This window comes from Neolamprologus brichardi, chromosome 9 (assembly GCF_056152115.1).
Source record: "Neolamprologus brichardi isolate AB-2024 chromosome 9, ASM5615211v1, whole genome shotgun sequence".
NCBI classification, from domain to species: Eukaryota; Metazoa; Chordata; class Actinopteri; order Cichliformes; family Cichlidae; genus Neolamprologus; species Neolamprologus brichardi.
The window spans coordinates 28,923,641-29,171,439 of NC_142112.1; the positions used below are offsets into that span (position 1 = coordinate 28,923,641).

A 247,799-nucleotide genomic window follows, 5' to 3' on the forward strand; every position below is an offset into this window, starting at 1 on the left:
TGAGCGTCACAGCAGATGCCTTTGTGTCAAAGTAGCTGAAGATAAAGCACAGAAACACATGAAGGTGATTTTCCTGGCCTGGATTTTATAAAAATATTCTGCAGTACATCAAAAACGAAAGAAAACCATTAATCAACACATGAACATTACCTCTGAAGTTACAGCGGTTTTATTAGAGACACGGCTAAGCATTTTGCATTTTGCATAATTTTAAAAAGTTTAAATTTGTTCAGCATTGAACGGCAGAAATTAGGTTTTCTTTTCGGAAGTATATAAAACAGAAAAAAAAAAAGTCGGCCGATAGCGCTGTAAACAACGGTAGACTTGTGCGTAACAAGCAAGCGAATAATAGAGAGAGAGAGAGAGAGAGAGAGAGAGAGAGAGAGAGATGTGCATCGTGGTTGAAGCAAAACAGTAAAAGTAAGAGTGAATACTTGACGATGTTTTTGTGAAGCGTAGTTTGGATCTTCTTTTGCTGCTGGTTCGGTCAATATTGTTTGGAGAGACATCAAACTAACAGCTTTAGAATCAGCACATGTGAACGCAAAGCGCAGACCCGCCGACAGATCAGAATCAGCGAGCTGTCGGCTTTCAGCCCCAACTGTGAGAAATTCGACATCTAACTGATTCTGATTCGCGGGTCGCGCTGTGTGTTTACGTCTTTGTGCAGAATCCGTGTTCCTGCTCTCATTTACTGTTTTAGCTGTTTGGTGGTTGTTGAAATTTTGTGAGATTTCACCAGAGATTCTGGCATTTCGGGCAAAATAAATTTATATTAAAAAATCGATTCAGGATTTTAATGAATCGATTTTACGTAATCCAAGCCAGAATCGATTTTAATCGATAAATCGATTATAAAAACCCACCCCTAGTTACATTTATCTTTAAAACATGAGGCAATTGTGTTAAATACATGCAAGATGCTTACATAAATCCAAGAGATGGCCAGTGCCTTTTTTTCAGTGTATGTACACATATATATGTATGTAATGTAATGTATATACAAGTATAAGCATCTTGACAGACAAGCATGACCAGAGTGAATCAGGGAGAGATGTTCTATAATGTGCTACTTAAGACCAAAACTAACACCACTGACTAGCAATGGGCTATGAAGTCAGTTTCATGAATATTAATATGCAAATCATCATGACCACTAATCAATGGCCATAAGTGCCGTTTACAGAAAGTTGGGGAATGGCTTCAATGTAAGATTTGCCCTTAAACTCCCTCCTCAGTTCAGAGATGGCCTTTCCCTGTTCTCATACTGTAAATGGCCTCTTTGACTCCCCGCTTGAGCCAGCGTCCCTCTCTGTCCAGAATATGTACGTCCTCATCATTGAAAGTGTATCCACTGTCCTATCAGTGTAAACAGACTGCGGAGTCCTGGCCCGATGAGGTAGCTCTTCTGTGTTGTGCCATCTCCTAAGCCAGAGGTTGTTTGGCTTCCCCAAAGTAAATCACTGTAATCCTGCTGGCACTTAACAGCATACACTATATTACTCTGTTTGTGCCGGCGGACCCGATCCTTGGGGTGGACCAATTTTAGTGTGTTTTAAGCTTTGGAGTTTGGAAATAGAGTAACGTTTAAATCCATGAACCCTAGGCCATTCAGTTAGGTATGAAGCACAGTACTATAAGTCACTACATATACATTACCTACAAAATACATTCAAAACTACTATTATACAAGCAAGCCATGCCCTGTGGAATTTGCAGTGCATTGTGGGATGAGGAGTTCCTTCACTCTTAAAAGTGATAAACATGCACAGTTTTGTATCTTTTTACTTTTTTTGTTTGACTTTATTATCTATTTATTATATTATTTTTTATCCAAATCAAATATTTTTATAATTATGACTGACCTTGTAGCTGGCTGGCTTTGTTCAAAGCTTAAAACCATTTTTTTCATAAACATCAGTGGAGAAAATAAATGGGAAATCCACTTCAAAGCCCTTGAAAGGTGGGTGGTCACTGTTGCACTTTAGGAAACAGAAATTATAGACTATAAAAGGACATCATTGCCAAAGGAGCACTTTGCCATTCCCCTATTTTTGTGTCAAAGAGCAGCATCCTGTCAAAGCTGCTAACGCACAATGTATCCTTTGGTGACGGTCCCGTGAAGCACCAGGTTAATGTAAAGGACCTCTGTGAGGTTTCTTATGATATATTAATCTTTTGGAAGTGTATATCAAGACTTAAGATACAAAAACTTCTAAGTCAGTTTGACTATTTCGGTGTCACATGATCTGGTTTGCATCTTTTCATTAGAGGTCATTCAAACATCATTGGTGATGTTTGAATGAAGAGCATCTGATTACTGTATACTTCCACTTGATATTTTTTTCTGATTTTTGACAGAGGTGGTGTTCAGAGGATTTTACATCTGAAGTCTTTATATTGTAATCTAACCCTACATCGTTATCTAAACCTCTCCAAGTAGTTTTTGGGAACCTAAACAGCCAGTGAAAGCTGGAGAAATGGGAATTTACAGCAAGTGTGGTTTATTCTCTAATCATACTATCACCGAGGCTACAATGGAGACATTTTCTGTTACCGGAATAGGATAAGCACCTTTTCATATCATCCAACACAATTTCAGAGTGTTTTGCATTTGATTAATCTGATAAAATATTTTATTTAATGATTTTTGTGATACCCGAAGAAGGGCACCAGTCTGATGTTCAAGTTTTCACTACATCAGAAGGTTTTCTTCTTCTTTTTCTTCCACTTGTCTCTTTCCCCAGGGCAATTTGGTCATTAAGGTGAACTAAAGGAGATGCAGACTATAAAGCCTTTGTGGGAGTGTTGACAGGGAGAATCTTTATGACAAAACAAGGTTTATATCTACATAATGAAACACAATCTTCTCATCCTGAATTCCTAAGAACAAAAATTAGAAAACCGGGAAAAACAACTAGCATGTTGGAATAATGTACATTTAACCACAAGATAAGATGTAAACATCTGTTAAAAAACAACCATCTCAGCTATCTGATGAACTTTTAAATGATTAAAATCATTCCTGTTTTTAATCATCCGATGAATGAATTCATCGTCTCTGTCATTGTCTGTCCTTCCAGATGTGCTGTAGCTGTGCTCTAATGATAACTTTGTGGGATTAAAATAAATCTTTAAATTGTCTGTCATTTCTGGCAACTTGAATCATCTAAATAACACAAAAAACGAATCTCATTCAGCAGCCAAATGGCATAATAAGCCAGATGTGGAAAAAGTATTCAGACCTAGTAAAATTTAGTAAAAACAGTGTAACATAGTTCATCACAAAAAATCTAGTTACCTCATGGCCATAACCATAAGATAACTGAGGTTTGAACCTTGGTACATTTTTTAAATTGTTTTAAAACAAGACAGTACAAAGGGACACAAATGTGTGACATTGAAGCTGGTTTGATTTGGACACAATGACACAAAAGGAATAATTGGTTGTTTTGCTCACAAGCAGTGAATCAGAGGCAGAGTAAGGCCAGAGCTCTTAAGTAAGTAAGGTTTTCTCTTGTGCAATTTTCATTAAGCATCTAAGTAAATGAACAATTTTATATTTAGTTTTATTTCATGCGCTATATTTTATATACACAATACTCCTGCAAAAAAAAAAAAAAGCTAAACTGTACAAAATGAAGTGTTTCACCATTTACAAAATTTGGTTTCAATTTTATTCCAATGTCTTCATGTGTAGCCTTTGCAACTGCTTATTGAAGCAGAGATGGCAAAGGGGGGGGAAAAAGAAGCCTGACTTCACTCATTTCTAAATCTTAGTTACAGCACCGGCTAGAGCTGAAATGTATATGTAAGAAGAAAAAAGCAAGGTAAAATACACATGTGGAATGAAAAAAATTGCACATAAAAATTACAACCCAAGAAGAAACCTTGGGTTTCTTCCAGAACTGAAAAAAAACGTGTGAGTGCCCAATTGTAGCTGTCTCCAAGTGAGTGAGACACACATTGTAAAAACGCCGAACCAAAAACAGAACAACAACTGTAGTTCAGTAAGGACAGATCATTAGAAAGAATGAACATTATTTATTGATGAACAGAATATAGATAGACCCCGATGGCCCGTTTCGGCAGAATAGAACCCCAGCTGTGAAAGGGATTAGAGCAGGACCCCCCTGGAGCCTAGACGCTGGTGGTGGAGATGAAGGTGGCTTGAACGGAGCTTGAGTTATGAGAGGGGGAGATGGGGAGGAGGTGGGTTGCAAAACAGAGTCTGCAAAGGAGACAGATGCGCAGTGAGATTTAAAGTACGTGGCATGAATGCTGATTGGCCTGGAGAAAGCCAGAAGAAGGTGATTGGACTAGACCAGTGATGTCTCAAACAGCTTAACAGCGTTGGAAAGTGGCTTAGGCTTCATTAGGTTAATAACTGATAGTAGAAACTAGCAGGCTGCTAGGCCCAACCTTGACCAACTCAAACTTTTGAAGTGGACCATGAGCTGGTGATGGCTTGTTGGTGTCTTTTGGAGAATTTTTAAGATAATTACCTGAAAAATAATAAGTGTGTCCAAAAACCATTGAAGTGAAGTCTATGTACGTTTTGTGTGTTTGCATTAATAAGTATTTATTTGAAGTTGTGCAATAGATACAGCTTGCCAACCAAGCTGGTTAATAGTTGATAATTTTCTTGTCCAACTGTGCTCACTTCTGACGAGCATGGTTGTGGCAGAAATGCTACAAGCTTTTAAATATACTCTGCGATACAAAGACACGTACACTTACATACATTATGTAAATGTAGTACATTAGCATACATCTGGCTTGTGATCTGAAAATGTAAGGATCTGGCTGAGCTTCATACTCTCAATAAATCATATTTACTCTCTTTATTTTAACTGTCCACATCAACAAGCGTTATATTTCCTATGACCATTGAATGCACCTCTCAGTTCACCGCACGTGAGGGCACCTAGCTCAGCGACCAATCAGAGCGTACCCAGGCCGCATTGACCCTGTCAGCCAGGAAGTGAGGTGAAGGTGCATGGAGTTCCCGGTTTTTTTCTCATCTCAGCAAGAGGAGTGGAGGCATCTGCTACTCAAACCGAGAAATCCACGGACAAAAGAGAGGGAAAAACTCAGAATTGAGAGGAAAGAAAGCCAGCATACTTACCTGCTGGAAGTCCGGAGTCGAGTGGCTGGATGAAGGAGAGAAGCAACGTCGGTAAGACAAGTGTTATTCCGAAGGAAAAAAAAGTTGTAGAGACTTACCGTCATGATCACGCTAATGCTAGCTTGGTGTCTCACAGGCTAACCACTCACCTTTCATCCGGAGAGCTGCTGCAATTCCGACACCAGTGTGTGTTGGGCTTTTGTGAAACAGAGCAACGGTGAGCAACATGTTCTTAGCCGCTCTAAAGCTAATTTTTGTCAGTTCACTGTGAGTTTAAAGTAATCTAGAGGGTAATTAGTTAGTGCATTTCTCTCTCACGAATAGGCCTATAGTGTGGAGAAATTAAGCACACTGCTTTAATGCCTCTGAACTGAACTCACATGTATATTTTGTTGCTTATTTGCACATAGTTCTAAATTTGTTATGGTGTATTATATTTTGAATGTCAATGGTTACTTACCATAAGTATTGTTTAATTAATGTTTATATGAATAGAGAAATATTTGAGCAACTTAAATGTTTAGTTCTCATATTTGATATACTTAATAAATTTAATGTTGTACAACATAACTGTGAGATTTGATAAGATTTAAGATGTTGATGCAATGAATATGAGGTTGATGCAATATTTTGATTTTGTATTTTAACCTTAAACAGTGCATCTGAAACAGACTGATTGGTATGTACATTTTATGACCTGGATTATAGGTCAGGTTTTTTGGAGAGGACAGAAAAGTCCAAGGACCAGGACGATATTCCGGTTGTGATAGATGGCGAGCCAACCACTTTGAGGACGATCTACCCCAAAAGAAGATACACACCACACACTCATACATTCCAATTACACTCACAAGGACCTTTGAAGTTGGCTATCGCCAGCTTAACTCTAAATTCTTAAAGGCCCCCAACGAGTACTTTTATTTTGTTTGAGTGTGCACACTATTTATTTTATTTTATTTTATACTTTATCTGTACAAATTGGACAAATATCTGTTATACCTTGTAACAATACAAGAGTGGCTACTCAAAAGTTAACATTGTGTCCAGGTCATTATTGCTGCTCAATACTTTGGCTCCATACGAATTTGGTGTCTTCTGATTCTGGTCAGGGTCTTATTATGAGCCCAAGTAATTATTGCGCTGTAATTCACATTTATACCTTAAAGTTGGTTACACATCCAGTATGCAATCATTCTTGTTCATATTTTAGTAAATCTCGAGTTTCAGCAACTTTTCTTTTCTTCACTTTTAAAGTAGATCACGAACCAGCAGGCGACGAACCATTTTCTTCTTCTTCTGTTCTTTATAGCAAAATCTTCATATCATTCTGTGTTTTCTCTCTTGCTTTTCTCTCTTTTCCTCCATCTTCCCTCGGTTTGGTTAAATGTATTCCCATGATGAGGTCTGCAGCTTCAAATGCGCTGACTTCAGCATCTGATCTGAGTGCAACTCTTGTGATCAGGCAGGATTTTTACTTGTCAGGATCGCCTACTGCTACAGTACTCTTTCTTTCTACCCCCTCTTATTTATATCACATCCTCTTTCTTCTCTCTCTCAGCATCATTTCCTTTCATTCTGAAGCAGCTCGCCTGCAGTCTGTTCTGTCTGCCTCTTCTTTGGCTTTATTAATACTTCTGAGTATTATAACACGAGCTTCAAACTTTTCAAGATGGCTAAGCCTTTTGGAAAATTGCCCAACTTAAATTTAGTGGTATAAAGAGCATATGTGAAACTGACTATAGAACTGATAACTCCCGTTTTTATCTTATGTTTTAATTTGGACAGCACTGTATTTTCATACCAAACAAAAGAGACAAATAAATAGACATATTTTCTTCTTTCAAGGGTTAAAAATGAAATTAGTTTAAGTTAATACATTCAATAATTTCCATGTTTTAATAACTTGGGCTACAACATAATCAGCTCAGTCATGCATTAGTCTAACTCAGACATTTAAAGAATTATGAACGACTCCACAGAGGATAAAGTGGGAGACATTGGCCTGTGTAACCCAGATCTATGTGGACATGACAAAAGCTAAGTGGTTGGACTGTCACCTCATATTAGGAATCACTATCACTTGCCACCACAATGCTTTCATGTGGCGATCACATATTCTCCATCTTGGCCTCGTGTTCCAGTTTCCTCCCAGTCTCACAGGCATACAAGACAACTGGAGATCCAGAATGACTTTGAATATCAATGTTTCCCGTATTCCAAATGGTTTGTTCAAACTGGAATCCTTCTCTCACGCACTGGTTGCTTGAGAAATAAGCAGATACTACATAAGCTTCACTGCACCTCAAGACTTAACAAAGCTGAGCAAAAATTAGCTGTCGACCCCCCACCTACCACCATCTGTCACCGCAAAACCATGTATGCCGTATACTCACCAATGAATATCAAGTTCTTAACCTTGCTAACGTGTCCATATGGTGTTTTTGTATGTGGCAGAAGACATGTATTGAACAAAATAAGTAGCGAAAATCCCGGTTAGGGATTTTACCTTGGAAATGCTGTGTAGGCCAGTGATGGTTGTTTCACAATCAAAGTCTTCAGAAATGCACACGCTACAAGAGGCACATTACAGGTAAGGAAATTCGAAAAGTTATGTAGAAACTGTAGCAGGAAATCTAGGGTTCAAAAGTAAAATAACAAACAGAGTAAATTATAGGGCATAAAAAGGAACCAAACAAAAGAAACAAGCATGAGACAGGAGGGACTGGCACGGAGAAGAAGACAAAAGCACAAAGACTCTGGAAAAATGGTATCTATAGCTAAAAATGTGGAATGGTGTGAAACATTTGTTGGGTGTGTCAGAAGTATAACCATTCACCAGTAATGTGTATATACATGCCACTGTAGTGAAAAGACAATAACATATGCACAATGCTGCCACAGACAGCAGTTACTCTCGGGTAATAACTGGGTGTCATTGATGCTGTTTAAAAAAAATGTTTTGCTTTCTTTATTGGGGCTGAGCACAGCTGAGACTATCAGCACTCCAGGGAGGAGAGTAATAAGACACAGGTAAACTTAATTAGAGAACAAAGACAGCAGGGAAATTGAGGGGGGGGGGGGGGGGGGGGGGGTACACAAAGAAATAACCTTCAACATAAAACAAGTACTTGAAAGAAGGACAAAGAAAAACTGACACAAAAAAGACCCAGATGAGAGAGTTAGAAAAAAAATATTGAAAAGAAAAATCACTCAGGGACATAAAAGGCAAGGCAAGAAAAGAAGAAGAATAAAAACCAAGGATCGTGATGGAGACCGTGACACAGAGCCCAAGGAACCGACTCCATCAGCTTGCACAGGGAAACTTTTGTCATGATCAGGAACAAGCTTTATCAGCCATTGTTAGCTGTTTGATAATGTAATCAATGTTATCTGTTACACTTACATTTTGAACCTTAAAGATAGCTGAAAATAAAATAGAGGCCATTCTCACACATCAACTAGAATACAAATGAGGGGCATTTGCTCAACTTCTTTTTCATGTATGGCTGAATTACTCCAGCATTAAATCTTGCCAGTGAGTGAGTAGTTTTACAGAGTAAAGACATCCCATTTCCATATTCTTAGTCATGCATACTCAGTTTTGCAAAGGTGTAAAGGTACGTCTACACCATTTTCATGGAAAGAACTTCTTAATGTGCATGTACTTCTAAATGTTAGTTTATTCACTGCAGTGAGGAAGCACAGATTCTACTGTGTTTAAACAATGCATAGCTTGTCTTTATTTGAGGTCATTTGATTGGACATGCTTCTGCAGGAATGCACATCAAGCCCACAGTCTGCGAGCACAAAGTAAACTAAAATAATCCTCCTCTTCAGGCCAGATTTTAATGCAGATATAGATGAATGAAATCATCAAACTAATTCAAATGCAGCAAACATGGGGCTTTTTGGTGCCCACGGTGCACTTTTCTCATTTTCCCAGTTGGAGCAAACTCTTGCCTCCACACAGCGATAGGCAGAGGAACTGTAAAAGCATGCTGAACAGGATGGTTCAGTATTCTTTTTTGTTAGCAACATACTTTTACTTAACAGCTACAGCCTTGATTCTTGTTGCTGGGCCATTTGACAGTTCCATTTTGAGACTCAGGTGAACAAAACAGTGTGATGAATGCTACCTGACTTTAAATGTTATTTTGGGCAATTTGTTCAGGGAATGGACTTCTATAATGTTCAAAAACTTTATGAAAATGTGCTTGTTTACTTCAGGAACCATAGATTCCCCTCTGAGTAAGAATAAATGCTGCTAGAGAACACATCAAGATTTTTAGCATATAAGGAAATCATAATGGTCATAACGGCCATTTGATTTTTGTCCAGAATTAACAGGACATGGACTCCAAATAGTTCTCTGCAAACATCTTCATGAGGACCAGAAATTAGCATGTCACCATACTTGTGGGGACCAACAGTCACCTGTGGGCACCAAATGCCAGGCCTCACAAATTTTAAGTCATTTATGAGGCTCAAAATGTGGTTTTAGGGTTTGGTGTGTGTGTGTGTAGGTGTGTGTGTGTGTTAGAGAGAGTCAGAATCCAAAGGCCATTGTAGTCTGGAGAATCTTTTTTTTTTTGTTTTTTTTTGCTTTGAATAGGATTTTAATCTCCAAACCTGCACTTATTCCCAAAATCTCAAATGATCCTCCAGACTGAGGGCAGCTTGTATAATGCAGTATAAGCTTTGGGAAATCAATAACATATTTTTTAAAACTAAGCCTCCTCTACTGCGTGGGATACTTTCTAAAAAGCTTTGATTTACAAACAACCCCCTGAAGGCAGCTGCTGATGTAATGTAAACCTACACAGCTTTTAGGGAATGACACTGCAAACTGTAATATAAATTATGATTTTTTTAAAATAAATGGAATAAATCATTTTAAACAGACAGTGATCTTAACAAAATGCTGTGACAATTAAAATGCAGCTAATGATTCCCACTGGTAGGAAGCAGAGATTTTTTTTTCAAATTGATAACTGCACATCCAAGGTGTATTTGGTCTGTTTATAAGTAATTAAAAAATAAAAATGTAAACAAAGAAACTGAGAATATTTGAAATTAAACAAGAAAAACAAAAGGCATCATGCGGACTAGTGGTTAAGCACAGACATAAGGACTGGTCAGCAGATCCTGGCAAGTACCAGCTTCTAGGGAAAAATTGTTTTTTTTCTCAAACAGTTGGTGATTGGTTGCTGGAGGTTGTTGGTAGTCACCAAGCAATAGTGAAACTTCACTACCCCTCAGTACATGCAAAGTATGGGTGGCATGCATGCAAGCAACCAAAGCAACCAAGTTTTGTTCGCGAGGTTTGCAGTCCAGCAACCAATTTTACCTAGTAACTGCCAGCAACCACTTGTCAGCCCTTTGGGGTATGCACACTTTTCCCCAGTGGTTGCCAAGGTGTTGCTGACCAGTCTTTAGGCCTGTGTGAGTGAGGTCTCAGATACATACCAAACAACTGCAACAAAACTACTGACCTTTCTCCATGTTCTGTTTTTCTCTTTACACATTGTCACTCCTCAAATAATCCAAAACAATCCAACTCAAGATTTGCATAATCCTCTGAAGGGTTTCTTGTATGATTTATGCCTGTTATGCATTATCTGCACTAAATTTTGCTAAATGGAGTAGCATTAAGCTGACTTCATGATGCAGGATGCATAATACAAATTTGCATTTAGGAAGACCATTTAGGAAGGTGTTGGTGAAACGAAGCCAGTAAGAGAAAGATGGAATGTCTGAGATGAATCTCCTGGAGGAAATGCTGGTGTTGGGCTCTGCAATAACAAATCAATTGGTTTATGGGAACATGAAAGAGAAGAGTTTAGGTCAGATGTGCTGCTGCCAGACTTTGTGAATGTAAAGACTTTGACAGCCTGGAAGAGCAGGAGTGATTGGGAATAGCTGGAATAAATTGGAGGGATTCACCTGTAAAGGAGTAACAGTCAAACTTAAGAAAAAAATATATTCTTCATTGAACTTTCCTTCTCTCAATTTTAGTGCCATGTCCAGTGGGTGCATTTATACATTTCTGATAAAATAACAGTTTTACATCTTTTGTGTGGTTTCGTGTGTGTGTAACGACGTGTGTGTGTAACTGTAAAACTGTGATTCATCCTAAAACATATTTTTTATGGTCCTGATCTATTTAAATTAAATATTATGCTGCAGACTAAAGTACATTCACAGTAATTGAATGCATTTTATGGCACAAGGCACAAGCCAGATAATGTCGTTCTCCTCCGCCCACAGCTGGCAGAGTAACAATATTCAGTTTTTAAACATAACCTCCCCCTTTACTCTGAGCATGTTCCACAAAGCACTGTATGAATTAAGCAAAATTTTGTGTATGCACTGAATGTTTCTGTTTTTATGCCCAAATAAGCTTGTTCTACATAACTGCCTTTAGTTTTGCACTTATAATGCATGCTCACTGTTTGTAAACTGTTCTGCACAAGCTCATTCTCAGCTTTTAGTTTCTATATTTTTCGGAAAGATGATCAGAGAGCAATATTGTCTTTGTTTTCTATCCCATTTACATCTACATATAACCACATGTACAAATCACAGCTCTGTAAAGGCCAATGAACCTATTTCAGTATCGCCAAACGTGACACTTGTGAAGTTGCCTACATTAAAATAAATAAAAATTGCGTGATTGAACAAACATAGAAGTCTGTGTCGTTTTAGGAGTGAAAAATCTCAAGTGGCTTGCTTCTAAAGACTGTCCCCTGTGAAACTTTATGTTCAAAATAGAGCTCTGCTATGACCGAACCTAATTTTTAGCCCTGCTGATGCCATTTAGAGATCCTATCTAAAGATATTTTCTATCCATAAAATGATGCACAGTGTTTCATATTTGCAGAAAACAGCATGCTGGTCCAGAAAACAACACAGCATGAGATCACTTAAAAAAGGAAAATGGAGAAGCTGATTTTGTAACTGTCTCAACATTTTATGTTATGGGACTGAGTATTAAAAGCGTGCAGACACGTATCCTATGTTACGTCAGTGATCATTTTAAACTTTTCTCATGTTGTTAAAAAGAAAACCGTTACATGTTTTGTGTTAACATGAAAGTAAGGTTTAGTGTGTCATTCATCAAGACTACATGGCGTGAAATGACGTATGAAAAGCCAAAAATGAGTAGTGATAACCCTACAAAAGGATTTGTCACTTGCAACTACACAAATAAATATTTGGGAGAAACATAATAACACCCAGGTTTGTATTTTTTATATAATACTTGCAATACTGTGCAAAAGTCTTGAGCCATCCCCCATTTTTTTACATTTTGGCAGGAAAACGGAAATAGTGTCATGGTCCGGGTGAGAGTGCGGGATTTTTCCACTCTGCTGGGCTCCACCTTCAGGCAGAGACTCCAATCAGCTTTCACACCTGATTCCAATCAAGTCACCAGCATATAAGACCAGCACTCACAACAGACCTCTGCCAGATCTACTGCTAACTCATGTTAGTGCTAGGCCGCCAAGCCCTTGTGAGAGCCCTTAATAATTGCATTTCTCCTCACCGTGTTTTCTTTGTCATAGGACCCACCTGGCAGTCACGCTTCCCAAGCTGAACTACTCACATCTCCGCCTGGACGCTGGTTCTGTCATCTGGCTGTCCACCTGCCTGCCTACCTGCCAAGTCCCTTGCTCCAAGTATATTCTGGACCCTCTCTGGACACTCCTCACCCGGACCCCTTTGGACACCCCCTCCTCGCATGACACTTTCACCTGCAACGCGTTAGCCCTAACCACCACAGTCAAATCCTTTGGCTATGATTCACTAGACTGCCACTGACTGCTTGTCTTCTCTCATTATAGTGACTGCGTACCTCCATCCAAGCCGCTGCCCCTTTTTCCATTCCCAGGATCCGTCCATGAAATCTTGCACCTAGTCATAACACTCAGTCAGAGTTTCATGCTCATAGTTTGGCCTCATAGTTCTCAGTTCGTAGCTTCCACAGTTCATAGTTTCTTGCTTTGTAAGTTAACTAGGCACTGTAAATAAAGCACTGTGTTCACGCCCGTTTTGCCTCCCTCTGTGTCTGCATTTGAGTCCACACCCACAGCCTGGCTCTCTCGGCCGTAACAAATAGATGCAAAAATATGTGGAAATACAGCATATCAATCAATCAATCAATCAAGGCTTTATTCGCCACGTGCAGGTTGCCCTGCAGTGAAATAGGACCCCCCCGACCGTGCACACACAACACAGACATCACATGGGGATACAGGTCGGAGATCAGCATATGAGACAAAAACAGAGTTTGTACAGTCTATTGAGCTTGAAAGCCAGTATTTGGTATGACCATCTTTATTCTTTAGAAATCCTTTTCGAAAAGCTTTCTCGTCATTTCTTTAAGTAGTCTTCAGGAATAGTTCTCCAGGCTTCTTGAAGGACTTTCAAAACTGTTCTCTGGATGATGATAAAACGGCAGTTTTTGCTTAAATTCACAATTTTTTGCAGGTTTTGTCTTTAACTTTCATCAACCTGAAATACCTGACTTCCAAATAAATTAGTGTAAGGAGCAAATATAAGAGTGAATCTTATTTATTCTCACAAAATTATTAGTTACGTAATCTAAAGGAAAAATTAATATTTTTATGACTAATGCAAAGTTACAGTTAATTTTGCACATTTCATAAATGAAAAATACAAATTACAGTTTTTAACTATTTGATTCCAATGTAAAACAATCAAATTCACCACAATAAACATCAGAGATATATTCTCTCCCATGTCCCAGGTTTGCTCCTGCACCTCCTGCGTGTAGATTATGTCCGAAACACCTCCTCCTCTAGGAAGCATTCCTGTTGGTGCAACCTCAACTGTCTACTTTCGATGAAGCAGCTCTAGTCTAGTCTTCCGAAAAACCACCTTTTAACGGGTATCACGGTTTCATGAGCAGCGCAGTTTCACAGGCAGCACGGTTTCACGGGTAGCGCGGTTTGTCACACCCGTCACACTGCGCTGCTGGACATAACACTGCACTGTGTTGTTCGTGTGAACTGACTGACGGTCACACCCGTCATACCACTCAGCGTGACGTAACAAGGTGCTGTTGTCTGCGAAGGTTGCATGACGTCACATCGGTCATACAGATTAGAAACACCCTGCCGTCACACCCATCACCGTGCTGCCTGGCAGCGCGGTTTAAGGGAGAACAGACGCTTTTTGAGGAAAACAATTTTCTAGTGCTTGTGTTCACAATCTACATACAACATACAACTTTGACTCGTGCTTCGCTAGTGAAGTCTCCAAAGTTTGGATAACTTCCAGGCTGGGAAGCTTCCCATCGACATGACAAATAGAATCTTTTTTCTTAAAGATGACTGACAGTGGCCCTACTCCCTTTGATGCTGTATGATGTATGAGCGAGTTTTCACGGGTAGCGTGGTTTCATGGGCAGCATGGTTTCACGGGCAGCGCGGTTTTACGGGCAGCACAGTTTCATGGGCAGCATGGTTTCGCGGTTACTGCAGTGTCACCTGTTGTTCGTGTGAACTGACCATGTCAGATCCTCTGCCAGATGTACAGCTAGGAAACGGAAGCTGTTCTCTCTTTCCACAGCACATCGGGGTATGTGCTTTACAACACCTGTAGAAGTCCACGATCATCTCTTCTGTTTTTGTGACATTGAAGGTGAGATGGTTCTCTTAGCAATAAAGTTTAAAGGCACTGAGATCCTCCTTCACAATGAAATAAGAGATACCAGTGGCCATGCAGTCGTAGGTGTAGAGTGAGGACAGGAGAGAGCTCAGTATACGCCCCTCACGTAACACCGCGCTGCCATCTGCAAAGGCTGCGTAACGTCACACCAGTGACATCGGATACACAGGTCACACCTCGCTGCCGTCATACCCATCACACTGCGCTGCGTGACGTAACATTGTGCTGTCTGTGAAGGTGTATGCTGTTTGTGTGAACTTACCATGTGAGATCCTGCGCCAGATGTAAACCTAGGAAACGGAAGCTGTTCCCTCTTTACACAGCAGTGCCGTTGATGGTGATTGGGGTATGTGTTCTTCTACACCTCCAGAAGTCCACTATCATTTCTTCTGGTTTTGTAATATTGAGGGTGAGTTGTAGTCTTAGCACTGGAGTAAAGAGGCACTGACATCCTCCTTGTAAACTGTCACTCACCATTGCTGTGTCATCCGCAAACTTGAGAATGAAATTGTAGATTCTAGTGGCCGTGCAGGCGTAGGTGTAGAGTGAGGACAGGTGAGAGTTCAGTATACGCCCAGTTCACACTGCGCTGCCGTCACACCTGTCACACCGTGCTGCCTGCGCGTTTTAACTGCAGCTCGGTTTAACGGGTATCACAGTTGCACGGGTAGCGCGGTTTAACGGGTAGCGCGGTTTAACGGGTAGCGCGGTTTAACGGGTAGCGCGGTTTCACGGGTAGCGCGGTTTCACGGGTAGCGCGGTTTAACGGGTAGCGCGGTTTAACGGGTAGCGCGGTTTAACGGGTAGCGCGGTTTCACGGGTAGCGCGGTTTCACGGGTAGCGCGGTTTAATGGGTAGCATGGTTTCACGGGTACCACAGTGTCATGGGTAGCGCGGTTTGTCACTCCCGTCAAACTGTGCTGTCTATGAAGGGGTATGTTGTTCGTGTGAACTGACTATGTGAGATCCTCCGCCAGATGTACAGCTAGGAAACAGAAGCTGTTCAATCTTTCCACAGCAGCGCCGTTGATGGTGTTCGGGGTTATGCTTTACTACACCTCTAGAAGTCCACTATCATCTCTTCTGTTTTTGTGACATTGAGGGTGACATGGTACACCCCTGACGTAACGCCGTCTGCTAAGGCTGAATGACTTAACACCACGCCGCCTTCTGTGAAGGCTGCGTGACTTCGCACCGGTCACACCGCACTGCCGTCACACCCGTCATACCACTCAGCGTGACATAACAAGGTGCTGCTGTCTGCGAAGGTTGCATGATGTCACATCGGTCATACAGATTAGAAACACCCTGCCGTCACACCCATCACACCGTGCTGCCTGGCAGCGTGGTTTAAGGGAGAACAGACGCTTTTTGAGGAAAACAATTTTCTAGTTCTTGTGTTCACAATCTACATACAACATACAAATTTGACTCGTGCTTCGCTCGAGGCATGTTGGCATATGACAGGAGGGGCAAACAGTTGCTACCTTCTTGTATTAGTTCCCATAGCAAAGGTAACACCTTTTTCAAGTAGGTGTTGGACAGTCACATCAGCCGGTGGGGTTTTCCTCACTCTTGGAAGTCTCATCGCTGCTCAGTTTGGGGCTTTCACTGTAGTATAAGCTCTCTCTTTTACGTGTAGCATAACTCCAGAGGTCTCAGGTAGATCTAGTGAAGTCTCCAAAGTTTGGATAACTTCCAGGCTGGGAAGCTTCCCATCGACATGACAAATAGAGTCTTTATTCTTAAAGATGACTGACAGTGGCCCTACTCCCTTTGATGCTGTATGATGTATGAGCGCGTTTTCACGGGTAGCGTGGTTTCGTGGGCAGCATGGTTTCGCGGTTTCCGCTGTGTCACCGGTAGCACGGTTTGTCACTCCCGTGAAACTGCACTGTCTATGAAGGGGTATGTTGTTCATGTGAACTGACCATGTCAGATCCTCTGCCAGATGTACAGCTAGGAAACGGAAGCTGTTCTCTCTTTCCACAGCACATCGGGATATGTGCTTTACAACACCTGTAGAAGTCCACGATCATTTCTTCTGTTTTTGTGAGATGGTTCTCTTAGCGATAAAGTTTAAAGGCACTGAGATCCTCCTTGTAACCGTCACCAACCACTGTTGTGTCATCCGCAAACTTCACAATGAATTAGGAGATATTAGTGGCCGTGCAGTCGTAGGTGTAGAGTGAGTACATGAGAGTTCAGTATCCACCCCTGACGTAACACCAAGCTACCGTCTGCGAAGGGTGCATGACATTACACCGTTTCAAACCGCGCTGCTGTCACACCAGTCACATCCGGGATTAACCTTTGGTGATAAGAACCACCATTGTTGTACGGTCCGCAAACTTGACAATGAAATTGGAGATACTAGTGGCCGTGCAGTCGTAGGTGTAGAGTGAGGACAGGAGAGAGCGCAGTATACACCCCTGACGCTACACCTACCTGCCGTCTGCGATGGTTGTATTACGTAACAACGCACTGCCCTCTGCGAAGGCAAGATGACGTCACACTGGTCACACCGGTCACACGGCGCTGCTGTCACACCCAAGACACCGCGCTGCCATTACCCCGGTTACACCCGTCACACTGCGCTCCGTGACGTAACACTGTGCTGTCTTTGAAGGCGTATGCTATTTGTGTGAACTGACCATGTGTTCACACCGTTCACACCAGTGACCCAGTTCACACCGCGCTGCCGTTACACCCGTCACACCAGTCGCACCTTGATGCCGTCTGCGAAAATTGTATGACATCACATCAGTCACACAGATTAGAAATGCGCTGCCGTCACACCGGTCACACTGCCCGTCATGCAGTGCTGCCTGCGCGGTTTAGTTGGCAGCGCGGCTTAACGGGTATCACGGTTTCACGGGTAGAGCGTTTTCACGGGCAGCATGGTTTCACGGGTACCGCAGTGTCACGGGTAGCGCAGTTTGTCACTCCCGTTAAACTGTGCTGTCTATGAAGGGGTATGTTGTTCGTGTGAACTGACCATGTGAGATCCTCCACCAGATGTACAGCTAGGAAACGGAAGCTGTTCACTCTTTCCACAGCAGCGCCGTTGATGGTGATCGGGGTATGTGCTTTACAACACCTGTAGAAGTCCACGATCATCTCTTCTGTTTTTGTGACATTGAGGGTGAGATGGTTGTCTTAGCAATAAAGTTTAAAGGCACTGACATCCTCCTTGTAAACTGTCACTCACCATTGCTGTGTCATCCGCAAACTTGAGAATGAAATTGTAGATTCTAGTGGCCGTGCAGGCGTAGGTGTAGAGTGAGGACAGGTGAGAGTTCAGTATACGCCCAGTTCACACTGCGCTGCTGTCACACCTGTCACACCGTGCTGCCTGCGCGTTTTAACTGGCAGCGCGGTTTAACGGGTATCACAGTTTCACGGGTAGCGCGGTTTAACGGGTAGCGCGGTTTAATGGGTAGCGCGGTTTCACGGGTAGCGCGGTTTATCGGGTAGCGCGTTTTCTCGGGTAGCGCGGTTTATCGGGTAGCGCGGTTTCACGGGTAGCGCGGTTTCACGGGTAGCGCGGTTTATCGGGTAGCGCGGTTTCTCGGGTAGCGCGGTTTCACGGGTAGCGCGGTTTCACGGGCAGCACAGTTTCGTGGGCAGCATGGTTTCGCGGTTACTGCAGTGTCACCGGTAGCGCGGTTTGTCACTCCCGTGAAACTGCACTGTCTATGAAGGGGTATGTTGTTCGTGTGAACTGACCATGTCAGATCCTCTGCCAGATGTACAGCTAGGAAACGGAAGCTGTTCTCTCTTTCCACAGCACATATGTGTGTATGTATGTGCTTTACAACACCTCTAGAAGTCCACGATCATCTCTTCTGTTTTTGTGATATTGAGGGTGAGATGGTTCTCTTAGCAATAAAGTTTAAAGGCACTGAGATCCTCCTTGTAACCGTCACCAACCACTGTTGTGTCATCCGCAAACTTCACAATGAATTAGGAGATATTAGTGGTCGTGCAGTCGTAGGTGTAGAGTGAGTACATGAGAGTTCAGTATCCACCCCTGACGTAACACCAAGCTACCGTCTGCGAAGGGTGCATGACATTACACCGGTCAAACCAGTCGCACCTTGATGCCGTCTGCGAAAATTGTATGACATCACATCAGTCACACAGATTAGAAATGCGCTGACGTCACACCGGTCACACTGCCCGTCATGCAGTGCTGCCTGCGTGGTTTAGTTTGCAGCGCGGCTTAACGGGTATCACGGTTTCACGGGTAGAGCTTTTTCATGCGCAGCATGGTTTCACGGGTACCGCAGTGTCACGGGTAGCGCAGTTTGTCACTCCCGTTAAACTGTGCTGTCTATGAAGGGGTATGTTGTTCGTGTGAACTGACCATGTGAGATCCTCCACCAGATGTACAGCTAGGAAACGGAAGCTGTTCACTCTTTCCACAGCAGCGCCATTGATGGTGATCGGGGTATGTGCTTTACAACACCTCTAGAAGTCCACTATCATCTCTTCTGTTTTTGTGACATTGAGGGTGAGATGGTTCTCTTAGCAATAAAGTTTAAAGGCACTGAGATCCTCCTTCACAATGAAATAAGAGATACCAGTGGCCATGCAGTCGTAGGTGTACAGTGAGGACAGGAGAGAGCTCAGTATACGCCCCTCACGTAACACCGCGCTGCCATCTGCAAAGGCTGCGTAACGTCACACCAGTGACATCGGATACACAGGTCACACCTCGCTGCGGTCATACCCGTCACACTGCGCTGCGTGACGTAACACTGTGCTGTCTGTGAAGGTGTATGCTGTTTGTGTGAACTTACCATGTGAGATCCTGCGCCAGATGTAAACCTAGGAAACGGAAGCTGTTCCCTCTTTACACAGCAGTGCCGTTGATGGTGATTGGGGTATGTGCTCTTCTACACCTCCAGAAGTCCACTATCATTTCTTCTGGTTTTGTAATATTGAGGGTGAGTTGTAGTCTTAGCACTGGAGTAAAGAGGCACTGACATCCTCCTTGTAAACTGTCACTCACCATTGCTGTGTCATCCGCAAACTTGAGAATGAAATTGTAGATTCTAGTGGCCGTGCAGGCGTAGGTGTAGAGTGAGGACAGGTGAGAGTTCAGTATACGCCCAGTTCACACTGCGCTGCTGTCACACCTCTCACACCGTGCTCCCTGCGCGTTTTAACTGGCAGCGCGGTTTAACAGGTATCACAGTTTCACGGGTAGTGTGTTTTCATAGGCAGCGCGGTTTTACGGGTAGCGCGGTTTCACGGGTAGCGCGGTTTAACGGGTAGCGCGGTTTCACGGGTAGCGCGGTTTAATGGGTAGCGCGGTTTATCGGGTAGCGCGGTTTATCGGGTAGCGCGGTTTCACGGGTAGCGCGGTTTCACGGGTAGCGCGGTTTCTCGGGTAGCGCGGTTTCACGGGTAGCGCGGTTTAATGGGTAGCATGGTTTCACGGGCAGCATGGTTTCACGGGTACCACAGTGTCATGGGTAGCGCGGTTCTTCACTCCCATCAAACTGTGCTGTCTATGAAGGGGTATGTTGTTTGTGTGAACTGACCATGTGAGATCCTCCGCCAGATGTACAGCTAGGAAACAGAAGCTGTTCAATCTTTCCACAGCAGCGCCGTTGATGGTGTTCGGGGTTATGCTTTACTACACCTCTAGAAGTCCACTATCATCTCTTCTGTTTTTGTGACATTGAGGGTGAGATGGTTCACCCCTGACGTAATGCCGTCTGCTAAGGCTGAATGACTTAACACCACGTCGCCTTCTGTGAAGGCTGCGTGACTTCGCACCGGTCACACCACACTGCCGTCACACCCGTCATACCACTCAGCGTGACGTAACAAGGTGCTGCTGTCTGCGAAGGTTGCATGATGTCACATCGGTCATACAGATTAGAAACACCCTGCCGTCACACCCATCACACCGTGCTGCCTGCGCGGTTTAAGGGAGAACAGACGCTTTTTGAGGAAAACTATTTTCTAGTGCTTGTGTTCACAATCTACATACAACATACAACTTTGACTCGTGCTTCGCTCGAGGCATGTTGGCATATGACAGGAGGGGCAAACAGTTGCTACCTTCCTGTCTTAGTTCCCATAGCAATGGTAACACCTTTTTCAAGTAGGTGTTGGACAGTCACATCAGCCGGTGGGGTTTTCCTCACTCTTGGAAGTCTCATCGCTGCTCAGTTTGGGGCTTTCACTGTAGTATAAGCTCTCTCTTTTACGTGTAGCATAACCCCAGAGGTCTCAGGTAGATCTAGTGAAGTCTCCAAAGTTTGGATAACTTCCAAGCTGGGAAGCTTCCCATCGACATGACAAATAGAATTTTTTTTCTTAAAGATGACTGACAGTGGCCCTACTCCCTTTGATGCTGTATGATGTATGAGCGCGTTTTCCCGGGTAGCGTCGTTTCATGGGCAGTATGGTTTCACGGGCAGCTTAGTGTCACGGTTAGCGCAGTTTGTCACTTCCGTTAAACTCTGCTGTCTATGAAGGGGTATGTTGTTCGTGTGAACTGACCATGTGAGATCCTCTGCCAGATGTACAGCTAGGAAACAGAAGCTGTTCAATCTTTCCACAGCAGCGCCGTTGATGGTGTTCGGGGTTATGCTTTACAACACCTCTAGAAGTCCACTATCATCTCTTCTGTTTTTGTGACATTGAAGGTGAGATGGTTCTCTTAGCAATAAAGTTTAAAGGCACTGAGATCCTCCTTCACAATGAAACAAGAGATACCAGTGGCCATGCAGGCGTAGGTGTAGAGTGAGGACAGGGGAAAGGTGAGTATACGCCCCTCACGTAACACCGCGCTGCCATCTGCAAAGGCTGCGTAACGTCACACCAGTGACATCGGATACACAGGTCACACCTTGCTGCGGTCATACCCGTCACACTGCGCTGCGTGACGTAACACTGTGCTGTTTATGAAGGTGTATGCTGTTTGTGTGAACTTACCATGTGAGATCATGCACCAGATGTAAACCTAGGAAACGGAAGCTGTTCCCTCTTTACACAGCAGTGCCGTTGACGGTGAATGGGGTATGTGCTCTTCTACACCTCCAGAAGTCCACCATCATTTCTTCTGGTTTTGTAATATTGAGGGTGAGTTGTAGTCTTAGCACTGGAGTAAAAAGGCACTGACATCCTCCTTGTAAACTGTCACTCACCATTGCTGTGTCATCCGCAAACTTGAGAATGAAATTGTAGATTCTAGTGGCCGTGCAGGCGTAGGTGTAGAGTGAGGACAGGTGAGAGTTCAGTATACGCCCAGTTCACACTGCGCTGCTGTCACACCCGTCACACCACTTGAACCTTGCTGCTGTCTGCGAAGGTTATATGACGTCACATCAGTCACACAGATTAGAAACGCGCTGCTGTCACACCTGTCACACCGTGCTGCCTGCACTTTTTAACTGGCAGCGCGGTATAACGGGTATCACAGTTTCACGGGTAGTGTGTTTTCATAGGCAGCGCGGTTTCACGGGTAGCGCGGTTTAACCGGTAGCGCGGTTTAACGGGTAGCACAATTTTGTGGGCAGCATGGTTTCGCGGTTACTGCAGTGTCACAGGTAGCGCGGTTTGTCACTCCCGTGAAACTGCACTGTCTATGAAGGGGTATGTTGTTCGTGTGAACTGACCATGTCAGATCCTCTGCCAGATGTACAGCTAGGAAACAGAAGCTGTTCTCTCTTTCCACAGCACATCGCGGTATGTGCTTTACAACACCTCTAGAAGTCCACGATCATCTCTTCTGTTTTTGTGATATTGAGGGTGAGATGGTTCTCTTTGCAATAAAGTTTAAAGGCACTGAGATCCTGCTTGTAACCGTCACCAACCACTGTTGTGTCATCCGCAAACTTCACAATGAATTAGGAGATATTAGTGGCCGTGCAGTCATAGGTGTAGAGTGAGGACAGGAGAGAGCGCAGTATACACCCCTGACGCTACACCGACCTGCCGTCTGCGATGTTGTATGACGTAACAACGCACTGCCCTCTGCGAAGGCTGCATGACGTCACACTATGTCATGCAGCCTTCCGTGCAGTCGTAGGTGCAGAGTGAGGACAGGAGAGAGCTCAGTATACACCCCTGATGTAACACAGAGCTGCCGTGTGTGATGGCTGTATGACATAACAACGCGCTGCCTGAGAAGGCTGCATGACGTCACACCGGTCACACCACGCTGCGGTCATGCCCGTCACGCAGTGCAGCGTGACGTAACACTGTGCTGTCTATGAAGGTGTATGCTGTTTGTGTGAACTTACCATGTGTACAGTGTACATTTTAGGACATCATCAGGTCTCAGGAAAAAAGTTGTCAGGTCTCAGACTCACACGAAAAAATGTCAGTGTTCACAATCTCATTCTTTGAGTCACTACCCAGTAGTTGAGTGTAGGTCCAAAACAGACCCGTTAAGCATCTGGACTAATCTGTCAATCTCATGCTCCACTCTTGCCTGATCCAGAAAGAAACATGGCCTGAGATTTGTAGGTGCTAATTATCATCCTCTGCAGTCATCAGCTCCAAACAGCAGACATAAGACCCACTGACAGTAACAGCTGCCACCCCTTAGCTTCACGTAGAAATTCTATCCATGAAAGTTTTGAACATAATCTTTGACAAAGGACAGCCCTGGTGGAGACTAACACAAGGAACGAGTTTTACACCTTTTTCAAGTAGGTGTTGGACAGTCACATCAGCCGGTGGGGTTTTCCTCACTCTTGGAAGTCTCATCACTGCTCAGTTTGGGGCTTTCACTGTAGTATAAGCTCTCTCTTTCATGTGTAGCATAACCCCAGAGGTCTCAGGTAGATCTAGTGAAGTCTCCAAAGTTTGGATAACTTCCAGGCTGGGAAGCTTCCTATCGACATGACAAATAGAGTCTTTATTCTTAAAGATGACTGACAGTGGCCCTACTCCCTTTGATGCTGTATGATACCCGAATTTAGATACCCATGGCAAACATGACCGAATAAATAGTTCCATTAATGAAAACTGCACAGGTCAAACTGGGTGCTTTTAACAGGGGTCCCCTATGATGAAAAAACATTTGTATTTTTAAAAACACTTATTAAAGTAGAAATAGAAAACAATGATGTGAGACCATTAGGAAATTGAATGAAAAAGTAGGATGCAGGACAAGGGTTCAAACCTCACATACGGAGTATTTCTTCTGGTTTTTGTTTTACCTGTAGGCTCCTATCTTTGCATCTTGTTTTTCTTTTGCTATTGCCTTCAGCTGCCATCATTTGTAACTTGCCAGTCGTGAGTAAGAACTACAGATTACAGGCTGACGATTAATGAAACAATGGAGAACATTTCTTACACAGTGTGAGATAGTTCTTCATTGTGCTCTTTCCCAATAAACCACAAAGACACTCAGAAAGCACAAAAGGCTTTCTGGAGGGTAAAGAACAAGCCACTGTATTTCCTCCCCGCAGGCTGCTCAATACAATGTGTAATGGAAGATCAGAGTCTGGAGCCTGCTGGGGGATTACTGCAACCTCTGGCTGAACCACACACAAACAAATGAGCTTGAGGAATTATGTGCAACCAAAATCTCAATTTCGGAAAGGCAAAATCTATGTTTTCCCTTACATGCGATATGTGTAATTATGGCCTTTTAATTTCTTGTAAATCCAGGTTAAGCTTGGAAAACTGTAAAGACTGGTTTATATTGTTTTGATAAGCGTTTTAAAAAATATTTTCAACATATTAAAGTCAATTAAGTGATTTTTGTGGGTAATTTGGAATTCATGCCCCTTTTATACATAATGTAAGGTAGTTTTCTTCTGAGTTAAAGTAAAATAGTCTCATTAATTGACATCTAACTGGAAATAGAGCTTCTCTAACATGTGTTAGGTTTACTAAATGCCATCAATTGTTGAATGAATACCTACATATCAACAGCCTTAAAAGACTGCAGAGGACGCTTTAATAGAAAGACTTCATTATGTGATTTTTTTGAGCCGGTCTTATATCAACTTGGCAACAAAAAAAAAGAAAGAAAAATACCCCTGTCCTGCATCTGTACTCAACTCTTACCCTTATGATTCCTGAAAACACAACACAGCTTTTTTGGCAGAATAAATTTTTGTCCTTTTTTTTTGTCCTTTCTCCTTTTTAGGACTAATTAGCATTACTGTGTCAGACGGATACATCAAGAGACTGACAAACGAATCCTTGGAATGCAGATCCTCAGATTGCGAGGAAAACTTTGTTTACAGAGGAAATCAGTTAGACGAGAATATTGTTTTGTCTCAACACAGTTTGAAGGACTACATGATTTATGTAAAGCAGCAATCACCATGCAGTGTCGAGTGCCAAATTCTCGACCCGGTGTGGTTGTGACCTTTCATGCTAATCCGTAGCTCTTCATTACAGACAAAAAGACTTGCATCTAAACAAGACGGACTGATTTCCATATGCAACACTTAACCATTTATCATTTAATTGTGATCTGACTATTCTTCATCTGTGGAAATGAATAGAGGCTCTCAGGAAGCCCGGCAAAGTCAAGAGAATTCCTTTACATAATCAAATATGCTAATTATAAGAAAAGTGGATGAATCTGCAGCAATACACGAGCCCTGGATTAGTGCTGCAGAACAATAGGCTGAGGATGCCAGAGTTTACTAGTGTTTGGTTGACACTTACTGAAACAAGCCATTCTGTTCTTTCTGCAAATGTTTGCATCTGCATGAGTTGCTGTTTTCTTTAATGACATGAGGAGGAAATCAGTCCAAACTGGTCCCCAAAGAGTAAAAACATTTTAACTGGGAAATGCTCTAAGGAAATGTCCATAGGGATTCAACATGTTGAAAGCTGTAGCAAATCACTATTTTGAGTAGAACAGAGCAAATATGTTGCTGAAGAATAAGTTTTATTCATGTGTGACTTGACCTTGTATGGGAGAAAAACAGAGGTATTGTCAAAGACAAGCAAATATTTGCTTCACAATAGGGATCGTTTATGTTTTGATGTTAATGCATAAATCTTTCATTGGCATTCCTAGATGGCTCAATGGATAATGTGCAGATTCAATTATTTTCAAACCTCTTGAAATAAAGCTGTAGTTAACCAAAAACTGATGTATTTGTCTGATTATTTAAAAGTTACTAAAGTGCCAATAATATTCATTTCATTTTTGATGACTGTACTTTTACTATGGATTCTCCTACTTGACATGGCCCAGGTTTCATGAGGTCAGAAAGGTCAGCATGTGTACATGTAGAAGTTGCAGAGATACCTCAGTTTTTCATGTCTGCATAGGAAATTTGTTACATTTGTTGCACAGTGAAAGTAAATTGGTGTGTATTAAAAGGGAAATTTGAGAACCGTAAAAAAAATCTCACAGTATGTAATGTCAAAAAGAGCTTTTAAGGCATTTTGAGTATCTGGTAAGTATAGGTCTTGGGTGTCTCCACGCAGTCTCCAACTAGGAGGATATGTCTAGATAGATGCAGAACCCCCTGTAGTTATTATATATCTATCTCAGAAACATTACTGGAAAGAAGGACATTTCGAATACTGTACTTAGTTTCCTTTCACAACGATTAAGCAGAAAATAATAGATAGCTGGATGGATTGATGGATGACATGTTTGATACAAGCCGGTCTTCCAATTCTTTTGTGCCATGTCCCCCTTCTCCACTCCCCGGTGGCCTGCACTGTGTTTAACGATCCAGCCCCAAGTACGCGTACAAGCTTTTGAAGAGCATTTTTGCAGAGGACAATAAGGTTCACAACTTTATGTATTTTGTGGCTTAATTGGGGCCGTCTTGGCGACACTGTCCTCTCACATTGATTATAGATTTCTTAATTACTTAACACAATGATTTTCACAGAGGCAGCTTTGAGAAAACATTGGAGTTAACGATCACACCGAGCCCAAGTGAACTGTGCCTGGGACACCCTCTGCAAGTCGACCAGAGCAAGGTACACTGGGCATGGTACACAGCAATCACAGCACAGTCAAAGGAAATGGACTTTTGGGGGTCAAACGTGCTCAGGCATAGTATGGCTCGCCTAGTGTGAGTAGATCCTTAATCACTTAGTCACATATTGACAGAAGTGGTTTCAGATTTTACCATTTAAACAGCCCGAGCTGTAAATGTCTTTAAGCCACATTTTGATTTTAAACCATTAATACCACATTATTTGTGATGAGTCTTTAGTTCGCTCTCTGGCCTTATTTGTGTTGTTTATGTATGCTTGTTGTGTAGTTGTCAGACTGTGAATGTTTTCAAGCCTCTGTTGATTTTATTTGTCTGTTGCACACATAAATGTGGCTATTTTCTCTGTTATTTTTTCATTTTATGTGACCAATGTGCAAAAAGAAATGCAAAACCCATGTCACCATTAATACTGCTCCGAGAGCAAATCTCCCTCCTCGTGCATTGTATCAAATAAATACACACAAAAATGAATAAAGGACATTTTGTGCAAAATACATTTTGCTCATCCAAGAATGTCCTCTGAAAGAAACATTTGCAAACATGATAATGAATCAGCTCTGTAACACATATTTACATGCAGACATTAGGGCGCAGAGGTCAATTTAATAGTCCTCTAAATTGCCACAGGGCACACTTTTTTTTTCCCATTTTCCTCTCCAAAAGCGCTTTTCTATTCAAGCCCACGGTGGTGGAGAAGCGATCGCAGCTATGATTTCTTATCAATATTCACAAGTTCCCCGACCTTTAAATACAGAAAATAACCTAAATACCCAATGAGAATAATGATGACTAACTGCAAGCGTTTCAGTAATTAATGAAAATTACCAGAGAATCCATAGTTAATGAGGAAGAGCGAGAAAACTCTTGATATGTGACTAAAACTGGAGAGAGAAACCTTATCTGTGGAAAATGAACTTTTTGAGAAAACATGTCTCAGTTTTGAAATTTTGAATGTAAGACTGTGTAAAACGCAAAAAAACAAAGGTTCCCGATTCTGTGTAAGAGCATGAAGAGTCTTCTTCTGTATGTTAAATCCCATAAATGACACCATAAAATATAATTCTTACTTCCTGAGACCCTTTCTCCTCATACAGGAACATTACATTTTGGCTTTTATGCATTTTATACTGTATTAGTACCAGAGATGGGCAGTAACGTATTACTTGTAACGCGTTACTGTAATCCAATTACTTTTTTCAAGTAACGAGTAAAGTAAGGGATTACTATTGCAAAAATGGTAATTAGATTACCGTTACTTTCCTGTAGGAACGCTGTGTTACTGTGTTACTAAAAGGTAGTTTTTATTTGTATGCTAAAAATTGGTTGTTTCTAGTCCCTTGCTAATGTATTTGCCAAACTTTTAGCGTTTATGAACATAGTTAAAAGTTGCCTTCATGACACTGAAGCAGTAGGATTCTAGGTTTCTAGACCTGTTGCTAGGTTATTAATGGGCAGTGTGATGATCATTATATATCATGCATAAATCAATTTGGGTGGTAATAAATATGCAAAAAATATGTTTTTATAAATTATTGTAGGTGCATAAATCCTAAAAATGGGTTATTTTAGTTTTTTGCTAGGTGGTCACGAGGCAACATGATGTCTTAATATCTTATTGATTTCCACATCTTCAGAGACCAAGGATGTACCTGTGTGCCAGTTGCTCAGTTCCTGATGTTCAAACCAGACCCATTGGTGAATTTTGTCCATCTTTTATATACAGTATATGCACGTTACACATACAAATGCAAATACTACAGAAAACTCAGTGCAAGCATTTAACTTATAATGAAAATACAAGTTAAATGCAGTAATTAAATTTAAGGAAGGACATCACATAAACTATACGTTGGTGTGGCAAAGAGCAGAAAAATCATATAGATACAGTCAGAGGGCAGAGCTTCCAATGATGTGTGCGGCCATTCAAACCCTCCTGTTTTACATTTCTTTTCATTTGTGTCAAGAGTTGCCCCAATTTATTTTTGTCCTCTTGTTGGCAGGATTTGTTTCCTTCACAGACAGCTGAGCTGAATCCCAACTAATCAGGAAGACAACAACAGCAAAAATTACACAGAGGTGAAGAGAATTAAACCAGCAGAAGTTTGATTTGCTATTGTTTCGCCCAAAATGAACTCTTGTTTACGGGAATGTCAGAGAAGGTAAAAAAAAAAAAAATATATCTATAATAAAAAAAAAAACTAGAACCAGCTGAGTAATCTAGATGGATTTAGAGAAAACAGGGAGGCCCTGCAGAATGATTTTCAATAAGAAGGAGATGGATGAATATGATGAATGGCAATCGGCTGCTGGAGCCATTTGTTTCGAATCCTTTCTGTGAAATTAAATCCTCAACTGATTATAAGAGAATGGTATTACATGGATGAGGAGGCAGAGATAGAAATATGAAACAATTCCGAATGTGGAGGAGCACAAGTGTTTTCTCTTACCCAATGAAAATAATGCTCCATGCTGATGCCACTGAGCAGAATTGGCTCTCGCTGATAGGAATCATCCAAGAAATGGCTTTCATGATTGCAGCTAATGTTTGCATTCAGCTGTTTGCCAGTTTGAAAATATTCCCCGCTGCTCATTTATGCATTGGTTGGAATCAAGTTTAAGTTCTTTTTAGATAAAATGTACCTGCATTCTGGATACTTGAAATCTGGACCATGGTTGTTTTTTTGGCTTACAGAAAACACAAATTGAACACTAAAAGCTGCTGTAATTGCTTTCTTATCAATGAAATCTGGTGTTATTTTGACAAAGTTCCCAACAGACTAGCAATTTAAAGACAGCCTTCTTGCTCTCCTTCCGTGGCGATGCTGGCAGCATCTTAGAACTCCAAATCCTGACCAGGAGGTGTGTGTACATAGATGGTATTCAGTGTTAATCTGATTAGAGTGAGGAGATAGGGATGCCTGGACTATATGTCATCTGAGAACAACATCACCGCTATTGATTAACCGAGCAAACATCAGATGGAGACACCAAACATTTACACAGAGATACACACACATACACACACACATACACACACAAACGTAGCTTCTCTGCACTATGGCAGATGGTGGTCAGATAGACTCACATACAGTATATGGGTTCATTTTCCTGTGTATTTCCTGCCAAGCCAATGCTGTCTGTCCACTCTAGCAACAGGCTGTTGGTGATAATGCATTGGATCTGAGATAGATGTCTCTCAACAACCATCTCATTCATGATGGAGCGAAAATTATAACCCTAGGCAGCTGTTACAGGAAATGATGTTAAGGGTGAGTGTCTTAAATCCATACTAGGCCTTAAACATGCCAAAGAACTGCCAATATTTCATCAAATATTGATGATCTATTAACATATTTTAGAGGCATTGTGCCAGCAAAACTCATATCAGCTTGTTTTCTGTTTAAAACGGCATCACTTTGGAGAGGGGAAGCATCCATCTGTTGTGCTGAGTGGAGCCATGTGTGTTTGGACTAAGTTTTGTTTGTGTAAACACCGCAATGCTTATTTGTCCCTGAGAGCTGTGAGAGAGAGCAACGACTGGGATTACTGACGAGAAAACACAAATAATAGGAAGTAATCTGTCAAGTGGGGAACAAAGTCCTGCCCCGAGGGCTAAATGTCCTGACTCCGTATGCTTTATGTGAGTAACAATTAGGATTCATATCCCCTCGTAATTACCAACTGTTGTTGACTCCCAGACAGTACATGGCTTCAAAGCCGTTCCAGACGATTTGAAATGTGTGCTGATGAGAGGGGTTGATATTACCCACACTGCATAAGTTTCTACAGTCCATAACTTTTTAGGTGCATTATGGTCTGTTTTCATAGGCAGTGTTTTGGTGCTGGCAGGGTCTATTTTCTGTGCAAATTCTATGAAGTTCTGCAGCAACAACACAGAAAGTCTGCAGAACAAAGTGCCCTCAGCATATAGCTTTTCCCCCTGTTGTACTCACGGTGCTTTCAGCTGAAAATAGTTCAGCTCATTTCTCCCTAACAGACTAATAGCAAACAAGAGTGGTTGAAATTTATGACATAAACACTGCAACCATCCTGTTGTCATTCACAACCCAGTTATTTTATTTAGCACTGGATTTTTAAAACCTAGCATAATTTTTAAAGCTATTTGTAACAAGCACTTAAGGAGGACTCAGAAAACGAAGCAATACTCACTCTACTTTTTCTCTTTCTATTATTTTTAATCATTTTTAAATTAGAGTTTTATTGATAAGCAGAGGATAATGCTTGCTGACTGCAGGCAGCAGGCAACTGGTGGACCTCAATGAGACATAGGCACAGGTGATACTAATTAAGAACAACACAAAGGAAGTACAAAAAACGCAAAAACAGTAGATGTTGAACAACAAAATGAAGAATGAAGTACTGTAACTTCACAAGAAACAAACTAACACAAATCTAGACTTAAGAAGAAGAAACATGAAGATACAATGAAGCTAGACTGATAAAAATGAATGACCTGACAGACTATAATCAAACAGAACGCCAAATAAACAAGAACTGAAAGTCCAAAACAGTTTCTTTCTTTATCTTTCTTTCTTTCTTTCTTTAAATAATGCTAGGAACATCCAAATGGGACTTCCAAAGCATAAGAGGAGAGTCAGTCCTTGACCGTAGCTTGAAGAGATCACTGGGGAGCAAGAAGGCAGACTTTAGGCCAAGTAGCAGGTGGACAGGCTGGACTGGTCAGCACATGAGGAGGCATGTGTGTACCTCCAAGGTTAGTACAAGAAGGGTGTACAAGAAGGTTAGTACACTGGAAAGGATAAATAGAAAACTAGAAACTGATGTGACAGTGATTCCACTACCTGTAAGGTAACCCAGCACAAGCACTGAAGTATACTTAATGCAAACCAATTTTCATATTTGTGCTTACATACCATATAAACAACATAAACACAGACTAATAAATGGCCCAGTGGATTTGCAGCAGCTTTGTCGATCAAGCTGCCCCAACACTGCTCCCTAAACAGCTCTGACCCACCTCTGCAGGTAAGCATAAGCAACTGGAGTTGAGCCTCAAGGAAAACGCCACTACGACTATCAGAATAATCTGGAAAAGAGCAGAGTGACAGGTGGAAGAAAATACTTAAATACTGCAGGCAGGTGATTAGTTGATGCTCACCTGGTGCACTAGCTAGTGATCTTGTGGTAAGAAGACAGGCCTCAAGAATCCACCACTCGATGGATTACAGTGATTTTTTTAACAAAAACCTTCCAATAAAACTCAATAACTGCCGATGTTTGAGTGCATTTGAGGAAAAATATTAAAAACAATGCAATGTTGCGTGGAGATCAGGGGCAGTACCCGTGGACTGGCAGACCGGGGTGGTGGTCCCCATCTTTAAGAAGGGGGACCGGAGGGTGTGTTCCAACTACAGGGGGATCACACTCCTCAGCCTCCCTGGGAAAGTCTATGCCAGGGTGCTGGAAAGGAGAGTTCGTCCGCTAGTCGAACCTCGGATACAGGAGGAACAATGCGGTTTTCGTCCTGGTCGCGGAACACTGGACCAGCTCTTCATCCTCTCGAGGATACTTGAGGGCGCATGGGAGTTCGCCCAACCAGTCTACATGTGTTTTGTGGACTTGGAGAAGGCATTCGACCGTGTCCCTCGGGGTGTCCTGTGGGAGGTGTTGCGGGAGTATGGGGTGTCTGGCCCATTGCTACGGGCCATTCGATCCCTATACAACCGTTGCAAGAGCTTGGTTTGCATTGCCGGCAATAAGTCGGACTCGTTCCCGGTGGGTGATGGGCTCCGCCAGGGCTGCCCTTTGTCACCGGTTCTGTTCATAATTTTTATGGACAGGATTTCTAGGCGCAGCCAAGTGGCGGAGGGCTTTCGCTTTGGTGGCCTCAGAATCTCATCTCTGATTTTTGCGGATGATGTGGTTCTGTTGGCTTGATTGGGTGAGGCCCTCCAGCTCGCACTGGAACGGTTCGCAGCCGAGTGTGAAGCAGCGGGAATGAGGATCAGCACCTCCAAATCTGAGGCCATGGTTCTCAGCCGGAAAAGGGTGGAGTGCCCACTCCGGGTCGGGGATGAGTTCCTGCCCCAAGTGGAGGAGTTCAAGTATCTCAGGGTCTTGTTCGCGAGTGATGGGAGAAGGGAGCCGGAGATCGACAGACGGATTGGGGCTGCAGCTGCAGTAATGCAGACGCTGCACCGGTCCGTCGTGGTGAAGAGGGAGCTCTCAATTTACCGGTCAATCTACGTCCCTACCCTCACCTATGGCCACGAGCTGTGGGTAGTGACCGAAAGAACGAGATCGCGGATACAAGCGGCAGAACGAGCTTCCTCCGAAGGGTGGCTGGCCTCTCCCTTAGAGATAGGGTGAGAAATTTGGTCATCCGGGAGGGGCTCAAAGTAGAGCCGCTGCTCCTCCACATCGAAAGGAGCCAGCTGAGGTGGTTTGGGCATCTGACAAGGATGCCCCCTGGACGCCTCCTGGGTGAGGTGTTCCAGGCATGTCCCACCGGGAGGAGGCCCCGGGGCAGACCCAGGACACGCTGGAGAGATTATATCTCTCGGCTGGCATGGGAACGCCTTGGTGTTCCCCCGGATAAGCAGGAGGAGGTGGCTGGGGAGAGGGAGGTCTGGGCCTCTTTGCTTAGGCTGCTGCCCCCGCGACCCGGCCTCGGATAAAGCGGATGAAGATGGATGGATGGATTAAAAACAGATACTTTTTAGTAATGCAGCCTTGAGATTTTGGGGCTATTTTGATTCCAAAACATGTCTTCTTTGTTTTATAACATAGAGTTTCAAAAGATTTGTAACACTGAAATTATCTTCTTAATTCAAGTAGTCAGCTTGGGAAGTCTCATAGTGATGTCTAATACCCAACTATGATATTTCCCCCTTTAAAAAGCCAAATTGTTGGTTTTACTATTACGATTACAAATGAAAAATGTCAGCTATTTTAAAATGTACCCAGTGGTCATTCAAATGAGCCTCAGATGTAATTTGCTTTCAGCCATAACTAACATGCCAACACAACACTTTATGTTCTCAAGGTTTGTTTATCGATGACGTTAAAAAATTCCCCGTCTGGGGTATTTGAGTAAGGTAAAGAATTGTAATTGGAGTGCAAACTAGAAGTGCTGAAAAGTGCCCCAGGGAATAGCCAGGGCTTTGTTACAGGAAAGAAAAACTCAGAAATAAAAAATAAAGGTTAGAGTGCAAGGGGATTGAAACTCTTAAGAGTCCAAAGAGAATTCTGATTGCACGCGAGCATTTAAAAACCATTATGAAAAGGGCAAATGGCACTTTATTTTTGTCTTTACCTGCATAGATGTAATATTGCTGCTGACTCACTTTTTTCAGGTACAGGAGCAGAGACACTGCTTCTTTAATGTTCATCTTGCTGAATTTGTGACAAAAAAAAAATGAGGATATCAAATAAAGTTTTAATGATTTCTCCTTTTCTGTGTCAGCTAAGATGGATGTGCTGTAGATAAAGAAGTGGTGGATAGAGCCAGGCCTGAATGGAAGACTGGCTATCAGATAGAGATTCACTTTCTTCTCTAAGGGAGGGGAAGTGGCCATTAGTCAGGGAAGTAATCTAATCAATGTTGTTGTGCACAACAGTGCAGACAGCTGCAGCGCATCACTGAACACTATTATTCTTAGTCATGTTCTCATTGAAAGAAAAAATGCTGGCCCACGATGCCCCAAATCTCCTTTCGTCCCTGTGTGCGGGTCCTGCGGAGGCTGCTGGAAGCTGGTTACATCCCAAGCTGCACACAAAAAAAAGTGAGGAGGAAGGAACAGGCTCTCAACTCAAGGAGCCAGACAGACTTTTAATATCATAGGGTTTTAATGCATGAAACATTAATATAAATGAGGGAGGTAGCAGTATATTATCAGCATCCACTCCTGCACAGATTGTATTCAGCCTCGCTTTCCTGCTGTGCTAGTTTATGTTCCAGTGCCCTGCACATGTGGTGATAATCTCTGACCAGGCTGCAGGAAAGATAGGTGAGATGAAAGAGGAGAAGAGTGGAGAGCGGTGCTTTGATGGCCAACTGCCACGAGTTCAGAGAGGGTCAGACCGCAGCACACTTCATAAACTTTTGGAGCCACGGAGCCGGAGGGAGTATGAGAATTAGACAATAAAGTTTAGTGGCAAAAGGTGTAAATAGTTCATCTGAATTCTCACATTTAATGGAATACATCATCAGCTATTATAGTCTCTAGTTTCTTCCTTGAACACCTTTCTGCCTTTTATTTGCTTTTTCTGTTACATTTACGTATAAGGGAAAAAAGCTCCATTATTTAATGCAGACAATATAACCAGAGTTACAAATAACAAGGTTTGTGTGTGTTCATGTGAGTCAAAAAATCATGCTTCAGCTTCCACCTGTTACCCAAACCAATCATAAGAAGGTTGTCTTCACCTGTTTATGCTTTTTTTGTCATTACATCTAATTAGTTGTACAACATATTTTTATGCTATTTATATTTTTGTACAGGTGCTACAGATTGTTGTACACTGATGTTGTTTGTGGTTATCTGACCCGTATGTGTTCAGGTGGATTTCAGAACCACCAGAATTTTAGGGAATCTCGAAACTGTGAAGCTGTACATGTCATGTCTGTATGTGTTAGAGTTAAAGGGGGACCTCGACACTGTCAGGAGAACTGTCTGTGTTCCCACCACATTTGCCCAGCTTCCTGCAGAGAAAGTCACCTGCTGGTCTTTGAAGGGTAAACAGTGAAATAGTACAACAACGTAGGAGTGATAACCCATGGTGCACAGCAAGAAGGTTCCTGGTTCACGTGCCAGCTGGGGCCTTTCTGTGGGGAGTTTATATATTCGCCCTGTCCCTACTTGGGCTTACTTCATTGTATTGCAGTCTGCTACCACAGTTCAAGACCATAGATGTTGGTTACACTGGCCACGGATGTGAGGAAGATGCAGTGCTTGAAGTGTATAGAAAAAGTGCCATATGAATGTATGATTCAAATGTGACTTGAAGTTAAATGTTGTTTGAGTGTCATATAAATGTAAATCCATTACGCTTGCCCCTAAAAGCATCATGAATGTGACAACATAATATAAAATGAAACAAATTAGAATCCAATTATTCTAAGCTACCTGAGATTGAACTAAGTGAGAGATAACTGAGATCAAAACATAGAACATGAAAGGGCTTGGTGGGGTGATATGACCTTAAAGGCACCTGAGGTGTCATTTTAGGGAGTGTGTGAAACACATGTTAATCCCACACATGCAAGGTTCCCTACCACTGTTTGGAATGCAGAGTGTCACGGCTGGATGGCCGGTGTGTGGTGTGGACCCAAATGCAGACAAAACGAGGTGTGAACGGCTGGGGCGAATAAACATAATGACACAGGAGGAAACAAAACTGAACACACTGAACACAGGATGCAAACTACCAAAATAAAACAGGAAACACGCAGACTAAGACACACGGACTTGACACTGGGACACAGGAACATGGAAGCTAAAGTGGGAGACGAAAACAATGACATGACTGGAAGCGAAGAAGAAGGGAATAAGAGACACAGAGGGAAGAGAGGGAGCGAAAGAGAGAGAGGGAAGGCAAGGGACATGGACAGAAAGGGAGGGAGATATGACAGGCTGGGGAGAACATACATGAATGCACATGACAGACAGGGGAGACATGGAATGAGACACAAAGAGGGGAACATGTTAACTGAAAGATGAGATGAGACACATCGACAAGAAAAAATGGAAACAGACTAACAACTAAACATTGAAGCAAAACCAGGACTAAACTCAATACTAAATAATAGAAAACTAAAACATTAAAACTCAAAGAAATCACAAAACACCATGAACTCAAAATGCTGGTACAAATGACCCAGAACCATAACAGGATAGACTAGTTCACAATAACGTTTTTTGTATTTGAATTAATATTTATAATTATATATAGTAGTTAAGAGGGTTGTTTTAAGTTAAAGCAATGGAGACAGTGTTTAATAATTGTAATATTGTACCTGGTTACTTAATAAAATTATTATATTAGTATATTATAAATATAGAGATTCTTGGCCCAGGTCAAAACTGACCCAAACCACTCTTTGAAAAATAAAATATGAACACTGTGTAACGCTTCAAGGGAGAGAAGCTAAAAAAGAGAGAAGGTAAAATAAAAAAATGTTTCATACAGTGGCTGAACTGTGCGACTGCACAAGGCAGAGTTTTAAAAAGACAGATTATTTAGAACTGTGAATCAAGCAAAGCTATGCTAATAGAGTACAGAAATGGAAAAAAAAGAGCTGGAAAATATCTTAATAGCACTTTTAAATGGAATGTAGCATTTTTAAATTTTATTTTATACGGTGTTGATTATTTCAAATATTGTTTCTGCTTTAAAAGCAAAAAACTGACTATGTATAAGGTTTTCATTCTTAATACATTTCATGGGTAGAATAAAATTGAAATTACCACTGAAGATCTGTGGTTTTAATATGGCAACAAGCCACTTCCACCTATCAGCCCATATACTTAGATAGCTCACTGGCTGCACACACCAGCCTGATCTTTATCACAGTTTCGGCTCTCACCCGGTTGAATGATCTTTTTGATAAACAATTCATTTGAAATGTGTGCTGCTCTAAATTTCTCTGAGCTCTGCAATATCACTGAAGCACATTTATAGGAAGAGTAAATCATCCAGGGCTCTATTATAAAAGCATATTCCGCCATTGATTTGGTGCCCGCTGAGCCTGGGCCGTGTTAATGGCACACCAATTTCTTATCCTTCACAGTGCACTTGGCCTGATGAAAAGGTCATCCTCACTATCGTGAGCAGGGATGGAGCATGTGACTGACAGCAATTGATGTTAACAATGGCAGTACCTGTTTACAACATCCCTGTTGTCTATAAAGGATGGACTTTGCCGCTGTGATGTCACCCACTGTGTCGTGAAATCCTGTTATGAAGCCCGGAGCTGATGTTAAACACCATCTTGCTGTTTTAAATAGCTAATTACGATACATCTGGAAGTCAGCTGTTACCAGAAGAGTTGCCTCCTGCTGGCCTTTAAACAGAATGTAGTTCGAAGCTCACAGTCCACTGAAAATGCTCTAGAAGGTGTCTTTAAGGAATAAAGGGAAAGGGAAGGGGGTTGCCTGTGATTGCCACTTTGAGGCACTGCTATAGGGTAAAGTTTGTGAGCCCATGGGGTCCCAGTTGGGACTCTTTTTTCTATAAAGCTGTTGGCCTTGACTGTTGCAAAAGCTTAAGCTTGAGCAACTTTTAGCTGGTAAGAGGGCTGTTCACATTGGTTACTTTCAAGTTGAAACTACTTCAAAAGCAGTACTTCATTTTCGTGGGTTCTTTTTGAACGATCAGGCAGATCAAGTAAAGCAAAAGCAATACAGACACACATATACATAAAGAGAGAGATTCACATCCTGAAAAAACAGGGAGCACAATCGAATCAAAGGTAACAAAGTTTTCTAGCCACAGTCTGGTTAACAACAATAAAATATAAAACTCAAAAGCCTTATTAATGAAAGAGAATAAACCCTTAAAATTGACTTGAAAGTGCCATGGATCTTTTGCTTTCAGTTAGCAAGTAAAACAAAACCGCCCGGTCCCCTTGTCATTGAGAGGAGTGTTCACAGTTGGAGCAACTCCTTCAAATGCAGGCCACCGACAGCCATGTAGACCCATGGCTCTGCATGTCACAACCCATTCCCGCTGGATATTTCCTCACGGTCCACTTGACCCACGCTGGAATTACTGCCACTGGGCGTTCAACTCTGACGCTTGCTCAAATAAAATGCTTCTCCACAGCTCTCTTTGCTTTTGTCGTCTTTTTTTTTCACCGCCTTTAAAAGTTTGGCTTAGAATGTGTTGCTCTTTGATTTGGTTAAGTATTCAAGCATTAAAAACAGTCCAAAAAAAGCATGCAAAATAAAATCAAACTCAAAAATAAATAACACTGCCCAAAAATGGCTAGCGAGGCTGATATTAGGGATATCAGATATTAACTTTGACTATGTGATGAAGCCACATCATATCTAGCCAGCTATAAAAATAACATTTTACACCCACAGAAACTATCCAGCTCTGTGAGTCTTTTTGTATTTGGTGCTGCACATAAAGTCCTGATTTTCAAATGGATTTTAGAAACAAGAAATCTGAAGAATAATACAGAAGAATAAACCAAACAGGACAGCATTAAAACCAAGGTTTAAATGAAATAGAAGCTGCTATTTGGGACTCGACTCCAACTCCAAGTGATTCAGAATATTACAGAGACAAAATCAGAAGGTATAAGACTCAGATATAAGCCAGTAAAGCATTGCTACAAGAGCTTCTATCTTGGAAAACAAAGTAAACTTGAAAGCTCTCAAGAAAGGGAATGTGATTGAGGCTAATGCTCCTGATGGTGCTCAGTGATGCATTGAGCTTGTTCACAGTGCTGTCATTGACAGAAGCGATCAAATCATTTTCTCGACTAATGGGTACTTCCCCTCCCTAAGGAGAAAATGGGAGCATGGCTAATGCATGCACAGTTTCTATTGCCAGGGACGCGACTTTGATCTGTTAAATTTATTCAAACAGGACAACTGTCTGGTGATAATCATGAAATGGCCTTAGAATGAATATCCATCAATGTAAAACCTAATCAAAGTGATGAAAATGTTCTATTCATTGAAACAGGCCTGTACAAAAGTGTTGGCATAATAATTTAATTGTAACTGATCTGTATGCGAAGAAGATTTGTAGTGTCTTTATTCGTTAGATAAGTGCCATGTGTGCATGTTCCCGTTAAAATGGCCGTTTCTAATGGACAGCAATCTTTACTTCTTTCTCTTTGCTACATATTCGTATAAATTTTTAAATAGACTGATTCATTTCAGAAAGGAAAAAAGAAAGGAAATTCATTCAATCCCAAATTTACTGAAGTCTAAGCATGCAGTGTTTTTATTTCACAAGTGGATCACATTTAGAGTTGGAGTATGTTGGGGCTCAGTACTGGTGAGGCACTTGAGGATTCCTGAATGGCCGCTTTGCTGTTCACCCTGGAACAGAAGGGGTAATTATACTTTGCACGTCTCTGGAGAATTTATCTGAGTCACAGACGGCTGCTGAAGTAGTTTTACTGAAGCTGTAGCATGGAGAATCGTCAAAGGACAGAATGCATCATTTGCTGTTATTTTTGAAAGAGAAAACATGACAATTTTATATCTAAAATGTTTGGTGCAGAAACTAATCCGGCTTTAATAATGTGAGGTCATAGTTTATTGAGATGTTCATGTTTTATAAAAAATGGGAAGAAAGGTCAGTTGATCAGCCAGAAATAGTTAGCAGTACCTTTACACATTCCACATGAGTGCCTCATCAGTCTGATAAAAAGAATAGAAAATTAATTTTTAAAAAATGGGTATTTGCAGACTGGAGAGGGACTGCTGAAGGTTGCTGGTTGTCACTAGATGAAAATGTTGGACCAAAAAGCTGCTTGTGGCTGCTTTGGTCTATTCTATTCTTATTACTGTGTGTAACAAGTGTAACAAGCTGCATTACCCTTTTCACGCATATTCATAAATTACTTCATTTCATGCACTATAGCCTGTCTATCTTGCATAGAAAGCTATGGCCAATACAGAGTCACCAGTTGACCTAACATAACACATAACACGAGTATAACGTGCAAACGTCACACATAAACACCCCCTGATAAACAGGAGATTTGGATTTAACCTCTTAAGCCCCAAGGGGGTTTCTGAGCTTCCTGCTCGAAAATGTAATGCCCAAATTTAATTGATTATTTCTCTGCAATTGCAAACTCTGTCCTTAAAATCTTGGTATCAAAATAAAGTTAACACTTGGGAAATTTCATCAGAGGTGTAAATATTGAAGCAGATATTACTGTGTCAACGTTACTGAGACTGGAACACAGAAAAATTAAGTAGATTTTATCCTCCTCTAATTTTTTTTTTTAATTTTTAGCATATAACCCTTTTAATAACATGCCTCAGATTACATTTGGTTCCAGAAATTCATTAACCAACATATAAACATCATCTGTGCAAAGATTTATGTTTCTAAAGTGAAACAGTGAAAAATTACAGCGCTGTCAATACATGAATATCCAGACGTTGTACAAAAATGTCCAATTTTGGCACACAATTGGACACCATGCCAGTTGATTTTTTTAGGTATTAAAGAGCAGAAATTAATAAATTTTATTAACAGGCCTAAAAATGCTTTTTTTAAAAATATATTTTTGAAGAATTAACCACACATTTACATGGTAATGGCCCTTTTCTGCAGTGCGCATAGAGCGTTTGATTGGCCTCTGGCCCTTTAAACTCCGAGGGGCTGTAACTTTGGTTTCTTTTGGTCAATTTGCGTGATTGACACCTCTTTTTAATCGTTTGAGCAAATAGATTCAAACTAACGATGCCACATTCATGTCACTTCAACCAATCAGACGTTGTAATGCCAAAACCCACGTGGGGCCAAATTTACTGCATGTGGTGTCTGTCCAGTCACGTGTCTGTAGGTGGGTCTAAAATGGAGGTTGTTGACGGATAATGGCTCTGATGCGGCTAGGTAGGCATGGTAACTACTGGTAATCACGTGGCTACCGGCTACCGGCGAAAATAACGGAGGAAATTGGGACGGTAAGCCAATTTCTGTCTTAGCGCATTTGCGCCGCTGTGTGTTTTTGTGGTCTTCTTTTGCGGCTCATTCAGTGAATTTTGGTCTGATTGTGGTGAAACTTGGTGTGTGGAGTCAGTGATAGTCCTGGAAGCTAACCAGCCCATATTTAGCCGGTTACATGAAGTCTGAAGAATTTCTGGTTCGGTTTTGTTTGTTTAGCGGACTTCTGCGCATTTACATAACTGCTTGTTTAATCACGGCTTATTTTCGGTGTGTTTGGTGGTTGTAGAAATGGTTTATATGACATTTTAGCTGAGATTGTGAGGTTTCTGTGGATACCACACATGTCTGGACTTATATTTCTCAACCCGCGCTATAACCGATTAAAAGTGATCTCCTTTTTGCCCCCGGTACCGGGGGCATGGGGCTTAGGAACCTTCTTGCTGTGATGCCACAGCTGTATTCACACTAGCTGGCCGCCTTAATTTGAAATTTACCTGAATGTGTTACTATCAAGCTTTTTACATAGTAACAACACACCTATACAGAAGTTACAAGTTATAACAACTTCAGTACTAAGGTGTATCATTTCTTGTGAAACACAGAAAGAGCATAAATTTTATAACAAACTATTTCAATATTGCTTATAGCATCTGTATAGCTGCATCAGTCTCATCCAAGCTTGTCCACACTGGTTACATTTATATTTCTGTTTTTCTGGCACATGACTTCTCCATAATCCTGCCAACAAAACTCTGATGGGCTCAGCTGCTTTTCCAGCTGCAGAATCGGCTGAGCCCATTGGAATTTTTCTATTTTTTTAAATCGATGAAATCATTTTAGATGTGGATGACAATTCAGAGATCTGACACCACCGTATTAATTTGTGACCCTTTTCTATGAAGCTTTTCCCCCTTCATTCAGGGCCTGATTGGAATTCACGAGATTTGATTTCCAGCTACGAGACACCTGAAATGTTCAAATCATCTGAGCAAGCTGTGCTTTGTTCTGCAGCAGTATCCAAGAGCTGCTCAGACGCAGAAGAAAAAGAAGCCTGAAGCTCAACTCTCACCTCCAAAATATTGTAGTTTGCATTTCAGTATTAATATTGCATATATATACAGTAGCAGCTAATTTTCTTCAGCACATTCATTGTTCTGAAGGATTGAGGCCTTTCCTTGACCTACCAAACAGCATTTCTTCTCAAAATCCCTCGGCAGAGTCTTTTAATTAGAGGTCAGGACAGCTAAAACTATTTACTCTAATAGACTGCATATTTTTTAACTTTAATTCTGCTTATTTTCCAGTCACAGCAGTATCCAAGCGCCTCATATTTTGGATTACCTCTCCGTAGAGCAGATTGTTGATAAATATATAAATATCCACTTTTTTTTAAACAAGCCTCTACCAGAATTATAAAGTCTAACATCTATTAAAAACTTTTTTTTAACATGGACTTTGATGTGCTTTAGTAGATCTAAGAGCAAGCAAAGCCTATCCTGTGGAGTGATGAGAAAGTGAGGAACACCAGATTAAATGGGCTCAGGGTTCAGCCTGAGGGTACTGTGGTGCTCATTGGTCACTGTCATCCACTAAGTCTTCTTTCTCTTTACTGCCTTTTGTTTAGTGCATTTGGCCCCAGGGATCTGTCTGGCAGACAGAATGATTCTGAAATGCTGTGATGAATGTGATGCCACACGATCTTCAGTAATGCTGGTTACCAAATCTTTTTTTTTTTAATTTCCTTTGATTAGGAGACATTCATGGGAATTTAAAGGCTCCATTCAGACAAAGATACAAAGCAACTTCCCAGGATTGAAATAAGATCTATTCGTGTTCTATGTGTATCTTATCAAAAGAGAGAAAATGTTGGACAGGAAAAGTGGTTGGATGACAGAGATGTTAGTCTACTTGTTACCTAGCTGGAAGTTGTGGAAAGGCAGCTGTAAAAAAAAAATGTAAATATGTCATGTTAAAGTGCAGATCTCTACTACAAAGCTGTAAAGAGAGCATAAATTAGACCTGTATTACTTGCAGCAAAACTAGCTTTTGATTGTGAAGATATAGAAAAATGCCAGAAGCTTCATTTCAAAATGTTACATATACAAAAAGCAAGTGTGAAAGATCCCTCCCCATGCAAAATTTGGAACCTAAAACTTTGACAGGACAATGCGTGCATCACTATGGAGGCCTTGCATAATCCACGTGTTCAAACATCTTGAAGATGGGGGAAGCTGGTGAGTTGTCAAATCTCTTTGGAGCAGATCAAAGAGTGTTTTTAGGAGAACAATCTCATAGCATCTGTAACGCATAATAGGGGAATGTAATGTTTTGGTCTTGCATTGCTGCCTCAGGGAAAGGGAAGTTTGCAGTCACCGATCCAACACTGAATTCTTCTTCAGCAAATGAGCAAATGGAGAAAATGTGAGGCCATCTGTCTAAAGTTGAACTGGAAAGTGATCCCACAAATGAAAGCTGTGGGAAGGCCTTGTCAAATGCTTGATTTCTGAAATGTTGTGAGAGGGTTTAACACAGGAAACACATCCAAGAAAGCCTTCTTGCATTCCTTTATATATGAGGTCTAGGATCATACTTTTACGTCTTACATCTGTTGATAATTTGCTGAATAAATTACTGGGAAGTTTATTTTTTTCTTAGTGGTGCTGTCTAACATATTATAAAGAGCAACTACATCTGTCAGTTCACTAGATTTGTTATTTGGAGCACTTTAAAATCGAAAGAAAAGTTTTGGTCTTGGTTAAATTATTACAAAAACAAAAAATCAAAATGTTAAAATGTTAAAATGCCAACTCACACCTTTCCTGCCCTGACTGAATGTTATAAATAAAAAGCACATGCAACACACTGTATCAGACATCAGACAGCCTGGCTAATGTCCAATCCAACAGTACAGAAGGTCAGGGCTCTAGTGCATGTGTGAAAAAAGGCTACTGAGACGTTTCTGCTGAGTATTATGTAAGTACACATTGTAACAGCTTTAAAGTATATAAATCGTAGTGACATTTGGAGCTGCTAAGGTTTTTTGGCTGGAGTATGATGTTTAAATACATTCTTTGCTTTCTTCTACATGATGCACAACCGTGGGAGGGAAGCTATGTGGAGTGACTTTCCTGAGCTTCTAGCTTAGCTTAGCTCCCACATGAGGCCATTTAATATTTAGAAGGCTGGTGGTTTGAGCCTTGCCCGCTTCAGTCTCCAGTACTGCCCAGTTTTGGGCAAGATACTGAAACCAAGTTGCTTTCTGATGCGTTCACTGGAGTATGAAGTATGAAATGTTAGCTAGAAAGCACTTACAGTAGGTGTAGCAAAATGTACTTGTGTGAATGAGGCAAGTTCAGTAGAGTAGCGCTATATACAAACCAGTCCATTTACCACTGGTGTGAAATAGTGAGATGGTCTTGGATTCAAACGTACAGACTAAGTGCCATTTTTCAACATGTGCATTTATTTTAGTGATGATTTATAGTTCAACCAATCATTGGTGGCTAAAACTAACCAGCAAGTGAAAAAAAAATATATGCACATGTTTATTATGTACATTTTTACACTTGTAGTTTTAGTAGTTTTAGTTCTTTTCCTTGATTTTTCCTAGAGACAAATAGCCTAAGCTGATATTAGCAGATTCAGCAACAGCACAAATATATGTAAAATCACATAAAACTTTCAGCATTCAAAAACAAAGTGCAAAAAGTCCCAACAAACTAGTCTCCTGGCTGACAAAGTGGCTGAATCCAGGTCACAAATGTGAACTGTGTTACTCTTTAAAAGAGTATTATCTCTCAGATTCCAGTATTGCTACAACAGGTGCATAAAGGTACCAGTGCGATAGGACACCCTGTGTCTATCTGTATGATGCCAACATCATCTGACAGAGCTGCAGTCACTGATGCCCTGGGATGTGAACTGGATATTGGTGAAAAAATGAATCTAAATAGATAGATTTTTATAAGAAATGAACAGAACTTGATTTGAATCTAATTGTCATGCATGCATGTGTTTTCATAAATCCTCATTTAATGAACAATTGGGTCAAGCTAACACTGTGAATTTAACAATTTTTAGAGGAGTTGAGGGAAAATAAAAATGAAAAAGTCTGTGGTAATGAGTTAATAACTAAAAAAAGAATGAGGCTGAAGACTTTCCCCCCAAGAATATGCCTGTTTATCTCTTATAGCCTTGTGTACTCTTACGTATTCACAACCTGTCCAGAGTATTTCCCTGACTTCGCCCATTACATACTGGGACAGCCTCCAGCCCTACAGCACCGTAAAAAAAGGATTAGAGGAAATAAATGTGCTCTCCCGCACACGCCTGTATGAGGATGTGAGTAGGGTCTGAAAGATCAGAGAGTGACATCAAATTCATTGAGTTGCTTTTCTGTCAGGCTCTAAACAGTCTTCTCTCAGCATCCCACTGTGTTATTAGAAGCAGTCAGAAAGACAGAGAGGAAGGAAATGGGAAAGCACTATAACTCAAATTGCCACCCAGAGAATGCATCTCAAAACGAACGTGATCAGATAGAGGGAGGACATTACCATTTCTATTACAGCTATTTTGCCTCCAGCAAAGCAGTCCATCGTCCGTCTCTGTGGAAATAATCTTTTTTTTTTTTTTTTTACCATTAAAAAGGATGCTTTGTCAAAGCTTTGTAAAAAAAAAATGAAATACATTTCTAATTCATAGAAAATGTGTGATTTTCAAGAAGTTGTTTGCATGGATGTTTTTGTCTCTGCGGCAAAGAATGAGTCAGAGATGCAGCGGTGGAACCAACAGTGAATGGGAGGTCCACCTCAGTCTTATGCTCCATTAGCAGTCAGTGTGTAATAGCACGGGTGGACATGTGTTCAGTACAGATAACAGAGACGTAGCTGAGACTGTGACAGAGAGAGACAGCCCTAACAGACTGGCCCTGATGTTCCAGCACCAGCGACATGTCTGCCTCAGTCTCACCCACTCTCTCCCTCTCCCTTTGAGAGCATTTTGAAATACCTGTAGGTACAACAGAGCCAAAGAGAAAGATGGAGAAAGAGCAAGGTGAACTCTCTGGCCTGAAAATTATCTGGCTATATTGCAATTATTAAGGCAGACTCTGACTAATTGATTCCTCATTCAACCCAGAGCAGCTTCTGGGACTACTGGAATATGCAGACTGCACTGGAGCCTTTGCTGCTCCTTTATTCATACTGAGTCATATTCACATTACATATCTGTTGTGCCATTGCTTTTGACAACACGCCCACATGGACACACTTAAACAAATTTGGGGTTGAAATATTTATAGTGTGGATATTAAATCAGGAAAATCATAAAATTGAAAACACAGGTTCATTGGAGGGGCAAATACAAAGATAATTTGCAATTCAGATTTTTATTTTTATTGCTGAATAAACTGTATTCATAAGATGTTCCCACATCCACTCAGTTCATTCTGTATGAAAAGAAAATGTGGCCTACACTGTAGACAGTGAGAAAAAAAATTAGACCAGTGCAAAAAAAGAAAAAAGAGCTAATCTAGGTGGATACAAAAGGTGTCACACCGGGTTTTAAGCAAGAAAGACCACCTATATTTCCAGAATTTAATTGGAATCTATTATTCTAACAAAAAAATCCGAATAAATCAGTAAGGATAGAGTAAAATAGGAGGCCAACTTCCTTGCAAGCAAGAAAAATCTGTGGTTACCTGGTAACTGTACTGAATTTTTATGTATTTGACAGATGACTGCAGGTAGCTGTGGTTGCACAGAGGTCAAGCATGCAACACCCTCAACCTCTAGGTGGACACATTTCGATCAGAAGGCCATTGCACAGGTCGCCTGGTGGGTTGCAATCTATTTCCAAACAAATGAGGACTTGGACTGTCTGCAATCACTGCCAGATTTGCAAAGGTTGTTAAATAATTGCAGCGATATAAACACAGACAGATTGCTAACACAGTGCAGTCAATGTCAGCCTGCACTGATGACTGCAACTTTTTTGTGAAGAGTCTCTTTAAAGTACGGGACTCAACTTAACTGGTTAAGTTGGTTTACCGAGGCTGGTGAGCGCAGGTGTTTTTTTGCTATTAAATTGTTGTCCTGCAGCAACTGCGCCACTATTTGTGGAGAAGTTTGTTTCAAATATGTGAAGTTTTGGGTGGATTCTAATACTAAGTACTTCATGTAAAATTCTGTTATGTGAATTTGTGTGCATACAGACAGCAACAGGTTTGTGATTGTGATTTACATGCAGTTGCCAGCTGGAACCCGTTTAATTGCAACTGAGAGCAAACTGAGTGTCTGACTGTCGTTCTATCACCTTTGATACGCCAAAGCCATTTACCAAAGCCGAGTACATCAGCTGACTGCTAGTAGTTGTAGACTTGATCTCTAGCCTTAAAGTAACTATTTCAAAGGCAACAACACTGCAAGCTCGTTGCACAAAGTCAAAATAATTTTGGTCATGCCACGGTCACCAACTGCTGTTTTTCCTTGTGTGACTGTAAAATGCTTGCTGTTCATCCTGCTGAGGATCAGCAACATGATGTGTGCCACTTCACAGTTCTCATCTTTTTGTTTGCCAGTCCATATGGTTGTGTATCAGTGGCTCTTAACATGTGAAGCTCTAGCCCATGAGCAACCACGCTGATAGTTGCCAAGACAATGTAAAGAGCCAAAAGCAGCATCGAGTGTGGGAAGAAAAACTAATGAGGCACAGAACACAGATATTTTTTTTGGGAAATGATGGACCAAACTAGGAGGAAGAAGTGAGGAACATTTTGATTTTTAAAAAGTTATTTTTTGCCAAAGAAAATAAAATAGTAAACAAACATTGTTAATAGTGTTTTGTGCATTTACTGAACATGTATTATTTTTTACAAGGCCTGCAACTGACATTAGTCTGTTGAGGAGTTAAATAGTGATCAGCATCAGACTATTTTATTTTTTTCTCCCATAAATGGTGTTTAAATACATCTGACCTGTTTTCCTGATAACCTGATTGCTTTTTAAGTGTAATGCAGTTAAGGAGAAGACATAATTCCTCAAACTTTCAGGATTCAACCATTTTCTCACTTAGCTTTGTTGTATTTCACATTAAACGTTCATTTTCTTTTAAGTTTATTTTTCTCTTGCTGCTTGGCTGGGTTTAGACACCAAATCTACCTGATTAAGTTTAAGAAAAGATCACTGACTGATCTAAAGGAGACCGTCATCATGGCCGCCTTTTAGCTCTTTTTATAGGGTTGCAGGGTGCTCAGTAATGCTCTGTTTGATATGTGATTGAATACAGAAAAAGTGGTGAAAGCAGGAAAGCAAGAACATAAATGGCAAAGAGATACTGACAAATGTCACAAACAGCAGTGATCTGGAGATACAATCAGTTTCTCGTCAAAAATACCAGAGGTTATGGTTTAATTGTATGAGCAAACTCATTCTTGGGGGACAGTGCTCGCTATATATAATCTATTACTGAAATTAAACTTCATTATATTAAAGCACAAAGCAATTGGCTCACAAGGTATAACTAGATATGCACCTACCACTGCAATAATAATGGGTGTTTAGTCACTGATTGCCTGTGGCGATTTTCTCACTGAACTTGACAAGAAGATTACCCTGTAAAATTGCTCTCATTAATGGCAAATTATCCATTTAAAGCCCCGTGGCACAAAGTTTTTGCCCTCTCAGTCATGATTCTATTTTCTGCAAAAATAACCAGCTGAACTGTTTTTCACTTTTTCAGGAAGGGTGCATTCTTCATAAAAAAGGTGATTTTTCTGTCCATATTTATTGTGGCTGTATGTCAGAAGGAGATCAAAACAACTGGTGAACACTTTTTCCGGGAACCTTGGCAGGCAGTTGGCTTTTTGTGAGACACTTTGAGATCTTAGATACCATCCATGAAAAATTCTATGTTGATACCATCCATAAAATCCACTGTACAAAAAAATCCAGACTTTAAAGTTTCTAGTTTTGAGGTTATATAGGAACAAAGGGAAAATGCATATTTGTTATTTTACAAACATGTGACAACCATTGGCATTTTAAACTTTCAAAGCCTTCTCCTAGGCTGATCTAAAGTAATACTCTTTTGTTGCTCTTTGCACATGTAATACATATATTCAACTATTTATTTATCTTAGAAACCACTGTTCTATAAAAGACTTTTCTATCTGCTTTATCAGGATGTCTTAAAAAAAACCCTGAAAAACCTTCAGTTGACCCAAAATACTGCAGGAACAGTACTGACAGGGACTAGGAAGAGCATAGTTCTCCTATGTTGGCTTCTCTTCATTGGCTCCCTGTTGAATCCAGAACCAAATGTAAAAATCCTACTCATCTCTTATAAAGTCTTGAATAATCAGGCCCCATCTTATCTTAAATTCCTCATAGTACCGTATCATCCCAATAGATCACTTCGTTCTCAGATTAGGTTTACTTGTGGCTCCTTAGAGTATTTAAAAGTAGAATGAGAGACAGAGTCTTCAGCTTCTAAGTCGCTGTTCTGTGGAATCTGCTCCTGGTTTGGATTTGGGAGACATTTTGGTTAAGATTAGGCTTAAAACTTTCATTTTTGATAAAGTGTATAGTTAAGGCTGGAACAGGCAACACTAAATCCCCCCTTAGTTATCCTGCAATAGCTCTACGTTTAATCATTAGTTATTATTAATGTCTACCTCTGTTCCACAGTGTGTCTTTGTAGGGTTCTTACCTTACAATCTAAAGCGCCTTCAGGTGACTGCAGTTGTGATTTGGAAATATACAAATAATATTCAACTAAATTGAATTAATCTGCTTTTGTTTTTAAACAGCCTGATATTTTCTTGGAAACTGATAAGCTATTCTCATACTGTGAGGACAATAAACTCACCTATAATTTCCATTTGTGATGTACATGAGTAAAAGCTACATTAGTTTTACAGTTTACCTGGGTTTCTGTTTACCCATCCCTTTCGTTTGCCTTTTGTTCTCCACTGCAAACACAAGCCGTGAGCCAAGAAAGGTTTTCACAGAGATGGAACACCTAGCAGGTGCCAAATGAAGACTCGTGAGACTGTTTCATATAGATGTTTTTTTTTTTATTTATTTATTAACAATTTTGGACCTACCAAATAAACCAGGAGATTAATTAGTTCTGTAAAGAATCACTGCGTTGGAGTTCATACAAAGAGACAAACAGAATGAGATGAGGCAACCGCTTAATCACTCCAATGATTTTCTTTAAATGCTCTTATTTAGTCATTCAAGGCAGAAACATACGCAGGTCTTCTGACTGAGCTTGTGCAGTATGTCTCTTCTGCAGAGCAACACCGAGATGCTGCATGGAAACTGACCAAGACACCTGCAGGTGGATTTTTTAATTTTTAATTTTTTTGCTATGAGAGCTGTGACTGCTTCTCAGTGACCAGCAGATGTTATTCAGAGCTGTCCAGGCCCCGATCATTCAGTACAGTCTATGTATGGATTCAATATATTCATCTGAAAAATGTAAAATAAGTGGTGATAAGACATGTAGATTGGTGCATTTCTTTGATATGTGGGTTATAATTGGCAATAAAGTTTTGTATGTTTACCAAAGCATGCTTTTTGTATCTTTTTTTTGTCACCATTAAGGATCTATCCAGACAATCAAATTACTTTTACCACTAATTAACACTTTTAAATATGATCAATTTAGCTTTCTTAATAGGTTTAAGTACCCCAGGCTTTTGAGGTGGCTGTAATTAAACATAATTGCACCGTAGCTAATTATAGACCAATTTCCAAACTATTCTGTTATACCTGTATGCAAAAAATACACTGCACCCAAAATATTTCATAGTTCAGCAATACTGATCAATCTAATAAACTTAAACCTACTCCATCCTATTCTGGTATTTTAAAGAGTAAGCAACCTAACCAATAGGGTTCTAAAACTCCCAGCAAAAAAAAAAAAAAAATAGAGAACCACCCCCCACCTCATGATGCTTAATCGACGTAATCAACTTTAATTTGATGCAGTGTGAAAAAAATGCACAGAAATCAATTATTTTTCAAGAATAATTAAATAGATTCAACATCTTCAACAGAATTGCAGACTGCACAGATGGTACCTTCCCAAAGGAAAAAGTACTATAGCTTACTAGGGTATATTAGACTTAATAGTTACTATATACAGTAATGGACTTCTATACATTTTACATCAGATTAAAACTTTGGGTGTAAGATTCAGACAATTATTTATTAAAAGCTAGACATTTTAAATGAGAATAAGAAAGAAAAGTATGTCTTTGTGCCCCCTTTCCCCTGTTAATGCCCTATCGGCCCCCCTGGCTAAACTTTGCTAGATCCGCCCCTGCACAGTTACCAGCCGTCAGCTGCATAGAAAAAGATCCTGGTGTAGAAAGTAATATTAAATACATTCTAACAACAGTTTATCAAGGTTAAACGTGCTGCTGTTGTTCAGCCGCTGGTTTCCTCTTTCCGCCGGACTCCCGACAGAAAAGCCGATCAGCTGATCATTAATCAGTTTCGTGATTAAAGTAGCAGCAGGAGAGGGAGGGAGAGAGAAGAGGCAGTCGCTCCATATATCGGTTGTTAAGGCTTACGTGGGAATTTACAAACATTCAGAGATGAACTTACACACTTGCTTTACTTCTCTGTGGGATAACTTCCTCGGAGATGAAATGCCGGATTGGTACAAATACACACAGCTGCTCTATCACGTGACGCATACTGCTCCGACGTGCTACGGTTATGAGCCGAGTTACGCCATGTCGCAAGTTTTGTGAGGTGCTTTTTTGATATTTAATGGATCGATTAGATTTTTTATTTCTCTCCAACATCCGATCCAGTAATTTACGTCAGTATCGGACGGATACCGATACCTAATATCGGATCGGTCCATCTCTACTAAGCAGCCTACACATAATTCAATGGAAAGGAGTAGCTGTACATCCACCTTTACTTGAAATAATAACAGATAACAGGACACGGACTTTGTTTCTCTTTTTACTCATCTCCATAATTTTCCTTGTGAATGCCTCAAAACTTTGACTGCTCTTACTAAGACTCATATGTTTGTTAGCTTCTTTAATCAAAATTAAACCCTTTTTTAAGAATTAATTTAATTATTGGATTCTGATTAGATTTGTTGTTATGAACGTTTGTGAGCACTGTCACTAACTACATGATATCATGTGGCTGTAATTGTTTGTCGAAGTATTTGACTATGCCACTGTGTGCAAGTTGGGCATGTATGAAACTGAGCCCTTTCTGGGAAGACAAATCTGCATAAATTCAAAACCAAGTAGAACTGCAGATAATGTCACGGTTTGCCAGGGCAAGCCGTGGGGATGTGGGGGAAAGGAGGACCCAGAACGCTGTACTCTTCACTTCAAGCGGTGCGTTTATTTACAGTGCGAAAATGACAATAAATCCCCGTGCTCTCCCTGTACTCCCGTGTCGTGTCTTCTTCCCAAAAAGTCCCTGTTTAGTGCTCTCTGCTCCTGTGTTTCTGCACTCCCCGTGCTCACTGCTCTCTCTCGTCCCACACTCATTCTGAGGAAAACAATAGAGGCAACCGTTAAAGCACTTAATCCCAGCAGGCATACACTCACTGACTTTTAAACGAAACTAGAAGACTGACGTGAAGCCTAACACAATAATCCCGCGTCGGTGGAAGCTCCATCGCTCTCCTAAATAGCTCCCCCGATGAGCCCAGATCAGCAGCAGGTGTGTGGCAAGGACTTCAGGTGTGGCCAGTCCTCAAGCAGGGCCACACCCACCAGGCCTGAAGGTGTCTGTAACTTGGCCACAGAAAACAGCTACACACACACCTGCCTACATACAAATGTGGACAGAACAGTAGCAGTGCAGATGACACACACATCAAATAACAATAATAATAATAATAATAATAGTCCACACTGCTCACGGACCCCGAGTCCCCAGAGCCGGGTCCGTTACAGGTAAAAAACTAGACATTTAGAGATTAATGTTTGGCTGTTGCACTTTATCTTCTGTGTGGCAATGTTGTAACTATAGCAAGATCAGCTAACACTACATTGTAAAGTAATATCTCAATACCACTTTTGGATGGTACCAGCACAATGCAGAGTAACATACATGCAGGCAGGTGCAGCAGGTGGTCACCTAAACCTACTATTAGGTAATTATCAGCTTATTCAATTTTAGCCCTTCCGTCCTGCTGAAGAGAAGTAATGGGTGGTGTGTGTTCAATTTAGAACAACAACAAGAGTTCACATCAGCTGGCAGAGCCGGTGGTGGAGGTAAAATTGCTTTGATTCTCAGCCGTGACAATAATTTCAAAAACTAAAAACACCTCTACTATTATGTACCCTGTTACAACGTTTTTTTTATACTTTGTTATTCGTCTATATCTTGGGTTATGACAAAAACATATATCCATATCAGTTAAATCTAAATATACATGTGCTTCAAATGAAAGTGCTTTCAAGGGGATTAAGATTTTTGAAAAGGCTAGCCAATTCACGCGCTTTAAAACATAAAAAAGCTCACACGGTCTTAAGATGCAGGACGTATGTTTGCACAATGGAATAAACCGCCGTACACGTCCCTTATCCACATGGAAGGATTTAAACGTATGGGTAGAAAATGAAACAAAATATGGGGAAGACATTTATGTCAGTGTTGGAGACAGCTGATAGGATAGGATTTCTGGATGGAGAGCCTGCTGGCGCAAATGCAAGTGATGAACAGATGTAGGGAAGACACGACAAAGAAATGGAATTATTTTGCTTATGAATAAGAATAGGTTATTTTCTTTTAGATGTAAGCTGTCAGCGTTATTTCTTTCATGGCACATGGGAAGACTTCTTGATGTTTAATTAGACTCTCACAGGGCTCCTGTTTTCATCATGTACTCTTCTCTTCTGATGCTTTATTTCCAACTTTTTTCAGCAATTTATGTGGTAAGATTGGTTCTAATGTGTGGTCGGGACTAAAGTGTGCACGAAGCATATTAGCATTCAGTGTGGCACACAGTGCTGTCTCATCAGCTTGTCAAACTAAATTACAGGTGCAGAATACACAGTGAATCATTCATCACCTCACTCTGTCCTCCCTAGTCTCCAACTGCTTCCTCTTTGTTTAGCCACGGTGCTCCATTGGAGATTCATCCAATCAATGTAATTGTGGATGATTGTTTGACTCAATCCAGTGGCTCCTTACAATCACAGCTATGATCAATGGCCGTTGCTCTCGTCTTCCTGCTGTCACGCAGAAGGATTATTCAGGCACGGTACAACAAGAGAAATTGTTTTGTGTGAAGACTTATCTGATTATTTCTGAGGGATTAAGCATTTTTATACCTGCAGGCAGCAGTCCATCCCTGCGGTGTGTTACTTCCGTTACATTTTCTTTGTTATGCAATGACTTGGCCACATAGTAACACGACATACACAAAAATGCTGAATGACACTAGACAGAGCTCAGAAACAAAAGATCTGACTGCTCAGCATCACTAAAAACTTTAGATACATGTAGCTTTGTAATGATCACCAGGAGTTGGGCTATTTATGGGCAAGTGATTGTGATCAATGAAAGTTTGAATTCCTCGGAATTTAATAAAAATGGACTTTAGAAAGTGGCGATCGTATTTCTAGTTTAGGGCTGTGACTAAGATCCGCATATTTTTTTGTTAAATGATAAAAGAAAACAAGTCTGTATCTGCCACAGCGATCATGTCTGATTTATTGGATGTTGTATTTCCAAATCTTCTCATTAGATGCTTTAATAAAGATGAACTTTGATGTTGCAGACAGCAACATAGGCACGACTTTGTCTGAATCCCTCTCCAGTATCCTGACAGCCTGTTAATCCTCTCTCATATCAGCTTCTTCTAAAATCGCAGCTTAGTTTTCATCAAGCTGGACCCGTCGATGATAATGAGCTTGGCATTTTCACACGGCTTGTAGTACCACACTGTAAGACTGAGAGACTCGTTTCTACTGTAAGTAAAATATTGGAAAATACAGATCTTATCCACATTTTGAATCAGAGGCAACTATAAATTTAGACCTCTCTACTGGATTTGCAAACTGCTAATGGATTGAGTAACCAGCAATGAAAACATCTATTAATCTAAGGGGAGATAAGTAATTGCAGCTATTTTTGGAGCATATTGAAATGTCAGGATATAATGCATCTGGCTGTGTCTGTGCATCATTCCCGCTCTGCCTCTATTCTCGCCTTCTGAATGCTGCTCTTAGATAATGAAACTCAACATGTAGTATATAAGTGCAATTTGTCTCTGTATTTCCAGCCAGAGCAGTGTGTGTCAGCCCGCGCCTCTGCCATGGTGCTGAGCAGTAGCAATGGCCTAAGCTGTGCTGATAGATGGCTTGGCTGCAGGCTGCCAGGCGCTGGTGCTCGCCTCAGCTCCCATCGACGCAACGAGACCCTTTAGCCCAGGGGTATGGCTTAGAATGCAGCTATTAGAGCAGTGTAGAAGATTTCCCAAGCTCATTATAGTCAAGTGTTGGGCACACATGCACGCAGACACATAGGCAGCTTCACGAATGTGCACACAAACACAGTAGTCGCTCAGAATGCAGGTCCATGAGCAGCGAGAACAAGATTCACTGGAGCATTGAAAAAAAAAAGAAAGAAAGGAGCTAAAAGCATGAGATTGGGCTTTGTCACTGCAGTCTGTTTGGAAAGATTTGCAGGAAATTGCTTGTATTTTACACTAAAACTGAGAGAGTGAAACAATTTTACAATTTTAGAATGGCAGCATCATTATAGACAAGGCACACATCTTCAGCAGATTTACTCCTCAGGCAGGAGGTGCTTTAGGACTATAACAGGTGCACTATCAAATTCTGTGCATGTTAATTTTGTTTGCTTCCTGCAGTGGCATTCGCAGCATCGTTTGCATTCACTTAAGTAGAAAAATTTGTCAGTGCTGAAAAGCAAGACATTATTGCTCTAGGTCCTTTTACCAAAAGTTATGTAGGTCAGTATCAAGCTTCTAGCCAAGGCTGGGTCTAATGTCTTTGTAATGACACACAGTCACTGTGAAAAGAAAGTACACTCCCAGTCAATTCCAATGTTTTATGTTTCTGGACAAATTCATCTGGGCCTTACTAAATTTAAACTTATTTAAAATGCAAACATGTATGAACAGCAACATGACAGATTACATGATGTTATTGTTTATTTAAAAAAGACTAAACCAAAGGTAAAATTAGTGTGTGAAAAACAGAGGGACACTGTGTGATTCAAGAGCTTTTTTAAACACTTTGGTCTCATATGTCTCATAAGGACATATTCCAGAACTAGTACATTTGTAGTTGCATTTACCTATATATAAGACCCCATAAGCACCAGATTATTTGTACATAAAGCCCTATAATGAAAAGAGGGTATACTTTTTACCATGACTGTACCAGCTGCTTATTTTGCTATCTTTTGAAATTGTGGTTCGTTGACCTGTGTTAAACCGGGCTTCACCAATGATTATCATGCCGTATTTAAAACAGGTAAACTGCAATACTTGTGAACATATGCCTTAGGGACATATTATGAATACATATTTATAAATGTCACCAGAGAATGGCCTGGAAGCACAGGAGCACAGAGCAATTAAGGGTTTAGTGTCTTCCTCAAGGAGACTGAGAAGACTTGACACTCACAAGGGAATGAGGGACCGCCTTTAACACTAAGCTTGTCCCAGTTATAGCCATTACCAGAAAAAAAAATCCAACATGGTGATGCTGTATAGTGTTCACTGCCTATTTTGTAGGCATCTATGTTCTATTACTAATATAATGTTTTTGTTTTGGGATTTTGTTTCTGTTGTATAGGGGAAAAAAGAAACATGGCAAAACACGCTAACATGTATACATACCAGGCCATCAAAAAACAGCAGAGCAGCAAAATTAGCCACTAGCTGATAAGGACATTTCAAAGGACAGTTATTTGAAAGTGTTTTGGAGATTAAAACACACCCTAATGGGAAGTGAAAATTTCCCTGACATGGCCAGAAGCATTCAAGCACTCATTTTTTTCAATTCATCCAATTCACGGTTGGGGGCTATCCCAGCTGTCACAAGGCAAGATGAGGGGCACAAAGCTTGCTAAAGTGTTGCCCATATCAACTCTATAAGCTAATAACATGTTGGCCTAAGGGAACCACAAACAACTGTAGCATTTAGTGTTGAAAGTCAGACTTATTTGCTGCCGTGGATGGTGCACATTCAGTTTTTAAACTCCAACCATCGAACATCAAGGCAACAGTTCCAAATCATAATTAGTTATAACTATTTATTGCATTATAGGTAAGGTTACTCTAACATGAAAAGGCAAAGATGATTTTACTAGCAAATTATTAACCAGCTCACACAAAAATGCGATGCTACACCCACTGTCTTAGAGGCAATCATAATCTGCACTGGGGAACAGCTGGTTGATAAGCAAAGGTCATCAGGTTGTTTAGCACACCTGGAGCAATATTTGAACCTGAAAACACTGTGCAATGTTTTGTTGCGGTTACTGGTTTGAATGACGTATTTGAAACAAACTGCAGTAGTGTGCAGCAGGCAGCAGACTTTAAAGTACATTTGCTAAACGGCAGTGCACACAACCATTGAGCACACAACCTTTGGCGTAACAGTACATCAAGGTGCTCCACATAAAGCCATTTTTGTTTAAGCATTTCACTATGTTTGCCCTTCAGGATATAAAAGGAAGCCTCTTTACCTGCTCTCCTCCATCCACCTGATTTAAGTGTTCTTTGGTGTTTGTCATTTTGTTTCTTTAGGTTTAATTTCCTGTATGGCCCTTTTCCTTGTCACAAAAATATTTAACAGTGACAAATGGGGTCTTGTCCAGGATATTTAACTCTATCTAAGATTAGTTTGCAGTATGCTGGAGTTGCAGTACAAAAACAATGGTTAGTGGCACAGTCAAAATTATTGCAACTGTGCATAACAAGCTTGTGATTTCTTGCTTTAAAGATCTAGACCAGATCTGCAACCACTCACAGTTAGTTGCCATCCTTAAAGTGAATTTGGTGTGTCAAAGGGCAATAAAACAGCAATAAGATTAAGTCAGTCTGCTATCATTTTGCAAGCTGGCAATTAGTTGTAATCTCCTTATGAAAATATGTTATTAACTGTGATAAACTGGTGAAAATTGCAAAACGGTTACCATCTGCATACACAGAAACTCACACTGAACAGAAATTCACATTAAATGCTCCTATTTCATGAATCTGAATTTCCTAGATTTAAAGCAGAAATTCAGATATTCTCCCCAGATATTGACATAATTGCTGCAGGATGGCAACTTGACTGCAAAATGACCTAGGCATTTGGATACATTGCTTTCATATGAGAACATTTTATTTTGTATATTTAATTCATTGTGGTTGTAAAGCAATTGTTTTCTAGCACTGATGTGGGACAGTACTCCAATTTAGTTTTTTCCATTGTATAGAAGTATTATTCTGCAATGGCAATAAAGAGTTTTAGAGTTTCAGAATTAGTACATCCAGTTGTCAACCTGTTGAGTCTCCTATTGCAAAGAGACACTGTCACCTGATTCTTGGATATTGAGGATAAGAACAAACCAACACTGGCCCAGAAGAGTTCAGTCAAACGCATAGATCTCTGCTAAAAAGCACACTTCAAAATGGTTTTAATATGCCAGGGTTCAGCCCCTTCTCGCGTCAGCAAAGAGTATAACATGCATAAGTTACAGTTAATGACAGTTAGACAAATTTCCGTTATCGGCAACATTTTACCATACATGGTTGTTTGTTTCATCCGTCTCACCCTCCAGATGTTTCCTGTTGACTTGTCCAGTTCATACTTATTTTTTAACACCTTTTCGTCAACTGTTGCTATGCAGACACAAATGCAGTTTCAAGCAAAATGTATTCCTGGCCTTTGGCCTAGACTGTCTTCTATAATTATTTGTGTTTGTAAGCATGTATGCATTAACCTTCTACTGCTCGAAGTCACTTAAACAATATATCGTCGGGACCGTCACGCCAGACGAAGCTTAAGACCTTAAATGGACTGAGCATCAGCTCTCCATGGGCACAATTTGCAATGTGTATATAAAATAACTACAACTACACCTTTAATAAAAGTTAAAGGTGTAGTTGTAGTTAAAATGCCAGTAATGCAAGCCATGTTTAGCAATAATATATTTTCACATCACAAACAAGTTTTGCTCATCGGCGCAAACTGACACAGATCGATTGCAATATGTTTGCAATCTGAGTTTATAAATTAGATGTGAATTATTTGCAGACCTTTGCCAATCTGGGAGTGACTGCCGTTAATCAGAGTTGGACCATGATTGTTTGGAGACTGGTTGCCAAAGCACAGCAGGTTTAGCTGAATCACTAAATCCCCGCTGCTGTTAGTCCAAACTTATTTTGGACATTAATCTGAGTCAGATTTCACTGTTGGGACAAATCTTCTGTTAGTGTTGACACATTGTGGAAAATACACAAAACAAGCAAAGTGAGGAATCTGTCATAAAGTTGCTTGCTACCTCAAATGTGTAGATTATTCCTTGACCCATCTCCAAGCTGTCACTCAACCCTTTGTTGACTTTTCCTACAGTAATGAGAAACACTCAGCCATGGCCACCCAGTGAGTCCAGTTAGCGTTTTGATTTATTGAAATCCATTGCTGGCCAGTGCTGAGTCACCAGCTCTGTGCTGAAAGCTAGACTGATACTTCACAGTTCCCTCCACTGCTTTCTTTCTGCTTAGTATCATCACACTGTCTGACATTTTTCTCTGGCCCTCCTAAAGAAGAGAGTACAATCATTCAACCAGTAAAGCCACAAATGAAAGAAGACACTCAAGTCGGGCACATGATGTATGAACCTCAAACTGCTACCCATAGAAATCTATTGCTTTTACACACATACCTATTCTGTCGGTCGGCCAGTCTCCCATCATTTAAAAATATTATATATAATGAAAAGCAAAGATTTGCTTGTCTTATATTTTTTTAGTCATACACTGCAATCACTTTTCAATGTTATGCAAATGGAGGTCTACTATGTCTACCTGTCTACTATGAATCATATTCATTTGAAGTGCAATGCAAGCTTTGCGAACGACTGTTTTGACCTGTGTAGGATGTGCACTGTCTTATGACAGCTGGGATAAACAAAACCTCCACTCGTGACCCCGAACTGGATATGCGTAAGAAGATGGATGGATGGATAGATGTTGAATTGCATGTTTATAATTCAGTAGCTTTATATACGTATACAACATGCAGGCATAGAGTGTGTTGATATATATTATTTAAATGTTTCATCGTGTTTTGAAAGTGTCATCCATCTAAAATTTTGTCCTATCATTTGTGGTCATGAATAAAACAATATTCTGGAAATAAACCATACAACAGTCTTGAAGTCTCCATTTCTGACATATTTCACTTACCACACTGACTCTGACTGAAAGCACTGATAAGTCTGTCATTTAGCATGATCACCCGTCTAAAGCATCCCACTGATGAGCACAGTTGTCTGAAGGAAAAATGTATAAAAATTATTTGTGACTGAAAACCTTTTTTTTTTTTTTTTTTTTAATAATTATTCAGATCTATCTCCAATCCAATTACTTTCATGTTCTACAGTTCCTAAGACTGCAATTTGTTTGGTGTTTTAAGTCTTAATAGCTGCACTGGTGAGACTGATAGTCCCATTTTGTTGTTGCTGCAGGAATAAAAGCATGATTATTTTCGTAGCTTATCTTTTCTTGTCTGTTTTGATTCAATTTTCACCACAGTACAAGTCCTGGCAAAGACTTATACGTTTATAAGCCTTATCAGGGCTTCCCTTCAGTCCTTCTAGGCCTTTGTAGAAAAATCTCTCTTCACTTGCCGCTTCTACTCGTTCCATCTTCTTTTAGCTTGCATCTCTGGAATTCTGATGATAATCACTTAAACCGGCGGTTCACAAACTGCAGGGTGAGCCCTGCTATAGGGCTCAGAGCCACTGCAGGATGGGCATGGGTGACAAGGAGGAAAATGTTTTTCTTCTTCTAAAGTGGGGAATGCCAAAAAAGTTTGAGAACCACTGACTTGAACACGTCTGTACTCTTGCAATACCTAAACACCCTATTTTCCAGTGTCCAAGGTCTGTTTAACCTTGGACATGAATATCAACACGTTAATAAATGTGTTTAGTCAAGATATTTTAAAGCTCTCATTTACTAACCTTCATTTGCCATAAACTCCCCAAGCTGATCCCCGGCAATTATTCACTATTGCACATGGGACAATGAGCAGTCCGTAATCAAGCAGCTCAGAGAAACTCTTTGTGATTGATCGCAAGTTGTCATTAATGGCAAAATAATAAAGCCTCAGAATGCCACAGGGATATCTGATATGCCATCAAATTGAAGTAATTTAATTTAATTATGCATCTTCTTAACAAGGAAATCTATGAGTTTTATTGAGTTTCATTGAATTAGACCAATGAAAATTATTAAGGTTGAAACCATGCTCAGCTGAAATTTGCAAAAGTGTTATGGTCAGAGGAAGCAAAGAAAAAAAGAAATATATGTGGAGGAGCAAAGATGAGGCTTTAAAACATAAGAAGATCTGTATTTGTACATTTCTTGTCATGCATGTTAAGGTTGCTAGTGTACTCTTTGCGTCACTTCCACTTTTCCATGCTGTCAAACTGAGGACTGCCATCATTACTGTGGTTCAACCGGTCTTCTATGAGCCAATCAACCTCTGTTCGGTTGACTTTTATATGCTGTCATTCTGCCGCTACGATTCATGTTGATACAATCTTCCTCATCCCCATCTTCTCGTCTCCCTGATCTCTCAGAGCCCCACCCAAGCATCTCTACCACCACCAGGGAATTCCATCTTAATTCCAATCATTGCTGAATATGGTTCTGTTGTGAACCACACACTTTTTTAATTCTGGAGGCTGCAGATATCCCAGCTCCTCTCCATATTGACATTGTACTGGTTTGAGTAATCAGGTGCTTCAATGTTTGTCTCAATTTCTAGTGTGACGTTGCTCCTAACGTTGTTTCTCTCTTTGCCGCTCAGTGATTCTCTAAGTCGGCTGAAGCTCTTTCCCTGAAGCAATAGTTCCCTGGAATCCAAAGCTGATATGTTACTGTGGAATGAAGAATTGTGTTTCCACTTATGGCTTCCTTACTTCCTGGAAAAAACCTCTAGCATGCTTCTCCCTCTCACTCCACCTGCTTTGCAAAAAGACTGAAGTAAGAAGTCAAATCAAAATCACAGCACAATATCCCTTGGTGCAACTCTGGTCAAAACTAATTTATTTCTCCTCTCTGGCAAGACCATTCCTGCTCAGTGAATAGACACTCACCTGAGATTCTCCCTGCTCCTGATTCTCTCCCTACTGATTTAAATTCCAGTAAAATAAACCTTTTTTTTTTTTTTTTAAACTGAACACTGTGATCTCTGTCTTGCTAGAGTGTCTTTTCAAAAAGTTACCATTATTGGTCATGACTATGGTACACACAGACAGAGACACAGGAGATGTACCCACATATTTGATTTGGTGCATATTTTACACTGAATGTCCTTTCTGATGCATTTATCCAGGCTTAAGACCACCACTGGGAGCATGTACACTAGCTTGTGACGCCTTGAGGCTTTCTTTGTGTCTCCCCCTTTCTCAAATTGGTTAACTTCTTCATGTAAGGTGAATGTATGTAAACCACTATACACTGGAGTTACATTACCTGATTTACTTTTATTATCTAAGGCATAAAAATAAATTTTACACTGAAACAAATGCTTGTAATTAAACTGACAAAATCTGATTTAATGATGTGCAATTTTATATCGGCTGTTATAGTTTTTCTGTTTTAATTGGTTTAGTACGTACACACTGCCCAATATATTTTGGGTAGGCTAAACAGTGGAAATGGAGACACAAAAAAGGGATTGTATCAGCAGCCATATTTGTTATGCTATAACTTGTTAATTAATAGCAGCATATTTTTAATTAGGTATTGGTGGATGCAGGTTCAGTTTTTGTTTTTAATGTTGAAGACTTAATTATGTGCAGCCAGAAGCTGGACAATTTAAAAGTGTGTTAAATGCTGCACCATTTTTGGTTGGTGTCATGTCTGATAAAAGACAAAGCTACTCTGTTCAAGTTTAAATACTGCGCAAGTAAACATAATTACCCGAATTGAGCCTGAATATATTTTAGGATAGATAATACTGTCTTGTCATATGAATTTGCCATTTCCATTGAAACTGCAGGTTCAGTGGACAGTAATTACAAAACAAAGCTAAAAGAAAGCAAAATTAAGTTATTTTTTTAATTAAACTGAATTTAGCTCAATTAAAAACAACAATAGACTGTAAATAATCCATAAAAAAGTTGAGTTGTTTATGTGGTATTTTCACTGTCCTACCAGACACTCTATAATGAGCATCTGACTTTTAAGGAAAGCCTTGGTTTTCCAAGAAAAAAATTCAATGGAAATGACAGAGAGTTTACACAAAGTTCAGCATGCACCTCATCATCGTGACTTGACAAATAACTGAGGCACAACAGGGGGTATGTCAGGAAGAAGTGCACAGAGGAATGCAAAGCAGGCTCGGAGCAAAGATTTGTGAAAGGAAAGAGGTGGAAGGAAATCTACTTCAGTTACGCCGAGAAAGGTCAACTGTTGTGATGACAGATTGCTAAACATGCAATGAGAGAGAACATTATTAATAATCCATAGGCTGTTAGACTGAACAATCATGAACACTAATTGTTAAAAATAAAACATACTTTGTGATATTATTATTTATTACATTATCTGTTCTTTCTAGGTGATTCAATTGCTATGAAATACAACACTACCAGTTATTTTGACTCAACTTGTTAGAAAGAAATAGGTTATTGCAGTGTTTTATGGATGGGCTGGTTTGAAATTATTCAGTGTGACCAGTACTTCCTCTCACTATGTAGTCGGCTCAAATTCATTCATGCACAGCTCTCTTAAATTCCCACCACAACATTACAGTCAGGTTAAGGTAGGGATTTTGACGACTTTCGACGACTGAAACACATTGATTCTTTTCTTTTTCCACTATTCTGTGTGCTTGGGATCATTGTCCTTTTGCATGATCCAGTTTTGGCCACACTTTAGCTGTTGCAAAGATGTCCTCACATTTGACTCCAGAATAATTTGGTATACAGAGGAGTTTGTGATCAAGCCAATGACTGCAAGGCGCCCAAGCCCTGTGGCTGCAAAGCAAGGTCAAATTATCACCCCTTCACCACCTTGTGTAACAGCTGGTATAAAGTATTTGTGCTGATATGCTGTGTTTGGTTTTCACCAAACTGGTGCTGTGCATTATGGTCAGTGCTCTTTGTAGAGATAAGAGACTTTCTTCTGGCAACTCTTCCAAACAAGCCATGTCTGTTCAATCCTTTTCTAACTGTGCAGTTATAAACTTTAACATTTAAATGGTAACTGAGGCCTGGAGAGTCTGAGATGTAGCTCTTGGATTTGTTTGCAATTTCTCTGAGCATTGCAGTGTCAGATCATGGGGTAAATCTGCTGGGACATCCACTCCTGGGAAGACTGTGGCATTGTGTTAAAAAAACAACTGAATGCTCCAGACCTGCAAACTGCCAAAACCTTTGCTTTTAAATACGTGATAACATTTGCTGATGATCAATTAATCAAGTCCATTTGAATAATAGCAGTTGGTTGCATCTTACTCTCTTAATTCCCATGGAACCAATAAGGGTGTTTGTAGTTTTTCACAACATCTTTTTCACATGATTGTAGTTTTTTCTCAGTTTTGATTCTTTTCACTGCCACAACTGCACAACAAACTTTATAAAGTTTTTTGCTGTTGATTTTTTTTAAGTCATGTTGTTTTCTTTCCCCTATGATTCAATCGATCATATCCCTGGAGTATACTGACATCCAAAGCATGTTAAACTAAAATACCTCACATTTACACAAAGGGTTTACACTTACATAATTATATTTCAACTAACTTCAGTCACTTTCTCTACTATGACACTAAAACCCACACAAATGCAAAGGAGTTACGGGCATCTGATGAATTTGTACATTTCAGATCATATTCCAATAAGCTGCTAATTAATTAGTCTCGTATGTCATGTTATTGCTATGCTGTGGGACCAGGCAAAATCTTCACATTTGTTAATTAGTTTTGTTTGGAAGCATTTCTTGCAACAGTTTACAAAAAAGTTGGCTAATTGGAAGAAAAATGATGATATTGCTGTCTTTATCCCTGTCCTCATCCCTGCCTGGAGAACTGTGCATGTGAGTTGTCAGTGATACCAATGGGTAGTTTTGTATTGTAAATATTGTAATATCTTCAGCTTAGCATCCCAAACTGCACAAGAATGCTAAAACAAACTGGAAACAATGATATCGCAATTACCCACCTGGGTGATAATAGGTTAAACATTTAGGATGAAATAATAAACTGCAGTATTGATATATTTTACACAAGAAAGCACATCTCAAGGGACTTTCATGCTCTGAAGTATGAACATGTATATTAATGGTGACAGGATAGCTCTACTTCTTGGATGTCCCTTTGTGAATGAGCATGTGCAATAAAGATGAATATATATATATATATATATATATATATATATATATATATATATATAAACAGGCGAATGCTGCAGTTTTCTGGCGACTTTAGAAAGTACCGCGTGGAGCTAAACTGTTAGCCTTCATTAGCTCTAGTTATTATCAACTGCCTGAAAGTTCATCTCAAACTGCTTCCAGAAGTAAGAGCCCTGCATTTTCCGACCGAGAGACACCATACCATTGTCTTCGGCTGTGATGCACTGAGATCAGTCAGGTTTTTTTTTCTCATTTAAACACACCCCTGTGGTCCTATAGTCAAACCTATTGGCCCATTTATATATTCTTTTCAACAATTCCCCTTACTGTGTTACATGATGCAGTTTTGAGATGCATCCATAGAGTTACATTTGCATCAAAAACTGATGTGAGACACTCAATAATTACAGCATAATCAGCACTTATGTAATCAGGTCAATATACAGTGGTCTACATATAAGGCTATGTGTGAAAAAAGTACACTCAGTCTTTAAACTAGGTACACTCTTATTGCTTCCATGGTAATTAAGAAGGCAAATGGCAGGCATCTGCTGCTAATCAAACGAACATGAATAATTGATCATCAGTAAGTGTGACAACCTCTATAAAAGCAGTTTCCTGGTCTTGAGTACAAGGCAAACAGAGAGAGAAAAACATCCATTCATTCAAATGACTCATTTTTGGTCTCTTGATTACACTCTGTTGTTAACATAGACACAGACAGCTGGAGACCTGATGGCTGAGCAGTCATTCGTTTATACTTTTTGACTTCTTTGATGTCCACTTGAAGTTCACCACTTGGCAGGCATGCATAGTTGGTGCATTAGAGCCTAAAGTAATTTTTCCACAAACAAGTCAATGTAGTCACAAGATTTTTTTTTAATTATTAATTAGCATTTTGTTTTCATATATATCTTTTTGGTACGAGATGATTTGATATTATACCTTCTTGTCCAATAGTTATTTCAGTTCTTCTCTGTCATTGTCTTACAGGGTATTATGAGTAAAATAGCTTCACAGTAAAATGTAAAGCAGTGGAATAGGTGTTAGTCTACAGTGACAAAAGTTCTGTGAGCTAATAACTCATCTGCCATGTCGATGTCAGGAGGTTGATTTAAAATAGAGAAACTGTTGCCCAGAGAGATCAGTGAATGACACTCCAGAAGAAATTAGAGCATTAGAGCATTTATAGCGTATCTTTTTACTTTTAGGTGAATAACTAACATGTTGACATAGGCACAGATAAAATAAATGAATTGATAAAAATAAAACCACAGCAACAGAGACATGCTGTTACTGGCTAAAGGATGTCGACCTTAAAAAGTTTTTAAATGTGTTCTTCTTTCATGCTTGTGTTGCTTTGATCTTTGCTCTGACATTTTGCTTAATGATCTATGTCATATTACCTTCAGGCAACAATTCGAAATGTGCCTTTTTTATTGCCCCTTAAAATTTGTATTTATGCATTTTTTTTGTTTATTTACTTTTTAAATTTCATATGACACATTTGGGAATCAAGAAAATAAGAAGTAGAAGAGGGTCTGACCTTTGACCTTGGAGTTCAGTAATTGTTTCAGTAACCAAAACTACACAGGCCACAGGGCCAACAACTGCTAAACATAAACTGACATAAATATATTAGCAAAATTCCACACAGAATAGTAAATGTCAGACACACACACAGAAACTAACTCGTGCATGTGGCACGTTGGTGACGCTGTGTGAATTGTAGCTTCAGTTTCCTGTTCTGAGTTGACATGCACCCACTGTGGTCATTTGCTGTAACCTAACACATAGTTATTTGAGTTACTGGTCCCTTCCTATCAGCTCAAACAGTTAACACATTCTCATCTCTCTCAGAACTGCTGCTCTCTGGATAATTTCTCTTTTTTGGGACATTCTCTGTGAACCCTAGAGATGCTTTTTGGGAAAGTCCTTGTAGATCAGTTTCCGATACTCACACCAGCCCATCTGGCACCAACAAACATGCCCAGGTCAAAGCATCTGAAGCCACATTCCTTCCCCACTCTGATGCAGGTTAAATTGACCACGTTAGCATGTCTGCCATTTGATTGGATGATATGTTAACCTTGTGAGAGGAAGTCAAGACGAAACTGTCTCTGGAAGAATCAGAATCAGACAGCATACTTTATTAATTTGTGAGTATGAATATATATATATATGGTATTCTGTAAGTGATTGTGTGCTCACAGATTTGTTTGTCAATCATGGCCAATAATAAACTGAACCTTGTTGAGAACCATTATTAATGATATTTAGTTAAAAATGTAATTTGATTCTTTAAGATGTTTTTCCCCTGGTTTATAACTGCGTTAATGAAGAGCCTGAGGTAGCACCGGTATAATCATCACATTTATGATTATTAATTGCATGAATAATTCATAGTTGACTTTTTAAATTGCTTTGGTGAAATTGCTCCCATAAACCACAAATTTAAAAAAGTGCTTCAGAATTTTTTTAAGGATTCAAATGGGTGACCTGAACTTAACCTGAGCTCTGCAAAAAAAGAAGAAAAAAAATACCAAGTGCTCCCATCGAGTTCCCACAATCTGTTTACATATTATTTTGCATTTGTTATTACTTTCATTATTTTTTATCATGAAATTAACTCTAAGTTTAAGGAATAGCTGCTTTGACCCCTCCAAAAATGTAATATGTAGATTGATAGAATTGGAGGCAGTGGGTGCCATATTTTGATGAATGTCATTACACACTCTGCGCACTAATGAGAAAAACTACTCCCCCAATAGGATTCAACTGTCCAAGTCACAAGGTTTTCAAATAAATCATCCATCCATAAACAAACAAAATAAAAATAAAGACAAAAACATTATTTTTTGCCATCACTATTTGAAGTCTTTATAAATTATCTAACTGAAACACAAACTGCAATAATACTATTCTTATTTATATAGATTTATTCCTTTAGATAGTGCAGTTTGTGAAATTAAAAATCCTGTTAGTGCAGTCTGATCCTCCAGGTCTGCATGGCCTTGCAGCAAAACTGCAGCATTATGGGCTGTGCATTTTAAAGCCAAAAGGTTTGAGGCAGAAAGCTGGGGCTGGAAGCTGCTCAACTAGCTGCAAGCATCACATGCCAAAGACATCAGAAAGCCATTCACTACCACTGAGAGGTTCCACGGGAAGAAACAATAGTGGGCAAACAGACTCTCTTGCCCTCTGCTTTGTGCGAGATTTGTATAAGGCCAGCCTGCATGACTGCCAGAGTATTACTGGCCATTGGAAAGCTTTTTTTTCCATCACTATCAGCTTTTGCAGAATCTGATTAAGAAGGATTTACATTTCTTCTGCTGTGACCAGGAGTCATTCCCCGGGATACACCTGTATGCCTAAACCACAGACCCTCTGGTTTTGATGAAGGAAGACCGTATGTAACCTGGAAATAGGTCTTTGAGCACACAAACAAGCACAGCATATCCAGCTCACATTTCCCCATTTTTTTGCTGGTTCACCTTTTTCTCTTTCCATTTCTGCACCCAAGTAAAGCATACTTTAAAATCAGGAAAAACTGATATAGAAATGGTAGAACAAAATGTTAAACATGTGAATGCTCTGTAAGCACCGAAAATTTAATAGTAATATGACTGAATGTTTTGGGATATCTGCACTGTATCATAGCTTTTCTGATGTGAAATCATTATCCATCCATTCATTTTCTTCTGTTTATCCGATTCAGGGTTGCAGTCTGGACTAGAGCCTTTTTCACGGGTGTTATAGGGGAAGAGGCGGGGTAAACGCTGGACAGGTGACCAGTATATTGTACGGTTAACACAGAGACACAGCAATACATTCACACACACATTTACACCTAAAGCCAATTTAGAATCTGCATTTACCTAACAAGCATATCTTTGAACTGTGGGAGGAAGCAGGGGTACCTGAAGAGAGAACATAGTAACCCCACACAGAGAAGTGGATGTTCTTTCTGTCAGGTGACAGTGCTGAACACATATAACCAAACCTTTACACATTATCTATATTAGCATTATAATGGCAAGGTGAAGTCCATCATTCTACAATGAAAAAGACTATTCGAAAATATTGAAGACAGTTGGCAATCATCACAGGAATGGCTATCCCAGCAAATTCGTCCAAGCACAGACTCATGGTTTTGCAGTGTCCCAGCCAAAGTCCAGACCTAAACCTGACTGAAATGCTGTGACAGGACCTTGAAAGAGCTGTGCATGAATAAATGCTAGCAAACGTCCCTGAAACGAAGCAACAATGTAAAGAAGTGTGAGCCAATCTTTCTCCACAGTGACATGAGAAATTGAAAATCATACAGAAAATGGTCACTCCAAGTTATTGCTGCTAAAGGTGCTTCTACAAGCTACTGAATCGTGGGCTCTCCTTTTTTTTTTTTTTACACACTACTTCTTCTTTTTCGCAAAGTATAAGATGCTATTTGATGTTCATCTGAAGTTGGACCTGGTAAGGACTACATCTTTTTCAATCATGCCATGAGCTGTAAAACCTAGGCTAGACTTCAGTTTATTTTATTTGAATATTATTTTATTTTTACCATGACTCTAGATTTGAGTTTCTAGTGTCTAAAAACAGATTCCACACAGGTCCCTGAATCCCAGATTCAATTACTGTTTTTGGTAATGAAGACGAAAATACATCGAAGCCTTTGGCCATAATAAACTTGCATTAGGTAGCATTACGTAAGACATTTAGCCGTTGGAATAGAGATGTGGTAGTTGTTGAAAATCATCTCTTCACCTACATAGATTTTACATTAAAATTTTAATGAAATAAAAAATTGTCTTTTGCGTATTTTATCTATTTAATGTTACAATAAGTAGAACAAATGTGTTTTTTCTTTTGAAAATAAGGATTTTTCAGAGTAACTGTTGTTAATAAACTATAATCAAAATAGACTTTAGGCATTTGTGAACAATAAGCAAGAAAATTGAAAAGTTATGTTAAGTTTATTTTAAACAACTTCCAGTGTTCTCAGACGATTTTAGAGACTTCCTGCAGTTGACAGTCCATTTAATTTTTCACTGTAGAAGTGTAAAAAAACACAACTTAATTCTGTGAGGTTTTAGATGGTTTGCTACACAAACATAAAGCAAATATAAATGTTGCTAAGCTAAAACAAGACATTTAGTCCAGGCCACCCAATTCTATAGTGATACTGTACAACATTTAGATATAGAGGAAGACAGATGCACTATGAGTTTAAATGGATTCTTAAAAAGAAAAACAATAACAGACTTGTTTGTATCTCCACTCAGCTGTGAAATTAAGAGTAAGCATTCTAATGAAGGAGTTTTGTTTCCAAATTTAGATTATGGCTACAACATGTTTACCACGATGACTCCCTTCATCAACATCAGTTCTACCCAAAGAAACTAAACTTTCAACATAACACAATTTACCAGAACAGATGAGGATAGCCTTTGAAAGCTTTTTAATTACTTCTTGGGGTGTTATGTTTTACCTGCCATTTGCAAAAATAAAATTAATCTGAGAAAAAATATATCCAGAGAAACTACTAGCGACTTAGGTTATATATATATTATATAGCGCCAGTCACAGCAGCCTTGTAGTATAAAGCGCCTCAAGGCACTTGATGCTCCAAGGTAAAGACCCTGCAGTATTCTGGAGAAAACCCCAAAAATCAGATGATAACCGATGAGCTGACATTTTGCAATGGCAGGAAGAAAAACTCTCATTTAAGAGGAAGAAACCTCCTTCAGAACTGGGATCAGGGAAGGACAGGTATCTGTTACGACTGTTTGGGTGATGAGTGGAAAGAGAAAAGGAGAAAAAAAGAGAGAGCATAGGGAGACAGGGCAAAAAAAATAGACTAATTAAGAGAGAAGATAAAATTTAATGACATGATGCAATGGTGTATAAACAGTTCGGGGTTGAAAAGAGGTGAGTGGGTCATTTTGACCGAGCATTTTGAGTTTTTTATGTTTTGGTTTATTTTCTGATGCTCTTGTGCTTTGTTGATTATTATTAGAATTCTATGTTTCTGTTTATTCGTGTTTAGGGATTAGTTCTTAGGTTTTGTGTATCATGTTTAGTGTAGGTTCAGTTCTGTGTCTAGTCTGCATCTTTGTGTAGTGGTTCTTGTTTCCTGTTTTATTCTGAAGGTCTGGGTCTCATGTGAGTGTATTCAGATTACCTCCCTTGTCTTGTCTTGTCTTGTTAATTACTTCCAGCTGTGTTTCCCACCTGTGTGTAATCTCCCTGTGTTCTTCTGCGTGTATTTAAGTTGTGTCTTCTTACGTTGTAGTCGCTTATCCGTCTGTTAATCTCCTGTGAATCCATCGTGAGTTTTCCCTGCCGTCCGTCTTCCTATGCCTCCATTTATCCTCCGTCATGTTCATGTTCGTGCTCAGGTTTGCTGTCCAGTATAGTTTAGCTTTTGTTCGGTTTTGCCATTTTTCACCTTGTGCTTTATTTTCAATAAACCTCCTTCACATCTCAGCGAGTGTCTGCATTTGGATCCTTCTTCATTTTTCCCCACACGGCTCATCCCACTCGCCATGACAGGAGAAGACTTGCTCAGTGCATCACATGAAGGCAGTCTGAGCCTACAGCAGCCTAACAAAGGGACGGTTCAGGATCACATGATCCTGCCTTAACTATCATAAAGCAAAGTTTAAACTCTAATCTTAAAACTAAAAATGTCTGTCTTCTGAATGCAAGCTGGGAGCTAAATTTATTCTGTCTTACTGTCAGGGCACAATCTCCAACTCCTGTTGCCAGCTGAGTTAATTTGTCCTTTTTTGGCTAATAGAGAGGCATCAGCACTAAGAAAGACTTATACAGACGTCTTTAATATATCTAATTCAAAGACATCTAAGGTGGGTTTTTTCCTTACATAAAAGCAACATAGAAATGGGAAACACGCTGAGAATTAATATCAATTCATTCTCTGTCCATTTCACAAAATTACCGAAAAAGTCTTGGAGACAAATTGACAATTTTTCTCCACATCCAATGCTGACAGATAATGACGGTGGCCATTAGATAATCTCACTTTGTGCCATGTGTTCAGTTGCACGTAGCAGCGCTTTTTCCATCGGTATATGTTTCTCATCTAAAAGTTGCTCTTTGGAAATGAAAAAAAAATGGCCCATGCATATTTGGGGCCTGGGGCTGATCCAGGACTTGCTGGAAAAGATTATATATCTCATCTGACCTGGGACATAAGAAAAAGGAAGTCTGGAATACCCTGATTTGCTTGTTGTCACAACATCCCGATCATTGTAGGAAATGGATTTATTGGAATACTGAAAAAAAACATCATGGTAGCAAAATAACTGAGACATAAGAAGGCAAGGAAGAAAACAAAGCTTCGGGGATTTAAAAGGGCACCCAGTTAAGTTTTAGACCACTGGTTGCACCTGGTGTCACAATATTCCAGTTTATCATTATGGTGCTTTATTTTTAGGTAGTGCTTATGTGCCAAAAAAAGAGCACTACGTGTGCAAAAACAGAGGTAACTGCTCACCCGTAAAACTGCTTACTGGGAAAATTGGCTTTGCAGGTGTATTTTAATAAGAAAGTACATTAATCATGTGTGTTAAAACCTTAAGTATACAAAATTTAATTTTGATAAATAGTAATGTATTTAAATAAGCCTCTTTTTCTTTGCAAAGAAATTTGCTACGTGGTAACTTTAAGAAAAAAAAAAGTTGTCATTTTGAGAAATCTGGTGACCAGCTCTGCACAAATAACCACATTAAAATCCAGTTAAGTCGTACCACTTTAGCCACACGCAATTTAGTCCCCACAGTCACAGTTAGGCTAATTTCATGCTCCTGTGATTGAACAAAGTTGTGAAATGGTTTAACATGTGCAACATAACCTCCAGTGAGATGACCATAATTGCAAATCCAAAACAAGCCTGTCCCCACCTGTATCATATCTCCACCATAAGCTCCAATGAGCAATTCACGAACGTCACGGAGAAAGGTTGCACAGTCGAACAGTAACGCTGCATGAAAATAAATTAACTGTCATGTACTTATGTTAATTAACTACCAAAAGGGTATCCACAACACACAGCACAATAAACCTGGCCCACGGTGCTCCCGGCCGTGTAGTGGCCTGGGGAGTCCTTCCACTTCATAGTGTAAAGGTCATCCTGTCTCAGTCTCTCTGGGTGCAGTCACACTGAAAAGGAAATGTCCCTGCGCGATGTGACAATTAATCTGACAGCTGTTAACAAGGTTAATACATCATATGTGTGTGCATTCTTTCAGAAGGACCTCTCGTCTTCATCTTCTTTCTTCTTCCACTTCTACCTTCAGAGGATTTGCTGGTCTGGAGCTGCGACGCTGCTCACCTACCTTTTCAAAGTCAATTATTTTGTTCATCAGAATGCAACGACGTGAGTTATTTTTTCCAGCTCCCTGTCGCAACATTCTCTCAAGATGTCTCTTTCACTAAACTTAATTGGAAGCGTAAATGCTTTTTAAGATGGCAGCACACTGTCAGAAAATTGGCAAACTCCAGTTTAGTGCTAAAGTGTCCATGAGTGTCTTTGCGTGTCTGTCGGGTACAGCTATTTGACTGTCTGTGAGCGTCCAAACCTTTGACCTGCCAGTTCATACTTTTGTTTACCTCCCTTGACAAGACATCAGATTGAGTCTTACTTAGAAGGCGAAAAACAGTGTGAATAAAAATATTATATTATTTCAACGCCAGACAACACAGAGGAGTGCTTTGTTTTGCATCAGAATTAAAACAACTGTTGCCTTTTATTTTGATGAGGATGACTTTGACGATTCAAGTCTAGTGCACATAGGAAGAGAGAACAAATGAGCAAGGAGACAAACAGCCCAGCACAGTCAGTCCACAGGGGCGTTAGTAAAGCATCTTGGTTTCTCTTATAGAATATCAAACAGAGTTTGGGATGATTGGGAAAACTATCATTTGACTCTAGTTAAAGCAAAGGCAAGTCCTCAAAACTAAGGATTAATTCCGGGAGAAATTATACAACTGAAATTATTATTATTTTTTTTAATCTTTGTATTATCATCATAATTGCTATGATTGTGGCTGTGCTAGATAAAAGATAATGATAAGTTTTCACATACCACCTCTGTTGTGCAGGTTGGAAAATTATACAGGTGTTTGTGGCTTCCAAATACACTTATCTTTTTGTCTGTACAAAGAACACAAAGGGAGAAATGTGTTCATTACAGAGTAGTGTCTAGCACCACCTAACTCGGTTTTAAGCAATCCAGGAAAGACATCATATAGCTTGTTCCCACATATGCAGTAGTTCACTCCATAAACTGTAAACTGACAATGAAAAGCAGCGGAAATGTGCATTTTGAAGGAAAAACCCGAGAACAGATGATAAAGAGAAAACATATTCATGACACAGATCTATTGCAAAATAGTAAAAGTATAGGACAAAAATATTTGAACTCTAAAAGACATTACTGTACAAAGGTCTTCAGCCACCCCTCATTCCATACTTGTGAAATATATTATGTGAAATAGGTACAGACATTTATTAAAACATAAAAATAACAATTGAAATTCAGTATATAAGTAATAATAACCGAGAATCTATACCCATATATTTGGCATGACTATCTTTATTCTTCAACACAGACAAAACTTTCTTAGACTTGTCTTCTTGTTCTTTCTCTAAGTAGCCTTCAGTTATAGTTCTCCAGACTTCTTGAAGGTAACTCAGTGTCAATGTGTATGCCTAGAGACTCTAAAGAAAGGCCCAATAAAAAAAGAAGTTAACGTGTCTCAAGCTTTTATTGAACACAATGAGTTACTATAACAATGGTCTCAAACAGAGGAGTTTTGAGGGGTGATGCTGGGCTTAAGGCTCACTCAGGATACTGAGAAAGAGCAGAATGCAGTCAGCCCCATGAAAAGATGGGAAAATGATCTGTATAATGTTTAAGTGGTACAGCGAATACATGAACTGTCTTACTTGTGTTAGTGGGTGAAACATTTCTGGAAGGGGGCACTAGTTTGCTTGTGTGTTTGCTTGGAGGTCACAGGAGGGAGGGCAGGTGTTCTACTGAAGGTTTCCAATGAGAATGAACCAGTTCAGGTAGCATCTCCACCCAAATGTGGGACCATGCCTGCCCAAGCTAGCCTCAGACAGAAGTTACAGAAGCAGTGCAACTGAAGATCTATCTTGGATGTTCCCTGCCTTTTGTTCTGTTTTCTGTCAAGATGACACACTGCTTCATTAATGTTTCATTAACACCAATTCATGACTGATAGTGTGTGTTTGTTTGTGATCAAACTGGGATGATAGCCAGCTGCAGACCATTTCTGGGGCTTCAGTGAACAGTAGATGGATCAACTGAGGGGCCAGATGCATCCCTTCAGTCCTGTCGTTCATTTCTTAAGGTCATGACTTTCAGATACTGTTCATCTGCAGTAGATTAGGCTTTTTAGGCTTGCCACTTTTGCCTTTGCCCCCCCACTATGACCAGTTTCCTCATATTTTTTAAGATCACATAATTAATGTTATTATTTTATTTCATTTTTAAATATATTGCATTTTTATAACAGGTTGCTGGTAACAAAGCACCTAAAAATACAGTTACAAATTAGTTATTTGATAAGTTGTCTGTGTAAGCACCGAACTTTGAGTTAAATGATTCAAGATTCATGGCTTAAAAAAAAGAAAATGGTCAGGTACAAAGATTGGACTGATAATGAGTAAAGAAACAATTTCCTAAAAATAAAGGGAAAAAAGATGTGACCAAATGCTGCAAAAAAAAGAGTTTGAAATTTGTACTGATTCTAATATCAGCTGCATTTTCCCTGTTCAGTGTATGAGTACAGCTATACAGTATAGACACGCTCTCTAAAGCTCTACCATATAAGAATAAAATAAGCATCCCACTGTTCTATAACTGTGTCTCGTTATAAAAAGAACATCCTCTTGTTATAATGAGTTGCTTTTATCACAAGACTATAAGCACTGGATCTCATAAGCCAGTGCTGAATGTTAGAAGAACAAAGATAGCGGAACATGCTGTCCCGTAAAGAATAGTGCAGCTCTCAAGTTTCACTTTGCTCCTCTCTCTGATAGTCATTTGTAGTATCTGCGTACAAATGACAATCCCATTAAAAATTATATTGCTCAGAGAGAGCACAGTTTCTTTGTGAGCTAGGTCTGAAAGGGAGAAAAACTTGACTTGTTAATTAGTGTTCTCTTTCGGATTTGTGTTGAATTGTAATTGAACCTCATGGTAGAACTATAAAATGCAGCACACCATATGGGGGAAATGTGCCAGGCAGGCTTGTTGCCTGACTTAGTTGTTCCTTAAAAAAATCTGAATCTGTTAAAGTTAATTTAGCAAATACTTTTCATATGTTAACCTAAAGGGAAATGTTTCAACTCTACTGAAACACACCCATAAACTCAAAGACAGTCAGCTAGCTTGAAAACAGCGCAGTCAAAGCAGACGCCACTATCCAGCTACTTTAATTTATATAGCACCGTTTCACAACAACAGGTAACTCAAGCCACTTTGTATCACAAGGTAAAGAGCCTACGACATTAGAGAGAAAGCCCCACCAATCAGATTTTCCCTCATGAGAAGGACCTGGCGACAGTGGGAAGAAAGAACTCCCTTTTAATAGGAAGAGGCCAACCTCTGGTAGAACAAAGCTCAGTGAGGGGCAGCCATCTGCTGTGATTAGTTGGTGGTAAGGGGATAGAGAATAGGGGGATATTTTATTCTTTATTATTTCTTTATTACTTTTTAGCACAACAGCTGCCAATTACCTTGTGTTATACTGAAGAGAAGGGAAGCATCACTATAACCAGCATCTCCAAAACTGGTCAACTCACACAAAATACAATTTAAAAATAATCTGGATGGATGAACATCACTACAGACCAGACGGAAATGTGTAAATTAGATTCAGGGGGTGTACTGTCTCTTTAATACCTTGTGTCATAATAGATGGTTACTCTGTTTAGAGTGCAGTGTGGTGTAAGTTGTTGTTTTTAAAAAAAATGGTGACTGAGGAGATGGAAGTCTATGTGCTACTCTCCACTTAACAATTTACTGACTTTTTGTCCCTTTTAAGTTTTAAACATAGATTCAACAAATCTGCATGTTTTCTTCTATTATTCTATTTTTTGATGGGCAAATAACTGCTATTTTCTCTTACACCTTCTTAATAAAATCTATCTTGTAATGTAAAGTATGCACAGTTGGAAATGTTGGTCAAGCTTGCATTAGCAAGTCTTCTAATACACCTCTCATGTGATTGTAGGAGTGTGATCTCTAGCTTACAGGCTTGCCTTGTTCCCTGATAATCTGAATATGTGAAGGGTTTTTAAGTCCTCTGCAAAAATCCCGACCCCACCAGAAACTATAAAAACTACCATAGGTCACTGAATTTGTAGCAGAAAAAGTGGTAATTTGGGTAAGATTTCATACAAAACGCCAGTTAACCTTCTGCTGTAGATCGTAAAATCTAAATGGTAAGACTTAGATGGTGCTGAAGGGTGATGGGTCTCAGTGTAGCTGTAGAAGTGTCAAAAATAAGGATGCTCTGCAGAGTGACTACTATAACATGTCAGTAAGCCTGCCTTCTGTCTCAACAAGGTGATGTGGATCCGTCATCTTGGAGAGAATGAAGCCATTGACATGCAGGAAGGCAACACAGGAGAGATGCATTCAGTTAGGTTGATACAATTAATGCATTGGTTGACATTTCACTGAGTGACCCAGCCCACACACGTACATTTTCAGCCTTTAAAACATGCACAATGGTGGAAAAAAAGCATTTCCTGTAGTGATTTTACTAAACCCATATTCTAAGGCTGTTATTGGCAAACACAGGCAATGTGAAAAGGCTTTCAAGAATATTATTCATTTTGACTTATTTGATATAATCCTTCCACCTCAAGCTGTAGATTTGTAAATGTAACCCATTTATGGTAATGAGCATTAAATCCCCTTACAGTTATGTGTGCATACTCCATTTATTTTTGATTAAAATATCCCACATAATTTCTGCCTACTTCTTGACAAAATGGTAATTAAAGAATACAATTCCTTTTATAAAGGAAATTAATTCGGTCTATAGTTTTTGTGTATTGCAACAGGAATACACAAACGAGTTACCGCCACGTATTGGAGTGGACCTCAGCTGCGTGAGGCAGGGATAGGTATCCTATGACTATATTATAGAAAGTTCATTCCATTTAACACAAAAATAGGGCAGGGAACTGAAAAAGCTGTGTTTTGTTTTCATCTTGAAATATACTGTACATCCAGTCACATAGGGCATTTTTGTAATTTATTACATAGGGGGGATGTGGATTTTGGGCAATAAATATTTTCTAACACAAGAGGTGGCTGTGAAACTGGATCCAACACAAAAAAAAGAGAGAGAGAAAAAATCAAAGCCTCCTTTTCAATGTTGCTGCATGTTGCACACATCCTATAAATAATGTACTAACAAATATTGATTAATGTACCTCAAGAAGAACCACAAGGCCCAAAAGCCCCGATGTTTTGAGCTCTGCCTCTGACTGAATGTTTATGGCCTGAGGCGATGTGTGGTCCTTGCACTGTACTTTACTAATGGGGATTTCATCCTGGGCAATGAATTATGACTCTGCTTAGCTTCATTTCTTATTTAATTTGCAAATCTACCAACTGCAAATGCATCAGCATGTAAATGAATCCAGGCTACCATGGAATCAAACTGGAAAATGCGTGTTTTTGTTGAGTCTCTGGCCAAACTAGACCCCTCTCGTGTCAAAAGGTTGGTATGATTGATAGTTCTTGTTCCAGATATTCATGAAGGTCGTGCCTCGCAAGTGTCTTTGAGATGCGACAGCATGGTGGATAATATCACGATCCAGAAACCTGCGAGTGGATTATAGCAAACATGACAGTATCTCCACTGTTTATGGTCACATATGCGTAAATCATGTGGAGTGAAGCATGAGCCGTATATTTTCCACAGCAGGCATTAAAAGTTGTGCACCATTAAAGTGGGAGAAAAGGGGTGATTTTGAGCCAAATGACTGGTAATAACCTCATGTCAATAGCAATGTCATGCATTAGTCATAGTTTATTATAGAGTGTGGTATTGGATTAGAAGGAATTAGACTGGCTGTGGTTTAATTGGTCCATTTTTTTTGTCACCCGTGCTCTGCCCACATGTTGGAAGCTATCTGGATCTATTTACCGCCTAATTCTTAAATCCGACCTGTGCATCTTAGTGAATCACCTAGTTTACAGTGAATTAGGTCATGAGCACCCCCAGGCATTGATAATTATGGTGTGACATGCCCTGCACAGCAACACGCTGACCGTCACTTTTACTTTAAAGGCCCAACAACCAATATGCTATGACACTGTTGACATATCACACCAAATGAAGAAAAAAAAAAAGAAAAAAGGGGAAAAACACAGTGTTTTACAGTATGCTTCCAAAACGACTTAAGAGGCTCTGATGGCCAAATGGAAGAAGGGGTGAAAACACTCTGCGATAAAGGTGCTAGAATTTGCTCTAAGGAAAGTTTGATCACCGTTCTTAGACACCCAATATAACCTTTAGACACTGTAAAGGATTTTACACTGTGCCTCCCAAAGGCTTGGATGTTATCTGAAAAGTGAATTACATTAGACAGTGCTTAAGGTGGAAACAGTGCACCAACCACAGTTGTGATGAATGAATGGTGACAGTTGTCTCCAGCCCTGTGTGTTGCATGAACTTGTACTGAATTTCGTCTGACAACTGCAGTCAGACACTAATGCATCAATAACACATTATTACTTTCCTGTCTGGCACAATCAGCAATAACCTACATTTCTCAGGTGTATTTATTCAACAAATGAGAGAAAGAGAGAGAGAGAGAGAGTGGGTGTCTGCAGGATGTCATGTAGGTACGATCAATCCAAATAGCATGAAAACCAATCTTAAGAGTCACCTGTTTGTCTACTTGGCTTCTTGATCTTAAAAAACACGAGTAAACGGCTAAAAATATAGAATTAATCCATGCAGTGTCTCTCTCAATATCATACTTAAAAAGGAAGTACTACAGACATCAACTACACGATGAAGGCAACCCAGTTTCGGCTCCATGTACAGTCTTTATACAGTTGTTTGCCCCAAATATGCTATACTCACTCAGTTTCAGGACCATGGACAGGGCTTAGAGACATTAAAAGAGTATAATTTCAAAACCCATTCATCTTAATGTACCGCTTTAGGACCATAGACGGAGATGAATTATATTAAGGACACTGCTGAATCTAATATCACTCATTCATTCACTCAGTCTATATATACCCTGTAGTCACTCAGAAGCCATCATTTGTGTCTGAAATGATCTGTGGTAGGGGAAGAAATACATGGCAACAATTGTTCACCATTTGCTGTTTACTATTTAGTTTTTTCTCCAAACATCAGTTATATTATTCTACATGTGCAATGCTTCACTCTCCAGTTGACTATCCAAGAAAATATATACATTTTTAAAAATGATGCGAGATAATGGATTTGATTAGGATTTGTTCAAATTCTGTTTCATTTAAAATTAAAAACCAACAATGAATTTCAGTTTCCGTTTCGGTGCAGCAGACAGGTTTTTTTTTTCCTCAGTATGTACTTGCTTTCAGCACCAGCAACATGGCTGCGTATAATTGAGACCATAGCCACAAATCATGTACTCTGTTTAGAAGACTTTCCATCATACACTGTGTCTATCCAAGAATTTCTTACTCTATATAGGGAGTGTGGTAAAACTGCTGTGCTGAGCTAAAACAGCAGTATACAATCCATACTCTGTAACAAAGACCTGCTTTATTTTTTTAATATGGTTGGTGATGGTATTGTGTGTTTGACAGTTGTCTTAGTCACAGTTCACGAGCATAGGCAGTCTAAACCAGGCTTTAGGCTACATAATGTATAAGATGACAAAATCATTGGAACGAGTACAAACACCATTGTTTTGCTTCAGTATTTCTTTTGTGCTTCAGTTTCAGCAACACAAACACACAAACACACACACACACGGCTTGGAAAAAGGCTCTTCTATCATTTCTTTGTCCAAGATGTGTTCCCTTTCTTATTTTCAATCACACAACCAGGGGTGTGCAATACTGAATGCACAGTTGAGGCTCTGTGCCATACTATACTTTAGTTGCATGCATGATAAATTATACTTGCTATAATAAAGAAAAAGAAATCTTGTTCACACGTCTTTTACCCCAATTCTCCAAAACGTAGAAACATCTATTTATCTATAGTAGTGCACAGCTGAAGATAATAAATGCTTTAAATTGGCTTAATATCTACAACACTCAAAGTTCCAGCACCGTGGACAGGTCTTGGTGATATTACAGTTCAAGTATAATGCATTATTTTTGTTTGCCGGTCCCAGGTGTATTACATTGTCCTGAGCACCAGGGACACATCTGCTCTACAGTCGCCAATTTCAGCACCATGGTCAGCGCTGGTTTCCCGTTAACGGTGTGTTGTTCGGTGTGCTGCACTTTCACAGTTTAAGCACCGAGAACAGGGCTGCATGCTATTGCGATGCAGCTTTACGTTGACCCCCACCCCCCTCGCTGTAATAACACACACCCCTGTTCATTCTCCCCCAGTAAGAAAAACCGTGCTCTTTATCCCAGCCAGTGCTTGCACTGAATGAAATGAAAGCATGCCTGGATCGTGACGTGGCGCTGACACCGCGTGAGCTCTGCATCTTTAAAACAGAAGGACAAAAAGCAGAAAAAAAGAAACCGAAAGAAAAACAGACAAGCTGCTCAGTCATAACTGTGGGATGATAAGGACTACCTCTTTTTACTTTTGGAGAGAGTCGAGCCGTTAGGAGAGCATTCAGCATCAGCTGTTCAACACTGGTCTCTCATTGCTGGAAGTCGGGGCTGAATCAGTCACATGACAGAACTGGAGGCAGAGATCTAGAGAAAAGGCACAGCATTTCGGCTAGCACCGCCATACTGTATTTTGAGCCATATCACATTTTTATTGCAACATTTTACTCCCGCTCGGTGAGTACATTTCCAATGGCTTTTTTGTAAGCATTTTTTGTCTTTTTAATTGCCCCCCCTTTTTTTGTTATTTTTCCTCCTTTTGCTGATGGTTGAATTGAGCATTGACATGGTGGTTTTGAGCGTTTTTCCACATCCAGGCTTCAAGTTTTTAGCATGCAGTTATTCTGATCGAGAGTGCCAAGAGGGTAAACGGGTGCGTTATCGGGATTGAGAAAGCCTTTACTTGCTTGCAGTTTTGTTTCGAGGGTCGAAACCAAGCAGGTTTTGTCAGTATTGAGATTTTTCGAACATTTATTGGTGGTTTTGAAACATTTTTAATTTTTTTCTCTTTTTTTTTCTTTTTTGTTTCTGTCGACTTTTGCTGTTGCTATGCTTTGGTTTGCATTTTGCAGTGTTGTTTGTTGCCTTCGAGTTTTGTGATTTTGATGTCTCGGTGAAATCACCACCGATCCGATCCTTGCTTTTACTTTGCTCCTCTTTTCTTTATGGAAAAAAAGAGGGGGAATCATTTTTAAAGCCCGATGACATTTTAACGTGCTACTTTTCTTGCAGCTGAGCTCACAGGTTTGTGGTTTTTGTTTTTGGTTTTTTGTGTTCCTCTCTTTTTCCGATTTCATTATACTTTTGCTGGTGGCAGTGTCAAGTATTTTTTGGATGTTATTTTTTTTGACTAGATGATGCTGGGTGGACGAGGGGAGTTTTGATTCTTGGGGGAGTTCAATGCGTTCTTGTTTTCAACGAGGATGAACAGACATTTTCCCTCTTGCAGGTATATAACGTGAGCGGATGAGTGACACGCTTCTGTATTTACAATAAAGAATGAGGTGACAGAAATATGCACCTGTGGCTGACGTGTTATTTTGTAAGGGCTGCTCAAATTGTTGATTAGAAAAGGCATTCTTCATCAATGTTACCTGAAGGTTACCTGCTGTGATCGATCTGTGCCTAATGCTTCATAAAATAAAATACAAAAAAAAATCTAATGTCGTGGTCAATAATTCAAGAACACGGATTGGAAATCACACGCAGTTCGTTCGAACAGTGTTTTCTTTGTCGTGAGTTCAACAATCTTGACGCCGTTCAAGCTGAAGACTAAATGTAAGTAGATACAGCCAAGGACGGATACACTGCAATAAATGCAAGTATCGAAAGTCTATTCATATATCGATTTGGAGGAGCGGAAATAACAAAATTCCTTTACTGCAGCAGACGCTTCTTTAAACTGCAGCTGGCTACCAACTTGAGGGAAATAATTAGGTTACATTTTCCATTGCAGTATGTCATGGGCAAATATCTTCCCACACTTAAGTGCCCCTCTTAGTCCTTTACAAACTCAATCCGCTTTTTGTGGGCCTGGATGCATAAATACTTTTTTTTTCTAATCTGATTTAGCAGGAAATGAACTAAAAGAGGACTTAGAGTGAAATAATCCTTTCAAGAGGCAGTTTAACCTCAGATTATTAGTGCTGCAGGAAATGCAAAAATAAAAGCGAAAACAGATATCATGGAGTCTTAGAAAAGAGCAAGGCTTGCAATCAGTTACTCGAATTATTTGCTCTGTGTGTGTGCGTGTGTTTGTGTGTGTGTGGGTTCATAGCCAAAAAGTCATGGTACTCAGCAGAAATCCACCATCTCTACTTGACTTACTCTTCACTTTTTCCCGGGCTGATCTAAATCATTTCTGCCTTTGGAGTTTCCATTTTTAAAGAAAGGAGTCAAGCTTGTGCATCAGATCTCATCAGTTTGCTCCATTTAACTCATATGTGTTCAGTTTAACAGAACAGAGGTTTCGTCGGCATAATACTGCAGGCCAATAAAACACAGGGGAGTGGACCATTAAGTCTGAGTGTAGACTGTTAAGTCCCGGTGTCATTAAACAGGCTTGCATAGTTGATCAGAATCCAAATAATTTAATGTGGTGAAATGAAACATTAATAACTACTGGATGAAAAACGCAGTTGGTAAACTAGGATTGTTAATAAGGCAAACTGACTGGAGCAATTAAGATGAAACATGTTGCAGAGAATTGAAAGGCTGTTATTAAGTATTGATTTCTCTGCCTTCAGTTAGATCTATGCAGACCATAAAGGAGATGTAGATAAAGAGCATGAGGAGATTTTAATGGGGTCCAATTTGTGAGCCAATTTAGAAACGGCTTTAAGAGTCTAGGAAGAGAGTAAGTGTTTGCTTGTAGACACATAGTAAATATATTATAGGCTATGGTGTTGGAGTAGGTGTGAATTTGCCACAGAGTCTGTCAGTGACTGAAAAAGAAGAATTACAATTGAATCCAACTATTAGATTCAGATACAAGTAATCAGTGTACCGTCAGTTCTTGCACTGCAGCCATGATTTAATTACATTTTCCTTCAAAAATTTCTAAAAGTCACTGAACTCATTTAAGCCATGAACACATTAAACTCTTACACCGAGTAATTAGGTGAAAGAATGACTTTAATTTTCAAGGCCTGTATTTTAGCCTGAAGCCAGGGCATTTCACATGTGTCTAGATAATATTTTCAGTAACTTCTTCAAGGTGTCACACTGTCCTCCAGTTTATCTATGCAGAATTACACACAAGTCCATTTTTAGCTGCATAAAATAGCTGTCTTTTGTAAACGTTCCAAAGAAATTGTCTTCGTTATCTTCGGTGCACAAAGGTTTTAATCAGGCCACTCCCTCAAAATCAATTCATCTGTTGGCTTTCAAACCTCAAACCACAACATCACAAGACATCAACATGTCTTCGCGCCCTGAGTTGAGAGTTGTTTCTGCCACACCGCCAGAGTGTGAGCTCCACAGACATCTCTCCTGCTAAGCATTATGATAGTTTCTATTACGTCCTGCAGTGTTGTGTCTGCGCTCCAGGCAGGTTTTCTGTTATCTGGGCCAAGCCAGAACCGCACAGGAGTCTCACAGAGAAGTATGATAGCTCGTGTGTGGTTATATCTCTGCTACCATGAATAAAACATCACGCAAGAGTCAGCTATGTGCACTAAGCATGTGCTTAACTAGGGGATGCATGAAAGTGAATGCAGGTTTGGTGGTGGTGGTGGTGGTGGTGTGTGTGCAGATATATGTTGCTTTAGTATCATCTTTCAATAGAAGAAATAATAAGCAACATTAAAGGAGGACAAAACCTGAGCAGACTGAGACGTTTTATGTTTTCCCCTTTAAAGTGTTGAAAGGGGACCACGAAACAAGTTTTATCATTTTCAAGAAGCAGCAGTAGCTCTTTACTTAAATTATGTTTTTTTTAACCATAAAGGCACTCGTATAGTATGACTTGCCACTGTCTGAAAATATGGCAGCTGCAAAGCTGGTCTGAATTTTGCTCTCATCTTAACATTTTTTTTTTGCCAGTCAGTGAAGCTCTCAATTAATCTCTGCATTGTTTTAATTGGATTTCCACATGTCATTACTCACATAGGAAAGAGTTTGGTTGCTGTTTTCCATCTTTATAAATCAATCTAGAAAATGAGCCTGACAGAAATGGTTATTGTCTTTCTGATAATTATTGTACTATAACAATAAATAATGATTTGCTCCATTCAAGTAGATACAAAAAATCCCGTTTCTCCTTCTTGACTAATAAGCATACGGCAAAGAGCACCACTCCTTACCACATTAGTGTAATGTTATTTTGACAGCGTGATTAAGTGTGAGCAATACCTTGATTCTTCTTAGGCTTTACCACAAAGAAGAAGGGCCAGTTTTTATGTTACCTGAAAGAAAAAATGTCTGCAAGGCAAACTTGTGCAAGTCACAAGTTCGATTTTTTTAAATAATCGCATAGCTGTAAAGGCAACTCGCAGAAGTGCATCCATATTATTATAAACTCAAAGCGTCTTTCATCTGCATTTTGGCAGTCAACCATATCAACATAACATGAAGTACCAAAGTAAAAAGAGTGTTTTACGATGTGTTTTATTTCTCTCAATGAGGCATTCACTTCCTTCTCCCCTCCTTTTAACAGATAAACAGCTTACCTTTGCCATGACTCATTCTACTGAGACTACTGTTAAGTACTTTACTGTCCTTTTCTGAGCTGTTAATTTGATAAGTGAGGGGATCTTGCACTTCATATTCTGGGCAATTAAACCCATATCTGAAGAATAGGGTCAGGCTGAATGACTTTCCAGTGTCTATTATGGGAACCATCTGAGTTACTGTGCATCACTGAAATCAGACTTCTGCGCCGACGTGCTGAGACCTGATTGTAACTTTAAAATTTTGCATGAAAGCAAAGTTTTGTTTTAGTTACATGTAACTGACATTCGGTCTTGAGGGCGTGCGCTCTTTTAACTTGATGCTTTTGAAGACAATGGGATCAGTTGCAAAACAGTGATATTTTCTTCCTTTGATTAAATACACGAAACTAGACATAGACTGAGACTTGGGATGTGTTTCGAATTTGTAAAGCGAATTGAATTGCTTTTTCTATTTTTAGGGAGGAAATAAGTTTAGAGCTGTGGGATTAGGACTAACCTTACAAAAGGACATGGAGCTAAGATGGTGTAAAGGTCAGTGTTTGGAAGATCCGCTCATGAGGAAAGTACAGTTTATACTGCTTTCCCAGCGCTGTCCAGTTATTGAGCCAGCCTACATGATAGCTTCCAGGTCACATGAGGTCAAGCTTAAAAATTCAGTACAATTTTCTAATTAGTTTGTGTTAAATTCCATTCGGCAGGAGTATGACGTAGGAGCAAAACATACAAAATTAGGGTTTAAATTAGATATGGATGAAGCACTGTCGCTTCTAATATACATAAGTATTATGTCTTTAGACGAAAATGTCACAGAGCTTCCTGCAGCAGCATCTTCTCCCCAACCCCCTCCTAATTAAACTGTAATTTCAGAAAATTGTTGGTCTCATTGTAGATACATAAGCCTGTTACATCACACTTAACTTTTTGGCATTTAAATACATGTTTTTCACATCAGTGTGCCAAACATCATCATTAAAATTTAACCCTCAGGCAGAAGGATGACCGAGCCAAAGATGATTAGTCTGTGCTTTGCACATCTTTTCTGGAAATAACGGAAGATCTCAGTTTGGATACATATAGAATTATGGAAATGTGGCTGGAATATTTTGGCAGGACACGCAAAAAAAAGAACAATACACATGACCTCAATCTGCACATACACAAATTTAGACATACATTTGTAAAGAAAGAGCAGGAGAAGGAAACTGATGCATAAAGTTTTACCTATTTTTTGGTCCTTTTAAGAGCAGGCAGTTTAAGAGGAGCAAGATTTTAGCTTCTATTTCTTGCTTGTGTGCATTTATTATACTTTCATTATGCAGAAATTCTTCTCTTCAGCCCTCCTGATAACCTGCTTCCCCTGATCGGGCTAGCCAATCCACATTAAGTTGAGTAGTAGCAAACTAGAACAGTGGCACAGGAAAAGACAAGCTGATCAAATATTTAGAAAAGCGCTCAACGTTTCTCTGTCCTACGAAGATGAAGTATTTTCTTTACCTCTCTGAAACATTAAAAAAAGCAGAAAACACTGCAGATTAAATAAACATAAGACTCTCCCAAAATGCCACTATAAAATATTAAAAGCAGCAATAAAAAGATAAACACAAAAATACCAGAGACTAAGGGCTCCCAGGTCAATTTATAGAAGTTAAAATCAAAATGCATAGTGAAATTCAAAGACTTGAGTTGCCATAGGCAACATCTAAGGCTGAACTAATTGATTTATCATTAGGATGCAAAAGCAAGTGCTTTCTTGCAATCTAAAGATGACCTGGGCATGAAAATATTAAGCGTAGGAACATTATGCATGGGAAACATCTAATTGGGAAGAACTTTTTTTTCCTACTGTATAAGCAGTGGAGCATTGCCCACGGCGATGAATTCAAAGAACTGCATAGTTTACTGGTAAGAGTGAATCTTGGAAAAGCTGTTTCAGTTAAGAGACGAGGTTATAAAGTTGACAACTTGATCCATGAGTTCTGGCATGTCTAAGTGACTGTGTGCTCTTTGATGCTGAGTGTGTGACAGAAAAATAAACAAATGAAAAGCAACAAAAAAAAAAAAGAGGCAGAGGAGTGGTATGAACCCTTCCAAAGCAGGTGGCAGAGCCCTCCAGATGCTGCAGAGAAGCAACGATGCAGATAATGTCTTGCCTAGATTACCTCAGGGACTCCGATTACAGTGGAGAGTCCTCATCTGGGTCAGCTCAGAGCTGGTTCTGCAGGGATCAGCTGTTCTCGCTGTTGTCCTGCTGGCCTCAGCTGTCTCTCACCTGCTTGTGACCAGTCGCGGATGTATTGGCTAAACACAACAGTGTCGACATACATGATACGTTGCACTGTGCCGTACCTACACTGTCATTATTTTGATAAGGTCTGCATGAAACGTTTTCTTTTTTTTAATTGATCTAATTGAATTAATCAATTCACTGTTGTCATCTCTGGGAACTTTCAATTGTAAGGGAAAGATTTTACCATAACAGTGCAATAATAGTAGAATAGCTGGAAATAGGAGAGTGAAAAATCTCCCTCTTACAAAGAAGAAATCTCCAGGAGTGGGGATCTCAGGGACCAATTGGGGTAAGCAGAAAGTGAAGAGAGAAAAGAAGAGCAGAGAGAGACAACAAAAAATATAACGTATGCATGGATAAATTGGTGAACAGGCCTTCAGAGCACAATCCCTAGGGGCAAGCGGTCAGAGCTCTCCTGGGGCTAAAGTGTTGGTTTGAAGGAATTTTTCTTGGGATGTCAATCAAATAACTTTAAAGAGACTGAAAATGGACAAAAAATAATCGCAAATAACTGCAAAGAGGCATAAATCAACCATAAATAATCCAAAAAGACAGAAAGAAAATGCAAACCAACCTCAAAGAGACACAAAACAACCAAAAAGGAACAGAATTATAACAAAAAGACACAAATTGACCACGGAGACGCAAAACCACTACAAAGACAGACAAATTAACAGGAAAAAAAACAACCACAAATAACTCAAAGCATTCTGCATTTCTTTCATTTTGGATGTCTTCATCTTATGTTTCGAGGCACTGGGGGCCTTTTCGCATGCCTCAGGGCACATTGACAAGGGAGGGAGGGAGTTCCAAACAGGAGTCAGAGGTTTCAAATCTTTGAAGTTTATATCCAAATTTAGAGTAGACAGCGAAAAACTGTGATCACTTTATACAACAGGCACTAAAGGGTAGAGAAAAATAAAATGATCATAAAGTGATTCTACTTTTTCTGTGATTTGTTGCTCTGACAACAAATCTTCATCTTTGCTTTTGCAGCTTGTTTTTTAAATTTGGTCAGATACATTCAAAACTCTTGCATAGGGCGTAGCACAGCTCATTCACTCAAACCATTTAATTTTTTTTAATGTTTATCAAATTATTGGCTTATATATTCTAATATACTCATTTGTGTTTTTTGCAGACAATAATGAACAATGCATGTGTTTACATAAGTTGCTAATAGACTCCACAACCATCATATGTAGTTCAAGATTTTCAATTTAGAAATATAAATTTAAGGCTAGATAATTTTTAAGCGAGGCAATAATGCAGATCTACACAAGAGATGAAAGTCAGTTTTGAAAAATGGGTTGCAAATGCTCATGTACGGTTTACCCTTCAAATGTATGTGTGCACAAATGTGTGTATGCCCTCTATAAGAGAAAGAATGTACACGGAAATTCCAGATAGATATTTTCAAGGAGATATAAACTGAAAAAGAGAAAAGAAAGAGAGATATTCCAACATAGAGGCATCTTGACTCACACAGTCGTGGGGATCATGACCTCAATTTTCAGTGTGTGCCACTAGGAAAGCACAGGTGCACTCAAGAAGAGATGGCTAGCTAGCTAGCTAGCTATTGAGTTTGTGTACCCCTGAGGGCAAAAACATGTCCACCGAGCAAACCTTTTATGTTTCTCTCAACAAACGGTTCAGTCAGAGGTATCAGGGGGGACTGCTGGTGATGGTGAAAATGTATGATTGCTCCACATTCAAAGTCTGATTCAGGCTGACAGATAATTCTTAACTGACGACAACACATGGACAGACTTGGGGCTTTTTACACGTAAGCACTCACATTGTTATTTAAATGATGTTAAGTTATGCAGAACTTTGACTAACTAGGAGAAGAAAAAGGGAAGAAATGCAGAAATCAGCTTGGTCTCATTGCAAAGAATAGCTGTCATAGTGAGCCTCGCCCATGAGTGATAATCCCAGCTCTGTGACCGGCTGCGTGCGCGCACATGTCCCTGCAAATATGCATCCTGAACACAACTGCATCCTCTTCGGATTGAGGTTAACTAAAAAAATAACAAAAAAAAAACCACAAACACATCTGTCTTCCTAAATGTTGCCCTATTCACTGATGGGTTTATGATTAAAAATAGAACTGCTGTCATTTAATTCCCCACTTAGCCACAAAAACAAAAAAAGCAATCATCTCCTGAAACATTAATGGCCTGTTGACATCTTGCAGCGAGCCACAGTCTATCAGGTGGCGTGTGTAAATAAGGCTTCATTCTTCATATTGATTTTCCCCCCAGGTTTTGACATCAGAGGAAATCAAGAAGCACATTGCTGTATGTTCTCTGCAATAACAGCAGTTATTATAGCCATTACTTCCTTTTCCATCCATTTTCTCTAATATACACCCTGCGCCTACACCCATCAGTGTGCAAAGATGTGGTTTGGATATTTGTCTTGATGGAAAGGTAAATGAAATCTTCAGTTGAATAGCCTGCTCTGGCATTATTAGTGGATATAAATGTGCTTACTTACAAATTCCGTTGTTTCGTAAGAGTAACACGATTGTCTGGATTATATTTACGTCCCATTTGCTGCCCAGTTAGTGTTTTGCTGCACAGGAAACAATAGCATATAGCAATGTGGAAAAACCAAAAGAGAACATTTAAAGCCCCATCAAGAGACTTTAAAGTGCATTTGCGTGTCCTGTAAGCCAGTGCTTCTCAACTTTTAAAGCAAAGTCTACTTGTGACACATCACCCATCCCTAATCAGCAAGATGCTTTAAAAATAATGCCTTGATTATACTCTTGTGAATACAGACATGGACAGCTGAAGACAGGATAAGAGAATAGTCATTCTTGTTATAGTTTTTTGAAGTCTGCTACCTTGGCCGCATGTGTAGTTGGTGCATTGTGATATAAATTCTTTGCAGACTGGTCCATGCAGTCAAAAAAGACAGGCAGGTATGTGGACTACTATTAAATTTACATTGCTGTGACCTGAGCGGACTCTAGCAGTCTCTAGTGGACAAGGTTTAAGTCATTCAAAAATTGTTTTAATCAAAGTTGATGTTGATGTTGTCTGAATAACAGATAATAAAGAAATCAGAGGGATTTTAAGATCTATTTATTTTTAATTTTTTGTTGGGCAAGTGTATTTTCTTGGTTTGGTGCCCTGGATGCAGGGCTACCAGCACTAAATTCAGAATAACTGTCATAAACTACAGAAAAGTTTCCTTTTTTGTTCATAAGCACGGCCAGAAAACCCCACTTGTGAGGGCCTGTACAACATTTAAATTCTCTATAACACCAGGTCTGTCAGGGCTTGTCTGACAGACCCCATCGCCCCTGGCATTTTGCCCTGTACCAGCCCACCACAATCGATAACATGCCACCCATGTTTGTGCTCCCCTGAATTTGCATGCCGTCCAGGCTACCCTTTAAAAGCACTAAAGGTGTGTATTGAATAAGAGAAGACTAAGATTTAGATAAAGGAAACGTTTTTTGAAAGTGACTCTGCTAATACTTGTACAGTACTGAGAGAATTTTAAAAGAAGTAATGATCTGTCTGTAATAAACAGTTGATCAGATAATTGTTCTTTTCAGGTTGAAGAACAGTATGTTTCACATTTCCTGCTTGGGTAAGTCCTTAAAAAGCAGGAAAAAAAATAAAGTGAATAAACTGTCAACATAAAAGTTAAATAAAAATGCGGGGGACTTGTTTGATAAATCCATAAAAAAGTGGTGCGATCATGTCAGAGAGGCGCAAAACAGTCACACTGACATGACAATGTATGTAAAGACAATGCACAAATAGTTGTTTAGTGAATAAATAAAGACAAGAATGTCTCAATTTTACTCCCATATAATGTCCATCACTGCCACACAAAATCTTGCGTCCTAAGAGGTTTTTTTTCCATATCCCAGAACATCACTGGGAACAGCAAGCTGCCAGCTGGCCCACTGCTAATGCTGATAAATGGTGGTTAACAAAATTGTGGCATCCTTTTTACACTAGCAAGTGCTTACTAATTGTCTTAGCCACTTTGCACAGTGTGTTAGCTAGCATACTCTGACATCCAAACAAACACATTATGACCAGAAAACTACTTATTTGCAAAAGTGGCAAGCTAGCCAAATTGAAGTTGTGGAGAGAGTGCATATTTGGTTGTACTGTTATGTAATTAACACAACTTTGCAAAAACCAGCCACTTTGTTCACCAATAGAGTTTTATCTTAAATTTTCTGACACTCCAGACAAGTATCACCCTGCTAATCATCCTAGTCTCATCTCTCCTGACATACAGGTGTTGTTGATCCAGGCAGACAGCCCATTACCTTCTGCTTTACTTAACCCCCTCTAAGTTCTCCGTTTCTCTGTCCTTCTAACTGTGTACAGCACCACTGCCAGCACCTCCCTAGTCTTATCCATTTTGGCACTCTGACGTTTTTGTTGACAGCTGTGTTGGCCCGAAAAGTCACGTTAGGCCCACCGGGGGAGTTCCAGTATGCCAGATGGCCAGTCGAGCACAGGTAAAAGGTGATAACAGAGAGTAAAAACAAGCCAGAATAATATAATGTACTGTCCTTACTCCTCTGGCTTTCTTTTCTCTCTCCGCCTATCACAAATTGAAAATAGGTAAACTGTTTGACTGTATACTGGCTGTTCTAAGCTAGTAACAAATAGAATGTAGAAGTATACAAAAAAGAAAACAGCGTGTGCGTGACAAGTGGCTCGCTGCCACAACAGAAGCAGCGAGCAATGCAGATGCTTGCTGTTGAAAAATGGGTTAGGGTCTCGGGCCCTCAAACAGCAGGCTGCTTTTCTTAGTTTGTAATGCAGCCCTATCTTTTAGCATGGTTGTACTGTGGGAATACTGATCATTTAAATGGATAGCTTATCATCTTCTGAAATACACTTGAAGTATGGGATGCAGACTTTGCTATTTTAGATTAAGATTAGAAGTTCAGCAGAATGCCGGCTCATTTCTCCATCAAATATAGGACCATGGTTGTCAGCTAGCTGCCAATTAGCATTTTTTAGCATAGTTAGCATAAATACTAAAAATAGGTGATAAGAGTCACTCTAAAGCACTAACTAATTATATTGTTTGAGAACTAGGGGTTTACTGGGTGTTTTTAGCTGGGCTAACTTGTGTTTATTCAGGGGTTAAAATGAGTGGGAGTTCCAGAAGCTTTCAGTTGCTCAGTAATTAAACCTAATCCAAATTTTAATACATAATTTTATCAAGCAGCCTGGCTTTGCTTCCAGGTTAGGCCACAGAGAAATGAGTATCACCCCTGGTCCTGTCCACATGTGCAGACGTCAGAAAAGTTGCCATGTTGTACTTCACTACCTACCGCTACAGTAAGCATAAACAAAGTTACCATTTCTGTGAATGGCAGATAATTTCAAACTCGACACACAAAACTGCATCTGTGCAGTTTGGATTATAGTCTGTCTGCTAGCTAAGTGTCCAGTCACTGTATTTCCTAAGGGGGGAAAAAATGTGTGAACGATCTAAAATAGACAGAACATTAAAGGAAAATGAGAGATTATTTTCAAAGATAATGACTACTCGGCAAGTGACATTAGCTAGAGGGGAAAAACTTACATATCCAAATAAATGTTACTTTATTATTAAAATATCAGATTCTGGATCTGCATGTAATATTTTGCTGAAGTTATTTGGTTATTTGTGAATTGTGTCTTTCACAACAAATTGAATTATATTTTTTGTCGGAATATTATACTAGTATGCAAATTCATGCTGAGCTGAGTAGCAGTATTATGGTACAATCTACAGTGCTGCATTGTGTTGCACTGGTGAAACGTAGTATGATAGCTCTGTGGTGTCCATGCTGACTGTTTGATAATTCTGCAACCTGTATAGATGCTAGTAAACGTATGACCAAAAGATTTGCTAAAATACTTTTTTAGGGGGCAAAGTAGCATTTTTTTACACATGATGATTTTAGATTTTTTTTTTCTTTACCTTCTTTATGTCCTGTTTACCATTGGTGTCAAAGGTAATTGTTATTTAAAAATAACTGTCTAAATAAATACCTGGAGACATTTAAGAGGACTTTCTCTAAGGCAGGTCTTGCTTCTAGGAGGAGTTTGCCAGTCATCAATTTGGATCTAAACTGATGATGCTCTTTAGTCTGACTTACCAAATTCTACCTTTATAGTAGTAATAGTTCATATAACATACAACAATCTGACTGAAGAGCAGTAAACCTCTAGAGCAGCAGCATCTGGTCAAAGCCTGTCCATAAAAAAAATGGGACATCAATTTATTTTGTGACTTATTTCTAAGAGAGTCATTTCCCTGCACTGCACCCAATCTCAGTGTACTCAAGTAGCCAAATTCCACTTTATCCCCTGGGTGTTGTGATTTTGTGCTAAGCTAAGCGAAGTGTATGTGACAGACAAACATCAGCGGCATCAATCCTTTTTCTATTTAATGCAAAAAGAAAAATAAGAAGTAAATGTTGTTACCCCACAGAGATAACTCTTAATTTTAGAGTCCCTGTGGAAGCGGGATTGCTTCTTGCAAAGTGGTGTTGAACATAGCCTGCTTGTAATTCAACTAAAATCTTTCAGATCATTTCAAGTCAAACCTTTCTCCCAAAACAAATCCAGTGAACCGGCAAGTCAGATATTTTCTTACTGGATGTTACATGACATGATTATTAGGAAGTCACAATATTAGCTGAAGACTAAAATGCCTTCTGCACTATCTTTCAGTTTTACTCCAAAACTGACAGAGCGGCTTTCCAAAATGTTTTGTGACCAGATGGCTAAACTAGAAGAAAGACGTTCTGTGTATTATTTTATCCTTTTTTCCCCCCATCTTTTTAGACCCATGGGGAGCTAACTGCAAGGAAAATCAATTTCTGTCATTCTCCAGCGAGTCTGCAGATGACAGTGAATAAATTTGTCGGGGGTAGATGTAAAGTTGTTGCAAGCCACAGGAACTCGACAGCTCTGTAATGCAGGTAGTAGCAGCTCCTGCAAGACAAACTAGATGAATGAAGTGGGACATCTGGATTTTGCATTATTTTTGCTATACTCTAAAGACACCTGTCAGTGACATCGTCAGGGAATACAAACATAATTAAGTAATCAAACAGACACATTACATATGTAGATTACATTAATTGCAGAAATGGGCTTAAAATATTCATTCAAATTAGCCCCATCATTTAGGCAGGGATCTCTTCCTGGTGAGTGTAATCATTGAACTAATTAGGTCAGTCAATGCAAGTTGAAACATTTCGAAAAGCAATTTCACTTTCCAATTAATTATAGGCTCAGAGATTGAAAGCAATATGGAAATCTGTGGAGCAATAGCAGGGATAGAAATAACCCTTCAGAAAATCATCATCATGAGACCAGACTTATAGAAACAGGCCGACAGACTGAGAAATTTCACTGTGCAGCTTGCGCCTGAACTGTTATTATTTTTCATGGTTTATGGGTCTGAATGTGTATTTGTCGAGATGACTTGTCTGTAAGGATTTTGGAAGTATCTCAGGAAGACTATTCAGCGCTGTAGAGCTGAATAGCGTTAGATGAAAGTGGAACACTCATTCACCTTTCTAGTACAAAGCAAACCACTTTGGAGAGTTCATAACCGGCTGCAGAGTGCGTGGCTTTTTCAGAAACACACAAAACAAATATCCACCCTGGTCTGAACAGTTCCATTCGGCAGTCTTATTTGTTTTGTTATGGCACTTTTATTTAATTCAGAAGCAACAATATAATTGCACTCTATTCTAATTCTTTTTATAGTCCTGAGTGAAACAGCATTCATGGCAGCCATAAACACGAGGATTGCAGGGAATCGTTCTCCAATCTGCTCCTACAAACAGGGAGTGCGGAGTGCATGACGCGGTGGACAAAAATATTGGTCCACCTACACATTACACCTACAGCAGCTGGCCAGCCATGGAGACCCATGGGTGATCTCCCAGTGCACAGCTTTTGTGTTGATGTTAATGCCAGAGGAGTTTCGGAGCTCTGCAGTTATTGAGTCAGGAGAGGATTGGCGAGTGTTATGCACCACGTGCCTCAGCACTCGGCGACTCCACTGTATAACTTTACAGGGTCTGACACTTTGCGGCTGACTTGCTGTGGTTACTAAACACTTCCATTTTGCAAGAGTACTTTCAGTTTCAGTTTCAAGTTCACTTACAGTTTACGGTGGCATGTCTAGAAGGGAAGACATTTTTTTCAGCTGACTTGTTGGGAATTCTTTCACAATCATCATGTCACAGATCATGTGCTTGATTTTACACAACTGTGGCAATGAAACTGAAAAAACCCCAAATTCAATGATTAAGACGCGAGGAATGTTTTTGTCCAAGCCTCGGAACAATGAAGACAACACAAAAGGTGCATAAGCTGTGATTTCTTTAGTGGATAATTGAGGTTAAAATCTTCCAATTAAAAGAATAAAAAACATTTACAACCTGATTTTAAAATATATATATATATATTATTAATAGTTTCCCCCTTAATAATTCCACCCAGTGACGTCTTTTACAACTCCTCTACTTGGATACAGGATTCAGTCGGCATTGCCACATTTAAGCAGTGTAAATGAGGCTCTACAAAGGGAGTACGTTTTACTTCTTTTATTCAGAGAGGGTATGTTCAATATTGCTTAACCCTCATTAAGATACTAAAAAAGTGTTGTATAAAGGAAATGCTGCAAGTGTTAGTATGCCATAATGGAGCTGTAGCTCACGTGCAGCAGTAACCCAGTCTTTTCTAGAGCTTTCAGGTATTATTTACATTCTGTACAAGACTGGGCAGAAACCACAAGGTTATACTATTTAAATCCCAAACTACATTTGCTACATTGTATAGAGTTTTATTTTGAAATCCCCTCATTAGTCATCATTAGTGAATCTTTTGCCTTGTAAAGGTAGCAATAGTGTCAAAAAGCACATCGCCACGTGATTTTCTAAGCTGTGGTACAAAATTTTTTCCATTTGTAGCGTCAGCAGATGAGGATGCTAACCTTTTGCTTAAGACATGTTTGCATATGGCATGCAGCCTGTCTCTTTAAGGGTTGTATAATGATATAATATGAATATTTGACTTTTTAAGATCATTTTTTGAAACAAATCACCTGGAAACTTTAATAATTTACGCTCCTGGAGCTAAAGATCAAGATACCTCTAACTAGTTACACTCATTTTAGCCATCAAACATGACAACAGTTGAAGAAATGAAAAGCTGGCTTGTTTGCGTTGGTGTGAAATTAAATACCCATTGTTTCAAGAAATAAAATATAAAATATTTTTGAGTGACAAATCTTTCACCATTACCTGGTGTGATGCTAAATTCAAAAGGCTGGCATGCAAATCAATAGCGAGCAAATTTCTTTCTCTTTTTTTCTTCAAGATAAAAATATTGACGTATGACTTTTTGCTATCTTGTAAAATTATAAGCTACATGACTTAGCTTTTTACGAGTGCCGCCCAAACTGTGTGCAGCTTGTTCTTGTACAGCTAAAACAAGACAGATGATGAGACTACAGCATGTGATAGGACATGCCCTCGGAGGTCCCCTGCACCTCTTTTGCCCTTCGTTTCCTCACCTTTCCCATCACATTATCCTCAATCTTACTTTGCTCCTCCCCACAATGCTGCCTCCCTTCCCATCCTCAGAGATCTCACCAGAAGCCTCCAGAAAGACAGATGCTTTGTCCATTCATTCAGTAATTACATTCCACTGCCAGGTCTTGCAGGCTGATTATTTAGCTGTCTATCTCATCTACTGCCAAGCCACTTCTCCCATGTAAGCTCCGATTCAGGACCCCAGGACAGCATCCGCAGATAAGGCTCACCCTGACTGTGTTAAACAATGAGAAGAGTTCAAAATGATTAGCCTGCCAGATTTTAGGTTTATTTTAGGTCACATTCATGAAGGGGGAATGAATGTAATGAACATGCAACAAAACAAAAAGTAACAAATCTAGACAGTAACATACAGCATGGGAGATGCTTTTGGTGAATCTAACCAATGAATCAGCTTAAACTGCGATACTGCGAATGTAAACAGCAAATTAGTTCTCAGAGAAATGAGAACGACTGCCTTTGGGCTCGCCTATGTTTTTTTCTTGCTCCCTTTTATATTAGAGCATCACCAGCTGTTATGGCAGATGGGCAAGGTAGCAACCAATTTAACTCCATCCATTTCTATGCAAGCACACAAGAAACAATCTGTCTCTGTCACTGACTGTCTCACTCGCTCTCTCCTCTAAGCTTCTTTTTTTCTGAAGGGATCTAGCTTTTATCGCTCTCATTTTGACATACAGATTTTTACCAGCATCAAATAAAAAACTGTGATGGGATAATATAAACTGTACGTGCTTGTGATTAAATGAGTATTTGCAATATTTTTACTTAAATTTTATATGTAAGCAAAAACATTGTCCTTGCCAATTCCTGAGAAAAACTAGGAAACGTTTTCCAAGAAGTAGGCTGACAAGTTCATGATACAAATATTTTCTTTTTTCAATCCCAAAGGCACAAACTCTCACCAGCCACTTTATTAGGTACACCTTCCTAATGGTGTGTTAGAACCTTTTGCCCTCAAAACCTTGTTAATTCTTTGTGGCATTAAATCAATAAAAGGTGCTGAAAACATTCCTCAGATATTTTGGTCAGTATTGACATGGGAGAATCACACAGTTGCTTGTCATGCCAATGTCTCCCTTCAACCACATCACAAAATGCTCTATTGGATTGAGATCTGGTTACTGTATGAGATATTCAAGAAACCCGAGCTTTGTCACACACACACACTATCCTTCAGCAAGCAGCCAGGCGATGAGTATATTGTGGTCAAAAAGCGATGGACATACTCAAGTAGCCTTTGGCACTTAAATGGTGCTTAGTTAGTATAAAGGACCTAAAGTGAGTCAAGAAAGTATCTCTTACACCTTTACACCACCAACTACAGCCTGAACTGTTGATGCAAGATGAGTTGATGCTTTCATGTTGGATAGCAGGGATCATTTGGCCCAACCATCACAGCAGAGATTGAGACTCAACAGACCAAAGAATGTTTTTTTCCAGTCTTCTACTTTCTAATTTTGTTGAGCTTGTGGGAATTTAGCCTTAGTTTCCTGCTGTTAGCTGACAGGAGTGGTATCTGGATAAGAGCTGCTCATCTGCATACTGTACCTTGATTGTAACAAGCAGTTATTTGAGCTACTGTTGTTTCCTGGAAGCTTGAAGCAATTTGTCCTTTAAAATCAGCAAGGCATTTTTCATCCAGAGAATGGACACTGGATGTTTTGTCTTTTTTAGACCACTCTCTGCAAACCCTATAGATGGGTGTGTGGCTTAGATCCTTGAGATGAAGTGTATGCAGCTGATGTGTGTAGAAACACACGCCAGGATGTGCTCCTAAATTTACACAGGTCATTTTAATCATGGTTAACAATTACCATTGGAATTTTTAGATTCAGCAGCAATCATAAGCAGATTTCTCCATACAACAATCGTTATTAGTTGAAGTGCTCTAAAATATAAAAACATAATTAAAAATGAACATAATCCATTTCTTTCTATACCTTTGATATATTCAGAATATTTTCCTGATTCTAATTAAATTTCTACTGGAGTCTTATTTGAAAATGCAGGGCTTTTTAGGTGAAAGAGAATGTTTTTACAGTGTGATACAGCGTTCGTTAGTTTACTTAAGCAAAGGCTCCGAACTATTTGTCCACTATAAGTCTATTAACAAGCAGTGACACAAAGAGCAAAGAGAAGCAGTGAGGTTGAAAGATGCTATTAAAGCCATAACAAGAGTTAATGGCAGGGCAAAAAAAAAAAAGTTGAAGGTAATGGTGCTGCGAGTCTCAAATTGTCCAGATCAATGTTTAAAGAGCACATGGTGCAATTAGTGAGTCTTTTGTGCTTCTAAAATCTTTTTTGCATTTTCTATCAAAGAACGCATGGGCATTAAACACCCAGTTGCCCAAGCAATAACTATAAAACAGCTGCATCCCATCAGAAGGCTTGGGCATTAAATTGCATTGTTCTTTGCTTCTGCACTAATACAAGGATAGAAAAGCTGGCCAGAGATGAAAATTTAGCCCAGTAGTAGCAACACTCGTCTAAGTGGGGCATCTATTTGCTCTCAAAACCACCTGAACTATCAGTGTCACACAATCCACGAGACACTGTAAACATTCATCTGATCCATGCTGAAATAATTGCATCACATAATAATTCATTCCCCAAATCCTCTGTTTGACAGCATGCCAAAGGTGGTGATTAAATTCAAATCTGAATACCGAGGAGGCCGTTGAAGTCGTCTATTCTCTTGTCATGTTCATGAAACCAGTCACCATAAGAAGATGGATAATTTGTGGCCTTAAAGCGAAGCTTACAGCGAGTAATAATGCTTTCACAGAGTGACATACAAATGATAATGGATCAGTGTAAAAAGGAGAAGTCCATTTTAAAATTCACTCCAGTGTGCAGCTGAATGTTGCAGTGATCGGATCAGCTTACAAGTTCCCCCAGATTAGTCATTTCCCTAAATTCCCTGAGTGGAGGTCAAGAGTGCAAAATTTATACGACACCCAGAGTCATAAGCAAGGTTAAAATAAAGCAGAATTCTACAGCAAGAGCCCAAAGTCTGCCAAGAAACATCCCACACACCATTAAACCACCGCCATCCTAGACTACTGAAACAAGGCATTTGGCTTCTAACCTGTGCGGGCTTTAGCTGTCCAAATTGGTGTACCAGGTGTACCAGAGCACCACCACATCTCAAATTTCTCGTCTGACAGATGTGAAGCCCAGTATGATCTTAAAGCCCATCTTTCTCAAAGCTGGAGGTGTTGTTTATTCTGAGAGACACAGTTGTAATAACTGGTATCTGTGGTACTTCTTACCTTCCTGTCAGCTCCAACCAGTATGGCCAGTCACCGCTGACCCTCACACCGGATGTTTTTCTGTTTTTTGTATCATTCCGAGCAAAGCAAAAGGTTTAGAAACGTTCTAGCCACACTTCACTTTTTAATTCAAATGTTACCTGAAGCCCATTAGCTGTATCTGCATAGATTTATAAATTACACTGCTGGTGCATTTCATGATTGGTGATGCATGCTTCCACACCTTACTGACTACAGCTTCTTACTAGCAAAAAAACCACACACACACACACACACACAAAGAGAAAACACTCCAAATCCAACAAAGTTGCTATAATCAATTCCAGTTCAGAGGCACTGTGGGACACCTCCAAGCTGTCAGCTGATGGAAAGCTGTTGATTGTGGTTTTAATAAGGAGCAGAAAGTGTGACCATGAAGACTACAGTGGTGCAAACTGCAGTACAATACAACAGGTCTTCCAATGTGTAATGGATAATATTCTTCCTTTGCTTTTTTCACTCAAAGCAAAAGTGTAGCTCTTCTTTTAGACTTCATTTAAGGGGAGACTCGATAGAACTGTGATGAATGTCCAATTGTGTAGGTTTTTAGATCATTCATTTGTCATTTAGACAGTGTTGGGGAGTAACGGAATACATGTACCGCCGTTACGTATTTAAAATACAAAATATGAGTAACTGTATTCCGTTACAGTTACCGTTTAAAAAGGTGGTATTTAGGATACAGTTACTTTGTTGAAATAAATGGATTACACGGCGGTACTTCCGTGTTTCATATTGTCGCGAGTCAGGCCTGTTTGGGTTTTGTTTGACAGCTACGTTCTGTTGTTCCAGGTGGCAGCGTTACGGTTGCCATGGTTACAGGGTGCCGCTCTCTCTCTGCGTGTTTCCTGGGTGAGAGAGCGTCTGTTGTTGTGCTAAGCTAATAGGCAGAATGCTACCGGCATAGCTCTAAAGAATGTAGCCTCATAGGCAGTGTAGTCCGTGCTGCAGGGAGAATGGACTGCCATACCCGTTATGTGTCTGTGAGCGAGGGAGGAGAAAAAGGAAAAGTACGAGCTGTCATCGAGCAAAAACGGGAGCTGGAAGCATGTAAATATAATAATAACCACTGCAGCCAAGAAGAGTGCCTGAAGAGCCCAGCTGTAAGTAAGCTATTAAGACTCGACTGTACACTGTGTTCGTGTTTTCCTCCAAAAACAATAACTTCCATTGGAGCAGCCTTTCAACGCCTCTCTCTGTCTCTGGCAAAGTTGACCCAGACAACAAAGTAAAGCTAGTTTTCGGCTACGAGCTGACACGAACCGACTATTAGCCAGAGGTCCTTTTACTACGGTTTGGAGCCGCGGACCTTCAGTAACAGTAATAAATCACAGCAATAGTACATTCACGTAGTTGTAAACAGCATGATAATATATTAAGTAATCCAAAGTATTCAGAATACGTTACTCTCATTGAGTAACGTAACGGAATACGTTACAGAATACATTTTGGGGCATGTATTCTGTATTCTGTAATGGAATACATTTTAAAAGTAACCTTCCCAACACTGCATTTAGATGAATGTACTGCTTCAATTAGTGAATAAGAGCTGGAGATTGGATCTATTATCAGTGTTACACTTTTGTCTACTTCTTAGAGGTTTTTGAAGAAAAAAATAACTTGAGGAAAAATATATTAACTTTCTTGCTGAATGTTTGATAAGACCGATATATGTTTGTCATGTTTGTACCGTTTAACTCTGTAACAACCAGATGTTATAACTTACCATAAACCAAAGAAGGACTTAGTTAGACTTATGCGATGTGTCATTCTCACAAAAGGGACATAAATGCTGCCATTCTTTTGGTTACCTTTGGCACACAACTTTTCCTTGTTTCACCTTTATTGTTGAACGTTTTAAGAGCAAGACACTGTGCATTAACAGGGAGGAAGGAGGGTATCATGAGTCATTAGTATGAGAGGGAGACCCTGGTTCATGTACCATTTTGCAGTGTTGTGTTTTCCACTTTATACTTTGTTTTGACTCACAGTTTATGCTTAGATGCTGAAAGTACTTGTTTATTATTCGAAAAACACTATATTTAGGTGATTAAGTTTTGAATGAGTTGCACTGACTTCTGACTGTGCAGAAGTCTTGAGCTCCCCTCCACCATTTACTTATTTTTTGCTTCCAAGAAGCCAGACTGCCTTGCAATTTCAACTATGTTCTTTGCACACTGGCTGTTTTTTTCCTTGCACCTGACCATTTTCAGAGGAAGGCTTTTTTTTTGAGTCGCTTAACACTTACCTATGAATGATTCAAGCATAAAAAAATGTCAAAATCAATTCCATTCCATTTTAATTCTGTCCATTAAAAAAATGAGGAAATTGGACAGTTGGTGAAAAAAAAGAGGGAAGTGTCCAAAGCCTCATCGGAAATGATCTCAGTGTGGCTACAAAGCCATTTTTAAGGATGGGAGGATGTCTGGAGGAGGACAGGGAAGAAGCCATGTCTAAAACATAGAGGTGGCTCTGTCATGGTTTGGGGCTGCGTTTCAGCCAGTGGTGTTGGGAATCTTCTTGAAACTGATGGAATTATGAAAAGTAGGAAAGTACTATAAGTACCATGGAAAGCATCTGTCTGGCAACTGCTTCGGTTTTCAGCATGACTATAAATGTAGCAAAAACATTCCTGGATAGTTAAAAAACAACAACAACAACAACAACAACTACAACAAAACAGTGGAACACTATGAGTCATGTACTGGCCTCACCAGAGCCCTGTCCACCACATTATAGGAGCAGTGTGGAATCATCTTGACAGAGAATGGAACAAAAGACAGCCAAAGAAGAACTTGGATGTCCTTTAAGAAGCCTGGAGGACTATTGAACACTGAACACTACTTAAAGTACAGGAAAACTTGTTTACAAGGGTTCAGACTGTGTGGTCATACCAAATACTGACTTTCAAGCTCACTGAAAATGTATAGACTCAGTTTTTTTTCTTATACACTGTATTTCCATGTATGTTTTCACATTTTACTGTAGCTATTTACCGTTTTCCTAGCAAAAGACTTAGAATAGTGCATTCCCATAAAACCATTTTTTATTTTGCAAATAAAAAATAACAGGGAGTTATTTAACGACCCTTTGAATTCTAAACTATCATATTAGTACTCTAATTTGATATTTTGGAAAAGAAAAATGTGAAAAGTCATTGATGTGTGCCAGGATGATTACTTTCACTGTTTGACAAGACTTGTGAGAAGTATTTTTTTTAAAAAGTTACATATTCTCAGAGGGCTAATTATGAGCTAAAGGTGCTTGTTGCTATATTTTGTCATTACAGAGACAGCATAGCTCTGTGTAGTTATTATGTGACAGCATAGCTCCTTTTGCTGTGTCTATGCTATACTAGGTAAGCCCTATGTGGTTAATAGTGAATAAAAATATTCAGAGATGATAAGGTCTATTACAACACCTACGATATATTAGTTCCAGGGAGAAACCCTGACATATTACAGAGTTTTGTCTTGCTATGACAGGAATGCACTGAAGTGTAAAAAACAGTACTGCAAATGAGACAGTAAGGGGTAAAGGTTAAAAGAGGCAGCTTCGTCAAGATGAACTTTTTTGACCAGTTTTATTAAGATGAGGCAATAAAAATCAGCTTGAAAGCCCTTAAATGAAGAGCTTTGAAAGTTGAAGACTCAAGGAATACTTCAATTCAACATGGAGGGTCATTATAGTTTCTGAGTGGTGCGCTACAACCCAGAGGAGTGAAATATAGCCAAGAGCAGGTCTAACATCTGCCAGAGGGGTTACTGGGATTAGCCTTTCCTTCTAGATATCCACGACTGAACCTCTGTGGCTCCAAATATTAAATTAGATAGGTATTCTGACCTCTCTGCAAAATCTTTTTTTCTCAGCTTTTAAGCCAGTAAATTAGCAGAGTAGAACACATTTTAAAATAAAAAGTGTCAGTATATTTAATGATTTTTCTGGGGGTTTTTGGTCTAAATCAGACAGTATGGGCTGTGAAAGTATTGGTTTCCATTTATGTCTTGGCAAGCCTGGTAATGACCCTATAAAATTCATTTTGTTTATCTTAATCACCTCATTCTTATAAAATCTAATGATTTTACCTCGGCTCATTTCTTATTTGATGCCTGGTGCAACTACATTGTTTTATTATGTTTATTATTTTATTATTTATTATGTTTGTTTCTCTTGCACCCAGTTCTGGTTTGTCAAGTCAATGAAATTATCTGCTGTTTCTATCAGACCTGTTCGGTATTGACTTAAATTTTTAAATTACAGCATGCACTGCATTTAGCTTTAAACTACAGAAAAACGTATAGCTGCAGTTAAATAAAATGCAATGAAATGGCGACAGATAGATGGTGTCAGAGGCATTTGGTGACAAGCATATCAATGAGTGTAAATTATAGGGGCTATATATAATATACAGGCTTTTGCACATTTTTTTTCTTGCATATTAAATTGAGAGATTGTGTCAGCAATTAACTGATTCATGACAATAACTATGTCAATTAACAAACTGATGCTGGAGCATATTTCGAAGACCACATTTGATACAGGAAGTTGCTGTATGTCATTATTTATCGAATTATAAAAACTCTCATTAGGAAAGGAAAATGTAAAAATGTGAGTCTTTGGATCAGTATTGTCTCCCGGTGACAACACTATTCATGACAATTACAATAATGTAATTAGGAATTAAGACTTCAATATCTGACTGATTACTGATAGAAATATATTTGTAAAACTTTTCCCACTTAACATCTGTGTGCAACTGCCCAGTCCAATCTAAAATCCATCCTGCAAATGCACCACATAAAAACTCTCTTATAGAGCTTTTACATATGCAGTATCCAATGGCATGTCAATATAGACAAAATATGTGGTCCTTTTATGTTTACTGATGCATTTTTTTTACCTTTCGGATAACAACTTGCAATTTTAAAATCCACCTACGGTAGTATATTTCATTTCATTTCAAACTGTCTGCTTAGCCAGAAAAAAAAAGATCCAAAAGGTTTTGAAGCAGTGCTGAATCATGCTCTCTTATATGGTAAATCAACATTAAAAGCAACAGAAAATCTCCATGTAAACTCTCAAGATGGTTTTTCATGGCCTTGTTGTGCTTTCAAGTCTCGTCTGCCGCTTTGGATCGTTGCCAGTGTCATAGTAACGTGGCAGGATGTGTCATCGTCTCATCCAGGCAACACTTTTCAACAGAATATGTTAAGGGCTCCTTTTTTTCCGTGGGGCTGCTGGAGTGTGGCACAAACCATCAGGAGCCTGCTTATTTTTAGACAGTCCTCACGCTGATTGTATTGTGACTGATTTAATAAGTATCGAGAAATCTGAAGAAACTTTACTGGGTTAGAGACATCACTTTGGAAAGGTCAGCAGAAATTAGTGGAGTAGGAGGGAAACTTAACCTTTCCCTTGGGTTGACTGACAGAGAGACAGAAGTGGCTTGATTGCAGCCATTGTGTACTCTTGTGTTTGATGATAATTACATATCCTGTTGTTTGCTCGGATCCATAAATATTTCATGAGCTCCTGTCTTGGATTTCAAAAGACTAGAAGATTTCCACTATCCTATAGCAAAAAATGACTACAATAGTGATTCAAAAGGGTGTTACTAACTTATTATACAACACTAATGAATTCTCTCGGTGCTGATTTTTGTAGCTTTCTGTCCTGACACTTACCCATCTTTAAAAATTGTCTAAATGTTACTAAATTTTCATTACTGCACATACAGTTGATATTATGTCAAGTTCAGTGTTACTTCACAGTGTGTGTGAGATCATGCATTGCATATTTCTCACAAAAAGCTAAAGTTGAAGTGATATCTTTGCATAAAGGTTTAAAGACAGTACAAAGCTAATGAAGCATGGTTAGTTAATCATGTTGGTTTTTCAGTACAAAACAAAGATGTTTGATTAGAAATGATGAGTTGTATCAACAGAACCACATGCTGTATTTATTGCTATTATCAACAGCATGGTGCACTTACTTCCTGGAACACGCTTCGTTGCTTGGCAAGACTTAAGGAAAATCAAAGACAACCTTTATAGCACCAAATTCTCTGCAAGACCCCAACCTGTCAGTTTTATACTTTGGTCTGAATACAGATTAGATAAATGAGCTCATTATAAGCTTTAGAGTTGCTAGCAGATTTGGACAAAGGCATCCTTGCTGTTTTCTCTTGTTTGTAATCTTTTAGTAAAAATTAATTAGCAAAAAAAAAAGAAGAAGAAGAAAAAATATGAAAGCAACTTTAGCTTAATACACAAAAATGTATTTGTCCCAATCTTGTTTATTACATAAAGCTATTGTCTATGCATAGTTACATTTTAGGACCTTGAATGTTCTTATCTATATGGGATATTATGATGTCATCATGTTTCCCAGCGGCCACCTACCAATGGTGCCGCAATAACCTTGTATTTAGACAACCGTACCAACTTATAAAGGCGTAGTATAATTTAATATATATGTAATATATTCATTTGTGATACAGATTTTTTGATATTTCCAGATTGTGATATTTACTATGAATATGAATATTTATTGAATATTTATTTACATAATTTCACACATTAACTTACAAAGTCAGGTTTACCGTATTCAGAGAATTCAGGAAAACTTTAATATAAAAGCAATGGGATGTTGCGTCATGTGAATGAGTCCACCCTAAAGAAATCACCTTTTTTCCAGGATGCCATTATATCCATTTTGTTTAGGTGCATGTTACTGGCATGTGTACATAAACTATAACAGCCATAATTAAAGTTACATTCAGAAATCCTCTTTTACTCTAAGGGTGCACATTCAAACAAACTCTTGCATTTTTTTTTCTTATACACTTAACCGGGGTGGTAAGTGTCTGAATGATGAGTGTAGCAGTATATTTATTTTGTACAACAGATGGCTCACATATTCCCTTAATCATACATAGAACTAAATACATTTTCCTGCACAACCGCACAATGAGTCCCTTATTTATCTTTATTCATATAAACATTTACAACGCCTATATTTTCTGTTTTTTCACTCTTGGTAATGTGATTAAGTATATCTTTTTGCCAACAAAGCAACAAGCAGAGCAAACAATACTACAGAATGAGCATGTACTTGTATATTAAACAAGTAGCATGAGTGTATAATAATGCAAATAAACCTATGGGGTTTTAAAGATATACACTTAATTATATAAGTGCTATCAGTCGAAATGTCCACATGTAATTTCATAGTCATCAAGTGTTATATAATCTGATCATATGACATTATCATGTCATTCAACTGCATGCGTTTCCTCTGAACACAGGACAGATGTGGTACTTACAGAAACACAAAGCTGCGTACCAGCAGCAGTTTCTGTCAGCTTCGTGTTATTTTGAGAGAATTCTTTACGCCAGCAAATAGAGATCTGTGTCTGCCATACACTGCATGGTAAACATGACCCAGCAGCACAAACCAGCACACTTCAGCACTCATATTGATCACCAGCATAAGTGTAAAGATTGCGGCATCTGGAGACACAGTTGGGTGTTGATGAATATATCCCCTTTGGACACAAGCAAGTAAATTCAGCCGAATTTCAAGAATCTCTTTTGTGATTCCCTACACAGAACAAATGAAGTGTTTCAAAACATCCCCGTGAAGAAAAGGTTTCATTTTAATCCATTTTATATAAATAACCCACTTTGGCATTTTGTTTGACACAAAAAACAATTACGTCATTAACTATGTGTTTGATTTAAGTGTGATAGTCCAAAACATCTGTTTCACAGTGAGACTCCTGCAGACGTGTGTAAAGTCATGGTAAAAAAGAAAGTACACCTCTTTCAAATTCTAATGTTTTATGTAAGAGAACATAACAAAAAATAATCTATTCCCCTGCAGGACTTCAAATTAGGTAAATACAACCTCAGATGAATGACCAAATATCATATAATTTATTGTGTCGCTATTTATTTAATAAAAATTAAGCCAAAATATAAAAGCAGTATGTGAAACACCCTCCCTGCTTCTACAGGAGTTAGCAGCAAGGCGCTGATAATCAAAATGCACTGACTCATCATCAGCAAGTGTGAGCACCACTACAAAAGCTGTTGTTTGGGGAGTTTGTTAGTCTGGGGCATTGAGCGTGTGTTTTAATACAATGCAAAAGAGGAAAGACGTGCAGTTATCTTAGAGAAAGAGCTATTGCTATAATGCAGTTTGGCCATGATGTTACTTTTTTAGTTAGGGAGATTTTTTTGTTGTTGAGTGCAATGTTAAAATAAGTCATTTAAAAGGAAAAAAAATATTTATCAAGGCAATATGAGCAGAGAGTACAAATAGTTGAGGGGTTGGCTGTGTTAGTTCAGTTCAGTAGTTTGTAAAGAAAACAATGTTCACTAGCAGTCAAAAACTAATGTGTATACTTATGTCTGCATTTTTATTTTGTTGAATATGAGCAAAATTATAGAAGTGCTGCCATGTGTTTGACCAAAGGCTTCAGTTAGCATGTCTGATGTAAAGTGAGAAAAACAAATGTGTTTACATTTGCAGTTTTGTCTCCTTATACAGTACTTGAAATTAAAAAAAACAAAAAACACATTTTTGCTAATATTTGTGGGTGTTTTCTTGTTTATTTGTTTGGTTTTTTGTACTATTTAAACACTAAAGTGGCCCACCAACGAGACAGCGGTGCTAGCAGTGGTCCACAGCTCATTTAAGTTTGAGACCCCTGAGTCATATGTTAACGTTTATAACAGTACACTGAAGACTGAACAGGCAGAGCCCTCTTCTCCTTTAGAAGAACATGGCAGTTTGACTTAGCTTTATAAAGCTGGATGTGAACAAACCACATTACTGGAACCACGTCCTTTGGAGAGGTTACAGCAAAGTGGAAATGTTTGGCCGTAATGCACAGCACAACATTTGGAGAAAACTAAACACAGCATATTACCACAAACATGTTATACCAATGAAAAAAACCCCAACAAAATTCATCCAAGTTCTTTTATGTTATCACTGCTGATAAGTGGCTCCAATAGTTATCAAATATATGCATTATTTCAGACATTGCAACAGAGTTTAATATGGCATGTGTTGTTGTTCATCTGGGGTTGTATTTACTTAATTTTAAGACTTGATAAGAACATTTTTAGTATGTTGTAATATATAAAACCTTAGATTTGACAGAGGGTGCACTGCCATGACTTCACCTTGACTACTCTATACATATTGTCAGTGACTATCTTTTTTAAAATTCATATAGAATGAGTATTGGCATACATGGCTATACCATTTAAAAAATCCGGTTACTGTAAGAATTTACCTTGTATTGATCTTACATTACATAAGTGTTAAAGGCAACATTATGCTGGAGTAACACACTTTTCTGAATCCATAAAAATCTTTTTAGTGAAATGAATAGCCATTATGCTTATTTGCCCACTTTCATTTACAATACAAAGACGCTGACATGAATACCATTTTACATCTGAACAAAGAGAGTCTTGATACTGAGGTGTTAACACATTTGCGTGTTTTAACTTCTGGTCCTTTTTTATGCAAACCTTCCATTACAAGAGGCCTTTATCGGCCTTTATAGCTAAAATGAAAAACAAAAGCACATAAAAGTTTAAAATATCTGGGCTACAAACAAGGTCAACAGGGGAAAAAAAACATATCCAAAATACAACTGGATAACACATCTGAAGCCACCCTTCCTTTATTTCTTTCCCCTAATTGGCTGGTGTGTTTTGAAACATATAAAGCTAAGTAAGGGGATTTGAAGAGTTCTCGAACCAAGCAACAAGGTATAACAATAAAGGCTGCATAATTTATCACCAGCTAGGCAGCGCTGCTTTTGTACTTAATATTGTGCAAGCAATTCATCCCAGAGAGAAGTTAAATCTATTAGAACGGGACTCTGTGGAACCATTGGAAGAGTAAAAAAAAAAAAAAGCACATTACAATGAAAACAATTTAGAAAAATGCTTAAGAGTCCATACTGTATGTCAAGCCTGAGGGTGAATGGGAGCTGCAACTGTAGTCTGCTGCTTACAAATCTGTTACAACTCTCACAACTGCCATAAAATCAATACCCTGGCATTTGGCCAACACGTATGCTGCCCTAGTTTGAGGGAATAGGGTAAGACTTGGAAATGGGACCCCACATGCAGAAAATGAGCAAGTGTCCTTCCCTGCATCTTGAACAAGCAGGAGTTGTGGCCTCTTTAGGGAACTTCCCACCTGACGTGAGATTATTTTTAACATTTATTTTGCTTGTCTATCCTCCATGCACGGACTAGTTTCCCATCTGATATGATGGCACAGCAAATCTTTAAACTTCAAATGATTTTTATAAAAGGAAGCCAAGTCCAACACACCGTCAAGGTTTCTGATGAAATCTAACACTTGCTTACCTTTTCTAATATGCTCACTGCCCTGTTTTGAGAGACCAGGCAATGACCTGGAAAGAGGCATCTCTTCTAGAGAGTGAGCAGGTCTCGTTCACCCCTTCTTAAGTTGGAAATATGACCTCTTTACAACTTCAACCTCTTTAGAGATTTTCCCACATGACAACAAACTAAGCCATTTAGATGGAACTGTCCTACATAAGGACGTCCAGGGGATTGTTTCTATTTGTTTTACATCCTTTTTTCATCCATTCTACCTTAGCCAAACCTGTGGACCTGTCAACATGAAAAAGTCGGTGTTTGATTGAGTAGCTTGCCTACAAATAAGCCTAAAAAACTCTGTTTTTCATTTTACTGCAACCATTTATATTTGTTAGGTAATTTGAGTAGTGGTAGTTTTGGTGTACAGTGGTGTGCAGTTTACACACTGGGCACATTTGTTACACATGCAAAAAATTTTTGTCTTGTATATTAATTCACAACAAGCACAGAATAAATACTGCAAATGAAGAAGCAAAACAGAAGCTCGAATAAAGGATGTGACGAATGTGATGTTTAATATTAGTAATAAAAAAGCTGTGCGGTTGTCTGGTGGTAAGAAGGGCTTAGAACAGATAATAAATAAAGTAAAGCTGCAGGAGGAGGGTTGTTTTCAAGTTCTTGTGATTTTATGTGTGTGTTTGTGCCTACTACTGTTACTACTGGAGCTTTAAGCTATTAATTATGACTGTATTAAGCCAGCAGAAAGCTGCAGTGTGACCCAAGTGTCATCAGGTAAATTCTGTTTACCAGTGACTATTCATAACTGTGTAGTAATTGCTAATTTAGCAGCATAGTTTTTTTACTGCACTGTGAGAAAACGTGCCAGCAACTGAAATAAAAGCAGGCAAACGAAACCAATCATAGAAGAAGGGAAACATTTTTGTTATGTTTGTAATCTTATTAAAATAAAAGTGACATTTAAGTATTTTTCATCATATTCTCTTTCATTGCTTGTCTATTACACCTGAATGCTCTTTCATCAATGTGCTTCTGGGTGAGTCATTAGTAGAAGGAGAAAGTTATTACATGCCTTCTGTATATAAATGTCGCCTTTGTTATTATAATGCTCATAACCAAGATTTACCATTGCCAAGTGTGTTGAGGGGAAAAAACACTTACAGTTATTGCTTCATAACCCAAATTATTATTATCAGTGAAGACTGCTGACAACCAGGCAGGATAGCAGAATTGGTGCTCACACTTTGTTTTGGACGACAGTCGACATCTTTTAGGTGGTAATCTGAACTGACAGTGGTGTCAAAAGCAGCATAGCCATATTTACAACAATGCACAGCTGTTTTTATAACTTCAACAATATTGTTTTTGTATTTCCAAACTTCAATCATTCTAAATCATTCTTTTTTCTTGTTGGATTGCAGACAAAGTACCAGTTTGTGAGGAAGGTTAGAACCAAAATTAATTTTCACAATATACCAAATTTAGATAAAGCAAAGTACCTTTTTTTATTCATTCCCTAAGAGTCATTAGACATAATTACAATTATTACATTTTGTTACAGGAAAGTTGCTGTTGTGAGTGGTAGACTTGAAAACGTGACATGTAACTAACTTGGCAGACAGAGAATAAAACATATCTCAGGCCAGTTGTATTTTAAAATTAAGGGGTGCATAAATAATCAGCGGCGATTTTATATATCTTACTTGTAAAACCAAGAAAAGCAGTTCTAATATTTGCTTTCATAATATCACACGCATTCATCTCACTTCAAAGTAGCTTTTCTCTTCTTTGTGATTCAATAATTTTCTCACCAAAAATTAACTGAAGAACTCTCTGTAAGCCACGTGCCCAGGAGAGAACAGCAGATAGACACAACTAGTGGTTATCCAGCGAGCACAAGGGCATTTAGCAGCAAAAAGGACAGAAATGTCACTCAGCACTTGGACGAGGATAAAACAGGGATAAAAGGCTGCAAACATGTCTCCTAATGCATACAAATGGTGGACTATTTCTGATGAGATTTTTAGCCTTGCTAATAGGTTCAAAAAAGAAATTCCATCTTTGGCTAAAAATATGTTCAAGTACACTTTTAAACAGTGTTTCATCCTCATTCAATGAGCTTGCTAAAATGATTCCTTCCTTAAAAAATTGCAATGCAGATTTTTAACTTCTATTTATTGAATTTCACATTTAAATTCTTTATACATAGCACCCATTGAGTGTAAATACTGATTTTATTTTTTGATGTCACTGATTTGGGAATCTATCGACTATCGTTTGATGATTCATGCTATGTCTCAAATCTTGGCCGGACTTTTTTACAGTTGTATTTCCTGACCCATTGGTGAATAGTTCTGCTAGCATGAAAGTGGTTGCAAAGATGTTGGGGGTTAGCAAGTTGCCACAGTCACCAGTAGTTGGTGTGGAAGATGCTAACTTGTCTGCAAACACTTCCACACTACTTTCCAAGTGAAATGGAAATTGAAGTTCAACGCAAACCAGAAACAGAAACTGTTCACATTGAAAGTAAAAGTTTGCCAGGAAGTCACTCAGCTTGTGACTGAGGTCTAAGTGAGTTCACAATGACAAGTATGGCCACATGCATTGCACTACATGCCCCAGTGTGGCGTGGCTTACTTTTTACCCACAGTGATAACAACTTTGGCATTTTAATGGCAATGATAGAAACTACCATACAACTTATAGCTAGCGTAAGGGAGGTACAATAACAGTTGTCGTGATAACTCAAATTAACGCTACCAAGTTAAGATCAGCTGATTTGTTTTTCCATTAGCCACTAACATTATGTGTTGTGACTAATACATGTGGCTAATAAATGTTGCAACAAACATGATCAAACGATGCAGCAACTTCTCATTTTTGCTTTCAGACAAAAACTACCATGGAATACAAACTTTATATACTGTATTTATATAGTACAACTTCACAACAAGCATTGTAGGGACACCTACTCAACTGCACATTAATGCAAATATTTAATCAGCCATGCAAACATGGTCAAGAGGACCTGCTGAAGTTCAAATTTAGCATCAGAATGGGGAAGAGAAATTATTTTAGTGAATTGGAATATGACATGAATGTTGGTACCAAAAAAGCTGGTCTGTGGATTTCTGAAACTACTGATGGGATTTACCAATAAATGATCTAAAAGCAGAGAAAATATCCAGTGAGTGGCAGTTCTCTAAATAAAAATTCCCTGCTGATGTCAAAGGTAAGAGGAAAATGGCTGCTTTAAGCAGCGGTAACTACAGCAGAAAAAAATGCTAGATGCCGCTCCTGTCAACAAAGAATAGGTAACTGAAGGCTAGAATTCCAAAGGGCAAGTTTGATGCACACAACATGAAAGCGTGTATCCATCTTGCTTCATATCAATGTTTGAAGTTGGCTGTCTTGGTGAGCATCATTTAAAATCCACAGACTACCTGAAGTTTTTTGCTGATCATGCCTTTTCCCCTGATTTCTTGAACATGTCAATGAGGTCACTCAAAAGACCTCTATAACCACCAGATCTCAATGCAATAGAGCACTTCTGGGATGTGTGGAATTGCACATTCACATCATAAATGTCTGTATGATGCTGTCATGTTAATATGGATCAAAATCTCAGAGCAATGTTTTTTAGCACCTTTTTTGAATCTACCTTGCTTCTGAAGGCAAACAGGGTTCAACCAGTGAGTATATATCACTGTATAAGTTTTAAACCCTGCAATATTCAAGAAACAATTTAGTCTATGATTGCAAGTTTGCATTCTAGGAATCACTTCATACAATAAAAACACTTCTCAAACATAACTGGTTAAAACTACTTGGATTATAACTACACAAACCTAAACCAGCTTTTGTTGCCTACACATTCTGCATGTTTATATGCAGATATCTTTACATAGAGATTATACAGACACTAAAGATTCCAAGATTTTATCTTATTGGTAAAGAAGTGCTACTGAGTTTATTCTTTTTTCCCCTTACATTAAGTTCATTACAGATATGGAGTTTACTGAGCTGCACTCACATGTGTTCAGTCCTTAATAAAGCTTTCCAGACAAATCAGTTGAAGAGTTAGACCACCATTCAGCCTGGGCTGAATGATAAATCTCATATGGTCAACAGATTATTTAGAGATTATTAAAAATTCTTGCCAGCAGGCAAGTTTTCTAACGGTGACTTTTATGGAAACCAACTGTATCTAAGCTAAAGCACTGTTTGCCACATGCTACATTTTATGAAGCACACCAGTCAGTCGGTGGTGCAGTCAGAAAGAGAGGCAGAGAATGAAGGAGGAGTGCAGTGCAGTAGGTATCAGGGATTTAACTGGAGAAGGAGCAAAGGTGATTGAGAGAAAAACATCAGGTCTGTCAATGCTGTACTTTGCGCTCCTCTGAGAAATGTGAGGCAGTAAACACTAAGCCGCCTGCAGCTCTGTCATACATGTTATTAGGTTAGCTAAGGAAACCCAGGCCTAATCCCCTTCAGCTCTGCAAGGCAAAGTAGGGAATTATCGCACGGTGATTATCACATGATAGTGTTTATAGTTTTTCTAAAGTATATCGAGAACTTTTCAACCAGGGAAATAATAACAGCGTGTGATAAGTAGGAGTTTGATTTTTAGGGTGATTCACTTTATCCTGATTACAGGATTGTAAAAAACACTTCAGGTGGCAAAAAATGAAAGCACATTGGGAAACCTATTATTGTGTAATACTTGTTATTACTCTCCCACCACCACAAATTAACAGGATTCACTCTTCCATGAAAAAGCTGTTTATCTATGTGGTTTAAGCGCTCCGGGCTTGGTGTTGCGAGGCAAAAAAGGACCCCATCTGTCATCCATTTCCCCTCAATTCTTTGATCATTTTGTGACCTCTTCCGCCCTTTTGTAGCACAGCATTTTATTCGTATGACGATTCATCTGGCACTCTATCGGCAGTAATAATGCAATGTGACAGACATTGTTTAGGGCGTACGAGTTGTCTCTCACGGCAACAAACAAGTGACGAAAGGGATGACGTGATAAAGCATGAGAAGATGACAGAGAGCACAATATCAAAGGTTTAGCAGTTTAATTCACCTTAACTTATGCAAGCGTTTTCTAAGTATAAAGTGTCATATTTTCTTAGCATGGGTAAGATTCCATGCATCAACATTTTTCTCAGTGTGCACTGATTTCTGCTTTTATTTTTTAATCCACTAATATATTTTTTTTTTGCAGAAGTCATGTAAGTAACCTTTGCTCTGTCTGAATATGGCGATGGATTCCATTTTGACAGTGGGAAATATTTGTCCCATGGGCCGATGACAGTTGTCAGTAGCTGAAAAACAGCCCCAGTGGTGTTTCCATTTAAAGGTGGCCCATCTCCCTCAAAGCAACGTTCCCCTCATAAGAACTTATGCCATTTCAGCGTCTCAGTTCATGTATTGCTGCTAAGAGGATGTGAGCGTTCATCCACAGCTAGAATGTCATTATGTGGCCAGGCTTTTGCACAGTGCTTTAAGGCTTACATGTCATCCAGTGTGCTGCTAAAAGGATCTGAAGTCTTTCAGTCACTACAAGTGCTTCAAAGGCTGTTTTACATGTAATTATTTCTAACGGGAGTGATACTTTGCTTAGATATAAATAAATCCTTAGACGGGAGTTTTTAAACCTTTTAGTAACATCTGAACCTTTATTGTGACAGCAGTCACTCTGAGCGAGTATAGGTGTCATTTTACCCCATGCATGACTGATGTCTTACTTTGAAAAGAAACTCTTCAAATGCATATGGCATTGCTGCTTTTTGAAGCGAGCTACTAAGATGGTAGTTTTTTTTTATGTCTATTTTTGTGTATTGTTTATTTTGTCTGATGCAAGTGAAGTTTCTCACGCTCGTCGGCGTTGTGCATAAAGGCGTATGGTGCATTTTATTTCATTAATGCAAGAGGAGAAGAAGTGTTGAGGGCAGCAGCCAGACTCCATAAGCCTCCTCTGCTACACGAAAGACAGAATATGCTGTCAAACTGTCAAAACTTATACTTCGAGGCCTGTGATCGCCTTGCTGTGTGAGGCTCTCCGTTGCTTTTATGTCTGCGGCGTTTGCGTACAAATGTGTGACTGACTTTATGCACGTGAGTCTGTGTATGCCCATGTCCTCGTGTTTGGGTACTATTTGGGGGTACACACATTTGAGAAAGCATGCATGATTGTGTGTGCATATTCAATATGTCTCCCTCTCTTTGAAAGCCCTTACACTCTGATCCATTTTGCTGAAGTGTGTGGCTCTTACACTGCGCATCAGTAGACGTGATAAATGGAAATATGCCGGAGCAAGACGAGAAAAGAAACTGCTACACCTCATGAAGCATGATGACGGCTTCATTGCCCGGGGAGGCCCTTAAGGGTTCCCTTGGGCTCCAAGTAACAAATGTTTTAAAAATCTGCATCTGTGGCTTCAGTCACTGGCTGGGGTAATTGAGCTGTCTGTTTCGGAGTAGAAAGAATTAAAAGCAAATTACTACCTGCTGAAACTGTGTTTGCATTGCCCATTTGTAAGAGACATTAATCTCTAAGTAAGGTATCACTGCCTTTATCTTATTGTCTTTGCAGTTCTTCTTTATTCTCAATTGTTTAGATAGCCAGTGAACTCTTAAAGACTATAGCTGTCAGCAAACACTGAGAGGGTTTTAATTGTGCTTTACTGTTATGGTACAAATGCAGTACAGGCTTGTGGGGGTGTGATGAAGTGTCTAATTACAGATGGAGAGGGTGGGAGCCAATTTCAGTGGCGACACCACATGCAGCCAGCCAATTAAATATAGATGTTGAAGATTCAGTTTTCCCAATACATATCATTTGCTTTCTGTTTTTGTTTATGTTTGCTTGTTTTTGCTTTTGTCTGTGTTTACATGAGTGTTCTCTTTTCTATTTTCTTCTGCCATACACTCCTTTGCATTGCATTTAAATTCATTACAGGCATTAGTGAGTCTATGAAATGCATCATGTCAGTTGTAGTAGAAATGTGGCTTTTTGGGGACTCCTGGATTATCTAGGTTCAGATTTAAATTCAGTATCTACTAAGGGGGTGGGGGGTGGGGGGGGGGGGGGTCATTCACAAGAGGCCTCTCACTAAATGAGGCCACTTTGATGTGCATATTTTAGAATGACTTTGCAAATCATCTTTGCAAAAATGCACAACGGTCCACATTTCTCAGGGCAGTGTTCCTAGATTTTGCTTGGTTTATAGAAACCTGATGGTGAATATACAAACATGTGATTTTCTAAACTCATTGTGAATATGTCCTCTGTTTCTGTGTGACGATCTTTGCATAACTTTGTTTGAAAGGATGATTGATGATAACTGCAATAAAGCATTGTATAGGAAAACAGCGTTAATGTTGCAGAGTGCATATTGCTCTGATGGAGAGCAATTTCATCAGAACTCACTGCACAGTGAGCTTCAATTTCCATGTATGAAACCCAAGTGGCAACCTCCAAGCCTTAAGTGGCCACTTCAGACGTTCTCCAAAAACAAGTCAGTCCCAGCAGACTCCCGTGTTAAAATGACTAAATTTACCAGAGAAAAAATGTGTGTGTTCACAGCCGGCTACAAAACTAGCTAATTTACCCCTTCAGAAAACCTGCACAGGAGCTGGTTTTTTATATAACTCGTCTTTTTTAACTTTGGCAGCATTGCAACTTGTTGTGTAACTTGTGTGAGCTTTTGAAGCATTTCTTTTATAGAATTATTTGATAAAAAATCTGGTGTGCTATGTGGTACAGACATCTTTAGAAGTCTAAACTCATCCTCAATAGTCTTTCTGATATTCATGTTCAAACATGGCCTCCAATTTTAAAGTGAAAAAAGCATGCTGAAAGTGGGTCGATGGTTCATCTTCCAATATATATCTTGGAAAGTGTTTGATATATATGAGGGTAAAATTTCACAGCAGTCATTATATATTTCCAAATTTTGGACCATGACATTTTTAAGGAAATCAAAGATGACTGAGCAGAAGGCCCACGCTGATTTGATATTAAATGACCCAAATGTTAACACTCCCACTTCAACATGTTGGTGACCTATGTGCTATGCAATGGGGCTTCACAAACCATTGTGTGACATTTTTTGTGGCTACCTCTGTTTTTAATAAGCAGTCTGACAAAAACACATTTTTAATGTAATGTTACAAATCACAAACCCTTAAAGAGCTTTACAATCTACAGTATTAGTGAAAGAACTACCTCTCAGTTCACTAGCTTTTATACTGACTAATACTATTATGCAATGATCATGGGGGGCTTACAGAAAAGTAGGCACGGATGTGACACCGACAAAAGACATATTTTGTCACAAAATGCACAAAACAGTGGCCTCTCATATGAGCAACTCATATGAACAGTTTGTTTTAAGGTGGGATGAGTCATCAAGACGTTATGGCATTAAACCATTTTTCTCATATTTACAGTCTTTTTATATGCATCAATTAGACACATGAGTGATTTTGTCTCGTCATTTGAAAGAAGCCTGCAAGGATGCAGTAATGAAATATTCTAGCTCTTACACCCAGGTTTTCTCTCCATTCTTCCATACTGTTACTGGGAATATTTCATTATTTTCACGATTCTGCCGCACAAAGACGAACTAGGAAGCCTGTGTGAGAATGATGCAGTTGACACATGCGGTGTTAATTAGTAGGGGAATATTGATTTAACAGGCGTAGGTAGAGAGACTGTAGAAGTCCCTAATGAACATTTCCCTAAAGATGTGTCATTCAACAAGATTTTCATCCCAACTATTTCTTGAGGTTTCTCTGATGCACAAGGTAGTAAAAAGATAACATAGATCTACTGAAAGCTCTTCAATGACTGCGATGAACTTCTGGAATTACTAATAATTCCCTATTTTAGCTAAATGTCTGACTACGTTTGACTGATCTCAAGCAGCTGTAATTACCAAATGTCTGCAGCCAGAAGCTTTGCATTTCACACAGGCGAGGGACAGACTTTGTCTCAATTAGCTTCCGGCATTATCTCCTCTCCCTTTCTCTACACCTCACACCTCAGTGGCACTGACAAGGATGTTTGTACCTGCTATACACAGCGGCACTATCAGTTCAATCCTTGGCATGACTTTGAAGATTAGTCACCGAACCGTGAAGAAGCTTTTGAAGTGTTGGGAGGTTCTTTGAAGTTTGGGATACAAGTTTTTTTTTCTTACTTTCTCGCTTTACCTTGTCAATGAGTTACACAAAGTTTCTGCTACCTTTGAACATTTAGCCTGGCAATGAGAGGATGGTGCCGGCGCAGGCATAAACATGACAACTATGAAGATTTGTATCATCAAAGTCCATGAGGAGTGTTTCAAACTGTCTTCAGTGTACATATCCTACAGGTCCCTTCACGCTGAACTGTCAGGGTTATTCTCACTGATTAGTATCTCCTTCTTTGGGAGACCACAGGAAATGGAACAATGTGACAACTTGCTCAGGCTGCATTTACTCATGTTCTCATTTCGTGCATGTTAAAAGGTCCGATTTAACAAACAACTAGTTTAGCAAACTTTGGTTGTACCAATAGTTTTGAAATATTCATTCCTGTCATGCGTACAGTGATAAGTGACTAGAATAAACTTTGCATCTATTCTGCACTTGGCAGGCAGAGAGATTATGAATAAAAATGAAATTAACATTGGAAACAGTGAAGACATAAAACCTGCCCGTTGAAGCTTGATGAACACATAAAGGAAACACATGGCCAGATTTTCTTGGCCCAGTCCCCACGTCTAGGCTGAATGTCTCTGGCTGCTTACCTCAATACGAAACTAATGAATTTCCGGTGATTTGATTGATTGTGTTGCTTGCGGTGTGAACGTACGGTTGAGCCAGCTGCACTTCACAGCCGATGGAGAGCAGGACTTTGCCTCTCAGTGCCTCCAAACCATCACACTCTGTTTACCGCCAGCAGAAATATGTAAACAAATCCAAGGCAGGGCAACAGCCAAGCATCTTCTTTATGCAACAGTTTCAGCACCAGGCGGTGCTATAGGGAAAGGCAGATGATACCAGAAAGGACCTGACACATAGGTCATAGCTAGATTGCAGATGGCTGACCAGCAGCTCTGTAACACCACCGGAGAAGAGGCGATGCCAAATATATCTTCCTTATCACCCTTTGGAGTTTGGCTCAAGAACAGAGGACACTGTATATTCAAATGCAAAGCCAACAATGAGAGCAAAGTGCATAAAAGGTGAAAAATTTGCTTATTCTGATGACATTATACAGATAATATCCCTTCCTTTCTGCATAGTAATTCTGTAAATGAAACCCGTGAATTTTAAGGTAATTTAAATTCTGCTGAGCTGTTGCCAAGCCTTTGAAGCTCAGAAATTGCCTGTCATCCTCTTACAATACCGACTATTGAGCTAGTGCAGTGCATAGGGACGCCTATAAATAAGAAATATCCTTCTGCAAACTGTTAATTGTAGCAAGTCAAGAACAAGATTCAGTGAACTACTCTCTTTCAGGCAAAACATACTGCTTTATGGCTACATGACTGCAGTACTAAAACCCAGGCTGCACTTGACTGTTTGCTTTGACTGTATTTTCATTACAGTCAAACCAAACACCTTTAAAAACTTAAGATTAATTCTGCTAATGAAGAGTTGGGACTTTGTTTTACTTCTCCTGCAGAGTAGATGTTAACAAATGCTAATTTGCCCCATTAAAAATTTGTCCCAGCTGCAGCTACAACCTGGAGAGCTAATGATGACACATCCAGATTTAATGAGGGAAACAGAACGGTCATCGGGCCAAATAGGTTAGATCCACCAAATCAAAGAGTAGCTTTACAATATTTGAGCATTTTTACACTCTCTGGGTTAATGTCAGTTGGAATTTTATTAGCTTACCCTTATCAATTTTAATGCAGTATAGCAATAGTTAAAATGCAGTTGCACATGAAAAGATAATTAGCAAAGCACAACCAGCACAATAGTCGTTAAGTGCCAATGTGTCTTCTGGAAGTGCTAAAGTGAAATGCAGATTTGAGCAGATTCCACGGTTTCTCTGGCAGCCCTTTCAGTACCCGTTAGTGTAAACCAGAAACAATCGTCTTTCTTAAATTAACATTGGATAATATCGTGGTTGCCTGTAGTGGTGAATTCACAGAGGAGTATCTCCAGAGCCTGCAGTTTCCCGCAGCTCTGCTGATTTTTATGTCATCCTCCAGTTGCAGGTTTTATGAGCCACAGCTTTATTGTTTTGGTTCGCTTTCACATGTCTCATAGGAGACAGCGTTCTCATTTGAAAAATCTACTGTACAATACCTGTTTCATATCAACAGCAAACATGCAAAGTTTGAGACAACAAAGAGCCGCATATTTCATTTGGTAAAGGAAAAAGTAGGAAATGTAAAAGGACAATACATATTGTACCCATTGTTTCCCCAAAGCTGTGTGTACGGACAGCTGTTTGTCTGAATTTCTTAAAGCTGATAATAAATTTAATTCAGCTCATGTCCATGTTTGTCTAAAAGTGGACAAAAGTCAGAGAACAGTTCTAGAAAGTTTAAATGAATTAAACCGAGTTCTGGTGTTCACTGTGCTGAGTGTGGTTTGATATATGAAACTGTCTTCTCTATTATTTCTTTTTTTAGAGTAGGTGAATTTATTGTAATGATAATAACTGCTATAGTTCCACATGGCATGAATATTGGTCGTTGCATCACACGGTGGTACCCTAAATGATGATGCCCAGAGGATATAGGGATCCAGACCACATTAAGTAAAGTGTGGCGTTGCTAATATCCTCATTTTTTTAATCACTAAATGCAACTAGTGCAAATATTTCCTGAGTTTGAATGCCACTTTATTAAAATCACTCAGAGCAGAAAGTTTATTTAAGCTTATTTTAATGTTTGCTCCCTGCTTAATGTACTTAGTGTACTTACGTACTGCACTGCTGTCTTTCTATTTCTGTTACGTAAAGCTTAACACTCCACTGCACCTAACAGATTTTTGCTTGTGAAATTTCCCTTCACAAGCACATCAGACTTGATGAATTCCTCTGGTTTGTAAACAATAATGTATGTATGTATATGCAAGTAGTTAGTTCCACCTGTGATTGATTTCTTTTGTTATTTTGCTTCTTGTACTAAAGTGAATGATTTCGGCTCTTTCCCACCCATTCCGAAACGTCTTGATTTTTGATGTTATTTTTCTGCTTGCCCAATTTGAGGAGGTGGAAACATCCAACTGCACTGTGGATAGAAAGCTTTTAGATATCCCGTGGAGCTATGTTCCATAGTGGAGAGGAAGCTTTCAAAACAATCATGCAGAGTGGGTTTTATATCACCTCGATGCTATTCTTACCAATCAGATTGGATTAAGAGCAGACAGAGATTGATCTATGCTGCGCTCGAGAGCTCACTGTGTTTGACCAGATTAGTTTTAACTCTGTGCAGCTGTATACTACCATGGAAAGAAATGAAATCTTGTCAGTACAATTGAGGTGTTCCCCTGTCAGTCACAAACAGCAGACTCCCCCTGGATAATAAGAAATTCCACTTGTATATCATCCAATGTTTGCTATGCCCCGGCACATGGGAGTTTTTCCCATCACATTTTACCCATCACTCTCGTGCAGGTGAATGAGAGCCAACTGAGAAATGACTCCATTTGCATGTTAGCTAATTGTATCGTTCCTTCAGGCTTTCTAATAGTCAATGAATTTTCTGAGAACAGAGTTCAGGGGAATAAAAATGGTTGGCTCTGCGACGCATATATCCACTATTTGTAGTGAAATGAGGTTTGCTGCAGGTAAGAGGAAAAGGGGCCCGATGTGAAGGGTTGTGGTATTGAAGTTAGACAAGATGTATGAGGTACATAGTCTTTCTTCCAAGGCTATAACCACCCAAGTAAGAAAGAAATGCTCAAGCATAAACTGAACAAAAAAAGTAATAAAAATTAGTAAGCACAGTCTGCTTTTAATTTTAAATAGCATGCTGTGCCACATAAATTACACACAGGAGTATTGTATCATTACTGTCATTGCTTGTACTTAAAACTCATTTCACAGGTAATAGCAAACTAGAGGAAAAGTTAAGTAATTTATTAAACACTGGTTGCATAACAGACATCATTATTGATGACATTTTGTCCATGAGCAGAGAGCTAATGGATGCACTTCATCCATTAGAAAGGGGTTCAATTAAGAGCTGTGATTTTTAGACTATAACACCTATTTAGCATATTAGGAGGTGGTGAACGTAAGTAAAACAACAACGGTCCTTTTAGCTCTGCTTTGGTCTCCACCACCTTCTCAGTGTCATGACAAACAGGTTTTGTCTCTGCGTTTTAAGCTTAATATTCTTTATTATTTAGATTCAGGAAACAGTTTATTCTTTCTTGTTATTAGTTCAAGCTTAATTTTGAGTCCTGCTTTTCTGTACCTTCAGGGATTTTCAGTTTCTTTTGAATTCTGCAACCCAATGCAACAATGTTACATTTCCTGGTTGATTTATCTTTATGCTCCCAGTTTAGTCTTCTGGGATCCCTAGCCTTCAGCTCTCTGTCATTGGAAACCTAGCTCCTCTTTGTGTCTATAGTTTGTTATTTGTGTCTTGCTGTTCATATTTTATTAGTGTCATATTGTGTTTCTGACCCTCTTCCCCAACTGCACCACCTGAAAGAGGTTCATCGTTTGTGTCTGAAATAGACATGACATTGAGGGGGAAATCTGGTTGATGGGGTTAAGACAAGGCTACAGTAGTGTTTTTTTTTTTTTACATCATCCTACAATTTTAGTTAAAAAGCAAAGGGCAGCTTTGAAGATGAGATTATAATGATTAGAATGATTTAGCAGCCTCTGAAAACAGTAATTAAATATTTAAAACCATAAATCCCATTCATGGTTTAGGTTAGCAGTCAAAAACATCTCTTACCTTAAGAGATGTTGCTCTCTTACCCCATGCAATTAACTGCTCAGAGAACAAAAAAACAATGACTTGTGATAGTCATAAACAGTGAGGTTGTGTAAATGTCCCATTGAACAAAATTTATCTCACATTTATAGCACTTCAAACACCCTTTGCCAGCAAAATTAGAATGGCTCCTCCTCCTCCTTTTTATAGGTCCTCTTTGCAGTGGTGTAGCAGAGTTGAAGCTGAGGCCGGCACTGTGTACCTTGACTCATAAAGCCAAAGGGCAGCAGCTGATTGAAAATGTGGAGAGAATTAGCTTTATGGCTTCCTATCTTGGAGACTGGAGTCCTTTTTTTAAGATGCAAATAGAATAGTGGAAAGTGCTGTATAGCATTAAATGTGTTTACGGCCTTTATTCTGTTCGTATTAAATTTAATTTCCGTAACTGTTCCTTCACCTTTAAATCAGGCGAAATGTTGGGAGTGCTGTTTCTCTTTGGATCACAATCGTTTCAGCCTCTGACCACACTTCACAAAAGTGCACATATTTATGGCTGGCTGCACGACTGAGATACTCTGCGGCCTGTAATACAAATAGAGCTGTTGATTTACAAATAGGATTTTTTTTTCACAGTTGTTGCTGTTGCTTTCACGGGCAGAAAGACACATTTTAAGTCAAGATATAAATGGAAGAAATCTTTGAAGCAATTATTCTAACTTTGCAGTACACGGTGGCAATGCTTTTGGAAAAGGTGTATCGGGTTACCTTTCTCTGTTCTGTTTCAGCGAGCAGCTTCTTCGGCCTTTCCTCAGCCCGTCGAGCTGCCTAGGCAACAATCAGAGCAGAGAGGGCTGAGGCATCGTGAAGAGAAATGTACAGTGGTGGAGTGGTAGGAAATTACAAAAGGAATCAATTCAATGAGTTCCCTCCACGAAAAAAAAATGTCTGTAAATCAGGCAGGTGGCCAGAGCCAAACAACAACCTTTTAAGAGCCTGTCTACCGAGGCACAATGCATTACAGAGCAAGAGAGAGCTCAGTAATATGGCTACTTCTGCACGAAACCCTTTCTTTTTGCTCTCAACCGCTAACCCAACACAGCAGTTCTGTCAACTACATAACCTTGATGCTTTTTCTACTGACCTTATTTGTATGTCTTTATCATTGCCATGATATCGGGCTTCTCTTACAAAACATATTAGAAGCAAAGCATGCTGCGCTTTTCTGTAATGCCAGAACATCAAAGTGTTTCTTTCCCCAAAGGAGACGTCCACCTTTTGAAAAATGTGGCACTTATTCTGACACGACCACGCCGGCATGAAAGTGAAAATGAAGACTTATCAGTCTTCACCTCTTAACTGTCAAAAGGCAGTACAGTTGAAGCTGTAATCATTTTTAAAGAGTGGGCTTTGAACACCAGGTCATTACTTTTCCTCTAAAAGCAGTTTGCAGAGCACATTTCTGTGTTTTTTTTGATAACAAATATCAGGTCCTCTAAAACAATTCTTTTTCCAATTACATTCCTGGTTGAATATCACTTCCTGCGCTGTTTTCCCATGTTTCTCCCTGTGACGCTATCACCTCAGAGGACAAGAAGCTTAATGGAGGTTGTAAATATAGTAAAAGGCAAGGTCAGCAGGAAAACCACTGATGGAATAAATTAGTGCCCCGTTCTAAAGAAAACAACAGAGAAGACAACATGAAATATAACAGTAAGAAGGGGTAAAGTGGTCCGAAGGCCAGTATCCACTCCTGATTTATTAAACTAGAGAGGCAACCTAACCCTTCTCCACTGATGTGTCATGTTCCCTGTGACCTGTCCATGAACATCCATATGGCAGGAGTGTCAGACTGGGGTTTTGAACTAGCATTAGGTGGTCACTGTGGTGCTCGTTTGAGTTAAGACATGCATATCTGTGTGCCTGCACCACATCAATTTTCAGTGTCTGCCACTGATAAATGACGAGGCCACTTGAGGACTGGTGAGCATGAGTTTATTCCCACATGTGGCAACGTGCAGAAACAGCACATCCATGCAACACTGCAAACCCGAGCTGCTGTGCAACCACAGTAGGTGCAAATAGTCAAAGAAATAACATGAGACACTGGGTGATATAACACATAAAACATGTGTTGGCAAGTGAAAGAGTAGCGGTAGTGTGTGTTGCCTGATCCCAGACTGAGGTGTAATGGATGCATGACACAGAATATTTCCTCTGTAAATCGCACGGCTGTTCCACTTTCCTGGTTGACTGGGCAGCTTTCTTCTTTATCTACTGTGGGTTCACTGTGTGAATTGCATCCTTTTCAGAATTATTCTCCTGCCACATACAGCCAATTGCCAAACAAAGTTATTATGGGACAGCACATCACAATAAAACTACACTGTGTAATTGTGCAGAGATTGACGCCACGCAGTGGGCAATCAAAGCTGCCGCGCCGTAGGAGTCTACAGCCGTTTGCATTGGAAATTATGTTTGGTAAAGGGAAAGAGACTGCCAGTCAGAAATGTGTACGTGTGTGCGCTTGTGTGTCCGTGCACGATATTCCAAGAACATCAGCGTTACCTTGGTTACTAATCCTATTTACTGAGGATTGGATCCATTATTCAGGTTCTTCGTCTCAAAGCTGAATAGTTGTTATCACAGTGTGTCAGGGACAGAGACTCAGAGCAGGCAAATATTAAATATTCAGTGTTTTCTTCACAATATTTCACAGTATTTAATGGACTAACTGTAATCCGTTTTGGAACATAAACTGTAATAAAAACCGGGATTTTTCCAACTATAAAAAAACAAAACGACATGCTTGCAGTGAAAAGAAAATCAAAGGAAAAACTGGTGGAAAAATTTGGGGGGGATCAATTTACCTATCTGCTGTTTGATAACCGTAATTAAACATACAACAATGATCGCTCAATAGTGCATCCTTTCATTGGGTAGGCATAATTGCCCCGATGCTGCGACCAATCATCTTTCATGAAAACTAACATTCAAGCCATGAAAAGGTCATTTAGGAATAATTGCAGAGGAGGCCTACAAAAGCTGAGGCTAATGTACGTTGATAACTTGACAGCACAGAAAAGTCTGAATAAAACTGTAACACGAATTACAGCCCACGCTTTATGTGATCAGTGAAATGGCACACAAAGCATTAGGGATGCAACAATATGGGTATTGAGATAGCAAAGCTTTTTCACTGACAGCTACTGTATTTGGTTTCTCACAAAGCGGAGAGAACTGCTGTGACATTCACATATTGTTGCTTCTTCTTATGCTCCTCACAATCATCCAGTGGTAACATTTCAACCATGCAAAATGTGGCTTAGGTAAACAGTTGACTGGCCAGTGACATTGTACTTTACATACAGAGAAGGAAACCTTCAACAACAACAACAACAGCCTTTTCAATAAAAAGGTGCATTAAAAAAGTAGAACCCAACTAGGAAAAAGGGTAAAACTTTCAAAGTTTAGTAAGCTTTAAGAAAATGATATGTTGCTATCAAACAAGTCATTTAGGTTTATGATTTACTAAAAACTAGCTATAATTTGAATTTAATATGATAACATTGGTACATATAATAACACACAGCACCTGTGCCACAACAACAGTAAGGCCAATCTCACTCCCTTCTTGTGTGTTATTGACTAATTACACACAGTCTAAGTCCATGTAGTTACAGCGGTTATAAGAGACAGCCAATTTGTGTGTATAGATGATCTATATAGTATTTATTAACCATTTGCAGAGCTTAGAAACATCAATCCAGCTCCACCTGTCAGAATGAATGTGGAATGGGTAAAGATCATGCATTCAGACTGATTCAGGCCCGGCTCCAATTCATATCCTGTCATCTCCCAGCGCTCTCTGCCCTGATCCACTCAGAGTGGCTTATTTCGTCCAACACAACCTGTGTTCCTCATTCAAAATCGCTCATCCTTCCAAAATTACACCGAAAGATCTAAAATCGAATTAAACAACATGTAGATAGTTCTGTAAAAGTTGACATGGTTGCCTTTACTTCACATTTATGAAAGAATTGGAAAGTTGCCCTACTTTTTTGAGTTAAACGTGAAGTACTTATAGTCACTTAACTCTAAATATTAACAGAGGCCGTCATTCATCAGTTACAGAACAATTATTATTAAAAGATGTGTAAGCATTAAGTAATGGTGCAATTTCATTAACAGTAAAAGCTTTATTTTTATTAAAAATGAATTTTCCATTCATTAACTACGGTTAGTATAAAGTATTACTGGAAAAAAGTAATTAACCTGCATTTCATGGAGCTCCAGTGTGTAATACGAGTAAATAAATGTCAAATGATTCAAGTTAAATTGAAGTAATTTTAAGTGTATGTAAAATATCTGTTTCAAAATCTCCTTTCCAGAAGTCTGACTTTTACTTCATCTTTTTTTTCTATCTAGTTATATTTGATGTCACATTTCATGACAGTGGATTTGTCACCAGCCAATCACATGCCCCCAGCTGGGTCAGTAAAACATCCATTCACAGCAATGCTGTCAGTTGCTGGAGGAACCACAGAGAGACTCTGTGTGTGTGTTTTACTCTTTAAAGTAGTTGTCTGACTGAGAAACAGCTTTAAAAAAAACATGATGTCATGTTAGCCAAGGTCACAAACCAGCACACCGAGCTGGCTGGGTAAGTAAGTAAGAAGCACATGTATGTGATGAAGAAGCAATGATCATCATTCAGAATTGGTTAAATTTAGTGTTGTTGCAGCTTAAGCTTTAGATCTGTAAAGAAAGGTCAGTTGTTAAACCGTTATCTTTTTTCTTTCCTCTTTTTTTAAACTTGCAGTATTTTTGATTTCTCTAAGCAGCAGTTAGGTTACTGGTGACAACTCTGCAATCATGAAATGACTTCTTTAAGAGTATTATTAGATATTTTACTGATTCTGAATTAGTTCCTGAAGTTCTTCGACATCTATAATTGTGCTTATTTATTTGACTATCTGTGTCATTATGTTATATTTAAAAAAATAATATTAAACACTTCCTTTGGAGCAGAATTAGCTGGAGTTGGCCTGCCCGTCCTCTAAAGCTTTCCCCCTCCCCTCCCCCTCTGTCTGTGTCCCAGGAGGGCAACTGGAGGAGAATGACTGGTAAAACTCAGACCAGCAACGTGACCAACAAGAATGACCCTCGTTCCCTCAACTCCAGAGTCTTTATTGGCAACCTCAACACAGCCATCGTCAAGAAGACCGACATAGAGGTCATCTTCGCCAAGTATGGCAAGATAGTGGGTTGCTCTGTGCACAAGGGTTACGCCTTTGTACAATACATGAACGAAAGGAACGCCCGAGCAGCGGTGGCGGGGGAAAACGCCCGTATCATTGCTGGACAGCCTCTTGGTGAGTCTTTGCTTTGTTTTTGTTTTGTTCTTTTCCTCTTTGCTCTCAGGTATCTATCGTTTGCTATGCAGATTTTATTAGTATGAAAGCCCAGTGAAACATAGCCTATACTGTACTTCACGAACACTTTCCTCTTGAAATACAGAGGCTTGATCTTTGCGGGAGGAATGGATTGTCTCTCTCGGGAACAAAAAGTGCCTTAGGCATCTTTCAGACTTTTAGTTTAGAGCCTCTCTTGGCTCCTAAATGCTGAAATGTCTGTGTTTGTTGTCATGCTGTTTTTGAGAAAATCCCTGCTGAATCATTTAACTGATCCACTAGTGGATGTAAGCACAGTTTGATTTTAACATTTACTAAACATCAACTTGCAGAAAGTGTGTCAAAGTTCTTGTGACATACTATTTAGAGCGGAATGGAATTTATTATGTGGCATGGGATGCACCTCCAATATGCTGTGCAAGCACTGCTACTCTACTGTGCGTGCACTTTTTGTGTTTTATGTTGTTGTTGTTGTTTGTGAGTGGGTGGCAGGCAAAATGTTTAAGCAATCAAAAGACGTGAGTCAAAAGTTAACTTTTTAGACAAATGGAAACAAATTAGAAAAATACCGAAAAATCATTGTTATACGGTTGTGTGTGTCTTCACTCCAGAAGCAAACAAAGCTACAATTTAAGTTTCAGTGTTGAATTAAGTTTTGTCTCTGAAGGGCATTGTCTGGGGCCTTATCTTGTTAAAACATCTTTGCGAAGCCGAGGGATGAATTGCAAAGATACAGCGGAGCACATTCCTAGACACTACTGCTATCAAACATTATTTTAAAATGATCATGACCAGATAATGCTGTGCATGCAGGCAGGCGAGCAAGAGACCTTTTGATTAAATTCTCTGCAGCAAGTTTAGTGTTTCAACTAGGGAGCCTGGGCTCTGCAGTGAGTGCAATGTGCAAGAGTGTTAGTCATAATGCAATAACAGTAAAAAGAAATTAAACCTTCTTTCAGTTCTAAGGACCAAATAAACCATTTGGTCCGTAGCACATCTTAAAATTAACTAAATGCAATCTCAGATGAATTCCAAAACATGGTATATTACACTGTGTCATTATTTATATAACAAAAGTCAAACCAAATGCAGAAGCAGTTTGCAGAAAGCAAAATACATTCTTACAGCTTCCGTAAGAGACTAAGTAGCAGTCAGGTGCTGCTAACCAATGCACTTGATAATTACATCAGGAAGTGTGAGCACCTTATAAATGCAGACGTTTTAGTGGTTTGCTGGTCTGGAGCATTCCAGTGTAGGTTAAAACATTACCAAGGACACCACAAACGATCTTAAAGAAAGAATCGTTAGTGCCAGTCTGGTAAGGGAAGTGTTGCAGGACAATTTCCAAACAATTAGAAATGCTTCATTCTGCAGTGAGAAAGAATACTCACATGTGGAAAACATACCAATTACCAATCTTCCAGTGAATGTACCACCCCAAGGTCAGACTGTGCAGTCCTCAGACTGCTCAATGAGCTACATCTCAGGCTCTACAGGCCTCACTTAGCATGTTAAATGCTGAAATTTATGACAGCACAATTAGCAAAAGATGGAGAAAGTATTGCTCATTTCAAAGGGCTGCCAGGAGAAAGCCTGTCCTACTCTTGTGTCTAGAAAGAAAATAGCGGCATGGCTTAGGTTTGAAAAGTTGCAGCTGAATCAACTTTCTTGATGAATATCTTTTGGACAAAGTGGTGTTTGCCAAACATGATGCTGTCCATTAAGGCCAAACACCAAATACTGCATTTCAGCACAAACACATCACACTAAGTGTTAAGCACAGTAATGGAGAGGTGATGATTCGGCTTGTTTTATATACCAAAGTAATGTGAGGCCATCTAACCAACAGCCAAACTTTGTACAAAATTGGGACAAATTAACAGGACAATGATCTCTCTTCTTCACTCAGACTCAGTGCATTGTGCAGCTAATAACAATGAACTAAAAATGACTGGACAGGTGTGGTGTGGTTTTAAGGGTTTCCAGGAGAAAGCCTCTTCTCTATTAAATGAGATATTTGTCATTTAGGCTCTTATTTCATTGCAAAGAAACACGAGGCTCCCTACGGAGACATTGAAGAGGTACGATAATAACTGAACCCATAAAAGAACATAGATACAAAGCCAAGACATGGACATAATAGTGGACAATAAGGTAGACCTACAGGATCACTTTGGATACCTTGCAGTTTTGTGTCTTTATGATGTTGTATCATAAAGACCCAAAACTTTTGGTTCCACCATGATTTTTCTGTGATTATGGAGTAGAGAAGGACACAGCTTGATTGTCGGCTTGGACTTGAAAGTGGTCTTTCTAATCTTTTTGAAAAGGGAACATTTAATGAAAGAAAATGCAGAGCTCATTTAAAAGTTGTCTCTGCTGCATCAACCAGACAAGTTATTGATCTGCCTCCTTTCGACACAGCTTATATCTACCAAAACACCAATAGTCTGACAATGGTAGTCTGACTTGACTCTCACACCCTCCTATAAAAGTCTATACATGTGGTTCTTTCAGCTGCTTTTCTCTTGTTAAGATGTTGAGCTGTTCATGAAAGTGTTTCCTCTTTGCCAATTATTGGATATTTCCCCTGCACGCTTAACAAATGAGATGTTCCTCCTGAAAACTGATTGTGTGATTGAAGCTTTCTAAAACAAATAATAATAAGAAGAAGAAGATTTTTTTTTTTCTCTATCAAGATAAAACATCAGTATCAAGCATTGATGATCTCTCGTTGACTGGTTAATGTGAGCTAATGTGTTTTTGCTCTTGAGGATGTGCAATAGTTTGATATTTATTGTTATTTATGTTACAATCAGTGCATTAGCAGGAAAACTATCTGTTATTAAAACCATTCACGAGAAGGTTGATCAGCTGACAGAGCCAAAACCATATGTGAGCAATCCACCGAAGGCCTAATAAGAGTTAAACTGATTCATTTGTGACTTTAATGCTAGACAGGTGACTCTTTTTCATGTGTGATTGCTTGTTTTTGGTTGAGAAAACAATTATAACTAAAAGTATTTTCATTACTACAGAGTTCATTTCACACAAAGCAAGACAATCCAGCCTTCACTGCTATCACTCAGTCTGCAAGTCATGTGGCGTAAGTAAGACTGGAAGATAGATCTTTAATTGACAATTTAGACCACCCTTCTTCTCATCCTGCCAAGCTGATGCTTTTTATATTAACATGGCAGAGAAATGAATCAGCCCCGTAATGATTTCGTGATGAAGGATGACCTCCCCAAAGCATCCGGCTTCCTGTGCAAAAACATTTCATTAAAAGGTTATTATCTGCAAGTTGATTGCACGTCATCTTCACAGGTACGCTAACATTGCCCTGTTACTAAAGGACCGGCATTCATGTGTGTTGCTGTTTGAGCCACTGTTGACAATGTCTGTTGTTATCATTGACCGCCCACGCAAGACGAATCAACAAATCTTTGTGTGGAGGGAGAGGAATGTTTGAAAAAGCACAGTTTTGAAGTGGGAAAAGAGGTCAGTGGAATAATCACATCATACTTCGACTGCACAGCTCCACTTCAGTTGTGCAGACCCCGGGTGATGACTAATCTGTGCGCTCGCTGATACACAAGTGTCAGAGGTCATAGCCTGCTGCCACCACTGCAGATGAGACTGTCACTGTATATGTGCTATATGTTTGTGTGTGTGTGTGAATTGCAAAGCCGGCAGCACCGTCCTCCCCTCGCCTGCAGAATGAAAAATGGATGCTCCATTACTCTATCAAATATGAGTAGGAGTTCGTGAGATCGTAGCTAGGATTCTGAGCACAGCAATCATTACCAAATAATAGTACGTGTGATGCTATTTTGAGTGGAGCGCTGTATCTCTGTGCAATTCGCAGATACAAGCTTGAAGAAATTTCTCGTTTCGCACGAGCACAGATGTTTAATATAGCATCACATCAGACACGAAGACGCTTTCCTCTGTTCCTCTGTTGGTGAAACATTGAAAAAAAAAAAGCCCCAGTACATACTAGAAAGTAAAGAAACCTCCCTTGCCACAGTGTTGGCAGTATTTAAAGCAAAGGATTCTTGATTTGTGGATATCAAACGTGCAACGGTGGAGCTCTAGTGCCAAAATCAAAAGTAGAAAATATACAGTGCTGTGAAAAAGTGTGTGTTTCCTTCCTGATTTCCTATTCTTTGACATATTTACCATTTACCCTATGTGAAAGTAAGTGACCACCCCCCAAATCATGATTTTCCACACCCAGCCCTGATTACTGCCAGACTTGTTAAATCAAGAGGCCACTTAAACAGAACCTGTCTGACAAAGTAAAGCAGGCTTTAATATCACAAAAAGCAACACATCATGCCACAATCTAAAGAAACAGCTGAGAAAGAAAATCAATGAGATCTATCGGTTTGGAAAAGGTTGCAAAGACACTTCTACGGCTTCGGGACTCCGGTGAACCACAGTGAGAGCTATTATCCACACAAGGAAAAAACTTGAAACGGGGGTGAACGTGTCCTGGTTCAACAGTGTTTTTTTTTTTTTTTAAAAGAAATAGTGTTGGAGAGGTCTGTTCATAATCAGGATGCTTTGGCATGACCTTAAACAGGCCGTACATGCTGAAAAACGCTCCAGTGTGGCTGAATTAAAAATTCCTCCACACTGAGGTGAAAGATTTATTGCCAATTATCACAAATGGTTGATTGCGGTTCTTATTGCCAAGGGTGGCGCAGCCAGTTATTATGTTTAGGAGGCAATCACTTTTTCACACAGGTAGGTTTGAATGATAAAAGAACAATAAATGAAATCACCATTTAAAAATACAGTTTTGTATTTACTCGGTTTATCTTTTGTCTAAAATCTGTCTAAAATGTGTTTGATCATCTGAAACATTAAAGAGTGATAAATGAAAAATATGCAAAAAAAGAAAAAAGGAAAGAAAGACATTGTTTTTCAATTTATATATATCACAGTATCCTTGATTTGTTTTGCTTTGTGTGTCTCTCTCCATGGAGCTGAAACAATTAAACCTCGCAGTTTTTACCAAGCCAGTTGCTAGCTGTGCCTTTCTTCTTCCTGGCGCTGGCAATGGTAGTGTGCTGGAGCTTTAACTGAATGCGAATGAGAATGAAGAGACTAAACAAAGCAATAAATTTGTTATCAAAGACTCAGTAGCACTCAAAACAACTGCGGGAAACTTGTCAGTATTAGCAGCTCCTTTTACAAAAACACATTTCATCTGTTGACTGCGTAACAGAAATGCTGAATTGTATGAACTCGGAACACTTTTTCGCTCATTTTTCTGAAACATGCAAACTCTTCTCCACGATGACAATAAAATCCCTCGTAGGACAATCGCTCAAGTATTTAGAGTTATCTGAGGTCAGCTGCTCTACATGTACTGTAAAGTACAAATGTCTCTTCGTTTCACTTCTGGTGCCTTCCCTGCCCTCTGGCTAAAAGCTGACTGGAAGAATTTCTTGTGACTCAGTGACGTGATGATTGCTGGCATCCATGAACCTCAAATGCATCTGAGCAGTTGCCTTCCTCACCCATTGAGAGGTATCAGCTCTATCTGTATGGCCTCGCTCTTCTCTGGGCTCAGGGGGCTGCCATGGAGACGACGAACGACAGATTTTTTGCCCTCAGCCGTTTCAGCATCCCCGGAGCCTCCACATCGTTGTGGTGCCGAGTTGAAAATAACCCTTACGCTACCTTAACATTCAGTGGAAGGACTCGCAAGGAGTTAACATCAAACTTGGGTCTTTGAAACTTTTCAGAGATTTCATAAAAAAGCTGATTATATAAAACTCCTTTGAAGTATTCGCATCAAATGTTTGCGATGCATATCACACTTGCCCTTTATGTGGTAAGATGAATATCTATCATTTCTTGTTTTTCTCATCTACAGAGGTGGTTGTTTCAACCGTGTCCTGACGTGGCACGGTGAGCTTAAGTGCGTGCCTGGAAGCAGCAGACGTGTGTGATTGGCAGGTGGTGATTGAAGCCCTGATGGAAAAAGGGCAATGAAAGAATAACATCCTATATTTTTCTAAGCAAGGCCATGTATGAAGATACAAGCTGCTGTGTGAGCTGGGAGCGGAGGAGTGGAGGAGAGAGAGGTAGATAGCGGAGAGAGGGCAGGCTAACAACATCTCTGGAGAGCCTGCCTGGTAGCGAGTACACCTGATAATCTTTCTTCTGTTGACTCCTGCTTTAAGTAGCTTGACCCTCCCTGAAGAGATTCGCATTCCACCTGGAAGTTTCATGTTGAAGGTCCATCCCATTACAATATTAATGACCAAAGTGAAGGATAATGTTTGATGGATCACCAATCATACCGCCTCCAAATGGCATTGGCAAGAGTTAGGCACATAAATAATAAAGTGATTTAGATGCAAAATCCATCCTAAGCGGATTACAAAAGCAGTGGCACTGCAATCAATCGTCATTTTGGGCCAACATGATGCATAGCAAGCAGCACCGGACACAGAGAGTAAACTACAGCGGGGAGAAGAGTGAGGAGGGACAGGTAGAAGGAGAACATGCAGGGAGTAGTGCTTACAGTGGCTACAGATACACTTACTGGAGCTGTACGTTGCTTTTTTCTGGGTTTATTTTGATACTTAGAGATTAATAGACAAATACAGGTGACGTTATTTTATTTTTGATTATTAGGAGTTCGCCTACTGGGGACTTCTTTTAAAGGCATTTTACAATGTATTATTTTAATCAAGGGGCGAGACTGCTGTGAGGTCAGAACAGGACACTGGTGGCCAGTTGAAAGCTCCTGACATTAATGATAAAAAGCATCAAAACTGCCTTTAAGTTAGAATCTGTCATGTGAGTGTAGCTATGAGACACGTGCAGAAACAGACTAATTAAAATCCAACATGAGGCAGAAGAGCATAACAGCAACATTTGAAATATTGGCATTACATCAAATACTATGTTTTTCACAATCACAATCAATTTTACAATGCTCTCCTTCATTATGCTTGACAGAGTGCAGCGGCTAAAGTTTTAGTAGTGTTACATTCCACAGAATAAATACTATGGAAACGTGAGATTGAATCGAATTAAGAATATACCAGGCTAAATTCAAACACACTGCCATTGAATTTTGCATTATAATGCAACTGTAGTGAGACTGCATTATTTACAGGGACACAGCATTAAATGTAATAGCATAGGTAGTGTTTTCCCTGGAAACTGTAAGTGAAAAGTAAAACATAACTAAACTCGCTTCAAGCTAATAGCCAAGGAGGCCTCCACATGATAAAACTTGATGATAAACATATTTTTTTTACCTGGGATATTGTATCTACTGTAGGGCTGAGTTTTTTAACCAGTCGCTTAAAGCATTTCTACCATCTAAGCACATTAGTGATTTCCTGTAACATGGAATACAACTAGCGATTGCTCCAGCCATACTCAGGTGACTCATTTGTTTATTTTGGGGTTGCACATCAGCAACTGCTCGTATCTCCTCTTTGCGAGCCCTTCGTGGCCTTGTTGCACTCAATGATTTATTTTTGCTTCAAGCGGTGAAACAAGTTTGTTGTTTCCACCTTTAGCAGGAGTAGTTTCATTGTATATTTTGGAGAGTACTGTGCTGTGAGTACCTCCCTTTATCCCTTCATAGGTACTAAATCGTCATTGGAGACTGACATGCATCTGTTGCTCACATATCTCGGGGTTTGTCTCATTGTCCTGCATACTTGCTCTAGCATGATGTGATGCTTTGAAATGGCAAAGCCCTAACAGACAGCAGAAGGATTTAACTTCATATCCATTTTATTTAGTTACTTTTAGAGCTCTTTTGCATTGATGTTACTGGTGCAGCCACGATGAAATTAATCTAGAACCGTGAACTAGCATGAATTTGGCTCACTTTTTCTTAGTCTTATTTGTATGTTGTGTTTAATGTTAATTAGCAAACTCTACTGTGTGTTGTGTTAATAAACAAATAAACACGTTTAAACGCTAACCCCCCCAAAAACAATTAGCAATTGTAAACATTAGCATGTTAGCATTTTTACTGTTAGCATTTAAGGCCATCCATGCAAGAGCTAGCATGGTTAATGTTGCTTTTTTTATTTACACTTTAGCACTCACTTATCACACAGCACATGCTTTAAAACTGGATTAATACAGTCTACACTAATCTCGTGCAGTTCACCTGAATTGAATTTGTTAGATTATTGCTCATCTGTAGGCAGCCTATTCAGTATTTGGTGTCTGTCCTCCAGCATTGAAATAGCTTTTCTCTTCACTCATTGTCTAACAGAGAGATTCAAAGCTGGCATACTATAAAACAAAAATGGGGGGAAAAAAGGAAATTTAACTAACACACAAAAATAAAACTGATGAATTTAAAACATTTCAACACTTTTACACAAAATGCATATGACCCCTTCATTGTGCTGAATATTACAGACTTAGCTCTGTAAGTGAAAATCCAGGAGGGATTTCTTTTTCCTTTAATGTCTGTCCAAACCAATCCTGTATGTTACCCACCTGGCTGCTGTAATTCTTTCCATCATTCACTATTAGCATTCAGGAGGCTCAGTCTTGCTTTGAAATTTGCATAGATAATTCCAGCTATGTCTACAATAACTGCACAGTTCACTAACTTTATTTTGAGAGCCAGGTTTAGAAGCATGAACAGTCATGAGTGAGAGGCCCTTTGGGTATTGCAGTATGCAACGAGATGGGCCAATTTTTCCTGATCCACTGGACTGAGTCTTGCCAAATCAAACCCCATAAGGCATTTCCTGTATCCTTCATCTCCTTATGTTTGCTTCTGAGGCTGTAAGAATATTCAGTTCATGTGCATGTGTTAACATGTGAGTTATGTATGTGCTTGCAGATAGAAGCCATTCATCTGTGCTTCTTTCAGTAAAATGTTTTAATTTGAATATACCCATTTAACAGACATTGCAATATCAATCTAAAATCCATTTCTATCTCTTTCCTCTCGTAGCCCCTCTTGTAGCCCTTCTCTGCCTTTCTTTTTGGTATTTTTCCTTGTCCTTGTATGTGATTAGAATGCACCGCCGTCATCTGTCTCCTCTCTCATTAATCACGCACTGAGAGACTGGACCGGACATTGAATGCGCAGTTAGGCTGACCCAACGCTTGACAAAATACCAGGTACAAAGCGTACGGGCTCACATTCATACATTCATGTGAAAACAGCCTGGTCAGGCTCGGGGTTTATCCAAGCTGGAAAGCAGTCAAAGTATAAGAAATTTAAAGTTTGTAATCGTGCACCTAATAGGCTTCTAATAAAGCCACCCAAGAAACGAGGAAATCGCATTTCCCCCAGCTGCCAGGAACTCTTTCTATCTATTTGTTTGTCCCCCTTCTCCATCCCTTTCCCTCGTTCATACAGACTGACAAATGCTTTAGTGGGGCATGAGCCACAGTGTGGACAAAGTGAGATGGATTACTGTGTGGATTTTGGCAGAGGAAACTGCAGCTAATTCTCTGATTAGAAATCTGGGTTCAGAAGGCAGAGAAACACTGAGCTGTGAATCAGAGTGAGAGAATGGGGCTCAGTGGGCTTCAGCAAGCTGTGAGTGAGAATTTGTGCGTGGGAAAATGTGTGTGTGGTCCAGGCACTTATTGACATATGTACAGGTTAGAAACCAGGCTAGTTTTAACACTTCTGCTTTGACTATTGTGGTCGTATTAATTTAATCATTAATATGGGCAAAATTATTCATTTTTACTTTTGAAGTTTCATTTTTCTTCACCAGAGATCAGCGAACCAGCTCATGTGTGTATATTATTTATATATATATATATATATATATATATATATATATATATATATATAAATATATATATATATATGGTGGTGTGCTGACAAGTTTGGGGTTTGGGTTTTCATTCTACACCCCATTTGTTAAAGTGCTCTTGAGCAAAACAAAGAGAACTGCTACCTCAGCACAAGTAGAATGCCCACAATGAAAAATGCAGTATGTGCTCAGCTATTAGCTAATTGCAAAACTGGCAAATATAACAAAAATCCTATTTTTAAAAAAGAAGATTAAAGAAAAATTAGAAATGACATTAAAGAAACTGCTGATCCACTGGGGTTTTCTAGCACAACCACCTCTGGGGTCCAAAAAGTGAGTGGCAGTTCTCTGGGTGAAAATACCTTGTTGATGCCAGAGGTAAAGGGATAAAGGCTGGACTGTTTTGAGCTGATAGGAAGGGAGCAGTAACACAATTAACCACTCATTACAACCAAAGTATGCAGAAGAGCATCTCTGAAAGCACAGCACATCGAATCTTGAAGCAAAAGCTTTGGCTTAGGCTACAGTAACCACACTGGTTGTAGTGTGGTCAGTGTTGGGAAGGTTACTTTTAAAATGTATTCCATTACAGAATACAGAATACATGCCCCAAAATGTATTCTGTAACGTATTCCGTTACGTTACTCAATGAGAGTAACGTATTCTGAATACTTTGGATTACTTAATATATTATCATGCTGTTTATAACTACATGAATGTACTATTGCTGTGATTTATTACTGTTACTGAAGGTCCGCGGCGCCAAACCGTAGTAAAGGGACCTCTGGCTAATACGGTGGGTTCTGTGACGGGCTCGTAGCCGAAAACTAGCTTTACCTTGTTGTCTGGGTCAACTTTGCTAGCGAGAGACAGAGAGAGGCGTTGAAAGGCTGCTCCAACGGAACTTATTGTTTTTGGAGGAAAACACGAACACGGTGTACAGTCGAGTCTTAATAGCTTACTTACAACTGAGCTCGTCAGGCACTCTTCTTGGCTGCAGTGGTTATTATTATATTTACATGCTTCCAGCTCCCGTTTCTGCTCGATGACAACTTGTACTTTTCCTTTTTCTCCCTCCCTCGCTCACAGACACATAACGTGTATGGCAGTCCATTCTCCCTGCAGCACGGACTACGCTGCCTATGATGCTACATTTTTCAGAGCTATACCGGTAGCATTCTGCCTATTAGCTTAGCACAACAACAACAAAGGCCTCTCTCACCCAGGAAACACGCAGAGAGAGAGCGGCACCCTGTAACCATGGCAACCGTAACGCTGCCACCTGGAACAACAGAACGTAGCTGTCAAACAAAACCCAAACAGTCCTGACCTGCCACAATATGAAACAGGGAAGTACCGCCGTGTAATCCATTTATTTCAACAAAGTAACTGTATTCTAAATACCACCTTTTTAAACGGTAACTGTAACGGAATACAGTTACTCATATTTTGTATTTTAAATGCGTAACGGCGGTACATGTATTCCGTTACTCCCCAACACTGAGTGTGGTCCTATTTAATATGGACCAAAAGCATGAAGAATTCTGTCCAAAATGCTGACTAATTTAAATGCATGTAAATTTTCCATCCAATTTTGTTAGATAAGTATAACGTACAATGTTAAAGTTGATGGATTATGGCCAAATAATCTCACCCCAAAGGGTCGCGGCAGATGGCCGCCCCTCCCTGAGCCTGGTTCTGCTGCAGGTTTCTTCCTGTTAAAAGGGAGTTTTTCCTCCCCACTGTCTCCAAAGTGCTTGCTCATAGGGAGTCATATGATTGTTGGGTTTTTCTCTGTATGTATTATTGTAGGGTCTACCTCACAATATGAAGCAACTAGAGGCGACTGTTGTTGTGATTTGGCACTGTATAAATAAAATTGAATTGAAACTGAAATGAAATTTAATGATTGGTATACATTCAGTTTATATATAGCATATTTTCCTTAATGAATAATTATTGGAAAAGCTAAACCTTTGATTTTATATATTTACATTGCATTTCACTCAAAATTACTGCTTCATGTTTATTAAGGGTTAAAGTTAACAGAATATTGGTATTCTCTATTTATTTTTTATATATTAAGCATTTTTATGGTGATTACAAACAAAATAAGACATATGAACAATCATGCATCATATTAATTCAGCTTTGTTGTTAGAGAAAGTCTACCACTTAAGAAGAAGATTGACAATAAGAGAGCAAGTGTCAACAAAACACAAGCGTTGGAGAAACACTCCAGTGACCACTGGTCACGAGAGGCTCTCAAGTATACCCCCGATGTTGACATGAGTCAGTAGAAGGCACGTCAGTGTACATTTCTATCTTAATATCTTCCAGCTGACCAACCAGCCACCTTAGATTGTGACTCTCTGTATCATCCTTCTGCTGGCTGGGGTTCTTTTAAGCATGTGTAAAAAATAGCTGATAGCAGTTAGTAAATAAACCTCTGTGAGTTAATTCTGTTCCTTACTCCACAGAAGAGTGAGGAACAGGATTAACTTCAAGCCTAACAAGCATCCTGGATGCTTTCATTAATATTGCATTCATCTGCAGAGAACAAGAGAGGGAAGACAGCAAGGGGGAGTAGCTTTGGACTGAAGGAGAAAAAAAGCACTGTCGGGTAATTGTTTCCTATGCGTAATCAAAAATGCCCGTGTGCTGTTGAATTTGGGTTCACATTTAGGGCATGCCAATGCGGACAGGATAGTCATGAATGAACGAGTCATTGGCTGAAACTGAGTGCTGGAATTTCACGTAAGAACATAATGTAATAAAATGCAATTTTATAGGATTAGATGACATGTTTAGAAGAAACGTGCTAATGTAAAGAGTCTTGACTTTACCCAGATAGCTACAGGAGTTTTAGCCATGTGCAATAAAAGCTGTGTTGTGTGTGAGATTAGTGTTCTTACAGATGCTCTTTTTGCGAAAGCTGAGACATAATACCTCAATAAGGCAAGTGCGTCCTTGCAGCAGGTCTTGCTGACAGAGACCACTGCAGTGCAACCTTTCCACAGAGCATCAGCTAAACAGACAGCTTCCCATAACAGATGTGACACAGACCCCAGGAATGGAAAATCTGCCCTTTAACACTTCATAATAATTGATCCAGTCAGTCATGTCTGTTTCTTAATTCATGCCTTAATTGTCAATGTGCACCTCGGGCGGAATGACAAAAGAGTAATCCAGGCGACAAAAAGGTGACGTATTGTGTGAGTAATGGTTCACGACTTGTGATTATACATGCAGTGATAATTACTGCGACCCCGGAGGGTTTCTGTGGTCTTGTGCTCACAGGACTCTGCAGCATGACCCCGCTGACTCCCCCTGCTTAGTGCATGAATTAAAAATCACACTGACAGACTTGCTGGGGACTTCGCCCCCTGAATGAAGATGGACAGTATAAACAAAATAACATTAAAAAACAGCCCAGAACCTCACCCCGAGCAATATCTTGCTCTCTCGTGTGTTTACTTCTCCTCTCACATTTCCTTATTTGACTTAGCATTCATTCTCCCTCCATCTCCTCGCTCTCTCGCCCTTCCTTATTCCTTCATCCTAATTACACTGCAAAGCTGAGAGTCCGTGACTCATGGCATCCAGTTGTTAGCGTGGAATTCTTGCTCACAGCTGGAGGACGGGACCCAGCCTTGGGCTCCACTGTCCAGTAAAGGTCAAACCGAGCATGATGGCGGTTACTACGTCAAGTTTACAGCACTCAAAGCGTCGCATCGGCTGCAGCCAGGAGTAACCTCTGACACCATTGAGCCACAGTTTACAGTCAGACCGCAACCACCCAAGGTACTCGGAGCCATTGTTCAGAGCAGTGGTGCATAACAAAATCGGCCACTTGGCCTTCTCAGACCTGAACCCTGTGCTATTTTAAGGGGCACAGCTCGAAGGATTATTGTGCAACTGAGAGAGCTCGGATTTGTTCCCAACAAAAGATTCATTCACAAACATTTGTCTAATTCAATATGCAGTGATTAACCAAAACATCTGGTACTTTCGTCTGGTATTTTTGAACCCCCCGTCCCTCTTTTTTGTGCACAGCCTTACTTATCTTTAAGCTTTAACGTCTTTTCTCCAGCTCAGCTTCTTTTCCTTTATCGGTGCCTCCTCCTTTGTGACTGGTATGGATTTAATTAAGGAAATCAGTACGGGATAATGACTTCTACCTGAACTGACCTCTTTGTTAAAAGTGTCCTGAATATTTTGCATAATCACTGTAGATTGGATTAAGACGCTGAACGGCTTCCTCGCTCACTGAAACTCATTTCGGATAAGGGGTTCAGCTCCTGGAACCAAAGACATACTCATTAATAGTTGCACACTGCTCTGAGCTTACAGGATGACCAAACGTCTCTTCCATCTGTTGAGGGGGCGGAAGCATAACACCGAGATGTTTGCGCTGTGTCTCCAAGGAAAAATTGACAAACGCTTTATACACGCGATGGGGGGGCAGGGCTGTTTTCAATAGATAGCAGCTGGTTTGAAGAGCAATCCTGACCTTGACTACTCCTTGTAGCTTGTTTACACATCCTTATTAGCCTGTAGCCTTGGTGGAAATGCAAGAAGTGGTGACGTTACAAAGATAATGACTGCATGAAAGCAGGGACAGTTTTTAAAACTGAAAGGATATGATTATGCGGTGAATGTTCATTGAATTCATATGTAATGCATGATCAGAGCATAAGAATGACTAAAAAGCAGTACTCTTATGTGCAAACTTCATGTAAAATCAGTACCAAGGACTTAAGTGTCTTTGTTTTCCCATTCAAGTATGCAAACATATTTAAGTGGGCCTTGTCACAGATGGGTTTTGGACTTGAGCTGTAAAGTGTGTCACTGTTTCCTCTGTAGCCTACCTGTGTGACAGAATTATTAATGAGCTGTGTCTGTATTTATGCACCTCATCTAACAGGGGAAGATGGGCTGCTTTCATTACTTTGAGTTGTGGGAGCCATCCTGTCAAATGAGATTTGAGCGCTGGCCAAGATGAGCACTTGTTATAAGAAAAAGGGGAAATTCATCAAGTGTTAATTTGGTTTGAAATGATGGGTCAGGACAGCGTCAGCCTCATCTCCTCGTATGTCGAGTACATGAAGAACATGGAATCGGGAGTATCTGTCTAAAAAGGCATGTTGTCAGTCTGTGGTCACTGAGCACCACACTGTGGAACTCGGCGGTTATTACCGTTTGGGACTAGCATCCTTATTTATAAAGATGCAATCTTGTCTCACGTATTGATCTACAGTGTCAACTTTTCTGTATGTTTAAGGTTTTATTTCAGTCAATTCAATCAATTTTTTTGTTTTCCTGAACAGCTTTGAGAGAAAAGTTAGCCTTATGTGTCTCAATCTACAGGCTTATTCAAACACGCACTGTTAGCTTGTGTGTGTGTGTGTGTGTGGGGGGGGGGGGGGGGGGGGTTCTAATAAAATGTCATTATAATCAGAGGATTTTTTTAAATGGGTCTTCAAAATTTCACTGCACTCCTGTGGCGTTGTCAGATCAGCCTGACACTGAGTCAAACATTAAAAGAACTGACAGGAGACAGGTGAAGTGAAAAACACTGAGAATCTTGTGAGACTGTCATCATCTGCTGGGAGACTTTGGGGACTAATTTAATGCCGATGTTACTTTAACTAGTACCACATGCCGAAACACTGCTGCAGATCAGGATCCTCTACTGTGAAGCAACTTCACTGTACTCAGGATATCTTTCCATTATCTGGCCTCTCGTATCCTACCGCTGGAAATCGGGCTAAGCCGTCACACGAAGGCAGTGGATAGGTCCACTGGTAGAAGAGTAAGAAAGGTAAAACTAAAATATTTTTTAAAACAACAACAAGAAAGTAATCACATAGGAGGAGATACGCATTAAAAGCACTGTGAATATGTGTGCTTTTTAAGCATGATAGTAAATAAATTTAGTGTGCTTGAATGCTAACTAAGTAACTAAGTTATTATATAAAATTAATGTTTAGATGTGTTTAAGACTGTATAGCTTTTATTCTTTCAGCTGCTCCTCCAGTGGTGTTTAGAGGTCTCAGAAAGGTGTAGAATAAAAATAAAAACAGAATAAAAACAGAGGCTTAACCTACTTGCAATTTAAAAATAGGGTCAACAAATACAAATAGGGTCCCTAATTTTAAATGTAGAATCATAAAATCTAAATCTAAGCATAAATATCATTTCCTAATATTCATCAGGGAAAGACAAAGAAACATTTTTTAAACTTCCTAATATCTATGTACAGGGGTCCAAGAGATCTTCTAGGAATGGCATTTGAGTCACTGGTCAGTGGGTGTTGATTTTGTACCTGTTGATCTCTAATAGAGAACATAATTTGCTCTGGAGCAGGTTGGGTCTTCAGCTTGAGTTACCATGAACCACATTTATAATACTACAAACCCAGGGTTAAACCTGGAGTTGCTACAATTCCACATTGTAGTACAGGCCATTGTAAACTCCCACATGGCAAGGGCTGTCCCCAAAGAGCAGCAGTCTCCTCCAGCAGCATGACACACTCTGCAAAGGACAGGCTTCAGAGCCCAAAGTGGGAAAGGTGTTGACCTTAAAACTTCCCAGATCCAATCAGATTGAATCCACAAAGGCCTGACATCCCAACCCACAGGATTTGCTGCCAGTGTCCTGTGCCAAATGCCACAGGACAGCCCCATAGGGACCATGTCCATTACCAAAAGGTCAGAACTGAGTTGGTGGCACCAGCGAGACCTGCAAAATAGTTCTGATGTTTCAGTGTGGATAGTCATTGTAAGTATACAAATACCGAGGCATGTTTTTGTTGTATGTGTCTGTGTTAATGACAAAAAAACCTAAACCATATATGTAGCCTCTTTTACTCCGTGCTGTATGTAGGCTACATCATTTATACAATAAACCACCTTTTTGGTATTTATTAGCAGCTATTAATATTTAGGCTAAAACTATTGTTGCACTGTATTGAAGGAGTTGTAGTCATAAAGATTAATAATGCATATCTGCTCACAGATTTGTTATCATTTGAAATGCTTACTTTGTTATTTCAATTACCAAGATAATTTCAAGTTCATTATTATAGTTATGAATTGCATTTTTAGCGTACTTTATAGTTTGTACAAGGGCTGCAGTAATGACTACTTTGTATGTGTAGCTTTTCTTGTACTTATAATCAGTTTTTCTTAGTGAGCATTTTTGAGAAATTAGATTTTTGCTGCCCTTCTTTGCATGTTTCAGACTTCAGATTTTGTTTTTGGTAGCCCACTGGGGAAAATAAAACAGAAACAACAAAGAAAACCATTTTATTTGCCTCAGAAATGAAATTTTGAATTAATACGTTAAAAAAAAAAAGGTTAATCATGCCAGGCAGTCTTAACTTCAGGTCACAATTGCTGTTGTCGTCACAGTTAGACACAGAAACAAACCAAGTCACAGCACCTGTGAGTACGGTTCATTGTACTCACAGTTTAAGTCTCATTTAAACAACTGTAAGAGTAAGAATGACTAAATAGAGTGCACCTGTGTGTAATCTAATATCAGTACAAATACAGCTGCTCTGTGACGGCCGCAGAGGTTGTCTAAGAGAATATTGGGAGCAACAACACCATGAAATCCAAAGAACACACCAGACAGGTCAGGGATAAAGTTATTGAGAAATTTAAAGCAGGCTTAGGCTACAAAAAGATTTCCCAAGCCTTGAACATCCCACGGAGCGATCATTCAGAAATGGAAGGAGTATGGCACAACTGTAAACCTACCAAGACAAGGCCGTCCACCTAAACTCACAGGCCGAACAAGGAGAGCGCTGATCAGAAATGCAGCTAAGAGGACCATGGTGACTCTGGACGAGCTGCAGAGATCTACAGCTCAGGTGGGGGAATCTGTCCATAGGACAACTATTAGTCGTGCACTGCACAAAGTTGGCCTTTATGGAAGAGTGGCAAGAAGAAAGCAACAGAAAATAACAGAAAACCATAAGTTAACAGAAAACCATAAGAAGTCCCGTTTGCAGTTTGCCACAAGCCATTTGGGGGACACAGCAAACATGTGGAAGAAGGTGCTCTGGTCAGATGAGACCAAAATGCAAAACGCTATGTGTGGCAGAAAAATAACACTGCACATCACTCTGAACACACCATCCCCACTGTCAAATATGGTGGTGGCAGCATCATGCTCTGGGGGTGCTTCTCTTCAGCAGGGACAGGGAAGCTGGTCAGAGTTGATGGGAAGATGGATGGAGCCAAATACAGGGCAATCTTGGAAGAAATCCTCTTGGAGTCTGCAAAAGACTTGAGACTGGGGCGGAGGTTCACCTTCCAGCAGGACAACGACCCTAAACATAAAGCCAGGGCAACATTGGAATGGTTTAAAACAAAACATATCCCTGTGTTAGAATGGCCCAGTTAAAGTCCAGATCTAAATCCAATCGAGAATCTGTGGCAAGATTTGAAAACTGCTGTTCACAAACGCTGTCCATCTAATCTGACTGAGCTGGAGCTGTTTAAAAAGAAGAATTTTCGTTCCACTTCTCACGTGTACACCACTTTGTATTGGTCTTTCACGTGGAATTCCAATAAAATTGATTCATGTTTGTGGCTCTAATGTGACAAAATGTGGAAAAGGTCAAAGGGGCCGAATACTTTTGCAAGCCACTGTGTATATATATACATATGACTGACATTGTGTATTTGAGATGTTCTACAGTTCTATCAGGGCATTAAACTACTGAGATGCTCTCATAAATTACTGTTTTATGTCATTGGATATATTTTTATTTTCACTGTATTCAATGTTATCACTTTGATTCCATTTTTTTGATGTATTTCTTCATTTATTTATTAACACCCGCGGAAGTTTGTGAATATGCAGTCATGTGAAAAATCCTGTGAGTCACCCCATGTTTCAGTAGCTTGTAGAATCACCTTTAGCAGCAATAACTGAAGTAATTGTTTCCTCTATGACTTTATCAGTGTCTTGTATTATTCTGGAGGAATTTTGGTCATCTGTTCTTTACATTGTTGCTTCAGTTCATCAAGGCTGGCGGGCATTTGTTTATATACAGCATTTCAATGAAGAAATCAATTCTGACTGTGGCACTGTAGATTTGCTGCTTTGCTTTGGATCCCTTTTCACCGCATGACCCAGTTTAGGCCAAACGAGCAGTTGGACAGATGGCTTCCTATTTGACTCTAGAATACTTGAGTATACAAAGGAGTTGATCGTCAGCTCAATGGCTGCAAAGCAAGCCCAAATCAACACCCCTGTACAATGACAATAACAAGCTATTCTATTCTAATCTATTCTACTGTATTCAGTTGGTTTGAGGTATTTGTGCTGATATGCTGTGTTTGGTTTTCTCCAAATGTGACACTGTGCATTGTGACCAAACATCTCCACTCTGGTCTTGTTTGTCCAAAGGACATTGTTCCAGAAGTTTTGTGGTTTGTTCAGATGCAAACCTAAGCTTTAGCGAGAAACAACTGTTCCAAACAAACCAGGCTTGTTCAGGCTTTTTCTTCTTCTACTGTCGTAAACTTCAACTTTTAACATGCTTCAGTTTGCAGTTTCTCTGAGCGTTGCATGGTTTGTCCTTAGGTTGAATTTGTTGGAAAGCCCACTCCAGAGGAGATTGTAGCATTGTGTTTACACACACCTGAATGCCTCAGACCAGCAAACTGCCAAAACTTCTGGTTTTATAGATGTGCTCACACTTGCTGATGATTGGTTAATCCACTGCATTTGAATAGCAGCACCTGGCCAGTCTGGTTTTTGTTGTTGTGTCGTGGTAACAGTTCATCTGCTTGTACAGTAAAAATGTTTTGACAAGTGCTGTCTGGGTAATTTTTTCCAATAACAGATCTGTGACAGTATTTTATTAGCAGTGACAATGGATGTGTTAACAAGAGCACTTACAGTTAGTCTTCTGAAAAGTTACGTTCCAGACGTAGCACACCTTCATACTTTCAGTTTCAGTTTGAGTCTACAAGTCCTAGAGCTCTTCTGAAGTGTACTTGTGAAGGTCTTTTACTAAAAAGCAAACCTGACAATCTGCCATTTATCATCCTTGGGACATTAATCACTCTATTCTTTACGAGCGCCACTTTCCAACTCATGTCAAAGAATTTACAGCCTTGTTAATCTCAGCTGCAGTAGGTAGAATAAGAAATGAAGTGATATTCACCCCCTTCTACCCGCTTTGCCCAAAATAATTCTGTAGGCAATGGTTCAGACAGTTTTGGCTCCATTACATCCAGGAGACATTATTGTCTTTGTATTGGATTTTTCTAACCCCCTCCACCCTGTGGGCTTTGCATTATCTCCACTGACTGGGTGAATATCTGTGGCGCTGATAGCGTCAGAGCCGAATTAGATTTGGCAGTCTTTAATGCTTGTATGAATACCAATTGCAACTAGTTCAACATTTGAATACTTCTTAATGTGATTCTTTGCACTCTGCTGACCCTGACAGATGGAGAGAGAGAGAGCAGGAAGCAGGAAAAAAGAGACTTAACCGAGCGGGTGAGCGAGGGAGTGAGAATAAAAGCAAAGGGATCATGCAGATTAGAGCCTAAATAAAAGCCAAATGAGGTCTTACTTGAGAAGATGTAGGCTAGATAGATGTAAATCACGTGAATAGATTAATCTGTGTATGATTAAATGAAGGTACATGAGAGCATGGGTGGAACAGTTTTGCTCTATAAAAGCCTCAACTTAGCAAATAATTTAATAAAACAAGGTGTTTAAATGTGCTTCTGTTGATGACTTTAAATATTTACTCACACTTAATCAAGTATTAGAATCAAATTCTTTACAAATGAAATTAAGAACAAAAACTGTTTGGTTTCTTTATTATTTTTAGTTATTAGTTACTGTCACCAAATGCAAGATTTCTTGGATATTTGTTGTTGGTTTTGGCTTGAATATTTTCTCGTCTTACATTACTTGAATTTTCTTGAATTGATTGTATTATTCTGCCATACAGTGTTTGTATTAACATTGGCTTGTGGTTTCCTGGGATAAAATCCAAACTGCATAATCCTTAATAACAATAGGAAATAAAAGAATGGATGACTCATATTTGTTCATTGTTTTAGCAATGTCATAATATTTAGCTCAGAATGGATTTTCAAATGTCATTATGTGCAAACAAAGACTATTATCACTAGTAAACTGAAAGAGCAAAATATCAGGTGAAAATCTGGTCCAAGGCATGCTGGGATAGTGTCCAGCACCCAGCCTGCTGTTACCCAGATTAAGAAAAAATCAAAAGTGAGCACACAGATGAATAAATTGTACTTTTAATCCAAGAAAGGCACCGATACTGAAAGCTACAGTACAGTGCAAACGTTTTAAGCTTCAATTTTCTCCAAAACCACTGGCTGAAATGCAGCCGAAACCATGACAGCGCTGCCTCTATGCTTTACAGATGGCTATAGACACTGTTATTCCTCTCTACTCGACGTTTTGAACTAAAAATTTCAAATTTGGATGAATCGCTCTATGTGACCTGTTGCCACTGATTTTCAGTATTTGGCATACCTCAGCATTTTCTCCCAGTAGATGTTATAATTCTTTATTTAAAAGGGACAGTGCAGTTTAACATAGTCCAAGTATAAAACGTGAAACTGATGTACTGCACAGAAGTTTATAGCTATTGCTAATTTCCAACTAAAGTGCCTTGTTGGGCTTACATTCACAGTACACAGAGTTAAAACAAACATTTTCATGAAACCAAAATATACCATGAGTACTGCTACAATTAACAGACAATTTAAAAACAAACAAACAAAAAGATTAATTAAAATGACTACAGCTCTGATTTCCCTTTAACCAACCTTTAACCTTCAATGTAAAGAAACTAATATCTATAATTAGTCAGATTTTAGTTGGAAGTGTGTTCCACAGATGTCGAGCCTTTATGGAAAACACTGATTGTCCAAATTTAGATCTGCGATATGATATTTTGCAGTTGCCGTTCACCATACTCCTAGTAATGCGATTACTATCTTGTCTTTGGATGTATCTATTAGGACTCTCTGGGACCAGCCTATTTATACACTTGAAGACTCATTTACAAAAACACAAATGATTAATACTCTTAAAACTAAGTAAATTATATTGCTTTAAAATGTGACAATGATGCAGTCGAACAGATTTTTTATCCATTATTTTTAAAGATTGATTATATAAGGATATCACATGCTGAATTGTAGATGGTGCTGCTTGAGTCCAACGTGTCATACAATATGAAAAATGAGAAAATATCATGAAATGCATGAATAACTGAGCTGTTGAAATGGGTATGTGATGCCGAATTAACTTAAAACAATTCAGATTAACCTTAACCGTCGTTGATGGATCAGCTATGGGGCCAGATGCATTACTCAGGTTCTTTGTCAGATCTTTGCCAAATTTTTACCTCTTTCTTATGACACAACTTTGAGACACTGTTCACCTTTCTGTACATACTTTAATGTTTTGGTCTAACACTTGTCCTTCACAGTTTCCTCAAAGGACACACTGTACACCATGCAGAGGTATGCCACGTTTTTATCTACATAGCTCCTTGGAAATCACTTTGTTGGAGCAAAGAACACTATTTTATGCCTGTCACACTGTTTTTATAGATACAACTGAGAAGAGCAAAATAATGTGTTTTTCTGACAGGCTGCTAGTAGCATAGGTCCTAAAGATACCATTTAAAATTGCCTCTTGGTGACGTTGTCTGTTATGTGTAGACACAACGCAGGTTCATGCCTTGAGTTAAGTTTCTCTTTTATGCTTGAGTGATTCATAGGTAAATGTTAAGTGACTCAATGAGCATAAAAAAATTAAAATAGAAAACATTATTTTTTAAAATATTAGGTATAAAGCAGCCAACGCCCAAAGACAAACTTTGAAAGTCCTTCAGAAAGCCTGGAAAATGGATTTGGCTCCTTGAAAGCAAAATATAAAGAAATGAAGGGTGGCTCTTGACTTTTGAAGTCTTGTCTTTCCCCTAATAAAGAATAAATTATATCATGTTCAAATGATTTGGGTCAGTAATATTGTACAAATATAGATTTCTGTTTACTTAGACTGAAATTATAGGAAAGCAGAATTCGGCCATGGTGTGTGCTCATTAACACTGAGCGCCTAAGGACATGTTACTGAAGGCAGGTTTATTTGCATGTACCATAACCAAAAATGATACACGCTCATATTTACAAAATCATTACGATTGTGTGATCATTACTTTTATTACCAGATAAAAGCTGCCTTTTGATAACACTGGTCTGATACTCAGCTAAAGAATTTCCACAAATATCCACACACAGTACAGAAACATATATGTCATTTCTATTTTTAACATGGAAATCTGTTTTTCCTTCACATCTCTTTGTGAGAGGCAGCCATCGCTGTTATGCTGTGTATTCTCCACTAGAGTGTGCAATTTTCCTTCTCAAGTTTGGGTTACAATCAGCACTTGAACTGGAGGGATGCTCTCGTTTAGTTGAGACGTTTTGTTCTTGTTTCTGCTTCTAAAGATATAACATAATATATAGTATAGGGTCCTGTTTCCTTATACAGTGAGCTTTAAAGTATATCTCACTGCAAATAATCCTCCATTAATCCTCCCAGTATAAATCCCCTTTGAGTATGCTGGCCCTTTGAGTAAAAGGAGGTTAATCTGCGTGCCTAAACTTGGAGAAGGAAAGTTAGGATGTGTTGAAATGTATATAAAAGCACTGCTAACAATGCAGAAATATAGCAGTCCTTTTTTCTAATTGTAAATTTTCATTTTCATCTCTCTTGCTTTTTTTCGGGGGGTTTTGTCTGAGGGGTTTGTCGATCTGGACTGAATCCAAACAAGTGAGGTGTTCAAGCCATGTAAACACACTGTTAGCACAAAGAGATAATTTCTCGTCACAGACTGCTAGGCAGCTGCAGCAGTTGACACACTAGATACGTTTGCAATTACTCAGTAGTGCCAAAAGCAGTAGCTGTCTAATGAGCTAAGAGAGGTTGTAAGTCACAGGCCAATGAGATGTGATGGCTTGAGCAGATTTGTATCCATCATGTAGAAAATCTCCCCCCTGGGCATCCTCCATCTCAGCCATAAATGAGGGTCATTTGTTAACAGGCGGTGTGCTTCAAATGCCAGCGGAGATTGTCTCAGAATCCAGAGCACTTTAGATTAGGTTGATGCATGTACATATTCTACTGAGCTCTTTGTGTCTTAAAAAGGGTAATGATGTGCTAAGTGCTATGAAGACTTTATGAGTTTCTTGCAAACGGGGTATATTCGTCTTCTTTAGGAAATCACCCAATTTCAGTTGCTGGTAATTGCATTTATCTTTCCCTTATATACAGAAATGTTATTAAATTAGTTTAACTGGATTTAAACTGCACTAAGGTGCAATATTGCTAACAGCGCTGCAGCTTAATATTTAAAAAGACAGATGGTCCCTATGAAGGGTTTGGCAGCTCTCTGGTCCTGTGTACAGATGTGTATATAATAAAGTTGTGTCCTTTTTCAGATAAAAAGTGTAATCCAGTTGCCTTGAATGGTGTTTTCTTTCTTCTTCTTTTATGGCTTATTTAAACATGCAGCAAATAGGCTGCAAGGTGAACATCGTTTTTTAAAAAGCTGGGGCGATATTCACTCTCCTAGTCCTTTTCAGTTGACCCTAAAATAAATATCTCATTCAGACAGTTAATGCTCAGCTATATCCAGTTAAAAATGACCCTACAATTAAATTCAGCTTGGTGGCTGAAAAACCGAAACAGTTAGAAAGACAATGAAAAAATATAAAAGGCAACAGAAAGGAGGACAGAAGCAGACGATTTTATCTGAACTCCTTTCAGAAATACATTAGTTCCTTTGTTAATATATTATAGATCAGCGGCTTTGCGAACTTTATAGAAATCTTAGCCATTTTGTTTAAACCTTCTAAGGTCTTCAACTTGTTGAGCTTGCTATTCAGACTTTAGTTACTAAACAGGTTCAGAGTGCTGCAGTTTTGACGTATTCAACATAAAACTTCAAACATCAAATGTGAATGTTCATGACTGCTCTAAAAAGGGGAATGCTGCTGTTTTCACCACTCACAAGGTTGCTGAAGTGTGCTTGACAAAGACGCATTTAATTAAAAAAAAAAAAAAGAAGGTATTTTGTAAAATAAAAAAACTAAAGAAAAGCATTAAATGTGGAATTTAGCCTTGCCCAGATATTTATCCTTCCTAAAGCTCGATGAAAAGACCTTGAGTCAAGTCGGAGTGCATTTCTAGTGCTTACCTTGTATATTTTAAAAAAATCTCATTTTATTACCCATTTGATTAGCCGAGTTTTCAGGTTGTACTCTTGTTGTATTAATCCATCATGGACAGCAGGTGTCCCCGCTGTCCTATCTGGTTCTCTCATCACTAGTTGCAGTTGAATGGAAATGGTTTATAATCTTATTTTTTTAAAACATTTTACCATAAAAAAGGTTCACAGGGCTGAAGGTTTCCCAACAAATGACTTTGACCTACAGCTCAGTGTGAACCACTAATCGCAGCCTGTATTGATTTATTTGATTTGCCCATTTTCACAAGATCTACTTTGAGGGTCTTCATCATTTCTAGGTTTCAAAGTGAAAATATAAAGAAGACCATTTGTCACCGGGGGCACATTAGGGCAGCAGCAGTTTCAGAGTGGAGCAATATTGATTGAATTTCTGTTTCTTCCATGATCTTAGTTTTCAGAGTGTTTTCTTTTTTCTCTCTCTCTCTCACTGAACAATTCAGCCAAAAACGAGGGGGCACGTAGTGCTTTTTTACCCCACACAACAATAAAGTAATATATTGGAATAAATCACACAAAATCAACATCCATCCTGCTTCCTTCCCCTTGTCTCCTTAGCAACACAATCCCCTTTGCAAGTAAGATGAGATGCACCTTTTTCAAGCTTGCCTAGAGGCTGTGGAGGGAGTGTATTATTATTTTTATGCCAGTGTCAGTAAATGCATATGTGTAAGATAACTATCAGAATGAATATTACTTGTTGTGCTAAATCAAAAAGGATGAACCATGGCAACATTGTGCCCTTTGAATGAATGACAATCCAGTTATTTCCAGCATACGGACAAAGCTGAAGCATTTTAAAGGCTCATAAGTTTGATTAATGCCAGCAATGTGGACATCAATGTGAGTCTGTTACTTAGCCGGGTTAACTCCATAAGCTCATGAGCTCAAGAAGGCACATAAACTTACCTATCTCAGCAGATAAATAGCATATGACGGCAGTCTAATTCCATGAATTAAGAAAAATGAATAAGCAAAGCTGCAAATATCCACGATTCTCTCAACACAAATGCTAGACCTATCCATCTACACAAAGCTAACTGTTTACATGGCCGCTGTGTTACTTTAGTATTCTTCTGTACAGAAAAAAGACATGGTCTTCCCTAACTAGGCATCATCAAATCCTGGAGCCATTCCCCTGATGCTCGCTGCACTGCCTTTTGAACTTCAAGTATTAGCAACACATAAACTCGAATCTGATGTCCTGAAGCTTTCCAAGTGTTCGAATACAGTTAGGACAAAGTGGTTACACTTGCTAAGCTACATCTGCTGGATGGATTGTGGCAGAACAGACAAGCTGGTATTCAGCAAACTGGCAAAGGGAACAAGGTCACGAGGACGCCCCAAAAAGTTTGACCAATAATGGTATAAATAGTAGCAGATCACAGTACTTCAGTTTGGTTAAAGGTCCATGGAAACATTACTTCTTGGCTCCCTTTATCTAAAACCTAAATAAGCACTTTGCTGATTAGTTTATGGCTTCACTGACTTTTTTAGTACAACATTATTCTCCTTTTGTAAATGATGGTCTCAGTTAAAGTGAAAAGGGTACAGATGAATATACCTTTGGTATGTTTTGGTTTCAAAACATCAGGATAGCAGTGGGGAACAAAGTCTTCATAGCAGCATTTAACTAACAGGGAGACGTCCTGGTAGCTACGTACATACACAGTCTTTAGGTCCGCTTTTGGTCCTGACTGCAGTGGATTGCTATGAACATTTGTACAGGCACTTATGGTCCAGCACAATATCAGTTCCTAATCAGCAGATTTTCCCTGCATAGTGCCAATAGGAAAATTGTCTCGACATCTGTCAAATGGCTTACCATGAAATCGCCTCAGGGGAAATGTCCAGGACCTACAGTAATACCATCACAATGTCAAATCCAAAACGGAAGTGTTAAGCATACAGCCACTGCTAAAATATAATTTACCACATGGCCACAGTGCCCAAGTAGCTTCACCCCTACAGTTTTGCTAACGTGACAGTTTTGATGAATCCTCCTCTATGGTGACAATAAGCAGGCTAGTTTGACACAATATCTGAAATATTCCCATCTCCAAATCTTTCAGTAATACATAGATAGCTTGAAAGAAACAGAAACAAAAAGAAACATTAGAAACAAAAGCCAAATATACTGGCAACAAATTATGTTCACGTCTTCACAAAGAATTTATATATTAGTGTGGTATCTCTGTAGAACAGTTAGTCTGAAAGCCCACCTGGAAACCTGGGGGAAAAAAGTTCAGTCTTATCTTGGAAACTTTTGGAAAACTTACTAAAAATGTTAAAAATGTTCCCCCTAAGGAGGACACTTTCATTATTAAGGGATAATTAATAATGCTTTTAATTTTACATGCCTTTTGTCACAATATTTAAACTGGGTACCCAATATTTTGTACTATGGGATCTCCTAAAGCAGCTCTGCTCCAATGAGCAATGGACATAGGACGTGTTGGGGGAGGGGGGGGGGGGGTTACCACCCACTGAGATTGTTATCAGTTTTTAGTGGGATGCCTTGTCTTGCTGGTGAGGTTGCTCCTGTTGTCTTGGTGATCTGGCACGTCCCAGAATATCGTTCACACGAAACTAGCAGAACATTGCATTTTAAGGGGATACGCAGTGTTTTTCCCACTTGTTAGTGTTTTTAATGTTATTGTCTTATTGGCTAAACAGAGCAACGAAAAATACAGCTTGTATTACGTATATGTATGTATTATGTATGATGCCAAATTTGAATTTTAAATGACTCACAAATCTAGCCAAAATACCGAAGACTCGGCACAACTGGAAGATTTACTTGCGTATTTAGTGAATCTAACGGTTGTATTTTATTCTATAGCCATATAAACTAAAGGAGTTTATCAGAATCTGTCTTCCCGGCTGTTTTCTCCTAATTTACTTTGTTTGACCGGCTCTGATGTCTGTATGGGGGAGAGTGCACTGTAGCCCGCTCCCCCCTCCCGTCTCTAAGCATGGTATGGTCCTCGCTCTAGAAGTGCCTCCAATTCTCCGTCTGAAGGGCTAATTTATTTCCAGTCAGAAAGTATCGCAGCACGCTGAAGTCTTACGCCCTCTGCCTCTCAAGTATCTGAAAGAGCGCAAAGCTGGACCGGTACATAATGACCATGTACAAGGGGAAGCGTCGCAATCATCGATGTAAGTTTACACAGATCGTTCGGGCTTCGTGATACACCGAGGACATTTTCTTTATGCTGATGTCGCTCTGTGCTTGGCATAAAAATGCAAGTTGCAAATACTAAGCCGTGACTCGCGCATGCCAAGATGCAACCCGATCGCTTTAAAGCGAGCACAGGGCCTTTTTTTAAGTAGTTGATATATGCGTGAAATGTAATCGTACATAGAAAATTTCAGATTTGTCAGCAAGCAATTATCGACTCTGTCATATTGCATTCCGTTGTTGATCCTGTGATGATGAAGTGTTAAATCAAGTCACCTGCTGAGCCCTGGCTGCTTCTTTCGAAACCATCTTTGCACCTGCTCTGCTGCTCTGTCTGTTGAAATACAGCCTATTAATTCTGCTGAAGTTTGCTCACACTGCCAAGAAATGTGTTATCAAGGATATGAGCTTCGGCGGTTCATTTCACATACAGTTATAATTATATACCAGCGAGTTATTGCAGTTGCAACAAACACCATTTGTGTTCCAGAGTGCACAAATTCATGGGAATTTTGTCTTGCTGGTGTTTTGCATATTAACACGCAGATTTCTGTTGTGCGCGCGCAGTATGATCTCCGTTCATTTCTGCATCCGTGAGGTGAGAAAAGAAAATATTTGAGCTCATTCACAGTATGATGTCTAAACTCACTGAGTAATTTTGCTTCGGAATCAAGCTCTACTTATGGGCAAACAATTTCCAAATGGAAAACTATCTGGGTAATTAGGGGTTTGTCTTCTCTTCTCTTAGCCTTTTTTTTTATTTCAAGCAAAAATGTCATTCATTATCCAGTGTGAGTTTTTTAATTACCTCAATTTGCTGCTTTTCTGTATCTCTTGTGACAGTAGAGTGAATATCCGTGGGTCTCTGTGGGTCAGGGGAAAAGAAACACCCTGATTAGAGGATTAGACTGAATGGTTATCTGAGGAAATAATCAGCAGATTAAATAATAATTAGCGGCTGTTATTATGCTGTAACAGAATAATAGAGTTGGTATTATACATCCTGAAGCGAGGCTCTCAGAGCTGTATGCGCACTCATACTCTGCCACAGAGCAACGCTGCCTCAGTCAAGAAACTGGAAAGATGACTTAACAAGTAATTAAGTACAACGTGGCAAACCAGTGGTTCACTAATTACCAGTTGGCACTTCTTGACACAAGTGCACACAGTCAGTTATACCGTGATCTCCCCCCCCTTCCTTGTCTCCTAGACATCTGTGGAGTGCGATAAAGGTTTTAAAGTGCTGCTTTGTGGCTGGTGTGCACTGTATAGAAAGAACACGTTATGCTCCTTTTTTTTTTTCCTCTTCAACAGAGAAAATGGAAATGTATATTGTGCAGTGGCTGGAAATAGATCTCGCTGTATAACTTTCTAGATTTGCAGCTTGCATGTAGACAGTGTGGGAGGGAAGCCAAATTTGGACACAGAGCACAAAGGTGTAAGTGTCAAGAGACAGAACACGCAAAGAAATCCAGGTGCACAAAGAGCAGGAGACAGTTAAGAAAAAAAAAAGACAGTGAGTCTATACATGGGCTCATATTGTTGAAGAGCTTGTTTAAGGGCTCCGGACTGTATCTGCCAGCTATTAGGCCAGGGAGCCCGTGAGAGACTGCCAGCGGCTGTGGACTTACAGGATGGATTTGGTTTTTTTTGTGCTGCTATATTTGAGTTTAGTCTTTGGAAAAGTCAGACAGAAGAAAAAAGATGTTCTTATATGAGAAAAATGAGTTTTCTCAGGGAAAGGTAGTCCAGTATCCTTCCTTTTTTTTGTTCAGTACCTGCAGCCTTATCAGACCTTTCTGCAGAAATGGGAACTCCAAAAGCTGCAAATTCACACGCTCAGTGTGCTGAGCCGTGATCACTTGCAAGCACTAGTGGCTGAGAGAGATGATCAAAAAAATATACTGGAGGGCTGCTTTAACTTATTGATGCAGATGTGACTGTAAAGAGGATGTTGTGCATTTTTGTTATGATTTTTTCTTCTAAAAAGCAACATATACCACAGATTCAGCAACAATGCAAGAGCGACTGGCACATAGCTGTGAAGAAGTTGTGCAGATTTTGGAATGTGTTTGCTTGAAATTATAGCAGTTTATTATTTATTTATTGGCGTCAGCAGCTTTAATTTTGAAAATATAAAAGCTTTAAAAACAAGGATTTGTGTATTGATCATTTTATTAAAAAGACATCGTCCCTTTCTTTATCAAAAAGGGATCTCTGTGTCTGCTGTGATTGTGATTAATTTGATTAAGAAAAGAAAGCATCTCAGGCACTTTTTGGTGAGTGTGGGCAACAGCAGGAGTATTTGAGTTGGAGTCCATAAATATTTAAGGTCTTGCAGGCCAGGAATCTTTGGAGATCAAATGGGGTTTGAGCCCTCTAAACCTCGGGGATTTGTTTTCTGTGCGCTTGTATGAATTAAACATTTATTTTTGTACTACACGTTCCATAAAAGTAGTGGGAAACTTTGATATGTGATACATGGAAATGAATATTGATAAATACAAAAGCAAACTTCTTTTAGACTTTCCTCTCCTCCTTTTTTTTTTATGTGTCTGGACTTGAACATGACTCAAGGCTGAAGCGTACGACCAAGAAATGTGTTTTCATGCGCTCCAGATGTTACTCTGTTCCTTTATGCGTGTGCCGTGCTGCTGATACTGGGGAGGAAGAGGAGGAGGGGGGACGAGTGAGGCAGGCTGTTACATCTTCTGTCAGATGTCCTCCATGTATCTCAAACCATGTGTCAAGGATAGCAGTTTTTTTTTTCTACTTGTGCGTGTCAAGAGTTTGTGTGTGAGAGTCTTTTTTTCCTGCCTTCCAGACTAGACTTCTTTTCAGTTTATCTCCATTTTACCCAGAATTTCAGTTTGCGTGTCCATGGGAAGGAATACAAATCATGCACAACACAATCCTTGGTGGGGCTGTTAAGCGTCCGCTGCTCTGCTTCTCTTGAATAAATCACAAGCAATTACAGAATATAATCCGTTCCAGATACTTTATTTGCTGCCTCGGATGCAAGTTTAAAAATTCACCAGCTGTGCCTCCACACCTTTCTTTATATATAGGAACCGCATCACACGGCGCTGTGCTGGAGATGTGATTTTATCTGTCAGAAAGGACCTAATGAGTCTCCTCTTTGGCTGATGAAATAATGTGACAGAGATGTCAAAAGATGTCACCCCCCCCACAGACACACAAACACACATCCCCCAACCCCCCACCCCCGAGCCCTCGTCTCTCTCACCAGCAGCACCACGCCTGTTTAGTGGAGGAAAGGCTGTTCGGACTGTTGCCAGGAAAAGCGCCAATCAGTGTCACACAAAGACAAGCACGAGACATTTGCAAGAGTGCTGATGTACAGAGAAAACACCAACATTCACAAGAAAATCCTACTAATTATTGTCTATTCCTAATAGGCTCTGGAGGGGGGGGGTGCTGCCAAATGCCTCTATTTTTCTTAGTGTGAAGAAAACAACTTAGAAAAACACACTTTGATGAATGGTGTTTAATGAAGGGGCACTGTTTGTTTTCATTACTTTGTGTTATAAAGCACTGCAAAAAAATTTAAGCCACCCCTCATTTCTTTATATTTTGCCTCCGAGGGGACTGTTTGTAACTTTTTAAAAGTGGTGTTTAACAGTAATTCTTCAGGCTTTCTGAAGGTCTTCCAGAGTTTAGTCCCATCCTTGCACCTGACCTTTTTCAGATGAATGTTTTCTTTATTTGTTAAGCCACTTAACACTGACCTATTAAGGATTCCGGCATAAGAAAAGACTCTTGGCTCAAGGGGTGAACCAGTGTCGTGTCCACAAGTAACACCAAATTAGCAAAGAAGCGGTTTTAAAGTGTAACTTTAGGCCTGTTGCAGAAAACATGTGATTTGGTCCCACTTCTTTACTTGAAACTGCAAAAAATGGCAAAGATAAAAGTTTGAAAGACATAAAATATTATTATTGCACCAACATTTAATTCCTGAGAGTTATTAGTAGAAAACCTGGCATAGTGTGAAGTGTGTCCTTCAAAAAAAACTTGAGGAAACAAGTAAAGGATGAAGGAAGAAGTGGTCATGTTTTTAAGAAATAGGAAAAAAAATCCAGCAAAGACCTGGGCCTCTGACATCCATCTGATCCTTCAGTTGATCCATTTACCGTTCACTGAAGCCTCATCAGAAATGCTGGCTGTCAAGCAGCCACTCTTAACAAAAGGAAACAGGGAGAAAAGGGTGAGGTGCGCCAAAATGCATACGAAAATCAGTGGCAACAGGTCTTAGAGCGCGGTGAATCTCAATATGCAATATTTGGTTTAAATCACCAAATCTGTATGTATGAAGAAGGACGTACGGTGAGTGTCTACAGCTACCTGTGAACCATGGTGGAGACTTCGTCATGGTTTGGAGCTACATTTCAAAAAGTGATGTTGGGAATCCTGTCAAGATTAATGGAATTATGAACAAAAAAAGTACCTTCAGATTTTTTAACCCACCATGCAATACAATCTGGAAAACATCTCATGGAGAACAGCTTCATTCTTCTGAATGTCAATGTTCCCAAACACACTGTTAATGCAGCACATGGAAAACAATAAAACATCGGATTGGCCTCATCAGGGCCCAAGACATCAACAGTGTTGAAGCAGTGTGGGATTATCATTGAGACAAAACAGAACAAAGGGCAGCAAATATCCAAAGAAAAGCTTTTTATAGCCCTCAAGAAGCTTGGAGAGCTAACCATGAAGACTACTCATTTTTTTCTATATCTCATTTTCCTGTAAAATTGTAACAAATGAGGGATGGCTAAAGACTTTTGCACAATCCTGTACATACACTGTTACAATAGTGGATGTTTATTCAAAACATGGGCAAAGTTTCAATCAATGAGATCAGTAAATGTGCCGGTAACTCCAAATGAAAATAGCCTCTTAAACGTCTTTGCAAGGGCAACCAATCACAATAACTAGCAATTAGCTGAAAGGCTGCACCAAGGTCCAGCATAACAAAAGATTTTGAATCATGCAAAGCTACAGTAGTAGATGTCAGAGAATAATGTGCTGCTAGAAATGAGTGTCTCCCTGTTCAGGTCTATGTCTATTGCATGCTACCTGCACAACGCACGTGCAAGTGCCTTTTTACCTTAAAGGTTTATAGTGGTCTTTACATTCTTTTGCCTCTCATCCACCCACTCGTGCTAGCACAAGAGCTGTTCAGCTGATGTATTGTAGTGAAACCCAGCAAGCAGAAGAAGAAGAATAAAAGAGCCAGAAAAAAATGATGGAGGAGAAAGTGTGCACAGTAGGTCCCATTTAATACGGGATCAAATGTACAGTGACAGCTATGACTCCAGCCTGTATGTACCAGTGTGACGAATGGCGAAATTAATGTCTGTCAAGTGTCATCGCAAATGCTCTGAAGTAATTAGAGGACCCTCTCTCTGTCATCCATCGGCAGGGAGCGCTTGTAGTACCTATGCAGGGATGAGCAACATGGGTTTTGAAAATTACATCATATTTTCACGCCTGTAGGCCAGCAATGAGCCTGTCAAATTTCCCCAAATCAGTAATTCACTTTGTTTCTTGGTTAAAAATGAAATATGAATGTCGTACTGGGAATTTGAAAGCAGCACCTCAACGATTTCTGTTCTAGATTTAACACTAAAGAGCTAAAAGTCCCTATTTTTAGTCGCAGGGAAAGTCAGTGGCGATGTCCCGATTATTAACAGCTGTCGTGAACGTTTCTCAAAAGAAATACTTGTTCTGCTGTGAATATCAGCTTGGTGTTTGTTTTCATGCCTCGCTTTTCATCTCTAAGCTCCCTCGCTGTGCCATGTTCATGTATCCAGCAGCCTGGATCGTCCGCTTTTTGAAGTGTATCATTGTTGACTTGCATGAGACAGCTCACTAGGTTTACAGGTCACACAGAGGGATGTGATCTCAAACCAATGCCATGCCTTTATCTGTTCTGCGGGTGCCTCAAGGGGCTGGGGATTATGAGCTGATCTCCTCGGACTTTGGTCCATGCAGCAGCAGACACGGCGAGGCGGTGAAGCAGGCTGGAAGTCACACATGAGAGTTTACAGGAGAACAGACGCCTGCATTTGTAATGGGATGTCCACAAAAATCCTCTAATCAGTCAGGATCAAATGAGTGTTTCGTGAATGGCAGCATGTATTATAAAAGGTAGAGGATGGAATGATTCCTGTTTGGATCTGTACTCACAAAATTCAAAGAAATGTAATTAGCAACAAAATAAGGGAGTGATTTTATGACTTACTGGGTCATAAAATGAAGTAGAAACCTGGAAAAAAATTTCACAACATTTTTTCTAATGAATTTCTAACAGTTTAATAATTTCTTACTTAAGTGTGGCTAAACAGAGGCATCACTAGAAATTTAATAACCAGCGCTGATAGCAATAGATTCTCGATACCTGATGTGATGTTACAATTAAAAATAAAGAAAGAAAAAAAATAGGACATGAACTGAAATGTTTTAGCCCACTAATGCTACTACTAGATATAACATTATTACATTAGGTGAAGAAGCCATTCTTAAGGAAGCGAAACAGGGAGAAAAGGCTGAGGTATAGTTATTTTATTTTAATTTGTTAGTCATTTTTATTTTTTACATTACATTATTACATTAAGTTACATTACGTTAGCTTAAGCATTTATAGAGTTATTCACTGCAAACATTTTACCCCGTGGTGCAGATTTGATTTGACGATAGCAATAGTCTTCCATACCCAATTCTTTTTGCCGTTCTTATCGACGAGTCGGGGCGCAGCTATCGCGGCAGTGACACTATTCGCCATTTTCCATGTATAGTTTTTTCTTGAGCTTGTAGGCATTCTTCTTAAGCATGTAAGAATAGATGAGCACGTGCATAGGCATGCGCTGCACCCATCAATCAATTCTGGACGAACTGCAGCCTCGGTGCATGCACTGTCAGAGGTACTGATGGCACTAAAGAAAAAAATTTAGTAAGTAACATTTTCTGAATTTTAGATTCAAAAGCAAAATGAAGCTCTGGTTACCTCTCTGGGGCTAAATATGTACAATGAAGCCATTTATCAGGCAAGCAATCCACTTTAAACTTTAATGCAGTATGAATTTTAGCTTTACAGAATAAAATTTGTCTACTGGGAGAAAGACGGATTTCATCACTTTGTCCCTGTGATGAAGCTAGTGTCACATTCAAAGTTGTGAAGGAGCAATGGAAACTCAACTTCGCACTTTCCAATTCTTGCCATACATTTAAAAATTGTAAATTGAGATCCAGTCAGCAAGTTTTAACGCATGCTTGAAGGGGGGCAACTAATGCAACTTAAATCCTCGTATGGTATGTGTGAATGACACCTGTGATAATTTATAAGAGTACAGTTTGCCAAATGCCAAATTCAAACAGAAAAATCTAGAGTCACATCACCTCACCTTGAACCTTGCTTCATGGTTCTCCTGAAGAGCCCTGCTCAGTGTTTGATCTTCAAAGGTTCCTAGAACAGCACCTTTGATATGCAGATTGTCCCTCAGTCTCCTCTCTACTCTTTTTTCCATGTAATTAGACAACACTACAATGTAAGCCTGCTGCGTCTTTCTTTCTGCTGAGAGGTGTCTGTAAACATGTTTGTTTTTTTTTTGTTTATTTTTTTTTGCAGTTCTTAAAATCTTCCCTGCCTAGAAAAAAAGGAAAAGGTAAAGGGTTATTTCCGTTTGAGGGGACGGCAGCATCTTGTGACCTTGATTGATGGATCCACGGGCAGCACAGAAAAATAAGAACGCGGCTAATATGTGAGAACTCCAGTAAGATAAAGATATATGAGGTCTGTGTCTGAAAGGAGCTGCTAGACCTTTGTGAAAATCAAAGACTGTCAGGGCATATTGTTCATCCACTGCAGTGACAAATTTGACTGTAATTCACTCTGAAATTTTCTGGAAATCTTGTACCTGTAATGTGGCCTGTGTCAGTTCTTTCGTCTTTGCTCGACTGAAAAAAGTCCTTGGAGTATTTGTAGATTTATTATGCCTGCAACTGACAGGACCTCACCTACTAGTTAGGAAGAGACAGATTTGGTTCTCAGTACAGCACTTTTATATCTCAGCCCTCCTGCCTTCCTTTCCTTTGAGTTGGACTCACTAAATAGTGAAGTTGGACCAAAGACAGCTAGATGTAATCTGCTGGAAACATGAATTTCCCACATCCCCACCTATTCCTTTTGCTTGTCCATCACCTGCTAAATTCAGCTCCCTCATTTTTGCCGTTGTCTTTGTTTCTGTCTCTCCTGCCGAGACACAATTTGCATGATTAGTTACTTTGTTCAATTAATTGAGTCATTGGGGAGATAGGCGCCAGAGTTTCTTAATCCGTGAGAAGATGATCGGCAGCTCCTTCCGTGTCCTGCTCTCTTTTTTTTTTCTCTCTCGCCTCTGCCTTTAATTTTTATCTCATCAAATAGACAGTTGCCGTTGCAAGAAGAGGAACGTGAAATAAAATAACTCACGAATGAGGATAAAAAAGGCCAGATGTGATGTAGAACCATCAGCCATGGCATGCGGGGAATTTTATCATCAGTTTTTTTTGGGAAAGTCCACATTTCTCATTTTTTGTAGGTCCTTGCTGATATGTGCGCATTGTATTCAGCCGGTGTTACACATCTGTGCTGTAACTCAAAGGGGACAGCAAAGGTTTTTTTGGTAATGAGAAGGAAAAAAGGCTTTTTTGTCCCTCAATGGCAGCAGGATGCTGGGTCACAGAGCTCTACAATTTTAGCAAAACCGATTTGATCCTTGCAACAGAGCATAGTGACAAAGCACAATGATTTATATTTCGTGGCTTCTGCATAATCCTACAGATTTATGTTGTGGGCTTCGGTTTCTGTTTACTTCAACTTAGAGACGTCACATTACTCCCATTAGTTTGCCATAGTCTTCATCTCTAAATGCTACACTGCCCAGAACACAGGGTAATCTCTTATTCACTATAATTTAATACAAGTATTAGTTGTGCTGTTGTCACCAAATTGGCATCAGACATGGAGACTTTGAGCAAATTGCAGCCAGTTTTTACACGCATTAAATGTAGTTCTAAGACAATATTTGCAGAACTTGAACATTGTGTTTTTTTAAAAATCTTCAAAGACTGAACATTTGCATCACACTCATATCTACTTTTTGGTGCTAATTGGGAAGTGATAGCATGCAGTGTGACTGAGATGGTAACTGAGCATGTAATCATTGTCATTGTGAGCCTGGCATTACCATTTAGTTCGAACATTAATCCCAAAATGCAACAGCACTGCTATAATCTCTTAGTTTTCTTTCTTTGCTTTTGTCTGCAAAGCTCTTTTTTGGGCATTTTTAATAGAATGCGACTTGGGAGATGCATTTGATTTCCTCTTTTCTTCACTCTTCACACTTTGCTTGTACCAGCCATTGCTCAGGTAGAATTTAAGATGAAATTAAAATGAAGCCTTGGAGCATTGTTAATGCAGAAAGCCGACTTAATTTTGAATGCCTGATTCACAGCTGTAGTGACAGTATCTGAAGGTTCTTATGGGTAATGGCGCCAGTTGTTAGGCCAAAAATATGGGCTCTTTATCAAGATGCTCTCTTGAAATTATACCTTGTCAAAAAAAAACAAAATAATAAGCAGCTTTACTTGAACAGCTACTAAATAGGATGCTTGCGAATCTCTGAATCTCTGCCTGTTTATTTTCAGTCTTTGTATGGAAGCCCACAAATGTAATGACTGCTTCATCAATTGTTGTTTTCTCAATTATAGCTTCTGTGCCGCACCACAGCAGGCGTCCAAACAGGTCATTTGCAGCTACGGAAACTGACAAAATCAGCTGTGTTTTGGTTGCTGGGTTTTCTCTTAGTGCTGAAAGGACATTTTGCCCAAGCACAAGGTAGTTTGACATGCAAATTACCACTTTGTTGCTGTGTTTGTGTGTGCGCGCTTTAAAAGGCATGACTCACTTCAAGTGCATTTTGGTCAAAGGAGCTTGTGCCACATTTCTGCTCTCATTAAGGCTGTAAGCGTAATGAGTAGCTGGAATGCAGGTTTATCTTAATTAGCACTGATCACACTGATGGATGTGACTAATCATATATTTAGACAATAGTATTTACCACCACGTTTTAAAGAAAAACCTGTACCAAATGAGCTGTTGAAGGCTGGAGGGCTGAATTGTCACCATACCGATAGCACACAGAGATGGCTGATGAGAGCAGTACATCGCAAAAGGCAGTTATTTTCAGGAATCTGCCAATCTTCCAGCACTCTTCCCACAGTAATACAGAAAGATTCTTTGGCTCGCTAAGACACACTCTTGTCTCTGCCTCTCCCAGACCTTGTGTTGACCCCTGCTACCCATGCCTGTTAGCTCTCCTCTTCCTGAAGCCTGAGGCTATTAGCTGGTTTTCTCCTCCCTAAGATCGAGAAAGGAGAAGAAACGGTACACTGTCTCATTTTTTACGACGCAACAGAAAGCTAGAGAGGCAGAGAGATTAAAGTCTGATTTGCTGGCTTCAACAGGACGAGCATATTTTCGCCTGTTCCAGTAGTACATTCATGTTCTTCTCCTTATGTTTTTTGGGTCTTGTCAGTTTTCGCAGGAGTGCTTTCTCATTCCCAGTCATTCCTGTACAATATGCTGCCATATGGCTTAGTTTATAGCTGTGATTTATTCAGCGCCTTGACTTCCATTGCTCTGCGCTTATTCATCCCTTGCTAATGAAAGGAGGGGAAGAAATAAGACTTGTGAAGCTTTCGTTGGTGGCACAGGTGTCAAATAGAAAGGGCCCCACAGGTGATGCTCAGCACTGAAATGTCTCATAATGAGCTTCCTCGCAGTGCGCAGAGACACAGGAAGAAATATGGGCTGTGAGAGAAAGTGACGGATGGCGAGGTGGGTTAGATATCATCTTGTGCGAGTTCGTGTGGAAGGAAAGGGAAGGCGATAGAGGGAGGGAAAGCGAGGGGGATGGGAACAGACGAAGGGACACATTGAGTGATAGGGTGAGACCGAGGGTGGAACAGGAGGCATGAGCAAGAGTAGTCTGAGGGAGACAGAGATGTAAGGCAGCAAATGAGACCAATAAAACACATGGGCATGTTCCTTCAGGGAGTCACGGATCCTTGTTTTCTTGACAGAGGAACACAAGTCTGTCTTCGGTGATTACTTATGCTTCGTGCCTCTGTCTTTCCATTGCAGTTCACATCCAGAGCCCTGTTTCCCCCCCGATTCCTTAGTCAGTAAAAATGTAGCATTAAATTGTTATTCATACCTGGGTTATGCTTGTTTTAGTATCTACAGACAGACAGGCACGCGCAGTCTCTTAGAGATAGAGAATTGGAGGCTAGCTTAAATATATCTACAATTAATTTCAGCACTGAAAGACTGAAATTGCATTATGTGTACATTTGCACAGCTGCAAGGTCAGACCCTTTTTTTTTTTTTTTTTTTTTTTTTTAAATTGTTGCCCAGGCTGAGCAGACCTTCTTTATAAGTCTTTCAGCACCACGGAGAGCTCCACCTCCAACCATGGATGACCAAGCTGCAGACTGAGCAAGTGAGCAACACGAAACTAAGGAAAAGAGAGGAACAGAAAAAAAAGCACTGAGCATCTCATTCATACTAAAATGACTTTTTAGTCCTACACAAACTCAAAGTGTTCTGCTAAAAGTGGATGATCTTGGCTCGTGGATTGCAATCAGTTCCCTTCAAGTCCACTTCCCACATACAGAAGTGACGATGCAAACGTGAAAATGTCATTTTGCCTGCTTATAGGATCCTTGAAACAGTGTTACAGCATTCTTACAAGTTGTCAAAACAAATTTTGTCCTTAAAGCAAGACCACATTATTATATTTGAATAATCAATATCTTTTGATTAATATCTTTAATAAATTAGTGCCACTGGGCAACTGTGGCTAACAAGCAAGTTGTCAAACAAACGGAACGTCAAAGGTTTGTCATGTCTCAGATTTCCAGATCACTACAGAAATGTGCACACTAAGCTTAATTTTTTAGGAAATACATCAATAAAGATGTCTGGCATTTTTTCCATGTCTTCCTCCCCTCACCCTAACTGGTCACAGTGTCTGCCCCTCCCTGAGCCTGGTTCTGCTGGAGGTTTCTTTCTGTTAAAAGGGAGCTTTTCCTTCCTACTGTTATCAAAGTGCTTGCTCATAGAAGTTCATATTATTGTTGGGATTTTCTCTGTCCTCCAGTGCACAGATTTGTTCTATAATTTATAATTCAGCCTCTAAATTATTGCATTATTTATCAGTTTACACATAAAGAATTTCTCTTTACTTACCTAGTACTGATACTGCAAATAAAAGCCCCAAAGTGGAAACTCATTGCAATAAACCCAAACACCATTGTTATCACAGACATCCATGTGAGAAAACCTGTGATCACTGAAATGCATTTGAGTGCACCAGTAATTTTTTTTATTTGCCCCACTGCATAACCGCAGTTATAAAATGAGCTGTGAATTGTCCATGAATGAAGGAATTGGCTGAGAAATTGAAGAACTGTTTTAATTCATAAAGATTAAATTACAAAGAACACATGATGATTAAACTAAATAACTAAAAGTCGATTAAAACACAGCTGCAGCAGTACAAGGGCCTACAAATAACCTATAGAACTACTAATCAGGTGTCAAACACAGACAGGCAAGAGGAAACTTGGCACAAGGGTTATCAGTGAGAATCAGAGTTGCTGTGACAGTTTGAAAAGCAGAAAGGACATTGCATAACATCAACCATACTGGACAGCATCCAAGAGAAAAAATCCCTGGCTTGCTCTTTGGCACAAAACTATAAGATTAAACTTCAATTAAAGATTAAAGCTTGATAAATATTCAGAATCTCTGCTTTAGTCAGATCGGACTAAGATGAATTTCTGAGTCTCAGATGAGGCAGAACATGTTTGACGTAAATCTGGCCAAGGACTACTGCAGTGAATTCATAACCCTGATCGGCACAGAGGTGGGAGTGTGACCATACGGAGAACCACGAGGACAAAAGGTGTTTCTGAGATGGCATTTCCACATTGCACCATGAATGCCTGTGGATGTACCAAAGGTCTGGCCAACAAAATGACTTGGCAGAAGACGAATGCTCTAGCATAATAACCATCCAAAAACACAATGCCAAAACTACACCAGAGTTCACAATGAAGAAGAAAAGTGTGGAAAAAAGGGGGAAAAAAGAAATATGACCTACCAAGAATGTTGCTTTACTTGAACCCAATGAAACACGTTTAAGGTATTTATAGTAGAAAAATACAACCTTCCAGGAAAAAGGAGCTGAAATTGTCTGAAATGTACAAGGCTGAGTTTATTGTCAAAAAACAAATGTGAACATTTCAAGTATTTGAAAAAATGAAACATATAAATGCTGGCAGTAAAAGGTGTATGGATCTTTGTTGAATTGTAGTGTTTAACACTGATATAATAATTCTGAGCCATTAACTGTTAACTCTACATATGAACAAATGCTTCAATATTAATGACATTACTGTAATTCGGTAACATATCCCTAAGACGAAGAACAGATGGGATGTATGAAGATTTAGTTGGTTGCTATTTTCTTGAAAGAAGGTCCTGAACTTGATGAGATCCTAAAGAACATTGTTCTCTCACCGATACAGGTAGGTGTAATACTGGGAGAGTCATTGTCAGAATAACCGATTGTTGTGTTAATGAAACGCCTGAATAGTGTGTACAAGTGTTTATATCTATTCCCAAACATGTCTTCAAATTCCATGTTTTGGTTCCACAAACAGTTCATATTAAAAAGATGTTAAATTCACTAAAAAATGTATTACATTCCAAAAGGTTGATTATAACAATGGTATTTATCCATGAAAAGAGCCTTAAAATGTTGAATCAAAGAGTGTGCCGTTTTTGTTGAAGTTGAACCAGTTGAAGTTTTAGCCTACTGAAAATGTGGTTTTGATTGCTCCACTGGACTCTGCTTGAACCACACATGTACTGACAGCTTCAGTCGAAATAGGCTAAGGCTCTTTTAGCCTCCAGCAGTGGCGATACCTGTCAGGGACTGAACAGCATGGATTTGACTGTACTGCATATAAACCATACTGAATCAAAAATAATGGCTCACAAAAACAGAGCTGTCAGAGTTTTTTTTTTTTATCACTTCAGGTTTTAGATGCCAATTATATTTAGTTGGGCTGTTGTGGGCTAATTAAAGGTTTGGACCGATCTCTTTGTAAGTCAACCTTTCAGGTTGATGAGCAAAAGTGTAATTATCTCCAAAGGTTACCATCATGGTCAATCCTTGCATACTCTGTCAAGTATGCACACTCACACTCACACTCATTTGGTCATGCGGCTTTCTGTAAAAAGTCTGTGTTTTAGCATGTCTAAGTAGGCAGCATACAAACAGACCAGGCTTTAATCCTATTTCTCATGAGAGCAGCCTCTGGGAGAAGGAGGCAAGAGTTTGCCAGCAGCTTATTTTCACCCCAGTGCAATTCCACTCCTGGGGATTGGGGTGCTTCCACTTGTTTGGTGTTGGGAAGAAGGGGGGGCAGAGCAGATGCATAAATTATTTAGGCAAATGTGTGTTGCTGGAGGGGACAAAGTGATAGTGAGAACACGGCCGCATGCAAAAAAAAAACAATTTGTCAGAAAGTGCCTTTAAAGTGATCTATGTACCTACGAGGCACTTAGCCAAGGCTCTTCACAATGGGGTTCGGGTTTATCCTCTCAAGGGCGTTTGCTGATTGGTGCATTGTTCTCAGTTGTAAACTTGTTGTGTCCTGCCAGTTAGGAAATGGCCTTTCTAATGCGTTGCTACTGCTGAGCATGCTGATGCTCATGAGCAAGGACGATATTAAAAAAAGCACTTGATGGGATTTTTTGTTCCGCCTTTGGTTAGACTATGGAATTTTTTTTTCACTTTTTGCCTCAAGTGATCTATTTGCTTCACCCTCCTTTATGTTTTTTTTTATTCATTTTTAGAAGAATAATAACCTCAGAGTGGGATGAGATTCTGGAAAGCTACTTTTTATACTAGACCTCACATGAAAGTGTTACGTTAAGGTGTTGTAGCTTCCCTCACCTCAGAAATATCACCTCATATCTGCATCCATAAAGTTCCTGGACTGTTTTCCTCATCTTTCTGGTGTTTTACTTTGACCAACTGGCTCGTCTCCCAGAAGCCACTCAGACTTCACAAAATATGAGGACCTTGCAGCACCCTTGGCAATGCACAGATAGTGATATGAAAATGTCTGCATCACTGACTGGCTGGATCACAAAACCTCTACGCCTGATAGTAAAAAATTTTTTTTACGGAAAGCACGAACAGCCGGCTATAAATCAAAGCCCTCCTAACTTTCTGCTTTTGTTTTAGTTCTTCTTTTAATGTTCACTCATTTTTATTGTTTGTATGTTTTCAAGGATTTTCTTGTGCCTTGCAACGACAATTTTGTTTTGTAATCTTTCCAGTGCACGGCAGCAAGGTCTCCAGTCTTGCCTTTAGAAAATTGGCTCTCGCAGTGCACCTCGAATTTAGTGAGTCTACTCGACGGTACTGCAGCTGTTTTTAAATGTCGCATGAAAAGTTCAGTTTTGCAGCGGAAACAGCACAGAGTTACAAAGAGCTTAAATTGATTTTTTAAATCTCTGTATTATGAAGTACTTTTATGCTCCCTTGTGCTCAGCCATGGCTTTGAACTGTGTGCCACCATCACAAGCCGTTGCTCGATGTGAGGATGTTTGAAGAAAGGAAGTTATTTCACTTTCATGGGCACAGTTTTTGGCTTTTAAATTAGGTTACACCGCAGCGTAGGAAACACCGACACTGAATGAATTTCTGTGATATCCCGTATACTGCATGATAATATTCAGACGCGAATATTGATTTATTCATACAGAGAGTAAGATAACCTCCTTTTCAACAGTTATGAGCAGATAGCAAAACAGTATCTGACACAGTATAATTAAGTTGCCAGCAAGTATAAGCACAAAATTAAAGGTTTTCATATAAGATAGTATCCCACCGAATACAAACACAGACATAATGGAGTAGTTGCTTTCTTAGGAGAGAAAGAAATCACACTTCTACCATTTGTGCTGTAATCTGGCCGTATGTCCTGTATGTTTTCATAGCTGGACTTGCCACATAGAGACAGACTACAATTAAGTCTGGTCCACACCTGAGGGGAAGCAATACACAGCATTTCACTGACTTTGTGTTGTATGAAGGTGCCTGTTCGTCTTTTCTGTCTGCAAGCAACAAACTGAAAAGTGCCTGAGATTTGCAGTGTAGTGGAATGCACTACCAAGAGGGTAAACAATCCAAAACTAAGTTTTTATGAACTGCTGAAACCACACAAACAAACTTTTCTGGAGATTGGCGTATGGGGGGAAAAATGTGGACTCCTGTCAGTCAGTATTCTTACTTGTGCTGTGAGCTATTGTCAAGTCAAATACACCAATGCGAGTTTTAAGCTATCATATTGTTGTAAGTTAGGCTAAAGCATCTTATCTGTATTATATTGTGATTTTGATAAAGTCAGAAAGCTGTGAGCCACGCAGTTATTTTTTGCTGTTGCTTTAGCTATAGCACAAAGCTCACTTTAGCACATAGCTAACTAGACATGTAGTGCTAATGTAATCCCCCGATAGAATAAAACCTAATGTTTGTTGGTATTTTTTGTGCAGCTGTATTTCAGTTCGCATTGTTTTCAAAGTATGACATGTTACAACAGACCAGATGGAACACAATAGCAAAAATGAAATCATGAGAATCTTTTGAGGTTTACAGGACATGTGCTCGCTAACCATGTGGCGTTAACTTGTTTGCCATTTTGGACGTGTGACAATCATGTTGGCAATTTTGCCCTAGACATTGGTTGGTTACACTATGTCAACCATTAATAAAATGTTTGTTCCCCCACCGGTTGGTGAGTAGTTGCTGGAGGTTAATGGCAGTTGCTGGGAAATCAGTTGCAAAAGCACCATCCATACAGGCCATAGAGAGAAGTCAGCCACCACCTAGCAACCATCAGTCACTAGGAGAAAAATGTGCATATTTCCTAACCAGTTGGCAAAAACGTCCTTGGATTTGCTTTAACTTTCCAAGTTTTATTGCGAGTCTGTTAGTAGTGATTGAGTATTTGCAGTGTGTGTACAATGACATGCAAAAAATGTGTATAGTTAAGTTCTGTACAATCGGTCAAGACCCCCAAATAACAGCGCTTTAAAACATTTTTATTTGCTGTTGTTAATTAATTTGTTTGGTCGTGTTTCATTTAAGCTCAGTGTGAGAGTCTCTGCTGTTGTTTTGTTGTTCTGTATGTTATTTTAATCCACAGTAAAAACACCCCTATATGACTGATGACTGAAGACTTTCGCTTTGCCTTTTTACAGACATAAACATGGCCGGGGAGCCCAAGCCATACAGGCCCAAAGCGGGCTCCAAACGGCCGCTCTCAGCTGTCTACAGGTAAGATTTGCCCTTCTTCCAGCATGCGCCTCCTCTGGAAAAGTTTCTTATCATTAATATTAATCATCTTTCACATCCTGCTGCTCCAGCTGATGCAAATGTGCAGTAATATTAAAAATATGAGGATCCCTATTATGTTCGCCTTTTTCCCCCTCGTTCTAATTGAGTTTTAAAACGTCGACTGAAGTTTTTTCAGCACAAGTCTGTAAATCTCGAAGGAGAAACTGTTGTGTAAGCTTCATTAAGCATGACCCTGATTCTCTGCCCCGCACACATCTCCTGGTCACAAACAGATCAAAGCTGCGCTTGTTTACTGCAGTCTAATGTGATAGAGGTTTAGGCATGTTTTTTCTGGGAAAGTGTCACTAGGACGCTTTCATTGGCAAAGCTTATACCTTACACTTTTGTGAATTGTTGGTTAGTTTTTGGGGGTTTTTTTTACAGTATTATTACACTAATTTTATTAGTCTTTGCATTGTTTTATCATAGAACCTCATTTGCAATTTATATCTGCAGTTAAAATGAGTCGGGGTGTAATATGGTAATCATGGAGCAGGATCCGGAGAAGCAAAAACCAACACTACACTGTTCTAAATCGAAATAGTAATGCATTAATCATTAATACATTAAAATTCCTGCGAGAATAGCAGCATTTCAAAACAACTCCTTTTCATCGCCGCTTCTCTTTATTTTATTGCTCTCCCTGAATTCTAAATCAGTTGTCATCCTGAGCGTGCCACATCGATTTTCAGCTCTAGGGTCTAAAAAACTTTTTTTTTCTTTTTGACTCTGACTGTATTGGCTCTCTCAAACTTTTTGTTGATCTTTTCTCGATCTGTGGTCTTTGCATGCCAGCGTAGCTTAGGCTTACTGCTTAACCTGTGATGGGCTTTAGGCATCAACTAGAGCATGTCCGGAACAGTTTGTGTTTTATCTGCTTACTTTTGACAGGCTTGAAATGGCTCCTCTTATCATAATCCATCGCATTCTCTCTTTCTCTGTGCTTTCCTCCCCTTCTGTCTTTATAATAGTGGTTATGAATTTGATTACGAGTACTACAGGGATGATTTCTACAGCAGGTAGGTACCATTCATTTTTTTTACCAATATGTGATCAAATACAACATTTCAGAACATTATACATCACATTATAATTTCTATAGACTAAGTTTAATTGTAACATCTGTCAAGCTTTGCATTCTCACATTAGAAAGTAAAATCTGTGACAGTAGCAGGATTACCTTCTGAAACCTTATTTAATCAACTATAGCTAGCTAGCAGTCCTGTGACTATTTTGATGTTGGTCTTTAGCTGTTGGCTACACTACGAAAACTGCATTGCTCTGTTACATTGTAGAGGTATTTACATTTTCAGTTTGAAATGCATTCATTGGTCACTTTTAGGTACACCTGTTTAACTACTTATTAATGCAACTTTCTGACCTGGGTTCAAGCTATGCTTTTCTTTCACCCTAAATACTGTATTATCAAATAAAGGCTAAAATTTCCAAAAATAAAATAAATTAAAAAATCAAATAAAAAAAATTGTATGGTTGTTGGTGCCAGATGGGCTGGTGCATGTAATCCCTGTAGAAATGCTGATCTCCTGGGATTTTCCCAAACAACCGCCCCTAGGGTTTACGGAGAAGGGCCAGAAAAAGAGAAAATATCCAGTGAACAGAAATTCTCTGAAAATGCTTTGTTGTAAAAAGCAACAAAGCTTCAGGCTCACTGGAAGGCAACGTTAACTCAAATAAACCCTATTTACAACCAAGATATGCAAAAGAGCATCTCTGAATGTACAGCACATTGAACCTAGATGCACTACAGCAGCAGAAGACCACACTGGGTGCCGCTCCTAAGATCAGGAAACTGAGGATACGGCTCTAACACACCCGCAACAACTGGGTTGTAGAAGATTGAAAAGTTGTTGCCTGGTCTGATGTCTTGATTTCTGCTGCAACATTTGGATGGTAGGGTTAGAATCTGACATGAACAATGTTCAACCCATGAGTCCATCCTGCCTTTCTCATCATACTTTAGGCCTGAGCATCACTTAAATGCCACAGCCTACTTGAGTATTGTTTATGACCATATAAATGTGTAGAATTCAAAGCTTTACAGAGCTGTTTTTCTGTGATAATAATTACTATTCACATCTCTTCTCGGTCTTAGAAAATGGATAGTAAAACTTTGAGACACTTGTCCTGCCTATTAAATTCTATTCACATTCCCAGACAGGTACACTGAAATAGTCGACTTGTCGTGCAGACTGAACAGATCAACATGCTGATGAAGAAACACTTGTTTTGTCTCACATTTATCCACCAATGATCAGAGTGCTTATCTGCAGAGGCAGTTTCTATTTTCTAAATGTCAAACTTTACATTGAGAGCTGTGACAATCTGGTGTCACTAGGAACAGTCAAAGCTGACACTTTTATTTGACATTAAGCACCCTCTCAATTTCATCCTCTTATATATGTGAAGGGTTTATTTCCATGCATGCAACACACCCTTTAGTGGAACAGAAATGGGGATCTCAGGAAAACTGAACTGGAACATCTGTCTTTTGTTTTACCTGTGCTGTTTGAGAGAAGGAACTTGAGTAATCCATAGCAAATCTGCCTTCTGATTCAATACTGGAAATAGCGAGAGGGCTTTGGAAAGAAGCAGTGGTGAAATAAATCAAATAACCCCTTAGATGAACATTTTCCGACTGCTATAGGGCCTATGGAAAATGCGTAAGAAGTCAAGTGTAATATTATAGGTTTTTCTTCTCTTGAGGCTTTTTGACTACCATGGCAGAGTGGCCCCCCCACCCAGAGCTGTGATCCCGCTGAAACGCTCCAGGGTGCTCGCTCCCTCCTCCCGCCGTGGGAAGACCTCCTTCCCCATCAAAACATCCTCCTCTTCCTCGTCTTCATCCTCCAGACCTCCCACATCATCCTCCTCCGCCGGAGTGAAATGTACGTAACAAAGGTGCTTTATTGCTCGTCTTGTGTTTACACTGGACCCGTCAGATTTTACTTTATTTTTTATCATTATTTTTTTTACAGAGCACAGCCTAATTACGCTAATGGTATTCTGTCCCTTCTGAATCTGACGGCTTAATGCACATCTCAAAACCACGGCTCAGAGAATAAAGGGCAGTGGCATAATTCAGCTGTGCTCCTTGCGAAGCGCTTCTATAAACAGCTATTTAATTTCACTCTAGCAGCTCAGAGCGAGCCACGCTGCAATGTAGAGCAAAACGCAAATATAATCCCAGCTTTCCAAGCAGTACCCATTCAGCAAACAGTGCTATTCCTGTCACCCAGCATCCATCTGGATCCCGTTTGGTGCTCTGATTAACTGGTGATGCACTATAACGTCCTAAATGTAATTAAAGTGAGATTGGGGCCATCTCTGTGGAGCTGTGGTCAGCTGTGTTTCTCTAAACGTTTGTCTCTATCCGCAGCCTGTGTAATTGGTTACAGTGTTTGTTTCATTGTTGCCTGTCTAGCCAGTGTTATCAGCGAGAGCAGCTTGGTAAGGCCTGTCAGGAGGACCCAGCTGCAGTTGGTATTACAGAGAAGAGCAAAAAAAGAGCATCTCCCATCCTCTTTTTGGACAGAGTCAATGAATTCTCTTCTCTGTCTAAGCAGTGGTGCTGTATGTTTGGGAGACTAATTTGCCCCTGCCAGGACCATGAAAAATCACTGTTTGTATTGATTGTGGCCCAGATAGATTGGACAGAAAAATAAGGTTAGACTGTCCAGGCAAAAGGGTGGGCTAGTGTGGGCAGCTTGAACCACTTGGGCTACACAAGCAGTAATTTACTCGGGGTGGGTTGGGGTGGGAGACAGTCATCAGATGACTGGATCATGAGGATACATGTGTTTTAGGGAGTTTTTTTCACACTTTTGGGTTAACTAATTCCATAACAGAAATCACAATCTCAAGTGAAAAGTTTAGCTTTAAAATATTTTGTATTTCATACTTTAATAACCATTTAATTATTGGTATTTTTCTAGTATTTATTAAAAAAAACATTTAATCCATTTAATTTTTTTGTTATTTTTCGTATTGAAAATGGTATTGATTGTTTTTCTGGGTAGTGGTATCGCGTTTAAAATTATGTATAATAATAATCCTAGTTTGTGCAAATAAATCAAAATGAAATTTGCAAATCCTGACAATAAAAAAAACATGTAGCAGCCTGGTAGCTTTTAAAATAGTAACTGAAAAAAATAGTAAGCTTCAAATTTCAATCAAGTATACCAAAGATCAAGAGAGTGGTGAATACCATGATTTTGACTTTTCTACTTTTTGGATTTGAAGCTGGGGAAGCTCAAATCAAGCCCTTTATTTGTATACAGCCATGTTCACCAGTGCCACAGGGTTCAGCAAAACAGTGTTGGACTGTTGGATGAGTGAAAATGACCACAAAAGGCACAGTGCTGCCCTGAAAACCTTGCGATTGCTTTTGTGATTGACAGATTTCCACGGTTGCCCGTAGTTTGCACAGAAGATGCCAACTTCTCTACAAACACTAGCTAATTACCCTGTTAGCAAAGTGAAATTTAAAACGGAAAGTGTTCGACTTCACAGTAAAAGTTGTGCCTTTCGTTTGCAACCAACACCTTTCAAACTACAGATAACCACGAGAATCTGCTAGTGACCAAAACAATCTTACAATTTTACCTATTGACAGTCAGCAACCTTCAGAATCTACTCACCTGGTCTATAGACCTGTGTGACTGAGGCATAAGAGGATAAGGCATGAGGCGAGATAAATATTAAAGCGTCTGGATTTAAATTCTGTGTATATGGTCTTCAATTTTACAGTTAAAGTACGTAAAGAATCACTTATAGCTGTCACACAGTAGGCTGTGTGGCTGGCAGAAGTACGACCCAAATTCGACGGGGTATACTAAAAGCTGGTTTTATTAAACTAAAACAAAGTAAGAAATACAAGAATACCAAAACTAGGAAAATCAAACATTTGTTTCAGTGAGGGACACAACCACAAGAGACGACGCAACAAAGAACAAAAGGAGACTCCAACAGTGTATACGCACCAGGTAATTAGAGAGATGGGAAACACCAGGGAACACAGATGAATGGAATCAGACGAACGAGACGAGGGGAAGCAAAACTTAACACAAGAGACAAGAGATGAAGGACTATCAAAATAAAACAGGAAGTAACAAACACTGAGACCAGGACTAAGACATGGGGACTGGACACAGTGACAGGAGATAAACATGGAGACATTAAACACTGACTGGGGGAGAGAGAAAGGAAACACAAATGATGCTTAGATTACATATCCTGATGAGGAATACAGACTGGAAACAAACAATAACTAACATAATCAGACAAGAAACCATGAACAATAAATCTAGATAACAAAACTCAAAGGCACCACAGATAAAAACTCAATAGCTACAAAATCAAATGTTAAAAAATAATCTTGTTGTTAAGTGTTTGGAGTGTACTGATCAAAGCAGGCCAGTACAGCAACAAAAACTTCAGCAATCCTGTTCACTACAAGTCACATTATCATTGCATTACATTGCGAGAGCACATTGCAGATTTTTCTAACATCCCATAGACACATGAACCAAATAATCTAACATTTTAAACTATATTCCTGCTGTTTCATTTTTATCACAATGCGTTTTGCACAAACAAATCCCCAAGAAACTGGGGCTGCTGTCACTGGAGGAAATCGTGTAATCACTATAATAAACCTTATGTTGTCATGTAGCGTGTGTTGTCTGCGTTAAGAAGATATTTATAATATTTAATAGGCACAGACATTTGAAGGATTAAGGCTTGATTGGCTGTGCTGGCGACAACTTGAATGAAGCTTTTGGATTCTGTGCTGTGTTCATCTTCCACTCTCAGCCCTCTCTTCTAAAGCCACTCTTTCTTTCACTGAATCCAGCTCCTCCAATGGGAATAATTTCAGGTTTTCCTACCCTTTTATAATAACACACTGAAAATCTTTGGGTTTCAGACTGTTGGTCTGCGTGAGCAAGACATTTTAGAATGTCACCGCAGTTTCTAGTATCAGGGTTTTTAATTAATTCTTCTTTGTGTTCTATTTTGCATGTAAAACTAAGGTTAAAAAAACAGCTAGTCTAAGAGTGACAGTGGGAACTTACACTGCCGAGCACAGCCAAAATTGTGACACTTTCAAACTGAACACTTTGGGTGAGGATTTAACTGGATACCATCCTAAATAATTAAACAAACCAAGCACCAAGTCCATGTGGGAATGTACACTAGTGAGCTTACTGCAGTTTTACTGAATACTTACAAATATGTGGTTAAAAAGAGCTACATGTGTTCCAGAAAAATCACTGTTTTCCAGTATTAAAACTAACGGATTATGTCCTAAAACCCAGTAAATGACATCAGCATCACCACCCCTAAAACTCTTTGTCCATTTTAATCTTCATAGACCAATGATTCAAGAGAGTCTCACTATCCCCAAGATAAAACGTCTGCCGTTCATCATGAGGTCCTAAAATTAGACCCATTACTCATTCCCTAAATCTTTCCTGATGCTTATTAAATAACAATGACTTTTTTTCCCCAGCCTTTTCCTTTAACTCCAGCTATCTAAAGATGCTGCGCTGACGATACAATGTTGGATTAGGACGGGCATGTTTTCTCTCTGCAGCTTATGCGCCTGATAGCACAAAAGGAAAAAAGGCCTGGAGGCCGCGATAAATTAGAAACTGTTCCACATTTTCTTATCATCAAAGGACGACGAGGAAGCTGCCCAGAGTGAGCTCAGATGATGTTGGAATAGGGAAGTGGGTGGTATATGTGTGTCTAGTCATCGATGTTGGTTTGCACAAATGGAAGGAGGCAAAGCCGAGAAGGAGATAGAGATACCTCAGTTTGTGCCCTGTAGAGATATGATTGCGTATCTACTGTTCCCCTTTTTTTTTTACCTTCAGAAAGATCAATTTTCTGCTCTTTCACAGATTTTAGGTTGCTTTACAAAACAAGATGAGAATAGGTGTTGGGATTTCCTGACACATTACTTATTTAATGCCTCCAATGTGTCACCATGGGCTCTCACTCTTTTTCATGGACACATTAATCATACCGCTTCGATTCAAAGAAAGCACACATTGACAAATATTGTGTAGTGTGAATTGGATCCTACTGGAGGGAGAGTTGTAGTGTTTGTTTTTCAGCACGAATTCTGGTGACAGATTAAAAAGTCTTTTTTGGGGGGGAATCTAGTTTACCACGAGGTAATGTGTCAGGATTTTGTATTTTTTGTTATTATCACGCACTGACATCTTGTAGGTGTTTATGTTTTATGCATTAGTTCAGATCGTTCAAAGTAGCTCGCAGACTGGATGGGCTTCGCGTTGTGATGGCATGTGGGCGTAAATGTGCATCACAGGAGCCAACTTAAAGAGCCACATGCAGACAATGATAACCAGACAAGTTACTTTTTGATTTAGCGTGCCTCTCCTGTCTCTGGTTTTTCCAGCTGAAGCTTTACAGGAATTCGTGGGTGTGTTTACAGAGCGCTCATCCGTCCTCTTTCCAGCCCTGACAGAATCTGATAGGTGTCAAAAAGAATTTTATGTTTTCTTCTCAACTTCTGGTGTCTGTTTTTTTTTTATCCCCCCTCCTCTCAAAAGATGACACATTTCAGCTTCAGAGGGGTAAGGAATGAGATTATCTTATTACCGTTTGGTCTAAATTCTTTAATCTGCTCAGTTCAAGCTGCTCAGGAGTACACCCTCATTTCAGCAGCCGTGAGACAGACCAGATTGAATTGGTTATGACGTTGAGTTTTTATTTATTTTTTTTATTCGGCAGTTGTTATTTCCATATGACATATCAAGGTTGAGACTCAAACTTTGACATGATAGAGTTACAGTTCATTTACTCCAACGTCAGCTGTGTATTGTGGAGCGAACACTTAGACCGCGGGCGAAGCAGGTAGGGGAGAGCAATTATTTATAAGGCAGTAAACAGAAGCTGTGGGAGGGAAAATTGTGCCGCCTGTTTCTCATGCAGCTCTATAAGTGAAGCAACGATCACGCAACTGTGAGTGTGTGAAATGCAAAAGTGGCTTTGAAACACACTGATATCGTTTGAAGGCGTTTTTGTTTGTTTACCTTGCGAGCAGAAGTGTTCATTTCAGCCTACTTAATCATTCAAAAGTACAGTTTCGTGTTATGACACAGGTCTCTGACTGTTTATGAAATAATGTGAAGTTGTGCACATGCATAAACTAAACTTGTATGGATTCAACTGTGAATAAGTCGCAGTTTTACTAATGAATCTTTTCTTTTCATGTATTCTCTATTCCTCTGTTGGAAGCTGTTAATGCTTAATGTGAATGAGGTACAAAGTCTCAGTTGATTTGGTTGAGTTAGATTTGTTGAATTTATAAGAACTGTCGATTTTCAGTACTTTCCTGGAAAGAGAGACAGAGAATTTAATTAAATGTGTTTAATATTTAGAAACTTTAATCTTGGCATTCTTGACACGCTTAGCTGCTAATGGATGTCTAAGAGTTGTTGTAGAAACAATGCGATGCGTCTCAGCTCGTGGCCTTCATCGGGGTCGTTGATGGCTCCTTTTTTTGTCTCCGAATTTTTCTCACTCTTTGAAAAGCAATTAGTCTATCTGTTATAGACATGCAGTCAGCTCCTTAAATGTTTGGGCAATTACTTGATTTTTGTGATTTCACATTTGTTACACTAACAGAGTGGATTGAAACTCAAAGAGTCAAGAAATGCAAACTTTTAGCTTCAATTCAAAGGGTTTAATAAAAGTATTACATGAACTTTTTTCTCAGGCTCAAAAGTAATTTGACAGTAGACTGACAAGCGGTTTTATTGCCAGGTGAGGTCTGTTCCCTTGTCATTCAGCAGTAAAAATAGGCTGATAAGCAACATAGAGTTTATTCAAAGTGTTGCTTTTGCTTTTGGTAGCTGTTCACTTGAGCTCTCAATATGATGTACAAAGGGCTGTCAGTCAAAGTGAAAGAGGCTATCATCAAGCTAACAAACAAACCAATCACAGTGACAGCAAAAACTTTAGCAGTGGCCAAAAGCACTAGCCAGCTCATCAACACCAAAGCTCCTCAAGTACAAGAATGGAAATGTGTCTTTGATTGCTATGAGGGGTCCAATCCTTTGATTGTAAAAAGGAAAAAAAATGGCTATGAGAAAATTACTTCGCTTGATCCTCAGTAATCATTTTCCTTAACAGTTTATGGTACAAGTCCAGAACATAAAACATTGGGTCAAAGACCAAATACCGTGACTACCACAGTCAAAAGAAATGCTTATTAGGCTAATTGGATGGACGGATGGATCTATTTCTTTGTGACAAGACTTCTAGTTGTCATGGCTGCAAAACAGCCTGGTTGGTACTGGTAGTGTCCATCTTTCATTTACAGTCTATGCTAACAGCATAGATACAAATACAGCCCATTTGGCTGCTTCATTCAAACAGCAGGAAATGATGAATTTTCAATAGCACTAACCAAATGTACAATATGCACTCAGCCAAGCAGGTACTACCATAAGGTGCACGCCATCTCCATGCTCAATAACATGATCTAATATCTACTGAGCGATCACACACAGTATGTTCAGATATTGGCACCGTTGAGTAAAACTCGAGCAGCACTGCACAGCATGGTGGGCGTAAGCCGTGCACTAATCTTCAAATTGAAAGCAGCAGGTCCATAGTCTTAGCAGGGTAGCTTTCAGTTGGCCAGATTGAGATGTTCTTCCCTGAGGAAAGTGTGAGTCAGATGATGTTATGACATCCAAAACTCGAGACTAAGAGTATTAATATGATAGAGGCTGGCAATCTGTGTATCATTACAATGAGTATGCAAATTAAATCATGTTTGTATTTCTGTGCCTCAGTAGTGAAAACGGACCAACTTCAGACCATTAAACGAGAGCTCACTCAGATCAAGATGAAGATTGACTCTTTGCTGGGACGCCTGGAGAAGATTGAGAAGCAGCAGAGAGCTGAAACCGGTGAGAAGCAGACGGCAGAATCTGAGCTAGACGGGAACAAAAGGGAAAAAGGACACCGCCCACTAAGGGAGGGAAATTAAGAGAATAGACTGGTCATAAGTCTTAGTGACATTGTGGGAGATAAGAGCAGCGGAGCTCTCTGTCATAACCGCAGACAGGCGTCAACACCATGCTGACTCAGTTTATATGAGAGGTCTTCACCAATGCCCTTCACTGCAGGACAGCCTCAGAGTGCAGCTCAGTGTGAAGGTCATTTAAATTACATGCCATAAAGTCCATGTTGCACATTTGTCACCATGTGTGGCTTTTTTTCAACTTCTCTCTTATACTTCCACGGCACTTGAAGACCGAGTAAATCAACCCGGCTCCCAGCTGTGTTCTAGGCAAACTGCTGTGGAGCTTGTTAGCAGTGAGAATGAAAAATTAATGCGGATAAATGAAAAACCGTAGGCAATTTACTACAAAATGTACCCATCTTTTTTGCTATAAAATATCCTTAAATTTTTATTACAGATCATCTTTTGTCTGTCTCACTTGTTCTGTTTTTGAATAGAAGTTCAGACTGTCTCAATTAAGGTTTTAAAAGATTTTCTAATGAATTCAAAAAGCAACAGGTAGCCAGTCTTAAAACGGATATCAAGAAGTCACGGCTCGCCAGGTGTTTAATCTTTGAAGTTATTTTTCTTAAGGTGACAAAAAACTGGCTGCAGTCAGAGACAACACACGGATGTTGATTTCTCTGTGCTCTCCAGGAATAAAGTTCTGCAGTTAACATCAAGATTAAAAGTCATAAAGCATAATAAACTGTGACATGAGGAGAATATTGGGGCTGTGGTCTTAAAACATTTGTGTAAAACGTTTTAAACTAGGCTGTACAGACATTTTGGCTGTTCAGTGTAAAGCAGCATACATAAATAAAGCTACTTCGGATTGATCCCTTATTCATAAAGGGCCGCTTACTCACAGCGGGTAGCTCTGCATGTTGGATCTGGCAAACTCTTTGCACTGGATGTGCTTCCTGACTTAATCCCAAAGTGATCTGTGTCTCCTCCCAGGATCAAACCAGGGATCTCTGATTTGTTCAGGAAAAGTGTTAACCACTACACTGAAGAGCCATTATGATGTTTTAACATAAAAAGAAATCAAAATAAGATATAAAATGTGTTCTCACAGATACATCTTGAAAAAAAAAAAAAAAACACAATTTGTGTAATAAATAATCCTAATGTTAAGTGGCCTGGATAATTTAATGCAGACATGTGACACTGTAACCTAAATATGCACATATAGCGGAGCTTTAAATGAACTGGCTTCATAAATAAAGAAAAGATGAAAGTGGAGGCAAATAGTAGGAAACCTAAGCTATATGCAAATCCAGGAGTTGACACATCTGTTGGTAGCTAGCTAGCAAAAGTGGATTTTGTATATTTGAGCTTGTTTTAAATAACGCAAACTATACAAAATTTAAATCTAAATCCTTTTCCATCTAAATGCAAATCAGGTGTGCTGTCTCAGTGCAGTTACATCCCTTAAATTTAATATGATCTCTTTAAGAAGCTATTTATGGAGTACCAACACCTTGTCTGAACCCTTGCACAATAAAAACATGTTACCAGCAGTGCCTTTCAGCATGTAGAGTACTGAACAGATTTTTTGTAAGTTCACCCAGTTTAAGGGATATTTCTGTAATTACCAAAACTCATTTTTTGTGTCTCTGTAATCATTAATCCACGTGTATATGCAAGATCTTTACTCAAAATGATATTTTTAATGTAAAAACTATATTATTATTTTTAGATTTATAAATGTTTCCAATTTAGTAAAAAAAATAGTAAAGCACTTGTAAAGCTTTTGTTTTGAAATGATTTACATTCCTGAGCAGATATAATTTGAGTGGTTTATGTTACTCTTGATTCATTTCTGACTTCTCTGAGAAGTCCAGTGTTCAAATAGAAATGTGAATTCAATTTGCTGTTAAAAATGATAAAAGTGATATAATTTTTTAACAGTTTTTGAAAAATTTGTTGTCAAAACGTACGTGCATTCCTGCTTTTTTTTTTTTAATGTAACAGGCGGTCTCGTAAATTTGCTAAGAACTGTACACACGTGTGTTAATTGGGGGGAAAAAAAGTGAAACATGTCACGCTTGTAAAAGAATAAACACTGTAAAATGCTAGAATTTTGATCCAAATTTGATGCTTTGCTACTTCAAATAAAAAAAAAATAGTGTTAGCCACCCGGTTGCTTGCTGAGAACAAACTACTTCACTCCAGTTGAGTGTAAGGAGAACCATGGCCTGTTTCTGCACAACTGGGAAAACAGCAAAAAAGCAGCCTACTACTATTATTATCAAGAAAAATACAGGCCCTGCTTACACTCTCACTTCATTCACTGTGGCCTCCTTTCTCCCTCTCAGAGGCTCAGAGAAAATATGAGGACAACTGTGACTCCCTGCATGAGGAGTCTGTGTCAGAGACGGCAGAAAACTCTGGAGAGGAGGCCGGCGAGGGGGCGCTGGACGTAGAGGCGGGAGAGATGACCGATGGAGGCGAGGATGACTATGACGAGGAGGGTAGCCACCATCTGGTAAGAGAAACGGTTGACAGGCCTGACAGGGGGGAAGAAAGCAAGGCACTTTGGGACATCTCAAGTGGGCAGACAGTCTTCGCCTTCTGAAAGTTAATTTTCCAGAATTATTCATGGCCACAGATCTAAGAGAGCGGTTGCTTCACATGAGTGAATGGTGAGGGCGTCCGGACTGACAGTTTCTCCCTGTCGACCCTGGCTGAAACAGTGGAAGTAAGCCTCTTCTCAGGCCCACACACAGGCACAGGCTCACACACATACACATGCTTGCAGGCTATAATTAAAGCAGTGGGTTCAATACACATAGGAGAGCTTTTAAGACAGACTTGACATGAAGTGGTGTGGGTCCAACCGTGAAGTGAAGGTTCAGCTCAGAGGTTTTCTTTCACAAGGTCAGTAGAAGCGGCCAACAAAAGATGATCCCTCAAAGAGATTCAATTATTAGGATTATTTAAAAATAATAATAATTTAGTGGAAAATGTCAAATTCTCAGCTGGGTTCATATAAAAACATGAATTTATTTGACTAAAGGGAACTTTTATCAGTTTTGTATAATTATATATTACACTATGTGTTAAACTATATAGATGTATATAGATTTCTGCTTGTTAACACAGTAAAACAGCCAATAATCAGTGCATTTAGGCATGTCGACCAAGACCACCTGCTGAAGTAAAGACCGAAAGTCAAAATTGGGAAAGAAAGGTGATTAGAGGTGGGCAGATCAGTCCAAATACCAATAGTATTGACACCAGCATTGGTATCAGTAATGGATCAATCCTTTGTTTCTATCCTCGTAGTTCAGTATGTAGCCCATTTAAACAACAGAAGCTGTCCCAAAGTCCATTAGAGACATTTTAGGTCTCAAAAAATCATTTCAAAATAGGTGAAAAGCTGAAAGGTGTGCTTTGTTCTCTATATTCTCTAATGTACAGTGTACATTGTTGTATTAATTATTGTAGAAAGCAAACATCACAGTGGTTTGGAGGTCATTCAAATGTGTGATTTTCAGATTGATGACGATTAATCTCAGAAGTCATCGCACACTGTTCTCCTCTACATAAACTGCTCGGCAGTATCACTAAAAGTGATGTTGGTGAGTCTGAATGTGATATGGTTGTTGTTGCCAGACTTTTGAGTATTGTACACCGTTTATCTACTGGGATTTTCCCACACAACCATCACTAGTGTTTACAGAGAATGATCTGAAAAATAGAAAATATCAGCAGAGTGTCAGTTCTCTTGGTGAAAATAACTTGTTGATGCAAGACTGCTTCAAGCTGATAGGAAGCCGACAGTAACAGATAACCACTTTGAAAGCCAAGGTATGAAGAAGGGCATCTCTGAATGTACAACAAATCGAACCTAGACGTAGACATATGTAGTCAAAATAGAGCAAAATTATTTTCACCTTCATTTTAATGCACTGCTTAAATACTTGACATTAGCCAGTGATGGCGTAATTTAGTTATCAGCCTAACAGAAGGATTACTTAATGAAACAATACAGTACATCTTTTGTGTAGTTACAGCAATCTTTTCATTAAAATATCATAAAAACACCATAACTGGTCAAAACCCCTAGAACCAGTGAGGAAGGTAAGGAAGGCATTTATATGTTTATGTTTCAAACTACCAACAATTCAAAAAGATTACTATTTCCAATCAAGGAAAATCTAAAACTGAAACTAATCAGTCTTTCCGCTGATGCGATAGTTCCCACAATGCTTATATTGATTGTATTCACTCAGCCAGTTGATCTCAGTCAGCTGTGGCTTAGACGCACATTTATTACGCCAGTGATTTCAGCTGAAAAATAGACTGCTGGTAAGTAAAAGAGACTGATGTACGGTGAAGGTTTTAAATATGTTTTCCATTTCACAATCGTCAAGTTCAAGTAGTGACATGGAAACAATTGATACTGGTTTTATCTGTATTTCCCTGGCCTTGTTTTCTTTATTATGCTTTATTTATTAGCCATTACCCAGCAGGTGAACATGGCCATGCTATCCTAGATGAAAGCTCCGTGTCCTCACTAATGGAAGAGATTATTTTTCAGAGGCATGGTGGAAGAGATTTATTTGTTTCCTGAAGGTCACATTGATCACACTTTGTGATAATGTGCTACAAAGACTGTTCTGCGGGTTGGCATGGCTGCTCTTGTTGAGCGTATATCAGCAGTGACCTTTAGAAAAGATTAAATACAACCTCTGTGTTCAGTTAAAAAGGCTGTATCATGTCTGTGATGTTAACCACCTCTATGTGCTCTCCTTTACAGATAGAAAACCACGTATCGGATATTGACAACTGAGATCAGGTAAGAGCTTTAGATTTGTATTTGATCTAAGCATCCATTATAGCGGCTGTGAAGTCGTAATAAAAGACCGCAAAAGGTTCTGGGGGGGCCTTGCAGCCTGCCCTCATTAAAGACCTCACATCCAGTCCTCATTAGAAACCGTAGCTGCTGAACTGTGTCCTGAGCTTCTCTAAACATTCGTTAATCATCTCCTAAGTCATAAGCTCCGTGACATTTGGAAGACCAGCTTCACTGAAGGGCATCTAATACCGAATTCGACAGACGGAGCAATAATGACATTCCAATGGGCCAGAACTGCCCATAAACAACATTCATCTAATTGAATTTTGTGAAAGGGGATATGAATGGTGAGGCCTAAGGTAAAGAGTTCCCTGCTTCTCGTCTCTCAGGGTGTGGGTAATGATGCAGCCACATCATCAGTTGGCTTGGTGCTAGCTAGCTCTTCACAGCATGGGTGCGCGGCAGTGTTTACGAGTAGCTCAGTGTAGACGTAGCACTGAGTTAAACTCTGTTAGTCTTCTCTTGGTGTTGGATGACTTAAGGCAAACTCACTTCATTAGAGGCTGCAGAGCTCTGTTGATTTTTGTACCCAATTTTGATTTATTCGTTGTAAAATTATATCATTTTGTACGTAGCATAAGCCTACATTTGAATTCCGCTTTTCGATTTAATCTTTAGAGTAATCCCAGCTACCGCTACCAAGGGCTGCAGCTGAAAGAATATAAACTATAACGGTCTTATGAACATTTAAATATTAATTTAGTGGAATAATAGATGGTGTGATTTGTCCATGTTTTAATGACAGAGCACTGATACCCTGTTACTGTTACTCTAACATAGCTGGGGTTTTTGACAGAGGACCTGTCCATGTTTCTGATGGTCACATGCTGCCAAAGCTTCAGCTTTCATGTAAACTAGCTCATAGCTAGATTGTTAAACCTCCGGTTGAGCTGATAGCCACTTTTGTGTGACCGCTTAGCATGACTGCTGATGTTAGGGTAGATGAAACCAGATAACAGAGGGACATGCCGCATACGTTGGACTTGCTTTGTAGCACAGTGCTCTGGTTGCTGTTTGTGATTCTGTTGTTATTTTAGTCTCACCGGTGTTTTTCTTCTCGCTTGTTGTCTTCACCTGCCATTTACTCTTTTTACCTTATTCACTTATATCTGCCATTGTTTAATTAGCTCCCACTGTATTCATAGCCCGCCTCCTCTTTGAGATACCTGTTTATATTCCCTGTTGTTATGCTGCATGTGTTCCTGGTTTTCTAACTTTTTACTAGTGCTGTCAGCGTTAATCTCGTTAAGATGACGTTAATGCCATAACCACATTAACGCGGCAAATCTCCGTTAGCGAGCTAGTGTGGATCGCCCCGTGCGTGTGACTGCACGGAGCTAATGCATTAACGAGCTAACCGCGCTAACGCGGTTATGGCGTCAATGTCATTTTAACAAGATTAATGCTGACAGCACTACTTTTTACCATTCCGGACTTTGTGCTTACATGAGCTTATATTATTTGCCAATAAAGGCTCCTTGATTCCTCTCATTGCCATTTATGACAAGACTAGTTATTTCCCTCTGTTCTCCATCTTTATGCTCAATGAAGCTAATCATTTGTGTGCTTTTGCATTTTTTTTGTTTGATTTCTAGTGGGATTTTGTACAAAATTAGCATATTCTATGTGGTTGCTATGTAGCTACAGTTTCTTAATGTACAGGCAAAAATGTTCAGTTTAGGCAACAGCTTATTCCTCCCTCCGCCTCTTATGAAACCACGTTACACTTGAGTTTTCCATTTTCTTTCCATGTGTCTGCCTTATTGAAATTCCATCAGTGGCCAATTCACTGAACCCCCTCACAGCACATACATTTAAAAACCTGAAAATCCCACTCGAGGATCGAGAGAATATATGAATGTGTAGCTTGCAGGCCCACCAAGGATTGAAAATCACAGTGAGAAGAACCTCAATAAGTCATGTCCAGAAGGATTAGCGAGGCAGCTCCGGCTACCGGGAAATATTTCTGCACTTCCCGAGATATTTCTGAGGCCATTCAGAATGGACAAGCCTTAAAATTCAACTTAATCCTCATCAGATTTACAGCATTATAAGCATTCACCATGTTTGAGGTGGAGACGCAGTTCTGTAATGTATTTTCACAAGTTTTCTCCTTTATCTCTTCAGGGTGAGGAAGCAGACGCTCCTGGTCGGTGGTATTAGAATTCATCATCACCTTCAAGAGACAGGAAATGATCTGTAAGGGATCAAGACACCCATTCAGGACTGTAAGTTGTGTATGAGAGACGCCGAATCACATTTAGATGCCTGACTGTGCAGCTCAAACAAAATGTGATGTGATGATCTCTAAAGAAAATATATTCAAGACCCATTTTAATTCAGTGGCCCGAGTTTACTTCATGTGCAACTTATATTTCATTGGAAGAACTCGCACTCTTATCCTGAAACTGAAAAAAATCAAACCGAAGTCGAAGGACTAAAAGGATTTATTTGGATTTCTAAATGAAATTGTGTTCAAAGATGGAAATGTTTTGGTCTATTGTTACTGCTCTTCTGAAATATCCTTGTGCTGTAATTTCTGTTTTTCAAAGAATTTTTGTTTATGCTCAAATATCAAATGAATAAATGACAGAACAATCTGTGACCGTGGTAGGAAATTCAGCAAAAGAATGAAACATCGCTGCCGTCTGCTTCGGATTTGACTCATACATAAGCCAATAGCTGTGAGCATAACTTTATCCAGCTTTATCCATTTATCACACAAATGCCCTGTGGGGCTGTTCCATCATATATTCCAACTCCTGCCAAGTTTCAGAAGCAGAAAGGGCTTCCTGTGGTAGAGAGCCAACACTGGCACAGGCCTCCTGCCAGGGAGCAGTGCCCTAACGTCTCAGTGCACTCCTCCCCGCTCAGCTTGTGCATCCCAACATGGACTGCTGCTGTTCAGGAGCCAGCGCCTTTCTCCTTCACCCTCTCCTTCTGCATCCTGCATTGATTCCATTTTATCTAGTCGAGCCAGCAAAGTAAGGTTTTTTGAAATGGTGGAACTTGTTATGATTTCAAATTAAACATTGGCAGGCTTTGATACTATCTCAGGATGAGATCTTTGATTCAGAACCCCGAAATTTCTGGAATAATCGAACTTGAAATAAAGCATAGTGCTTCATTAAAACAACTTCACTAGGCACTGAGATCATTTGACCGTTCACTTGGTGCAGCTTACGAACAGTAAAAAAGAAAACATTGGAATTTCTTCAACTGTTTATGTGGATTGCATAACAATCTACATATAGTTTCAGCTTTAGCTGAGCAATTATAATTTACCTGATTATACATAAATTGCTGCAAATTGAATTACGTCCCAAGTGAATGGACGTGTTCAACGTGTTCGTTATTCAAGTCAAGTTTACTCTGGTATTTTTCCGCCATTCAAATTTAACCACCGCAGTGTTAATTCAAACAATAAGAAGCTGATGCTGTTCCAAGCCTGCTGAGAGGAGGTTGTTGTTGAGACCCAGGTGTCTCAGCTCATCGCTGTGTAGCATTGATGAAGATGCATATTGGCTAAAATTCTGTTCACGCCTTCGTTACAGTAAAAACTGTCAGTGTTTTAGTGTTTGACTGAAAAGTTTCACCATTTGTGTTCTTGCATTTGAGTCGATTACCTGTGTCTGAAGGGGAAAACACGAGACAGAGAATATTACACATATTAATTTTACCGTTCATATTCTCGTAAATGTCGTGTTTTAAATGGATGATTGTCGTTATTCTATGAACATTACACTGACAGCAGTACTAAATATTCTAACTGGCCTCAGAGTATATAGGACCACTGTGATACATTCATTATTTTCATGGGGAAAGAAAACAACTCCCACACGTCTGTTTGGTTTCATAAATCACACCCTGACTCCAGGTTTCAAAATACTGTAGTTTAAATTATAAAAATATAAAAGCCTTAAACTGGAATTTGGATACCGACAAGTTCTTGCTACGTATCGCAACACAAACAACAGAATGATGGGATAACACAATCTTTCCATTCTTCTTCCTCATGTTGTATTGTTGGCATCCCTATTTTTTTCTCATTAAGGTTTAGTTTTCATATTATAAAAACTTTGTGGGACATTTTGCATGCTGGGAGGATATCCGACCCACAGGAGCTTTTATTTTGCAGTTGTTTTGCTAGCAGACACAATTAACAGTCCTTGGTGAGTCCACTGAATTAAAAGGACATTTTTTTGTGAGTTAATGAAAACTTTGTTTTTTTAGAATTACAGGACAGCATGGGCAATGACCTGCCAGAACCTCGTCTGTAATTTTATATATTTATAATGTAGTTTCACTGGTCCAGCCCAATTCAGGTGTATGTGGCCCGCAATGTAAAATACATTTAAAAACCCAGAATTAAACCGTCTGATTGGTTCTGAACCTCTGAATTATCAAAGGTATTAATAAGAACTTCCCCATTCTTGGATATGTTTATGATATAGTTAATGTTAGTAAGAAGGAAACAGGCCAGTTTCAGCCCGCTGTATTTATATTAAATGGTATGTTATATACATATTTGAGATCAGAGCAGGGCGATATGACCAAAAATATTTATCACAATATACATTTGAAAATTTGACGATATAACTGACGATATAATTGACACTAGACAAAATACTTTACAACTCCTGAACTTTATCTGTGCAAAAAAGAAAAAAACATCAATGTATTTTCACTTAAACAAGCAGCTGTTTTTTATGTGCATTAAAGTTATATAAAAATGTAACAGTGCAAATGCAAATTCCTTGCTGACAGTTTAACCAAAAGGCATTTCCAGTGGAAATTGGCCAACATATCCTCAGCATAACCATGTATAATATCCTCAAAAATTAAAGAGTTTCTACACACACAATACGGTAATATTATGTTGAAGTGCAGTACATATCACTCCGCCAGGCTCCTGACTACGATAGCCGTAATGCTCCGACAATCCATCAAGCGGTGCGGGTTCGTAGCTTAGCAAAGTCGTACTTTTTTTGAGCGCCGTGTACCACATGAAATCATTTTGAGGTCACTAAACACAACCAGAATTCATACATAAGGCACACGTAATTATAAGGGGCACTGTCGATTTTCAGAAAAATCAAAGGATTGATTTTAAGTGTGCTGTATTTTCCAAACAACACGGTAATAACGACGGCCAGCTAGCATGCGCTACCAAAAATAGTGCTTTGTTGTGTATCTGGCGGACGAAAGCTAAACCAGTTCCACACCACTGACGTTGCAGCATTTTTACAAACCAATTCTGGTTCATCCGTTTCATTCAACGATCCACTTTTGCTCTTCTCATTCTGCGTCGCCGCCATGTGCGTATGTAAACAAAGGCACTGCGCATGCGCGTTTTACCCATGTTCTATCGCGCTATTTCATTTTCCTATCGTTGCCCAACATTACACCGGTATTACCGTGAATGGTATGATATAGCCCAGCCCTATTTGAGATTGTTGAAGTTCTTATTAGTAGTTGAACTATAATAACTAACAATGCCATGTAGCTAGTTAGCACCATGTTGCTCCATCAGCTGGTATGCATTATTTTAAAGCTATTAGCATAGTTTAAAGGTTCCCTAATGAAGAAGGGTTGTTGTTTGGAGTAACGCTACTAAAAAGATGCATCCTGGATACATAAGAAGGCTATATAAGACATTTTTAATTATGTGATTCAGTCTTGATGAAAGTTTCACAGGTTGTTTCACTCAAAATACCAAATTAGAAACTGGTTATACATAATTCATATTGTTAATAATACAAAAGACTTTCTCAAGAATTTCCTGATAAAGCTGAGACCCTGTTTTTAAGTTGGCGTTCCTTGAATTGCTAAAGGTTTGATCCACCCTGGTGTAACCAAGATAAAATATAAATTCATGACTCAGCATTCTTTTGAAAAACAGTGTCGTAATTGATCTAAAAAAATACACTCATCTGTGGTGTTTTTTTAATTGTTTTTTGACTATGGAGAAAATAATTGTTCTCAAAAACTATGAATACCAGTTAATGTGTTGGTTGTATTCGAATTGATTCCAATTGTTCAGTGATTTGAAAAGCATAAACAAAAATTATTGTAGCTTGAAAGTACCAAACCAAGGCTATCAAAATTCCATGCCACCAAGAGTAGGTAAGCCAATTTTTCTTTGTGATTTGGTTGAATAAACTCCCTTCAGCAGAAGATTTCGAAAATGGAAAGTCACTTTGCACAATATTATAAATACACTACTCAGTCCTGGCAGGGCTACTTGGGGAAAAACATGCATAAAATCAAAAAAAGATTATCCTGAAGCTCATTCAAAATAAGCATCTGGTGAATGATGATAATGTGTAATATTTAGCACTATTTTTGTATCCCGAACATGTTTAAAGGAAATGGCTTTGCAACATGTTTATCTTTTTTGGTTTTGTTTGTTTTGGGGGAGGGGTTTTTGTCTGGGTTCTTTTTTTGCTGGTAGCCTGTTTTTTGATGGACAGTATGGTGACGTGTCAAATATTCTGCAAAAACACAGAAAAAAAACCCTCATTGCTTTTAACTGTCGTAATTTATCTGGGTCACTTTAGAACACTTTTGGCTCAACTCGCTTTTCTTTCCGCTGTAAATAGCCCTTATCATGTTTATTTCAAAAAAGGCTAGATGAATTTTAAAAGTTAAAAATAATAAAAAATAATACACTGACAGTTTGTTGGAGTACTTGCAGGTTTAAACCAGAATCGTGGGACTTGTAGAGATGTGTAACTGATAACTGTTGTATAGAAATGTACATTTTTTTGTAAAAATATTTTTATCAAAAGGCATGTTTACTGTAACTTTGTATTTTCAGTTCATGTATAAAACGTTATATTATAACTGTTGTATGAATAGAAACTTCATTGTCATTGTAGATAAAAAAATTTGTGTTATCAAACAATAAAAAAAAAACTGTTTGTGTCATTTAACTAGTCAAATGTTTCAATGAGCACCTGTTTCCTTTTACAAATAAATATGAACTTAAGGACAAAGAAAGCTTTTGCGTTTACTGTAAACAGATGTGATAATTACTTGCAGATGGTTTACAGATGTCTGTAAATATTTGGTGCATCATTAAGATGTGTCTCTTTCATATTCCTTCCCTGCGTTCATTACCGTGTCCTTCTCCATTTCAGACTTATTTAATCGTGATTTGTGGTTGATTATGCAGCGTATGTGCCGCACTTGTCACCACAATGACATTTTAACAAGTCATACAGCGCACTGTTTGAATGCATGTCAAATTAATGTCAGTCAACAGACAACTGGACACTATTATGGCAGTTTGTCATCTTGTATTTCACTAATGGCACCGGTCTTGCTGGCTGCCAGTTGAAATTACTCTGTGCCTTCAACTGGGAGCTTTTTACAAAAACAATTTAACTGTGGCTCCATGTTCCTCGCTGGCAGGTTATTTGAATTCTGGCGCAGAGGGTTTAAAAACAGGTGACGATAAGGGTGTAAGATCCGTGTCAAATTAATTTCCGATCTAAAATTTTAGTTCAGAATTAAATATAAACTTCATTCACATTTAAACTGAACTATGTTTTGCATTCCCTAACTCTAGAGATGTCTCACAGGCAGGTTTCCAAAATGCCAAATGCATTTGCATTAGTACTGGTAAAAATGAATGGTGATGAAGCATGTACTACAGGCATGTGAACGAAAATGGTTTTTTTATAGGACTCTTTGCAGGAAGACTGTGGCCCTACTGGCGCAGTCTTTCTGAGCCTGCATAGACTGGCATTCAAGCAAATTCACCCCAAAGTCAGGTCATGCAATATGCAGAGAAAATGCAAAAAATCCATGAACTGCATCTTCTACTCAACAAGCCTCAGTTATCATGTTAAATGGCACAATTAGAAAAAAACTGAACAAGTATGGCTTGTTTGGAAGGGTTGCAAGGAGAAAACATCTTTTCTCTACAAAGAACGGCACAGCTTACATTAAGTTTGCAAAGTTTCATCTGAACAAACCACAAGACTTATGGAACAAGGCAGATGAGACCAAAGTTGAGATGTTTTGACACAATGTGGAAGAAAATATCAGGTAAAAACTAAATCAAATATATCAGCACAATTGCCAACTCTGAAGCACGATAGTGGAGTAGTGATGGTTTTGGCTTGTTTTGCAGCCACAGGACTAGAGCATCAAGACAACCATCAATACCAAAAATATTCTAGAGTCAAATCTGAGGCTCTCTGTCTGGCAGAAAAAGCTTGGCCCAAGTTGGGCCAAGCAACAGGTCAATGAGCACAGAAGCAAATCTGCAACAGAATGACTAAACATGAAAAGAATTACAAGATGTTGTAATGGCCAAACTTGGCCGAGCTCAGTGAACTGAAACAATGTTATAAGTGGGGGAGAGTGGGGCAAAATTCTTTCAGTGACTAAAACAGAAAATGATTACTTCACGTTATTGCTGCTAAATGTGGTTCAGCGAGCTACCAAAGGGTCCTGAGGAAACTCTTTTTTTCCACATAACTGTATATGGGTGTGGAAAAAAAAAGAACACCTACTCATAGCTGAATAAAAACCATACATATGTTACATATTGATGCTTGCTGATTTTGATGCTTGGACATGGATGGGTAACTAAAATGGGGAGGTTTTTTTTTTTTTTTTAAAGAACAAAAAAGTTATCTGACATTTGGGAAATGATGGAGATGTATTCAGGATCTGTAAAGTAAAGGATGAATTCATGAGATAGGGAATATGTCTTTGTTTAGGAAAATGTTTTTAGCTCAAAGTTCAGGGAAACAGAAAAAAGGGTTTCTAGAGGTGCTGAAAAATCCCATCCAATCTCAAGGACACTTCAGCTGGGCATACGAGACTTAAACTTGTGTCCTGCGGTCGAGCAGCAGTCTCCAAACTCATTACACTTGCCCTCACTCAGATTAATAAACAGTCCAGTTCTTGGGGTTCACTTGGGAACATACAACGTGATTCCAAGGCTGATTACGACCCTGATTTGGCCTTGTTTTTAACAAGAGTCAACACTGTGTGACTGCAGAACTCAGCAGGGCAAAACAGAAAACTGGCTGACATTATCACATTGTTCATCCTCCAACTGTGAAAAGTCATAACCGGAATACACTTTCTTATTTTTTCTTATTTTTCTTTGGAGTAAACAGCAGCGTCTACTAAAATCTATAGGTTCCGCAAGACAACCTTTTCACAGTTGAATAAGGTTTTTAGTCCATATGGACTTTCTTCTTTGATTGTGCCTACTCCCCCAAATCATTTTTCCCATCCCTTGTGTTGCTCAAATCAAACCAGCAACAGTCATGCTGCATTTATCACCTCACAAGGGGCGTCTCTCTAAAAATAAGCCTTGCAATTAGTAAAAAATCAACATCTGCTGCAATAAAAGCAAATTCTTCCATAAGGGAGCAATGTGAGATAAAAGATGTTAAGAATCAACCAGCTTGAGCTCTGCAGGGTTGTTGTGTCTGATTAAAGCTCCCTTCCTTGTTAGTCTACAACACTAATGTCCTTGAAAGGTTCGGGTATGTCACTTCTACTCTGGCGAGGTAGCTGGGCAGCAACAGATGGCTGATTTAAAGCCCTCCATTTATCCACAGTAAAAGGTAATGCAGTAAGGTTAATGAGGGCCAGCTTCAATGCCACACACAATTACCCCGCTGTACCAAGTCTACAGCACCAGCGGTTGGCATGAATACACACAGCTGTTTCTGTTTAACCTATATATGGGAAAACTTTTCACCCCTGCTTAATGCACTAGAGTTTATTCATTTATACACAAACGACAGCGGTGTCTGCCGTGGAGAGAAAGGCGATATTCAGCTATGATAGTGAGCCTTGGGATAAAACTGACTACACAGTTTTAATTCCAGTGGAGCTGTTAAGCTTCTGCAATATTGAATTTTTTATTTTCACAGCTGGGGAAATAAAAAATAGATTAAAATTAATGGTGGTGGTGTTGCTGCTGCTGGAGAGTTGCCTGTTAGGCAGCTCTGGAAATGTGTGTGTGTGTGTGTGGTACGTGCATATATATTTTTAATTTAAACAACCGAGTCCGGTTTAACCGTCAGCTCACGTGTATTCATAGCTGCCGACAGATTAATTTCACTTCTTCAAACTAGTCGCTCGCTGTTTGGGAAGAAAGCAGCTGACCAGCTCACTTCAGTATAAAATTCAATCTTTAAATGATCTCAGCCGCCAAAGTGATTACTGCACTGGAAGAAGGGCCCGTTTAGAAGCAGCACTTCACTGATAACTCGTGCTCCATCCTAACTATATATTTTCATTTCTGTCTAAATGTGTTTTCTCAGTTAGTGTACTGTAAACGTACAGCACAGAAGAAGCCAATACTGTATTGCATTTCAAAAGTTGGAGAGCATTTGCTTTATTGCAAATATCCATTTTCTCAGCTCACTGCACAAATCTCAATTAACATTTATATTATGTTAGCTTAGAGGGGGGAATGACGAGCATATTTTCACTTTTTGATTCAGAAAACATTTAAATTAATATGCGTGCGTTGCCAATAATGTGTCAAGCTGCAAAGGCAGAATGAAGAGTCCCAGTTTTAATCTCTGCAGGGGCTTTAATGAAATCAGTAAAAGTTATGACAGCAGTGACAGATGAGGTGTTGCAAAGTCATTAGGTTCAGTTAGAGGGTAGAAAGATAACCAGGCCAGCCTGAGCGGGGGATTAATGTCTGCCATTTTGACAGTGTACACAATTAACCCTTTCCTCCTAGCTGAATCATCAAAGCCACACCATTTTTTAATGGTTGCCAAGCAATTTTACCTCCCTTATGTGTGAACAGACATTTACCACATGTAGATGTAGCACCGCTGTCAAGATTAGAAGCATTTCAGGGCTACACTATATCTTTCCAAACTGTTTTATTACCATTGCAATTTTAAGCCTATTGGAAGAAATTACATTGATTCAATAACAAAGAACACCAATCATTCCTCCCAGCCCTGAACGGAAAAGTCATCAAGTTCTTTAGATAAAATCAATCACGGAGTAATTTAAGACAGAAAACATGACAAGGTGATGTATCGTGAGAGAATATTGCAGAGCAAGTTGAATTGTAATGGTCAGGGTAAGACAGCCGTGTTAGAGAATACACTTCATGCCTAGGCTGGAGTTGCAGTTTCAGCAGGCACAATTGTTGCATGAGAACAGGAAGTCGAAGATAAAATAAAAAGCTCATTTGAATCAACACAGACATAACAATTTATGTAAAAATGCTTTGTAGATTTGTGATTTACTTCAGTGATATAGACAGTGTTGGGAAGGTTACTTTTAAAATGTATTCCATTACAGAATACAGAATACATGCCCCAAAATGTATTCTGTAACGTATTCCGTTACGTTACTCAATGAGAGTAACGTATTCTGAATACTTTGGATTACTTAATATATTATCATGCTGTTTACAACTAGGTGAATGTACTATTGCTGTGATTTATTACTGTTACTGAAGGTCCGCGGCTCCGAACCGTAGTAAAGGGACCTCTGGCTAATACGGTGGGTTCTGTGTCAGGCTAGTAGCCGAAAACTAGCTTTACTTTGTTGTCTGGGTCAACTTTGCTTGTGAGAGACAAAGAGAGGCGTTGAACGGCTGCTCCAAAGGAACTTATTGTTTTTGGAGGAAAACACGAACACAGTGTACAGTCGAGTCTTAATAGCGTACTTACAACTGGGCTCGTCAGGCACTCTTCTTGGCTGCAGTGGTTATTATTATATTTACATGCTTCCAGCTCCCGTTTTTGCTCGATGACAGCTCATACTTTTTCTTTTTCTCCCTCCCTCGCTCACAGACACATAACACGGGTATGGCAGTCCATTCTCCCTGCAGCACGGACTACACTGCCTATGATGCTACATTCTTTAGAGCTATACCGGTAGCATTCTGCCTATTAGCTTAGCACAACAACAACAAAAAGGCCTCTCTCACCCAGGAAGCACGCAGAGAGAGAGTCACCCTGTAACCATGGCAACCGTAACGCTGCCACCTGGAACAACAGAACGTAGCTGTCAAACAAAACCCAAACAGGCCTGACCCGCCACAATATGAAACAGGGAAGTACCGCCGTGTAATCCATTTATTTCAACAAAGTAACTGTATTCTAAATACCACCTTTTTAAACAGTAACTGTAACGGAATACAGTTACTCATATTTTGTATTTTAAATATGTAACGGCGGTACATGTATTTCGTTACTCCCCAACACTGGATATAGACAACATATCATTCATATTTGGACTTTATTTCTGTTAGATCACATTTTATGAAAAAACTGCAATTTGGTTTTTGTCATTAAAATCATATGACTTGGATGGAAAATCTTTTTTACCTTGAACAAATAGAAATTAAAGTTTTTCACCATAAATGATGTTTATTTCTTTGAACTGTCTTCCTTGGCAAGAAGACCATTGCTGGCATCAATATGTATTTCTCTGCAATATGCAGCTGAGATAGAGTGTGAGGAAACTATGGAATAGTTCTTGCAAGATGGAGGGTAAAACATGTGGACAGGTGCAGGGGCTTGAAATGTAATAATGCTGCAGATTTCTGCAGGAATAGCAGGAGCAGAAGGACAAAACACGTGCACACATGTGCAAACCAACACACACACACACACACACACACACTATCAACAGGCCAAGGTAGAACAGGGTAGAGTGAATGTAAACAGTACTACAATTTCCACACTTATTACCCCGAGTGGACCCAAACACCACACATGTAATGTAAGTATGTAGGAGAGTGGGTGGCTACAGTGTGCATTCATTGAAAATGTGTTTTTGTCATGTTCTTCACAGAAAGAGAGCAAAGGCCGATGAAAAACATGGAAGATAATTAATGGACATAACTATAATAGTTATTGGCAAAAGCGTATTCTAGAAAGGAGAAATATTTATTTAGGAATATAAAACAGGAGACTTGAGGTAGAAGTCAGTATAAGTCAGAACGCATTCACATAGTTTGTAGATATATGTGCTAAAAGGGTTATATCTGAGGAGATTGTTGAGAACAGTTTTGATGTTGATTTGATGTTAATTGTGCACCTTTACTATTTTTGAGGCTGCAGGCTTGACGTTTATACCCTGTGAGCTTAAAAGGTGCCCCAAGGTATTATTCTGTAAACAAACAAAAGTTGTGTTTACGCTCTGTATTCCTCGCTAAAATCCATTTATTTTCTCATTAAAATTTATAAGCCAAGTTATTTTAATATTTAAGATGTTTCTGTTTCTGTTTACTTAGTGGCAGGCCTCTTTTTCTCTGCTGTTGATGGTGCTATCACCGCTTCATGTAGACCAACAGAAGGGCATAAAAAATTAGCAACTGATGTGAATTGCATACAATATCACTGAGAGCAGAGGGGGGGAAGAACTGCAAAGAGCAATGATGTGTCAATGTGAAGTCAGTGAAAACATGCAGTCCCTGAGATTGTTGAGTGATCCCTGGTTCCACCAGTCACCAGGGAAATGTATATATTTCTGCCCCGGTTGACAAGTGGTTGCAGGAGTTTGCTTGCTGTTGTGTTTAATGTGATGACTGTGCTCAGTCTAATAAAGCCTTCAGCAATTTTGGGCACACATGTTATTTTCAGCTCTCTCTTTCTCTCTACCACAACAGACTAATGCAGCACCCGCATCAAAGCAGCCACAGCCCCAGTCCATCTGTCCATCTCCCGCTCCCTTCTCCTCTCACTCATAAAAAAAGACCCCAAGATAGTTAAACTCTTGCAGCATGAGGTCATTCCTAACCCAGAGTAGGCACCCCACCCTTTTCTGGTCTGGGTAGCGACAAAAAGAATGAGATTGCAGATGCAATCGGTGGAAATGAGCTTTTTCTGAAGAGTTCAGCCATCAAAGAGACGCTCAGAGTAGCATTGTTAGTCTTCCACATCGAAAGGAGCCAGTGAACTGGTTTGGGCATCTCCATCTCAAAAACCCTCCAATGTGGCTGAATTACAACAGTTCTGCAAAGGGCCAGAATTTCTCCACTGTGCCGCAAAAGACTCATTACAAGTTATCGCTAACACTCGATGGGAGTTGTTGCTGTTAGGTTTAGGGGCCATTAATAATAAACACTTTCATTTTGAAACTGCAGTTTGTGTCTAATATTTAAATTAGTTTGATGATCTGAAACATTTATGTGTGACAAACATACAAAAAATAGCAAATCGAGAAGTGGCAAACACTTTTCTCTATATTTTGTTTGTTTTTCTAAAACATCACTGTACCCACTCATCTCTGTGTAAAGTTGGTGTTTTTGCATCTATTTATGCATTCAGCCAACACAGAAAAATATCTTCTTCGTTTATGACCTTTTGCTTGAGGTATAGTAAGAGTGTAAAAAGCAGTGAAAATATGGGCTTTAAAAGCAAACAGAATTAGCTGAAAGACTCTAAAAGGGGAACTGCACGCTCAGGTATTACCTCATGTGGCTTTGCCATTATAAACATCACTATATGCATTTAGTCAGTGTAAATACCATTTATACATCTAAACAAAGAATGGCAACATTAATTTTGTTACTCTATGTTTTAAGTAGTTGATGCCAGTATGTAAATTCAATGCAGAATACTAAATAAGTAAAACAAGCGATAAAAAGTGAAAAAATGGCAACCAGCGAGCGTAGAGAGTGGAAAAAAGGCTAAAACACATCTCTCAATGCAGTGAACATATCTGACTGCTGGAAACAAGAAGGGAGTAATCCTCATTACCTATGCAGCTGTGTGGGCTGAGTTATCCCTTCGGTTCTGCACTAATTGCTCCGAATCAATAAAACTGTTTAATCCAAAGGAAAGGTTCCCTGTCACATTCAGGGTACGATGACCTTGGGAGCCCTTTGCGTCTGAGAGATGAGACACATGTGTTTTTTCCTCCTTTTTTTTATTCTATAGGAATCACTGACTTGAGAGAGACAGGAAGACAGACAGGAGATAAAGAGAGGGGATACATTTTAAGTGATCTCCTTCGAAGCAGCATGCTTTTGTTACATGCCTCAAGGTGTCACTTCCTAATTGAATCCATTCTTTTGTTCTGTGGCGAGGCCGAGGAGGCTCGAGGACAGCCTGAGGAGGAAGACGTGAACACCTCAAACGCCTGCAGGTCATGGTTTTGTCCCCACTGATAACTCTGTATATGAGCAATATCCCCCCCAGATAACTCTCCACGGAGACAGGCTCCTAATGGAAACAAGTTAATATGCATCTCAATGGGAAAATTATAACATAGTAGAGAGAATTGTCACATTATAATTATGAGCAGTGAATGGGTAGAAAAGGAACCCTTCAGGTTTCGTGACTGAATCCGCTCCTGCTCCAATTACATTCTCGAGAGGCTGCTGTCCATTCATGCACAACCACAAATTATTGTCATTTTTGTCCCAACTGCTATAATTATAATTCACATTGTGACAAAACTTTAAAATAGGATGAGACAGGCAGTGATGGTGTTTCCAAAGAGAGCGAGAAATGGGGACTGAACACATAATTATTTGTTTGTATATAGAAGGGAAAATCAATAGCAGTGTTAAAGAACTGCATTAAAATTCTTACTTAGGGAAGAAAGCACAACTGTTTCCAGTAAAATGTATGTAAAGTATTAAAAGTGAAAGGGGGGAAAAGAGAAATGAGAGTCATCTGAGAGCATTAATGAGTTCTGGGAACAAGGATCTGTATTAGTGGCTGTTTCTTTATATGAAACATTGGCTACTTTTAACTCTTTTGGGCTGAGAGAAAGAAAAAAACGTAGAATTGAACATGCTGTTATCGGCTTGGCCAGCTGTATGGAGGCAATGCTGTATGCAGGATTTACACCCATCTCTCAAGCTCTTTATTCATTTACGACAACTGTTACAATTTCTGCCTGAATTATGTCCTTCAGGAGAAACCTGATAGCTTGAGAGAGCTGAAAATTTCTGATCCTCGAAACAACCATTACATGCTGTCCCTCTGTGTATCAACCAGTTTTACATTATGGCACAACATCGTAGACAAAAATGATACTATTGATAAGCTGGATGAGGCTATATCCCTCGTGAAGCCTGCTACTGATTTGACCAATGAGATGCTGATAGACCTACTAGATGCCACCATGCCGAGTTATCGATTAGCATACACCTATTACCTTAGCTTGTCATTGGAATGATAATAGCTAATTATATTAAGTAAAAAAGTAAAGGGTGCTCTTCTTGTTTTGTGTTCTACTGGCACATTAAAGCCAATACGCTACCACCAGCTGTGCCTTATGTTTCTATGGAAACTCATTTGCTCTCTTTTCATTCTCCTTCTTGGGGTTTTCTCTTAATATTGTAGGGTCTATATAAAGTTGGAAGTCCATGCCAGAGATGAACCTGAAGAACACTGTAAACCCGAATGTTCAAAGTAATTAAATAGATTAAGTAGTGTATACTCAAAGTCTTTAAAAAGTTCTGTTAACTTAAATATGTCAAGTTCGTGTAACGTGTTCTTCTTTTTGAGTAAATGAAACTAATAATTTTTGATTGAATTGAACTATTTCTATATTAAGTAAGCATCACTTAAAATCATAACTTAAGCACAACGTAACACAGTTAAGTTAGGACATATAAGAATGGTAAAGTTCTGTTATTTTTGTTGTTTCAAGTAGGTAGGATTTAATAATAAACTTAATTTATGTAGCACATGCTAAAATACAATAAAATCAAATAAAAGTGTTTCACCAAATAAGTAAAATCAAATTGTCTTAAATGCATTAGTGGAAGACAAAATGTATTTATTTTAATATTCATTGTCTTATCAATGTATCCTATATATATATATTTTAATTTTTTCCTTAAGTGTTGAGCAGCTGCAGGAATCAATTTTTATTCCGAGTTAATCTCTGATTCACCCTCCGAAGCGGAAGGCGGCGCTAATGAGCAGTATACACTGATCGTTTACCGCTATTTGGAAAAAAATACAAAACACAGAAGAAGTAAAGGTATATGGGCGGGAAACAGCACCAAAGAGGCAACACCGACGACTGGAGAAAGTTGGACCTAACGGCAGCAACTAGCATCACTGGACTTACAGTAAGTTTTCAATGTTGATATTAGTTTATTGTTAAAATACGAATATTTAGTTGCATTTTGGGGGCGTGTCGAAAAGAATAGCAGAAATGTCGGTCCGTGTTTTTTATGTGCTTTGCTGCTCTCCCCGAAGGAAACTTTGCGCTTGCAGAGCTAGCATTAAGTTGTTGTAATGAGGGTCGCAGGCTGTTTAAAAAGTTAGATACTACTTGTTCTAGAGGTGGCGCCCGGTCGCCTAGTATGAAACAAAGTGTTTTAATCTCTCTAAATTTTGAAACCCCCTCTCATGACTCAGAATAGTTGGGTCCAAACAAGCCCGTTGTCCCTGCAGTTACACAGCGGAGATACCTGTCTGCAGTGAGAGTGCTTTCAAGCCGCTATATTTTAAACTATATGTGCAAATAAGTGGTGCAGGTGTATTAGGCGTTTGAGCGACGGTCTCGATAGGTGTTTTTTATATATATCAGTCACTTTACGCCGTAGAATGATCGGGAAACTCATCCTTCTAATACACCTGCTCTGACGAGCCACGTTGTTCACAAGCCAGAGTTAGAGGGCCAATGAAAGAGCACGGCGCACACATCGTCTCCTCTCACTTTGCCTAATTAGTGGAATCACTTGTCAATCAACTTCTGCCAACCAATTGGCACTCTTGGATCACTAAGGTCCTTATAAACAAACCTGTCGATCAAAACAACCAGAATCGTTAGGAGAGAGAAGCAGTGATGAGGAGCCTGACATTTTTGACATTAACTGTGTATGCACATTAAATAATTTCAAATAACATATGTTTGGGGGGACCTCTCATCAGTAAGGCTTTAGTTTGTAGAAATGGCGTTGTTGTTGATTTAACCATGCCGTTAAAGTTCAAGTGCTGCTGCTTGTCTTCAGTATTGTAATATTTGCTCGATGGCTTTAGTATCTTGACTAGAGATGCATTCACACTTTGGGGATTAAATGAAAAGATCATTAACAGGGAAAAATTATAAATGGAAGTATTTATAATTTGTCACCGTTTGGATGCTTTTTAATTGTTCATCAGTTTATGCCTTTGGATCTCTCTGTTCCAGCTTCAAGAATTAAGACAGAGTCAAGGAAGAGAACTGGGGATGTGATAAAGATACCAGGTAATTCGTTTTGTTTGTGAATTCTTCTACCAATCACCTCTCGCTCTCGCTCTCTCTCTCTTTCTCTCTCGAGTTGTCTTAAAAATATGTTAAACTAACTACTAAACCAACTTTACTTGTGCTATTTTCCACCTATAGATTCTTATATAAAACAAATTGTTTTGAGGAAAACAGGTTGCCATTTTAAAGCAGTGTTAGCTGTAGTCCATGACCATGTCTTTGTGAGCTAATAGTAATTCACTTATTGTTATTATTTATCACTTATTAATATAACTTAACTGTTATATTAAGTTGTAAGTATAAGGAGTTCTGTTTTGTTTCCAACATGATCTGGCAGTGTAAGTTGTGCGCAGCTTCCTTCACCTCCAGAATACAGTTATTTAGACACTACAGGCTGCAGCACAGCCACTATTCCCGTATCAGCCCTCTTCCATGCCTCTACACTGATTGCATTTGTACATTTCAGACACTTAATGCATTGAGTACTCATTTGTCAAGATATCATACAGCACAACTTAGCAGTTGTGCAGAGCAGAGTCAGAGGCCTGTGTTATTTAAATGCCCTTTATGCACATTTCAGCAGCCCTTTTCTGAAACAGGCCTTTTCAGTCATCTCAGAAAGCATTTGAAAAATCATGAAACAGTGACATGCCCATATAAGGATTGTAGGTATAGCACAAATGTGTACTCTTCATTCAATTCCCATAAAAGTAGAGCACACCAAGCAAGTCTTGCAACAGACTTTCAAAGTGATATTGTCAGTGAGGATCCCCATAATCTCCAAGCCAGTATTTCTGAAGTAGCTAGTGACTTGCATGAAGAATGCCCAGGCCAGAGCACAGAAGTGGGGAATGATGATCAGTGTGACACTGACAGTCTAAGAAATCAACTTAAAAAAAATGTGTCTTCCTTATTCCTAAAGATGCAGGCTATCCTCCATGTCTCAAACACGGCTACTCAAGAAATAGTAGAACACTTGAATCAGATCTTCTCCTTATCTGAGCCGTTGATCAAAGAGGCAGTTAGTGACATATTGCAGAGAAATGGTCACAGTATTGCAGAACCTACACTGAGTGAAGTTGTTGCCACTGTCATGGATTGCAATGTTCTGTCTACATCAACCTCTAAAGGTGCTGAGTTGAGTTCAACCAAGCGCAGAAAAACCTTTATTGAGTGCAACTACCCTTGTGTAATGCCAGTGGAGTATCAGCTGGATCAACCTGGACATACCAGCATGTATGTTCCTATCCTTTCAATGATTCAAGAGTTGTTTAAAAACACAGACATTCTTAAGAAGATTACTGAACCAAATACTGCATCTGGTCAATATGCATCATGCTCTGATGGCTCTAATTTCCTTGAAAATGACTTACTGTCAACAGGGGATCTCATCCTACCACTCCAGCTATATATTGATGAGCTTGAAATTGCCAATCCACTTGGCACATCACGCAAAATTCACAAACTTTGTGCTGTATATTGGGTCCTCGCTAATGTACCACCAAAATACCGATCAGCATTACATGCTATACAGCTAGCAATACTGGTAAAAGTGACAGACCTCCGTAAGTATGGATATGCAGCTGTACTTGCTCCATTGCTGCGTGATGTTCGTACTCTGGAACAAGACGGTGTCTTCATTGAAAGAGTTGGCCAGAATGTCAGAGGCACCATCTTTTGTGTTTCTGCTGACAATTTGGCTGCTCATGGATTAGGTGGCTTTGTAGAGTCATTTAGAGCAGGACATGTTTGCAGATTCTGTATGGGCTCAATTGAACAGTTTCAAGTAATTGAAGTCAGAGAGAGAAGGTTTCCTCAGAGAACCGAAGCCAGCCATGACCTACTTGTACAAACTGTTCAAGAAAGTGACACTTTGAGCAGCCACTTTGGTGTTAAAGGTGGCTGTGTTTTGCATGAGTCCCTGAATTACTTCCACACAATCACGGGGTTTCCTCCAGATATACTCCATGATCTTCTGGAAGGTATTGTTCCCGTGGAGCTTTCTCTTTGTGTTAAAGAGATGATCCGGCTGAAGTACTTCACTTTGGAGTATTTGAATCACAAGATTACATCATTCCCATATCAGCACACCGATAAAGTGGATAGACCTCAGCCCCTTCACAAAATGTTTCTTTCTCGAGGAACGATTGGAGGTAATGGACATGAAAATGCCACTCTGCTCCGACTTCTTCCATTGCTTGTTGGCAGTGTAGTACCAGAGGGTGATAAGGTATGGGCAGTTTTGATGGAGCTGAAAGAGGTGGTAGAGTTAGCATTGTGCCCATCATTTACTGATGAAACCTTAGACTATTTTGTGTGCAAAATCAGTGATCATAGACAGGCACTGCTAGAAGTTTTCCCTGAGGTTAGGCTCCGTCCTAAACATCACTACGTGGAGCATTATCCTGCTCTAGTTAAGTGCTTTGGGCCCCTGCTGCACGTTTGGACCATGCGGTTTGAGGCCAAGCACCGCTTTTTCAAAAGAGTGGTGCGTGACACTCAAAACTTCAAAAATATTTTGAAGACAATGGCAGTCAGACACCAACACATGATGGCATATCATCTTGCTGCGCCATCATTTTTCAAGCCAAAAACTCAGGCATCCAGGGTTGACTCTGTTCTGGTTTCAGCTCTACCAGAGGTTGCTCAAGCACACATTAGAGAACAAACAACTAGTGACACAATCTACAAGACATCAAAGGTGACCATTGATGGCACAGACTATGTCTGTGGAATGTTTCTGTCTGTAGGAGTCAGTGGTGGACTGTCTAAATTTAGCAAAATAAAACAGATCTACCTTGTGAATCACAATGTATCTTTTCTGTGTTGTGACTATGAGTCCTGGTATGTTGAACATCTGCGGTCCTATGAGCTGTCAACTGCTGACACAAGCCTGTCAATCCACCTGCAGTCTGATCTCAACGATACAGTCCCTCTCTCGGCATACAAGATAGACGACTCGCTGCTGCTGACCCCCAAGCGGTTCATTCAAGTGAGACAGAACTGAGTTCAGGTAATAATGAATGGTTCTTTTATTTATCAGTTATTGTGTTTGTATTCACTTTCTGTATAATTGAGCAATTAATATATTCTATATCGTACCTTTTAACATCCTGATTTTGTCTTTTCATTAGTACAATGGCAGCTGCACCTCCCCAACAACCAATGCTTATTCGTGTTGTTGAGACAGACCGGGCTAGAAAATTAAAACTCAGCTCACGACCAGCCTCTGTTGATGCACTGATCATGATTATAAAAGAACAGCTGGAAATCGACCTTGACTTCAGTTTGCTTTATGAAGATCCAGACTTTGACGGGAAACTTACTTCCCTTGCAGACATTGAGGAATTGCCAGAAAAAGCTGTTGTGCACATCTCACTTTCAGAAGACTCCAGCTCTACTGCATCTACTGATCTACTTTCAGATGTGTCATCTCCAGAACGTCTCAGTAGGTGGCCTCAAGGTCCTTTTCCAGTTCCCACATTTGCATTTGATGTTGAACTGAAACTTCAACATGGAAATGCCGAATATGAGAGGAGCAACAGACACCTTAAGCTGACTAGAGACCTCAAGCACAACATTTTAGAAAAGCTTGCATCTACTATGTATAGTTTTAAGGCTTACCCAAGTGATAAAGAGATTGCAAAAGCTGCTGAGGCTCTTGTAGCCAAACATCCCTGCTTGAAGGAAGCAGGATCTGAGACTGGCTGGAATGGATGGAAAAATAGCATCAAGTTTAAGATGGGCAATTATAGGACCAAGATGAGACGGGCTGGATGTCAGGAGGTCACTGTTAATGCTGGAAAAAGAAGTAGAAGTAATCCTGATAATGAACCTTCACATTCCAACATTAAAAGACCCAAGAGAGCAGAAGTCAACTTCCTACCAAACTTTCCCCAAGGAAAGGATCCTTCAAGCCTTGACCAGTTGAGGCAAGCAATTGTTGAAGAAGTCAAGAAGGCTGAGAAGAACCTGCCCCTCATTAGAAAGTTGATGGAGACCACATTTCCCCTGCGCAGACAAACCATAGTGATGTCCTGCCCACCAGTGAAGGAGCTCTTGGACCTCTGGCCTGCTCTAAAAATGGAGTCTGAGGTAATATGGATCAGCTCTCTTTAAAATGAAAATTGTAATTCTTACTCATGTGGCAGCTTTTTGCTGCTTTATAAAGCTGTGCGAGATTCTTCAAATTGAACTGTATTGTCCTTCTGCTGTAGTTGTATGCAGAGTTTCAGCGGATTACAAATCAGAACCTGCCCAATACATTCTACGCTGAACTTGACCGCCATCTTCCTCGACTGATGACCTTATTCAGACAGAAGGCATCAAAAACTGGGAAGACAGCAGATGCCCTGGCTGAAATTCTAAGAATTCACGATGAACAGGTAATAATAGGTTGTTACACATTTCATAGGTTGAACCAGTGGAACATTGGACAGGTTTAATGATTTAAATGAGCTTTTTGAATTTTGCTATTAGTCCACTTTGTGTTTGCTATTTGTCTGACTGTATTAAAGATGTGAACAGGTTATTTGTGGACATATGTTCTGATTTGACTGTTGCTGTTGTTGTTCAGTAAACTCACCAGTATATACAATTCTGTTTTTATCTGGCAATAGGAAATCCATGATATCCACACCAAGCGCACTACCGTTCTCCACGCCCTTCCTGTCTATCTGTGTGAGGATGTCTCTGGATTTTTCAGAACCTGCACTGTGAGTGTCCTTAAGTATCTAACAGATACTACTGTGTATATAAACAGTGCATCAAAGTACAAACATGTATTTTGATGCACTGTTTGGACTTACCTTTGTTTAGTCTACCCATACGGTTTCCATGTATGGTCTTTTCTGTCTCCTCACTACGAATGAACCGAATTGGTGTTTTGTTGAAAGTGATAAGATGTTTAGTAAAACATTTTCCTGTGTATTTCCTTTAGCTTAGTTTCAGTCTATCTCACACCACTTGATTCTCTGGTGAATTAGCTGATTTATGTGTGCAGAACATGGATCTTCTGTTTTTCACCTCTTACAGTGAGACCCAGGTCTCCCTTGTAAAAGAGGTATTGGATCTCAACGGGAGTTGGTAAAATGAGAAATTATATGTCGTTTGTTGTATTTCTTGGGTTAGATTGTGATTAGTATCTCTTTTTCATTCATTCAGGACGAATCTGATGAGTTGGAGCTTGATGATGTTGAAGTGGCCCTCTTCACTGTCGTCAGTGACCATGACACGACAAGTCCAGTTCACTACCAACCTGTGAAAATCTCTGTCGTCATTGAAAGTGATGCCGTGGTCAGTCTCCCCAGATTTGGTGAAGCCTTCCTGGTAATGTTTGGACTGATCTATGCACTTCACCTCAGCTACCCCAAAGCCCTGACCAACACTTTAGAATTTACTCAAAAGATTTTACTTGGTCTAGAAAGTAGTAAACTGTCACCCAGGTTACAGACCCTCAAGAATGACTTGGTTATGTAGAAACTCATCTGAAAGAAGGATGCAGGGTGAAGCATTATAAAAGGCTAGTTCAAAGTTCTCTGCTTTTATCTAAATAATGCCTCAAAACGTTTTTGTATTACTCTACAGGTGTTCAGCCAATAGGTCCAAACTATACAACGAGCCTTTGTTCTCATTAACATAATGCAAAGCAACACTAATGTTTTGTATGTTTTAATGTTTTTTGTAATACTATTTCTAAAACATTGTGGGCTGCGCAAGATGACCTAAATTTCACTGTTTGATACTTGTTAATGTAAACAAATAGCATTGTAATTCACTCAAATTGCTGCCCTGTTGCCTTATTCAGATATTAGCCAGAGAGCCAAAAGCACATTTTGATATTATTTATTATTATTTGGCATTGTTCTTTATTACTCTGACAGTTTTCCTGACTAAACAATTTTTGGTCTACTTATTTTAATTTATAAATGTTTTTGTTAATTATTTTTAATTTTTAAAAAAAAAATGTATTTAATTTCAACATAATGTGCTAAAAGGGAGCAGGCAAGATACTGTTCAATGGCAGATGTTTATGACTTTTGCATATTAAGTTACCGATACTCAGTGTAATTGAGGCAATATATTGCCTCAAAATTTTTAAGTTTTGGGTCACATGTTTTTAAGTATCAAGTAGTCAACATATTTGATTAACGTGTACTTAAAATAATGACAACACAAACTAATAAACATTTGAGTGTTGTTAACATAAAAATGTTGTGGTTGTGTACTTATTTTTTATAAGTTCTGTGAACTTATTCCTTTGAATTTGTAAACTTGAAACTTTAAGTCATATTAACTGCAAATATTTGAGTTGACCGTTCTGAAAAGATACAAGTACCATGTAATCCAAACTTTTATGTTCTGGAAAAATTTGACTTTTGAGTTGATCAACTTAAAAAAATTGAGGCAATCGATTGCCTCAATTTTTTTGAGTTCTGGTAACTTATTCGGGTTTACAGTGAAGATGGAAAATAATAAATGTAAACTAAAAAAAAATGAGATCACAAAGAAGGTTTGTTTTAGCTGGAAAAAGAGTGGGATTTTATATTTTCTTAAAATAAGCTCAAAAAATAACATTAAATACACTACTTAAGTAAATGCATTCAGTTACTTCCCAGGCTTAACGTTTGCATTGCTTTTGGTGAAAATGTACAAATCTGGATTCAGTAAAGGCAACAAAACAAAAACAAAAGAAAACAGAAGAAACATACTCTGTGTATTAAAATCCTTGTCATTTTCTTGGCACATTATATATGCCACATACAAAAACCTCAGATCAAAAATTCAGTCTTGACTTTGCCTTCAAGGTTATCTGTACTCAAACAGATGAAGGATTCACTTCTTTACTGTACAGGTTGTGAATATTCGTCATATTTTACCCGACTTCTCCAGAATAAAAAGGGGATAAGAAAATGAATTTTCCTTGATCCAGTCCAGCCTCATTCCAAGGCCAAATTGGCTATTGATCTCCGTCTCTTTGTCTATTAAGGGAAAGCCTTGCATGCCAAAATTGGTCACCACCGTGACGGCTGCCCATATCTCAGTGCTGATTGATTCTGTGCGGGCTGTGGCTGGCCGAGCCAAACCAAGGTTGATGGGAGAGGGGATGAGGTTGATGGGAGAGGGGATGAGGATGATTGTCTGCGGTTACTGTCAGCCTGGCACTCAATGCACATGATCAGTAGAGCGGGAATCCACACAGACCAATCCTTTTGCCTAGTTTCCTTGGCCCAGCGTTCCCCACACCCTCTGTGTTTCTGCCATCAGTTTAAAGGAAAAGGATACAGAGAGGAAGGTTATTCCATTCATTCTTTTGGAGGGACTTGATGCAATCAATAGTGCCAGAGTGGGATGATGGCGCAGTGACTAAGGCAGTGCAAGGACTTAGGCTGTGGTATTGTATAAGGAGGCAGAAGAAATGAAAATCCCCCACTGTGAGTCAGTAAGAGACCAACAGTCACTATGATTGCTCTTTTCTTTGAAAACTCTTCATCTGTGCCTTGTGGCTTTCACTGGTTTGAATAAGAGGTGATTGATTTCAAAATCCCTCTGAACTTAAAGCTATTTCACACAAGACCTGCATTTCTATCTGAGTTTTGACATGCAGGTGTCTTCCAGGACTTGTATCGCACTGCTTTTTGGATTTGGTGATCGATAACTGCAAAGCACGCTCACCAAGGAAGCTGGGTGTGCCAAGAGATATAATGGGATTAAAACATTTTACCCAGATAAGGTTTTTGCCCTGCAGTTAAGCAATTTTGTTGAGTTACTTCAATCTAAGCAGTAATGAGAAGAAAAATAATCTCATGCGACTGATGACTTACTAAATTCTCAAATATAAAACCATCAAATGAAATTAGCTCATGTTTCTACGATATGCCTAACGATGTTGAATAACAACATCAGATCTCAATTTAACTTAAAATGTGATATGGTTTTTGTTTTATGTTTTTGGTTAATGCAACATGACTCGATTATTAAGTCTGTTATGGAAAATCCATTTGGGAATGTGACTAACCAGGCACATTGTTTCAAGTAAAATCCTGAGATGCTTTTTATTTTATTTCTACAGTCTCTTACATCATTTTAGAGCAATTTTTGTCTGCTCTTCTTTACTTCAATGACTTTAATGACGTGAGTTCATCGAGGTTTGAATGTACTCATTTACCCACAGCTCTCTTAAGATTTTGCAAAAGCTTTTCAACGTGGTTAAAGTCTAGACTTTGAAAAAGAAAAGGCCACTTATCCATTCTGCTGTATATTTGCTTGAGATCATTGTCCTATTTAATAACCCAGTTTCAGACAAGCTTTGGCTGTGATCGTATTACTTCTGACTCTAGAAAACTTTGGTATACAGAGGAGTTCATGACTGACTCATTAACTACAAGGTGCCCAGGTCCTCCGGCTCTAAAATAAACCCAAATCACAACCCCCCACCCCCACCCCCACACCACCACCACCACTGTGCTTGACAGTTGGTATGAATGTACCTTCACTAACATTAACATTTGACATGATAAGTGGGGCCTTTAAATGTTACATTTTTGATTAAAACGGTAGAATGATGGATTTGAAATGGTTTGGAAATTACCTTATGAAGAGCAATGAGCACCATGAGTTCTTTGTCGAAGACTTCTGCAGTCTTTCCTCATCAGCATTGCGTTAACACCTGAATGCCCCAGACCTACAAACTGTCAAAACTTCTGGTTTTATTAGCAGCACCTGGGCAGGTGCCTTCCATTTAAATTCTTTTTAAGCATTAAGGATGTACTTAGTTGTTTACATTCTGCTTCTGCATTTTGACTTATCTTTGGTTAAATAATGACACAATGTGATGTCACATGTTACTGTTCATCTTACATTTAAAGGCTATATGCTTTTGTATTATGTTCTGATACTTTAAACCCAAACGATACAAATCACATTAGGAAACATAATTGATAATAATAAATATAAAATATTATTTTAATCAATTAAAGTATTTTTAACCTCATATTAAATATTTTACCACTTTTGGAAAAGCAGATAAATGCACAACATAAACACCCCTATGGTATAGAGGTTTTTTCACTCATCCCCTTTCATTGAATAGGTTACCTGTAATAGAGGGTCATTGTGCTAGATGCAGTGTTGGGCAAGTTACTTTGAAAAAGTAATTAATTATAGTTACTAGTTGCTTCTTCAAAAAAGTAACTGAGTTAGTAGCTGAGTTACAAGATTCTAAAAGTAATTAATTACTTGAAAAGTAACTATTGTGTTACTTTAAAAAAAAATGTTTAACCCTCTGGGGTCCAGGGTATAATTGGCCATTTTTGACTACTTTTGATTTGACCTCTGCATTTCGCCTTTAAAAACTATTGATTTGCCTTGTTTGGTATCATTCTTTTCAGCACAACCGCACGTGTTTGAATTTACAGTTATGTTTTCATTTTGACATACTGTATTATTGCAATTGATGTAAAATCAGCCAAAAAACAAAAAATCCTTGCAGAAAAAGTTATATTTTTTACTATTTTAACCACAAACTTGTTTATTGAATCATATTTCATAACTTGAAATGCAAATATAAATGGTCAATTTAAAAATCATATGCACAAGTTTTGCAAACAACAAAGTTATTTGCAGCCATTTACCTTTTACCCTTTTTTATAACCATTTCAAACTATTTACAGAACAATCAGCTGCTCTGCATTCAATAAGATGCCACACAAATTATTTGTGCCACTCCAAAAAAATAATTTCTGTCCACTACAAAGGAGAACATCACAGCCTGATACCTGCAGGCCTGACAGCAGCAGGTGTGTCACTCCTTTTTCTACCTGGAGACAGCAGTCGCCTCATTGTTCTGACACACAACACAAAACTATCCACAACACTACACACTAACTACACAAGACAACACATTAACTACACACTCCAAACACGCTAAATGTCACAAATCTCTCACATCTCAAAACTCGCTCTCTCTCTTTTTCAGCTTTCTTTCTTTCTCTCTCTCTCTCTCTCTCGCCGTCACCCCTAAAACGTCCCCCTCTTCCTAAACAACCAAATGTCATGTTGCCATATCATTTTTGATTGGTCGACATGGTACAGTTTTCCACCAACACAAATGGGCTGTTTTTTGTTTAGTTTTTTTATTTTTTGCTCATAAGCAGAGAGTGCTTGCTGCTCTGTTCTTAGATGTTAACGTGACGAAACTATTGAGGAAAAAACACCCGTATATATTGTTTATCATGACTCTGGTTTTACGTGGCCTATCAACACAATTTAAAAACATATCACCTTGTTGCTTTGTCATCTTGAAGTGGCCGGGTGATTGGCTTACCACGACTACTTTATTCTTCCTCAGTCAAACAGCAGCACTCATGCGATTGTTTTGCCTCTAGCTCCAGGTGTTGTGCCAAAAAGTGATTGTCTGCTAGAAAGTGATTGCCGTCTGCAGGAGCGTGCAGCTGCTTAAAGCTGTAGCGCCCAGATTACTTACGTAGACAGCTACTTCAGTGCAACTGATATAAGGTGCGGTAAGCTAAAGACAGCTTCAACCTTCTGTTTGTTGAAAAATAGTAACGCGATCGCACCGCGTTTTCTTGTTAGTAACTATAACAGCGTTGTAATGATAGAAAAAGTAATTAGTTAGATTACTCGTTACTGACAAAAGTAACGCCGTTAGTAACACCATTACTTGTAACGCTGTTATTCCCATCACTGGCTAGATGCACATTGTTTTGTGTGACTTCTCCTTTCCAGGAGATAAACCAAAGTTGCAGTTTAAATGGTGATCTTGATTGACTACAACTGACAGTTTAAAAAAAAAAAAAAAAAATTGTCATGACATTCATGCCCATGATGAGTGTATGTAAACTTCTCACCACAACTATGCATGTGGTGTGCCGATAGTATGCAGCATGCTTGTCTCTGCTGCTGGAAACAATGCAGGTGAGAGTGAAATGGAAATTAAAGCGGGTCTATTATGTTCAATTAAATTACCATATGTTTGTACTACTACCACTATGGTAGCTTTGCATGATTCATTTGTTCAATAATAATCCTTCTTTTTCTTATACTGGGACTCAGTGCAGCTCTTTGGTTAAGCCATTTCTGCTCTTCTCCCTTTAAGAAACCCCCCATTTACAGCCAACTTCTAATATGCTGCTACTGGGTTTCCTGACCATATTAAGGATACCTTTGCATATTCTTACATATTTAGAAGACAGAATTAGTTTAATTCTTTACTTTCCATTTTTTTATTGGGTTGTCCAAAAGTGTTTTCAAAAGAAAACATGTTATTAAGAAAATATAGGTGTAGCCTTACTAACAAGTAATACTACTTCATTGACTGGCTACCCTCCTAGTAAATTCTTGCACTATTTTTTTTAATTTATAAAGAACGTTAGTCATGAAATATCATTAAATGACTTAACTCTCATGGAAAACCAACAAACCACATAATGTTTCGGGTTTTAGGTTTAGCAGTAGTTCAGAGAAAATTATTTCCGTCATTTGGTGATGGCGTGCCTGTCAAGGCAAATGGTCTGTTTCTGAAATGTCAAATGAAACACTGCAACCTTTTGAAAGGTTAGGCATAACAAGGGAAGCCCTACTGTACAACCTCCCAAATGTCTGACAAACAGTTTGGTTCCAACACAAGATTAACCTCCCTGCAGACTGAAGGGCATATAATAAAGACATCAAAATGGGTGCAGATCATAAACCGAGTCAGATGAGTCTTAATCACAACTACAATATTAATGCCTGCTCCTAGGTATCAATAAATCACGGGTAACAGTGATGGTGGCTGCTGAATTTAAATGATATCTCTGTGCATAATTTGATTTTCCCAAACAGCTGCTCAGGGTAATGTGGAGGACTTTGTGGGAAGGTGATGGAGTGAGCTCCGGAGAATCCAGCAGCGGAGGAGAAGGCATCCGTAAGATGGCCTACAGCTTTATGAGAATGACTAGAATACTGGTCTGATTTAAAAACTTTTTTGAATTAGGGGATGTGGTATAATCAATTTGGGCTCCACGTGAGATGGCTTCTTTTGTTTTGATGGAAAAGGGGAGCTTTAAATGAGATGAGATTAAGACTGTGTAGCTGGAATTACTGAGTACTGCAGGTCAAATCCTCACATTACCCTCCCCGTCTCACGAAAACAAACACACCTGCAGTCGCTTTGCAGTGTCACGGGGCATAATGAGGTTTGTTTTCAACTTCCATCTCTGCGGTGCCATGTTTGCAAAACACCTAGTGGAAAAAATCAATTGATGAGGTTGGTTCTAAAGTGAGATGATCTCTCATTAAAAAACAAATCATGGATTTCTCCAAAATGAAGGTGGGCTTAGGCTTATTTTGTATATATATATATTATATGACAGCTGCTTTAAAGCTACACTGAACACTAAACATTGGGATGGATAAATTCTGCATTGCTAATGGAAAAGGAGTCACTCAACACTGAGGTGATAGTGACAACGGCTGAAGCTGTTGTGGTTATAAGAAGGACAGCCACAGGGGATGCTGTTTTGCTTTCCACTAGTGGTCCAAAAGTACAAACCAAAAAGTACAGATCACATATCAGCTTTATGTAAAAAAAAAAGACAATGAACATTTAAAAAACAAACAAACAAAAAAAAACATGGCTACGACATTCAGAGACAGTGCTTTACAAATTTAATAGACCACCAATCCTAAAATGTAAAAAAAATCTGTTTGAAACCATAAATATTATTTTTGCTTTTTATTAGGCAAATAACAAACTGAATTTTAAACATTTTTATCCCCAAATTTGAGCTGACACACCGAACTTCTCTGAGAAGCCAGAAATTCAAATCAAGAATAGTTTCCAACCAGTAAACTACATTTTCTGTTCAGTTTCTGTTATAGTAAATAACTATAATTTGCCATCTTAATAACAAAAAAATAATAATTCAATTTACTTTTTTTCTTTTGTGTTTTGTAAAACAAATTTTAAAGTTTTAGAGTAAGCTTTTATGTCCTCTGTCATATTGTCCCTTTCACTTAAAATATTAATTTTAAGCATGATGGCTGATTAGTTCATGTAGTGCTATGAAAAGGATTTTTTGAGTGTGATCCCACCTTATGATATAACTCAAATTTAAAAGTTTTGTATTTTTCTCTCCAATATCCACGCAGCACTTTCTATAACAGAGTGATTCAGCTCTGCTAGCACAAGGACAGATATAGAAAAGCTTTCATAACACATGCAGTGATTCTTTGCAACACAATGGAGCCGCTTGGCAGAGCCTCATAAGCTCTTTAATTTGAAAAATTCTGCTTTGTTGATTTCGAAATATTCAGTTTTACTTGCTGTATATCATTATCGTCATTGCTGTAACAAAAGCTTATTCTATCTTCCATGGTAAACTACCTTCCTGATGTAGGTGTACTGCAAAGCAAGTTCAATATATCCAGGTGTTCCTTGAATCAGCTGGCTTAAAGACAGTCAGAGATAACAGATGTTACATGTCAAAGTATCCCTGAATCCCTAGTTGGCCCTGATCCATCCATTGGGGTGTGAATGTGTGAATCACATGTATGAATGTGTATGTGAATGAGGCTTAGAAAAGCACTTTAAGCGGTCAAATCAAGTATAAAAGCATGATTTAGATACAATTTATTCTAAAATGAGCTCTGAATCTTTCAACTTAAGTATTAATTACCATGGTGATCTAGCCAAATAAATAGAAAGCCACCATTGTGACACTGGATTTAAGGTAAGCACAGCTCTAGAACTTTCTGCATGCACAATCATCCAGGTATAGAAATCTTAAATTGGACTAGTGACAAAACATTTCTCCCACATCTTGGACATTGGCACAAGATATTTTTTCAAACATGGCGTGAATGAATGTCACAGCAATGGTCATTCATTGTCCAAATGTTTGTTAGCTATTTAAAAGCTGTTATCACCTAAATCTGCAGACTCTGTATACAGTAGCGTTCTTGAATCTTAAAGCTCATTTTTGTTTGTTTGTTTGGTTTGTTTGTGGGGGTTTGTAGACAATGCTAACATGCTAAACACATATTTAAAGCATCAGTCTGTTTCTGGTTTATCAAATAGCTGAGTGAAATGTACATTTCACTGTCTGCAAAGCACCAAATGTTGCCAGACAGATTGCAGACAGTGAAGTTTGAGCTTTCTCAAATCAAATGCGAAAATCAAATACTGAAAACTGGAGTTATCTTCATTGAGTGGAAGAAAACACTACACCAAATAAATGGTCATGTTCTTTTGTTTGTGTCAGATGTTTGAAAGAAAAAAAAAAAACCGAGAAAAAAGTGTTTATGTTTTTTCTGCCTCAATACACAGTTAAAAAACAAACACTGCTTTTTGCCAATTATATTTCTATTATATTTGGAGTAATTTAAATTTATTTTGTTCTTCAACAAAAATAATTATCCTATAACAGCTCTGGGCACTTAGTTTGAGATACACAAAATCTTAATTATGTTTTTTCTTCTTTGCATGAAGAATTGATTATCTGCCTTCATTAAAGATCAAATTTAACTGTATCACCTCACTCGATCCAGTTGGAGATAAACAGATCAATAACAAGCAGTCGACTCTGCATAATTCTCAGCAGCCTCAACATATTTAGTGTGCTCCACTAACATACCCACAGCCATGTTTTAGTTTCTTTTAGAATTGAGTTTCTTTATGAAGCACTCTTTACTTTACAAGTTGTAACTATTGCTGCTAATACCACACTGCTATAAAAAACAAACAAATAAAACAGTTTTGCCGCCTCTACAAAAAGGCATCATTTCTGAAAATAATTTTACGCATTGGATCTTTTATTTTTTGACGATATCGTCGAGTAAACCTCAGGTTTTTTTCCGCTGGGAAATGTAGCTATTTAAAACACATTTTTGCTTTAAGAACTAATGATTTTATTGTTTTTCAGTCTTTTCATTGTGTGTGAAAAATGGCTTCTAAATGTCCTGTTCATGAAGATATTACGCCGCACTCAACTTTATTCCAAATCCAATCTCGTGATTCAACATATCGATAAGTTGTGTGTGCTGCTGCGGAAAGATGCAACAAAGCAAATCACATTGCATACAAACATGTCTGCAAGATCATTAATAGCACTGCAGATGCGCCAAATTGAAAATGGAATACAGATGGGTTTTCACACAGTTCATTACTTAGATTGCCTTCTGAGAGCAGAATTGTGGAAGTACAGTCTGCATGCATTGATGAAACTTGTACTGTACCGCCAAAAGAAACTACCTTCTGCTGTGGCTCTGAGGACCACAGATGGGGTTGAGAGGCAGTGTAATGTAGAGGTTCTTTTTCTCATTGTTGCATGTTCATAGATTAATTTACATGGTTAAAGAAATGAGTTATGTTTGCTGCAAAAATGCATTACAGTATGCATTGTAATGCAATGATTTCAATGTCAGCATTTGTGCATTTCAGAGTTTGAAAAATACAAATAATTAATATATTACATAACATATTATTCTTGAGCTGCTTGTTTTATTTGGAAAGGATTTTGCCCCACATACCCCTCCTGATGCAACTCTCCCATTTATCTAGCACTGGGACCAGAACCAGGAGTACACAAGCATGCTCCAACACTGCAGAGTTGGGTTGACCCCAAAAGATCTGCTCTGAGCTCACGGGGGTGATGGACAGGTTAAGAGATGAAGTCAGGCAGAGGTCTATGATATTTGCAGACAACACTAATTTGTAGTCAGCGTAGTGGCCAGGTGGAAGAGAGCCTGGAGAGGTGGAGGTATGGTCCGGAGAGAAAAGGAATGAAAGTTAGCAAAAGGGAAACAAAACTGAAGATGCAAGAATTGAAGTAAAGGTAGTGAATAAGAGGAGCTGTAGATACTGATGATTTTCACTGGTACTGACCAGAATGGCCATGATTAGAATTAAGTACATCTGAGGAGACAGCTCACATGTGAAGAGGAGGTATAGTGGGTATATCGCAAAGGATGCTGAAAACGTTCATGGATTTAATGAAGGAGGACATGCAGAGGGTTGGTGTGGCAGATGAAATTGCTAGAAAAAGGTTCAGATAAATGCAGGTATGACACCAATACTGAACAGAGAGTGCCACATAACGGAAAATAGTCTAAAATACGGAAAAAAATCATAGAGTAAAGCTTTTAGTATCAAGAGCTTCTCACAAAACTACCAATTTTTTATAATTAGTGCAAATTTCCATTTACAGAATAAAGAGAAAATAGATTTATCACAGCCAGTTTAAATTTCTTGGATAATGTTGAAAATTAGGTTGACACTTCAGTCTCTTCAGTGGGGCTCTAAGTTTTGTATCATCCTTTGCAGGGAGAAGGTAAAGTCAAGCACCTTAACGCTTTCAAACTTATACTGCATGTAACAAATTATCTTCTGTTACCTAATGATCAGTGTCCATTTACATATGAGTGCAACTTACACACTAACTAAGCACATTTGTTTATGAAAACTGAACTGCTCATTCAGAACTGAACTGTTGAACATCAGCTTTAAGAAGATTCACATTTCTTCTGAGTGAGAAGCTGCCATTCATAAGACATTAAGCAGCAAACTGAATTGAGTTCTATTTCACTCGTCACGCACATTTTATTCCCAGATGTTTCCTTTTTATCAAAATGTAAGTCACATGAATCATCGTGTTACAGCTCTGACCCTGAATTGAAGTAAAGAGTACTACTGAGCCTGACTTTACTTGTCTTTTTTTAAATTTTATTCAAATATTTTATGTACAAATGACACTGCAATTCATGTTCTTTGTAAATGACGTCTGTTATTCTCCAGCTGCTGTTTGAATAAATTGATCAGAAAAAAAAAACATCCGGTTGGAGTCTGCGGTCATATACCTGGTCCAGCCAGTTGAGAACCAGCCTACATGTGTTGCTTGTTGTTGTTGTTTTTGTATTTAACTTAAAGTAGTTAAATGTGGGTTAAATTTCAAAGGGGAAATAAATCATGTGATCTGCAATTAAAAGTCATCAGTGGACTTCTTGCTGTGGCAATGACATCAGTGTTTCAGCTTTTACACCAGCAATTTTGTGGCACCACTCTTTAAATGAGTATATCAGAGGGAAGAGCTCAGCTTGAGGGGTTTGAGCATGTGCAGAGGAGGGATAGTGGATATACTGGCCAAACAATATTGAGCACTGAGCTGCATGGCAGGAGGAAAAGAGCAGAGTCCAAAGAATATAAAACAGCATCGCTTAGAGAAGTCCTCTACTCTGATTATGATGATGTATCTCATCAATATCAGGTCTGCTGTTTTCTGTGTTTTAATATCTCTACCGTTTATATGCTTCACCTGGAAGATCAACCTCAAGTCTACTCATCAATCACTGACTATAAAGTTTGCAGTAAATAATAGTTACACTTAGCTGAGCTGTGCATCGACTTTGAATGTTGCGCCTCCAGCGTGTTATGGGATGACATTTTCTCCTTTCCCTTCTTAAAGGATGGCCCAACGTATCTGCTAAAGGAATGAAAAGGAACCCACCAGAGTGTATTTCCTCAGCATTTAAAGATTTACTCATTTCACTCAGTGAGGAACTTCCTTCAATAGTAAAATGTCTCTCTGGTTCTCCTACAGCCAAAACCATTACTTTACATTATGAGCTTGTTAAATGGATAAAAGGGTCTTCTGATGTAAAATGAAGCACTGTCCTTCAACCAAAGAGTGAGTGCACTTTACAAAATAAATATTTATCTGCCTTTACTGCTGTAGAATACTTCCTTTGACTGGCACTCTGGTTTGAGTCATAAATAAAGCCATAATGTCATAAAACTGCGCTCGGTGAGTACAAACCTAACTTTGGAGGAAAAGTCTTATTAAAGTGCCTTTGGAGACAAAGTCACCAAACTTTTATATGAATGCTTTTATCAACTCTGTGTGCTATCTTGTGCCCCAGTGTCCACTGAGTAGGTTATGGCTTTCTCCCAGTTTACTTAAGCTGGGGAATGTGTTTTTAGCCCAGAATGGCTGCCATAAGGGATGCCAAGAACTAAGACTTACTTCCAAAAGGACCATTAATACGGTTTTGTTTAAGTCGTTGTTTTGGTTTTGGTTTTTCATTCATACCAACACTGATTTAGAACCACAGATTCTATATATGTTTTGGACTGTGAGAGGAAAACAGAGTACATGAAGAGAACATGCAAACCTTACACTGAAAGGCCACAGTCAGCATGTGGATTCAAGCCCAGAACCGTCTTGCTGTGAAGTGGCAGAGCTCAGTGCACCACCATGCTTGCTTTCTTTGTCCATTTAAAGCTAATGGCTGGATATATGGTGTACATTTAGCTTATCAGTAATGCAGTGATTTAGATTAATTTGAGATGCTATTTTATTATCTTGTTTGGCTTAAGTGGGGGCAGTTCTGACATTCAATTTCCTTGTAAATTATCAATATCACATATCAATTTATCTGATTGAGTTAATTGGCCACCACCATCGCTAAGCAGCATAACAAAGACATTACATTCGTGGAAATAAATTGTACGCTGTGTGGCCAAATGTTTGTGCCATTTGGACGCGTTTCCCATCTTTGTTGTGATTAGCGTTGGGGTCGATACTTAAAAGAAGTCATTATTACACACATTACACAGAACACTTTCCTTAAAGTATTGTAGTTGTTTACTTAATTATGACCAGAAACAAGTAATTTATTATACTACTCGTTACATTACTTTCGCGTTTCTCCGTAAAATGACCTGAAAATGTATTGTCTCATAATTAGCATCTAAGGATTAAAAAAAACAGATTACAGTCCCACACACTAACACAAGTCCCTATCCTAATGAAGGCACAGATATGAGCTTTCTCTTAGTTTTTAAGTAAGAACACAATGCTGACAAAGATGAAAACCAGCGCAAAGAGACTTTAAAGTGATCGTCACAGTGAGTTCACTGTAGAAACATGAACAGGTAGAAATGGAGGCTCCAACCTAACTTTTCATCGGTTTGTTACTATTCACTCAGCTCTAACGTCACTCTGGATTCTTAGCTAGCTTAATGTTAGCATGAGCAAAGTTAGCATGCTGTTTGTGCAGCTGCTTTCAGAGAGCAAAAGTTGTGATGGCAGGAACTGAACTACTGGAAACCAGGTAACTATAAGTACCAGTTCTTAATTCCCATCCTATGTGCAACACTCTGTACATTCTTCAGAGTCTTGGAAGTGATGGCCAGAGGAGCCGATGGTGCGATATGGCAGCCTCGCCTCTGTCAGTCTGTCCCAGGGCATGCAATCCATTATTATTTAAACCAACTGTTAACTGTATATTTCTGTACATTTACGTATTATGATTCATATTGCCACATTCATTGACCTTGTTTATAGGTAACTTCATTGTTTGATCACGTTAAAATGTTCCTAATTTAATGTCTAAAAGCACTTGTAAAAGGCAGAATCCCATGTAAAATTGGCGCAACAAACTCTATTTTCATTACTGAAAATGACTGTATTTTCATGAGAAAGTTATTTTCTGTTATTTTACGGTAGTATTTTGGCGCCCCAGCTGCCGGAATATTACCGTTTTTTTAAGATGTTTTTTGTAACAATGTAGGAGCTCTGTAACGGTCAGTGGAAATTATCAAGCTAGTCTTATATGGTGGAAACCATTTACAATACATACACTATTTCATCACAGCAGGAAATTGTTTCCAACAAATAACCTTGAATAACACACTCTGCACAGCACCTGCTGAGCACCAAATAATGGATATCGCTCTCAAGAGCTCGTCGAGGAGAAGAACACAGAGTTTAAAAGGATAGATGAAGCTACTTTCAGCTGCTCTTTTGTCCCGAGGAGTCATCAGCAGCAGAGCGTCCTGCACATTTGACTTGGCAGTTTTACATCAGATGGCCTCTTGCATCCAAGAGGGATTTGTGAATCTTACTGAAACTAAACCAGCTACCTTTGGCTTGCCAAGTAAACGTGTAAACCACTACACTTTGAAGCGCACACATAGTTTAAAAGGATGAAATTAAATATTTAATTTCCATATATCAACAGACTGGTGAACATATTTAAATCATCATAAAGATGAATGCAACAAAACCTGTGCGCTCAGGGTTGTTGCATTTTTATGTATAAATATGACACTTTATTGCTTTATATTCTATGTTCAACCTAAATGTTTATCTCCTATTTTCATCGTTCAATACCTCTGTTCTTCTTCTCTCTGCTGACAACCAGTATTGATCTTTAGACTTTCTCCACCTGTTCCTCCCATTTTGTCTTGCAGTGTTTACCACTGTGTGCCGTCGCTTCCCTCCATTTTGGTCCTCTCGGTGCACAGCCGTGTTCCTAAAATCCATTTCTTCACAACACCTCTGGGCTACTCACCTCCCTGGGGTGAGGTGAGCCCTGCTGTCATCATCCTCTCTCTACTTGTAATGCGGCTGAAAACTTCCCTCTCTTATCGGCAGGGTCTGAAGAGGCCTAAACACCAGGCAGAAAGATGGGATTTTAAATCGCACTCATTGAGGCATTCATCCAACACAGATTTACCACTCGGTGTACAAGTGTCTGCCTTCATCTGGCAGCCCTGTAAAACAGTGGTAGCAACATATGTGCTAAAAATCATGCCAGTTACAAGCCTAAAGCCTTTAAGACAGGAGATTCCTATTTACAACATTTATTTTGGTGACAACTTGGTCTCAAAGCAGCCAAGTAATCCATTTTCAGGTATTGCCTGTCAGTCAAATGGTGTGTGCAATGCTTTGCAATCTTCCCTCAGTTTTTCTGTCACTCAACGATTTTTTAGGTTGCTATGACTGCTCGTGCTTCTCTTCCATTTATTCCATATAAACAATGCTTCTGCCTCTGATAGCATAAAAAGAAATTCTTTCTGTGAGCCAGGAGGGTGTTTTTTTCCCCCTTTTTAAACAGAAAAGATCTCTCCAGCAGTAAATATAAAGGCTTTCATGTAGTGCCTCTAGCAGACAAGCTCTGTCCAGAGATTTCTTAATCAAAAATATGAGAGACTTTTATTTCAAGAACAATGTTTAGCACTATTCCCAAATGAGATTAGTTTACAATGGCGTTTTTCATTTAGTGCAAAATTAGAGTTTGGGGGTTTGTTATAGATGTAATGCAGTTTCTTCACATTGGCTGTTTACTTATCTTTTGGGGAAATTGTTATTCTTGTGGAAAGCAAGGATTTTTTTTTTACAGCTAAATAATTTCAATCAAGCAATTCACAAACTGCTGTGGCTTATTGAAGATAAAGATATTTTTATTTTCCTTATTTTCTGTCGTGTTTATACTGCTGTGATGGTGGATTCTCGTATTAAACAAAGCATATGTATTCTTGGTATGAGCAGCAATACTGCCAAGAGAGTGGTGTGATGCTCATAGCAACAGATTGTTGTGTTGACTGTTTGATGTCAGTGAGATCTCGTAACTTTTACAGCCACAGGAGTCCTGTGAAAACTTTAAGAACCACCTATAGCAGCAATAAGTGGAAGTAACTGTTCTCTGTATGACTTTATCAGTGTCTCACATCATTGTGGAGTAATTGTGGCCAATTCTTTACAATGTTGCTTCAGTTCACTGAGGTATTTGCTATTTTGTACAGCTCTCCTAAGGACCCAGCACATTTAATTTTAAAATACTTTGGTATACAGAGGAGTTAATGTCTAGCTCAATCCATGTCCCGTGGCTGCAAAACAACCCAAAATCATCACCCCTCTGCTACCGTGCTGACAGTCGGTATGATGTGTTTGTGCTGATATGCTGTGTTTGGCTTTCTCCAAATGTGGTGCTGGGCATTATGACCAAACAAACAAGACTCCGGTCTTGTTTGTCCAAAGGACATTGTTCCAGAAGTCTCGTGGTTTGTTCAGATGCAACTTTGCAAACCTAAATCATGCTGCCATGTTCTTTTTTAGAAAGAAGAGCCTTTGTCCTGGAAGCCCTTCCACACAAACCATACAAGTTCAGTCGATTTCTAATTTTACTGTCATGAACTTTGACATTTAAAGTTTTGGACCTAAGTCCTGTAGAATCTGAGATATAGTTTTTTTGTTGTTCCCTTTAGCAGTGCACTCTCCGAGGGTTCAAAATGTATAATGAGAGACCCTCGTCATTCCTGTAGAAATGGTAGGTGTATTTGGTAATGTGCAAAAATATGAAAAATGACTGTATATGGTCATCACAGCTTAGGCTGTCAACATGGACTCTTCCTTCTGTTTGCTGTTCAAACCGTCTGTACAAGGAGCAGCAAGTCAGAACAAAGACGGCTTAACGTGTTTAAGCACCTTGTTTCAAACAATGACCTATGAATCGTCATAAAACTGTATTATTGCCAGGATCTTTACCTTATAATATAAAACACCTTGAGGCCACTGTTGTTGGGATTTAGTGCTATATAAATAAAATTGAATTGAAGTGAATAATGCAAAACTATTCTAGTAGAGGTTTTATGTTCAAAGCGCTGGCCTTCATTTCAGTAACACTGCACTAAATAAACTTGAGCACTGTGCCACCAAAGTTTGTTACCTAACAAATGTAAGAGGTTTAACAAATATGAGCTTCAGATGAACTTTAATGATCTGTTTGGATCTGGACAACCTCTGATTTCTTTTTCAGAGTGGCTACCAATTTATTTGAAGCTAAAAAAAAATGAAATTGAGGACAACTACTGTGATCCAATCTTATCTCCTTGTGGGGAACCTATGTGGCCTGGCGGTTGAAAAGCAACCTGTGTGCAAGACATTCTTGGTTTGATGCCAACTGGAGAATTTTGTTGAACATTATTTCACCTCTCTTTCCTCATTTTCTACTACCTCTGTTCAGCCTTGGAACAAAATGCTCTCAAAGACACTCCTGAAATACCACAAGTGCACATGGTTATGCCAAGAAGCTGTACACTAATTCAACAAAGATTTTGATTAACTCTTAGCCTTTCTTTTTTTTAATATATATTCTATTGTTTTGTTTTCAAGCAGTATAACATATTCGTTGTTCTGCACTAAGATCCAAGAAAATATTTAAAATAGTACAAACTTAGAAAAGCCAATAAAGTTTGTTACCAGTTAGAATTTACATAAAGTTTAAACATCTAGCTTCTGCACCTGCCATTTTCAAAAAAGGAGAGAAGAATGCTTTCCTGAAAAAAATGTCTCTTAGAAATTGAATGATTCAGCAAATGCTGCAAAAATGTCAGTGAGTCCATATTCCCTTATCTTCATATTTCCACCTCATTGTTCAGGATATTGGAATATGAGCCAAAAGGCAACATAAAGTAAATCAGTACAGTTTAAAAGCTTAAAGCAGCACCGCATCACCTGCTGGCTACAGCCCAGGTTTGTTGCTGCTTATCATCCACACGGATCCTAAAGAGCCTCAGCTCCTGCACCTTCCATCCAGTAGCCCACTGATCTGCTCACCCCAATCCTCACAGCAGGGTGTCCCCTCCTACCAGCAGAGTTTAAAGTGGGCCAGAACAATCCAGAACCTTCTCTTAATGAGCATTTAAATATGATAAGCAGATTAACGCATATTACTGTCAAATTAGTAACGTTTTTGCCTGCTGCAGCCTGGCAGTTGCTTCCAATGACAGCATGGAGATACTTGCTCAGTAACAAGAAACTAATGAAAATATCCTACAGCCCACTCACACCCTTTTTTTTTCTTCTCATCCCTCTGATACATTCACGGTGCAGATGCAAATAAAATGGCTCGCAGTACTTCAGCATTTAGCTAGCGTCACATAAGAGGAGCAAGCGTAAGCTGAGTAAAGGGTTTTTTTAGAGCCAGGTCATTTCTGATTCTGCTCAGTTTAGCACAAAATGAGTGTGTGAGCTCAATGTAAAGTTAGTCTATTTCTCAGAGAGAGAAAAAAAAATAATGTGACAAAATCAGAAATGAGAAAGATGTAGGTAAGAGAGGACAGGAGAGGAAGATGAAAGATGATTTTCAAAGGCAAGGAGTGCACTGCAAGTAAAATTGGCTAAACTGGAATTTTAAATCTTACATGTAACATCCTCGTTTGAGAGGTTTTAAATCAGATGTCGGCGCTATACATGATGAGTAGCTGAATACGTTTGCAAAACAAACTGAATTATACAAATTTTGTATTATTTTAAGGTTAACATACCAGGCTGTTCAGTGCAGGCTACACTGGTTAGATCACAGTGCTGTGGTGAAGTTCACAGTGATTCATTATGCTGTGCTGGTACAGAGCAGGCTATTCATGGTCACTGTTAGGTTACATCAATTAATTGAGGCAATGATTTTAATTAGATTCACTCACCTAATTCTACCTTTTATGTTAGCTTCATACAGTCCAGAGGAAATCAGCTGTATAGCTTATGAGACATTATATCTTGCTGAGTGAATTTGGAGCCTTAAACCCACAAAGAGCAGTGAATACTGGAGAAGCAGCAAAGGTCGGGTCATCGCTGCTTGTACAAAGGAGAAAAATCAGCTGGACCTCACAAAGCAGATTACTGTGTGACTTGTTTCTAAGTAATTACTTTGCCCATGTTGATCTTAGTGTGACCCTACCTGCTAAATCCCACCTTAACGCCTGCCTAGAACTCAGACCTCCTCTCATAAACAAGAACTTCAAATCTGTCTTTTTCTCTGCTGCTGACTTCCAGTCACCCTCGCCTGCTGGGCTGAATCTTGTTTCTTCCCTGTTACAGAAATATATCATTAGGATGTTGCTTATCATTGCTCTTATCATAAATTCTTAATCATCCTATAACTACAATTGACTAATTGTGCTTTTATCTGCAACTTGAAATATGAAGTTAAGGAGTTCTGCTCCTTTTCTTTGTAAGCACCTCCGGCCTGTTTGGAATTTTGTTTGGAATTTCAAGTCTGACTTCAAATTTCTGCTTCAAAATACCCTGCAAAAAGATAGCAGATAGTATGAGAGTGATTGTTTTTGAGTAGTGTATCAGAACCTGAAAAAAATAATTTTAAAAATCAGAAGGACTGTTTGTATGAACACTCTTCTTCAGCATATTCACATTCACATGCTTGTGTTGTATTTGTATATTGCCCAGGGTGCTAGCTGCTGACTGCCAGTGAAAAGATCTGCCAGCTCCAACTTTCATGACATTTGCCAGTTTGATTTCCTCCCTTCCAAAAACTGAGCAAACTGACTATAACTTGTTTATGAGTAGTACCAAACAGAAAAACTTTTTAGATAAAAAAAAAAACATTTCACTAAAGGTTTAAGTTTTCAGGTGGGGAAGGGAGGAGTCGGGGGTGGGGGGTCATTTTATTAGCTGATTAAAACCGATGACGTGGCAGCGGTTTAGCCAGATTTGGCCCACAACTGAGGCGATACGAGGCAAGGACAAGCACAGAGCTGCAAAGACATCCTAAAAAAATTGTATTTTTTTGGTTGAAGACTGTGTGACTGTGATGGAATCAGCCACACAGGGGTAAATCAGTCCACTTTTTACTTTATTAGTTTGCTTTGCAGTTTTCTTCATTAATCATTTGGTTAAACCTAACACTGGTATTATGAGGCGCGCACATAGTAACATTGTGTGGTTTTTCTAAAATGTTTTGTTATATTAATTATGTTTCTCTTTCTTTGAGTTACCTGGGTTTGGGCGGTGGCTGTTTCCTGTCCTTTGCCTGGCAAAAGGCGTGGCTGAGGACTCTGTGAACAAAATGCCTGAACAACCATGGGCTTACCAGGAGCAGGGGTGTTTTAGGTTTAGTTGGGTTATTCTGTGCTTAGTTAATATTAGTGTGTTTTTGTTCCCCCCCCCCCCCCCCCCCCTCCTATTGTGTGTAAATGGTTTGGCCAAATCATTATAAAAGCTACCCTCATGTGTCTTTGTAATTAGGTCAGTTTGTGAGTTAAGTTGTGTCTCACTTTGTTTTGTTTAAGTTTCTGGAAATTACTTTTCGTAGCGTTATATTTAGTTGACCTCTTTTATGGGCCTGCTAAGTATGTTTTTGAATTTTGTTCATTTTGGACTTTTTGAGGGTTAAAATAAAGATACTTTTTTTGCCTGTGTCCTCTTTGGCTGCTTGGTCCCTCACAGTGACCTTGTGTGTTTTCAGGGCGCTTAAATTAAAAATTTTAAACTCCAAACAAGATTTATTTTTTTATTTTTTTGAGAATTTCAAAAGCAATGCTGAAGGACCATGAACATTTTGCTCTCGAAACTATAGCTGAAAGCTGCTTGTACATTTGTAGCACCCTTTAGACGCATACGAATGAAGCTAAGCTTTTAAAAACTACAAAGTAAATGTGATGAATTGGTGCAAAAATTGTGCAACTTAAGTTACAATAACCTCTTTATTTTGAGTGTGTGGCAAAGCAGTTTCATTCTAAATTAATTTTTAGTCTTAATTTAGCCGTAGAATAAAATTGCTGCTTTGAGTGGCTTACATTAAAAAAACAAGTTTAAAGCATTTTTAGAAAACAGTTACATTATATGATAAGAGTTCTCAGAGTTCTCAGTTTTGTGCCCCATACACAATACAGTTGGAGGAACACCAGTTTTATTAACAACTGAGAACATAAACACTTACTGGGAGTCCTTAATTGCTACACAAGGCTCAGACATGGTGACCTGCTAAAAGCTAAACCTTAACGCCGAATTTTAACTTAAACATTACTAGTCACTGAAGTCCTTGTGGACTATTCTGTACATATTAATAAATGATACATGTATATACAACCATGCTCCTCAGCATGTAGGCAAAAAGTAGAGCTTTAATAAATCAGTATAATTTAAGATCTTTTAAGTTAAATGTTCATCTTCTTCTCTCAGAAGAAGATGCTAGAGGTTGCTCTAGCATCCTCGTCTGTTACACCAACCCTCTGAATGTCCTTCTTTACTACATCCATGACCCTCCTCTAAGGTGTTTCTCTGGACTGACAATGCCATATTCAGCATCCTATGCCTAATATAGCCACTATCTCTCCTCTGCACATGTTCAAACCATCAGCCTTGCTTTTCTAACTTTGACTCCAAACCACTAAACCTGTGCTGTGCATCTGATATATTCATTTCTAATCTTATCCATGCTGGTTACTCCCACTGAACACATCTTTTTGTCAGTGTCACCCTTTCTAAACCTTACACAGCACATCTCAGTACCACCTTGTAAACCCTTCCTTTCACTCTTGCTGCTATTCTTCTGTCACACCTGTCTCCACCCACCCCACCCTGCCTTCAATGTCTTCTTTATCTCTCTTTTCTACTATCTATTGCTTTAAATGGTTTACTACTTGTACTCCTCGCCTACTCTTCACTTTTCCACCTGTCTTCCACTCCAAACACATAATCTGTGTTGCTTCCACTGACTTTCATTCGTTTTCTCTATAGTGCATACCTCCACCGTTCCAGGCTCTCTTAGACCAGCTACTACTACTCTCACCACAGTTCAGTGTTATCTGCAAATATCATAGTCCACAGAGGCTCCTCCCTCATTTCATCCGTCAATATTTAATCAATAATGAATGCAATCATTTTAATTAAATGAGGGCTCTGCCTGTATTCACATAGTGAAACAGAAAATGAACTGGTATTTTTCCGGTGACTTTCTTGTCTTATAGACCTCCAAAAGCAGTTTTTATACTATAACCCACATTTACATATTATGTGTACTATTTATCACACACACTCATAAGGACAAACTGGGGGACTGCGACTCAGCACATTGCAAAGAACATCAAGAGGAAAACTGGTAAAATGATCCAATTACACAAAACAACACTGTTTTTCACCAGTTGTAAATGGGACTATAAATTGGATATATAATTCTGTATGTACCCTTAACTTCTATATTCTCAACCAAGTACTGTATTTCAAACTCTGACAACAAATTCTCTTTTTACACTAATAAGCTGTAGGGAGGTTTACAGTAAACAGTAAATTGGACATTTTAAACCCAAACAAATCTGAGGGTGAAGACAATTTAGATTCCTCCCTCCTATTCCTGAGTGCTGATCTAATTGTTGCTTCTGCAGCTCATATTTTTAATTTATAGCTTGCTTCAGGTAAAATTTCAAAAATCTGGAATGCTGCACAGGTTCTCCCACAGCATAAAGCTGGTCACCCAGGTGAATTAAATGATTACCATCCCAACTCAAAATTGTCTAGCAAAAACCTTTAAGTTCCTAGTAAACGTTCCACTGACACTGTGTCTTGAGTCAAATAACATTTTACAGTCAGAGCAGTCAGGATTTAGATCATGTATCAGCGCAACATCAGCAGCAATTTGTCTTTAATATTATAAAAGCCCCCAGTAATTCTGAATATCACTTTACACTTTGCACTTTACACTTTGCACAATGTTGCAAATAGAATTTATACAGGACTCTCCAAAGCTTTAAGGTCAAGTCTCTTTGCCATCAGTGCAGGTGTTCCTCAGGGATCCATTCTTGGACCTCTTTTAATTCCCCAATAAAAGTAAATATCCTCTTTGCATTTTTATGCAGATTACAATACTTTATATCCCATTGGCTGTTCCATTGATCTGGCCATTGCAAATTTCAGTGTTCTTTAGTTACATTTCAGAATAAAAGAGACTTTCGGCTTCTCACTTATTCACAAGGGTCGCCACAGCAGGTAGCTCCGCATACTTGATCTAACAGATTTTTTATATCCGTTGCCGTTCTTGATGCAACTCCAAAGCATTGGTGTTGTTGTTGGCTTGTTTTAAACTCTGATACAATTAAGTATATGGTATTTGCAAGGTCACCTAAAAGTATTCATCCAATGATCTGTATGCAAACATATGTTCATCTTAAAAGATTTCAAAACTAAAACTGTAGATTAAATACCTATATTAAATAGAAAATTCAGCTTCTCCTTCTATAGTCTTACATTTTGCAGCTACACCCTCTGATTTCACTAGCACACCATATATATATATATATATATATATATATATATATATATATATATATATATATGTCCCTCAGAACAGCAGCTGAGAGGGATGAGGGAGGGATTTGGTCAGCGATAGCTAAAATCTGTAATGCTGGTGTTGTATTTTACAGGCTGTGTTTGCATTGTGGCATTTCTGCTCTAAACCCATTTGCATCTCTTCCTCTTTGTCTGTGTATGTATGCGTGTGTGCACTCATATTTGTGTGAAAAAACAAAGAGACAGTGTGACAGAGGCTGGCAGAAATAAGTGTGCTGTGTTTTCAGAAAGCCCTGTTTTTAGACTGTGACATCTGATGAAGGAGGAGGGGATGAACAGATGTACTTTGCTCATGCGTCTGACAGGTGTACCAGAAAGCTCTCTCCCCTCTCCTGACAAGCAAAGCTTGCGTTCCTTTTTCCAGATCTCCTCTGAGCCGTACTCCTCTCTCCTTCCTTTCCTGTCCCTCAGACACAGACCGGCCCACAGTACCTGCAGGTGGGACCTCACTGGTGACTTGAGCAACGTGTCTGGGATCCTATTAAAAAAAAAGCAACTCAGTGCGCTGTGTTCTCTCAAGTGTAAAGCCTATTTCATTCCCTACGAGCCAAACAGCTTGCAGTCGCTTGACGCTCTGGTGGTTTGTTGCAGATGGAAAATAGAACTGCAGAAGCCTGGGCTTGTTTGTTTTTGCCATTTGGTTGTGATCGAGATACAGTTTGTGGCATGGAGTTGACTTGGCTAAGAACCAAGGCTTTGCACCCTATAAGCTTTTTGTGAACACGCCCAAACTTTGAACAGACCAAATTTAAGAGTTTTATCAATTTAGGAGTAATTTATGCAGTTTTTAAAAATTTAAAAGCTTACTCTGGCAAAACTTTGTTTCTGCATTTCAAAATTCTCGCCAATGGCTCACAACTGAGAATCAAAGGTTGCATATTTTGGGATGTTTTTCTGGGTTTAAACCTCTCTCTGGAAAAACAACAACCTTGGGTTTTATTGTGTATTTAAATGCTCTTTGACAATCAAACTTTGTTTGCATTTTGGAAAAGTCATTTGAACAAAACTGCCCAGAAAGTCAATGAAACTTTTGGTTCAAAAGTACTCTTGACACACACAAAACAATCTGAATGAAGTTTTGCTTAAGGGTGCAAATTCATGTACTGCATTTTCCTATTAAAACCCCCCCACTTCATTTCCAGTTTGGTATTGGGTTGCAATTAAACCATCAATGGATCTATCTGTTATTCTCACATTCTGAATAACTTCGCAGCTTCTGGAATGGGACTATCTGACCAGTACATGAATGTGGGATGCAGAGTGAGACCCTGTCCGCATATAGATGATAAAATAATCAGCAACTGCTGCTGTAAACACGCCAAGTTCCGGTTTCCCACTCCATCACGTTTCAGTCAGCAGTAACTCAACATCTACCAATTCCTCCAACTGGTTGTCGCCTCAGCTGCTTGCCTCAAAGTTCAGATTCATGTAAGTGGACTACTTGTTTGTTCCTTGTCATTGCTACAATTAACAATTACAATTAATGCTCTCCCACTGCTACATCACTTTTCTCATAAAATTAATCTTTTTTTTTTTTTTTTTAAATCCTATTTGTTTATTTATCAGTGCCAGTCAATATTAATGGATATGAGACTATAATATATGATGCAAATAGCCAGATTCACCCATATGGAAAAGATATATATACATCTTATAAAGTTTGTATCTGTCTTGTGTGAAACTTGTATGAAAAGCATACAAGAGTGAAAACAGATATAAGATCCCTTGAAAAATTATATAAATGAAACTTGTATGTTTTGGATACTTACTAAAACAATATATGTAATGAGAAAGTGGCCACTTTCATGAGTAAATCATATGAGTCTTATATGATTCACTATATGAAGTAGGCCACATCTTATGCAAGTCTTTTACAAGTTTTTACTATTTCTTTTCCATTCGAACACATAACATAAAATTATACAAAGCACAACTGAGAGTATATACAACAGGGCACATAATAAAATACAATTACAATGATGTATACAGAGGATATACTATGATAACTCTATGAGGGCGTATCTGTAACTGGAAGGTCGCCGGTTCGATCCCTGGGCTCTCTGTCCTGGTCGTTGTGTCCTTGGGCAAGACACTTTACCCTACCGCCTACTGGTGTTGGCCAGAGGGGCAGATGGCGCGATATGGCCTTGCTTCTGTCAGTCTGCCCCAGGGCAGCTGTGGCTACAACCGTAGCTTGCCTCCACCAGTGTGTGAATGTGAGAATGAATGAATAGTGGCATTGTAAAGCGCTTTGGGTGCCTTGAAAAGCGCTATATAAATCCAATCCATTATTATTATTATTATTTCCTTTGCCTTAAAAGAAATGAGAAGTTATTCCAATATTTATTTCCCTTTAGTGACAGCACAATTTGTTCAAAAGTAGTTTCACCTGTGACGAACGTCACAATTTCTTTTAGTGATGGCGCCAGTACCAATCCCACTGACAGTCCTTTGGCAGGGCAATGCAACCCTATATATAAAACAAAAATACCATGTTTACAAATCTCAGATCTCTAAAGGTGTTTTTAATCAAAATATGTCTGTCTTCAAAAGTGATTCTGTTGTATTGATTATTGTTCTATCTGTTAATGAACAGGTAGTACAACAATCATCAATGTGCTTCATATATAATGAAAAGCTTCAGACAGAATTGGCTATCAGAAATAATAATTTGCTTGAAATGTAGCCATAAACCGTGTGGCAGGAATTAAAGAGAATTATTTAATGGATGTTAGCTCAATGATGTAAGGGTTAGAACTGGAACATCAAGAAGGTTTTAATCCGGTGGCTGCAGACTCTCTACATGGAGTTTGCATGCTTTCCCTGTGCATGCGTGGGTTGTTCCAGCATTTTCCCCACAGTCCAAATACATGCTCATTAGCTTAATTGCTAATCCTAAATCAACCATACATGGTAACCTAACAGCCTAAGATCAATAAGCAGCTAAGAAAATTGATGGATGATTTTCATAAATTGATTCTTCAAATCTGCACAACAATCAAAACTAGAGATTGCTAACATATAACCAGTCCAAATCAGCATCAGCATACATAAAACAGCAAATCTTCCATCTATGAACTTTTTCTCTTGTTTTATAAAGGCAATGACCTGTCAGGAAGTGAGCTTGGATCTGTATAGTGTTAAAAATTCCCTTTCTTCCCTGACCTTGATGCAAAGGCTTTGTTCTTTATATATATTTCTACAGAAGGAACTGCAGAATGCCAATTTATTTCTGTGTGTCTAAGTTTTAAGGAGGTGGTACAAAACAGCAGGCTAAATGGACTTTCCTAAAAGAAAATTAAGGCCATTAATCTAGTCACAGCTAAAACTTAAATACTTTGATTAACACAGTGAGAAATCCTTTTAATAAAGACTTCAAATATACCCAAGGCGATACGGAAAACACGAGGAATTTAAATCACAAATGTTCCATAAAGTTTTTGCAAAGCCTTCTTCGGTCTTTGCAGAAATCGAATACAAGCTAAATTCAGCATCCCCAAGACAATGTTAGTCAGATACTCAAGTTAAAACACGGCAAAGGCATTTGTCCATTAATCAAACGTATCTTTCCTTCTCTTCTCTTTATTGATTAATGAAAGATCCAACATGAATGAAATCACAGTACCGGCTCTATCTTTATCATATCTGTCAGTGATGGTAGTGGTATATCTGCGGCATGGGTTTAATCTTTCCTTTGGAGGCACAGACTCTCGATCAAACAGCAAATCACACTGAGGGCACAGCAGCAGCCCCAAATCCCTGACTTCAACACTGAAAAACGAGGCAAAATATACAGATTCACATGAGATAAGTCTGCAAGCACGAGTGCATGATGGGAATATTTAGTTACTGTGAGGACACAGCAGAGACATTGCTCTGCCCTGGTCTGAATAGCAAACTTTAATCATTATGTGAATCTTGGCTGTCGAACTTGCTGGCAAAATGCCATTAAAGACATTAAAGGGAGATTCAAACAACCGAGTAAAGGGATTAGTTTCTGAAGGGTAGCCAATGACAAACTGCTCTTCATTAATGGAAATTTCTTGGGTAAATATACATTTTAGAAAAAGTGTGGCTCATTATATTGGCCTAATAGACGTGTCAGATATATATTTTTATAATTTCATCGTGACTAATGTTTTAATTTGACTGGCATTTTGACCTTTCGAGTAAAATAATTGTTCCTGTTTCATATTTCAGAGTTGATTGCTTTGCTTTAAATAGCTCGCCGTGTTCTCTTTAAAGAGACCGAATCAGTCCAATTATTTTAAAAGCATATTTCATATGGCCATCAGAGCTTACAATGTGCAGCACATCCTTGATGCATTTATTCTTTTTGAAAGTGGAATTAGAAAGAAATTAAAAGCAAAGTGTATCCGCCATCGTGGCTTTGGAAGAATGATGCCTGGGTTGTGGCAACCGCTGCGATCTGAAAATGGCTGTGAAAAGCAAATCTGCATAGGCAAACACAAGCAGAGAACATAGACACACACACTGAGTCTGTTTCTCTCTTGAACAGACAAACACGATGATTCTTATTTCTCTCACAGGGAGAAGTCCAGGTGCTGTAACCTTTTGCTGCTAGTCCTGTCAGAGTGAAAAACCCAGCTGTGTGCTGGGAATGACATACTGCAAATAGGCCTTCAGCTTCTTATTGGCATTCAGCGAGCCCAACACTTCTCTTTTTCTCTTTCTCGATCTCTGTGTCCCCGACTCTCCTCTCTCTCTCACACACACACCTACAGATCCACTTCCCCGCTTGTCACCGTGCATAATGATAAGCCCATCCAGAGCACCATCTTGTGGACATCTCCAACTCTGGTGGTTGTCTAAAACGTCCCTTTTGATTACATTCAATTAAGCAACTGACTAATCAACTTCAATCAAACGTCTCCGGGTGCTCTTTCTTTAATGGCACAATAGGAGTACCTCAAGAAAAGCAAAAGCTTGTTTAATTTTAACTTTAACACATACCATCATTAGCACCGTCTTTCACAGGGTTCACCGAGACAGACGGAGACGAGGTCTTACATAAATAGATGGTTTTAAAGTTTTAAAGTTGGATCAAAGGGATAAGTTTTCAAGCAAGAGCAGAACTCTGCAGGACTTTTTGCATGACTAGCAGCACTAAACGTGACTAACAACACACTGTGCCATGACAAACAGAGCTCTGGTCCTCTCACCCACAGATCCAGCTACCCCCCACCAGTGCATGTAAATTTAAAAAAAAATCCAATGAGTGTACGTATGTGTGCGCTGCCATGATCTCTGTCCCCAGGGTGTGTAGCGGTGCAAACCCCACTGCCTGTGCTCTGGTGCAGCCATCTGGATCACAGTGGGAAGCACCTGCTTGCAGGCTAACACTTTAACACTGCATCTGCTATGCTCCCCTCGCCAATCATTTCCACCTGAAAACCTTTTCCTCTGTATTAGGAATAAATGTTTTCCCCCAAAAGGCATCAAGTGAATGGATTTCAGAGCAACTGTGTCCTACTTGTTAAGCTTTTCCCCAGATTTTGCTGTCACTTTAATTCAGTTGAAGAAAAAAGGGAGAAGACTTCCTGCTCATACTCAGTTTTACAAATATAATTCTTTAAAGCTGACCTTAATCAATACTTCTAGATAGAAAGTGGATCAAAATAATTTGCATAATATGAAAGGGGTCAATCATGGTGCCAATTCTTATCATTTCGTTCACTGTGACCAGTCTTGCTTTTAGGGAGGTAGCTGTATTGATCAGAGGCGCTATATCATATCAAACAACTAGCTATGAAAACAGTGAAGACTGAAGTTGCTAAAAAGACATATTTTACCCAGTAGAGACCAAACCAAGCATTAAAACCAGTGAATTGTAATGTTATTGTCATTTCCATGTGAAAACAAGAACAAGTCATTGTTCAAAACCTTGCCATATCAACTCAAGAAGTGAGGTCAGTATTTACAGCTTCTTTCTGTTGCCCCCATGTGGCCAAAAATCTCATTGCAACCTTTTCCAAATACTTCCACTCTTATCTATTCAGTTCAACTCAATTGTATTTTATTCATTTTGTTTTTTAAATCAAATCACAAAAGCACTCAAGGCACTTTATAAAACCCCTACAATATTACAATGACAAAACAACAATCACACAACCTTCTTTGGGCAAGGACATGGTGACAGTGGGAAGAAAAAACTCCTTTTTAATAGGAAGAAACCTTTGGCAGAACCAGGCTCGTGGAGGGGCAGCCATCTCCTGCACCGGCTGAGGGTTATGGAGCTACCGAACTTCATCATAGGTAGTGAAAGCCATCGCTCAGGCCAGTATTTCTATCATGTCATCTTCACCTTGAAAATCTAATCTGCCAGGTTATTTATGTCAACACAGCCAAGTGCAGATTTGTTTACCAGCCTCACTTCTGCTCTTACCTCACCCCAGATTTATTGACCAACTAACTCAGTCAGAGGTTGCCACCGAGACAAGCAATCAGCTTGGTGCTCGTACACCCGTGACCTCTGATGTCAAGTTGCTACAGCGGGATGCAGCAGCAGCATACTGATAACGGCTCTCTGCTTGCAGGTGGAGGCAAAAAATCTATAATTCATTTTCAGCTGCCCTTCTGATAGAAATGACGGCGTGAGGCCAACAAATAGAGTTTGTACATTATTAGCTGATGAAATCGCACAGACGCCAAACAACATAATGCAGTCCACAGAAACAGCAAAACCCAGCTTGATACGACTTGACAAAAATATCACTGTATTCTTTCTCTGCAGAACGTTTGTAAAATAAGTAACGGACCGGTGTGTTTGCCTTAGCGGCATGTACCAATGAGATTGCAATTGCAGCTAACTGATTCTCTCCAGGTGTGTACCTAGGTTGCCAGTAATACCTCTTTACCTGTTCTGCCAGTTCCTAATAGAATCAATTTCATGTTTTTCCACTTAAAAATATCTGGTGCTGGTGCCAACACAGCATCAGAGCCACTATGGGTTTCCAGAAGTTGAGCAATAATTTCCACTCAGTAACATTAGGTTATAAATTCTAATGGCACTATAACTGGCTTCACACCAGCAATACATTAAAAAACAAACAAAACATGAAAAGCCATCTCTAGAGCAGGGGTGTCAAACTCAGTCTTATGAAGAGTGGCAGCTGAGATCACATTCAGGGTCACGCATGAAATCACTGAGACGTTTTAATATATCAAAAGCATACGTAATGTTACCATTTCATTTGTATAAGTATAGTTTGGTCCATATGAAAGTCAAATCAATAGAAGTCAACAAGTTGTCATGCTAATATAAATTTAATCAAGTACTGGTAGGAGTTATAAGTTACTGAAATACCTGCAAGCACACATGGGAATACAGTATATAAGGGAAGAATAGTTTGTAGTTCAAACAAACTTAAAAGTTGATATTTCGTTTGGCAACCTTTATTCTCCAACACAGCCTGAACTCTTTTAAGGCAAGCTTTTCAGTAATTTTTTGAAGTAATTTTCAGAAATAGTTCTTTGGGATTTTTGAAGGACAATCCAAAATTCTTTGAATGTTGGCTGCCTTTTGTTCTGTTCTGTCAAGATGACCCCACACTGCTTCAATGATGGTGAGGTCCAAGCTCCAAAGCAAAAACTTTGAAAGACGTTCAGAAACCCTGGAGTACTGCTCAAGACCGTTTTACAAACAGTTACAAGAAAGTCTGGCTGCCTAGAACCAAAACATAAAGAAATAATCAGAAAAGTCTCCAGATTCTTCCACAGTACTGTATTTCTTAAAAGTTAATTAATTAGTTAATTAAAACTAAAGCACAATAGGGAATGCGAGTTTTGATCATGTATATCACTCTCACCTTCCAATGTGAGAATGTGTGAACAATAAAACTTTCGAATTGGATTTTTCAGTTTTTCATCTAATTTGATATAAGATATAAAAATGT

General features: G+C 39.2%; 2 protein-coding genes and 1 long non-coding RNA gene across 7 annotated transcripts; all 3 read left to right on the forward strand.

Moving 5' to 3' along the window:
* The first annotated feature begins 5,000 nt into the window (after positions 1 to 5,000).
* LOC148101474 (uncharacterized) lies at positions 5,001 to 7,341 on the forward strand. The gene is made up of 3 exons (XR_015719574.1): positions 5,001 to 5,179; positions 5,265 to 5,345; positions 5,837 to 7,341. It is a non-coding gene; the product is annotated as an uncharacterized LOC148101474 (long non-coding RNA).
* Positions 7,342 to 82,798: 75,457 nt separating this feature from the next.
* On the forward strand, positions 82,799 to 199,783 carry ralylb (RALY RNA binding protein like b). Of its 3 annotated transcripts, none has more exons than XM_006794959.2 (9): positions 82,799 to 83,844; positions 131,693 to 131,966; positions 177,716 to 177,791; positions 178,823 to 178,870; positions 180,576 to 180,757; positions 187,703 to 187,819; positions 190,236 to 190,405; positions 192,683 to 192,721; positions 194,909 to 199,783. In XM_006794959.2, exons 2-8 carry the CDS (start codon positions 131,711 to 131,713, stop codon positions 192,713 to 192,715), a joined length of 882 nt encoding a protein of 293 aa, XP_006795022.1. In that variant the 5' UTR covers positions 82,799 to 83,844; positions 131,693 to 131,710; the 3' UTR covers positions 192,716 to 192,721; positions 194,909 to 199,783. The 3 variants fall into 3 exon arrangements, with proteins under 3 accessions (XP_006795022.1, XP_035765538.1, XP_087702386.1); XM_035909645.2 differs by having other exon boundaries at positions 82,799 to 83,072; XM_087846260.1 differs by lacking the exon at positions 82,799 to 83,844 and adding an exon at positions 103,319 to 103,390.
* A 9,863-nt stretch (positions 199,784 to 209,646) lies between these two features.
* Positions 209,647 to 217,261, forward strand: LOC148101475 (uncharacterized). Of its 3 annotated transcripts, none has more exons than XM_087846262.1 (7): positions 209,647 to 209,837; positions 210,905 to 210,961; positions 213,801 to 213,974; positions 214,096 to 215,056; positions 215,179 to 215,346; positions 215,581 to 215,676; positions 216,125 to 217,261. In XM_087846262.1, the coding sequence occupies exons 4-7, from the start codon at positions 214,100 to 214,102 to the stop codon at positions 216,437 to 216,439; spliced, it is 1,536 nt and encodes a 511-aa protein (XP_087702388.1). In that variant the 5' UTR covers positions 209,647 to 209,837; positions 210,905 to 210,961; positions 213,801 to 213,974; positions 214,096 to 214,099; the 3' UTR covers positions 216,440 to 217,261. The 3 variants fall into 3 exon arrangements, with proteins under 3 accessions (XP_087702388.1, XP_087702389.1, XP_087702387.1); XM_087846263.1 differs by having other exon boundaries at positions 213,873 to 213,974; XM_087846261.1 differs by lacking the exons at positions 209,647 to 209,837; positions 210,905 to 210,961; positions 215,179 to 215,346; positions 215,581 to 215,676; positions 216,125 to 217,261 and having other exon boundaries at positions 210,974 to 213,974; positions 214,096 to 214,211.
* Positions 217,262 to 247,799: the final 30,538 nt, after the last annotated feature.

Coding starts and splice junctions, on each gene's coding strand:
- LOC148101475 (XM_087846261.1), top strand. CDS start 211,287: ATGATCTGGCAGTGTAAGTTGTGCGCAGCTTCCTTCACCTCCAGAATA.
- ralylb (XM_006794959.2), top strand. CDS start 131,711: ATGACTGGTAAAACTCAGACCAGCAACGTGACCAACAAGAATGACCCT. Junction 178,871..180,575: donor AGGGATGATTTCTACAGCAG/GTAGGTACCATT, acceptor TCTTCTCTTGAG/GCTTTTTGACTACCATGGCA. Junction 187,820..190,235: donor GCAGCAGAGAGCTGAAACCG/GTGAGAAGCAGA, acceptor TCTCCCTCTCAG/AGGCTCAGAGAAAATATGAG.